Raw genomic sequence first — 221,328 nt, forward strand, 5'->3', positions numbered from 1 at the left:
GGTTGAAGACTGATGCTGGATAATTCACTTTTTCAGTAGAAATGACTTCCATGATTAGATGGGCCCATAGGGAGGAATTAGCCTTGTGGGCACTGGTACAGAAGTTCTCGTAGAAACAGTGTAGATGAAGGCCAGGCAATTTAAACCTGGACAGAGCTCTGGTTCTGCTGCTATTTTGTTGATGGATGATGACAAACTGCCTCTTTCAGCTTCACAAGGCTAATTACAGATCCTAGCAGCTTGTGGAGGGGTGGGGTATCATGTGACATAACTCTCATTTCTCCATCTTGGTTTGGACAAAGGATGTATATTCCTGGTCTGGATCTTGAGATGTTTCATCCGTTAATAAGTTTAACAGAGGTTTCAGGGCCCTTTGTCCTCACAGACGGATCATCTCCATTGGCCAGAGCCTGGACCCTGAAATGTAAATGGTCTTTGTACAACTCATTAAGATTTGATCACGTCATTATCACCTCTTTAGAGATATTGAGGTTGCTGCTATTTCTGAAGGCCAGAAATTCCTTTTGCGCGAGTCACAGCCGGACCTGGCTTCAGTCGTTTTAAAGCCTTTGTCCAATTTTTAAAAATTCTTTAAAAATCATTTTATAGAATAGTCAGGACATTTTTATAAAAATATCAAGTGAGGGCTTGGCCCTCTGACATTTACAATTGATCAATTACCATTTGCAGAAGTGAGTTTAAACTTCAACCATCCATTTAGAATTGTTTCCTTATCTTACTCCTGAAAGTTGTAGCTCTCTGCCGAGTTAGAACCCCCCCCATCTCCGCCGGGTTAGGACCCCCCCATCTCCGCCGGGTTAGGACCCCCCCCTCTATGCTGGGTTAGGACCCCCCCATCTCCGCCGGGTTAGGACCCCCCCCCCCTCTACGCTGGGTTAGGACTCCCCCATCTCCGCCGGGTTAGGATCCCCCCTCTCCACCGGGTGGGGCCACCCCCTCTCCGCCAGGTTAGGACCACCACTCTCTGCCGGGTGGGGCCACCCCCTCTCCGCCAGGTTAGGACCCTCCCTCTCCACCGGGTGGGGCCACCCCCTCTCCGCCAGGTTAGGATCCCCCCCTCTCCGCCAGGTTAGGACCCTCCCTCTCCACCGGGTGGGGCCACCCCCTCTCCGCCAGGTTAGGACCACCACTCTCTGCCGGGTGGGGCCACCCCCTCTCCGCCAGGTTAGGATCCCCCCATCTCCACCAGGTTAGGACACCCCTCTCCGCCGTGTGGGACCCCCCCCCTCTCCACCAGGTGGGGCCACCCCCTTTCCGCCGGGTGAGGCCACCCTCTCCTCCCGCCGCCTTGGACCCACCCTCTCCTCGGCCACCTTGCCCCCACCCACCCCCCAGGGTCACTGAGGTGGTGCTGATATGTGGGCAGACACAATGGGAAGGTAGAAAAACAAAAAATGCTGGAAAAACTCAGCAGGCCTGACAACATCTGCGGAGAGAAAGACAGAGTTAACGTTTCGAGTCCGTGTGACTCTTCATCAGAACTAAAGAGATGTAGAAATGTGGTGAAAAATATACTGTTTAAGCAGGGGGGCAGGGGGGAGGGTGAGGACAGGTGAAGCTGGATAGAAGGCCAGTGATAGGTGGAGGCAAAGGAGAGATTGCAAAAGATGTCATAAACAAAAGGTCAAAGGGGTATTGATGGTGGTGATACTGGCTAAAGGAGGTGCTAATGGGGACATTAAGATTAGAAGAGTAGAAAGCAGGATGAACATTCTCTCAGTTCCTTCGCCTCCATCGCATCTGTTCCATTGATGCCACCTACAAAACAATGCTTCTGACATGTCTTCCTTTCTGCCTTAACCGAGGTTTCCCACCCACGGTGGTTGACAGGGCCCTCAACCGTGTTCGGCCCATCTCCCACGCATCCACCCTCACACCTTCCTCTCCCTCCCAGAACCATGATAGGGTCCCCCTTGTCCTCACTTATCACCCCACCAGCCTCCGCATTCAAAGGATTATCCTCCGCCATTTCCGCCAACTCCAGCATGATGCCACCACCAAACACATCTTCCTTTCACCCCCCCTGGCGGCATTCCGTAGGGATCGTTCCCTCTGGGACACCCTGGTCCACTCCTCCATCACCCCCTACTCCTCAACCCCCTCCCACGGCACCTTCCTATGCAATTGCAGAGGGTGCAACACCTGCCCCTTTACTTCCCCCCTCCTCATCGTCCAAGGGCCCAAACACTCCTTTCAAGTGAAGCAGCATTTCACTTGCACTTCCCTCAATTTAGTCTACTGCATTCATTGCTCCCAATGCAGTTTCCTCTACATTGGAGAGACCAGACGCAGACTGGGTGACCACTTTGCAGAACACCTTCGGTCTGTCCGCAGGCATTACCCAGATCTCCCTGTCGCTTGCCATTTCAACACTCCACCCTGCTCTCATGCCCACATGTCTGTCCTTGGCCTGCGCATTGTTCCAGTGAAGCTCAACGCAAACTGGAGGAACAGCATCTCATCTTCCGATTAGGCACTTTACAGCCTTCCGGACTGAATATTGAATTCAACAACTTCAGATCATGAACTCTCTCCTCCATCCCCACCCCCTTTCCGATCCCCTTTTTTCAATATTTATTTTTTTAATTTTTATGTATATATTTTTTTCCTATCTGTTTCTATTATTATTTTTTAAATATATTTCCTTGTTTTATCCCCACCTTTTAGCCTATTTTGATCTTTTTCCCCACACCATCCCCTCCCCCACCCCCCACTAGGACCATCAGTCACTGGCTCATCCTGCTTTCTACTTTTAATGTCCCCATTAGCACCTCCTTTAGCCAGTATCACCACCATCAATACCCCTTTGACCTTTTGTTTATGACATCTTTTGCAATCTCTCCTTTGTCCCCACCTATCACTGGCCCTGTACCCAGCTTCATCTGTCCCACCCCCCCTTAAACAGTATATATTTCACCACATTTCTACTTCTCTTCAGTTCTGAAGAAGAGTCATACGGACTCGAAACGTTAACTCTGTCTTTCTCTGCACAGATGCTGTCAGACCTGCTGAGTTTTTCCAGCAATTTTTGTTTTTGTTTCAGATTTCCAGCATCCGCAGTATTTTGCTTTTATCACAATGGGAAAGTACTTGAATGTGCTGGGCTAGGGATTTGGAGATCGCTTGCATGTGTATCCTGCTCGGTTTCTTGGTATCAGAGCAGATGCAGGATTCACTCTGTGCCTGAATAAGTGATACAGGTTCACATATCTTCCCTCTCTCCCTCTTTATCTCTCTGCCTGCTCAGCCTCCCATGTCCAATGCAAGAAAAGAGGTCATACAACAGGCCTTTCGTAAACTGGACAAGACAGGAGATGGTGTGATAACCATTGAGGATTTGCAAGGAGTTTACAATGCCCGACATCACCCCAAGTATCAGAATGGGGAGTGGACAGAGGAGCAGGTCTTCAGGATTTTCCTGGATAGCTTTGACTCACCCTACGATAAGGATGGAATTGTGAGTGAGAGAGGGGCGAGCCCCTCAATAGCTGGAGCCCTCTGTTTGGGGGATTACAGACTGTGACATCTTACTGTGATTTGTTTGTAGTTACTGTGCATGGTCTAAGAACATGGTTCTGTTTCCCTGCTTGTGACAGCTGCATTCTGACCCTTGACTGCAAGGCAGCACTAGAAGCCTAATAATGGTGGTGGACTCGCCCCTGACACCACCCCCACCTCCTTATTAAGCGCAGGGTGGGGGGGTCAGACACGTAGCCCTGTCTAATTGAGCCAGTGGTGGCGGTGGTCATTCCAACAGCCTGCCATTAATATTTACATTGAGGGTCGCTCGGCAGTACAGAACCTGAGTATGGCTGAAAAAAGAGACATACTGGCAAAGCTTTTCATCTTACGCGCATCAGGACAGATATGCAAGAATAGCAAATCTCAAAGGGAAACAACAATTTATACTGCAAACAGTCTTCTCATGCAATATAAATTGTTGTTCCCCTTTGAGCTTTGACATTCTTGTGTATCTCAGGAACAAAGGGACCTTGGCGTGTGTGTCCATAGATCTCTGAAGGCAGAGGGGCATGTTAGTGCGGTGGTGAAAAAACCATATGGGACACTTGCCTTTATCAATTGAGGCATAGATTACAAAAGTAGGGAGGTCATGTTGGAGTTGTATAGAACCTTGGTGAGGCCACAGCTGGAGTACTGTGTGCAGTTCTGGTCACCACATTATAGGAAGGATGTGATTGCACTGGAGGGGGTGCAGAGGAGATTCACCAGGATGTTGCCTGGGATGAAACATTTAAGTTATGTAGAGAGGTTGGATAGACTTGGGTTGTTTTCGTTGGAGCAGAGAAGACTGAGGGGTGACCTGATCGAGGTGTACAAGATTATGAGGGGCATGGACAGGGTGGATAGGGAGCAGCTGTTCCCCTTAGTTGAAGGGTCTGTCACAAGGGGACATAAGTTCAAGGTGAGGGGCAGGAGGTTTAGCGGGGTATGTGAGGAAAAAACGTTTTTACCCAGAGGGTGGTGACAGTCTGGAATGCACTGCCTGGGAGGGTGGTGGAGGCGGGTTGCCTCACATCCTTTAAAAAGTACCTGGATGAGCACTTGGCACGTCATAACATTCAAGGCTATGGGTCAAGTGCTGGTAAATGGGATTAGGTAGGTAGGTCAGGTGTTTCTCATGTGTCAGTGCAGGCTCGATGGGCCGAAGGGCCTCTTCTGCACAGTGATTCTGTGTGATCTGTCCTGATGAGTGCAAGATGAAAAGCTTAGACAACAAGGGTTTTTTTAACAATACTTTAAAATGGGTGTGACCTAACAAATCCTGCTTTAACAGTGACATTAACCTGTTTAACTGTTAAATTTTATTTAGAAATTCGGCTGTACGATATTAGCAAAGCCTCAGCTAACATTGCAAAATTACAAACCAGCTGCCTCCAATGGAGGAGAGTGTGTATGTGTAGATTTGTCACAGCATTGCTCAGAGTGAACTGTGAAACCCCAGGAGTGACAAAGCACAGGCTATACACAAGACTGCAAGTGTCTTACTGGAAAGTGACTGTTAGCATTGGGCACGGGAGTCAGACAAGCGAGTGTCATCATTATCAGCTGAAGTGGGGGATAATTGGCAATCACGATATGCAGTGCCCCTACTGGTGGGAAAGTGCAATTACAATGTGATACGTTTACATAGGAAGTTTCCATTATAAACCAACACAGGGATTTCTAATGGAAGCATTAAAAATGATTATAACACAGGGGTCTGAATGGGAAGTAACAGTGGCTCTGGATACCATGCTGGATTGGTCATTTCTGGGCTCTATCCACAGTGGATTGTTCTGAGAGGGATTGTTTCCAACAGATCGAGGATTATTAGATGCAATCTGACTGGCTATTTTAAACCCATTGTATTAGCAGTGTGCCCCAGAATGCCTGGTAGGTAGGTATTCATTCCAATGACAGTCATCATGTTAGGGGTTTAGGGTTATATACCATCCACTCTAGTTTGAGTCTTGACCTACGGGGATTATAATCCCGGGGCTGCTATTGTACAAGGGCATGGATGGTACCTCAAGCCCTGCAGCAGTTACATTGTGTGGAGGAGACACATTTCCATAATTGTGGGAGCTGTGTTCAATTTCTACTGCTACTGGGTGGGTTGGGATTGAGGGTTATGGGGAGAAGGTGGGTAGATGGGGATTGAGGGTTATGGGGAGAAGATGGGTAGGTGGGGATTGAGGGTTATGGGGAGAAGATGGGTAGGTGGGGATTGAGGGATATGGGGAGAAGGTGGGTAGGTTGGGATTGAGGGATATGGGGAGAAGGTGGGTAGGTGGGATTGAGGGATATGGGGAGAAGGTGGGTAGGTGGGATTGAGGGATATGGGGAGAAGGTGTGTAGGTGGGATTGAGGGATATTGTGAGAAGGTGGGTTGGTGGGATTGAGGGATATGGGGAGAAGGTGGGTAGGTGGGATTGAGGGATATGGGGAGAAGGTGTGTAGGTGGGATTGAGGGATACTGTGAGAAGATGGGTAGATGGGATTGAGGGATATGGGGAGAAGGTAGGTAGGTGGAATTGAGGGATATGGGGAGAAGGTGGGTAGGTGGGATTGAGGGATATGGGGAGAAGCTTGGTAGGTGGGATTGAGGGATATGGGGAGAAGGTGGGTAGGTAGAATTGAGGGATATGGGGAGAAGGTGGGTAGGTGGAATTGAGGGATATGGGGAGAAGGTGGGTAGGTAGAATTGAGGGATATGGGGAGAAGGTGGGTGGGTGGGATTGAGGGACATGGGGAGAAGGTGTGTAGGTGGGATTGAGGGATATTGTGAGAAGATGGGTAGATGGGATTGAGGGATATGGGGAGAAGGTGGGTAGGTGGGATTGAGGGATATGGGGAGAAGCTTGGTAGGTGGGATTGAGGGATATGGGGAGAAGGTGGGTAGGTTGGGATTGAGGGATATGGGGAGAAGATGGGTAGGTGGAATTGAGGGATATGGGGAGAAGGTGGGTAGGTGGAATTGAGGGATATGGGGAGAAGGTGGGTAGGTGGGATTGAGGGATATTGGGAGGTGGGTAGATGGGATTGAGGGATATTGTGAGAAGGATAGGTTGGGATTGAGGGATATGGGGAGAAGGTGGGTGGGTGGGATTGAGGGATAGGGGGTGAAGGTGGTTAGGTTGGGAGTAACGGATATGGAGTGCAGGTGAGATTAAATAGCTTGTTAAGGGTTTGATTGAAGTTTTAGTGTGAGGCACCCCCAGCTCAGTATCTGGGAGTGTGTGTGATATCGATCAGTCTTATTCAGTATGAGGTTCCCCACTGCTCACCTGTTTAAACCAGCACTAAGCCGTAACAGAGCTGAAGGTTTGGTTCATTCTGTGATCAGATACCTGCTATGGGCTGGGTGATGGCGGGGACTACTTCAGTGGTGTTGCTCCTGCTGGCTGCAGAGTGTGTAGCTTCTCACTGTTTGGTCAGTACATGACGAATGGTCCCTTGGCTGAGATACTGGAGGAACCTGGTATCCATGTAAGACTTTCCCAGCAAAAGTGAACCCCTTCAGGAAAGGGAGCAATCTAGGCTGAAAGCATGTTAGAGTGGTCTCTGACCCAGCTCTCTCACTGCAGCAACAGTGCAACCCCTGCTGCTCAGCAACTGAGTCAATGTGTGTTTCTCCAGAGGAGAGAGGGAGCTTCAGGGCTGATTGAGACTCCAGCCCCTGGGTTTGGAAGTGCACTGTGCTGGTTATTGTGATGTAGGCAGATGTGATAAACCATGTTTGGTGTGACTATAGGTGACGATGGAGGAGTTTATAAATTACTATGCGGGTGTCAGTGCCTCCATAGACACAGATGTCTACTTCATTATCATGATGAAAAACGCCTGGAAACTGTGATGAACGTTCGTGTGCCTGGTGGTAAACTGCGGCTCTCTCTCTCACACACACGCAAGACATGCTCACTCTGATCATAATACATTCTGAGAAGAATAACCGGCTCCAAATATAACATCACCCTTCAGACAGACAGTGAAACAGAGAATCAGAATTGTAGACAGACAGCGAGACGGAGGATCAGAATCACAGACAGACAGCGAGACAGAAAATCAGAATTGCAGACAGAGACAGAGAATCAGAAAGACAGCAGACAGACTGAGACGGTGAATCAGAGCCACAGACAGACAGTGAGACGGAGAATCAGAGTCGCAGACAGACAGTGAGACGGAGAATCAGAGTCGCAGACAGACAGTGAGACGGAGAATCAGAGTCGCAGACAGACAGTGAGACGGAGAATCAGAGTCGCAGACAGACAGTGAGACGGAGAATCAGAGTCGCAGACAGACAGTGAGACGGAGAATCAGAGTCGCAGACAGACAGTGAGATGGAGAATCAGAGTCGCAGACAGACAGTGAGACGGAGAATCATAGTCGCAGACAGACAGTGAGACGGAGAATCAGAGTCGCAGACAGACAGTGAGACGGAGAATCAGAGTCGCAGACAGACAGTGAGACGGAGAATCAGAGTCACAGACAGACAGTGAGACGGGGAATCAGAGTCACAGACAGACAGTGATACAGAGAATCAGAGTCACAGACAGACAGTGAGACGGAGAATCAGAGTCGCAGACAGACAGTGAGACGGAGAATCAGAGTCGCAGACAGACAGTGAGACGGTGAATCAGAGTCACAGACACAGTGATACGGAGAATCAGAGTCGCAGACAGACAGTGAGACGGAGAATCAGAGTCGCAGACAGACAGTGAGACGGAGAATCAGAGTCGCAGACAGACAGTGAGACGGAGAATCAGAGTCGCAGACAGACAGTGAGACGGAGAATCATAGTCGCAGACAGACAGTGAGACGGAGAATCAGAGTCGCAGACAGACAGTGAGACGGAGAATCAGAGTCGCAGACAGACAGTGAGACGGAGAATCAGAGTCACAGACAGACAGTGAGACGGAGAATCAGAGTCACAGACAGACAGTGAGACGGGGAATCAGAGTCGCAGACAGACAGTGAGACGGTGAATCAGAGTCACAGACACAGTGATACGGAGAATCAGAGTCGCAGACAGACAGTGAGACGGAGAATCAGAGTCGCAGACAGACAGTGAGACGGAGAATCATAGTGGCAGACAGACAGTGAGACGGAGAATCAGAGTCACAGACAGACAGTGAGACGGAGAATCAGAGTCACAGACAGACAGTGAGACGGAGAATCAGAGTCACAGACAGACAGTGAGACGGAGAATCAGAGTCACAGACAGACAGTGAGACGGAGAATCAGAGTCACAGACAGACAGTGAGACGGAGAATCAGAGTCACAGACAGACAGTGAGACGGAGAACCAGAGTCGCAGACAGACAGTGAGACGGAGAATCAGAGTCACAGACAGACAGTGAGACGGAGAATCAGAGTCACAGACAGACAGTGAGACGGGGAATCAGAGTCGCAGACAGACAGTGAGACGGTGAATCAGAGTCACAGACACAGTGATACGGAGAATCAGAGTCGCAGACAGACAGTGAGACGGAGAATCAGAGTCGCAGACAGACAGTGAGACGGAGAATCATAGTGGCAGACAGACAGTGAGACGGAGAATCAGAGTCACAGACAGACAGTGAGACGGAGAATCAGAGTCACAGACAGACAGTGAGACGGAGAATCAGAGTCACAGACAGACAGTGAGACGGAGAATCAGAGTCACAGACAGACAGTGAGACGGAGAATCAGAGTCGCAGACAGACAGTGAGACGGAGAATCAGAGTCGCAGACAGACAGTGAGATGGAGAATCAGAGTCGCAGACAGACAGCGAGACGGAGAATCAGAGTCGCAGACAGACAGTGAGACGGAGAATCAGAGTCGCAGACACACAGTGAGACGGAGAATCATAGTCGCAGACAGACAGTGAGACGGAGAATCAGAGTCGCAGACAGACAGTGAGACGGAGAATCAGAGTCACAGACAGACAGTGAGACGGAGAATCAGAGTCACAGACAGACGGTGAGACGGGGAATCAGAGTCGCAGACAGACAGTGAGACGGTGAATCAGAGTCACAGACACAGTGATACGGAGAATCAGAGTCGCAGACAGACAGTGAGACGGAGAATCAGAGTCGCAGACAGACAGTGAGACGGAGAATCATAGTGGCAGACAGACAGTGAGACGGAGAATCAGAGTCACAGACAGACAGTGAGACGGAGAATCAGAGTCACAGACAGACAGTGAGACGGAGAATCAGAGTCACAGACAGACAGTGAGACGGAGAACCAGAGTCACAGACAGACAGTGAGACGAAGAATCAGAGTCACAGACAGACAGTGAGACGGAGAATCAGAGTCACAGACAGACAGTGAGACGGAGAACCAGAGTCACAGACAGACAGCGAGACGGAGAATCAGAGTCGCAGACAGACAGCGAGACGGAGAATCAGAGTCGCAGACAGACAGCGAGACGGAGAATCAGAGTCGCAGACACACAGTGAGACGGAGAATCAGAGTCGCAGACAGACAGTGAGACGGAGAATCAGAGTCGCAGACAGACAGTGAGACGGAGAATCAGAGTCACAGACACACAGTGAGACGGAGAATCAGAGTCGCAGACAGACAGCGAGACGGAGAATCAGAGTTACAGACGGACAGCGAGACGGAGAATCAGAGTCGCAGACAGACAGTGAGACGGAGAATCATAGTCGCAGACAGACAGTGAGACGGTGAATCAGAGTCGCAGACAGACAGTGAGACGGAGAATCAGAGTCACAGACAGACAGTGAGACGGAGAATCATAGTCGCAGACAGACAGTGAGACGGAGAATCAGAGTCGCAGACAGACAGTGAGACGGAGGAGGGTGAATCATCCCAGACAGACAGTGAGACGGAGGAGGGTGAATCATCCCAGACAGATGATGTATTAACTCTTTCTTCGTCTGTTGATGTCCCTCAGGTCCCCACAATCAGCTCCTCTCAATCGACTCACTGTCAGGTTATTTTTTCCAGAATGCAGCTTCCATTACATCTCCTGTAACTGCTCCTCAATCTGCTGTTCTGTGCTCTGTATATTTACCTGTATTTAGGTTGTCTGTGTATTTGTGTGAAACAGGTAAGTCTCTGAGAAATGGTGTGATTGGTTGAATCCTATTCCCCCGTCAATGTCCCTGTCATAAATTGTTCACTACATGAAGCAGCCAGAGCCAACACCAGAGGGTGAGGGACAATTACTGAGTCTTAATGTGCCACAGGCAACCCTGAGAACATTGCTTCACAGCTCCCCACCCCCTTAACCCTCAGCCCCCCTCACAGCACAACAGCCCCCTCATGCATCAACACCCCCCTGACACCCCTCCACCCCCTCAGCAATCGACCCACCCCTCACCCTCAACTTGCCCTATACCTTCCACACCCCCCTTTGCCTCTCCACACCCCTTCACCCCTCAACACCCTCCCTCACACCTTAGCACCCTCCCTCGGACCTCAGCACCCTCCCTCGCACCTCAGCACCCTCCCTCGCACCACCTCTCCTCCCTCGCCTCCGAGCACCCCCTCAACCCTTCCTCACCCTCAACTATCCCTCACCGCTCAACCCTCCCTCACCCCCGTCACCTCTCAACAACCCTCACTCCACAGCCCCACCCCTCAAGCTCCTGCCCTCAGCCCCTCATTCCACCTCCCCCTTGCCCTTCACCCCTCACAGCCTCCTCCTTACTCCCTCGGCCCCCATAACCCCTTCCTCTCATCCTCACAGCCCCTCCAGTGGGTCCTGTCCCTCCGTCTCCCCTCCCCTTTCTTCCACCCCACCCCCCATTTGTCCCTACTCTGGTGTTCTGCAGTTGTCGCTGTGTTGCTGAATGAGATCTCCCTGTCTTTCTCTGCCTCTCCCCTTCTGCTCTGTCATTTCCACTAACTGATGGTTTAACAGAATCCCACAGCAAATAATTCCTTGCCGTGTGTGATATGTTAAAGGGGATTTGCCAGCACTCTGACTCCACTGAGGTTTTGATCTAAAGCTGATCTCTCTGAGCCTGTCACAGGAATTAGCTGTGTATTTAAGTCAAATGGTTATTAATGGCAGGCTGCCATCCTACACCTGGATTAGGCACTCGAACCCTACATCTGGATTAGGCACTCGAATCCTACATCTGGATTAGGCACTCGAATCCTACATCTGGATTAGGCACTCGAAGAGCCACACCCTGTGGATTTCTGATTGCTTCATATCCGTTTTCCTGATTTTCTATCTGTTATCCACACAGTGACCTCACCGTGGGCCACCGCCTGTGGTTTAAGGGGCATTAAACGCCCATGATTCTGACCTAACCTCAGGAGTGTTCACCAAGTGATGGTACATCACCTTTAATAGTGTAATAGAATAGCGAATGTTGCCAATGATGGATTTGATGGGGCCTCACACTGACTTCACGAGGCACTGTGACAAACCTGACTGAATCCATCATTGTGATTCAATGATACCTCAGGATCTCTCCTTTTAACCCTCAGCCAATCAGGGTCCATCTCCTCATGCAGGTATCATTGAATGTCCAGTTTCAACACCAATGTTTGGAGTTTGAAATTATTACTAACCAGAATTAACTGTCATAGTTCAATCTAAATGACCTATCCTAACTGCATTGTTATACAGCACCTAACAATACCATACAGACACACACTCAGTGCCAGGATCAAGAGAGAGAAAGACACAGACTAGCAGCAATACAATTTCACAACTCGAGACTATTGCACATGAACATAAGGCACTCAGCACCAGCACTGAGATAATAATTCACACTCTCTCTCAGAAGCACTCTATCAGTATTGAGACACACACACTCAAACACACACACACACACACTCACTCACACTCAAACACTCACACACACACACTCTCACACACACAAACACACACACACACACTCACACAGACACACACTCACACACACACAAACACACACACACACACACTCACACAGACACACACTCACACACACACAAACACACACACACACACAGACACACACACACACACAAACACACACACACACTCACACAGACACACACACACACACAAACACACACACTCTCACAGACATACACTCACACACACACACACACTCTCATACACACAAACACATACACACCTCACACACACTCTCACACACACACTCACACACACAAACACACACACACACAGACACACACACACACACACTCTCATACACACAAACACATACACACCTCACACACACTCTCACACACACACTCTCACACACACAAACACACACACACACACAAACACACACACTCACACAGACACACACACACACACTCATACACACAAACACATACACACCTCACACACACTCTCACACACACACTCACTCTCACACACAAACACACCCACACACACAAACACACACACCCACACCTCACACACACACACACTCTCACACACACAAACACACACACACTCAATGCACACACACTCTCTCACTCTCTCACACACACACCTCTCTCACACACACTCAATGCACACACACTCTCTCACACTCTCTCACACACACACTCACCTCTCTCACACACGCACACACACACACACACTCAGGCATTCATTCGCAATGGAATACATGCTCACAAACACCCATTAGCTCTCACACCACACACGCTCTCTCTCTGATGCAGCCTCACTCCCCACTGAAGCACTCATTTAACTCATTAGTGAGACTCTCAATAGATGTGTAGCTTATTGAATGGCTGAACTAATGTGTGGAAGAGGCTGCCTGTAACAAGTGAGTTTGTGATCATGTATCTGTGGTGAGTGAGTGTACCTGTTACAGCAGGGTGTGTGCACATGTAAAATGGTGCAGAGTGTGTGTACTCTCTCCAGCATTTGTGTGCGTAATGGGGGTGAGTGAGTTTGTGTGTGTTCCTGTAACAGCACGTTGAATGTGTGTGTGTTTTCTAATAAGAACATAAGAAATAGAAGCAGGAGTAGGCCATTCGGCCCCTCAAACCTGCCCCGTCATTCAATAAGATCATGGCTGATCTGCCCCAGGCCTCAACTCCTCTTTCGTGCCAGCTCCTCATAGCCCTCAACTCCCCGATATTTCAAAAATCTATCTACCTCTTTAAATACTTTCAGTGATCGAACCTCCACAGCTCTGAGGTAGAGAATTCCAGACATTCACTACCCTCTGGGAGAAGAAATTCCTTCACATCTCAGTTTTAAATGAGTGACCCCTTATTCTGTAACTATGTCCCCTAGTTTGAGATTCCCCCACTAGTGGAAACATCTTCGCAGCATCTACCCTGTCAAGCCCCCTCAGAATCTTGTACATTTCAATAAGAACCTGTTTAGCCGTTCTTGATAAGTCAATCCCTTCATCCCAGGAATCAGCCTTGTGAATCTCTTTTGAACTTATGGTTGTGTGTGTTTGTAATGGTGTTGAGTATATGTGTTTGTAACGGTGTTGAGTATGTGTGTTTGTAACGGTGTTGAGTATGAGTGTTTGTAACAGTGTTGAGTATGTGTGTTTGTAACGGTGTTGAGTATGTGTGTTTGTAACGGTGTTGAGTATGTGGTTGTAACGGTGTTGAGTATGTGTGTTTGTAACGGTGTTGAGTATGAGTGTTTGTAACGGTGTTGAGTATGTGTGTTTGTAACGGTGTTGAGTATGTGTTTGTAACGGTGTTGAGTATGTGTGTTTGTAACGGTGTTGAGTATGTGTGTTTGTAACGGTGTTGAGTATGTGTGTTTGTAATGGTGTTGAGTATGTGTGTTTGTAACGGTGTTGAGTATGTGAGTTTGTAACGGTGTTGAGTATGTGTGTTTGTAACGGTGTTGGGTATGTGTGTTTGTAACGGTGTTGAGTATGTGTGTTTGTAACGGTGTTGAGTATGTGTGTTTGTAAAGGTGTTGAGTATGAGTGTTTGTAACGGTGTTGAGAATGTGTGTTTGTAACGGTGTTGAGTATGTGTGTTTGTAACGGTGTTGAGTATGTGTGTTTGTAACGGTGTTGAGTATGTGGTTGTAACGGTGTTGAGTATGTGTGTTTGTAACGGTGTTGAGTATGAGTGTTTGTAACGGTGTTGAGTATGTGTGTTTGTAACAGTGTTGAGTATGTGTTTGTAACGGTGTTGAGTATGTGTGTTTGTAACGGTGTTGAGTATGTGTGTTTGTAACGGTGTTGAGTATGAGTGTTTGTAACAGTGTTGAGTATGTGTGTTTGTAACGGTGTTGAGTATGTGTGTTTGTAACGGTGTTGAGTATGTGATTGTAACGGTGTTGAGTATGTGTGTTTGTAACAGTGTTGAGTATGAGTGTTTGTAACGGTGTTGAGTATGTGTGTTTGTAACGGTGTTGAGTATGTGTGTTTGTAACGGTGTTGAGTATGTGCGTTTGTAACGGTGTTGAGTATGTGTGTTTGTAAAGGTGTTGAGTATGTGTGTTTGTAACGGTGTTGAGTATGTGAGTTTGTAACGGTGTTGAGTATGTGTGTTTGTAACGGTGTTGAGTATGTGTGTTTGTAACGGTGTTGAGTATGTGTGTTTGTAAAGGTGTTGAGTATGAGTGTTTGTAACGGTGTTGAGAATGTGTGTTTGTAACGGTGTTGAGTATGTGTGTTTGTAACGGTGTTGAGTATGTGTGTTTGTAACGGTGTTGAGTATGAGTGTTTGTAACGGTGTTGAGTATGAGTGTTTGTAACGGTGTTGAGTATGAATGTTTGTAACGGTGTTGAGTATGTGTGTTTGTAACGGTGTTGAGTATGAGTGTTTGTAACGGTGTTGAGTATGTGTGTTTGTAACGGTTTTGAGTATGAGTGTTTGTAACAGTGTTGAGAATGTGTGTTTGTAACAGTGTTGAGTATGTGTGTTTGTAACGGTGTTGAGTATGTGTGTTTGTAACGGTGTTGAGTATGAGTGTTTGTAACGGTGTTGAGTATGTGTGTTTGTAACGGTGTTGGGTATGTGTGTTTGTAACGGTGTTGAGTATGTGTGTTTGTAACGGTGTTGGGTATGTGTGTTTGTAACGGTGTTGAGTATGTGTGTTTGTAACGGTGTTGAGTATGTGTGTTTGTAAAGGTGTTGAGTATGAGTGTTTGTAACGGTGTTGAGAATGTGTGTTTGTAACGGTGTTGAGTATGTGTGTTTGTAACGGTGTTGAGTATGTGTGTTTGTAACGGTGTTGAGTATGTGTTTGTAACGGTGTTGAGTATGTGTGTTTGTAACGGTGTTGAGTATGAGTGTTTGTAATGGTGTTGAGTATGTGTGTTTGTAACGGTGTTGAGTATGTGTTTGTAACGGTGTTGAGTATGTGTGTTTGTAACGGTGTTGAGTATGTGTGTTTGTAACGGTGTTGAGTATGAGTGTTTGTAACAGTGTTGAGTATGTGTGTTTGTAACGGTGTTGAGTATGTGTGTTTGTAACGGTGTTGAGTATGTGGTTGTAACGGTGTTGAGTATGTGTGTTTGTAACGGTGTTGAGTATGAGTGTTTGTAACGGTGTTGAGTATGTGTGTTTGTAACGGTGTTGAGTATGTGTGTTTGTAAAGGTGTTGAGTATGTGTGTTTGTAACGGTGTTGAGTATGTGAGTTTGTAACGGTGTTGAGTATGTGTGTTTGTAACGGTGTTGAGTATGTGTGTTTGTAACGGTGTTGAGTATGTGTGTTTGTAACGGTGTTGAGTATGTGTGTTTGTAACGGTGTTGAGTATGTGAGTTTGTAACGGTGTTGAGTATGTGTGTTTGTAACGGTGTTGGGTATGTGTGTTTGTAACGGTGTTGAGTATGTGTGTTTGTAACGGTGTTGAGTATGTGTGTTTGTAAAGGTGTTGAGTATGAGTGTTTGTAACGGTGTTGAGAATGTGTGTTTGTAACGGTGTTGAGTGTGTGTGTTTGTAACGGTGTTGAGTATGTGTGTTTGTAACGGTGTTGAGTATGAGTGTTTGTAACGGTGTTGAGTATGAGTGTTTGTAACGGTGTTGAGTATGTGTGTTTGTAACGGTGTTGAGTATGTGTGTTTGTAACGGTGTTGAGTATGAGTGTTTGTAACGGTGTTGAGTATGTGTGTTTGTAACGGTGTTGAGTATGAGTGTTTGTAACAGTGTTGAGAATGTGTGTTTGTAACAGTGTTGAGTATGTGTGTTTGTAACGGTGTTGAGTATGTGTGTTTGTAACGGTGTTGAGTATGAGTGTTTGTAACGGTGTTGAGTATGTTTGTAACGGTGTTGAGTTTGTGTGTTTGTACAAATGGTGATGTGTGTGTTTGTAACGGTGTTGAGTATGTGTGTTTGTAACGGTGTTGAGTATGTGTGTTTGCAACGGTGTTGAGTATGTGTGTTTGTAACGGTGTTGAGTATGTGTGTTTGTAACGGTGTTGGGTATGTGTGTTTGTAACGGTGTTGAGTATGAGTGTTTGTAACGGTGTTGAGTATGTGTGTTTGTAACGGTGTTGAGTATGTGTGTTTGTAAAGGTGTTGAGTATGTGTGTTTGTAACGGTGTTGAGTATGTGTGTTTGTAACGGTGTTGAGTATGAGTGTTTGTAACGGTGTTGAGTATGTTTGTAACGGTGTTGAGTTTGTGTGTTTGTACAAATGGTGATGTGTGTGTTTGTAACGGTGTTGAGTATGTGTGTTTGTAACGGTGTTGAGTATGTGTGTTTGTAACGGTGTTGAGTATGTGCGTTTGTAACGGTGTTGAGTATGTGTGTTTGTAACGGTGTTGAGTATGTGTGTTTGCAACGGTATTGAGTATGAGTGTTTGTAACGGTGTTGAGTATGTGTGTTTGTAACGGTTTTGAGTATGAGTGTTTGCAACGGTGTTGAGTATGTGTGTTTGTAACGGTTTTGAGTATGAGTGTAACAGTGTTGAGAATGTGTGTTTGTAACAGTGTTGAGTATGTGTGTTTGTAACGGTTTTGAGTATGAGTGTTTGCAACGGTGTTGAGTATGTGTGTTTGTAACGGTTTTGAGTATGAGTGTTTGTAACGGTGTTGAGAATGTGTGTTTGTAACAGTGTTGAGTATGTGTGTTTGTAACGATGTTGAGTATGTGTGTTTGCAACGGTGTTGAGTATGTGTGTTTGTAACGGTGTTGAGTATGTGTGTTTGTAATGGTGTTGAGTATGAGTGTTTGTAACGGTGTTGAGTATGTGTGTTTGTAACGGTGTTGGGTTTGTGTGTTTGTAACGGTGTTGAGTATGTGTGTTTGCAACGATGTTGAGTATGTGTGTTTGTAACGGTGTTGAGTATGAGTGTTTGTAACGGTATTGAGTATGTGTGTTTGTAACAGTGTTGAGTATGTGTGTTTGTAACAGTGTTGAGTATGTGTGTTTGTAACGGTTTTGAGTATGAGTGTTTGTAACAGTGTTGAGTATGTGTGTTTGTAACGGTGTTGAGTATGTGTGTTTGTAACGGTGTTGAGTATGAGTGTTTGTAACGATGTTGAGTATGAGTGTTTGTAACGGTGTTGAGTATGTGTGTTTGTAACGGTGTTGAGTATGTGTGTTTGTAACGGTGTTGGGTATGTGTGTTTGTAACGGTGTTGAGTATGAGTGTTTGTAACGGTGTTGAGTATGTGTGTTTGTAACGGTGTTGAGTATGTGTGTTTGTAAAGGTGTTGAGTATGTGTGTTTGTAACGGTGTTGAGTATGTGTTTTTGTAACGGTGTTGAGTATGAGTGTTTGTAACGGTGTTGAGTATGTTTGTAACGGTGTTGAGTTTGTGTGTTTGTACAAATGGTGATGTGTGTGTTTGTAACGGTGTTGAGTATGTGTGTTTGTAACGGTGTTGAGTATGTGTGTTTGTAACGGTGTTGAGTATGTGCGTTTGTAACGGTGTTGAGTATGTGTGTTTGTAACGGTGTTGAGTATGTGTGTTTGCAACGGTATTGAGTATGAGTGTTTGTAACGGTGTTGAGTATGTGTGTTTGTAACGGTTTTGAGTATGAGTGTTTGCAACGGTGTTGAGTATGTGTGTTTGTAACGGTTTTGAGTATGAGTGTAACAGTGTTGAGAATGTGTGTTTGTAACAGTGTTGAGTATGTGTGTTTGTAACGGTTTTGAGTATGAGTGTTTGCAACGGTGTTGAGTATGTGTGTTTGTAACGGTTTTGAGTATGAGTGTTTGTAACGGTGTTGAGAATGTGTGTTTGTAACAGTGTTGAGTATGTGTGTTTGTAACGATGTTGAGTATGTGTGTTTGCAACGGTGTTGAGTATGTGTGTTTGTAACGGTGTTGAGTATGTGTGTTTGTAATGGTGTTGAGTATGAGTGTTTGTAACGGTGTTGAGTATGTGTGTTTGTAACGGTGTTGGGTTTGTGTGTTTGTAACGGTGTTGAGTATGTGTGTTTGCAACGATGTTGAGTATGTGTGTTTGTAACGGTGTTGAGTATGAGTGTTTGTAACGGTATTGAGTATGTGTGTTTGTAACAGTGTTGAGTATGTGTGTTTGTAACAGTGTTGAGTATGTGTGTTTGTAACGGTTTTGAGTATGAGTGTTTGTAACAGTGTTGAGTATGTGTGTTTGTAACGGTGTTGAGTATGTGTGTTTGTAACGGTGTTGAGTATGAGTGTTTGTAACGATGTTGAGTATGAGTGTTTGTAACGGTGTTGAGTATGTGTGTTTGTAACGGTGTTGAGTATGTGTGTTTGTAACGGTGTTGAGTATGTGTGTTTGTAATGGTGTTGAGTATGAGTGTTTGTAACGGTGTTGAGCATGTGTGTTTGTAACGGTGTTGAGTATGTGTGTTTGTAACGGTGTTGAGTATGTGTGTTTGTAACGGTGTTGGGTTTGTGTGTTTGTAACGGTGTTGAGTTTGTGTGTTTGTACAAATGGTGATGTGTGTGTTTGTAACGGTGTTGAGTGTGTTTGTAACGGTGTTGAGTTTGTGTGTTTGTAACGGTGTTGAGTTTGTGTGTTTGTAACGGTGTTGAGTATGTGTGTTTGTAACGGTGTTGAGTATGTGTGTTTGTACAAATGGTGATTTGTGTGTTCTCTAATGGTTGTGTGTGTAATGGTGGTGAGTGAGTGTGTGTGTAAAACAGCGGGCAGGATTTTGAGTTTGGTGTGCGGGTGTGGTCGGTGGGCCTGGGAGCAGCCGGGAAACGGGCCATCACCCACCACCAGCCCCGACCCCAATTTGACACGGGCTGGCCAATTAACAGCCAGCGAACATGAAAGGCAAAAGCAAAAAACTGCGGATGCTGGAAACCCAAAACAAAAATAAAAATAGCTGGAAAAACTCAGCAGGTCTGACAGCATCTGCGGAGAGGAACACGGTTAACATTTCGAGTCCGTATGACTCTTCAACAGAACGTGATTGTTGGCACTGGCTGGATCTGATGAAATGTCTTCGACCTGAAACATTAACTCTATTTTTCTCCCATTGCTGCTGCCAGATCTGCTGAGTATTTAGAATAGTTTCTGGGCAGAATCTTGCCCTTGGATGGCGGGCGGGCAGCCGACCCCCGCCACTGAAACGGGGCCCGCTGCCATTTTAAGTGGCTGGGCCAATTAAGGCCCGCCCAGCGGCATCCCCGACAGGAAGCGTTATGCGCTTACTGTGTGGGGGGGGAGGGAGGGAATCCCCAGCTGTGAAAGTGCACTCTGAGTGCATGCACGCGAAAGAGCTCACTGCTCCCTGAGGCAAAGTCCTGTCTCAGGGAGAACACTGACAGTGGAAAAGCCTTTAAAAATAAAAACATTAAAAATTATTAACATGTCCCCCTCATGTGACAATGTCACACGAGATGGGACATGTTAATAAAAAACACATCAACTTTATTATTCTTGTACAAAACGGACATGAAACCTCATCCCGCCAGTGGATGAAGTTTCATGAATAATCTGAAGCCCGCTGGGGCTCCTGGCCTGCTCGCCAGCCTTAAGCTTGGCCGGGCAGGTCTTTAATTAGCCTGTCAGTGGCCTCAATTGGCCATTGACAGGTCGGCGGGAGGCCAGCTGATTTCACTGTCTGCCCGCCTTCCTAAAAATTTAAATGGACCAGGATGACGTCGGGGGTTCCTCCTGACATCATCCCACGTCATTTTCCCCTCGGCGAGCGGGCCCCACCCCCAAATCACCGAGGGGAAAATCCTGGCCAATGAGTGAGTGTGTGTGTGTGTGTGTATGAATAACAACGAATGAGTGTGGGTGTGTAAATAACAGTGAATGTGTGTCTTTGTGTGTGAAAAACAGCATGTGTATGTGTCTGTTGTGTGTGTGAGAAAAACAGTGAATGACTGTGTGAGAGTGAGTGAGTGTGTGAGAGAGGGAACATTTGTGTAATAGTGAGCGAGTGTGAGTGTGAGCAAAATAGTGAATGACTGTGTGAGAGTGAGTGTGTGTGAGAGAGAGGGGACGTTCGTGTGATAGTGAGCGAGTGTGTATGTGTGAAAAACAGTGAATGACTGTGTGAGAGTGTGAGTGTGTGAGAGAGAGAGAGTGAGTGAATGTCTGTGTGAGAAAGGGAATGTTTGTGTGTTAGTGAGCAAGCGTGTGTGAGAGAGAGTGGGTGTATGTGTGTGAGAGAGGAAGAGAGTGTGTGTGTGTGTTTTCCAACTGATACCAGCTTCTTTTATCTCTCTTGTCTGCAGGTCACCAAACTTGAATTTTTAAATTACTATTCAGGAGTAAGTGCCTCTATTGACAATGATGCCTATTTCATCCTAATGATGAGGAGCTCTTGGCGATTATGATGAATCCTGATTGTTCGATTTCCCTATTTGGAGAAGCACTGACAGTGAACAGAGCTGAGACAGATTGGATAACCTCATCTGGGTTCTGAGATTCTGACTGGGAATGACTTACAATCACTGTCACTAATCCAGCTGATTTTATTTTCCTGTTTTTGTAATCAATGACACGTGATGTTTGTGAGTTCCTGCCTTCACTGACTGTGTTGCTGGTGTGATAACTAACACTGGAACCATTCTGGTGCTGGTGCTGGTCTGTAGAGCTGATGATGGCCAAATTGTTAATGAATCTGTTGTGTCTCAGTCCTCCTGTCCTCACACTTTCACCACTGCCAGGTAAAGTGAGCAGGTTGCATGATCAATTTCAGTAGCAGATTGTGAGGCAACCTCAGCTCCCTCCCTCTGATAAGTTGCCTCCATAGCTGAGGGTCCCAGATTGGCCAAGGGACTGCGTCCTCTCACCCTGATAGTGCCAATTCCTGACCAGTCTGTACTAGACTGTCTAATCCAGGCTTGTCCAGCTTTTTGTGTTGGGGGCAGGGAGCAACATTTCCTTGTTTTTTCTCACTCAAGGGGTGAATGAGCAGATTTCGGTCGGACAAATTAATTTAAAAAAACAGTCGAGTGTGAAGAAAAGAAACAATTTGCTGAGCAAAAGTAAAGCAATGTCAAAGCAATAAATTGATACTAAAAAGAGTAATGACTAAGAATGACTATTAGAGTGTAAAAGGGTCAGAGTGTGTGTGTCGGGCTCAGGGAGTTCACCCACTCACCCTCCCCCACTGTAAGAGTGGGTGAGAGTATGCGTTGGTGTGCGGGGGTGAGGGTGACTGAGAATCCTGAAGCTGGGAGTGAGCCAGACACACACTCTCACTCTCTCCCTCCCTCTCACTCATGCACACACACACATTCACCCTCCCTCTGTCTCTCACACACTCACTCTCCCTCTCTCACACACTCACTCTCCCTCCCTCACACACTCTCACTCTCTCCCTCCCTCTCACTCGTGCACACACACACACACACATTCACCCTCCCTCTGTCTCACACACACTCACTCTCCCTCTCACACACGCTCTCACTCCCTCCCTCTCTCTCACTCGTGCGCACACACACACACTCACTGTCCCTCTCTCACACACACACATTCTCTCCCTCCCTCTGTCTCACACACACTCACTCTCCCTCCCTCACACACTCTCACTCTCTCCCTCCCTCTCTCTCACTCGTGCGCACACACACACATTCACCCTCCCTCTCTCACACACACACATTCACCCTCCCTCTCTCTCACACACACTCACTCTCCCTCCCTCACACACTCTCATTCTCTCCCTCCCTCTCTCTCACTTGTGCGCGCACACACATTCACCCTCCCTCTCTCTCACACACTCACTCTCCCTCTCTCACACACACACTCACTCTCCCTCCCTCACACTCATTCTCTCCCTCCCTCTCTCTCACACATGCACGCGCACACACACACACTCTCCCTCCCTCTCTCACACACACACACACACTCTCCCTCCCTCTCTCACACACACACTCACTCTCTCCCTCCCTCTCATGCGCACACAAGCACTCACTCTCCCTCTCTCTCACACACACTCACTCTCCCTTTCTCACACACACTCTCACTCTCTCCCTCTCTCTCTCACACACATTGTCTCCCTCTCTCACATACACACACACTCTCTCCCTTTCACACATGCAGACACGCATTCCCTCTCTCTCTTTTGCATACACTCTCTCCCTGCCTCTCTCTCAGTTGCAAGCACACATACACTCTCTCTCTCTCACACACGCAAACACACACTATCCCTGTATCTAACCCTATGCTGTCCCTGTCCTGGGAGTGTTTGATGGGGACAGTGTAGAGGGAGCTTTACACTCTCCCCGTGCTGTACCTGTCCTGGGAGTGTTTGATGGGGACAGTGTAGAGGGAGCTTTACTCTGTATCTAACCCCGTGCTGTACCTGCCCTGGGAGTGTTTGATGGGGACAGTGTAGAGGGAGCTTTACTCTGAATCTAACCCCGTGCTGTACCTGTCCTGGGAGTGTTTGATGGGGACAGTGTAGAGGGAGCTTTACTCTGTATCTAACCCCATGCTGTACCTGCCCTGGGAGTGTTTGATGGGGACAGTGTAGAGGGAGCTTTACTCTGTATCTAACCCTGTGCTGTACCTGTCCTGAGAGTGTTTGATGGGGACAGTGTAGAGGGAGCTTTACTCTGTATCTAACCCCGTGCTGTCCCTGTCCTGGGAGTGTTTGATGGGGACAGTGTAGAGGGAGCTTTACTCTGTATCTAACCCTGTGCTGTACCTGTCCTGGGAGAATTGATGGGGACAGTGTAGAGGGAGCTTTAGGAGCATCTTCCTGATTGTTTTGGTCAAAAATCACTCGGATTGGTCTTGATTTAATATATATTGTTTATATTGACACTTGATCCTGTTTTTACTCTTTTTAGTTCATGTCTGAATTTGTGTCTGTGTCTAGTTTCTCTCTTACCTGCCCTCATGCCCTCTCCAAGTTCAGTTTGTGCAGGAGATGCACCTCTTGTTCCCTGGACCCCATTCCCGCTAAACTGCTGACTACGCACTTCGCCTCCGGGCCTCATGTTAGCCGGTGTTGGTAATGGTTCTCTCTCCTTGGGTACTGTCTTCCCTTCCTCCAATCTGCTGTCATCACCCCTTTCTCTGCTCAAAAGAAGTAACCCTTGACCCCACTGTCCTTGCAAACTACCAGCCCGTCTCCAACCTCCCTTTTCTCTCCAAGCTCCATAAACGAGTTGTTGCCTCCCAAATCAGATCCATACCAACCTTCTCTGGAACTCCGTGTTTAAAACTCTCTAATCAGGTTTCTGGCCCTGCCACAGCTCCCGAAACTGCTCTTATCAGAGTCAGTAATGACCTCCTGTGTGACTGTGACTGAGGTAAACTTTCCCTCCTCATCCTTCTCGACCTGTCTGCAGCCTTTGACCTGGGTGACCACACCATCCTCCCCCAGCGTCTCTCCATTGTTGCCCAGCTGGCTGGGACTGGCGCGGTTTAGTTCTATTCCTACCAGTCCAATAATAACCACACCGTCATCTCTAATGGCTTCTCTTCCTGCTCCTGCACTATTACTTCGGGTGTCCCCCAAGGATCTATCCTTGACCCCCTTTTATTTCTCATCTTCACTCTGCCCCTTTTGGTTAAGCGACATCTCGATTTTAAAACTCTGATCCTTGTTTTCAAATCCCTCCATGGCATCAGCCCTCCCTATCCCTGTAATCTCTGCCAGCCCCTAAAGCGCTCAAAGATCTCTGTGCCCACCTAACTCGGACCTCTTGAGCACCCCCAATTTTAATTGTTCCACCATTGCCAGTTGTACTTTTACTGTCAACGTCCTAACCTTTGGAATTCCCTTACCAAACTTCTCTGAGTCTCCACTCCTTTAAGATACTCCTTAAAACCTACCTTTTGAACCAAACATTTGGTCACCTGCCCTAAAACCTTCTTATATGGCTAGGTGTCAAATTAATTTTATAGAAATATTTCAAAATTCTCAATGTTCACCGTTGCTCATCTACTGTCATCCTTTTAATCTAATTTCCCAGTCAATAGTAGGCAACTCGCCCCTCTCATATTTATCTAATTGGTTTTATTTAGGACATATGTATAACACTCCCAAACATAACGAAATTCTACTATATTGTGATCACTCTTTCCCAGAGGATCCCTTATTATGGCGATGCCTCATTGTGAAAAACAAGATCCAAAATAGCCCCTTACTTGGCTGGTTCACGACATATTGTTCTAAGAAACACTCAAATGCATTCCCATGAACTCCTCCACCAAACTACTTCTGCTGATTTGATTTGTCAGTCTGTAATGAAAAGGAAAGCCCCACAATTATTGCATTGCCTCTGTTACCAGCTCCCTGATGGGGAGACTGAAGCCATTGTTTTCAGTTCCCGTTCCAGACTTGATTCCCCAGCTAGCTTTGTCCCTCTCCTCGGCAACAGCCTGTGGTTCGCAACCTTGGTGTCACATTTGAATCTGAGATGAGCTTCCAACCTCATGTTTATCATTAAGAGCACCCATGTCCACCTCTGTCACATTGCCTGACTTTATCCTATTTCAGCTAATCCGCTGCTGAAACCCTCATTCATGCTTTCGTTCCCTCTGTACTGGACTATTCCAACGCACTCCTGGCCGGCCTCCCATGTTCCATCCTTTGATGTAATCCAAATGCTGCTGTTATGTCTTCACTTCCAGTAAGGCCTGTTGCTGTATCACCCCTGTGCTCCTGACTTACATTGGCTCCTGTTCACACACTTTGTAGACTTTAAAATTCTCATCCTTGTTTTCAAATCTATCCATGGCCTTGCCCCCCTCCCCCCACCTCCCTTTTCTCTCTAATTTCCCACTGCACAACCCTCTTGAGATATCTGCGCTCCTCTAGTCCTGGCCTCTTCAGCCTCCCCAATTTCCATCGCTCCACCATTGGCGGCCGTGCCTTCAGCTGCCTGGGTCCCCAAACTCTGGAAATCCCCCCCTAAACCTCTCCACCTCACGTTCCTTTAAGATATTCCTTAAAAACTACCTCTTTGACCAAGCTTTTGGCCATCTGACCTAATATCTCCTTATGTGCCTCAGTGTCATTTTTTTCTATTTTAATGATGCTCCTGTAAAGCACTTTGGGACGTTTCATTACGTTAAAGATGTTATGTAAATATAGTTGTTGTTAATACATTGTCCAGCATTACAGCCACTGTGAAGAATATCCCAAAGCTCTACTTCAGACTGTTCCATGACAAGATTCTTTCTCTATACTATCCTCATCCTTTATTATCAGGGTTATTGTTTGGTGACACTAGAGTGAAGTGTTTTGGAATGGCTTGACAATATTAAAGGTGCTATATAAATGCAAGTTGTTGTTGTAATCTAGGGTCCTGGTGCAGTGTGACACGTTCCCAGGAGAGAGCGAGTCTGTGGGGTAGGATATGAATGGGAGCTGCTTGTGCACTGACCCGGAGGTGTGGGTATTTATCATGCAGAAATCCCTCCTCACTCTCTGATGTGCTCATAAATAACAACGTTCACTCTCAACAGCTCAAGTGTTTGTGGCTCTTGCCCCTTATCCACCTCAGTGGGCCTGGATTTTCCAGAAATCCTGACATTTTTTGGTGTCTCCTTCCCAATGTGGGGCATGAGGCTGGAGCAGGGGGTCCCTGCCACACACACACACACTGCCCCGAACACTGTGGGGGCTGAAACTCTGAAATAAAAACCAAACCTGTTAGAAATATTCAGCACAGGCCTGTGGAGAGAGGGAGACAGGGTTAACATTTCATATCTGTGATCTCTTGTCGGAACTGGAAAGAGTTTGAGATTAACAAATTGAAGGAAGTACAGAGGCAGGGACATGGTGAGGCGTTGGGAAGTATAGACGGGAGGGCCTGTGATGAGGTGGAAGGCAGGGGATTAAATGGTAAAAGTGATGATGATGCAAGTCAAACACAGATGGCATTGGGACAAATCAGAAAACACAGGATGATGTAAAAAGATGTACATGGCAGCTACAGGATCTTTACCAGCACCTGTGAGATGAACACTGAGTGCCTGCTGCTCCCATCAGTGTCTCCTCTTGTCTTGCACCATCACCACTTTTGTCATTTAACCTCTCTTGCCTTCCACCCAATCACAGACTATCACTTTTGTTTCCTCCACTTCTGCACTTGCATAAACCCTGTTACATCCCTAACTCTCTCCGAGTGTGATGGAAGGCCTTAACTGGAACTGGTGACCCGGTTTCTCTCTCCACATATCCTCCCTAACTTGCTGAGTATTTCCAGATTCTCCATTTGCCCCTGTACTGGTAGCTGTAGCTCAGATTGTTAAATTCAAATCGCTCTCTATCACAGAAAAACCTATTGATATACGCTCTCTATCACAGAAAAACCTATTGATATACGCTCTCTATCACAGAAAAACCTATTGATATACGCTCTCTATCACAGCACCAAACTGCCTAAGGTACAGAGAAACAGCCAGGTTGTCAGATATCCTGGTTAATGTTTCATTTGATGTCAGGATGAATCGGGTATGTTTTACACTGGCTGCTGTGGCTCACTTTACCAGCACCTATTTCACAGGTAGCAACACTACAGCTAGGCTAACCCAGGACTAACTGGATCATTCGACATGTGTCGCAGACTCAGCCACAACAGGTATTCAGAATTGGAGCCATCATTTGTATTGTGCAAACCCTCACTTCCCTCATTTGTAATTGTCTTTCTTTTGGATGTTAATATGTTGTTTGGTAAAAAAATTAACATTAAAGTGCCTTTTAATCACATGCTATGCAGCTGTGTCCTGTCACTGTAACATTTTGCTTAAAAAAACTGTGTGGGGAGATAATGAGATTTGGGTGTTAATGCGAGTGGGAAATCATAAAACGATACAGCATAGGAGGTCATTCAGCCCATTGTGTGTATGCTGGCTCTTTGCAGGAACTAGCTAATTAATCCCACTCCCAGGCTCTTTCTCCATAGCCCTGCAGAAATGTTCCACTTCGAGGAATTCAGGTGCCAGAAAGGTTAGAAGTGGTAGGAGATGAATTGCTCCTTCAGAGGCCTCCTTATATTGACAAGCGTCTTTTAATCTAATACCATCCTTAACCCCCTCAGTAAGCCATGGATGGACCTGTCTTGCAGAGTTTTTATTTAATGGAATGTATTTTTGTTGAACATTTTGAAAGGTTTTGTTAAATATTTCCCACTGTTTATTTCCATCCGTACTTTTTAGTCCATTTACCCAATCAACCATAGCCAGTTCCTCAATCTAAATAAAACGGAGTCTCTTGCTGAGCAAAGATCATTCAGCACCAGAGAGGGTATAGAGAATATGTGGCAAGAGCTGGAATTAGAAGACGCAATGGGGTCAGAGGGACAGGCAAGGGAGGAAGGATCCGGAGGGGCGTCAGTATCAATAGATCATTGGAGCTTGCATTCCTTAAGGGAAGAGAAAGATTTCTTGTTTGGGCGTGGGATGGGATGAAGAATTGGGGAACTGGGGATAAGGATAGCTTTTCTTCATTCATTCAAGGGATGTAGGCATCGCTGGCGAGACAGCATTTATTGTCCATCCCTAATTGCCCTTGTTCAGAGGGCATTTAAGAGTCATCCACATTGCTGTGGGTTTGGAGTCACATGTAGGCCAGGCCAGGTAAGGACGGCAGATTTCCTTCCTTAAAGGACATTAGTGAACCAGATGGGTTTTTAACAACAATCAGCAATGGTTTCATGGTCATCATCAGACTTGTAATTCCAGATTGTTATTGAATTCCACTTTCACCATGCTCTGGTGGGATTAGAACCCGGGTCCCCAATGCATTACGCTAGATCTCTGGAATATCAGCCTAATGAATATACCCCGACTGCACCACCGCCTTCCTCATAGGGTGAGTCGATGCTGCTGGAGAGAGAGAGAGGTCAAGTGTGTTCATGTGGCAGCTCATGGCACTGAATGTGGATCTCAGGAAGGGGTGAGAACAGCAGTCCGAGGACCACAGTATGTCTCCCTTTTCCAGATTGAATTCCATTACCACTTCTCTGCCCACTCACCCAAACCATTGATATCATTCTGGAGTCGACAGCTATCCTCTTCACTATCCTCTTCACTATCCAACTACACGGCCAATTTTTGTGTCATCTGCAAATTTCCCAATCATGCCTCTTACATTGAAGTCTAAATCATTAATATACACAACAAACAGCAAGAGACTCAACACTGAGCCCTGTGGAACACCACTGGAAACCTTCTTCCATTCGCAAAAACATCCATTGACCATTACCCTTTGTTTCCTGTCACTGAGCCAATTTTGGATCCAACCTGTCACCTTCCCCTGTATCCCATGAGACCTCACTTTCCTGACCAGTCTGCCATGTGGGACCTTGTCAAATGCTTTACTGAAATCCATGGAGACAACATCTACTACACTACCCTCGTCAATTCTCCTTGTTACTCCCTCAAAAAATTCTATTAAGTTAGTAAGACACGATCTTCCCCTAACAAAACCAAGCTGACTGTCCCTGATCAATCTGTACCTTTCTAAGTGACAGTTTATTCTGTCTCTCAGAATTGTTTCCAATAATTTGCCCAGTGCTGAGGTCAGACTGACCGGCCTATAATTTTCTGGCCTGTCCCTCGCACCCTTTTTAAATAATAGGACAACATTCACAGGCTCCAATCCTCTGGGACCTCACCTGTATCTAGTGAGGATTGGAAAATGATCCTCAGAGCATCTGCTATTTCCTCCCTGTCTTCCTTTAACAGCCTGGGATGCAATCCATCCGGCCCTGGTGATTTATCCACCTTCAAGGATGTCAGTCCCTCCAGTACTTCCTCTCTCATTATGCTTATTGTATCTATTTCACACTCCTCTTTAACTAGAATGTCTACATCATCCCTTTCCTTAGTGAAGACAGAGACAAAGTGCTCAGTGAGAACCCTCCCTACACCTTCAACATCAACTCACAAGTTACCATGTACATCCCTGATAGGCCCCAACCTTTCCTTAGTTATTCTCTTGCTCTTAATGTACTGGTAAAACATCTTAGGATTTTCTTTGATTTTACCTGCCAATATTTTTAACATCCTCTCTTTGCTTTCCTAATTTCCAGTTTTACTTCACCCCTGTACTTTCCACACTCATCTAGGCTTTCTACAGTATTAAGTCTTTTGTGACTGTCATAAGCTTTCTTTTTCTGCTTTATCTTGTCCTGAATGCTTCTAGATAACCAGGGGGTTCTAGACTTGGCAGTACCACCCGTTTTGCTTGTGGGAACGTATCTACACTGTGCCCCATAGAATCTCGCCTTTGAATACCTCCCACTGATTTGACACAGCCAATCGCTGTATCCAGTCCACTCTCACCTGTTCACCTGTCAGCTTTGTAAAATTTGTCTTCCCCCCAATTTAGAACTTTTACTCCTGTTCAATCTTTGCCCTTTTTTATAATGATGCTAAATCTAACTCTATTATGGTCACTATCTTCAAAATGGTTCCCATTCCTGCTTCATTCACTTGCTGAGCATCATTTCCTAAAACTAAATCTAGAATTGTGCCCACTCTCATTGGGCTTGTTATGTGCTGGCTAAAAAAGATCTCTAGAATGCAGTACAAGAATTTTATGCCCTCTGTGCCTTTCACACTGTTTCTATGGAGTGAATCGAATTGACTGAAAACTGGCATCTGTGATGCTGAGGATCTCGAGATGGATCATCCACTCGGCACTTCTGGCTGAAGATTGTAGCAAATGCTTTAGCCTTATCTTTTTCACCGATGTAATGGGCTCCCCCATCATCGAGGATGGGGATATTTGTGGAGCCTCCCCATCCAATGAGTTGTTTAATTGTCCAACACTATTCACAGCTGGATGTGGCAGGACTGCAGAGCTTAGATCTGATCTGTTGGCTGTGGGATCGCTTAGCTCTGTCTATCACTTGCGGTTTGGCAAGCAAGTAGTCCTGTGTTATTGCTTCACCAGCTTGACACCTCATTTTTAGGTATGCCTGGTGCTGCTCCTGCACTCTTCATGGAACCAGGGTTGATTCCCTGGCTTGATGGTAATGGCAAAGTGGGGGATATGCTGGGCCATGAGGTTACAGATTGTGTTCGAGTACAATTCTGCTGCTGATGATGCCCAGTCTGGAGTTGCTAGATCTGTTTGAAATCTATTGCATTTAGTGCCATAAAACACAATGGAGGTGTCCACAGTGTGAAGGCAGGACTTCATCTCCACAATGACTGTGCGGTGGTCACTCCTGCCAATACTGTCATGGACAGATACATCCTGCAGCAGGCAGGGTGGTCAAATATGTTTTCCCTCACCACCTGCCACAGACCCAGTCTAGCAGCTATGTCCTATAGGACTCGGCCAGCTCAGTCTGTGGTGGTGCTACTGAGCCACTCTTGGTGATGGACATTGAATTCCCTCACCCAGAGTACATTCTGTACCCTCGCCACCCTCAGTGCTTCCTCCAAGTGATGTTCAACATGGAGGAAGCACTGATTCATCAGCTGAGGGAGGGCGGTACGGGGTAATCTGCAGGAGGTTTCCGTGCCCATGTTTGACCTGATGCCATGAGACTTCATGGGGTCCAGAGTTGAGAACTCCCAGGGCAACTCCCTCCCGACTGTATACCACTGTGCTGCCACCTCTGCTGGGTCTGTCCCACCAGTGGGACAGGACATACCCAGGGATGGTGATGGTGGTGTCTGGGACACTATCTGTAAGGTATGATTCTGTGAGTATGACTGTCAGGCTGTTGCTTGACTAGTCTGTGAGACAGCTCTCCCAATGTTGGCACCAGCCCTCAAGGAGCATTTTGCAGGACAACAGGGCTGAGTTTGCAGTTTGCTGGGTGGCATGGTGCAGTTTGATACAACTGAGTATCTCAGGCAACCTGTCTGGAGTCACATGTGGCCAGACCAGGTAAGGACGGCAGATTTCCTTCCCTAATGGGCATTAGTGAACCAGATGGGTTTTTACAACAATCAATGATAGTTTCATGGTCACCATTATTTTTAATACCACAGATTTTTATTGAATTCAAATTCCACTATCTGCCGTGGTGGGATTCAAACCCGGGTCCCCAGAGAATTACCCTGAGTCTCTGGATCATTAGTCCAGCGACAATACCACTACGCCATCGCCTCCCCCACAGAGGCAATAGTCTTATTTGATGCTTCATTTAGTATATCATCCCTCCTCATAGCTGTAAATGATTCGTTAACCAATAATGTTACACCCCCATCTTTTTTACCCCCTCCGTACTCTGCCTGAAAACTCTACCTCCAGGGATGTTGAGCTGCTATTTTTGCCCCTCCTTAAGCTACGTTTCCAGTAAAGCGATGATATTATACTACCATGTGTCTCTCTGTGCCCTCAGCTATTCGGCTTTGTTTACTGTGCTTCATGTATTTACATATACACATTTTAACACTCCTAATTCCTGTGCTGTATTCACCCAGTCCTGATCAGGTGTTAAGACCGTTCAGTTTGTACAGATCCCACATTCCACAGATTTGGTCCCAATGCTTCAGAAATCTGATGCCCTCCCCCCAACACCAGCTTTCCAGCCATGTGTTTATTCGATCAATTCTCCTATTCCTATGCTCACTCACATGTGGAACTGGGAGTAATCCTGACATTACTGATCTTGAGGTCCTGCTTTTTAATTCCCTTCCTAATTCTGTAAAATCTGCTTTCAGGACCTCATCCTTTTTCCTACCTAAGTCATTGGTACCAACGTGGACAATGACCTCCGGCTGTTCACCCTGCCCCAGTGGGATGGTAAATAGTGAGGAGGATAACCTTAGATTACAGGAGGATATAGATGGGCTGGTGAGATGGGTTGATCAGTGGAAAATGGAATTTAATCCGGATAAGTGTGAGGTGATGCACTTGGGCAGGACAAACAAGGCACGGGAATATACGATGAATGGTAGGACCCTGGGAAGCACTGAGGATCAGAGGGACCTTGGTGTGCATGTCCACCGGTCCCTTAAGATAGCGGGACAGGCAGATAAGATGGTTAAGAAGGCATATGGGATACTTGCCTTTATTAGCCGAGGCATAGAATATAAGAGCAGGGAGGTTAAGCTGGAACTGTATAAAACGCTGGTTAGGCCACAGCTAGAGTATTGCGTACAGTTCTGGAATCCGCATTATAGGAAGGATGTGATTGCGCTAGAGAGAGCGCAGAGGAGATTTACCAGGATGTTGCCTGGGCTGGAGAGTTTTAGTTATGAGAAGAGATTGGATAGACTGGGGTTATTTTCCCTGGAGCAGAGGAGATTGAGGGGAGACATGATTGAGTTGTATAAAATTTTGAGGGGCATAGATAGAGTAGACAGGAAGGGATTTTTCCCCTGGTGGAGGGATCAATAACCAGGGGGCATAGATTTAAGGTAAGGGGCAGGAGGTTTAGAGGGGCTGTGAGGAAGAATTTTTTCACCCAGAGGCCGGTGGGAATCTGGAACTCACTGCCTGAAAGGGTGGTAGAGGCAGAAACCCTCATAACATTTAAGAAGTATTTGGATGTGCACTTGCGATGCCATGGTATACAAGGCTATGGGCCTAGTGCTGGAAAATGGGATTAGAATAGTTAGGTATTTGTTTGACTGGCGCAGACTTGATGGGCCGAATGACTATGACTGAGAATAATGTCACCTGTTGTCCTATCTCTTTATGTGGCTCTGTGTCTGGTGTTTAATTAGTCTCCTGTGAAGTTAAAGTGCTATATGAATACAGTGCTTGTTGCTAAGAGACTATCTACTTATGTTTATATCGGTCTATAATGTTTTATTTGTATGATTTTAGTTTAGAATCCTATTATTTCATCATTAGTATCTGTGCACCAGTGTATCTTAAAATGTAATTCAGATGCTTTTAATGTTGACATCCTCTGAGATTCAATTATCCTTTGTTTAATGTTTACCTATGTGGTCCTCGCCCTCACCAAATTCCCACTGTGACTGGTGCCAATGTTTAGCAGATTCACCCACCTCCCACTGAGCATTTACAGGTATCCCTCTAACATTCAGGAGCAAATTAGTCAGCTTCCATCCACAAGAATTAATGCCGAGTCAAAGATAATGAGATTGGGGAGATACTGATTCTCAGTGACAGAGAATCGTATGAGACAGAACCAGCCTTGAAGGCTGCAATTACCTCTACTCATGCTCTGTATCCAGGAGACAGGCCAGTTCAATGGATAAATCCGTCACTGGGTGAGATCTCCATGTCCATGTATCCTCTCTGCTCCCCTCATTCAGTGTCTGGGGCTAAGAGGCCCCACTGAGGTTGATGGTAACAACTTGCAGTCACAACCTGTATTAAATGTGATTTCCACTCGAGTGTAAAACTTTATTTAAAAATGGAACAGAGTCGGTGTTTATTCAGAGCAAGGTTCAGTGTCACAGTCTCCCACAGAACACAGTAAAAACTGTATAAATAAATATTTCTCAGTCGGCAATCAGAGACAGAGATTAATAATGTCCAAGATAGTAATAATATCAAAATAAGGGATTCTAGTGATTGAAATTCCATCCATTTCAATGTAGCCTCTGGAGATATATTCACCTCCCTGAGGAATCAACAAACAGAGCAAAACACCCAGCCTAAGTGAGAAGTTCCCCAGGATAAGGGTCACTCACTGTGTAACTGTACAGAGTCACTGTTAATTCAGGGTAAGGGTCACTCACTGTGTAATTGTACAGAGTCACTGTTTATTCAGGGTAACGGTCACTCACTGTGTAACTGTACAGAGTCACTGTTTATTCAGGGTAAGGGTCATTCACTGTGTAACTGTAGAGAGTCACTGTTTATTCAGGATAAAGGTCACTTACTGTGTAACTGTACAGAGTCACTGTTTATTCAGGGTAAGTGTCACTCACTGTGTAACTGTACAGAGTCACTGTCTATTCAGGGTAAGGATCACTCACTGTGTAACTGTACAGAGTCACTGTTTATTCAGGGTAAGGATCACTCACTGTGTAACTGTACAGAGTCACTGTTTATTCAGGATAAGGATCACTCACTGTGTAACTGTACAGAGTCACTGTTTATTCAGGGTAAGGGTCACTCACTGTGTAACTGTACAGAGTCACTGTTTATTCAGGGTAAGGGTCACTCACTGTGTAACTGTACAGAGTCACTGTTTATTCAGGGTAAGGGTCACTCACTGTGTAACTGTGCAGACTCACTGTTTATTCAGGGTAAGGGTCACTCACTGTGTAACTGTACAGAGTCACTGTTTATTCAGGGTAAGGATCACTCACTGTGTAACTGTACAGAGTCACTGTTTATTTAGGGGAAGGATCATCACTGTATGTGTGGCCTGTTACTCTGTCTGGAGATGGCCTGTACACAATTGCACGAATAACCAGGATGGGGTCTGGACGGTAGTGATGACTTTAAGGCTTTGTGATCCCCTGTTCAGGCTGCTTCAGAGTGGCGACCATCTTGTTGACTGCATTCCAGTCCAGATTACTGAGGATGCTGCTGGTGCTGTCAGACTCAATGTCAGATAGCTCGCAATCTGCCCCTCCATCTGCCTTGGTCAAATCATCACCCTGGGTAAAGAAATCATCAGAGGAATGAGTGAGTACAAGCCACTGTCTCAGTCTCCCAGCCCCAACAGCTCAGTTCCCTCCCACCCCTCACCCACCTCACAGCCCCCACTTCCTGAGTGGACCCACATGGCCCAGCCTTGCTCCTCCCTCAGAGGATGACCGTCCCCACCCCCGGCCAGGCCTTGATTCACCTGCAAGAAGGGGTCATCCTCACGGTCCAGAATCTGACGGATCTCCTCCGGTGGACTCCACAGGGTCAGGGAGCTGCATTCCCAGTCAGACTCATCTGCTGCTGGATGCTGAGTTCGGAGTCGGAAGGAAGGCTTGAGTGAGGCCTGATGACAGGAGGCTGGAGGAGAGGACAGACAGCCAATCAGCACGTGACAGGAAACACTGCAATAGCACCCATCTCCCACTGGGCATTCCCACACCCCCTCTGGCCCAGGGCAGGACCTCTGGCCCAGGGCAGGACCTCTGGCCCAGGGCAGGACCTCTGGCCCAGGGCAGGACCTCTGGCCCAGGGCAGGACCTCTGGCCCAGGGCAGGACCTCTGGCCCAGGGCAGGACCTCTGGCCCAGGGCAGGACCTCTGGCCCAGGGCAGGACCTCTGGCCCAGGGCAGGACCTCTGGCCCAGGGCAGGACCTCTGGCCCAGGGCAGGACCTCTGGCCCAGGGCAGGACCTCTGGCCCAGGGCAGGACCTCTGGCCCAGGGCAGGACCTCTGGCCCAGGGCAGGACCTCTGGCCCAGGGCAGGACCTCTGGCCCAGGGCAGGACCTCTGGCCCAGGGCAGGACCTCTGGCCCAGGGCAGGACCTCTGGCCCAGGGCAGGACCTCTGGCCCAGGGCAGGACCTCTGGCCCAGGGCAGGACCTCTGGCCCAGGGCAGGACCTCTGGCCCAGGGCAGGACCTCTGGCCCAGGGCAGGACCTCTGGCCCAGGGCAGGACCTCTGGCCCAGGGCAGGACCTCTGGCCCAGGGCAGGACCTCTGGCCCAGGGCAGGACCTCTGGCCCAGGGCAGGACCTCTGGCCCAGGGCAGGACCTCTGGCCCAGGGCAGGACCTCTGGCCCAGGGCAGGACCTCTGGCCCAGGGCAGGACCTCTGGCCCAGGGCAGGACCTCTGGCCCAGGGCAGGACCTCTGGCCCAGGGCAGGACCTCTGGCCCAGGGCAGGACCTCTGGCCCAGGGCAGGACCTCTGGCCCAGGGCAGGACCTCTGGCCCAGGGCAGGACCTCTGGCCCAGGGCAGGACCTCTGGCCCAGGGCAGGACCTCTGGCCCAGGGCAGGACCTCTGGCCCAGGGCAGGACCTCTGGCCCAGGGCAGGACCTCTGGCCCAGGGCAGGACCTCTGGCCCAGGGCAGGACCTCTGGCCCAGGGCAGGACCTCTGGCCCAGGGCAGGACCTCTGGCCCAGGGCAGGACCTCTGGCCCAGGGCAGGACCTCTGGCCCAGGGCAGGACCTCTGGCCCAGGGCAGGACCTCTGGCCCAGGGCAGGACCTCTGGCCCAGGGCAGGACCTCTGGCCCAGGGCAGGACCTCTGGCCCAGGGCAGGACCTCTGGCCCAGGGCAGGACCTCTGGCCCAGGGCAGGACCTCTGGCCCAGGGCAGGACCTCTGGCCCAGGGCAGGACCTCTGGCCCAGGGCAGGACCTCTGGCCCAGGGCAGGACCTCTGGCCCAGGGCAGGACCTCTGGCCCAGGGCAGGACCTCTGGCCCAGGGCAGGACCTCTGGCCCAGGGCAGGACCTCTGGCCCAGGGCAGGACCTCTGGCCCAGGGCAGGACCTCTGGCCCAGGGCAGGACCTCTGGCCCAGGGCAGGACCTCTGGCCCAGGGCAGGACCTCTGGCCCAGGGCAGGACCTCTGGCCCAGGGCAGGACCTCTGGCCCAGGGCAGGACCTCTGGCCCAGGGCAGGACCTCTGGCCCGTCCAAACCCATGAAGAGGCCACACAAAAGGGATGTGGGGTTGGGGAGTTAGAGAAAAATTGTTTTTCCAGCAAATAAAAAGGGAGGCAGTAACATAGTGGTATTGTCACTGGGCTAGTGCAGAGGCCCAGGATAATGCTCTGGAGACACGGATTCAAATCCCATCACAGCAGCCGGTGGAGTTTAAATTCTATTCGGAATCACACCTTAAAGATAATGTCCCAGACACCAGCATCACCATCCCTGGGTATGTCCTGTACTCTTGTACTCTATGCCCCTATTAATAAAGCCCAGGATACTATATGTGTTATTAACTCCTCTCTCAACCTGTCCTGCCACTTTCAATGGTTTATGCACATATACATCCAGGTCCCTCTGCTCCTGCACCCCCTTTCGAATTGTACCCTTTATTATATATTGTCTCTCCATGTTCTTCCTACCAAAATGTATCACTTCGTACTCCTCCACATGGAACTTCATCTACACCTCTCCGACCATTCTGTCAACTTGTCTACGTCCTTTTGAAGTTTTACACTGTGCTCCTCACAGTTCACAATGCTTCCAAGTTTTGTACCATCCGCAAATTTTGAAATTGTGTCCTGTACACCAAGGTCTAGATCATTAATATATATCAGGAAAAGCAAGGGTCCCAACACTGACCCTTGGAACTCCATTACAAACCTTCCTTGAATCTAAAAAACATCCATTAACCACTACTCTCTGTTTCCTGTCACTCAGTTTCTTATCCAAGTGCCTACTTTCCCTTTTATTCCAAGAGCTAGACTTTTACTCATAAGTCTGTTGTGTGGCACTATATCAAATGTCTTTTGAAAATCCATATACACATCAACAGCGTATCCCTTATCGACCTTCTCTGTTACCTCCTCAAAATACTCTAACAAGTTAGTTGAAAATGATCTTCCCTTAATGAATCCATGCTGGCTTTCCTTAATTATCCTGCTCTTGTCAAAGCGACTCTTGATTTTGTTCTGAACTGTAGTTTCCAGAAGTTTCTCTACCACTGAGGTCAAACTGACTGGTCTGTAGTTGTCGGCTTTATCCTTGCACCCCTTTTTGAACAAGGGTGTAACATTCACAATTCTCCAGGTCCATGGCACCTCCCCTGTGTCCAAGGAAGACTGGAAGGTTATCACTAGTGCCTCTGCAACTTCCACTCTCACCTCCCTCAGTGTCCTCGGATGCATCTCATCCAGTCCTGGTACCTTAACTATTTTATGTAAGATTAGCCTTTCTAATACTCCCTCCTTCTCAATTGTAAAATCCTCGAGTGTACCAGTTACCTCCTCTCTCACCTCAGTCTGGGGAGCATCCAGAAGGCTTTTGACAAAGTCCCACATAAGAGATTAGCGTGTAAATTAAAGTGCATGGGATTGGGGGTAGTGTACTGAGATGGATAGAAAACTGGTTGGCAGACAGGAAACAAAGGGTAGGAATAAACGGGTCTTTTTCCGAATGGCAGGCAGTGACTAGTGGGGTACCGCAGGGATCGGTACTGGGACCCCAGTTATTCACAATATATATTAATGATTTAGATGAGGGAACTAAATGTAATATCTCCAAATTTGCAGATGATACAAAGCTGGGTGAGAGGGTGAGCTGTGAGGAGGATGCAGAGATGCTTCAGTGTGATTTGGACAAGCTGAATGAGTGGGCAAATGCATGGCAGATGCAGTATAATGTGGATAAATGTGATGTTATCCACTTTGGTAGCAAAAACAGGAAGGCAGATTATTATCTGAATGGCCTTAAACTGAGAGAGGGGAATGTACAACGATCCTGGGTGTCCTTGTACACCAGTTGCTGAAGGTAAGCATGCAGGTGCAGCAGGCGGTAAAGAAGGCAAATGGTATGTTGGCCTTCATAGCCAGAGGATTCGAGTACAGGAACAAGGATGTCTTGCTGCAATTGTACAGGGCCTTGGTGAGACCACACCTGGAACATTGTGTGCAGTTTTGGTCTCCTTATCTGAGGAAGGATGTACTTGCTATAGAGAGAGTGCAGCGAAGGTTTTCCAGACTGATTCCTGGGATGGCTGGACTGACATATGAGGAAAGATTGAGTCGGTTAGGATTATATTCGCTGGGGTTCAGAAGAATGAGGGGGGATCTCATAGAAACCTATAAAATTCTAACAGGACTAGACAGGGTAGATGCAGGAAGGATGTTTCCGATGGTGGGGGAGTCCCGAACCAGGGATCACAGTCTGAGGATACGGGGTAGACCATTTAGGACTGAGATGAGGAGAAATTTCTTCACCCAGAGAGTGGTGAGCCTGTGGAATTCGTTACCACAGAAAGTAGTTGAGGCGAAAACTTTGTATGTTTTCAAGAAGGAGTTAGATATAGCTCTTGGGGCGAAAGGGATCAAAGGATATGGGGAGAAAGTGGGAACAGGATATTGACTTGGATGATCTGCCATGATCATGATGAATGGTGGAGCAGGCCCAAAGGGCCGAATGGCCTACTCCTGCTCCTAGTTTCTATGTTTCTATTATTTACATGCTTATAGAAGACCTTGAGATTTCCTTTTATGTTCACTGCCAGTCTCTTTTAATGCCCCATCCTTGCTTTTCTGATTAGTTTTTCACTTCCCCTCTGGTCCTTCTATATTCAGTCTGATTCTCCATTGTATTTTCTACCTGACATCTGTCATACACTCACTTTTTCCTTTTTATCTTCACCTCTATCTCTCTCGTCATCCAGAGTGTTCTAGATTTATTTGTCCTACGTCTCCCCTTCAAGGGAATATACCTTGACATTGTTTGCAATACTATCTCTTTGGAGGTGGCCCATTGTTCAGCCACTGGAAACATACTGCTGCAGAAAATTACCCTGAACACGTTTCAGGAACTCTCGCCCCTCTTCTCCCTTTTTATTATTCCTATCCCAGTCTATATTTGGATAATTGAAGTCTCCCATTATGATTACTCTATAACTCTCGCATCTCTCTGTAATCTCTTTCCAAATTTGTTTCTCCACATCCCTTCCACTAGTTGGTGGTCTATACACTGCACTATTCAATGTTATTGCACCTTTTTCATTTCTTACCTCTAGCCAGAGAGGTTCTGTCTTTGACCCCTCTGGAACATCCTCTCTCTCTCCATCCAGTACTGTAATTCCATCTTTAATCAGTACTACCACCCCCTCCCCTTTCCTTCCTTTTCTGTCTCTCCTAAACACCTTGTACCCAGGAATATTTAACACCCAGTCCTGCCCTTCTTTGAGCCAGGTCTCTGTTATAGCAATAATATCATAGTTCCATTTGTCAACCTTTGCCTGTAGTTCACCAATCTTATTAACCACACTCCATGCATTCACATACATGCACATTAATCCTGATTTAGGCTTTTTAACTTTCCCCCTTGCTCTGACCCCATTTAAGTGACTTACTATAGCCTACTCTAGTTCTATCAAACTCTCTCAGTATTCTATCTACCTTGATATTACTCTCTGATATATCCTCCTTATCAGTTAATACTTCTCTACTTCCCACTGCCAGTTTTTCTCCTCTCCTCTCTGAATTTCCCCCCAGGTTCCCATCCCCCTGCCAATCTAGTTTAAACCCTCCCCAATAGCACTAGCAAACCTCACGAGAACATTACACCTCAACAGGACTGGGACTAACCTGTCCTTCTTGTACAGGTCCCACCTGCCCCAGAACCGGTCTCAATGTGTCAGAAATCTAAAGCCCTCCCTCCTATGCCATTTCTCCAGCCATACATTGAACTGCTCAATTCTTATGCTCATCAGCAGGTGGCACTGGGAGTAATCCTGAGATCACTGTTCTTGAGGTCCTGCTTTTTAATTTCCTTCCTAACTCCCTAGAATCTGCTTTCAGGGCCATGTCCCTTTTCCTTCCTATGTCATTGGCCCCAATGTGGACCACAACCTCTGGCTGCTTGCCCTCCCCCTGGGGAATGTCCTGCAGCCGCTCTGTGACATCCTTGACCCTGGCACCGGGGAGGCAACATAGCATTCTGGAGTCACGCCTACGGCCACAGGAAAGCCTGCCTGCTCCCCTAACTATGGAATCCCCTACTGCTATAGCTCTTCCACTCTTCCTCCTCCCATCCTGTGCAATTGAGCCACCCGTGGTGCCCAAACTTGGCTCTTGCTACAGGACTGTACACAGTACTCCAGATGTGGTCTTACTAAATGCCCTGTATAACCTTCCTACTTTTGTATTCAATTTCCCTTGTAATAAACAATAACATCTTATTTGCTTTCCTAATTACTTGCTGTACCTTCATACTAGCTTTTTGCGATTCATGCACTAAGACACCCAGATCCCTCTGTATCTCAGAGATCTGCAATCTCTCACCATTTTGATAAAATGCTTTGTTTTCATTTTTCCTGCCAAAATGGGCAATTTACACTTTCCCACATTATACTCCATTTGCCAGGTCTTTGCCCACTTATCTATATCTCTTTGTAGCCTCCTTATGTGCTCTGCACAATTTATTTTCCTGCCTATCTTTATGTCATCAGCAAATTTAGCAACCATACCTTCCCTTCATCCAAGTCATTTATATAAATTCTAAACTGTTGAGGTCTCAGCACTGATTCCTGTGGCTCACCCCTCGTCACATCCTGCCAACCAAAGAATGACCCATTTATGCCTACTCTGTTTCTAGTTAGCCAGCCGATCATCCATCCGTGCTAATATGTTACTCCCTACACCACGAGCTTTCATTTTCCCCAATAACCATTGATGCGGCACCTTATTAAATGCCTTCTAAAAATCCAATACAGGACATCCACTGGTTCCCCTTTATCCACATGTAACTTCTTCAATGAACTCCAATAAATTGGTTAAATGCGATTTCTCTTTCACAAAACCATGTTGACTCTGCCTGATTACCCTGACTTTTCCTAAGTTCCCTGTTATAATGTCTTTAATAACGGCTTCTAACATTTTCCCTATGACAGATGTTAAGCTAACTGGCCTGTAGTTTCCTGCTTTCTGTCTCCTTCCCTGTTTGAATAAAGGAATTACATTTGCTATTTTCCAATAATAATGGAACCTTCACCAAATCCAGGGAATTTTGAAAAATAAAATCCAACGCATCAACTATCTCACTAGTCACTTCTTTTAAGACACTAGGACCTGGGGACTTGTCAGTCCACAACTCCGACAATTTACTCAGTACCACTTCTTGGCGATTGTAATTTTCCCGAGTTCTCCTTCTCTTCCATTTCCTGATATTTAGCTGTTTCTGGGATGTTACTTGTATCCTCTATAGTGAAGACTGATGCAAAATACGCGTTCAATTCATCTGCCATCTCCTGATTTTCCATTATTAATTCCCCAGGCTCACTTTCTATAGGATCAACGATCACTTTGTTAACTCTTTTCCATTTTTAAATATCTAAAGACCTCTTACTATCTGTCATTATATTTCTAGCTAGCTTTCTCTCGTACTCTAACTTTTCCCTTCTTATTAATCTTTCAGTCATTCTTTGCTGTTTTCTATATTCTGACCAATCTTCTGACCTGCCACCCATCTTTGTGCAAATATATGCGTTTTCTTTAAGTTTGATACTATCTTTTTTTTTTAGTTAACCACAGATGGTGGATCTGCCCCTTGGAATTTGTCTTTCTCGTTGGAATATATCTATTCTGTGTATTCTGAAATATCTATTTAAAGGTTTGCCACTGCATCTCTATTGACCTATCCATTAATCTAATTTTACTAGTTTACTTTAGCTAGTTGTGTTTTCATGCCCTCATAATTGTTCTTATTTAAGCTTAAAATACTAGTCCAGGAGCCACTCTTCTCCCCCTCAAACTGAATGTAAGATTCCCCCTCCCACCGCAAGTTCCTCTCCAGTCCTGAGCAGATATCCCCAACCCCGGCACCAGGCAGGCTACGCAGTTGTCTGGGCTCTCGCTCTTTGCTGCAGAGTACAGTGTCAATCCCCCTCACTATACTGTCCCCTACTCCCACTACATCCCTTTTTGCTCCCCTCACTTGAATGACTTCCTGTCCCACGGTGCCATGATCAGTTTGCTCATTCACCCTGCAGCCCCCACTCTTATCCAAACAAGGTGAGAGAACCTCAAACCTATTGGACAATTGCAGTGGTTCACACTCCTGTCCTCTGGGTCCCCTCACCTGCCTCACTCAGTCGCACTCTCCTGTCCTCTGGGTCCCCTCACCTGCCTCAGTCGCACTCTCCTGTCCTCTGGGTCCCCTCACCTGCCTCACTCAGTCGCACTCTCCTGTCCCTGACCACTGACCAAATCAGAAGATCCTGTCCTAAATGATGTGACTGCCTCCTGGTATAAAACATCCAGGTAACTTTCCCCGTCCCTGATGTGTCGCAGTGTCTGCAGCTCAACCTCCATCCCAATGTCTCTGAGCCAAAGATCCCTAAGCTGCAAACCTGTTTGCCCTGGATCACACTGCCATCCAGGAGTTCGCACATGCTGGACTTTTACATGATTATATACAGTAAATTTTCCTGCATTCAATTGATCACCATTTTGAATGTTTCCTATTGTTGTTCTACATTACAGTTTGCCAATATTGTTGCCCATTTTATTTTCCCAAGTTCTATCCTCCGCCCTTCAAAATCAGCTTTTTTCCAATCTATTAAAATTGTTTTCATCATACTTATTTCCTTTTCTATCGCCACCTTAATATGGTCACTATTGCCTAGATGCTCCCCTTATTTTACTTATTTTATCTGCTCTGGTTCATTCCCCATCAAGAGAACATAAGCAGGAGTAGACCACGCAGCCCATCGAGCCTGCTCCACCATTCAATACCATCATGGCTGAGTCTGGGCTTCAACTCCACTTCCCTGCCCACTCCCCACATCCTTTGTTTTCCTGCAAGACCAGAAGTCTGTCTATCACAGCCTTTAATGCATTCAACGATACAGCATCTAAAAATCTCTGGGGTAAAGAATCCCAAAGATTCACAACCCTTCCAGTGAAGTAATTTCTCCTCACAGAATCACACAGTGCAGAAGAGGCCCTTCGGCCCATCCAGTCTGCACTAACACGTGAGAAACACCTGACCTACCTACCTAATCCCATTTACCAGCACTTGATCCATAGCCTTGAATGTTATGATGTGCCAAGTGCCCATCCAGGTACTTTTTAAAGGATGTGAGGCAACCCGCCTCCACCACCCTCCCAGGCAGTGCATTCCAGACCCTCACCACCCTCTAGGTAAAAAAGATTTTTCTCACATCCCCCCTAAACCTCCTGCCCCTCACCTTGAACTTATGTCCCCTCGTGACTGACCCTTCAACTAAGGGGAACAGCTGCTCCCTATCCACCCTGTCCATGCCCCTCATAATCTTGTACACCTCCATCAGGTCACCCCTCAGTCTTCTCTGCTCCAACGAAAACAACTCAAGTCTATCCAACCTCTCTTCATAACTTAAATGTTTCATCCCAGGCCACATCCTGGTGAATCTCCTCTGCACCCCCTCCAGTGCAATCACATCCTTCTTATAATGTGGCGACCAGAACTGCACACAGTACTCCAGCTGTGGCCTCACCAAGGTTCTATACAACTCCAACATGACCTCCCTACTTTTGTAATCTATGCCTCGATTGATAAAGGCTAGTGTCCCATATGCCTTTTTCACCACCCCACTAACATGCTCCTCTGCCTTCAGAGATCTATGGACACACATGCCAAGTTCCCTCTGTTCCTCAGAACTTCCTAGTGTCATGCCGTTCATTGAATGATTCCTTGTCAAATTACTCCTTCCAAAGTGTATCGCCTCACAATTTTCAGGGTTAAATTCCATCTGCTACTTATCTGCCCGTTTGACCATCCCGTCTATATCTTCCTGTAGCCCAAGACACTCAACCTCACTGTTAACCACCCGGCCGCAAACTTACTAATCCTACCCCCCACATAGTCATCTATGTTGTTTATATTAATGACGAATAATAGGGGACCCAGCACAGACCCCTGTGGTACGCCACTGGACACTGGCTTCCAGACACTAAAAGCATCCTTCTGTCATCACCCTCTGTCTCCTACAACTAAGCCAATTTTGAATCCACCTTATCAAAATTACCCTGTATCCCATGTGCATTTGCCTTCTTTATAAGTCTCCCATGTGGGACCTTGTCAAAGGCTTTGCTGAAATCCATATAAACTACATCAACTGCACTACCCTCATCTACACACCTGGTCACCTCCTCAAAAAATTCAATCAAATTTGTTAGGCATGACCTCCCTCTGACAAAGCCATGCTGACTATCCCTGATCAAACCTTGCTCTCCTCGTCTCAATCCTAAATGATTGGCCCCTTTTCCTGAGATTCTTCCTCTGTGTTTTAGCAAAAATAAAAATTGCTGGAAAAACTCAGCAGGTCTGACAGCATCTGTGGAGAGGAAGACAGAGTTAACGTTTCGAGTCCATATGACTCTTCAGAAGAGTTTTTGCTACAGATTTCCAGCATCCACAGTATTTTGCCTTAACCCCCATGTCTTAGGTTCCCCGACCAATGGAAACACTCTCTCAGCATCCACCATGTCAAACCCTCTTCAGAATCTTGTACCTTTCAATGAGATCACCGCATTCTTTTAAACTCCAGAGAATATAAATCCAACTGTGAATCTTGCCTTGTTGAGCTTTTTACATATTGGGTTAGAAAGGAGTCCTGCCACATTGTAGGAGCTCCATTCTCTTATCCCATTTACCCAACTCTTCTGTCCAATTAGTATCAGGGGAGTTGAAATCTCCATGATTATTATTCTACGTTTTATACTCAATTCTCTAATTTGTTGGCACATTTCGTCCTCCACCTCCCCTCCGCTATCGACCCCACCTCCCTTCCGCTATCGACCACACCTCCCTTCCGCTATCGACCCCACCTCCCTTCCGCTATTGACCACACCTCCCTTCTGCTATCGACCCCACCTCCCTTCCGCTATCGACCCCACCTCCCTTCCGCTATCGACCCCACCTCCCTTTCGCTATCGACCACACCTCCCTTCCGCTATCGACCCCACCTCCCTTCCGCTATCGACCCCACCTCCCTTCCGCTATCGACCCCACCTCCCTTCCGCTATCGACCCCACCTCCCTTCCTCCATCGACCACACCTCCCCTCCGCTATCGACCACACCTCCCCTCCGCTATCGACCACACCTCCCCTCCGCTATCGACCACACCTCCCGACTACACCTCCCCTCCACTATCGACTGTACCTCCCTTCCACTATCGACTACACCTCCCCTCCGCTATCAACTACACCTCCCCTCCGCTATCGACTCCACCTCCCCTCCGCTATCGACTCCACCTCCCCTCCGCTATCGACTCCACCTCCCCTCCGCTATCGACTCCACCTCCCCTCCGCTATCGACTCCACCTCCCCTCCGCTATCGACTCCACCTCCCCTCCGCTATCGACTCCACCTCCCCTCCGCTATCGACCACACCTCCCCTCCACTATCGACCCCACCTCCCCTCCGCTATCGACTCCACCTCCCCTCCGCTATCGACTCCACCTCCCCTCCGCTATCGACCACACCTCCCTTCCGCTATCAACCACACCTCCCCTCCACTATTGACTGCACCTCCCTTGCACTATCGACTACACCTATTGGTGTGCTGAGCTTGAGAGACCCGAATTTCAGTTTAAATTGGCAAGGGGACAGGGTGCAGCCACACTGAGTTGGCAAAGTCCAGGCTGAGTTACTGATCTTGCCCAGTGTGGTACTGAGCTCCATGGAGCAGCCAGGGCCCTAGTGTCAAGCTGCCAGGGTTTCGAGCGATGGTGAGATGCTTACCAGCCCTGGCCTCTTGATGTCTGACCAGCCCACGATATGTGCTCCCAGTCACTGGGCAAGGTCTTCTCTGGGCTGCTTGTCTCAATGTTCCTAATTGAAACACAACAGTTGTATCAGATTAATAACTGGGCTTTTTCTTAATCATTCATTCAATTGCTGCAGTCCATGTGGTGTAGGTACACCCACATGCTCATTCAGCAACCAGTGCAAACACAATGGGCCGAATGGCCTCCTTCTGCATTGCAACAATTTTGTGATTAGAATTATAATATTTACTTTATTGCAGCAACACAAGTGTCTAGTCCAGAACACTGGGGCGAGATTGTAATTTCCCGATGGAGATGCGAATCAGATTGTGAAACACTGAACTTTTAAAAAATATAATAATTCGCGAGATGTGGGCTTCACTGGCTGGTCCAGCATTTATTGCCCACCCCTAGTTGCCCTTGAGAAGGTGGTGGTGAGCTGCCTTCTTGAACCGCTGCAGTCCATGTGGTGTAGGTACACCCACAGTGCTGTTAGGGAGGGAGTTCCAGGATTTTGACCCAGCGACAGTGAAGGAACGGTGATAAATTTCCAAGTCAGGGTGGTGAGTGACTTGGAGGGGAACTTCCAGGTGGTGGAGATCCCATCTATCTGCTGCTCTTGTCCTTCTGGAGGTTGCAGTTTGGAAGGTGCTGTCTAAGGAGCCTTGGTAGTTGCTGAAGTGCATCTTGTAGATGGTACAGACTGCTGCTACTGTGTGTTGATAGTGGAAAGAGTGAATGTTTGTGGATGGGATGGCAATAAAGCGGCTGCTTTGTCTGGGATGGTGTCAAATTTCTTGAATGTTGTGGGAGCTGCACTCATCCAGGCAAGTGACTCCTGACTTGTGCCTTGTAGATGGTGGACAGGATTTGGGGAGTCAGGAGGTGAGTTACTCGTCACAGGATCCCTAGCCTCTGACCTGCTCTTGTAACCACAGTATTTATATGGCTAGTCCAGTTCAGTTTCTGGTCAATGGTAACCCCCAGGATGTTGATAGTTGGGGATTCAGTGATGGTAATGCCATTGAACACCAAGGAGCGATGATTGGATTCTCTAATGTTGGAGATGGTCACTGCCTGGCACTTGTGTGGTGCGAATGTTACCGGCTACTTGTCAGCCCAAGCCTGGATATTGTCCAGGTCTTGCTGCATTTGGACATGGACTGCTTCAGTATCTGAGGAGTCGCGAATGATGCTGAACATTGTACAATCATCAGTGAACATCCCCACTTCTGACCTTATGATGGAAGGAAGGTCATTGATGAAGCAGCTGAAGATGGCCTCAATGATTTCAGTATGGGTCAGTGACCCTGTACACGTTTAATACAGGAGGTGAATGTGGGAAACATTCAGAAAGGTACTGAATGAAACCATTAACACTTTGACACAATAACTTCATGCAACAGACAAGGTAAAGGGAAGCGACGGTCACCCACCGGTCTGTGGAGCTCGCCCAGGGGATGAGGAGACCGATCGGGCTGGCTTCACCCGATAGGTGCCTGAGAAGCATCGCTCCACCCGACTGGCAGACAGACTGCGTGATCCTGCATTCCTCCTGGAACACAACACAGAATGAGGGCACACCTCACAGACACAGACTCACACACTGCACCCACCTCACTGACACACACACACACACACACTGCACCCACCTCACTGACACACACACACACACACACTGCACCCACCTCACTGACACACACACACTGCACCCACCTCACTGACACACACACACACACACACACTGCACCCACCTCACTGACACACACACACACACACTGCACCCACCTCACTGACACACACACACACACACTGCACCCACCTCACTGACACACACACACTGCACCCACCTCACTGACACACACACACACACACACTGCACCCACCTCACTGACACACACACACACACACTGCACCCACCTCACTGACTGCCATCCAGGCTGCATGCACCTCACTGACTCCAATACTGACTATATGGACCTCCCTGACTCACCCATGGACTGTATGTGTCTGACTGACTCACACACAAACTGCACACCGCTTATGGACAGTGACTGTTTGCAGTTCATGCACGCACAAACACGGACTGTACATGGCCTGCACACACATCTTATGCAGCTCGCACACACAAGGCTGTACGCAGCTCGTCCATGCACACACATTCACACAGTATGCATACTCACTTAGCACACACCTCACACACAGGGTATACACCATTTGTACATTACTGGTAACTGAACACGGCAGCCGATCATTAGCAGCGACTGAGGAAACATCCTCTGAGTCTCTCCATTTGACAAAAGCAGCAAAGTTACTGTCAGGGAGATGAGGTTTCTTGGTTCAGATTCTGGATGGTGATAGCTGCCATTAATACTGTACAAGAGGATGAAGAGCTGCTGTAATGGAACAGAGGTGACAGTATTCATGGATATCAGATGGAGTCACACGAATGGGTTAAAAGGCCTTTCCCACCTATTGGGGTGAGAATGGTCAGTACTGACCGGGCGTTTGTCAGTCCTCTATTTAACCCCTGTCAATGGGGTCTGGATAGGCTAAGTGTTCATCACGCCTGTACTTACCCTCTTGGTGTGCTGCTATATGGATTCTGAGTGAGTTGAGCTGATTTGATGGGCTTTTCTCCCAGAGCTCGGGGGCGAGTGTTTGGAAGCTGAACAGTGTCGCACAACATCTCGTTCATCAAGCTGAGCGCTGCCTGGGTTCGCTGCTCCTGGTTCTCAGCCAACGTTACCCTGGAGAGAAAAGGGAAAATAACAGGTGAATAAAGGACAAAGAGAGCCTGGGAAACACAATCCAAACTTTACCAGTCCACCACTCTAGCACATCATTTACATACAGGAACAGTGAGGGGGAGGCCGTTTTGTCCAGAGCAAACAGTTCATCCAGAAACATACAAACATATGAATTAGGAGCAGGAGGAGGCCACTCGGCCCCTCGAGTCTGCTCCACCATTCAATAAGATCATGGCTAATCTGATTGTAACCCCAACCCCACATTCTGCCTACCCCCAATAACCTTTCACCTCATTGTTAATCAAGAATCTATCGACCTCTATCTTAAAAATATCCATTGATCCTGTCCGGAACATTCTCTGGGGAAGAAATTTCCACAGACTCATGACCCTCTGAGAGAAAACATTTCTGCTCACCTTCATTTCAAATAGGAGACCCCATATTTTCACATCATTGGAAACACAGGGTTACGATACACAGTGAGTCGGTCAGTCTCAGGGTTACGATACACAGTGAGTTGGTCAGTCTCAGGGTTACGATACACAGTGAGTTGGTCAGTCTCAGGGTTACGATACACAGTGAGTCGGTCAGTCTCAGGGTTACGATACACAGTGAGTCGGTCAGTCTCAGGGTTACGATACACAGTGAGTCGGTCAGTCTCAGGGTTACGATACACAGTGAGTTGGTCAGTCTCAGGGTTATGACACACAGTGAGTTGGTCAGTCTCAGGGTTACAATACACAGTGAGTTGGTCAGTCTCAGGGTTACGATACACAGTGAGTCGGTCAGTCTCAGGGTTACGATACACAGTGAGTCGGTCAGTCTCAGGGTTACGATACACAGTGAGTTGGTCAGTCTCTGGGTTACGATACACAGTGAGTCGGTCAGTCTCAGGGTTACGATACACAGTGAGTCGGTCAGTCTCAGGGTTATGACACACAGTGAGTTGGTCAGTCTCAGGGTTACAATACACACAGTGAGTTGGTCAGTCTCAGGGTTACGATACACAGTGAGTTGGTCTGTCTCAGGGTTACGATACACAGTGAGTTGGTCAGTCTCTGGGTTACGATACACAGTGAGTTGGTCTGTCTCAGGGTTACGATACACAGTGAGTTGGTCTGTCTCAGGGTTACGATACACAGTGAGTTGGTCTGTCTCAGGGTTACGATACACAGTGAGTTGGTCTGTCTCAGGGTTACGATACACAGTGAGTTGGTCTGTCTCAGGGTTACGATACACAGTGAGTTGGTCTGTCTCAGGGTTACGATACACAGTGAGTTGGTCTGTCTCAGGGTTACGATACACAGTGAGTTGGTCTGTCTCAGGGTTACGATACACAGTGAGTTGGTCAGTCTCAGGGTTATGATACACAGTGAGTTGGTCTGTCTCAGGGTTACGATACACAGTGAGTTGGTTAGTCTCAGGGTTACGATACACAGTGAGTTGGTCTGTCTCAGGGTTACGATACACAGTGAGTTGGTCTGTCTCAGGGTTACGATACACACGAACACACATTCGCAGAATTCTTTAAAAATACCTTTTTTTGACTGCATTTTGCTTCTGATTTTCTTTAATTTCTTTGCTTGTGAATTTTCTCTGCGATGAAAGTAAAAATGATTAATAGAAAAACAAAATTCAGGAAATGGAGTACGAAATGAACTCTGGACCTGGATGTCTAGAAGAGCAGCAGAAGGATAGTAAAGATCCCTGCCCACTACCTGCTTCTCCTTGGGGTGGAATGGCGCTCGTTCCTTTCTCATCAGATCTTCACGATGTTGTTGATATATTTCAAGTCTCTGCCGTCTCTTACGTTTCATCCATTCCTGAATTTCCTTCTGTTCTTGCTCACTTCTCTTCGGAGGCTTAGAATGTCTACACATCGGAGAACAAAGGAAAAATGTCCATGTGTCAGGGAATAAGGAGAATTAGGATGTGGAAATACCCACAGTCAAGGTTAGATACAGAGTAAAGCTCCCTCTACACTGTCCCCATCAAACACTCCCAGGACAGGTACAGCACAGGGTTAGATACAGAGTAAAGCTCCCTCTACACTGTCCCCATCAAACACTCCCAGGACAGGTACAGCACGGGGTTAGATACAGAGTAAAGCTCCCTCTACACTGTCCCCATCAAACACTCCCAGGACAGGTACAGCACGGGGTTAGATACAGAGTAAAGCTCCCTCTACACTGTCCCCATCAAACACTCCCAGGACAGGTACAGCACGGGGTTAGATACAGAGTAAAGCTCCCTCTACACTGTCCCCATCAAACATTCCCAGGACAGGTACAGCACGGGGCTAGATACAGAGTAAAGCTCCCTCTACACTGTCCCCATCAAACACTCCCAGGACAGGTACAGCATGGGGTTAGATACAGAGTAAAGCTCCCTCTACACTGTCCCCATCAAACACTCCCAGGACAGGTACAGCACGGGGTTAGATACAGAGTAAAGCTCCCTCTACACTGTCCCCATCAAACACTCCCAGGACAGGTACAGCACGGGGTTAGATACAGAGTAAAGCTCCCTCTACACTGTCCCCATCAAACACTCCCAGGACAGGTACAGCACGGGGTTAGATACAGAGTAAAGCTCCCTCTACACTGTCCCCATCAAACACTCCCAGGACAGGTACAGCACGGGGTTAGATACAGAGTAAAGCTCCCTCTACACTGTCCCCATCAAACACTCCCAGGACAGGTACAGCACGGGGTTAGATACAGAGTAAAGTTCCCTCTACACTGTCCCCATCAAACACTCCCAGGACAGGTACAGCACGGGGTTAGATACAGAGTAAAGCTCCCTCTACACTGTCCCCATCAAACACTCCCAGGTTAGGTGTAGGTGGTGTAAGTACAATATAAGGCCTTACTGAAGAAGTGGAGTGATTTGTTTCACAGCACACATAGCCATACGCCTGAGAATGTCAGTTTGTGGGGAGGAGGATTTACAATGCAGCATCATTGGCAATTTTTACCTGGTGAGTTTCTTAATTTGTTCCTCAGAAAGACCCAAGCCTTCAGTGGACAATTTGCCCTGATTAAACAGCTCGGCGACAATGTCACTGACACCACTCATTCCGCTCAGGTGAAGGCGATCATCTGTGGAGCTGGAAACATAAAATACAGGATCAGTCAGTGTCCAGGCCTCGGACAGTGCTGACCATAGCCCCAATGACATCAAAGGCACCAGTCATTTCACCAAACATCAGCTGAGGAAAATACAAAATACAAAAGACATAAATGTGACTCGTGTTAGTCTGGGATAAACACACTGACCCGTGTTAGTCTGGGATAAACACACTGACCCGTGTTAGTCTGGGATAAACACACTGACCCGTGTTAGTCTGGGGTAAACACACTGACCCGTGTTAGTCTGGGATAAACACACTGACCCGTGTTAGTCTGGGATAAACACACTGACCCGTGTTAGTCTGGGATAAACACACTGACCCGTGTTAGTCTGGGATAAACACACTGACCTGTGTTAGTCTGGGATAAACACACTGACCCGTGTTAGTCTGGGATAAACACACTGTCCCGTGTTAGTCTGGGATAAACACACTGACCCGTGTTAGTCTGGGATAAACACACTGACCCGTGTTAGTCTGGGATAAACACACTGACCCGTGTTAGTCTGGGATAAACACGCTGACCCGTGTTAGTCTGGGATAAACACGCTGACCTGTGTTAGTCTGGGATAAACACACCTACCCGTGTTAGTCTGGGATAAACACACTGACCCGTGTTAGTCTGGGATAAACACACTGACCCGTGTTAGTCTGGGATAAACACACTGACCCGTGTTAGTCTGGGATAAACACACTGACCCGTGTTAGTCTGGGATAAACACACTGACCCGTGTTAGTCTGGGATAAACACACTGACCCGTGTTAGTCTGGGATAAACACACTGACCCGTGTTAGTCTGGGATAAACACACTGACCCGTGTTAGTCTGGGATAAACACGCTGACCCGTGTTAGTCTGGGATAAACACACTGACCCGTGTTAGTCTGGGATAAACACACTGACCCGTGTTAGTCTGGGATAAACACGCTGACCCGTGTTAGTCTGGGATAAACACGCTGACCCGTGTTAGTCTGGGATAAACACACTGACCCGTGTTAGTCTGGGATAAACACACTGACCTGTGTTAGTCTGGGATAAACACACTGACCCGTGTTAGTCTGGGATAAACACACTGACCTGTGTTAGTCTGGGATAAACACACTGACCCGTGTTAGTCTGGGATAAACACACTGACCCGTGTTAGTCTGGGATAAACACGCTGACCTGTGTTAGTCTGGGATAAACACGCTGACCTGTGTTAGTCTGGGATAAACACACTGACCCGTGTTAGTCTGGGATAAACACGCTGACCCGTGTTAGTCTGGGATAAACACGCTGACCCGTGTTAGTCTGGGATAAACACGCTGACCTGTGTTAGTCTGGGATAAACACACTGACCCGTGTTAGTCTGGGATAAACACACTGACCCGTGTTAGTCTGGGATAAACACACTGACCCGTGTTAGTCTGGGATAAACACACTGACCTGTGTTAGTCTGGGATAAACACACTGACCCGTGTTAGTCTGGGATAAACACACTGACCCGTGTTAGTCTGGGATAAACACACTGACCCGTGTTAGTCTGGGATAAACACACTGACCTGTGTTAGTCTGGGATAAACACACTGACCCGTGTTAGTCTGGGATAAACACACTGACCCGTGTTAGTCTGGGATAAACACACTGACCCGTGTTAGTCTGGGATAAACACGCTGACCCGTGTTAGTCTGGGATAAACACACTGACCCGTGTTAGTCTGGGATAAACACACTGACCCGTGTTAGTCTGGGATAAACACGCTGACCCGTGTTAGTCTGGGATAAACACGCTGACCCGTGTTAGTCTGGGATAAACACACTGACCCGTGTTAGTCTGGGATAAACACGCTGACCTGTGTTAGTCTGGGATAAACACACTGACCCGTGTTAGTCTGGGATAAACACACTGACCTGTGTTAGTCTGGGATAAACACACTGACCCGTGTTAGTCTGGGATAAACACACTGACCCGTGTTAGTCTGGGATAAACACGCTGACCTGTGTTAGTCTGGGATAAACACGCTGACCTGTGTTAGTCTGGGATAAACACACTGACCCGTGTTAGTCTGGGATAAACACGCTGACCCGTGTTAGTCTGGGATAAACACGCTGACCCGTGTTAGTCTGGGATAAACACGCTGACCTGTGTTAGTCTGGGATAAACACACTGACCCGTGTTAGTCTGGGATAAACACACTGACCCGTGTTAGTCTGGGATAAACACACTGACCCGTGTTAGTCTGGGATAAACACACTGACCTGTGTTAGTCTGGGATAAACACACTGACCCGTGTTAGTCTGGGATAAACACACTGACCTGTGTTAGTCTGGGATAAACACGCTGACCCGTGTTAGTCTGGGATAAACACACTGACCCGTGTTAGTCTGGGATAAACACGCTGACCCGTGTTAGTCTGGGATAAACACACTGACCTGTGTTAGTCTGGGATAAACATGTTGACTCCAGGAGACTAACAGGACGTCCAAGATAAACAGGGACAATGGATGTTACACTAACCTCACTGTTTCTCTGCTCAGCCGGTTACGATCTGTGAAAGAATTACACAAAAACATGAGAAACTCCCTCCACTGAATTAAAGATTTCGAAATAAAATCCATCAAGGCTTCTGTTTCAACCTGTCACACCGTCTGGTCTAAAACACTTCAACTTTCTCCAAGTCGAGTATTGTTCAATCTCACACTCACTTGAGGTTCTGATCTGAGTGTTTACATACATCAGGGTTAGTGTTCTCTCACACTGCTGTGTTCACTGACCTGTTGAGGGGAGTATGGGTTAGTCACTCTGTCTCTCCCTGTCAGGAACGATTATGGATTGTGTTCTCACAGTGAGGTAATCCACAGGCAAGGTCTGGACGCTCACCTGGTTCTTATTCTAACCCTTTAATAGTTCAGTGCAATCTGTGACTGGTTTGATGCAGGTTCACAGGGTTGAGAGTACATGTAACCTGGATGGCTGTGACAAAGGTAAACTCTCCCCACTCAACCTCTCTCAGCCTTTGACCCAGTTGATCACACCATCCTCCTCCAACTCCTCTCCACTGTCGTCCAGCTGGGTGGCTCTGCTCTCTCCTGGTTCCATTATCTATCTAATCATTGCCAGAGAATCACTTGTAATGGCTTCTCTTCCTGCTCCCACACTGTTATCTCTCCCAAGGATCAACCCAGGCCCCTCCTATTTCTCATCTACACTCTGCCCCCCACGACATCATCTGAAAGCACAGTGTTAATTTTCACGTGTACACTGATGACATCCGGTTCTACCTCACCACCACCTCTCTCGACACCTCCATTGTTGCTAAATTATCAAACTGCTTATCCAGCATCCAGTACTGGATGAGCAGAAATTTCCTCCAATTAAATATTGAGAAAACTGAAGACATTATTTTTGGTCCCTGCTCCAAACTCTGTCCCTCTCGTTTCCGACTCCATCCCTCTCCCTGGCAACTGTCTGAGATTCAGCTGTTTGCTGCCTCGGTGTCATGTCGGACCCCGAGATGAGCTTCCAACCTCATAGTTGTGCCATCACTAAGACCCCCTATTTCCACAGTCATAACATTGCTCAACTTCCCCCAACCACCACCCCCGCCAACCCCCCAGCTCAGCTCATCTGCTGCTGAAATCCTCACGTGTGCGAGTCTAGACACTGTCTGCTCGAGACCTGACCATTCCAACACACTCCTGCTAGGTCACCCACATTGTCCTCTCCGTAAACCTGAAGCCATCCAAAAGCCTGGTGCTTGTTTCTTATTTATCTATCACCCCTGTGCACACTGACCTATACTGGCCCCCAGTCCAGCAACACCTGAATTTGAAAACTCTCACCCTTGTTTTCAAATCCCCCCATGGCGCTGCCCCTCCTTATCTTTAATGCCCTCCAAACCCTTGACCCGTTGAGATATCTGGCATCTTGAGCACCCCCAATTTTAATCATTCCTCCACTGGTGTCCGTGCCTTCAGCTGCCTGGGTCCCAAGGTCCTGGAATTCTCTCCCGCACTTTCCTCCTCTAAGACACTTCTTAAAACCTAGCGCTTTGCTCAAGCTTTTGGTCATCTGACTGAACATCTCCTCGTGTGTCTCAGTGTCATTCTTTGTTTTATAACACTCCTGTAACATTAATGATGCTATACAAATAAAAGCTGTTGTTGTTGGATGTAGAATGTGCTTCCCTCACTTGGTGAAAATATCTCTCATTGAGCAGGAACTGTTCCCTCAGCCTCATCCCATCTCCTCAGGAGGTTTCAAACGTTCTCTCTTTCCCCTATTACCATCTTTATTCCCATTCAGATTCCAGGTGACTGAAGGTCAACGACCACTCGGTGCATTCAGCCAGTCCCAGAATCTCATCTCTCCTCCCTCAATATTTTCTCCAACTCCCAACGACTCCATTCCACACACTCCCCACCTCACTGCCCCTGTCCAGCTCACTGTCCCTGTCCAGCTCACACTCCCCACCTCACTGCCCCTGTCCAGCTCACACTCCCCACCTCACTGCCCCTGTCCAGCTCACACTCCCCACCTCACTGCCCATGTCCAACTCACACTCCCCACCTCACTGCCCATGTCCAACTCACACTCCCCACCTCACTGCCCATGTCCAACTCACACTCCCCACCTCACTGCCCCTGTCCAGCTCACACTCCCCACCTCACTGCCCCTGTCCAGCTCACACTCCCCATCTCACTGCCCCTGTCCAGCTCACACTCCCCACCTCACTGCCCCTGTCCAGCTCACACTCCCCACCTCACTGCCCCTGTCCAGCTCACACTCCCCACCTCACTGCCCCTGTCCAGCTCACACTCCCCACCTCACTGCCCCTGTCCAGCTCACACTCCCCACCTCACTGCCCCTGTCCAGCTCACACTCCCCACCTCACTGCCCCTGTCCAGCTCACACTCCCCACCTCACTGCCCCTGTCCAGCTCACACTCCCCACCTCACTGCCCCTGTCCAGCTCACACTCCCCACCTCACTGCCCCTGTCCAGCTCACACTCCCCACCTCACTGCCCCTGTCCAGCTCACACTCCCCACCTCACTGCCCCTGTCCAGCTCACACTCCCCACCTCACTGCCCCTGTCCAGCTCACACTCCCCACCTCACTGCCCCTGTCCAGCTCACACTCCCCACCTCACTGCCCCTGTCCAGCTCACACTCCCCACCTCACTGCCCCTGTCCAGCTCACACTCCCCACCTCACTGCCCCTGTCCAGCTCACACTCCCCACCTCACTGCCCCTGTCCAGCTCACACTCCCCACCTCACTGCCCCTGTCCAGCTCACACTCCCCACCTCACTGCCCCTGTCCAGCTCACACTCCCCACCTCACTGCCCCTGTCCAGCTCACACTCCCCACCTCACTGCCCCTGTCCAGCTCACACTCCCCACCTCACTGCCCCTGTCCAGCTCACACTCCCCACCTCACTGCCCCTGTCCAGCTCACACTCCCCACCTCACTGCCCCTGTCCAGCTCACACTCCCCACCTCACTGCCCCTGTCCAGCTCACACTCCCCACCTCACTGCCCCTGTATAGCTCACACTCCCCACCTCACTGCCCCTGTCCAGCTCACACTCCCCACCTCACTGCCCCTGTCCAGCTCACACTCCCCACCTCACTGCCCCTGTCCAGCTCACACTCCCCACCTCACTGCCCCTGTCCAGCTCACACTCCCCACCTCACTGCCCCTGTCCAGCTCACACTCCCCACCTCACTGCCCCTGTATAGCTCACACTCCCCACCTCACTGCCCCTGTATAGCTCACACTCCCCACCTCACTGCCCCTGTCCAGCTCACACTCCCCACCTCACTGCCCCTGTATAGCTCACACTCCCCACCTCACTGCCCCTGTCCAGCTCACACTCCCCACCTCACTGCCCCTGTATAGCTCACACTCCCCACCTCACTGCCCCTGTCCAGCTCACACTCCCCACCTCACTGCCCCTGTCCAGCTCACACTCCCCACCTCACTGCCCCTGTCCAACTCACACTCCCCACCTCACTGCCCATGTCCAACTCACACTCCCCACCTCACTGCCCCTGTCCAGCTCACACTCCCCACCTCACTGCCCCTGTCCAGCTCACACTCCCCACCTCACTGCCCCTGTCCAGCTCACACTCCCCACCTCACTGCCCCTGTCCAGCTCACACTCCCCACCTCACTGCCCCTGTCCAGCTCACACTCCCCACCTCACTGCCCCTGTCCAGCTCACACTCCCCACCTCACTGCCCCTGTCCAGCTCACACTCCCCACCTCACTGCCCCTGTCCAGCTCACACTCCCCACCTCACTGCCCCTGTCCAGCTCACACTCCCCACCTCACTGCCCCTGTCCAGCTCACACTCCCCACCTCACTGCCCCTGTCCAGCTCACACTCCCCACCTCACTGCCCCTGTCCAGCTCACACTCCCCACCTCACTGCCCCTGTATAGCTCACACTCCCCACCTCACTGCCCCTGTATAGCTCACACTCCCCACCTCACTGCCCCTGTCCAGCTCACACTCCCCACCTCACTGCCCCTGTATAGCTCACACTCCCCACCTCACTGCCCCTGTCCAGCTCACACTCCCCACCTCACTGCCCCTGTATAGCTCACACTCCCCACCTCACTGCCCCTGTCCAGCTCACACTCCCCACCTCACTGCCCCTGTCCAGCTCACACTCCCCACCTCACTGCCCCTGTCCAACTCACACTCCCCACCTCACTGCCCATGTCCAACTCACACTCCCCACCTCACTGCCCATGTCCAACTCACACTCCCCACCTCACTGCCCGTGTCCAGCTCACACTCCCCACCTCACTGCCCCTGTCCAGCTCACACTCCCCACCTCACTGCCCCTGTATAGCTCACACTCCCCACCTCACTGCCCCTGTATAGCTCACACTCCCCACCTCACTGCCCCTGTCCAGCTCACACTCCCCACCTCACTGCCCCTGTCCAACTCACACTCCCCACCTCAGTGCCCCTGTCCAGCTCACACTCCCCACCTCACTGCCCCTGTATAGCTCACACTCCCCACCTCACTGCCCCTGTCCAGCTCACACTCCCCACCTCACTGCCCCTGTATAGCTCACACTCCCCACCTCACTGCCCCTGTATAGCTCACACTCCCCACCTCACTGCCCCTGTCCAGCTCACACTCCCCACCTCACTGCCCCTGTCCAGCTCACACTCCCCACCTCACTGCCCATGTCCAACTCACACTCCCCACCTCACTGCCCATGTCCAACTCACACTCCCCACCTCACTGCCCATGTCCAACTCACACTCCCCACCTCACTGCCCGTGTCCAGCTCACACTCCCCACCTCACTGCCCCTGTCCAGCTCACACTCCCCACCTCACTGCCCCTGTCCAGCTCACACTCCCCACCTCACTGCCCCTGTCCAGCTCACACTCCCCACCTCACTGCCCCTGTATAGCTCACACTCCCCACCTCACTGCCCCTGTATAGCTCACACTCCCCACCTCACTGCCCCTGTCCAGCTCACACTCCCCACCTCACTGCCCCTGTATAGCTCACACTCCCCACCTCACTGCCCCTGTCCAGCTCACACTCCCCACCTCCCAGCCTCTGTCCAGTTCACACTCCCCACCTCACTGCCCATGTCCAGCTCACACTCCCCACCTCCCAGCCCCTGTCCAGCTCACACTCCCCACCTCACTGCCCCTGTCCAACTCACACTCCCCACCTCACTGCCCCTGTCCAGCTCACACTCCCCACCTCACTGCCCCCGTCCAGCTCACACTCCCCACCTCACTGCCCCTGTCCAGCTCACACTCCCCACCTCACTGCCCCTGTCCAGCTCACACTCCCCACCTCACTGCCCCTGTCCAGCTCACACTCCCCACCTCACTGCCCCTGTATAGCTCACACTCCCCACCTCACTGCCCCTGTATAGCTCACACTCCCCACCTCACTGCCCCTGTCCAGCTCACACTCCCCACCTCACTGCCCCTGTATAGCTCACACTCCCCACCTCACTGCCCCTGTCCAGCTCACACTCCCCACCTCCCAGCCTCTGTCCAGTTCACACTCCCCACCTCACTGCCCATGTCCAGCTCACACTCCCCACCTCCCAGCCCCTGTCCAGCTCACACTCCCCACCTCACTGCCCCTGTCCAACTCACACTCCCCACCTCACTGCCCCTGTCCAGCTCACACTCCCCACCTCACTGCCCCCGTCCAGCTCACACTCCCCACCTCACTGCCCCTGTCCAGCTCACACTCCCCACCTCACTGCCCCTGTCCAGCTCACACTCCCCACCTCACTGCCCCTGTATAGCTCACACTCCCCACCTTACTGCCCCTGTCCAGCTCACACTCCCCACCTCACTGCCCCTGTCCAGCTCAATGCCCCTGTCCAGCTCTCACTCCCCACCTCACTGCCCCTGTCCACCTCACTGCCCATGTCCAACTCACACTCCCCACCTCACTGTCCCTGTCCAACTCACGCTCCCCACCTCACTGCCTCTGTCCAGCTCACACTCCCCACCTCACTGTCCATGTCCAGCTCACACTCCCCACCTCCCAGCCCCTGTCCAGCTCACACTCCCCACCTCACTGTCCCTGTCCAGCTCACACTCCCCACCTCACTGCCCCTGTCCAGCTCACACTCCCCACCTCACTGTCCCTGTCCAGCTCACACTCCCCACCTCACTGCCCCTGTCCAGCTCACACTCCCCACCTCACTGCCCCTATCCAGCTCACACTCCCCACCTCACTGCCCCTGTCCAGCTCACACTCCCCACCTCACTGTCCCTGTATAGCTCACACTCCCCACCTCACTGCCCCTGTCCAGCTCACACACCCCACCTCACTGCCCCTGTCCAGCTCCCTCACCCTGTGCCCTTCCTCAGGTTCTTGAGCCCGTGCTCCTCTTCCCTGTGGGTTTGTGGAAATCTCTAACAGATTAATGTGGTTTAACTGCTTCATTCACTTGAGGGTCTCGAGCTGTTGAACAGAACCTGAGACAACTTCTCTCTACCACCCCCACCCCTCATTCTCACAGACCATCCATGTATTGAGTACAAGCAGCAGTAGTTACCAGCAGACTGATCAAACTCCTTGGCAGCGAGAGGGGTAGTGTGACGATGCCAGTCTACACACACAGGGAGTCCAGCGGCATGCTTGGCTTTCGAGTAACCCTGGTCTTCCACTCTCTTCTGTGCAGTGAGACGGGCTGAGAGACGGCGCGAGTCTGCAAACCTGGGGGATACAGCAGCAGCCTTCACGATCGGGTAACACCGGTCCCCAGCTCTCCCCGTGGCCGTGAGAGGGGGAGTGTGAGAACGCCAGTCTGTACACACAGCGGGTCCTGCAGCTGCCTTCATCTCTGAGTAACACCGGTCCCCAGCTCTCCCCGTGGCCGTGAGAGGCGGAGTGTGAGAACGCCAGTCTGTACACACAGCGGGTCCTGCAGCTGCCTTCACGATCGGGTAACACCGGTCCCCAGCTCTCCCCGTGGCCGTGAGAGGGGGAGTGTGAGAACGCCAGTCTGTACACACAGCGGGTCCTGCAGCTGCCTTCATCTCTGAGTAACACCGGTCCTCACCCCTCTCCTCAGCAGGGTCTGGTGGTGGGTGAAAGGCTGCTCCTACATTAAACAGGAAGACAGTGTGTTGTAATAGAAGCTGAGAACAGGCTGGGGAGAGAGCAGTAACATATGGGTCCAAGGCACTGCTTTGAGGACAGAGCTGTTGTTATGAATGTCCACAGCAATGTGCTGGGAGCCTGGGCAGCACAACATGAGAATGTGCTGAGTCAACTCATCACAACCACTCAGTGTCAGCCACCGAGGGAGAGAGAGGGAAAGTGGCAACAACCACTCACACAACCAGCGCAATTCAACTTAGCAAGACTCTCAGAAACTGGGAGAGTTTTTGACAATCTTCCAATTCTACAGAACAACCTAACAGGATGGCAAGTAGCTAGGTCATGAAGGCTCAGTTTCTTTTCCATTCTTTAGTGGGTGAGGATGTCACTGGCAAGGTCAGCATTTGTTGCCCATCCCTAATTGCCCTGGGACTGAGTGGCTTGTTACACCATTTCAGAGGGCAGGTAACACTCTGTGGGTCTGTAATGATGTGATTGCACTGGAGGGGGTGCAGAGGAGATTCACCAGGATGTGGCCTGGGATGAAACATTTAAGTTATGAAGAGAGGTTGGATAGACTTGGGTTGTTTTTGTTGGAGCAGAGAAGACTGAGGGGCGACCTGATCGAGGTGTACAAGATTATGAGGGGCATGGACAGAGTGGATAGGGAGCAGCTGTTCCCCTTAGTTGAAGGGTGAGTCATGAGGGGGCATAAATTCAAGGTGAGGGGCAGGAGGTTTAGGGGGGATATGAGGAAAAACTTTTTTACCTAGAGGGTGGTGACAGTCTGGAATGCGCTGCCTGGGAGGGTAGTGGGGGCAGGTTGCCTCACATCCTTTAAAATACCTGGATGAGCACTTGGCACGTCATAACATTCAAGGCTATGGGCCAAGTGCTGGTAAATGGGATTAGGTAGGTAGGTCAGGTGTTTCTCACAGGTCGGTGCAGACTCGGTGGGCCGAAGGGCCTCTTCTGCACTGTGAGATTCTGCCTGGAGTCACATGTAGGCCACACCAGGTAAGGAAGGCAGGTTTCCTTCTCTGATAGACATGAGTGAACCAGATGGGTATTTATGACAATCAGTGATAGTTTCATGATCTCCATCACTGAGAATAGCTTTCAATTCCAGATTGCTTAATTGAATTCAAATTCGACCAGTGGCTGTGGTGGGGTTTGAATCCATGGCTCTAAGGAACTGGCCTCGGCTGTTGATTACTGGTGACCACTGACATTACTACCACACCACCATCCTCCCTAGGTTAGACACTAACCTTTCATCTCTCAAGTATGCTTCTTGATTTAGCCCTGATTGTTGAGATCAAAGTTGTCTGTCTTCATGGTATCTCCATCCAGTGAAGTAAGGACCTGTAATCTCCACCCAGTCACTCATTGCCATGGACCCACAGCACAAAATTATCAGAAAAAAGCTAACTAAATTCAGCATAAAGGCTTAAAAACAAGTGCAGCAAAAAAGAAAATGTCACATTGGGATATTAGAGGCTGTGGCACCATGAGACATGTAGAGGGAGCTTTACTCTGTATTTAACCCCGTGCTGTACCTGTCCTGGGAGTGTTTGATGGGGACAGTGTAGAGGGAGCTTTACTCTGTATCTAACCCCGTGCTGTACCTGTCCTGGGAGTGTTTGATGGGGACAGTGTAGAGGGAGCTTTACTCTGTATCTAACCCCGTGCTATACCTGTCCTGGGAGTGTTTGATGGGGACAGTGTAGAGGGAGCTTTACTCTGTATCTAACCCCGTGCTGTCCCTGTCCTGGGAGTGTTTGATGGGGACAGTGTAGAGGGAGCTTTATCCTGTATCTAACCCCGTGCTGTACCTGCCCTGGGATTGTTTGATGGGGACAGCGTAGAGGGAGCTTTACTCTGTATCTAACCCCGTGCTGTACCTGTCCTGGGAGTGTTTGATGGGGACAGTGTAGAGAGAGCTTTACTCTGTATCTAACCCCGTGCTGTACCTGTCCTGGGAGTGTTTGATGGGGACAGTGTAGAGGGAGCTTTATCCTGTATCTAACCCCGTACTGTACCTGTCCTGGGAGTGTTTGATGGGGACAGTGTCAGGGGAACTTTACTCTGTATCTAACCCTGTGCTGTACCTGTCCTGGGAGTGTTTGATGGGGACAGTGTAGAGGGAGCTTTACTCTGTATCTAACCCCGTGCTGTACCTGTCCTGGGAGTGTTTGATGAGGACAGTGTAGAGGGAGCTTTACTCTGTATCTAACCCCGTGCTGTACCTGTCCTGGGAGTGTTTGATGAGGACAGTGTAGAGGGAGCTTTACTCTGTATCTAACCCCGTGCTGTACCTGTCCTGGGAGTGTTTGGTGGGGACGGTGTAGAGGGAGCTTTACTCTGTATCTAACCCCGTGCTGTACCTGTCCTGGGAGTGTTTGATGGGGACAGTGTAGAGGGAGCTTTACTCTGTATCTAACCCCGTGCTGTACCTGCCCTGGAAGCTTCACTCTATATCTAACCTATTTTGCAACAGATTTTAGTTCTGCTGCTGGCAACACACTTGGTAAAGATGGTTAAGAGTTCATGTCCTTTCCCAGAATTTACGCACAGAAATAGAGGTTTAAGCCATGTTCAAGCACTGAGGGAGCACCACATGCCCAGAGGGTCAGTACTGAGGGAGTGCTGCACTGTCAGAGAGTCAGTACTGAGGGAGTGCTGCACTGCCGGAGGGTCAGTACTGAGGGAGTGCTGCACTGCCGGAGGGTCAGTACTGAGGGAGTGCTGCACTGCCGGAGGGTCAGTACTGAGGAAGCACTGCACTGCCGGAGGGTCAGTACTGAGGGAGTGCTGCACTGCCGGAGGGTCATTACTGAGGGAGCACTGCACTGCCGGAGGGTCAGTACTGAGGGAGCACTGCAGTGCCGGAGGGTCAGTACTGAGGAAGCACTGCACTGCCGGAGGGTCAGTACTGAGGGAGTGCTGCACTGCCGGAGGGTCAGTACTGAGGGAGCACCGCACTGTCTGAGGGTCAGTACTGAGGGAGCACCGCACTGCCGGAGGGTCAGTACTGAGGGAGCACCGCACTGTCTGAGGGTCAGTACTGAGGGAGTGCTGCACTGTCAGAGGGTCAGTACTGAGGGAGTGTTGCGCTGTCCGAGGGTCAGTACTGAGGGAGTGCTGCACTGTCAGAGGGTCAGTACTGAGGGAGTGTTGCGCTGTCAGAGGGTCAGTACTGAGGGAGTGTTGCGCTGTCCGAGGGTCAGTACTGAGGGAGTGTTGCGTTGTCTGAGGGTCAGTACTGAGGGAGTGTTGCGCTGTCTGAGGGTCAGTACTGAGGGAGTGCTGTGCTGTCTGAGGGTCAATACTGAGGGAGTGCTTCACTGTTGCAGGGTCAGTACTGAGGGCCACATTTTTTAAAATTTGTTTACGCGATGTGGCCGTCGCTGGCTGGGCCCAGCGGCAGTGAAGGCACGGTGATATATATCCAAGTAAAGATGGTGTGTGGCTCTTAAAGATCTCATGACATGATTATAAGAGGATCAGGTGTCTCCTGAGCAATGTTCATCTCCCCGTGAATTATCATTCATTAAGCAGCTGTTATGGGATGTTGAAGTGCACTGCTCTGCTCATTGAGGTCAATTAAACTTCAAAACTAATGCATAATTCAGAAAATAAATACAAAATGATGGGATAATCCAGGATTAGAACTGCTTCCCTTGTCTGTCCACTCATTTGTCAGATACTATCTCCAGAGAAACTCTCTCTCTCTCCCTAACCTTCCTCATTCCCCCTCACTAACAGCTGATTATAAGAGTTGGTTACTCAGAACAGTGGTCTTGGAACAGTAACAAAACTCCCATCATACCTGCATCCCACGTTCTGGAATATTCCACTGGCTCCTCAGGATCCATGGCACTGTTCAGATGTTCAATGGTGTTTATTAGCTGTTCGAAAGAGCAGGAAGAGGGTTAGTCTAAGCAATCTAAAGAATGACTTATCGATGACTTGATATCTGATGAAGAGTCCTGGAGTCAGATATGGAGGTGAAGGGGTAGTAGAGTTCAGGGTCATCATCATAGAATGGTTAAAGCCAGAATGAGGCCACTCAGCCCTATGTGTCCATGCCGGCTCTCTACAAAAGCAACCCAGTTAGTCCCACTACCCCAGCTTTTCCCTGTAACCCTGCAAACCTTTTTCTTCAGATAACCATCCATTTCTCTTTTGAAAGCCTCGATTGGCCCTGCCTCCACCAGGCCGTATATTCCAGATCCTAACCACTCGCTGCGTGAAAATGTTTTTCCTCATGTCGCCATTGCTTCTTTTGCCAATTACCTTAAATCTGTGCCCTCTGGTTCTCGATCCTTCCACCAATGGGAACAGTTTCTCCCTATCCACTCTGTCCAGACCCCTCAGGATTTTGAAAACCTGTCAAATCTCTCTTCAACCTTCTCTTCTCCAAGGAAAACAGTCCCAGCTTCTCCAATCTATCCTTGTGACCAAAGTCTCTCATAAACCTTATCTGTATCTTCATACTTTCACTTCCTTCCCAAAGTGTATCATTCTTTATACCTGACTAGCAGTGTGAGCGAGAGGATTGTTGGAAACGGTAACACTGCCTATTGTTCACTATTTATTAATACAACTTTCAGGGGTCTAGGCTGCCAATGCTCAGGTTGCTCTGTGTTTACAGTCCATTCTCCCAGTGATGTGTCGGTAGTGCAGGGCTAGTCAGGGCCATCGTGGTGTTCTCGCAGGCCATCAGCCCTTACCATCTTGGTGTTGGCAAAGTCCTGTTCCATGTTCACTGCCATGTCCTGCAGGGCACTGAGCTGATGCTCCATTTCACTGAGCTGTGCCCTGACCCGCTTGGTGCCCACAGAGTGGGCAGCAGCTTGTGGAGGTGTCGACAAAGGTGCGCTATCCTGCTGCAACAATCTTTCTGTTAGGTGGTCTCCAGCGAGCTGCTGCTCCCAACCTTCACTCCAGGCCTGGGCTCGGCTGGGGGACGGGCTGCCTGAAAATAAAATGACATAAACTTCATGTGAACAGAAAGCTCCACTGGTCCAGCCTCAAGACAACTCGTCGCTCAGGTGGAATTGGCTGCTGTTCACCGTGGCTCACTCACTGTAAACAAACACACACAGCTTCCAACATACCAACAACACTAACAGACCATTCAGCCCCACCAGTCCGTGTTGGTGTTCACCCTCCCTCCACACCAGCCAACCATATTCACTCACCTTGTTCCCAAAACCCTTCATCACAATAAATGGGAAGATACTGAGAGATGTAAAGGATATGAGGGGCCTTGGAGTGAATGTCCACAGATCCCTGAATGTAGCAGGACAGGTCAATAAGGTGGAGAAGGCAGCATATGGAATCCTTTCATTTATTAGCTGAGGTATAGAATATAAGCGCAGGGAGGTTATGCTGGAACTGTATAAAACATTAGTTAGGTCACAACTAGAGTACTGTGTGCAGTCCTAGTCACCACATTACAGGAAGGATGTGATTGTATTCGAGAGGATACAGAGGAGATTTACGAGGATGTTGCCAGGACTGGAAAATTGCAGCTATGGGGAAAGATTGGAAAGGCTGGGGTTGTTCTCCTGGGAACAGAGGAGGCTGAGGGGAGATTTGATCGAGATGTACAAAATTGTGAGGGACCTGGATAGAGTGACTGGGAAAGGCCGATTTACTTTCACAGAGAGGTCAGTGACTAGGGGGCAGAGGTTTACAGCGATTGGGAGAAAGGTTAGAGGGGAGCTCAGGATGTTTTTTCACCCAGAGGGTAGCAGGGGCCTGGGACTCACTGACTGAAAGGGTGGTAGAGGCAGAAACCCTTGACACATTTAAAAGGCGTCTGGATATGGACCTCAAGCGCTGTAACCTGCAGGGCTACGGACCAAAGGCTGGAAAGTGGGAATAGGCTGGGTAGTGGCGCCTTCCTCGTTGGACTGGATACATACTGAAGAAAATTCTCCTGAACGCACTCTCGGAACTCTAGCCCTTCTCTGCCCTTTACACTAATACTATCCCAGTCTATATTCGGGTAGTTAAAGTCCCCCATTGTAACTACTCTGTAATTTTTGCATCTCTCTGTAATTCCTTGCAAATTTGTTCCCCTACATCCTTCTCACTAGTTGGCGGTCGATAGACTACACCGAGCAATGTAAATGGCACCTTTTTTGTTTCTGAGCTCGAGCCAAATAGATTCTGTCCTTGAACCCTCTGGGACATCCTCTTTCTCCAGCACGGCAATGTTCTCCTTAACCAATACCACCACCCCTCCTCCTTTCCTTCCTTTCATATCTTTCCTGAACACCTTGTATCCAGTCTTTGCCAATGACACACATGTCCCATATACAATTATTCTAAAAAATTAAAAACTTTAAAAAAAAAATAGTCCCATGGTTAGATACAGAGTAAAGCTCCCTCTACACTGTCCCCATCAAACACTCCCAGGACAGGTACAGCACGGGGTTAGATACAGAGTAAAGCTCCCTCTACACTGTCCCCATCAAACACTCCCAGGACAGGTACAGCACGGGGTTAGATACAGAGTAAAGCTCCCTCTACACTGTCCCCATCAAACACTCCCAGAACAGGTACAGCACGAGGTTAGATACAGAGTAAAGCTCCCTCTACACTGTCCCCATCAAACACTCCCAGGACAGGTACAGCACGGGGTTAGATACAGAGTAAAGCTCCCTCTACACTGTCCCCATCAAACACTCCCAGGACAGGTACAACACAGGGTTAGATACGGAGTACAGTAGTAAACTGCCCAGAACTGGTCGAATTATTCTCTGACTAGAGCCCTGTACAGTTTGATCATCCTCTCTAGCCTGTATTTTACTGTTCTGATGATTTAGCTGAACTCCCTATGGGCAGGATTCACTATTGCTCTGCGTTGATTAGTTATTTGAACATTGAGTTTACTGAGGGTCCTGGTATCTTACAGCCTCATCCTTTTCCATTTCAACACCACTCGTGCTGTATGTATTTGAGATTTGCCCTTTCCATGCCAATATTCTACACTGACTTGCTTTAAGTTCCATTGCCCACTGGTCTGTTCACTTGGAAATTTTGTCCAACTCATGAACATACAAACTAGGAGCAGGGGGAGGCCATTCAATAAGATCATGGCTGATCTGATTGTGACCTCAACCCCACGTTCCTGTCTACCCCTGATAACCTTTCGCCCCCTTGTTAATCAAGAATCTATCTCGCTCTGCCTTAAAAATATTCAAAGACTCTGCTTCTACTGCCTTTTGAGGAAGAGAGTTCCAAAGACTCACGACCCTCTGAGAGCTACTCATCTATTTAGTTTATTGTTGTGTATTCTTGGTCTCTTCAATCTTTGCACCGAGCTGTTACAGCACTCTTCACTGTTCCTTCCCATGTCCAATTTGCCTGCAGAATCTTAGGTATCACTCCTGTGCTGTTTACACTGTGTCTATCACACACGGACCAGGTCTATTCTTCCTCAATAACTGCTGTCATCTTACACAGGTCCAGTACTCACCCTGCTGCTGGCACGTATCTGGAGGTACAGCATTAGTGACAGAGGCGGCCATGAGATGTAGTCCAGCTATGGATATGTCTTCTCTTTCTGATGAGGGCATTAGTTCAGGAGCACTTGTAGTAACAGGAAGGCTGTTCAGCAGTTCTCCAGCATCAATGTCAATAACATTGAGGAATTTGTGACCAGACACCAGCTGTGAAATCCAAGGCACACGGTAGGAGTTAGAGGAGAGATGGGACAGTAACACGCCAACCCACTCTCCAAATCACTGACCTTCCTTTGCACCATATCCCCAACTCCACCCACTCACCTTTTCCCCATATCCCTCAGTCCTAATTCTCTCCATGAACGCTTGAAGCCTCTTGATCACTATTTGCACAGCCTGTTTCAATGTTCCCCAGTAGCTTCCTCCACAACTTAACCTTCAAGTGAACAAACTGCCTATTTCCCAGTGCATTCTTTATGAAGAGTAACAGCAATTGCAGGTAGACATCATGGTCTCCTATACCAACAAGTCTAGGATGAGCTGGCATTTGAGGTTTTGATGTAACATATCAAGCTTTGTAGAGAATATAGGCTGCAATCTTGAGTACATATGACACGAATCCCTTCCCTAACAGCACTGTGGGTGTATCTACATCACTTGGATTGCAGTGGTTCAAGAAGGCAGTTCACCACCACCTTCTCAAGGGGAATTGGGGAGGTGGTGTCATAGTGGCATTGTCACTGGACTAGTAATTCAGAGGCCCAGCATAATGCTCTGGGGACCCAGGTTCGAATCCCGCCATGGCAGATGACAAAATTTGAATTCAATAACAATCTGGAATTAATAGTCTGATGATGACCATGAAACCATTACCGATTGTCATAAAGACTTTAGGGAGGGGAATCTGCTGTCCTTACCTGGTCTGGCCTACATGTGACTCCAGACCCGCAGCAATGCATTTGACTCTTAAAATGCCCTCTAAACAAAGGCAATTAGGAGTGGGCAATAAGTGTTGGTCTAGCCGGCGGCGCCCACATCCCATGAAAGAATAGAGAGGATGACCCCAGATTTAGACCCATTAGTGATTCCTCACTTATTCCAATATACTGAATTTATTCTACATTGCAGCTATCATTAATCACAGGAGGTCCTCAATCAGGGCTTACCCATGTCTTACTGTGGGCTGCACATCTGCATTTTCTGTGGATCTTGCAGTTTGTGATACACAACACTAAACTTCAAGGAGAGAGAGGTGGCAGGTGCTGAATGGCATATTCTCCTCTGTCCCATGTCTGAATATTGTACTGACACTAAGCATTAACTGAAACTTAGAGCTGCTCTTCCACTTACTTGGTCAGGTGTTGCCTGATTAGTCGGAGCGACGAGAGGCTTCTGACATGTTTCACTCGGAAACCGAAGGTTCATGAACACATCTGGAGGTACAACCTGGACCAGAGGGACACTGGCTGATGTGGTTTGTACTGTAAAGCAAGCACAGCAAACAATCAGACACTTAATAGAGTGCAGTCAGTGTGCACCACCTACAAGATGCACTGCAGGAATTCACCAATCCTCCTTCCACAGCACCTTCCAAACCCACGACCACTACCATCTAGAAGGACAAGGGCAGCAGATAGATGGGAACACCACAAACTGGAAATTCCCCTCCAAGTCACTCACCATACTGACTTGGAAATATTTCACCGTTTCTTCACTGTCACTGGGTCAAAAATCCTGGAACTCCCTCCCTAACAGCACTGTGGGTGTACCTACACCACATGGACTGCAGCGGTTCAAGAAGGCAGCTCACCACCACCTTCTCAAGGGCAGCTAGGGATGGGCAATAAATGCTGGCCCAGCCAGCGAAGCCCACATCCTGTGAATGCTGAAAATAAAATCTGTCCACCAATGGAGTCACTGTTAGCCAATCAACATCGACAGCTTCTAATAGCTCAATTCAATCATTAAATGATTCCATGGGAACAGAGTCCCTCTCTTTGGGCTGTATTCGTGTAATGTAGACACTGATGTCAATCTGCTCCCGTCCTATTCGAAGACATGGAATCCCATGTTTGGTGGGATTAGCAAGAGCTGGATAGACTCTCTTCAATAAAAACTTGCATTATATGGCAACTTTCACATCCTCAGCAGACCCCAAACTGCTTCACAGATGAGGAGATACTTTCTGCTGTGCAGTTACTAATTGCAGAAGTTAACCTGCATAAGCAAGATCCCAAAAGTAGCAATGATGGCCCAGTCAGTGCTTCCTATGAGCCTGAAGTTAATCCTGCATTTAGATAGAATCTTTGTCTTAGCCTCTGCCCAGTATTCTTATACAGTCTATCCCTAATCTCACTGTAATGCAGTGCTGTTCTCAAACTGGCCCAGGGCAGGAACTGCTCCCTATCTCAGGCTAGCCCAAGATGGAGCTGCTTCCCAGTCTCAGACCGGACCAGGACAGGCAACTTACGCGGTCTCAGACCAGACCAGGACAGGCAACTTACCTGGTCTCAGACCGGACCAGGACAGGCAACTTACCTGGTCTCAGACCGGACCAGGACAGGCAACTTACCCGGTCTCAGACCAGTCCAGCACAGATGACACTACCGGTCTCAGTTTGACCAAGGGCAGGAGGCTCCACTGCTCTGGGATCAGCCCAGAACTCGAGCTGGTCTCGGTCTGGGAGCAGCCCAGGAAGGAGACTCTGCCTGTCTCGGACCAGCCCAAGCTGCTATTGCCACTAGTAACTGGTATCTAATGCTTTTTAAGAAAGAAATGGAACAGAGGAATATTCAAAAGGAGGAACCACCGCCCCAGCCTCGTCCCGTCTGGTTGGGGTGAGGGGGGGGGGGTGAGCTGCTGTCAGCAGGGTGGCTAACCAAAGCTGTGGGGTTACTCTGTCATGTCGTCGGGAGATCACTTACCTGCTGTCACAATGCAAAATCACCCAAATATTAACTGAATACAAGCTGTTTCTATCGCAGACACTGCAAACGCAAGCCAGAAACAGCGAGTAGAGGCAGAACAAGATGTCACAGTGAAGTCTAACACAGACCCTCCTCAGCAAGACTCCCGATTCAAAATACACACAGAATATCGAACACAACAGGTGTGCCTCTCACCCGTGGGTCTGCTACTAAATAGCTAGGCTGTGAATTATTCATTCTCTGCATTATTTAAGGGAACAGGAGAAAGAGGAGGAAGGGAACAAAGAGGTAGAGAAGCACAGACAGAGAGAGAGAGCTAGACAGAGCAGAGAAAGAAAGAGCAGGAAATAAAAAACCAGAGGATGGGGAGAGAGAAAGGAGGAAAAGTGTGAGGGAGAGGAGATCTCGAGTGATGGGGGGGGGAGGTGGGGGGAGATCTCGAGTGATGGGTGGGGGGGGGAGGAGGGAGGGGGGAGATCTCAAGTGATGGGGGGGGAGATCTCGAGTGATGGGGGAGGGGGGGGGGCGGGGGGGAGAAAGAGGGGGGAGATCTCGAGTGATGGGGGTTGGGGGGACATACACACACACATTCTCCTTTCCAGAATACAAGGACAGAGTGGATGGATAGAGACTGGAAACATCAACAGTAGCCAGTCATGGGACTCTGACTGAAGTGAACAATGTTTTACTGCTTCCATGCACAAATGTATAATTAAATGAATGAGAGTCATAAGGTCATAACTGCACAGATTAAGGCCATTCAGCCCATCAAATGTGGGTGAGTATGTGTGACTCTGATGGATTGTCCCAGTAGAGAGGGCCTGCTCTCAGTCAATGGTGTCAGTCAGATTGGAACGGGGATGTGGTGACATCGGCTTTGCCTGAACATGTCCTGGGACACGGTTTATACTTGTTGAGGTATACAGTCTGTACGAGGCTTCCCTCACCTACTGACAACTGAACCATAAAACAACACAAAGCAGAAGGTGAAAGGTCAAACCTGCTGTAGCAGTGACTGCCTGGCTGTTCTTGATCTCAGAGCAGGTGACGATCCCAGCATCCTTGTAGGATTTAGCAGCTTCAGAAGACCAAAAAAGGAAATACAGCAGTCAGTGAAATGCCATGGGAGGGAGGGAGAACATAGAAACACTGAATATCCAAACACTCGGACACTTTGAGTAAAAGCCAGATAGGAGAGACAGCAGTAAAGTCAGACATGTCCAGGAGAGATTTGCCTAATGCCCATTGTTCAGCTAGTTTTTCCCTCCAATCTTTCGTTCCAGTCTATCTGACCCAGCTCCGTTCCTGCCCCATTGAAGTCGGCTCTTGTCCAGTTAATTATTTTTACTCTGGATTGCCTATCGTCCTTTTCTATCATCATCCTAAAAACATACAATACAATGATCACTGTCTCCTAAATGTTCCCCCACTGACACTTGATCTACTTGGCCCACCTCATTTCCAAGAACCAGGTCCAACAGTGCGTCTTATCTTGTTGGATTGGACACATACTGCTGTAGAAAATTCTCCTGAACACAATCTAGGAACTGTTGCCCCTCTCCACCCTTTACACTATCACTGTCCCAGTCTACATTCGGGTATTTAAAGTCACCCATTATAACTACTCTATAATGCTGCATCTCTCTGTAATTCCCCTGCAGATTTGTTCTCCTACATCCTCCTCACTAGTTGGCGGTCTATAGACGACACCGAGCAATGTAATCGCTCCCTTTTTGTTCCTTAGCTCGAGCCAAATTGATTCTGTCCTTGAACCCTATGGGACATCCTCTTTCTCCAGCACTGCAATGTTCTCCTTAACCAATACCACCACCCCTGCTCCTTTCCTTCCTTTCCCATCTTTCCTGAACACCTTGTACCCGGGAATATTTAATGCCCAGTTCTGCCCTTCCTTGAGCTAGATCACTGTTATCGCCACAACATCATATTTCCACATGGCAATCTGCGCCTGTGACTCCCCAATCTTATTCACTGTACTCCGTGCATTCACACACATGCACAGTAACCCTGATTTAGATTTTGTTACTTTCTCCCCTATCCCGACTTTACCTATTAACTTTCTATTCTCTATACTAGTGCTATCTGTCCCTCTCAGTATTTTATGCACCCTGGTATTCCTCTCTAATATTCTCTCCTGGTTCTCACACCCCTGCTGAGTTAGTTTAAACCCTCCCAGCAACACTAGCAAAACGCCCCACAAGGAACTCAGTCCCAGCTCCGTTCAGGTGCAACCCGTCCGGCTTGTACAGGTGCCATCTCCCCCAGAGCCAGTCCCAGTGCCCCAGGAATCTAAAGCCCTCCCTCCTGCACCATCTTTCCAGACACACATTCATCTGCCTTATCCTCCCATTTCTGTACTCACTGGAACATGGCACTAGGAGTAATCCGGAGATTATTACATCTGAGGTCCTGCTTGCTAATTTTCCACCTATCACAGAATCACAGTGCAGAAGAGGCCCTTCGGCTCATCGAGTCTGCACCAACACATGAGAAACACCTGACCTACCTACCTAATCCCACTTACCAGCACTTGGCCCATAGCCTTGAATGTTATGATGTGCCAAGTGCTCATCCAGGTACTTTTTAAAGGATGTGAGACAACCCGCCTCCACCACCCTCCCAGGCAGCGCATTCCAGACCGTCACCACCCTCTGGGTAAAAAAGTTTTTCCTCACATCCCCCCTAAACCTCCTGCCCCTCACTTTGAACTTGTGTCCCCTTGTGACTGACCCTTCAACTAAGGGGAACAGCTGCTCCCTATCCACCCTGTCCATGCCCCTCATAATCTTGTATACCTCCATCAGGTCGCCCCTCAGTCTTCTCTGCTCCAACAAAAACAACCCAAGTCTATCCAACCTCTATTCATAACTTAAATGTTTCATCCCAGGCAACATCCTGGTGAATCTCCTCTGCACCCCCTCCAGTGCAATCACATCCTTCCTATAATGTGGCGACCAGAACTGCACACAGTACTCCAGCTGTGGCCTCACCAAGGTTCTATACAACACCAACATGACCTCCCTACTTTTGTAATCTATGCCTCGACTGATAAAGGCTAGTGTCCCATATGCCTTTTTCACCACCCCACTAACATGCCCCTCCGCCTTCAGAGATCTATGGACACACACGCCAAGGTCCATCTGTTCCTCAGAACTTCCTAGTGTCATGCCATTCATTGAATAGTTCCTTGTCAAATTACTCCTTCCAAAGTGTATCACCTCACACTTTTCAGGGTTAAATTCCATCTGCCACTTATCTGCCCATTTGACCATCCCGTCTATATCTTCCTGTAGCCCAAGACACTCAACCTCATTGTTAACCACCCGGCCAATCTTTGTGTCATCCGTAAACTTACTAATCCTACCCCCCACATAGTCATCTATGTCGTTTATATAAATTACAACCCAGCTCCCTAAATTCTGATTGCAGGACCACATCCCCCTTCCTACCTAAGTCACTGGTCCCAATGTGGACCACGACCTCTGGCTGATCACCCTCCCCCAGAAGAATGTCCTGTAGCCGCTCTGTGACATCCTTGACCCTGGCACCAGGGGGACAACATACCATCCTGGAGTCACGTCTACAGCCACAGAAACACCTGTCTGTTCCCCTAACCAATGAATCCCCTATCACTATAGCTCTTCCTTTCTGCTTCCTCCCCTCCTGTACAGCTGAGCCGCTCGTGGTGCCACAAACCTGGCTCTGACTGCGCTCCTCTGAGGGACCAGCGCCCTCACCAGCTTCCAAAACAGACCCCAGGGGACTCCTGCACTACCTGCCTACTTCTCTTGGGCTGCCTGGTGGTCACCCATTCTCTCTCTGTCTCCAGACCCTTAAGCTGCGGTGTGACCACCTCTCTGAACGTGCTCTCCATGTAGCTCTCAGCCTCCCGGATGTGCCACAGTGACTCCAGCCGCTGCTCGAGCTCTGAAACCCGGAGCTCAGGTTCCTGCAGGTGGCAGCACTTCCTGCACATGTGGTCGTCTAGGACATCGGGAGCGTCCATGACTTTGCACATATCCTTGTGCCTGTGTTTGTGTTGTGTGCAGTATGAAACCGCATTGGGCTTTAGAAATTGGTCTCAAAGCAAGAGGCATTGCAACCTCTCACCAGCCTCCTCAGTGACATTATTCAATTCCCTCGTTGTGGGATTTGAGGTTGTACTCCCTGGGTGACGAGTGCAGTACCAGAGCCACTAGTTACGGTATCCTTCTCTCTACATTTCAACCCAGGGTCCATCTCATTCTGGTTCCTCCCACCAGAAACAATCTGATCTTTGTATTTGGTCATTTAAACTGCCTCCATCAATCACCTTGAATCTCCTCTGTGAACAGCTGCATCCTTTCCAATTGTGGGGATTTTACCAGCTCTGTGGAGGTTCGGGCTAATATCTGCACAATGCCCTGAAGCATGAGTGAAAGCCCCACTCTACCTTCCTGCTATCTCACCTTCGCTCAGACTGTGAAACTCTTGGGATCACCCGGGCCTAGACTTTCTCCATTTAAACACAGGGGCAATGCTTTTCCAGGCTCCAACAGTAGAGGCAGCTCACAGCGGAGCCACAGGGCCCCATATCTGTGCTAAGCCAGGCTGGCAGTGAATGAACAGCTTCTGATTCCTTGGGTTAAACAGGAAAGTTAACCAGAGAACCTGCTCCTGACAATTGTGAGCGTATCGAGTGAGGACTGAGTCAGGCTGAGCCTGTGATGCCTCCCATGGTCGAATAACTTGCTGACACCAGCTCTCTAGGTTCACACTTTTGCACCTGAATTACACGCTTGGCGAGCCCGGAAGCGGACGTAAAATGAGCTTTGCACCCACGATTGGCCCCTGAACACAACTTCACACTGACTGGCCAATTAGCAAGGGGGCGCAAAGAGGGTGGGCGCTGACAAAAGGGAGGGTGTGGGTGGGAGCTTCCAGTGAGTTCCCTGAGTGCAGGGAGCTGCAGACCTGGACAGATTAAATGTCAAGAAAAAAATGCATCAAACTGTGTCCATGCAGCACATTCAAGCACCTGACAGCAGAACTCAACACATCTCAGTCCCCAGATATCTTTTCTCATGATATTTCACTTCCACCCCTGGATCAGGTTTTGTTGAAAACGGGCTGCCCACCTCCCCGTACGATGAGTGTGAAATCACACAAGCAACGTAAAATCACGGACAATAGGGTTTTTAATGGCCTTAATTGGCCCTTTAATTGTTGGTGGGCACAGCTCTGGCTCCTGTGCACTCCCGCTAACCTCGATATTGCTCACGTGTGCGATGGACTCCAGGACGCTTGCCCAACGCCATTTTGTGCAATTTCATGTGCATTCGGGTCGAGCGTCCGCCCAATCGATGTCAAATTCTGGCCTTGGTTATTTGGATGGGGATCGGATGCAGCTCAGCAAAGGGGCCACAGGCTTCAGCACTGCAGGCTATGGAATTCAGGGGAAGAGAGGGTTGGTGGACTACCTGAGGGGAGCTCAAAGTGGGGCTCAGGACCCTGCTCCGTGTTGGTGCTGGCATCCTTCCTCTCCTCAGCATTCTTCATGGTGGATGCAAAACACTGTAACTCTGCAGATGTTGAAAAGGGGTAAATTTGGTCTTCCAGCTGCTCAGCACGAGGACCTGGACAGAATTCAGAACATTAGTCCATCTCTTCAGGAACGTGTAAAGGACTGGGGGAGGGGGCAGCTGGGAATAGCGAGGAGGGGGGAAACGGTGAAGGGGGAGAAAGGCAGGGAGGTGGGGGGAACAGCGGGAAAGGGGAGAGCATTGTGGAGGGTGTGGGGAAGGGGAGGGTGTGGGGACGGGGAGGGGACAGGGAGGGGGAGGGGGAGGGGACGGGGACGGGGACGGGGACAGGGAGGGGGAGGGATGGGGAGGGTGTGGGGGAGGGGACGGGGGTGGGGACGGGGAGGGGGACAGGGAGGGGGAGGGGGAGGGGACGGGGACGGGGACGGGGACAGGGAGGGGGAGGGATGGGGAGGGTGTGGGGGAGGGGACGGGGGTGGGGAAGGGATGGGGGCCGGGAGGGTAGAGGGGTGGGTGAGGACATATTGACAGGATAGGATGGGAAGGAAGAGGGAGAGGACGAGGGAATGGGGGAGGGAGAGGACGAGGGAATGGGGGAGGGAGAGGACGAGGGAATGGGGGAGGGAGTGGACGAGGGAATGGGGGAGGGAGTGGACGAGGGAATGGGGGAGGGAGAGGACGAGGGAATGGGGGAGGGAGAGGACGAGGGAATGGGGGAGGGAGAGGACGAGGGAATGGGGGAGGGAGAGGACGAGGGAATGGGGGAGGGAGAGGACGAGGGAATGGGGGAGGGAGAGGACGAGGGAATGGGGGAGGGAGAGGACGAGGGAATGGGTGAGGGAGAGGACGAGGGAATGGGGGAAGGAGAGGAAGAGGGAATGGGGGAGGGAGAGGACGAGGGAATGGGGGAAGGAGAGGAAGAGGGAATGGGGGAGGGAGAGGACGAGGGAATGGGGGAGGGAGAGGACGAGCGAATGGGGGAGGGAGAGGACGAGGGAATGGGGGAGGGAGAGGACGAGGGAATGGGGGAGGGAGAGGACGAGGGAATGGGGGAGGGAGAGGACGAGGGAATGGGGGAGGGAGAGGACGAGGGAATGGGTGAGGGAGAGGACGAGGGAATGGGGGAAGGAGAGGAAGAGGGAATGGGGGAGGGAGAGGACGAGGGAATGGGGGAAGGAGAGGAAGAGGGAATGGGGGAGGGAGAGGACGAGGGAATGGGGGAGGGAGAGGACGAGCGAATGGGGGAGGGAGAGGACGAGGGAATGGGGGAGGGAGAGGACGAGGGAATGGGGGAGGGAGAGGACGAGGGAATGGGGGAGGGCGAGGACGAGGGAATGGGGGAGGGAGAGGACGAGGGAATGGGGGAGGGAGAGGATGAGGGAATGGGAGAGGGAGAGGACGAGGGAATGGGGGAGGGAGAGGACGATGGAATGGGTGAGGGAGAGGACGATGGAATGGGGGAGGGAGAGGACGAGGGAATGGGAGAGGGAGAGGACGAGGGAATGGGTGAGGGAGAGGACGATGGAATGGGGGAGGGAGAGGATGGCGGGGAGGAGGAGAGAGGATGGGATGGGGGAGTTTGAGGGGACAGGACAGGCTGTGGATGGGATGGAGTGGGGGAATGGTGAAGATGGAGGAGAGGGGAAAGGGGGAAAGAGAATACAGTAGATGGTGATCGAAGCTGTCAGGCTGAAGGACAGAGAAGCTGCAGTTTATTCACTGTTTTTTTGATTTCTCACAGCACACGAGTTCCACAACAAACTCTGAGGAGCAGGTTCTTGATTCTCACTCACCCAGTGGGAGGGCAGAGCATCCTGAGGTTTTAGGCACTGGTGGAACATCTACCGGCTCCTGGTGTGAAACACAAATGTTAGACAGTCCGATCGGACCAGAAAACCACCATTTCCCCTATTCCCCCTACCCTTCTATCCATCTCCGCAGGTTCCTGAACCCCTCCAGCACCACTGCCTATATCCCCAAAATAGGTACAAGGGCATGGGGACACCACCACCACCTGCAAGTTCTCCTCCAAGTCACACTCCATGTCTAAATGCAGCAAGACCTGGACAATATCCAGGCTTGGGCTGACAAGTGGCAACTCACAGTCGTGCCACACAAGTGTCAGGCAATGACCATCTCCAACAAGAGAGAATCCAACCATCGCCCCTTAATGTTCAATGGCATTACCATCATTGAATCCCCCACTATCAACATCCGGAGGGTTTACCATTGACCAGAAACTGAACTGGGCTATCCATATAAATACTGTGACTACAAGAGCAGGTCAGAGGCTAGGAATCCTGTGGAGAGTAACTCACCTCCTGACTCTCCAAAGCCTGTCCACCATCTACAAGGCACAAGTCAGGATTGTGATGGAATACTCCCCACTTGCCTGGATGAGTGCTGCTCCCACAACACTCAAGAAGCTTGACACCATCCAGGACAAAGCAGCCGCTTGATTGACACCACATCCACAAATATTCACTCCCTCCACCACCGATACACAGTAGCAGCAGTGTGTACCATCTACAAGATGCACTGCAGGAATTCACCGAGGCTCCTTCGACAGTGCCTTCCAAATACACAACCGCTACCATCTAGAAGGACAAGCGCAGCAAATACATAGTACCACCAACATCTAGAGGTTCCCCTCCAAGCCACACACCATCCTGACTTAGAAATATGTCGCTGTTCCTTCACTGTCGCTGGGTCAAAATCCGGGAACGCCCTCCCTAACAGCACTATGGGTGTACCTACACCACATGGACTGCAGCGGTTCAAGAAGACAACTCACCACCACCTTCTCAACAGAGAGGGAGTTATTGTGTTGCTCTTGTGGAGGGCTGAAATAGGCACAATGGGCCGAATGGCCTCCTTCTGTGTAACAATTCTCTGGTTCTAATTGAGATGCACAAGAAATGCTGACCTTGCCAATGAAACTCATAGCCCAAGAAGGAGTTTTTTTTAAAAAACGCCTCTGGGGCTCCTTCACCTCTAACCCACCGATGGGACAAAGCTGAACCCATTCCTCTTGCTGTTGTAAGATGTTGTGACTGGGGACTGTGTTCATTCCAGCTGGTAAAAGGACAAATGGTCTTTCTTTCCATGTGGTCAGTACGTGGGCACCTGGGGCTATGATAGGCGCAGGGCCCTGCCAACCACCGACTCCACTCCACCCATCACTTCACCGGGCAGGTGTAGCAGGCCATCAAGTCAGGGAGTGAGACCATCCCACAGAATATGGGAGGACTGCCCCAGTTACAGCACATCTTCCAAATCCACCCCATTTGTTAGTTATCTCATCTCTAAAGCTCCCAGAACATGTAGGAGGACAGGCCGAGGATTTTACCACACGGACTCTACTTTCAACCTCCTGGGGCTCCGGCAGATCAGGGGAGCTCAGCTGTTGGTCTGGATCAGGGGGGCTCAGCTGTTGGTCTGGATCAGGGGGGCTCAGCTGTTGGTCTGGATCAGGGGGGCTCAGCTGTTGGTCTGACCGGGGTGGTTTGCAGGCCGCTCTCTCTGCTGTTCTTCTCTCGTGACGTCGCTTTAACCTGGGGAACGAAGAACAAAACAGTTCTGAGGAAAAAGCACGTTAATATCATGATCCATGATCCCTCGACCCCACATGTCTCCCACATCCTTCAGTTTGAGGGTGAGGGTGTCTTAAACTGAAGTAAAGATAATTACAAGGATATGAAGGCAGAGCTGTCTAAAGTAGAATGGGAAAGTAAGTTAAAAGATAAGGCAGTACATAAGCAGTGGCAGACATTTGAGGAGATATTTCCTAATTCTCAAGAAAGACATATTTCATTGAGAAAGAAAGACTCTACTAGAAGGATGACCCATCTGTGCCTTACTAAGGAAACAAGGGTAGTATTGAATTCAAAGAAAAAGTGTACAATGCAGCGAGATTAGTGGCAAGCCAGGAGATTAGGAAAGTTTTGGAAACCAGCAAAGGATGATGAAAAGATAATTAAGAGGGATAAGTTGGCGTTTAAGAGTAAAAGACCAAGGAATATAAAAACAGGCAGTAAGAGCTTCCGAAAGTATATAAAAAGGAAGAGTCTAGTTCAAGTGAGTGTTAGTCCCTTAGAGCAGGGGTGGGGAACCTGTTTCTTATCAAAGGCCACTCACACAGACAAAATCACTCACGGGCCACATACACATAAACACCAACAATTTTTTTTTTTATACAGAGAATACAGAAACATTCAACTCACCGACTGCTTTAATGCGATGGTTGAGTTTGCTTTTCCTTAATGAGCCTTGTTATTTCTGCTGGCACTGATGATGGTGCTATTCACAACTGGCTTTTTTTCCCTCTCTGTCTCTCTCTCCTTTCCCACTTTGTCTGTCTGTCTTTCTCCTTTCCTAATCTATCTGTCTGCCTTTCTCTCCTTTCCCACTCTGTCTGTCTCTCTCTCCTTTCCCACTCTGTCTGTCTCTCTCTCTTTCTCTCTCCGTCCCTGTCCTTTCCCGCTGTCTCACCCACAAATCAGCCCAGGGCAGTGACTCAACAACCCAAGGCTTTAGCTAACTCCCAGTCCGAGGCTGCACCTAGGCCTGGGCCCCTTCCTCAGTCTGCAGGGGCTGAGCCCGTCTTGGGAGCGGGGGGTTGGAGGTGACCCACTGATGCAGCTGGGTGACCTGCTCCCTTTCTGCCCTGCCCCGGATTACTCACATTTCACCACCCGATGGGCAGTTGGCAGCTCCCCATCCCTGCCCTGCGCTCCTGTTTGTGGATCTCAGGCCTCGCTCGCTCCCACAGCCTGGGGCCTCTGGTGACTGTGGCTGAGGCTCAGGCAGCAGAACATGGGGGCAGCTGGTCAGAGTGCAGCACAAGGGCGCTGGGCGGCCGCATTGTGAAATCTCACTGAGGGCCGGATGAAAAAGTGCAACGGACCAGAGCTGGCCCCCGGGCTGGGGGTTCCCTACCTCTACCTTAGAGGGTTAGACTGGAGAATTCGTAATGGGGAACATGGATATGGCAGAGACTTTGAACAAGTATTGTGCATCTGTCTTTACAGGAGAAGACACAAAAACATCCCAAGAGTAGTAGAAAATCAAATGGCAAAAGGGAGGGAGGAACTTAAAACCATGATGATGACTCGAGAAAAAGTACAGAGAAACCTAATGGGACTAAAGGCTGACAAGACCTTGGACCTGACGGTCCGAATCCTAGAATCTTAAAGGAAGCGGCTGCAGAGATAATGAATGCATAAGTTGTAACCTTATAAAATTCCCCAGATTCTAGAAAGGTCCCAGCGGAATGGAAAACCACAAATATAACACCTCTCGCAGGAAACGACAGGCCAGTTAATTTAACATCTGTCACTGGGAAACAGTTAGAATCCATTATTCAGGGAGTAGCAACAGGATACTTAGAAAATCAGATCATAATCAGGCAGAGTCAGCATGGGTTTGTGAAAGTAAAATCATGTTTGACAAATTTATTCGAGTTCTTTGAGGATGTAACAAGCAGGGTGGATAAAGGGGAACCAGTAGATAGGAACATCGGAAATAGGGGCAGGAGTAGGCCATTCAGCCCGACAAGGCATTCACCATTCACACAGATCATGGCTGATCATCTACCTCAAAGCCATTTTCCCCACAATCCCCATTTCCCTTGATGTCATTGGCCTCCAGAAATCTATCGATTTCTGTCTTGAACATACTCAACGATTGAGCCTCCACAGCCTCTGGGGTAGAGAATTCCAAAGATTCACCACCCTCTGAGTGAAGAAATTCCCCCTCATCTCAGTCCGAGATAGCCTGCCCCTTATTCTGAGACTGTGTCCCCTGGTACTAGACCCCCCCAAGCCAGGGGGAACATCCTTTCTGCATCAACCCTCTCGTGCCCTGTAAGAATTTTATAAGTTTCAATGAGATCACCGCTCATTCTTCGAAACTCTAGAGAATACAGGCCCAGTCTCCTCAATCTCTCCTCATACGACAATCCTGCCATCCCAGGGGTTAATCTGATGAACCTCCGTTGTACTCTCTCTATGGCAAGTATATCCCTCCTTAAAGAAGGAGACCCAAACTGTACGTAATACTCCAGGTGCAGTCTCACCAAGGCTCGATATAATTGCATCAAGACATCTTTACTCCTGTACTCAAAACACCTTGCAATAAAGCCTTCCTAATTGCTTGCTGCACCTGTGTGTTAGCTTTTAGTGGCTCATGAACAAGGACACCCAGGTCCTTTTGGACACCAACACTTCCCAACCTCTCACCATTTAAGGAATACTCTGCCTTTCTGTTTTTTCTACCAAAGTGGATAACTTCACACTTATTCACGTTGTATTCCATCTGCCATGTTCTTGCCCATTCACTTAGCCTGTCCAAATCGCCTTGAAACCTCTTTGCATCCTCCTCACAAGTCATATTCCCACCTAGTTTTGTGTCATCAGCAAATTTGGAAATATTACATTTTGTCCCCACATCCAAATCATTTATATAGATTGTGAAGAGCTGTGGCCCCAGCACTGGTCCTTGCGGCACCCGACTAGTAACAGCCTCCCATCCTGAGAATGACCCGTTTAATCCTGTCTGTCTGTTAACCAATTTTTGGTTAATAATTTCTGTCTGTTAACCAATTCTCAATCAATATCAATATATTACCCTCAATTCCAATTGTTTACTAATCTCCTGTGTGGAATCTTATCAAAAGCCTTCTGAAAATCCAAGTACACCACATCCACTGGTTCTCCTTTATCTATGCTACAAGTAACATCCTCAAAGAACTCCAACAAGTTTGTCAAACGTGATTTCCCTTTCATAAATCCTTGTTGACTCTGCCCAATCATGTCATTATTTTCCAAGTGCCCACCTTTCACATCCTTTAGAAACATAGAATAGGAGTGGGTCATTCAGCCCTTCGAGACTGCTCCACCATTCAACATGGTCATGGTTGATCCTCTATCTCAACGCCGTACTCCCACTCTCTCCCCATAACCCTTGACACCTTTAGAGTCCAGAAATCTATCTATTTCCTTCTTAAATATATTCAGTGACTTGGCCTCCACAGCCTCTGTGGTAGAGAATTCCACAGGTTCCCCACCCTCTGAGTGAAGTTTCTCCTCATCTCAGTCCTCGTATCCTGAGACTGTGACCCCTTGTTCTAGACCCCCACCCAGAGGAAACATCATCCCTGCATCCAGCCTGTCCAGTCCTGTCAGAATTTTATGTTTTAATGAGATCCCCTCTCATTCTTCTAAACCCCACTGAATACAGGCCCAGTCGGCCCAATCTCTCCTCATACAACAATCCTGCCATCCCAGGAATCAGTCTGGTGAACCTTTATAGTAGATTCTAACATTTCCCCTACTACTGACGTCAAACTAACAGATCTATAGTTCTCAGTTTTCTCTCTCCCTCCCTTCTTAAATGGATATGTGTATTTGGATTTCCAAAAGACATTCTATAAGGCGGCACATAAAAAGTTACTGTGCAAGATTCATGGTGTTGGAGGTGATAATGTGGATACAGGATTGGCTAACTAACAGGAAACAGTGTCGGGATAAACAGATCATTTTCAGGATGGCAAACTGTGACTGGTGGAGAGACATGGAGATCAGTGCTGGGGCCTCAACTCTTTACAATATTAATGACTTAGATGAAGGGATAGACTGTACTGTTGCCAAATTTGCTGATGATACAAAGAGGCGTAGGAAAGCAGGTTTTGAGGATACACAGAGTCTGAAAAGGGATACAGACGGGTAAAGTAAGTGAGAAAAAATGAGCAGATGAAGTATAATGTGGGAAAATGTGAACTTGTCTACTTTGGCAGGAAGAATAGAAAAGCAACAAATGATTTAAAAGGAGAGAGATTGCAGGATGCTGCAGTACAGAGGGATCTGGGTGTCCTGGTACATGAATCACACCAAGTTAGCATACAGGTACAATAAGTAATTAGGAAGGAAAATGGAATGTTGGCTTTTATTGCAAAGGGGTTGGAATATAAAAAGTCGGAAAGTCTTGCTTTAACTGTACAGGGAATTGGTGAGACAGCACCTAGAGTACTGCAGACAGTTTTGGTCTCCTTACTTAAGGAGGGATATAATTGCATTGGGAGCACTTCAGAGAAGGTTCAATCGGCTGATTCCTGAGATGAAGGAGTTTGTCTTATGAAGGTTGAGCAGGTTGGGCCTATACTCATTGGAGTTTAGAAGAATGAGAGATGCTTTGAATGAAATGTAAGATTCTGAGGGGGCTTGACAGGGTAGACACTGAGAGAAAGTTTCATCTCGTAAAGGGAATCTAGAACTAGGGGGCACTGTTTTAGAATAACAAGTCTCCCAATTAAGGTGGAGATGAGGAGGAATTTCTTCTCTCAGAAGGTCATTAGTCTTTGGAATTCTCTTCCACAGAGAGCAGTGGAGGCTGGATCATTAAACGTGTTCAAGGCTGAACTAGACGGATATTTGATTTACAAGGGAGTCCATAGTTATGGGTGGAGGCAGGGATGTGGAGTTGAGGCCAGAATCAGAACAGCCACGATCTTATTGAATGGCAGAGCAGGCTCGAGGGATCAAATAGCCTCCTACTCCTCTGTCTATCCCTGGCCCTGCCCTGTCCGGTCACAGGCCTTATATGTTTTCCGTTGATTTGCTATTATTGAGTGGGATGATGAAAACAGCCCCTAATTCAAAGACTAAATAAAGCCACCTCACACATTCCCACCTCTTCTTACTGGTCCTGGGCTCAAACGGCTCGATGTTCACCTTCAGGAGGCGGAAGGCTTCGGCCTGTTGTCGTCCTGAAGGCTGTCGGGCTCTACACAGTCGGCCTTGTTCAAAAGCAATGAGGTCCTGAGCTGGAATGAGTCTTGGAGGATGAACCACTGACACCTAGAATGAAGGATAACATCAACGCAATCTTTCAGTAAAGAGTAATTCTGGGCGCAAGAGATATTTAACCTTAACTGTGACTAGCTCCCAGCACCGTCAATCTAGATGTGACCTCCCAAACGTGGCCTCTGCCTGGGTAGAGTATTGAGCTGGACAGCGCTATTTTTTTTTTCTTTATTCATTGGATATGGGCATCGCTGGCTAGTCCAGCAAATATTGCCCATCCCTTGTTCAGAGGGCATTTAAGGGTCAACCACATTGCTGTGGGTCTGGGTCATTTAGGCCAGACCAGGTAAGGATGGCAGATTTCCTTCCCGAAAGGATATTAGTGAACCAGATGGGTTTTTACAACAATCGACAATGGTCTCATGGTCACCATTTGACTTTTAATTAAAATTCCACCATCTGCTGTGACAGGATTCAAACCCGGGTCCCCGCAGGGTAAAGCATTACCCTGGGACTCTGGAGTACTAGTTCAGCAACAATACCACTACACCATTGCCCCCCACCCCTGAATACAGGTCCATCACCAGCAATGGGAGCTGTTTGAGATGATAACAAACAGCGTCTTATCGAATTAAAGCCTGTTGGCCAAAATACAATTTATCCTCTAATGTAACAGCACTCAATAATCCCAGCCCAATACTCCCAGCACCTTCAGAAAGGTGTACACTGTTACTATAGATACTGGTAATAGATATTGGTGATACAGAATGAGGAGAGGGAGACAGACACAGCTACCTAAATACATTTGACAATATAAAACTCCCACTAAAAAAAAAATGAATATTTTGCCCTGTCTTGGTGCAAAGACCCCCCCCACCCCTCAACAAGATGGAGGCACCCTCCCTGCCCTCTCCTCATCTCAATGGGACTGAGACATCCTCCCTCCCCCTTTCAGTCCCCTCAGCAAACTGGAGAACCCCCACCTCTTATATCCCTTCCCTTCGATGCTGACCCTGCCTTACCTGGCTCTCTGGACAGAAGCTGCAATATTGCTGCTGGTCTCTAGGATATTGAACTGATGGTGCGGAGGATATCCCTGACTGTCCAGGGTTTGCCGGAGTATTGGGCAGCTGCTTTGCCATGAGAGGAAAGTGGGTCATGTGGGTGGGCTGGGGGAGGTGGAGGAGAGGCATCCTGAACACCTGAGAGCAGCCAGCGTGTGAGGACGGAGGCTGGAACTCCCTCTGCGATCTCTCGGAAGAGTAGGGAGGGCCTTTTGCAGGAGGCTCAGTCCAGGGAGAAGCTGGTGGCTGCTGATACTGATCCAGGTTCAGGTGTTTGGGTGGGCCTCTCCGCAACAGCTCTTCCTTCCTCTCCTTTTCCTCGGCAGCTTTCTGCAGAGCCCCAGGATCATATGCAGACGAGTTCAGATGGGAAGGGAAGCCAAGCTGTGGCCTGGGACTGGGCTCTGGGCCGGGAGCCCAGGCCTCTCGTGGGGTGGGCTGCAGGAGAGGGATGGAGCGAGGCAGCTTGGTACCAGTCACTGGAGGAGCCCTCAGCTCATAGCAAGGCTGGAGTCGCAGCAGCGGGAGGCCAGGTGTTGAATTGACCCTGGGAGCAAACTGGAAGGTCGTTGCAGGAGGCTGAGCCCCAGGAGCCAGGAGGAGGTGAGGCCGGATAGTATCGCAATCTCTGTTCCGTACATTCTGGGAATCGGAGATCCGGGGCAGTGTACGCACATCATCACCTTCAAGTGGTGGATGGAGAGATAACTCCTCTGGCTTCTAGGAAATAAAGGAGAACATCAGTGTACAGTTTCAAAGACCCACTTGTTTATATATACATGAAGATAATTTCCAACATCAGGGTTTCAGCTCAAAGCAAAGATAATTAAGAATGATTTTTATTAATGTTTGGATTCAATGACACTTGAAATTGACCAAATGGGGGAGTGAGTTTGAAGATTTATATGGTGCTTTGGGAGAAGAGTGCAACAGTTGAATTAATTTGGGATGGATAAAGGGCTATTTATGGTGACCGTGAAACTATCATCGATTGTTGTAAAAACCCATCTGGTTCACTAACGTCCTTTAGGGAAGGAAATCTGCTGTCCTTACCCAGTCTGGTGTACATGTGACTCCAGACCCACAGCAATATGGATGACTCTTAGCTGCCCTCTGAAATGGCCCTGCAAGCCACTCAGCTCAAGGGCAATTAGGGATGGGCAACAAATGCTGGCCTTGCCAGCAACATCCACATCCCATGAATAAATAAAATAAGAGGACACGGGATTAGTTTGGGATTGATACAGGGCTATGGGGAGAGAGCAGGGCAGTGGGATTAGTTTCGGGATTGATTCAGGGCTATGGGGAGAGAGCAGGGCAGTGGGATTAGTTTCGGGATTGATTCAGGGCTATGGGGAGAGAGCAGGGCAGTGGGATTAGTTTCGGGATTGATTCAGGGCTATGGGGAGAGAGCAGGGCAGTGGGATTAGTTTCGGGATTGATTCAGGGCTATGGGGAGAGAGCAGGGCAGTGGGATTAGTTTCGGGATTGATTCAGGGCTATGGGGAGAGAGTGGGGCAGTGGGATTAGTTTCGGGATTGATTCAGGGCTATGGGGAGAGAGCAGGGCAGTGGGATTAGTTTCGGGATTGATTCAGGGCTATGGGGAGAGAGCGGGGCAGTGGGATTAGTTTGGGATTGATTCAGGGCTATGGGGAGAGCGTGGGGCAGTGGGATTAGTTTGGGATTGATTCAGGGCTATGGGGAAGAGTGGGGCAGTGGGATTAGTTTGGGGATTTATACAGGGCCATGGGGAGAGAGCAGGGCAGTGGGATTAGTTTGGGATTGATTCAGGGCTATGGGGAGAGAGCGGGGCAGTGGGATTAGTTTGGGATTGATTCAGGGCTATGGGGAGAGAGCAGAGCAGTGGGATTAGTTTGGGATTGATTCAGGGCTATGGGGAGAGATCGGGGCAGTGGGATTAGTTTTGGGATTGATTCAGGGTTGGGGAAGAGTGGGGCAGTGGGATTTCTTTTGGGTTGCTCCAGCAAGGAGGAAGCCCAGACATGATGGTCAAAGGGCCTCTTCCTTGGTTATATGTTCAGTGTGATGCCATAGATTGGGAGACAGTGGGAATAACAGCACCATAGAGTCCAGGAAACTGAACCTTCATCCCACACAACACAGCACCAATTGATCATTCATTTTTCAGCCCCAACCTGCTCCTCATTCACCTCTCCCGTGAAGGCTAAACAGCAACAGAAAGCAAACTGGTGAAGAGATTTGATCATTGCCTTCCCCCAGTGTGACTCTCAAATTCACATTAATGGAAGAAATTGATGAATATCTGAAGCTCGTGCTTCTACCTCACATCTTCCTGCAAACTACCTTTTTGTTCGTTTCATAGGATGTGGGCTTCGCTGGCTGGGCCAGCATTTATTGCCCATCCCTAATTGCCCTTGAGAAGGTGGTGGTGAGCTGCCTTCTTGAACCGCTGCAGTCCATGTGGTGTAGGTACACCCACAGTGCTGTTAGGGAGTTCCAGGATTTTGACCCAGCGACAGTGAAGGGGAATGGTGAGTGACTTGGAGAGGAACTTCCAGGTGGTGGTGTTCCCATCTATCTGCTGCCCTTGTCCTTCTAGATGGTAGTGGTCGTGGGTTTGGAAGGTGCTGTCTAAGGAGCCTTGGTGAATTCCTGCAGTGCATCTTGTAGATGGTACACACTGCTGCTACTGTGCGTCAGTGGTGGAGGGAATGAATGTTTGTGGATGTGGTGCCAATCAAGTGGGCTGCTTTGTCCTGGATGGTGTCCAGCTTCTTGAGTGTTGTGGGAGCTGCACTCATCCAGGCAAGTGGAGAGTATTCCATCACACTCCTGACTTGTGCCTTGTGGACTGGCTTTGGGGAGTCGAGAGGTGAGTTACACATGTCACCTGCTCTTGTGAATCTTTGGAATTTGCTACCTCAGGGATTTGTGGATGCTCCATCGTTAATTATATTTTAAAGCCAAGATAGACAGAATTTTAGTTTCTCAGGGAATTGAGGGGTATGGGATGTGGATAGGAAAGTGGAATTGAAGTCAAAGGTCAGCCACGATCGTATTGAATGATGAAGCAGGTTCCAAGGGCTTTGTGGTCCTACTCCTGCTCCTTTTCCTGATTTTTCTTAAGTTCTTAACATTGGCCTGGGCTTCTGGATTACTCGTCCAGTAACATTACCACGACACCATTGTCTCCTTCATTTTCCCATATATCAGCTTTCCTCAGATTCCCTGTCCATGACATTCACAGTCACCTTCCTCCACTTAAATCCAAATGAACATAGGACCAGGAGGTGACCATTCAGCCCGTCGAGTCTGTTCAATCACTGAATGAAATCATGGCTGATCTGTGACCGAACTCTATATACCCACCTTTGCCTCATATCCCTTAAAACCTACCTTTAGATAACAAAAATCTATCAATCTCAAGATAACAATTCACACTTTCGTGTCATTATTTTCTTCATGACTGTGATTTTGCTTACTTTAATTTTGGTGAATCCTTGGGCAGAATTGTCCCAGATTTGCACTAAGTGCGGTAGCGTGTGGGTAAAACATCGCCCGCTGCAATGGTGAGTTTTCACACCGTATCGTTCCTAACCCGCCGCATTCTTTATGCATCCCCAGGATACACGCCATTTTGATGGTGGGTGGGCTCTCATTCGCTCACTACACCATCACCTCGCTGCTTCATCACACCAGGCACCACATTTAAAGTGTAGCCGCACTCAGTGCTTCCAGCCCAGGGCTGCAGCAAAGAAGACATGGTCCCGAAAGGCAAGAAGACTGCAGCCCTCGAGCACCTTTAGGACGCTATGGAGGCCATTGTAATGTCCTCTGCTCCCGCTCTGCCTGCAGGAGGGGCAGTGACATTACCTCTCTGGCTTGGTAGGCGATGTGAGTGGTGGTCAGTGCCAATGCTGCACAGGAGAGGTTGGCCATCCAGTGCAGATAGAGGATGAATGATCTCATCCGTGCCACCAGGTTAAGGCAACCATCTCATCACTCTAACCTCACACACTCACAAGCCCATCACACATTCACTGGCATCTCACTCACTGCCAGCTCAAGGGACATCACCACTCACTCTCTCACACACACCCTCACATCTCCATCTGGCCTCATCTCCTCTGGAGATGCCTCCTCAGCCCTCACCATCTTGAGGCCACTTGCACAGATCAACATGTGCCCCACACACACCCTGGGATACCCCCCTTCCCCAGTACAGCCCTCACCCTGCAGCCTCTTCCCTTGCCTGAGGCCACTTCTCCCCCTTCCCCAAGCATTAAACATACGGCTGATCTGGTGGGTAGAGACCCACCAGCGAAACCCCTAACAGTGATGTGGTGCTGCCTGTGGAGCCTGGTGCTGGTGACTGTGAGTGCTGCCCGAAGTAAGGTAGGTAAACAAACCTCCAAGTCCTGAGTGAAGTGCAGCTCACCAGGTGCATGTCACTTATGTGCTGTTGTGAAACACGTCGGCGTGTTTTCCCACCAATGTGGGTGGATGATCCAGTGGGGTGGGGAGGGATGTGTGCGGCAGACTGGCCTTATAATGATAAGCTGATGTATCACAATGAGGTTCCTGATGTCCAATGGCAGGAAACAGAGTGGACGATCGCAAACTGGTTTCACACCGTTGGGAAACTGATCGTGCTATATTGTCCGTTCACACCACCGAACACACCCGACACCATCGGACACGGAAAATCCTGGCCCCTGTTTCTGATTCAATACTAATTTCCTTGGATGGTCTGGGGTGCAGACCTCTTCCTCTACCAGAAACACTGATACAAATAACTTATTCAGGAATGATCTACTGTTCAGCTTGATGTAAGTTTTTTCATTTTCTGCACAATAACTTATATGAAGCAAACACCGGACATCAATTTTGAATTCTTACTTTCTCAAACTGACACAGACCACTCCGAGTGTTGAGGGACATACCAGCACCTCCTTTCCCCTCTGCAGCCAATTCCCACCTGCACCAAATTCCCAGCTTTTGCACCTTGTTCTGCTTTCTGTTCTGTGATCACTCTGGTGACCACTGAGCTGCTTCCACCCCAACAGACACATGGTCAGGGCCATGTTACAGTTACTACCATTGAGCCTCACTCTGCTAATGCAAGGGAGGCAACAATCTACTCCATAGCTGCTGTAATCAGTCACGTTAGTCGGATGGACGACTCTCAGTTCTGCTGCTCCTGGTGATTCAATAGTATCAGATGGACAGTATATCAGAGTCCTGGTACTGGGAGCTGGTGGCCTGGGAGATATGGTACTTGCAGTAGGCAAGGGGAGAACATTTAACAAAACAATGCAATTCTCACAGAATAACCGACAGTTTGGTTCCCTAAATATCTCCCATCCTGTGTGATCGACAGCCTTCACCCCTTACCTGGGCTACCTTCTCCTCTGGCAGGCTGCTTGGTCTCTGAACCGGAAGGCTGCTTTCCATAGTTGCTTTCTCACACCCCTTTCCTCCAGGTATGGGCACTTGACCAGTTGGAGTTGGGTTTATATTCACGTTTGGTGTTGGGGGAACCCGGTTTTGGCTGGGAATGGGCGGAAGCTGCTGCTGAATGCTAGGAAGGCTTGTCAGTGATGATCCAACCACCTGCATTAAACTCAGGAAGTTGATTTGCTGGAGCTGTTGGGGTGGGGGGTGAGGAATAGGGGCGAGGAATAGGGGCGGGGGGGGGAAGGAATAGGGGCGGGGGGGGTAAGGAATAGGGGCGGGGGGGGTAAGGAATAGGGGCGGGGGGGGTAAGGAATAGGGGCGGGGGGGGTAAGGAATAGGGGCGGGGGGGGTAAGGAATAGGGGCGGGGGGGGTAAGGAATAGGGGCGGGGGGGTAAGGAATAGGGGCAGGGGGGTAAGGAATAGGGGCAGGGGGGTAAGGAATAGGGGCGGGGGGGGTAAGGAATAGGGGCAGGGGGGTAAGGAATAGGGGCAGGGGGGTAAGGAATAGGGGCAGGGGGGTAAGGAATAGGGGCGGGGGGGTGAGGAATAGGGGCAGGGGGGTGAGGAATAGGGGCAGGGGGGTAAGGAATAGGGGCGGGGGGGTAAGGAATAGGGGCAGGGGGGTAAGGAATAGGGGCAGGGGGGTAAGGAATAGGGGCAGGGGGGTAAGGAATAGGGGCAGGGGGGTAAGGAATAGGGGCAGGGGGGTAAGGAATAGGGGCAGGGGGGTAAGGAATAGGGGCAGGGGGGTAAGGAATAGGGGCAGGGGGGTAAGGAATAGGGGCAGGGGGGTAAGGAATAGGGGCAGGGGGGTAAGGAATAGGGGCAGGGGGGTAAGGAATAGGGGCAGGGGGGTAAGGAATAGGGGCAGGGGGGTAAGGAATAGGGGCAGGGGGGTAAGGAATAGGGGCAGGGGGGTAAGGAATAGGGGCAGGGGGGTAAGGAATAGGGGCGGGGGGGTGAGGAATAGGGGCAGGGGGGTGAGGAATAGGGGCAGGGGGGTAAGGAATAGGGGCAGGGGGGTAAGGAATAGGGGCAGGGGGGTAAGGAATAGGGGCAGGGGGGTAAGGAATAGGGGCAGGGGGGTAAGGAATAGGGGCAGGGGGGTAAGGAATAGGGGCAGGGGGGTAAGGAATAGGGGCGGGGGGGTGAGGAATAGGGGCAGGGGGGTGAGGAATAGGGGCGGGGGGGTAAGGAATAGGGGCAGGGGGGTGAGGAATAGGGGCGGGGGGGTAAGGAATAGGGGCGGGGGGGTAAGGAATAGGGGCGGGGGGGTAAGGAATAGGGGCAGGGGGGTGAGGAATAGGGGCAGGGGGGTAAGGAATAGGGGCAGGGGGGTAAGGAATAGGGGCGGGGGGGTAAGGAATAGGGGCGGGGGGGTGAGGAATAGGGGCGGGGGGGTGAGGAATAGGGGCAGGGGGTAAGGAATAGGGGCGGGGGGGTAAGGAATAGGGGCAGGGGGGTAAGGAATAGGGGCGGGGGGTAAGGAATAGGGGCGGGGGGTAAGGAATAGGGGCGGGGGGGGTAAGGAATAGGGTGAAAAACAGGAGAGAGAGTTAACATAAAAACATAAGAATTAGAAGCAGGACTGGGCCATTCGGCCCCTTGAACCTGCTCTGCTATTCGGTAAGATCAAGGCTGATCTTATTGAGGCTTTAACTCCGCTATCCTGCATGCCCCCCTTAATGCTTGATTCCCTTGTCAATTAAAAACCTGTTAACTCAACCTTGAGTATATCCAATGACCCTGTCTCCACTGCTCTCTGGGGAAGAGAATTTCACAGGCTAAACATTCTCTGGGAGAAGAAATTCCTCCTCATTTTCATCTTAAAGAGGCAACTCCTTATTCTGAATCCTGCCCCTACCCCCATTCTGGATTCCTCGAGGGGAGACATCCTCTCAGCACCCACCATGTCAAGTCCCCTCAGGATCTTATATGTTTCATTAAGATCACCTCTCATTCTTCTAAACTCCAATGAGTATAGACCCAACCCACTCAACCTTTCCACATAAAATAATCCCTTCATCCCAGGAATCAGCCAAGTGAACCTTCTCTAACCTGCAGTTCTAGGGAGGGATAGTGACAGGGCTGAGAGAGTGAGGGAGAGTGACAGCTGCGGGAGTGAGGGAGAGTGAGGGACAGTGACAGCTGAGGGAGTGAGGGAGAGTGACAGCTGCGGGAGTGTGGGAGAGTGACAGCTGTGAGAGTGAGGGAGAGTGACAGCTGCGGGAGTGAGGGAGAGTGACAGCTGCGGGAGTGAGGGAGAGTGACAGCTGCGGGAGTGAGGGAGAGTGACAGCTGCGGGAGTGAGGGAGAGTGACAGCTGCGGGAGTGAGGGAGAGTGACAGCTGTGGGAGTGAGGGGGCGGGCGTGAGGGAGAGTGACAGCTGTGGGAGTGAGGGGGCGGGCGTGAGGGAGAGTGAGGGAGAGTGACAGCTACGGGAATGGAGAGTGACAGCTGTGGGAGTGAGGGGGCGGGCGTGAGGGAGAGTGAGGGAGAGTGACAGCTGAGGGAGTGAGGGAGAGTGACAGCTGTGGGAGTGAGGGAGAGTGACAGCTGTGGGAGTGAGGGAGAGTGACAGCTGTGGGAGTGAGGGAGAGTGACAGCTGTGGGAGTGAGGGAGAGTGACAGAGCAGGAGTGAGGGAGAATGACAGAGCGGGAGTGAGGAGGCGGGAGTGAGGGAGAGTGAGAGAGAGTGACAGCTGCGGGAGTGAGGGAGAGTGACAGCTGCGGGAGTGAGGAGGCGGGAGTGAGGGAGAGTGAGAGAGAGTGACAGCTGCGGGAGTGAGGGAGAGTGACAGCTGCGGGAGTGAGGGAGAGTGACAGCTGAGGGAGTGAGGGAGAGTGACAGCTACGGGAATGAGGGAGAGTGACAGCTGCGGGAGTGAGGGAGAGTGACAGCTGCGGGAGTGAGGAGGCGGGAGTGAGGGAGAGTGAGAGAGAGTGACAGCTGCGGGAGAGGGAGAGTGACAGCTGTGGGAGTGAGGGAGAGTGACAGCTGTGGGAGTGAGGGAGAGTGACAACTGTGGGAGTGAGGGAGAGTGACAGCTGTGGGAGTGAGGGAGAGTGACAGCTGTGGGAGCGAGGGGATGGGAGTGAGGCAGAGTGGCAGCTGTGGGAGCGAGGGGATGGGAGTGAGGCAGAGTGGCAGCTGTGGGAGCGAGGGGACGGGAGTGAGGCAGAGTGGCAGCTGTGGGAGTGAGGGAGTGTGACAGCTGTGGGAGCGAGGGGACGGGAGTGAGGCAGAGTGGCAGCTGTGGGAGTGAGGGAGTGTGACAGCTGTAGGAGTGAGGGAGAGTGACAGCTGTGGGAGTGAGGGGGAGTGACAGCTGTGGGAGTGAGGGGGTGGGAGTGAGGGAGAGTGGCAGCTGCGGGAGCGAGGAGACTGGAGTGAGGGAGAGTGGCAACTGTGGGAGTGAGGGGGTGGGAGTGAGGGAGAGTGACAGCTGTGGGAGTGAGGGGGAGTGACAGCTGTGGGAGTGAGGGGGTGGGAGTGAGGGAGAGTGGCAGCTGTAGGAGTGAGGGAGAGTGACAGCTGTGGGAGTGAGGGGGAGTGACAGCTGTGGGAGTGAGGGGGTGGGAGTGAGGGAGAGTGGCAGCTGTAGGAGTGAGGGAGAGTGACAGCTGTGGGAGTGAGGGGGAGTGACAGCTGTGGGAGTGAGGGGGTGGGAGTGAGGGAGAGTGGCAGCTGCGGGAGCGAGGAGACTGGAGTGAGGGAGAGTGGCAACTGTGGGAGTGAGGGAGAGTGACAGCTGTGGGAGTGAGGGGGAGTGACAGCTGTGGGAGTGAGGGGGTGGGAGTGAGGGAGAGTGGCAGCTGCGGGAGCGAGGGGGAGTGACAGCTGTGGGAGTGAGGGAGAGTGACAGATGCGGGAGTGAGGGAGAGTGACAGCTGAGGGAGTGAGGGAGAGTGACAGCTGAGGGAGTGAGGGAGAGTGACAGATGCGGGAGTGAGGGAGAGTGACAGCTGCGGGAGTGAGGGGGTGGGAGTGAGGGAGAGTGGCAGCTGCGGGAGCGAGGAGACTGGAGTGAGGGAGAGTGGCAACTGTGGGAGTGAGGGAGAGTGACAGCTGTGGGAGTGAGGGGGAGTGACAGCTGTGGGAGTGAGGGAGAGTGACAGCTGCGGGAATGAGGGGGTGGGAGTGAGGGAGAGTGGCAGCTGCGGGAGTGAGGGAGAGTGACAGCTGAGGGAGTGAGGGAGAGTGACAGCTGAGGGAGTGAGGGAGAGTGACAGCTGTGGGAGTGAGGGGGAGTGACAGCTGTGGGAGTGAGGGAGAGTGACAGATGCGGGAGTGAGGGAGAGTGACAGATGCGGGAGTGAGGGAGAGTGACAGCTGAGGGAGTGAGGGAGAGTGACAGCTGTGGGAGTGAGGGAGAGTGACAGCTGTGGGAGTGAGGAGGCGGGAGTGAGGGAGAGTGGCAGCTGTGGGAGTGAGGAGGCGGGAGTGAGGGAGAGTGACAGAGCTGCAGGAGAGAGGGAGAGTGAGGGAGAGTGACAGAGCTGCAGGAGAGAGGGTGAGTGAGGGAGAGTGACAGAGCTGCAGGAGAGAGGGTGAGTGAGGGAGAGTGACAGAGCTGCAGGAGAGAGGGCGAGTGACAGCTGCGGGAGTGAGGGGGCGGGAGTGAGGGAGAGTGACAGCTGAGGGAGTGAGGGAGAGTGACAGCTGCGGTAGTGAGGAGGCGGGAGAGAGGGAGAGTGGCAGCTGCGGGAGCGAGGAGACGGGAGTGAGGGAGTGTGACAGCTGTGGGAGTGAGGGAGAGTGACAGCTGTGGGAGTGAGGGGGTGGGAGTGAGGGAGTGTGACAGCTGTGGGAGTGAGGGAGAGTGACTGCTGCGGGAGTGAGGGAGAGTGACAGCTGCGGGAGTGAGGAGGCGGGAGAGAGGGAGAGTGGCAGAGCTGCGGGAGAGAGGGCGAGTGATGGAGCGTGTCTGTGGAGGAGAGACTGGGCATGTATATACGAACTGATACAGTGCGAACAGGAGAGTGCGGGGGAGCTGAGGTTGAGACAGTGAATGTTGAGAAAGAGAGCGAGCATGAGAAAGGGACAAAAATAGAAAAGCTGAGAAAACCAGAGAGCAAGAAAGACAGACTGGTTGACAGAGAATGAGACAAAACGCAACTCCAGGGGGGGATACCCAGGAGAGCCTGCAGGGGGACATCCAGATTCGGAGACAAGCACAGCTGCATAGGAGGATCTAGAACAGGGAACAAATCACTGGATTACAAAAAGGAAGAGGAAAGCAGTCATATTTCACATTACCTGAACCAGTTTAAACATTTCATCCTGGAGCATGTGTTGAAAAAGGTTGGGTGTGTTGACAGTCTGACCATCAGGATCCACAGTCTGGGTAGCAGCTGTCACTGGCACGGGCACAGCTGGTGTGGGCAGGCCGGGCATCGCTTGACAATCCAACACAGGCTGGAGCAGGGAGGAGGGAGCCAAGCTGGGTAGAGGGCCAGAGCTGAGGAAAAAACAGACAAGAGATGTGACTGGTGAGGGAAACACATCGGTTTCAGGTCCGGGTTTGGTAGAGTCACAAGGCACTTCGAGCAGACCCACAGTGGAATGACTGAGCTCATTCAGGGAGAAACAATGAGAACACTGAGCACAGCTCCAAGCAACACATCCGAGAGAGCACAAAAACTCTCAATTATCCCGCTCTCAAACTCATAAAATACAGAGCATATTACTGACTGTTCACCCTCCCAGATACCAAAAACTAGCCTGCCACTCTGAGATACAACATGTCTTTGCCCCATACCCATAGTTATTGAATATTCTCTCCCCCCAGCCCCCAGTGTACGAATACTCTCTGTCTGCAGTCACTGAGTTCTGCCTCCAGTTCCATCCAGGTTTTTAATACATTTCTCTGTGTCCTGTTCCCTCAGGGTTCTAGGAACAGGAGGAGGACAATTTTAGGAGTTTGTGACTAATCTGTTCCTGAAACTGTCCTTAATCTGTGTCTTGCTCATTGGAGTGATGAAATCCAGGCTCCCTTCAGCTTCAGGTATGTAGTGCAGTGGTTACAGTGCTTGCTCACCTCTCTGCTGCTGTCATTGAAGGTTGGGACGTGGTCTGAGGAGAGCAGCGATCGTCAGTCTCAGCTTCTCTCTGCAGCCTGCAATGAAACAGTAATAATACTCAGCACAGATCCCAGCCCCGAGATATCCACACAGATACCATAGGCTCATTGTCAACATCAGCACGACCTACAGAATCCGATCCAGCAGCTATCATCATCCCTGGCAACTCCTGTTCCTCAAAGAATTACCAAGATTTACTGATTATACAAGGTTCATGTTTTGTTTAGGGAATGGGGCATTGGGGGAAACACAAGAAGCTCGGCAGGAAGTTGAAACAGCCAGGAACGACAGCCAAAATTAAATGAGGCAGAAACAATGCAGTCAAGAAACCTCTGTGACCCCTCGCCCGGTTCACCCCCTCGCCCGGTTCACCCCTGTGCCCCCTCGCCCAGGCCCCCTCACCTGGTTTATCCCCGTACCCCCCTCGCCCGGTTCACCCCCATGACCCTTCACCCTGGTGCCCCCTCAACCCCTCGCTCGGTTCACCCCCCGTGATCCCTCGCCCGGTTCACCCCCCCGTGACCCCTCGCCCGGTTCACCCCCCCGTGACCCCTCGCCCGGTTCACCCCCCCGTGACCCCTCGCCTGGTTCACCCCCGTGACCCCTCGCCCGGTTCACCCCCGTGACCCCTCGCCCGGTTCACCCCCCCGTGACCCCTCGCCCGGTTCACCCCCCGTGACCCCTCGCCCGGTTCACCCCCCGTGACCCCTCGCCCGGTTCACCCCCCGTGACCCCTCGCCCGGTTCACCCGCCGTGACCCCTTGCCCGGTTCACCCCCGTGACCCCTCGCTTGGTTCACCCCGTGACCCCTCGCCCGGTTCACCCCCCCGTGACCCCTTTCCCAGTTCACCCCCCGTGACCCCTCGCTTGGTTCACCCCGTGACCCCTCGCCCGTTCACTCCTGTGACACCTCGCCCGCTCACCCCCGTGACCCCTCGCCCGTTCACCCCCGTGACCCCTTGCCCGGTTCACCCCCGTGACCCCTTGCCCAGTTCACCCCCGTGACCCCTCGCCCGTTCACCCCCGTGACCCCTTGCCCGGTTCACCCCCGTGACCCCTCGTTCGGTTCACCCAGAGCTCCTTCACCAGATTTACCCCCTCTGCCCCCAGCCCAGTTCACTCTGTGCCCTCACAGCTCAGTTCCCCCTCTGTCCCCTTGCCCAGTTTACCTCTATGCCTGCTCACCAGGTTCACCCCATGCCCCCTCACCTTGTCCACCCTGGTGCTGCCTCTCCCTGTTCACAACCCCCAAAACCGGCGTTCTTTCCCTCTGTTCACCTTTGGTGCCTCTCTCTCTGCTGTGCAGTCGCTGTGGGTTATGGTGAATCAATTCCTCACGAATACTGTACAGATAAAGCTTATTCGTAAAATTCTAGAAACTTACAGCAGGTCACATGGCCTATCCTGCCTTGTTGGTTCTTTGGTTAAGTTAATTATTCATCTGGGTCCCCTCCTCCCTTCCCCTATTCTCCAGTTGCTCAGACAGAAACATACAGGAGGCAATGCAAAGATCGACAGCAGCAGTTAAATCAGGTTCCTGCCCACTCACTGGGTTCATGCAGATGTAAACAAGTTGCTATTACACATCTTTCGAACCATTCCAAGGGTCGATTCTCTTCAGTTTCTTCCAGACTCCATATTAAAACTCAGCCTGCTTGATTACAGTGAGACAATACTGCACCATAGCAACCAGCTTTACTCAAATAGCCTGGTTCTCTCCGCCAACTATGTGGTGGTGCAATACATGTCACAGCTTGCCTTTTATTTACCCATCAATGGGCTTGTTTACTAAGCTTGGAAAGTGATCAGAGACAGGCCTGGGACCAAAGGCTGTCTACTGTCTCAGCTTCTACTGATATTCTATCAGGTTCCTCTTCCTTAATAACCCATACAAAACATTCATGAAATATTACAGCTTTATCCTGCACCTCGAAGCATATATCACCCTCTCTGTCCCTAACAGAACTCACCCTGCCTCTTACCAGGCTTACTATTCACCTGCTGCTACAAGATTTTTGGGTTCCCTTTTGTCGTTCGCAATTCTATTCTCATTGTCTCTCTTTGTGAGTTTTTTTCCCCCTCTTCACTTCCCCTCTCAACTACTGCGTTTGACCTGGTTTTCACATGAAGAATTCACCATTCACCCTCTTTTTTTCATTCCATCCATAATTTCCATCTCCCTCATTATCCAAGGAGCCCTGGTTTTGGTTCTCCTGCTTTTCCCCCTTGTTGCTTCTGAATGTAAAGAAGCTAATATCAATAATGATCAGATTGAAACTACGAGATTGTCGTAAATCAGATGGTTTTTAACAATGTCCTTCAGGGGTGGAAATCTGCCGTCCTTACCTGGTCTGGCCTACATGTGATTCCAGACCCACAGCAATGTGGTTGACTCTTAACTGCTCTCTGAAATGGCCCAGCAAGACACTCAATTTATCAAACTAGTACAGAAAAGTCAAATAAGAATAAAATTGCACAGAACACCGGCATTGACCTCGGCACTGGAAACGACAAAGGCACATGCTACAAAATTCTCCAGTGGGGGCTCGTGTAGAAATCGGGAGAGCTGTCCCACAGACTAGTCTAGCTACAGCCTGATATAGTCATCCTCACAGAATCATACCTTACAGATAATGTCTCAGACACCACCATCACCATCCCTGGATATGTCCTGTCCCACCAGCAGGACAGACCCAGCAGAGGTGGCAGCACAGTGGTATACAGTCGGGAGGGAGTTGCCCTGGGAGTCCTCAACATCGACTCTAGACCCCATGAAGTCTCATAGCATCAGGTCAAACATGGGCAAGGAAACCTCCTGCTGATTACCACGTATCGCCCTCCCTTAGCTGATGAATCAGTGCTTCCTCCATGTTGAACACCCCTTGGAGGAAGCACTGAGGGTGGCGAGGGTACAGAATGTACTCTGGGTGGGGGACTTCAATGTCCATCACCAAGAGTGGCTCGGTGGCAACACCACAGACCAAGCTGGCCAAGTCCTAAAGAACCATATTTGCTAGAATAGGCCTATGGCAGGTGCTGAGAGAACTAATAAGAGGTAAAAACCTACCACAGATGCATCTGTCCATGACAGTACAGGTAGGAGTGACCAATGCAAAGACTTTGTGGAGATGGACTCCCATTTTCACACTGAAGATCCCCCACCATCGTGTTGTGTGGCACTACCACCATGCTGAATGGAATGGATTCTAAACAGACCTAGCAACTCAAACCTAGGCATCTATGAAGCACTAAGGGCCATCAACAGGAGAAGAATTGCATTCAGCCATAATCTGTAACCTATTGGTATGGAATAGAGCATGCCAGGAGCAGCAGCAGGCTAACCTAAAAATGAAGTGTCTGTTCAGAAACTCAGATACCTTAATTTGAAATCGGCAGTCGTAGGTGGGGAACGCCAGTTGCCAGTGAGCCTGGGGCCTTCTGTGCATGTGCCAGCCGGGGACTGCTTGCATATGCAGAGTTGGTTTGTTTCCGGATCCTCAGGCTAGGAACTGGCCGTGTGCGCCTGCGCAGAACTGTGCAAAACTGCAGTTCAGGTGACGTGGAAGGTGTCCCAGGGGAGCAGGACACGAAGAGGAGGGCAGGGAGAGGTCCCAGAAGAAAGTCCCAGGCAGGGACAATGACAAGAGTTGGAAAGAGGTCCCAGAAAGTAGTCCCAGGTAAGGGACAGAGACAGGGATCAGAAATAGGTCCTGATAGGTAAAGTTGAAAGAAAGGAGCAAAGAAATAGGCTCCAAATTATAGACAGAGCTGCAGGGAGCAGGCTTGAAGCAAAGTGAGCAAAAGAACATAAGAATGTAATAAATAGGAACAGGAAGAGACCATTCGGCCCCTCTAGCCTGCTCCGCCATTCAATCAGATCATAGCTGATCTTCTTTGCATTTCGATTTCCACATTCCCCGCTTTTCCCCACATACAAATTAGGAGCAGAAGGAGGTCACTCGGCCCCTCGAGCCTGCTTCACCATTCAATAAGATCATGGCTGATCTGATTGTTGCCTTAACCCCACATTCCTGCCTACCCCTGATCACCTTTCAACCACTTACTTATCTATCTAGCTCTGCCTTCAAGATATTCAAGGACTCTGCCTCAACCACCTTTAGAGGAAGAAAGTTCCAAAGTCTCACAACCCTCAGACAAAAAAATTCTCATCTCTGTCCTAAATGGGTGACTCCTTTTTTTAAAAACATCCTCTCCACATCCACCCTGTCAAGGCAGCTCAGTGTCTTATCTGTTTCAATCAAGTCGCCTCTTGCTCTCCTGAACTCCGGAGGATACAAGCCTAACCTGTCCACCCATTCCTCATAAGAGGAGTAGCGGGGCCATTAACAGTGAGATAATGAGAGGATACCCAGAGTGTGACAGGAAGGGACTGAGTGTACAAACATTAAAAAAAAGCAGCAAATAGGGTCAAAGGCCAAAAAATTGGTAAAAAGGCAAAATTAATGGCTGTTCACTTAAATGTACATAGTATTCAGAACAAAATAAATGAATTAACGGCACAAAGAGAGTTTAATGGGTATGATCTTATAGCCATCACGGAGATGTGGTTACAAGGAGATCAAAGCTGGGAACTAAATATTCAGGGGTATCTGAAAGGAAGGGGTGGTGGGGTAGCTTTGTTAGTGCCAGATGGAATAAGTACGAAAGCAAGAAATATCTTTGATTGGAAGATGTAGAATCCACATGGGTGGAGGTAAGAACCCTAACCCTAACCCTAACCCTAATGCGGTTGACAGGGCCCTCAACTGTGTCCAGGCCAATTCCCGCGCATCCACCCTCACTCCTTTCTCTCCCTCCCAGAACTATGATAGGCTCCCCCTTGTTCTCACTTATCACCCCACCAGCCTCCGCATTCAAAGGATCATCCTCCGCCATTTCCGCCAACTCCAGCATGATGCCACCACCAAACACATCTTCCCTTCACCCCCCCTTGTCGGCATTCCACAGGGATTGTTCCCTCTGGGACACCCTGTTCCACTCCTCCATCATCCCCTACACCTCAACCCCCTCCCACGGCACCTTCCCATGCAACCGCAGAAGGTGTTACACCTGTCCCTTTACTTCCCCCCTCCTCACCATCCAAGGGCCCAAACACTCCTTTCAAGTGAAGCAGCACTTCCCTCAATTTAGTCTACTGCATTCGTTGCTCCCAATGCGGTTTCCTCTACATTGGAGAGACCAAACGCAGACTGGGTGACCACTTTGCGGAACACCTTCGGTCTGTCCGCAAGCATGACGCAGACCTCCCTGTCGCTTGCCATTTCAACACACTACCCTGCTCTCTTGCCCACATGTCTGTCCTTGGCTTGCTGCATTGTTCCAGTGAAGCTCAACGCAAACTGGAGGAACAGCACCTCATCTTCCGACTAGGCACTTTACAGCCTTCCGGGCTGAATATTGAGTTCAACAATTTTAGATCATGAACTCTCTCCTCCATCCCCACCCCCTTTCCGATACCCCTTTTTTCTAAATTTATATTTTTTAAATATATTTTTCTTTTCCCACCTATTTTTAAATTTATTTCGATCCATCGTTTTATCCCCACCTTTTAGCCCATTTCCATCCCTTTCCCCCACCCCAACCCCACTAGGGCCATCTGCCACTAGCTTGTCCTGCTTGCTACCCTTAATGTCCCCATTAGCACATCTTTTAGATAATCTCACCACTGTCAACACCCCTTTGTCCTTTTGTCTATGACAGCTTTGGCAATCTCTTCTTTGCCTCCACCTTTCACTGGTCCTCTATCCAGCTCTACCTGACCCACCCCTGCCCCCTCAACCAGCTTATATTTCACCACATTTCTATATTTCTTTAGCTCTGATGAAGAGTCATTTGGACTTGAAATGTTAACTGTATTCCTCTCCGCAGATGCTGTCAGACCTGCTGAGTATTTCCAGCTATTTTTGTTTTTGCTTCAGATATTCCCATTGGTTGTTTGGGAAATTCATTTCTTTTTAAAAAGAGAAGCAGAGGGCGAGAGAGAGAGAGAGAGAGAGAGCAAGGATATGCCAGGCAAGAGAGACAGACAGAGGGCTGGAGTGAGAGAGAGGGCGAGGAGGAGGAGACAGAGGGCGAGGAAGGGAGAGAAAGAGAGAGAGAGGCCACCCTAAAGTGAGAGAGAGAGAGAGAGAGAGCGAGAGAGAGAGAGAGACTGACTACTCGAGAGCAAGAGACCCTGGCTAAAAATAACCGGCTGACAGCATGAGCGTGAAGGACCAAGAGTGAGGGTGACCAAGAGAAAGAGAGAGAGAGAAAACAAATACCGTCTCAGCTGGCTATAAACCATTAATGACCCTCCCACACTAATATTGACAATTATGCTAACAATTCTCCTGGACGCATCTGGAAATGAAAACCATGCAAAATGCCAAGATACTTAGTTGATGTATTCCAAACCACACCTGCTACATTCTTGAGCTGTCGGCCGACAGTCCCAACATCTGAAAGCCATCATATGTGAAATAATATTCCACCTACCCCCCAGCACACCTATTCTTTGATAGAGAGGTCATTGCTCTAACCTCAGCTTCTCCACCACTGAAACATAGTGCCCCCTAAAATCAGGATCAATACCTCACAGTCTCTTTCCCATCCATTTGCATTTCCTGTTTTCCAGGTTCCTTGCTGATGGGCTCACTCATCTCTTCCCCAGGTTCCTTGCAGACGCGCTCACTCATCTCTTCCCCAGGTTCCTTGCAGACGCGCTCACTCATCTCTTCCCCAGGTTCCTTGCTGATGGGCTCACTCATCTCTTCCCCAGGTTCCTTGCAGACGCGCTCACTCATCTCTTCCCCAGGTTCCTTGCTGATGGGCTCACTCATCTCTTCCCCAGGTTCCTTGCTGATGGGCTCACTCATCTCTTCCCCAGGTTCCTTGCAGACGCGCTCACTCATCTCTTCTCCAGGTTCCTTGCAGACGCGCTCACTCATCTCTTCCCCAGGTTCCTTGCAGATGCGCTCACTCATCTCTTCCCCAGGTTCCTTGCAGACGTGCTCACTCATCTCTTCCCCAGGTTCCTTGCTGACGCGCTCACTCATCTCTTCCCCAGGTTCCTTGCTGATGCACTTATCCTGGGGAGTCTCCACATCCAAGCTACATTCCATCTGAAATCACAAAGCAGTTTCACAATTCTACAAGAGAGAAATTAACTGATCAATAAAATCAATCAGGCTTCATGTGTATGTCCCTAAGTCCTCAAACCTGTTCCATCACTATTCAGCTCAGTTCAGGGCTCTGTCCTACCAAAACAATGGGACCCTTCTAGAACTATTCTGCATTCCAGAGCACAGTGTGAAGCCAACAAGCAGTGAGGATGTCAGGTCAGGGATAACAATGCTCCCTCACAAAGGGAAGCCAATGTTCCAATGGCAGAGTGCTCATCATTAAATGGAGGGGGTATCCAGGGTCACCATATTCCACTTGGACACAATTACTTGATGTGTCCTAGCCTATTCCTCACTCCCGTGTATCTGTTATTCTATATATTACCCTAAACCACTCAATTAGATTCCAGTCTGTAACACACTCCTAAGTATTTTGAAAGCACTGTGAACTATGAGGAGGATAGTGTAGGACTTCAAAGGAATGGGCGGACAGGTGGTAGATGAAGTTCAGTGCAGAGAAGCGTGAAGTGATTCATTTTGATACGAAGAACATGGAGGGACAAAATAAAGGGTGCAATTCTAAAGGGGGTGCAGGAGCAGAGGGACCTGGGTGTATATGCTGTCACGAAATCATTGATCTTTGTGTCCCTGAGTGCTAAGTTGGCAGTCTGCGGAGATTGTAACATTTGAGGTACAGGATGTTCCAATGCTTGTTACATTGGTTCCTGCCTAGGAGCAAGGGTGGGGCCCTATGGGAGTGTTTTGATAGGTCACCAGATTAGTTCAAGGGCCAGTGAACAATTCTTCTCGAGGCAGTCAGTTCTGGGGAGTCTGCCAGCCAGAAGTGTCACAGTGACAGGGACAGAAACAAGTCCCAGTAATGTTTAAAGAAAGCTGCTGGGAGCAGACTTTGAGTAAAGAGTGATGTTGGGGATAAGGTGCCCCTTTGGAGCAGTGGTGTTCTGCTTGGCGTGGCCATAGATCTGAAAGTGCGCTGGTAAGCTAGTCTTTGAGTGTACTCGGGAATCCAGGGAGAAGGGATCTCGGAAGGCGAGAGTGAAACCCTGTGAGGTGGGCGATTGTTAAAGCCATCCGAATGGGAGCGACTTTTTTGAGAGAATTCCAAGGCAAGCTCGTCAAACGTGTAGATTGGAATCCCCCGTGACATAGAGTTTCAACTAGATTGCTTGACTTGGTGTTTACTGACGTCTGTCTTGTTCACACCTGTCATTTACTCTGTAGTGTGGTGTGTAAACCACAGTTTGTCAGCTAATTCACATGTACCTCACACTTAACCTGAATGTTAGAGTATAAGATACATATTGTACACTGTTTTAGCTTCCTGACTTGTATAGTAAAGTTTGTTGAATTTGAATAAGTCACTAGTTCGGCCACGGCTACAGTAGTCCATCCAGTTCTGGGCACCACACTTTAGGAATGATGAGAAGCTATTAGCGAGGGTACAGAAAAGGTTCATGAGAATGAAGTTCCTCATCCCTGGAATCAGTTATGAAGATAAATTAGAAGTTAAGGCTGTTTCCTTGAAGAAAAGGCTGAGAGATATTCAAAATCATGAAGGGTCTCGGCAGAGTAGATAGATAGAAGCTGTTCCCACTCATGAAAGGTTCGAGGAGAGGGCAGAGGTGGAAAGTAATTGGTAAAAGAAGCAAAAAAGTGATATGAGGAAAAACTTCAAGTGGATAGGGTTTGGAACGCTCTGCCTGAGTGCAGTGGAGGCAGGTTCAATTGAAGCATTCAAAATGGAATTAGATTGTTATCTGAAAAGGAAGAATGTGCAGGGTTACATGGAGTAGGCGGGGAAATGTTACTTGGTGAGTTGCTCATTTGGTGAGCCAGTGCAGACACAATGGACCAAAATTCTCTGAACTAACTGTTGGGTATCATTGGGCAAATATTAGCGATTACAGAAATTCTTCAATATTTTAATGTCATGGTGAGAGACATAGCATGGACCAGAGGTAGCCGACAGAGGATCAGGAACATGGCTTACCAACCTTTCTCAGGAACAATTAGGGGCAGGCAATAAATTTTGGCTTGGTCAACAATGCCTATAGCCCATGACAGAATAAAAAATGACCAGTGGAACTCACCACTGAGAAAGGGGGTGGTAAGTTGGATACAAACATGAAATATTCTCCCCTTTGCCCGATCATCCACAGCCTTCTAGGCCCAGGGACACAAAGATCAATGATTTAATGACAACATATACACCCAGGTCCCTGTGCTCCTACGCCCTCTTTAGAATTCCACCTTTATTTTATATTGTTTCTTCATGCTCTTCCTATCCTATCTAGACTCAGCCTGTGGCCTCACTGGCCATTACCTCCCAGTTTAAACGTCCATTTCCCAACTCATGTCCTGAACCATGGGTCTCTGCACTCCATAAGTTTGAGTTCATTGTTACCTTGTCTCTGATTCTAGTTCTGGGCTTGGGTTTTAAGCTGATTGATATGCAGGGGCTGAAGAGGTTGCAGGGTCTTGGTTCAGGATATTCCTCCTCGTACACACGAGTATTAATGAGCCCTTCACGTTCATGACCTACACAAGCACAAAGATTCAGTGTTAGTGCATGCTCGAGGCAACATTGAAAATTCTTGCTAGGTACCACTGATGCGGAGTTCGATTTCATTATCTCCAGTTGCAGTCCTGCTGTCTGACAATCCAAGGTGCCAAAGGCTGTGCTGCCTGTCCGTTGCCAGGGTTAGAGACAACAACTCAAGGATTTTTATTTATTCATTCAGGGGATGTGAGTGTCACTGGCTAGGCCAGCATTTATTGCCTATCCCTAGTTGCCCTTGAGAAGGTGGTGGTGAGCTGCCTTCTTGAACTGCTGCAGTCCATGTGGTGTAGGTACACCCACAGTGCTGTTAGGGAGGGAGTTCCAGGATTTTGACCCAGCGACAGTGAAGGAACAGCGATATGTTTCCAAGTCAGGATGGTGAGTGACTTGGAGGGGAAATTCCAGGTGGTGCTGTTCCCATCTATCTGCTGCCCTTGTCCTTCTAGATGGTAGTGGTCGTGGGTTTGGAAGGTGCTGTCTAAGGAGCCTTGGTGAATTCCTGCAGTGCATCTTGTAGATGGCACACACTGCTGCTACTGTGTGTCGGTGGTGGAGGGAGTGAATGTTTGTGGATGTAGTGCCAATCAAGCGGCTGCTTTGTCCTGGATGGTGTTCAGCTTCTTGAGTGCTGTGGGAGCTGCACTCATCCAGGCAAGTGGAGAGTATTCCATCACACTCCTGACTTGTGCCTTGTAGATGGTGGACAGGCCTTGGGGAGTCAGGAGGTGAGTTACTCATCACAGGATTCCTAGCCTCTGACCTGCTCTTGTAGCCACAGTATTTATATGACTCATCCAATTCAGTTTCTGGTCAATGGTAACCCCCAGGATGTTGATAGTGGGGGATTCAGTGATGGTAATGCCATGAAACATCAAGGGCGATGTTTAGGTTCTCTCTTGTTGGAGATGGTCATTGTCTGGCACTTGTGTGGCACTTGCCAGTCCAAGCCTGGATATTGTCCAGGTCTTGTTGCATGTGGACATTAACTGCTTCAAAATCTGAGGAGTCGCGAATGGTGAACATTGTGCAATCATCAGCGAACATCCCCGCTTCTGACCTTATGATGGAAGGAAGGTCATTGATGAAGTAGCTGAAGATAGTTGGACCGAGGACACTACTCTGAGGAACTCCTGCAGTGATGACCTGGAACTGAGATGACTGACCCCCAACAACCACAACCATCTTCCTTTGTGCTAGGTATGACTGCAACCAGAGGAGAGTTTTCCCCCTGATTCCCATTGACGCCAGCTTTGCTAGGGCTCCTTGATGCCACACTCGGTCAAATGCTGCCTTGATGTCAAGGGCAGTCACTCTCACCTCACCTCGGGAGGTCAGCTCTTTTATCCATGTTTGAACCAAGGCTGTAATGAGGTCAGGAGCTGAGCGGCTCTGGTGAAACCCAAACTGGGTGTCAGTGGGCAGGTTATTGCCAAGCAAGTGCTGCTTGATAGCACTGTTGATGACCCCATCCAATACTTTACTGATGATGGAGAGTAGACTGATGGGGCGGTAATTGGCAGGGTTGGATTTGTCCTGCTTTTTGTGTACAGGATATACCTGGGCAATTTTTCACATAGCTGGGTAGATGCCAGTATTGTAGCTGCACTGGAACAGCTTGGCTAGGGGTGCGGCAAGTTCTGGAGCACAAGTCTTCAGTACTATTGCCAGAATATTGTCAGAGCCCAGAGCCTTTGCAGTATCCAGTGCCTTCAGCTGTTTCTTGATATCACGCGGAGTGAATCGAATTGGCTGAATACTGGCATCTGTGATGCTGGGGACCTCCGGAGGAGGCCGAGATGCACCATCCACTCAGCACTTCTGACTGAAGATTGTAGCAAATACTTCAGCCTTATCTTTTGCACTGATGTGCTGGGCTCCTCCAATATTGAGGAACTAGTAGTAACTGAAGGGGAACCAGTAGATGCAGTACACCTGGATTTCCAAAAGGCATCTGATAAAGTGCCACACAAAGGTTAATATGCAAGGGCTCATGGAGTTGGGGGTGATATATTAGCATTAATAATGTGACTGATTAAAGGACAGGAAACAGAGATTAGGGATGGAAGGGTAATTGCAAGTTGGCAGGCTGTAACTAGTGGAGTGCCACAGGATCAGTGCTGAGGCCTCAGCTATTTACAACCTATATTCATGGCTTAAATGAAGAGACAGAGAGTAATGTATCTAAGTTTGCTAATGGTATAAAGCTAGGTGGGAATGCAAACTGTGAGAAGAACACAAAGGCACTGCAAAGATATAGACAGTTTAAGTGAGTGGGCAACAAGTGGGCAGATGGGTGTATAATGTGGGGGAGTGAGAGGTTATCCACTTTGGTCGTGAGGGTAGAAAGGCGGAATATTTTTTAAACGGTGTGTAACTTGTACATTTTGATGTTCAGGGGGACTTGGGCGTACTCATACAAGGAAATCAGAAAGTTCGCTTGCAGGTACAGCAAGCAGTTAGGAAGGAAAATGGCAAGGGGATTGGAGGACAAAAATGAAGAAGTCTTGCTCCAATTGTGCAGGGCTTTGGTGGGACTACACTTGGAATGCTGGGTGCAGTTTTGGTCTCCATGATTCAGGAAAGATAAATGGGTCCATTGTCCAAAATCCAGCACCCTCAGGGCAGACACCGTACCAGATTTCAGATTTTCCTGGATTTTGGATTACTCACTGGATCAGCTGAAAGCAGGCAAGAGATAAGGAGAAACATTTTACTTCCAGATTGATTCATCTTTTCGTTCTGACGTTGGCAATCCCTCCTGGGTACCTGTATTAACCCAGGAGGTATTCTCGGTGAGGCGAATTCCTCAGAATTAATATCCAGGTTTCAGAGTGAGGATGCCAAAAATACTGTTCAATGGTTACAATGATTTCAAGAATGTGTTTTATGTAAGCACCCGTATAACTACATATTGTATTTCAAAGACTATGTGATTATTCATTTTTGTTCTCTAATCACCGTGTTCTGTAGGCTGAGAGAAAAATGTCCAGTTTTTGGACAGCCAGATTTGGGGTACTGCACCTGTACTTACATTGAAGACAGTACAGTGAAGGTCCCCTAGATTGGTGACTGTGATAAGAGGGTTGTCCTATGATGGGAGGCTGCATAAATTAGGTCTATATTCTCTGCAGTTTAGAAGAATGTGAGGTGATTCATTGAAACATACAAGGTTCTGATGGGGCTTGAGAGGGTAGATGCTGAGAGGTTGTTTCCCCTGGCTGGGGAATCTAGAACATGGTGGCACAGTCTCAGGATAAGGGGCCGATCATTTAGGACCGAGATGAGAAGACATTTCGTCACTCAAAAGGTTGCAAATCTTTGGAATTCTCTACCCCAGAGGTTTGTGGATGCTCCACCATTGAATACATTAGATTGGAAAATAGCGAACATAATTCCTTTATTCAAAAAGGGAAAGACAGAAAACAGGAAACTATAGACCAACTGGTTTAACATCGGTCACAGGGAAAATGTTAGAAGCTATTATTAAAGACGTTATAGCAGGGCACTTAGAAAAATTCAAGGTAATCAGGCAGAGTCGTCATGGTTTTGTGAAAGGGAAATCAGGTTTAACTAAGTTATTGGAGTTCTTCGAAGGAGTCGCATGTGCTGTGGATAAAGGGGAACTGGACGATATACCATACTTAGATTTCCAGAAGGCATTTGATAACATCAAAGGTTACTGTGGAAAATAAAAGCTCATGGTGTAGGGGGTAATGGATTGGCATGGATAGAAGATTGGCTGGCTAACAGGAAACAGAGTAGGCATAAATGGGTCTTTTTCTGGTTGGCAGGATGTAATGAGTGGTGAGCCACAGGGATCAGTGCTGGGGCCTCAACTTTTTACAATTTATATAAATGACTTCGATGAAGGAACCAAAGGTACGGTTGCTAAATTTGCTGATGACACAAAGGTAGGTAGGAAAGTAAATTGTGAAGAGGATATATGGAGACTACAAAGGGTAAAATAGGTTAAATGAGCGGGCAAAGATCTTACAAATGGAGAATAATGTGGGAAAATATGAGGTTGTCCATTTTGGCAGGAAGAATAAGAAAGAAGCATGTTATCTAAAATGAGGGATAGCAGAGCTCTGAGATTCAGAGGGATCTGGGTGTCCTAGTGCATGAATCACAAAAGGCTAGTCTGCAGGTACAGCAGGTAAGTAAGAAAGCTCATTGAATGTTACTGTTTATTGCGAGGGTAATTTGGATATAAAGGTAGGGAGGTTATGCTTCAGTTATACAGGGCACTGGTGAGACCACATCTGGAGTACTGTGTATAGTATTGGTCTCCTTATTTAAGGAAGGGTGTAAATGCATGGGAAACAGTTCAGAGAAGGTTTACCAGGCTAATACCAGGAATGGGTGGGTTGTCTTATGAGGAAAAGTTGGACAGACTAGGCTTGCATCAGCTGCAGCTTAGGAGACTAAGAGGAGTCTTGAGTGAAACATATAAGATCCTGAGGGGTGTTGACAGGGTGGATGTGGAGAGGATGTTTCCTCTTGTGGGAGAATCTAGAACTAGGGTCACTGTTTAAAAATAAGGGGTCGCTCATTTGAGACAGAGATGGAGAAATTTTTTTCTCAGGGGGTCGTGAGACTTTGGAACTCTCTTCCTCAAAAGGCGGTGGAAGCAGAGTCTTTGAACATCTTTACATCAAAGCTGGATAGATTCTTGATTAACAAGGGGGTGAAAGGTTATCGGGGGTAGGTGGGAATGTGGAGTCCAGGTTACAATCAGATCAGCCATGATCTTATTGAATGGTGGAATAGGCTCAAAGGGGCCCTATGGTCTACTCCTGTTCCAAATTTGTATTTCGTGTGTACATTTAAGGCTGATATAGACAGATATTTGGTTTCTCAGGGATCAAGGAATAAAAGGAGTGAGCAGGAAAGTGGAGTTAAAGCCCAAAATCAGCCAAGATTGGACTGAGTGGCAGAGCAGGCTCGATGGACCATATAATCCATCTCTTCTTCAAATTACTGATGGAAACAGCTGCTCAGGTAGAGCGTTCTAGATTTACTCTCTCTCCAATTCCCTGTCCCAGTATCTCGCTGGGCTCACACTACCTCACACACCCTTCCAGAGTTTTCTCCTTCTTTCATGGGTGTGGGTGTCGTTGGCAAGGCCAGCAGCATATGTTGCCCGTCCCTAGTTGACCTTGAACTGAGTAGCTTGCTAGGCCATTTCAGAGGCAAGTTAAGAGTCAACCACATTTCTGTGGGTCTGGTAAGGATGGCAGATTTCCTTCCCTAAAGGACATTAGTGACCCAGATGGCTTTTTACAACAATTGATGATAGTTGTCATGGTCACCATCACTGAGGCTAGCTTTATTATTCCAGATCTATTAATTGATTTTAATTTCCACCAGTTGCCGTAGGAGCTCCCTCACATTCCCTCGCTAGGCTCACACCCACACCCACACACACTCACCCTGTTTGTGAGCCGAGTGTCCCCCTGGACCATCTGCTGATTCCTCTTCTTCAGTCCCACTGTCGGAGTCTGATGTCAGCTCCTTTCGAGGATTGAGATTGGTGTGACTCAGATCCTGCTTCTGAAAGCCTTCTGCATCATCCGACCTGTCAGTGACGTAGCACAGGTTAAGGTAACACATTGTCTATTTGGCACACTGGATGAAACCCTTCCCAGTGTGATACTGGGTCACCCACTGAGGAAAGCAGCAGCTTCTATCCCCAGTCTGTGTCACATTAACAAGCCAGAGCTCAAGGAAGAACCAAGATGAGGCAGTTACACATGGGTTAGAGTGCACGAAAGCAGATGCGCCAAATCACAGCGCAAGACCAACAACAAAGGCACCAATCACAGCGCAAGACCAACAACAAAGGCACCAATCACAGTGCAGGTCCAACAACAAAGGCACCAATCACAGTGCGAGACAATTAACAGATGCACCAATCACTGTGCAGCACAAACAGGTGTACACCAATCACAATGCAGGACAAACAACAGATACACCAATCAAAGTGCTGGACAACAGCATGTACACCAATCACAATGCAGGACAAACAGCAGATAAACCAATCACAGTACATGACAACATATACACCAATCAAGTGTAGGACAAACATCAAATACACCAATCACAGCTCAGGACTAACAACAGATACACCAATCACAGTACATGACAACATATACATCAATCACAGTGTAGGACTAATAACAGCTACACGAATCACAGTGCAGGACTAACAACAGATAGACCAATCACAATGCAGGACTAACAACAGATAGACCAATCACAGCACAGGAGTAACAACAGATAAACCAATCACAGTGCAGGACTAACAACAAATACACCAATCGCAGTGCAGGACTAACAACAGATACACCAATCACAGTGCAGGACTAACAACAGATACACCAATCACAATGCAGGTCTAACAACAGATACACCAATCACAATGCAGGTCTAACAACAAATACACCAATCACAGTGCAGGACTACCAACAAATACACCAATCACAGTGCAGGACTAACAACAGATGCACGAATCTGCTTTCCAATTCGGTATCAGATTTCAAGGAGTTTTGTTTTGGCAACAATAATTTACTGGATTCAGGGCACAGAACCCTCCCTCCCCACTGTCCCCAAAACTTATCACAACTCATTTAAGGTGATGTTTTTATTCAGCTGTAAGTGGCTAGGCCAGCATTTATTGCCCACCCCTAATTGCCCTGGAGAAGGTGGTGGTGAAGCTGCCTCCTTGAACCGCTGCAGTCTGTGTGGTGTAGGTACAGGAGTACAGGCCATTCCTTTTAGACCTTTTAGTGATTTAATGCAAAAGATTGCCTCAACCAAATCGCTGTGGGTCTGGAGTCACATGTAGGCCAGGCTAGGTAAGGGCTGCAGATTTCCTTCCCTAAAGGACATTAGTGAACCAGATGGGTTTTTACGACAATTGACAATGGTTTCATGGTCATCATTAGACTCTTAATCCCAGACTTTTTATTGAATTCAAATTCCACCACCTGCCGTGAGGGGATACAACCTTGGTTCCCCAGTGCATTACCCTGGGTCTCTGGATTACTAGTCCAGCCACAATACTACTGCAACACCACCTCCCCAACTGCACTTGAGAAGCTGGTGGTGAGCTGCCTTCTTGAACCGCTGCACTCCATGGGATGTAGGTAGTGGTGTGCTCCCCCAGCTCCCACAGTGCTGTTAGGAAGCGAGTTGGAGGATTTTCACCCAGAGGCGATGAAGCAATGGCAACTTGTGGAAAAGCTTTGCTACACAGTGAGTGGTTAGGAGCTTGAATGCTCTGCCTGAGAGTGTGGTTCAATCGAGGCTTCCAAAAGGGAATTGTGTCATTTCCGAAGAGGAATATTTTGCAGGACTACAGAGAAAAGGTGGGAGAGTGGCAGTGATGAATTGCTCCTTCAGGGAGTTGGCATAGTTGGGTCAAATGGCCTCCTCCTGTGCTGTGACCATCCTCTAAGTCTAACACGCTCACAGACATTGCCCACCATCGCCTTCGAAGGACCTGGTATTAAAACCATCCTGAGAACATGGCTCTGCTTTGGGTTGGACAAAGACGTCATTGCCTTTACTGAACTTGTGAAACTTTCCTTGTGTGTAAGGACCCGGGTGAGTTTGGAAATCCCACTGCCCAAGGATTCTCGAGTTATTTATGGTCCAGAAGGATGCTATTTAGCCCATCGAGTCCATGCTAGCTCTCTGCAGAGCAATCCAGTCAGTCCATTCACCCACTCATTCCCGTAACCCTGCAAGTTTGTTCCCTTTAAGTGCCCATCTGATTTCCTTTTGTAATCATTGATTGTTTCCACTTCCACCACCCTCGTGTGCAGCAAGTTCTAGGTCATTACCATTTGTTTTGTAAAAAAGTTCCTCCTCACATTCTTCCTGCTTCTCTTGCCGAAGATTTTAAATCTGTATCACCTGTGTCCTTATATCAGGACTAGAGGACACATATTCCAGTTGCATTGTTGAGTGCTCCCTGAGTCCTTTGTCAAGCAGCGAATGTTCTCAATCTTTGCTTCATTTACTCAGTTACAGTTCTGGTGGCTGCATTACAAGAAGGGTGTGATCGCACGAGAGGGGGTATAGAGGAGGTGTATGAAGTTGTTGCCAGAAATGGAGAATTTTAACTAGGATTGGATAGGCTGGGATTGTTTTCCTTGGAGCAGGGGAGACTGGGGAGATTTTAATTCAGGTGTTCAAAATTATGAGGGACCTAGATAGAGTCTTTTAATATGAAAGCATCCATCCCTCAAAAGATCATTGATGCAGAAACTAAATAGCAGGTTTAAATGGGACAAGCCTCAAGAAAACCACCTCCACTATCAATGTTCTCAGTACAAATGGCTCCAAGTTCCTCCACGTTACACTTATCCCACTGATAATGTCACATGACTGTCTGTGGGATGACTGCAAGACAGAACCATAGCAGTTCATACACTTAATCACCACTTAATCACAGCACTGAAAGGTTCAAGGCTCTCAGCCTTGCATCTCGGAAGTTCATTGGACTCTCCTTAAGCTCAGTAACTCTGCCATGTGCACGATAAACTTCTAAACTTACGGTATGAAATCTCCTTCAATATCAGCCTCCAAGTCCATGACCGGTGTCCTCAAAGATCCTGGGTAGCCCGTGTCCACACTGCTCTCCCTGTCCAGCTTCAGGGTGGGCTGCTCAGGCTGGTACACAGTGAGCCGCCTCTCTGATTTCTGTAAACAAGACATGACAACAATCCAACAAGGTCATTGCTCAGAATGGGAAAAAGCATTTGCACAGGGCCTTTCTCAACCCCAGGAGGGTCCAAATTGTTCTGCAGCCAATGAAGAATTTTCAAGTGTAGTCACCATTGTGATATAGAGAAACAAGGCATCCAGTTTGTGCACAGCAAGCTCCCAGTAACAGCAATGTGGGGGAAGGATCAGACAATCTGTTTTAGTGATGTTGATTAAGGAAACAGTGGCGAGGGGGAGGGGAGGGGAAAGAAGCAAGAGAGGCGGCAAGGGAATGGGGCAGGGCAATGGGACCAGATGGAGGGGAGGGGAATAGGATGGGGCAATGGGGCCAGGGAGAAAGGGAAGGGAATGGTGCAGGAGGCAATAGGAGGGAGGGAGGGAGAAGGGGTGAGGGCAATAGGAAGAGGGGAAGGGGCGAGGGGGTGGGGAAGGGGCGAGGGGGTGGGGAAGGGGCGAGGGGGTGGGGAAGGGGCGAGGGGGTGGGGAAGGGGCGAGGGGGTGGGGAAGGGGCGAGGGGGTGGGGAAGGGGCGAGGGGGTGGGGAAGGGGCGAGGGGGTGGGGAAGGGGCGAGGGGGTGGGGAAGGGGCGAGGGGGTGGGGAAGGGGCGAGGGGGTGGGGAAGGGGCGAGGGGGTGGGGAAGGGGCGAGGGGGTGGGGAAGGGGCGAGGGGGTGGGGAAGGGGCGAGGGGGTGGGGAAGGGGCGAGGGGGTGGGGAAGGGGCGAGGGGGTGGGGAAGGGGCGAGGGGGTGGGGAAGGGGCGAGGGGGTGGGGAAGGGGCGAGGGGGTGGGGAAGGGGCGAGGGGGTGGGGAAGGGGCGAGGGGGTGGGGAAGGGGCGAGGGGGTGGGGAAGGGGCGAAGGGGTGGGGAAGGGGCGAGGGGGTGGGGAAGGGGCGAGGGTGATGGGGAAGGGAGGGGGAAGATGTGAGGGGCAGAGGAAGATGTGAGGGGGATGGGAAGGGACGAAGGCAATGGGGAGGGGAGGAAAAGGGGACGAGGAGAATGGTGGGGTAGGGGGCAAGGTGAAGGGGAGGAGAACTAGTGAGGATAACGAGGAGGGCAGATGAGGGGAAGGGAGCGAGGGGAAGGAAAGAGGGCGAGGGGAAGGGGAAAGGGGGCGTGGGGAAGGGGAAAGGGAGCAAGGGCAACTACAAGAGGAGGGGAAGGGGTGAAGGGGAGGAGAAAGGTGCAAGGGCGACTGGGAGGGGAGGTGAAGTGAGTGAAGAGGAGGGGAAGGGACTGAGCGCATTGGGTAGGGGAGCACCATGTGATTCTGTGCGCTGTGGAGGATACCAAGTTGTATACCAAGTCTCTGAAGGTCAAAATAGGTGGCCACTGTTCCTGACCGCTATCCATTCACACTGTCTCCTGTCTGGACATCTGGAGAAAGATAATGGTGAAACCTGTGGGCCACGATCCTGCCCAAGCTTAGAGTCCAGGCTCAAAATAGCACAGGGACAGGCAACAGATAAACCAATCACAGTGCAGGACTAACAACAGATGCACCAATCACTTTGCGGGACAAACAACAGATGCACCAATCACAATGCAGGACACACATCAGCTGCACCAATCTGCTTTCTAATTACGTATCAGATTTCAAGGAGTCCTGAACTGAGCTTTCTAATGCGCTAATACCATCATTAATTAACAGAGGCACCTCTCCAACTTTTCCTAACTTCCTGTCCTTCCTAAATGTCACCTACCCTTCAATACTCAGGTCCCAATCTATATCATCCTGTAGCCATGTCTCTGTAATGTCTGTCAGGTCGTATTTATTTATTTCCATTTGCGCCATCAGTTCATCTGTTTTGTTTTGAATGCTACATGTGTTTAGATACAGGACCTTTAGTTTTCTCCTTTTATTATTTTTGTAGCGTCTAGCCTTATCTGCTGATTTACTCTTTGATTTGTACTCTTTGTCCCTCCCTTCCTATCGCAGTCTGTTTATCATTTCCCATATTAATACATTTCTCTCTTGCCTTGTCTCTACTCTTCGGTTTACCACATCTTCCCAAATTTGATCCCTTGCCCCCACTATTCAGTTTAAAACCGTCTCTATTTCCCTAGTTATGTGGCTCACTAGAACACCAGCCCCTGTACGGTGCGGGTGTAGACTGTCCCAACGGTACAGCTCCCACTTTCCCCAGTACTGGTGCCAGTGCCCCATGAACTGGAACCCACTTCTCCCACACCCAGTCTTTGAGCCACGCATTCATCTCTCTAATCTGATTTGTGCTATGCCAGTTTGCATGTGGCCCAGGTAATAATCCAGAAATTATTACCTTTGAGGTTCTGCTTCTTAATTTGGTGCCTAGCTCCTCATACGGACTATGCAGAACCTCCTTCCTCATGCTGCCTATGCAGTTGGTACCTACAGGGACCACGATGACTGGATCCTCCCCCTCCCACTGCAAATTCCTCTCCAGCCCTGAGCAGATGTCCCGAACCCTGGCACCAGGCAGGCAACACAGCCGTCTGGACTCTCGCTCTTTGTTACAGAGTGTCAATCCCCCTCACCGTACTGTCCCCTACTCCCACTACATTCCTTTTTGCTCCTCTGGTTTGGATAGCTTCCTGTACCATGGTGCCCTGGTCAGTTTGCTCATCCACCCTGCAGCCCCCACTCTCACCCAAACAAGCTGAGAGAACCTCAAACCTGTTGGACAGTTGCAGAGGCTCACACTCTGCACTCCTGTCCTCTGGATCCCCTTACCTGTCACACCCTCCTGTCCCTGACCACTGACCAAATCAGAAGACCCTGTCCTAAATGGCGTGACTGCCTCCTGACATAAAGCATCCAGATAGCTTTCCCCCTCCCTGATGTGCCGCAGTGTCTGCAGCTCAGCCTCCAGCTCAATGACTCTGAGCCGAAGCTCCACGAGCTGCAAACACTTACTGAAGACATCCAAGGATACTGAGGGAAGCGAGTGGAAATTGCAGAGTCATTGGCCATAATTTTCCAAACTTCCTTAGACTCAGGGTGTTGCCAGAGGACTGGAGAATTGCAAACGCTACACCCTTGTTCAAAAAAGGGTGTAACGATAAGCCCAGCAACCACAGACCAGTCAGTTTAACCACAGCAGTTTTTAGAAATGATAATTTGGGATAAAATTAATAGACACTCGGATAAACGCGGATTAATTAAGGAAAGCCAGCATGGATTTCTTAAGGGAAATCATGTTTGACTAACTGGTGGAGTTTTTTGATGAGGCAACAGAGAAGGTTGATGAGGGTAACAAAGAACAAAGAACAAAGAAAAGTACAGCACAGGAACAGGCCCTTCGGCCCTCCAAGCCTGCGCCGATCATATTGCCCGTCAACTAAAACATTTTGCACTTCCGGGGTCCGTATCCCTCTATTCCCATCCTATTCATGTATTTGTCAAGCTGCCTCTTAAACACCACTATGGTACCTGCTTCCAACACCTCCTCTGGCAGCGAATTCCAGACACTCATGATGTTGGTGTGGTGTATACATCAACTTCCAAAAGGCACAGAGCTCATGGAATAAAAGGGACAGCAGGATCATAGATAAGAAACTGCCTGAGTGACAGGGAACGGGGAGTAGTGGTTAAATGAGGTTTATTCAAACTGGAGGAAGGTTTGTAGTGGAGTTCCCCAGAGGTCAGTGTTAGGACCCTTGTCCTGCCTGATACATTTTCATGATCTGGACCTTGGTGTATAAGGGAGCAATTTCAAAAATTGCGGATGATATGAAACTTGGAAGCATTGTGAACTTTGAGGAGGATAGTGTAGAAATTCAAAAGGGAATTGGATTATTATCTGAAAAGGAAAAAAATATGCAGGGCTATGGGGAAAGGCAGGGAAATTGCTCCTTTCGAGAGCTAGCACAGACACAATAGGTTGAATGGCTGCCTCCTGTGCTGTAACCATTCTATGAAATCAAGAGGGGTAAAGTGTACCGTGACATACCCTGTGGTTGCAGTTATCCAGTGTCTGAGCCTCCAGGTCTCTGTCTAGCAGCCACAGTGAGCGGAGGATGGCAGGCATCGATGTTTTGACCCGTATGGCAGTGCTCTGTTCCAGTAATGTTTCCACTTTGTGAAGGCCACAGAGCAGCCTCCGCTCAGACCATCGGATCATCCACTCCAGCAGCTTCGCTGTGCCCTGGAACTTGACTTCCAGCTCGGGAGTGAGGTCCTCTTCCAGTAAAGCAAACACGGACAAGCAGGGGGTGTGGTCTGTCCTCACAGGCCTCTTGACGGAACAAGCAGGGTCAGGAGCAGCTGCCCAGTTCTGGACCACATTGAGCTGACTGGGCAAAGAGTGCAACCTTAACCCAAACAGGCCTCTGCCCCTGGCCCTGCCCCGAGTACCAGCAGCAGGAAAATAACTGTGGATATTGTGCTCATTTGACAAGACTTCAGAGTGGGCAGTGGAGTGGAACAAGCCTGGAGTGGGGGAGGAGACTGGGGATTTCGATCCTCCCCCATAGCCCAGGTTCTCACTCCGGTGCCACTCGGACATTAAGCAAGAGCTGCTCTTTGTTCTGGGGACCTCCCCAGCGGCTCTGGTCCTGCTCTGCCGCCGCTTTAGAGTGGTGTGGACCTGGAATACCAACGAGTTCAGCTCCAGTTCCTTCAGGTAGGCTGAGCAGCTGGTCAGCAGTGGGACAGCTGGATCTTCGTTCACTATCCGGTCTCTCTCCAACAGGTAGCACAGGAACAATTCCAGGAACTTCACATACTCCTCCTCGTCACGTTCAAACTCCCACGAACCAACCACAGGCAGACAAGGTGCGTATGCTTGTAAGCCTCCATCCTTTCCGGTATTCCCGCTGGCTGATGTCCTCTGGGGGCTGGATGCTGTGTTCCTACAAATACAGAATAAAGCCCCTGTGACGCTCAGTTACACATTTTTTGAGCATAGAAAAATACAGCACAGAAGGAAGCCATTCAGCCCATTGTTCCCAATCTGCCCCTTTGGTAGATCTATCCAGTTAACCCCATTCAACTGCTCTTTCCCCAGAGCTCTATAAATGACTCTAACCAATTCTCTATTGAAAGTTATTATTTAATCTACTTCCATCAACCTTTTAGGCAGAGTGCATTCCAAATCACAGCAACTTAACAGGGACAAAACGGTTCCTCAGGTCATCTCTGCTTCTTCTGCCAATTACCTTCAATCTACATGCTCTGGTTATCGATCCGTCAGCCACTAGAAATAGTTTCTCTTTACTTCCTTTGTCAAAACCATTCATGAATTTGAACGCCTCCCTTTAACATTGGCTGCTCTAAGGACAACCACCCCAGGTCCCTTAGCTGCTGTCATTCCAGTAAATCTTCTCTGCACCCTCTCCAATGTTTTCACATCCTTCCTAATGTCTGCTCCTGTTAGGAACTAGATTTAGTTTTAAGTAAGTTATATTTGGATTTGTGGGTGTTAGGAACAAGATATAGCTTTAAGTTTAATTTATACTTCTTTTATTTGTGTGCTAAGAAAGGTGAAACCTAGGTTTGGTTTCATTTTGGAGCTTCATTTTTGATGGAGCTGGGAAGTCTCCAGGCCCTGGAGACTTGTATGGCCCAGCCCTTGTTTGGATACATTTTTAATGAGGTTTTACAACTCTAGGTTAAGAGATGGGTTACCAAGGGGTTAGTAGTTTAGGAAAGTTAAAACAGAAACAAAGAGTAGGGAAAAACTGTGCTGTTGCCTCTCAACAGGGGACCAGAGAGAGACCCACAAAGACACAGGGAGAGACAGAAAGGCAGATTTTAGTTCAGTTGGTATGTGTATACCACAGAGTCAAGACAGATTAGGTCCAAGACTCTCTCTAGCTGGGAATGATGCCAGGTTGCTGAGGGAATGAGTTTAAGGAACTCACATGTATTGCTCTAAAGTTAAAGTAATAATGAGTTTAGAGTGAGTTTTCTGGGTAATCACCAATTGTGGAAGGACTTCCAAAACATGTTCAGAATTCTACGGGACAAGAAACCTCTGCAACTAAACCAGCTCTAGCCTTGGTGTGGAAACAGTGGTACCCCTTTCACTGGAGTGTCAGGTCTGTGAGGGCATTGCTGGGATAAAGGGGATGGCGTGAGTTTGAGTCACTTTTTCTTGGTGTCTGTGTTGAAATCTTCCCAACCTTTTTGTTGTCTCATGTAATATAGTTAATGTTTCTCGTTTACTAAATGATTATCTTTTTGTTTAAAAGTTTCAGTAAGTCATATATTTTTTAACTGTGGAGGGTACTTACAGATTCACAGGAGTCTGCTGTTAACTTTTAAACAAAAAGATAAACATTTATTAAACAATAAACATGAGAGCAAACTCCATTCTGGGATCTGATTTGTCCGCTAATAACATCAGCTGGGGTCATAATTGAACACAATAGCCCAGCTGAGAGCACATCAATACTTTCTAAATGTTTAGCAAAATATCCTTGTTGTATTCTGTGCCTCTATTTATAAACCAGAGTTCCAATTTTTGATTTTTTTTATTCATTCACGGGATGTGGGCTTCGCTGGCTGGGCCAGCATTTATTGCCCATCCCTAGTTGCCCTTGAGAAGGTGGTGGTGAGCTGCCTTCTTGAGCCGCTGCAGTCCATGTGGTGTAGGTACACCCACAGTGCTGTTAGGAAGGGAGTTCCAGGATTTTGACCCAGCGACAGTGAAGGAACGATGATATATTTCCAAGTCAGGATGGTGAGTGTCTTGGAGGGGAACTTCCAGGTGGTGGTGTTCCCATGCATTTGCTGTCCTTGTCCTTCTAACACACTTTGCATCAGTGGTAGAGGCAGTGTATGTTGAAGGTGGTGGATGTGGGGCCAATCAATCGGGCTGCTTTTTCCTGGACAGTGTCGAGCTTCTTGAATGTTGTGGGAGCTGCACTCATTCAGTCAAGTGGGGAGTATTCCATCACACTCCTGACTTGTGCCTTGTGGACAGGCTTTGGGGAGTCAGGAGGTGAGTTACTTGTCTCAGAAGTTGAAGCCTCTGTCCTGCTCCTGTGGCCACTGTATTTCTAGGGTTGGTCCAGTTTAATTTCTAGTCAATGGTAACCCCAGGATGTTGATAGTAGGGGATTCAGTGATGGGAATGCCATTGAATGTCATGGGGAGATGCTTGGATTCTCTCTTGTTGGAGATGGTCATTGCCTGACACTTGTGTGGTGCAAATGTTACTTGCCACTTACCAGCCCAAGCTCTCTATCACAGGTTCTGTAATCTCCCTGAGACTCTGCTCTGTGCTCTCTCCCCATGCACACACCTCCCTATCCTCTGCCCATTTCTCTCAATCCCACCTTCCCCCCCTATATTCCTCAATTCCACCTAGCCATATCACTTCCTTCCCTGGTAATTTATTCCATAACTCGGATTAGCCTTCGAGTACACACGTGTCTCTGACATCGCTTCTCACTCTGGAATTCCCATTTGTTAACTGAATCCTAGATGTGCCCCCTTCCCCGCTTTACATGAACCTGGCCCACATGTGTTACCTGTGACCAGTGCCCATCAGTTGCTGGATATTGTCCCGCCATTCACTCAGATCCTGGAATTCCTCCGATATACTGTCTGTCATGTCTCCATCGCCCTGGCTCTGGCCTCTTCTGGTGTCCGTCAAAGAGCTTCTGCTCAGACTTGTCCCCAAGGAAAACTGATCATACGTTTGGTCCTCTTGGTCCCTCAACCTCTCTTCAGCTCGTTCCCATATGTGCTGTTCAGTAGGACCAATGTTCTGCACTGTCCGCTTCATCACTTTCATCCTCTGTCGATAAAGGTCATGCAGCAGGACTGACATCATCTCCTCTCCATCGGGGCCTGAGAAACAAAAGAGGTTTCAGAGTTCGCCAAGACCACCCACTTCCACCTCTGTAACATCACCCAAATCCACCTCTGTAACATCACCCAAATCCACCTCTGTAACACCACCCAAATCCACATCTGTAACATCACCCAAATCCACCTCTGTAACATCACCCAAATCCACCTCTGTAACATCACCCAAATCCACATCTGTAACATCACCCAAATCCACCTCTGTAACACCACCCAAATCCACCTCTGTAACATCACCCAAATCCACCTCTGTAACACCACCCAAATCCACATCTGTAACATCACCCAAATCCACCTCTGTAACATCACCCAAATCCACCTCTGTAACATCACCCGAATCCACCTCTGTAACACCACCCAAATCCACATCTGTAACATCACCCAAATCCACATCTGTAACATCACCCAAATCCACCTCTGTAACATCACCCAAATCCACCTCTGTAACATCACCCAAATCCACATCTGTAACATCACCCAAATCCACATCTGTAACATCACCCAAATCCACCCCTGTAACACCACCCAAATCCACATCTGTAACATCACCCAAATCCACATCTGTAACATCACCCAAATCCACATCTGTAACATCACCCAAATCCACCTTTGCCTCAGCTCAACTGCTGCTGAAACCCACCTTTGTTACCTCCAGACTTGTCTATTCCTAACACACCCAAGTCAGACTTCCGGCTTGTCTAAAAGTCTGCTGCTCCAGTCCTAACTCGCACCAAAACCCGTTCACCTAGCAGCTATACTCATTGACCAACATTGGCTTCCAGTCAAGCAATGTCTCAATTAAGAATAATAGAATTATGACAGCACTCAGTGCTATCAGTCTGTGCCAACCCTCTTAAGAGCTACCCAGTCTTGTCCTCGTATCCCTGAAAATTTTTTCATTTCACATAATGATCCAATTCTCTTTTGAAAGCCATGATTGATCCTGTCTCCACCACACTCTCAGACAGTGCATTCCAGATCCTAACCACTCGATTGACCCTGTCTCCACCACACTCTCAGACAGTGCATTCCAGATCCTAACCACTCGATTGACCCTGTCTCCACCACACTCTCAGGCAGTGCATTCCAGATCCTAACCACTCGATTGACCCTGTCTCCACCACACTCTCAGACAGTGCATTCCAGATCCTAACCACTCGATTGACCCTGTCTCCATCACACTCTCGGGCAGTCCATTCCAGATCCTAACCACTCAATTGACCCTGCCTCCACCACACTCTCAGGCAGTGCATTCCTGATCCTAACCACTTGATTGACCCAGTCTCCACCACACTCTCAAGCAGCCCATTCCAGATCCTAACCACTCGACTGATCCTGTCTCCCCCACACTCTCAGGCAGTGCATTCCAGATCCTAACCACTCGATTGACCGTCTCCCCCACACTCTCAGGCAGTGCATTCCAGATCCTAACCACTCGATTGACCCTGTCTCCCCACACTCTGAGGCAGTGCATTCTAGTTCTGTACCACTCGCTGTGTGAAAAACCTTTTCCTCATCTCGCCATTGCTTCTTTTGCCAATCACCTTATATCAGTGTCCTCTGGTTCTCAATCCTTCCACCGATGGGAATAGTTTCTCCCTATCTACTTTGTCCAGACCCTTCCAAGACTTTGTACACCTCTATTAAACCTCCTTTTAGTCTTCTCTTCTCTAATGAGAACAGCCCCAGTTTCTCCAATCTATCTATGTGACTGAATCTCTCATCCCCAGAACCATTTCTGCATTCACTCTAATGCCACCACATCCTTCCTAAAATGTGGTTCCCAGAACTGGACACAATACTCCAGTTGAAGGTGAACTAGTATTTTATAAAGGTTCCACATAAATTCCTTGCTTTTGTACTCTACCATGCCATTTATAAAGCCCAGGATACACTAGGAATCCTGCGACGAGTAACTCACCTCCTGACTTCCCAAAGCCTGTCCACAAGGCACAAGTCAGGAGTGTGATGGAATACTCCCCACTTGCCTGGATGAGTGCAATTCCCACAACATTGAAAAAGCTTGACACCATCCCGGACAAATCAGTCCACTTGACTGGCACCCCATCCACAAACATTCACTCCCTCCACCACCGACACACAGTAGTAGCAGTGTGTGTACCATCTACAAGATGCACTGCAGGAATTCACCAAGTCTCCTCAGACAGCACCTTCCAAACCCATGACCACTACCATCTAGAAGGACAAGGGCAGCAGATAGATGGGAACACCACCACCTGGAAGTTCCCCTCCAAGTCACTCACCTGATTTCGAAATATATCGCCGTTCCTTCACTGTCGCTGGGTCAAAATCCTGGAACTCCCTCCCTAACAGCACTCTGGGTGTACCTACACCACATGGACTGCAGCGGTTAAAGAAGGCAGCTCACCACCACCTTCTCAAGGGCAAGTAGGGATGGGCAATAAATGCTGGCCTGGCCAGCGAAACCCACACCCCATGAGTGAATTTTAAAAATATGCTTTAATAATCGCTCTCTCAACCTGTTCTGCTACCTTCAATGATTTTGCACATATACACCAAGGTCCTTCTGCTCCTGCACCTCCTTTAGAGTTGTACCCTTCATTTTATAATGTCCCTCCATGTTCTTCCTACCAAAATGTATCACCTTGCATTGACTCATAGACGTCTACAGCACAGGAGGCCATTCGGCCCATCGTGTCCGTGCCGGTCAACAAGGATCTGACTACCCTAATCCCATTTTCCAGCACTTGGCCCCATAGCCCTGGAGGTTATGGAAACGCAAGTGAATATCTAAATGTTTCTTAAATGTTATGAGAGTTTCTGACTCAAACGCCCTTTCAGGCAGTGAGTTCTAGACTCCCACCACCCTCTGGGTGAAAAAACTTCTCCTCAACTCCCCTCTTCGCCTTCTACCTCTCATGCACTTCTCTGGATTAAATTTCAACTGCCACTTGTCTACCCATTCCCACCAGCCTATGTCCTTCTGAAGTCTATCACTGTCCTCTTCATAATTCACAATACTTTCAAGTTTTGTGTGATTTGCAAATTTTGAAATTGTGCCCTGTACACCAAGGTCTCGGTCATTAATATGTATCAGGAAGAGCCTGGGTCCTAACATCGATCCCTGGGGAACTCCACGATAAACCTTCCTCCAATCCGAAAGACATCCATTAACCACTAATCTCTGTTTCCTGTCACTCAGCCAATTCCGTATCCAAGTTGCTACTGTCCCTTTTATTCCATGAGCTGTAACTTCGCTCATAAGTCTGTTGTGTGGCACTGTATCAAATGCCTTTTAGAAGTCCATCGACACCACATCAACAGCATTACCCTCATCAACCCTCTCTATTACCTCTTCAAAAAACACCAGCAAATTAAAAAACAACTTGTATTTATACAACACTTTTAGTTACCACTAGACGTCTTCAAAGTTCTTCACAGCTAATGGAGGATATGTTTTTGAAGTGTAGTCACTATTGTAATGTACGAAACTAATTTATGCTCAACAAACTCCCACAACCAACAATGTCATAATGACCAGAGAATTTTGTTTTTAGATTGAGGGATAAATATTTACCCGGACACCAGGGATAACTCCCCTGCTCTTATACAAAATTGTGTCATGGGATCTTTTCCATCCACCCAAGCAGGCAATGGGGCCTTGGATTAATGTTCCTTCTGAGAGGCAGCCCCTCTGACAGTGCAGTGCTCCCTCAGTACTGCACTGAAATGTCAGCCTCGATGAGTGGATCCTGAAGTGGGCCTTGAACCTGGAACTTTGTGATTCAGAGGTGAGTGTCCAACTGAGCTGACACCAGTTAGTTAAATATGATTTGCCTTAACAAATCCTCTGACTTCCTTAATTAATCCCTATTTGCCCACGTGACTGTTAAATTTGTCCTGAATTGTAGTTCTGTCTTCACGGAGGAAGACACAAATAACTTCCCAGAAATACTAAGGAACCAAGGGTCTAGTGAGAAGGAGGAATTGAAGGAAATTAGTATTACTAAAACAATAGTGCTGGACAAATTAATGGGACTGAAAGCCAATAAATCCCCAGGGCCCAATAATCTACATCACAGGGAACTAAAGGAGGTGGCTATGGAAATAGTGGATGTGTTGGCTGTCATCTTCCAAAATTCTTCAGGTTCTGGAACAGTCCCGAAAGATTGGAGGGTGGCAAATGTAACCCCACGATTTGAAAGAGGAGGAAGAAAACAAGGAACTACAGACCGGTTAGCCTATCCTCAGTAGTTGGGAAAATGCTAGAGTCTTTTATAAAGGATGTGATAAAAGGACACTTGGAATATATCAACGGGAATAGACAAAGTCACATGGATTTATGAAAGGAAAATCATGTTTGACAAACCAGCTGGAGTTCTTTGAGGATGTAATCAGCAGGATAGATAAGGGAGAACCAGTGGATGTGGTGTATTTGGATTTTCAGAAAGCTTTTGATAAAGTCCCCCATAAGAGGTTAGTGTGTAAAATTAAAGCACATGGGATTGGGGGTAATATATTGGCACAGATTGAGAATTGGTTAGCAGACAGGAAACAGAGAGTAGGAATAAATGGGTCTTTTTCGGAGTGGCAGGCGGTGACTAGTGGGGTACCACAGGGATCAGTGCTTGGGCCCCAGCTATTCACAATATATACCAATGATTTGGATGAGGGAACCAAATGTAATATTTCCAAGTTTGCTGATGACACGAAACTTGGTGGGAATGTGAGCGATGAGGAGGACGTTAAGAGGCTTCAAGGTGATTTAGACAGGTTGAGTGAGTGGGCAAATACATGGCAGATGCAGTATAACGTGGATAAGTGTGAAGTTATCCACTTCGGTAGGAAAAACAGAATAGCAGAGTAGTATTTAAATGGTGATAGATTGGGAAATGTTCCTGTACAAAGGAATCTGGGTGTCCTTGTACACCAATCACTGAAAGCAAGCATGCAGGTGCAGCAAGCAGTTAAGAAGACTTCATTGTGAGAGGACTTGAGTACAGGAGCAAGGATGTCTTACTGCAGCTGGAAAGGGCCTTGGTGAGACCACACCTGGAGTATTGTGTGCAGTTTTGCTCTCCTTACCTAAGAAATGATATACTTCCCATAGAGGGAGTGCAGTGAAGGTTCACCAGACTGATTCCTGGGATGGCAGGATTGTCGTATGAGGAGAGATTGGGCTGACTAGGCCCTGTATTCACTGGAGTTTAGAAGAATGAGAGGGGATCTCACTGAAACGTATAAAATTCTGACAGGACTGGACAGACTCAATAAACTCTCGACAACACTCAATTAGACCTTCAGGCACTGGGGCATCTTGCACTACTTGTCATTTGGCTGCATCTATTCCCTTCTCTCCTCAACTTCAAATCCTTCCATGGCTTCTCCTCTCCCTATTTCTGTAATCTCCTCCAGTCCTACATACCCTCCACGTTATCTGCGTTGCTCTGTTTCTGCCCAAGCAATGAAAGCAGACAGGGTTTCCTCACCTCGCACTGTGCTGTGTCGCACGCGCTGCTGCAGTGACTGGTATTTATCCCTGAGAGGCACTCGAACATCTTCCACATTCGGAAAAGCCCTGACCAGGATTTCAGCAACCTACAGCAAACAGGACGAATGGTAGAGCAGGTTAGGCAGGAAAAAGTGTGCTGCAAAACATTCCATCAGCTTACAGGTCGCAATGATATCCCTGCGGTCATCCTCCATTCTTTTTTTCATTCACTCATGGGATGAGGCCATCGCTGGCTGGGCCAGCATTTATTGCCCATTCCTAATTGCCCTTGAGAAGGTGGTGGTGAGTCGCCTGGAGGGGAACTTCCAGGTGGTGGTGTTCGCATCTATCTGCTGCCTTTGTCCTTCTAAGGGTGGAGGTCGTGGGTTTGGAAGGTGCTGTCGAAGGTGTCTTTGCGATGCTTCCGTGCATCTTCCTGCCCCTGTGCGTCGGTGGTGGAGGGAGTGAATGTTTGTGGATGTGGTGCCAATCAAGCGGCTGCTTTGTCCTGGATGGTGTCCAGCTTCTTCAGTGTTGTGGGAGCTGCACTCATCCAGGCAAGTGGAGAGTATTCCATCACACTCCTGACTTGTGCCCTGTAGATGGTGGACAGGCTTTGGGGGGTCAGGAGGTGAGTTACTCATCACAGGATTCCTAGCCCCTGACCTGTTTTTGTAGCCACAGTATTTATATGGCTAGTCTAGTTCAGTTTCTGGTCAATGGTAACCCCCAGGATGTTGATAGTGGGGGATTCAGCGATGGTAATGCCATTGAATGTCAAGTGGAGACGTAGTTTCTCTCTTGTTGGAGATGGTCATTGCCTGGCACTTGTGTGGCACAAATGCTACTTGCCACTTGTCAGCCCAAGCCTGGATATTGTCCAGGTCTTGCTGCATTTGGACATGGACGGCTTCAGTATCTGAGGAGTTGCGAATGGTGCTGAACATTGTGCAATCATCAGCGAACATCCCCACTTCTGACCTTATGAAGGAAGGATGGTCATTGATGAAGCAGCTGAAGATGGTCAGGTGTAGGATATTACCCTGAGGAACTCCTGCAGTGATGTCCTTGCCTCTCTGCCCTCCCCCAGGGGTCTTTCTCTCCCTGCCCTTCCCCAGTTACCAATCGTGCGCTTATCATGTTTTGTTCAGACGCATGTTCCTACCTGTCTGATTGGAGGCAGCTCGCTAACCAAGCTGAGGATGATGTCCTGTACGAGCTCCTCGACATTCATGAACCGAGCAAAAGGCAGCATTCGACAGGCCCAGCCCAGGGAATTCAGGCAATGGTCAACCACAGCAGCATCATACTCAGCTATCACCCCATAATCCTGAAAACACAACAAACTCAACAGTGTGATCGACAGCAATAACTACTCCACTCTCTCGAAAGTTAGTAATATTTAACCAGATATACCGTCTTACATTACTTTGTCACATGTTCCTCATCTTTCTAAAGATATTAGAAACCCCTCTCTTTTTCTTCATTTGTTCACGGTATGAGGGTGTTGCTGGCAAGGGCACCATTTATTGCCCATCCCTAACTAAGAATGAACCACTAATGGACCAGCGGAAATGCACTGTCTGTTCTGAGAATGAAATGTTGCTAACCAGACTGTCTGGACACAGCTGTATTAACATCCACTCAGCCGGCACTCTGGCCTAGACAGATCCCAGCAACTTGGAATCCAGCTGTGATCAGGTGGCATTGCTCAATGGCAACTGGAAAAGTTATCCACACGACTGTGAGCATCAGGTCCGTCAGGAGGCTGTAATCGATCACAGATAAAAAGTGGAAATAGTGATCCACTGGGGCTGTGGCAAAGGGAGGAGAATGATCTACTGGGACTGGAGGGGGTGGTGATCCACTGGAACTGGGGTGGGATCGTGCTCCACTGGAACTGGGACAGGTAGTGATACACTGGAACTGGAGGGGATGGTGATCCACTGAGACTGGGGCAGGTGATGATCCACTGGGACTGGGAGGGGTGGTGATCCACTGGAACTGGGGCTGGTAGTCATCCACTGGAACTGGGGTGGGTGCTGATCCACTGGGTCTGGAGCAGGTAGTGATCCACCGGGACTGGAAGGGATGGTGATCCACTGCGACTGGAGGAATGGTGATCCACTGGGACTGGGGCTGGCGGTCATCCACTGGAACAGGAGCGGGTGGTGATCAACTGGGGTTGGGTGGGGTGGTGACCCACTGGGACTGTGGTCAGTGTTGATCCACTGGGGCTGTGGCCAGTATTGATCTACTGGGGCTGTGGCCAGTGGTGATCCACTGGGGCTGTGGCCAGTGGTGATCCACTGGGGCTGTGGCCAGTGGTGATCCACTGGGGCTGTGGCCAGTGGTGATCCACTGGGACTAGAATGGGTAGTGATCCAGTGGATCTGCAGTGAGTGGTGATCCAGTGGGGCCGAGGCAGGCAACGGTCCAGTAGGGCTGCAGGGGTGTTTGATTTATTGGGGCTGGAAAGGGTGCGACCCAGTTGTAAAGGGGTGGGTGGCAGTTTAGCTGGGGTGGAATGGGTGGTGATGCACTAGGGCTGGAGGTGGTGGTGATCTGCTGGAGCTGTAGGGATAGGAGCAAGATCAACTGGTCCATGTTTATCTACTAGTCACCAAGCCCTCCAGCCTGTCATTCCACCAGGCGGGTGTGACAGGGCAGCTGTGAGCACAGGGAGAGGGAGGGCAGGCAGCTGAGTTGCTTTAAATGTAGTAAAGCGGCTCACAAAGATAATGACAGCTGCCACCTTAAATGTGCTTCAGCACAGATAGGGAGACCTGGGAGCTCCCAAAGTGAGAGGCTGCTACTTGTTTATGATCATAGACTTGGACCCCATGTCTCCTTCCGTTCATCCAATCATGGTGAATCAGAGCCCTCAGTTCAGGGTGGGCATGCTCTGCGCTGCCTCTGTGAAAGGCAATAAACGCCAAGCCGAACTCGTGCTGCAGTTCCAGGGTTTAATATCTCACACTGGGGGATGGCTCTGGCAGTGTCACAGAGCTGTTTCTGCGCTAAATTACACAGGACTCAGCTGGCAGCCAGCAGGACACAACTCAGCATTCGAACAAACTACAATTTAAAAAACAAAGCTCATGACGCTTGCCCAAAATACATGCTTGTATTTTCATAGCTGGGCCGGGACGGGGTAGTGATCTGGCGAAACATGAGGGGGGTGATGATCTAGTGGGGTTGGAGATCCAGTAGGACTGAAAGGGGTTGTGATCCAGGGCGATGGTGACGATCCTCTAGGCCGTGGGTGTGTGGTGATCCAGTGTGAATGGAGCAGGTGGCCATTTACAGCGAGAGAGTGTGAGAGACAGCGGGGTAACTTACAGCGAGAGAGTGTGAGAGAGACAGCGGGGTAATTTACAGCAAGAGAGTGTGAGAGAGACAGCGGGGTAATTTACAGCGAGAGAATGTGAGAGAGACAGCGGGGTAATTTACAGCAAGAGAGTGAGAGCAGCAGTGTGGCCATTTACAGTGAAAGAGTGAGAGAGACAGTGGGGTAATTTACAGCAAGAGAGTGAGAGCAGCAGTGTGGCCATTTACAGTGAGAGAGTGAGAGAGACAGCAGGGTAATTTACTGCGAGAGAGTGAGAAACAGCGGGGCCATTTACAGTGACAGAGAGAGAGAGAGACAGCGGGGTAATTTACTGCGAGAGAGTGTGAGAGAAACAGCGGGGCCATTTACAGTGAGAGAGAGAGGGAGAGACAGCGGGGTAATTTACTGCGAGAGAGTGTGAGAGAAACAGCGGGGCCATTTACAGTGAGAGAGTGAGAGAGAGAGACAGCGGGGCCATTTACAGTGAGAGAGTGAGAGAGACAGCGGGGAAATTTACAGTGAGAGAGTGAGAGAGAGAGACAGCGGGGTAATTTACAGTGAGAGAGTGAGAGAGAGAGACAGCGGGGTAATTTACAGTGAGAGAGTGAGAGAGAGAGACAGCGGGGTAATTTACAGTGAGAGAGTGAGAGAGAGAGACAGCGGGGTAATTTACAGCGAGAGAGTGAGAGAGAGACAGCGGGGCCATTTACAGTGAGAGAGTGAGAGAGACAGCGGGGTAATTTACTGCGAGAGAGTGTGAGAGAAACAGCGGGGCCATTTACAGTGAGAGAGTGAGAGAGAGACAGCGGGGTAATTTACTGCAAGAGAGTGAGAGAGAGAGACAGCGGGGTAATTTACTGCGAGAGAGTGAGAGAGAGACAGCGGGGTAATTTACTGCGAGAGAGAGAAACAGCGGGGTAATTTACAGTGAGAGAGTGAGAGAGAGACAGCGGGGTAATTTACAGTGAGAGTGAGAGAGAGAGCGGGGTAATTTACAGCGAGAGAGTGAGAGAGAGAGACAGCGGGGTAATTTACAGTGAGAGAGTGAGAGAGAGAGACAGCGGGGTAATTTACAGTGAGAGAGTGAGAGAGAGAGACAGCGGGGTAATTTACAGTGAGAGAGTGAGAGAGAGAGACAGCGGGGTAATTTACAGTGAGAGAGTGAGAGAGAGAGACAGCGGGGTAATTTACAGTGAGAGAGTGAGAGAGAGAGACAGCGGGGTAATTTACAGTGAGAGAGTGAGAGAGAGAGACAGCGGGGTAATTTACAGTGAGAGAGTGAGAGAGAGAGACAGCGGGGTAATTTACAGTGAGAGAGTGAGAGAGAGAGACAGCGGGGTAATTTACAGTGAGAGAGTGAGAGAGAGAGACAGCGGGGTAATTTACAGTGAGAGAGTGAGAGAGAGAGACAGCGGGGTAATTTACAGTGAGAGAGTGAGAGAGAGAGACAGCGGGGTAATTTACAGTGAGAGAGTGAGAGAGAGAGACAGCGGGGTAATTTACAGTGAGAGAGTGAGAGAGAGAGACAGCGGGGTAATTTACAGTGAGAGAGTGAGAGAGAGACAGCGGGGTAATTTACTGCGAGAGAGAGAGACAGCGGGGTAATTTACAGCGAGAGAGTGAGAGAGAGACAGCGGGGTAATTTACTGCGAGAGAGAGAAACAGCGGGGTAATTTACTGCGAGAGAGAGAGACAGCGGGGTAATTTACTGCGAGAGAGAGAGAGAGAGAGAAACAGCGGGGCAATTTACTGCGAGAGAGAGAGACAGCGGGGTAATTTACTGCGAGAGAGAGAGAGAGAAACAGCGGGGTAATTTACTGCGAGAGAGAGAAACAGCGGGGTAATTTACTGCGAGAGAGAGAGACAGCGGGGTAATTTACTGCGAGAGAGAGAGAGAGAGAGAAACAGCGGGGTAATTTACTGCGAGAGAGAGAGACAGCGGGGTAATTTACTGCAAGAGAGTGAGAGAGAGAGACAGCGGGGTAATTTACTGCAAGAGAGTGAGAGAGAGAGACAGCGGGGTAATTTACTGCAAGAGAGTGAGAGAGAGAGACAGCGGGGTGATTTACTGCGAGAGAGAGAGACAGCGGGATAATTTACAGCGAGAGAGTGAGAGAGAGAGACAGCGGGGTAATTTACAGCGAGAGAGTGAGAGAGAGAGACAGCGGGGTAATTTACAGCGAGAGAGTGAGAGAGAGAGACAGCGGGGTAATTTACAGTGAGAGAGTGAGAGAGAGACAGCGGGGTAATTTACAGTGGGAGAGTGAGAGAGAGACAGCGGGGTAATTTACAGTGAGAGAGTGAGAGAGAGAGACAGCGGGGTAATTTACTGCAAGAGAGTGAGAGAGAGAGACAGCGGGGTAATTTACAGCGAGACAGTGAGAGAGACACAGCGGGGTAATTTACTGCAAGAGAGTGAGAGAGACACAGCGGGGTAATTTACAGCAAGAGAGTGAGAGAGACACAGCGGGGTAATTTACAGTGAGAGAGTGAGAGAGAGAGACAGCGGGGCCATTTACAGTGAGTGTGAGAGAGAGAAACAGCGGGGTAATTTACTGCGAGAGAGAGAGACAGCGGGGTAATTTACTGCGAGAGAGAGAGACAGCGGGGTAATTTACTGCGAGAGAGAGAGACAGCGGGGTAATTTACTGCAAGAGAGTGAGAGAGAGAGACAACGGGGTAATTTACTGCAAGAGAGTGAGAGAGAGAGACAGCGGGGTAATTTACTGCCAGAGAGTGAGAGAGAGACAGCAGGGTAATTTACTGCAAGAGAGTGAGAGAGAGAGACAGCGGGGTAATTTACTGCAAGAGAGTGAGAGAGAGAGACAGCGGGGTAATTTACAGTGAGAGTGAGAGAGAGACAGCGGGATAATTTACAGTGAGAGAGTGTGAGAGAAACAGCGGGGTAATTTACAGCAAGAGAGTGAGAGAGAGAGACAGCGGGGTAATTTACAGCAAGAGAGTGTGAGAGAAACAGTGGGGTAATTTACAGTGAGAGAGTGAGAGAGAGAGAGACAGCGGGGTAATTTACAGCAAGAGAGTGAGAGAGAGACAGCGGGGTAATTTACAGCAAGAGAGTGTGAGAGAAACAGCGGGGTAATTTACAGCAAGAGAGTGAGAGAGAGGGACAGCGGGGTAATTTACAGTGAGAGAGTGAGAGAGAGAGACAGCGGGGTAATTTACAGTGAGAGAGTGAGAGAGAGAGACAGCGGGGTAATTTACAGTGAGAGAGTGAGAGAGAGAAACAGCGGGGTAATTTACAGCAAGAGAGTGAGAGAGAGACAGCGGGGTAATTTACTGCAAGAGAGTGAGAGAGAGACAGCTGGGTAATTTACTGCGAGAGAGAGAGACAGCGGGGTAATTTACAGTGAGAGAGTGAGAGAGAGAGACAGCGGGGTAATTTACAGCGAGAGAGTGAGAGAGAGACACAGCGGGGTAATTTACAGTGAGAGTGAGAGAGAGAGACAGCGGGGTAATTTACAGTGAGAGAGTGAGAGAGAGACACAGCGGGGTAATTTACAGTGAGAGTGAGAGAGAGACAGCGGGGTAATTTACAGTGAGAGAGTGAGAGAGAGAGACAGCGGGGTAATTTACAGCAAGAGAGAGTGAGAGACAGCGGGGCCATTTACAGTGAGAGAGTGAGAGAGAGAGACAGCGGGGTAATTTACAGCAAGAGAGTGAGAGACAGCGGGGTAATTTACAGCAAGAGAGTGAGAGAGAGACAGCGGGGTAATTTACAGCAAGAGAGTGAGAGAGAGAGACAGCGGGGTAATTTACAGTGAGAGAGTGAGAGAGAGAGACAGCGGGGTAATTTACAGTGAGAGAGTGAGACAGCGGGGTGATTTACAGTGAGAGAGTGAGAGAGAGAGACAGCGGGGTAATTTACAGTGAGAGAGTGAGAGAGAGAGACAGCGGGGTAATTTACAGTGAGAGAGTGAGAGAGAGAGACAGCGGGGTAATTTACTGCAAGAGAGTGAGAGAGAGACAGCTGGGTAATTTACTGCGAGACAGAGAGACAGCGGGGTAATTTACAGTGAGAGAGTGAGAGAGAGAGACAGCGGGGTAATTTACAGCGAGAGAGTGAGAGAGAGACAGCGGGGCCATTTACAGCGAGAGAGTGAGAGAGAGAGACAGCGGGGTAATTTACAGCGAGAGAGTGAGAGAGAGACAGCGGGGTAATTTACAGCAAGAGAGTGAGAGAGAGACAGCGGGGTAATTTACTGCAAGAGAGTGAGAGAGACACAGCGGGGTAATTTACAGCAAGAGAGTGAGAGAGAGACAGCGGGGTAATTTACTGCGAGAGAGTGAGAGAGAGACAGCGGGGTAATTTACTGCAAGAGAGTGAGAGAGAGACAGCGGGGTAATTTACTGCGAGAGAGTGAGAGAGAGACAGCGGGGTAATTTACTGCGAGAGAGTGAGAGAGAGACAGCGGGGTAATTTACTGCGAGAGGATGAGAGAGAGAAACAGCGGGGTAATTTACAGTGAGAGAGTGAGAGAGAGACAGCGGGGTAATTTACTGCGAGAGAGTGAGAGAGAGACAGCGGGGTAATTTACAGTGAGAGAGTGAGAGAGAGACAGCGGGGCCATTTACAATGAGTGTGAGAGAGAGAAACAGCGGGGTAATTTACTGCGAGAGAGAGAGACAGCGGGGTAATTTACTGCGAGAGAGTGTGAGAGAGACAGCGGGGTAATTTACTGCGAGAGAGTGAGAGAGAGACAGCAGGGTAATTTACTGCAAGAGAGTGAGAGAGAGAGACAACGGGGTAATTTACTGCAAGAGAGTGAGAGAGAGAGACAGCGGGGTAATTTACTGCAAGAGAGTGAGAGAGAGAGACAGCGGGGTAATTTACAGTGAGAGTGAGAGAGAGACAGCGGGATAATTTACAGTGAGAGAGTGTGAGAGAAACAGCGGGGTAATTTACAGCAAGAGAGTGAGAGAGAGAGACAGCGGGGTAATTTACAGCAAGAGAGTGTGAGAGAAACAGCGGGGTAATTTACAGTGAGAGAGTGAGAGAGAGAGAGACAGCGGGGTAATTTACAGCAAGAGAGTGAGAGAGAGACAGCGGGGTAATTTACAGCAAGAGAGTGTGAGAGAAACAGCGGGGTAATTTACAGCAAGAGAGTGAGAGAGAGAGACAGCGGGGTAATTTACAGTGAGAGAGTGAGAGAGAGAGACAGCGGGGTAATTTACAGTGAGAGAGTGAGAGAGAGAGACAGCGGGGTAATTTACAGTGAGAGAGTGAGAGAGAGAAACAGCGGGGTAATTTACAACAAGAGAGTGAGAGAGAGACAGCGGGGTAATTTACTGCAAGAGAGTGAGAGAGAGACAGCTGGGTAATTTACTGCGAGAGAGAGAGACAGCGGGGTAATTTACAGCGAGAGAGTGAGAGAGAGAGACAGCGGGGTAATTTACAGTGAGAGAGTGAGAGAGAGACAGCGGGGTAATTTACAGTGAGAGAGTGAGAGAGAGACGCGGGGTAATTTTACAGTGAGAGAGTGAGAGAGAGAGACAGCGGGGTAATTTACTGCAAGAGAGTGAGAGAGAGAGACAGCGGGGTAATTTACAGCGAGACAGTGAGAGAGACACAGCGGGGTAATTTACTGCAAGAGAGTGAGAGAGACACAGCGGGGTAATTTACAGCAAGAGAGTGAGAGAGACACAGCGGGGTAATTTACAGTGAGAGAGTGAGAGAGAGAGACAGCGGGGCCATTTACAGTGAGTGTGAGAGAGAGAAACAGCGGGGTAATTTACTGCGAGAGAGAGAGACAGCGGGGTAATTTACTGCGAGAGAGAGAGACAGCGGGGTAATTTACTGCGAGAGAGAGAGACAGCGGGTAATTTACTGCAAGAGAGTGAGAGAGAGAGACAACGGGGTAATTTACTGCAAGAGAGTGAGAGAGAGAGACAGCGGGGTAATTTACTGCCAGAGAGTGAGAGAGAGACAGCAGGGTAATTTACTGCAAGAGAGTGAGAGAGAGAGACAGCGGGGTAATTTACTGCAAGAGAGTGAGAGAGAGAGACAGCGGGGTAATTTACAGTGAGAGTGAGAGAGAGACAGCGGGATAATTTACAGTGAGAGAGTGTGAGAGAAACAGCGGGGTAATTTACAGCAAGAGAGTGAGAGAGAGAGACAGCGGGGTAATTTACAGCAAGAGAGTGTGAGAGAAACAGCGGGGTAATTTACAGCAAGAGAGTGAGAGAGAGAGACAGCGGGGTAATTTACAGCAAGAGAGTGTGAGAGAAACAGCGGGGTAATTTACAGTGAGAGAGTGAGAGAGAGAGAGACAGCGGGGTAATTTACAGCAAGAGAGTGAGAGAGAGACAGCGGGGTAATTTACAGCAAGAGAGTGTGAGAGAAACAGCGGGGTAATTTACAGCAAGAGAGTGAGAGAGAGGGACAGCGGGGTAATTTACAGTGAGAGAGTGAGAGAGAGAGACAGCGGGGTAATTTACAGTGAGAGAGTGAGAGAGAGAGACAGCGGGGTAATTTACAGTGAGAGAGTGAGAGAGAGAAACAGCGGGGTAATTTACAGCAAGAGAGTGAGAGAGAGACAGCGGGGTAATTTACTGCAAGAGAGTGAGAGAGAGACAGCTGGGTAATTTACTGCGAGAGAGAGAGACAGCGGGGTAATTTACAGTGAGAGAGTGAGAGAGAGAGACAGCGGGGTAATTTACAGCGAGAGAGTGAGAGAGAGACACAGCGGGGTAATTTACAGTGAGAGTGAGAGAGAGAGACAGCGGGGTAATTTACAGTGAGAGAGTGAGAGAGAGACACAGCGGGGTAATTTACAGTGAGAGTGAGAGAGAGACAGCGGGGTAATTTACAGTGAGAGAGTGAGAGAGAGAGACAGCGGGGTAATTTACAGCAAGAGAGAGTGAGAGACAGCGGGGCCATTTACAGTGAGAGAGTGAGAGAGAGAGACAGCGGGGTAATTTACAGCAAGAGAGTGAGAGACAGCGGGGTAATTTACAGCAAGAGAGTGAGAGAGAGACAGCGGGGTAATTTACAGCAAGAGAGTGAGAGAGAGAGACAGCGGGGTAATTTACAGTGAGAGAGTGAGAGAGAGAGACAGCGGGGTAATTTACAGTGAGAGAGTGAGACAGCGGGGTAATTTACAGTGAGAGAGTGAGAGAGAGAGACAGCGGGGTAATTTACAGTGAGAGAGTGAGAGAGAGAGACAGCGGGGTAATTTACAGTGAGAGAGTGAGAGAGAGAGACAGCGGGGTAATTTACTGCAAGAGAGTGAGAGAGAGACAGCTGGGTAATTTACTGCGAGACAGAGAGACAGCGGGGTAATTTACAGTGAGAGAGTGAGAGAGAGAGACAGCGGGGTAATTTACAGCGAGAGAGTGAGAGAGAGACAGCGGGGCCATTTACAGCGAGAGAGTGAGAGAGAGAGACAGCAGGGTAATTTACAGCGAGAGAGTGAGAGAGAGACAGCGGGGTAATTTACAGCAAGAGAGTGAGAGAGAGACAGCGGGGTAATTTACTGCAAGAGAGTGAGAGAGACACAGCGGGGTAATTTACAGCAAGAGAGTGAGAGAGAGACAGCGGGGTAATTTACTGCGAGAGAGTGAGAGAGAGACAGCGGGGTAATTTACTGCAAGAGAGTGAGAGAGAGACAGCGGGGTAATTTACTGCGAGAGAGTGAGAGAGAGACAGCGGGGTAATTTACTGCGAGAGAGTGAGAGAGAGACAGCGGGGTAATTTACTGCGAGAGGATGAGAGAGAGAAACAGCGGGGTAATTTACAGTGAGAGAGTGAGAGAGAGACAGCGGGGTAATTTACTGCGAGAGAGTGAGAGAGAGACAGCGGGGTAATTTACAGTGAGAGAGTGAGAGAGAGACAGCGGGGCCATTTACAATGAGTGTGAGAGAGAGAAACAGCGGGGTAATTTACTGCGAGAGAGAGAGACAGCGGGGTAATTTACTGCGAGAGAGTGTGAGAGAGACAGCGGGGTAATTTACTGCGAGAGAGTGAGAGAGAGACAGCAGGGTAATTTACTGCAAGAGAGTGAGAGAGAGAGACAACGGGGTAATTTACTGCAAGAGAGTGAGAGAGAGAGACAGCGGGGTAATTTACTGCAAGAGAGTGAGAGAGAGAGACAGCGGGGTAATTTACAGTGAGAGTGAGAGAGAGACAGCGGGATAATTTACAGTGAGAGAGTGTGAGAGAAACAGCGGGGTAATTTACAGCAAGAGAGTGAGAGAGAGAGACAGCGGGGTAATTTACAGCAAGAGAGTGTGAGAGAAACAGCGGGGTAATTTACAGTGAGAGAGTGAGAGAGAGAGAGACAGCGGGGTAATTTACAGCAAGAGAGTGAGAGAGAGACAGCGGGGTAATTTACAGCAAGAGAGTGTGAGAGAAACAGCGGGGTAATTTACAGCAAGAGAGTGAGAGAGAGAGACAGCGGGGTAATTTACAGTGAGAGAGTGAGAGAGAGAGACAGCGGGGTAATTTACAGTGAGAGAGTGAGAGAGAGAGACAGCGGGGTAATTTACAGTGAGAGAGTGAGAGAGAGAAACAGCGGGGTAATTTACAACAAGAGAGTGAGAGAGAGACAGCGGGGTAATTTACTGCAAGAGAGTGAGAGAGAGACAGCTGGGTAATTTACTGCGAGAGAGAGAGACAGCGGGGTAATTTACAGCGAGAGAGTGAGAGAGAGAGACAGCGGGGTAATTTACAGTGAGAGAGTGAGAGAGAGACAGCGGGGTAATTTACAGTGAGAGAGTGAGAGAGAGACAGCGGGGTAATTTACAGTGAGAGAGTGAGAGAGAGAGACAGCGGGGTAATTTACTGCAAGAGAGTGAGAGAGAGAGACAGCGGGGTAATTTACAGCGAGACAGTGAGAGAGACACAGCGGGGTAATTTACTGCAAGAGAGTGAGAGAGACACAGCGGGGTAATTTACAGCAAGAGAGTGAGAGAGACACAGCGGGGTAATTTACAGTGAGAGAGTGAGAGAGAGAGACAGCGGGGCCATTTACAGTGAGTGTGAGAGAGAGAAACAGCGGGGTAATTTACTGCGAGAGAGAGAGACAGCGGGGTAATTTACTGCGAGAGAGAGAGACAGCGGGGTAATTTACTGCGAGAGAGAGAGACAGCGGGGTAATTTACTGCAAGAGAGTGAGAGAGAGAGACAACGGGGTAATTTACTGCAAGAGAGTGAGAGAGAGAGACAGCGGGGTAATTTACTGCCAGAGAGTGAGAGAGAGACAGCAGGGTAATTTACTGCAAGAGAGTGAGAGAGAGAGACAGCGGGGTAATTTACTGCAAGAGAGTGAGAGAGAGAGACAGCGGGGTAATTTACAGTGAGAGTGAGAGAGAGACAGCGGGATAATTTACAGTGAGAGAGTGTGAGAGAAACAGCGGGGTAATTTACAGCAAGAGAGTGAGAGAGAGAGACAGCGGGGTAATTTACAGCAAGAGAGTGTGAGAGAAACAGCGGGGTAATTTACAGCAAGAGAGTGAGAGAGAGAGACAGCGGGGTAATTTACAGCAAGAGAGTGTGAGAGAAACAGCGGGGTAATTTACAGTGAGAGAGTGAGAGAGAGAGAGACAGCGGGGTAATTTACAGCAAGAGAGTGAGAGAGAGACAGCGGGGTAATTTACAGCAAGAGAGTGTGAGAGAAACAGCGGGGTAATTTACAGCAAGAGAGTGAGAGAGAGGGACAGCGGGGTAATTTACAGTGAGAGAGTGAGAGAGAGAGACAGCGGGGTAATTTACAGTGAGAGAGTGAGAGAGAGAGACAGCGGGGTAATTTACAGTGAGAGAGTGAGAGAGAGAAACAGCGGGGTAATTTACAGCAAGAGAGTGAGAGAGAGACAGCGGGGTAATTTACTGCAAGAGAGTGAGAGAGAGACAGCTGGGTAATTTACTGCGAGAGAGAGAGACAGCGGGGTAATTTACAGTGAGAGAGTGAGAGAGAGAGACAGCGGGGTAATTTACAGCGAGAGAGTGAGAGAGAGACACAGCGGGGTAATTTACAGTGAGAGTGAGAGAGAGAGACAGCGGGGTAATTTACAGTGAGAGAGTGAGAGAGAGACACAGCGGGGTAATTTACAGTGAGAGTGAGAGAGAGACAGCGGGGTAATTTACAGTGAGAGAGTGAGAGAGAGAGACAGCGGGGTAATTTACAGCAAGAGAGAGTGAGAGACAGCGGGGCCATTTACAGTGAGAGAGTGAGAGAGAGAGACAGCGGGGTAATTTACAGCAAGAGAGTGAGAGACAGCGGGGTAATTTACAGCAAGAGAGTGAGAGAGAGACAGCGGGGTAATTTACAGCAAGAGAGTGAGAGAGAGAGACAGCGGGGTAATTTACAGTGAGAGAGTGAGAGAGAGAGACAGCGGGGTAATTTACAGTGAGAGAGTGAGACAGCGGGGTAATTTACAGTGAGAGAGTGAGAGAGAGAGACAGCGGGGTAATTTACAGTGAGAGAGTGAGAGAGAGAGACAGCGGGGTAATTTACAGTGAGAGAGTGAGAGAGAGAGACAGCGGGGTAATTTACTGCAAGAGAGTGAGAGAGAGACAGCTGGGTAATTTACTGCGAGACAGAGAGACAGCGGGGTAATTTACAGTGAGAGAGTGAGAGAGAGAGACAGCGGGGTAATTTACAGCGAGAGAGTGAGAGAGAGACAGCGGGGCCATTTACAGCGAGAGAGTGAGAGAGAGAGACAGCGGGGTAATTTACAGCGAGAGAGTGAGAGAGAGACAGCGGGGTAATTTACAGCAAGAGAGTGAGAGAGAGACAGCGGGGTAATTTACTGCAAGAGAGTGAGAGAGACACAGCGGGGTAATTTACAGCAAGAGAGTGAGAGAGAGACAGCGGGGTAATTTACTGCGAGAGAGTGAGAGAGAGACAGCGGGGTAATTTACTGCAAGAGAGTGAGAGAGACAGCGGGGTAATTTACTGCGAGAGAGTGAGAGAGAGACAGCGGGGTAATTTACTGCGAGAGAGTGAGAGAGAGACAGCGGGGTAATTTACTGCGAGAGGATGAGAGAGAGAAACAGCGGGGTAATTTACAGTGAGAGAGTGAGAGAGAGACAGCGGGGTAATTTACTGCGAGAGAGTGAGAGAGAGACAGCGGGGTAATTTACAATGAGAGAGTGAGAGAGAGACAGCGGGGCCATTTACAGTGAGTGTGAGAGAGAGAAACAGCGGGGTAATTTACTGCGAGAGAGAGAGACAGCGGGGTAATTTACTGCGAGAGAGTGTGAGAGAGACAGCGGGGTAATTTACTGCGAGAGAGTGAGAGAGAGACAGCAGGGTAATTTACTGCAAGAGAGTGAGAGAGAGAGACAACGGGGTAATTTACTGCAAGAGAGTGAGAGAGAGAGACAGCGGGGTAATTTACTGCAAGAGAGTGAGAGAGAGAGACAGCGGGGTAATTTACAGTGAGAGTGAGAGAGAGACAGCGGGATAATTTACAGTGAGAGAGTGTGAGAGAAACAGCGGGGTAATTTACAGCAAGAGAGTGAGAGAGAGAGACAGCGGGGTAATTTACAGCAAGAGAGTGTGAGAGAAACAGCGGGGTAATTTACAGTGAGAGAGTGAGAGAGAGAGAGACAGCGGGGTAATTTACAGCAAGAGAGTGAGAGAGAGACAGCGGGGTAATTTACAGCAAGAGAGTGTGAGAGAAACAGCGGGGTAATTTACAGCAAGAGAGTGAGAGAGAGAGACAGCGGGGTAATTTACAGTGAGAGAGTGAGAGAGAGAGACAGCGGGGTAATTTACAGTGAGAGAGTGAGAGAGAGAGACAGCGGGGTAATTTACAGTGAGAGAGTGAGAGAGAGAAACAGCGGGGTAATTTACAACAAGAGAGTGAGAGAGAGACAGCGGGGTAATTTACTGCAAGAGAGTGAGAGAGAGACAGCTGGGTAATTTACTGCGAGAGAGAGAGACAGCGGGGTAATTTACAGTGAGAGAGTGAGAGAGAGAGACAGCGGGGTAATTTACAGCGAGAGAGTGAGAGAGAGACACAGCGGGGTAATTTACAGTGAGAGTGAGAGAGAGAGACAGCGGGGTAATTTACAGTGAGAGAGTGAGAGAGAGACACAGCGGGGTAATTTACAGTGAGAGTGAGAGAGAGACAGCGGGGTAATTTACAGTGAGAGAGTGAGAGAGAGAGACAGCGGGGTAATTTACAGCAAGAGAGAGTGAGAGACAGCGGGGCCATTTACAGTGAGAGAGTGAGAGAGAGAGACAGCGGGGTAATTTACAGCAAGAGAGTGAGAGACAGCGGGGTAATTTACAGCAAGAGAGTGAGAGAGAGACAGCGGGGTAATTTACAGCAAGAGAGTGAGAGAGAGAGACAGCGGGGTAATTTACAGTGAGAGAGTGAGAGAGACAGCGGGGTAATTTACAGTGAGAGAGTGAGAGAGAGAGACAGCGGGGTAATTTACAGTGAGAGAGTGAGAGAGAGAGACAGCGGGGTAATTTACAGTGAGAGAGTGAGAGAGAGAAACAGCGGGGTAATTTACAGCAAGAGAGTGAGAGAGAGACAGCGGGGTAATTTACTGCAAGAGAGTGAGAGAGAGACAGCTGGGTAATTTACTGCGAGAGAGAGAGACAGCGGGGTAATTTACAGTGAGAGAGTGAGAGAGAGAGACAGCGGGGTAATTTACAGCGAGAGAGTGAGAGAGAGACACAGCGGGGTAATTTACAGTGAGAGTGAGAGAGAGAGACAGCGGGGTAATTTACAGCAAGAGAGTGTGAGAGAAACAGCGGGGTAATTTACAGCAAGAGAGTGAGAGAGAGGGACAGCGGGGTAATTTACAGTGAGAGAGTGAGAGAGAGAGACAGCGGGGTAATTTACAGTGAGAGAGTGAGAGAGAGAGACAGCGGGGTAATTTACAGTGAGAGAGTGAGAGAGAGAAACAGCGGGGTAATTTACAGCAAGAGAGTGAGAGAGAGACAGCGGGGTAATTTACTGCAAGAGAGTGAGAGAGAGACAGCTGGGTAATTTACTGCGAGAGAGAGAGACAGCGGGGTAATTTACAGTGAGAGAGTGAGAGAGAGAGACAGCGGGGTAATTTACAGCGAGAGAGTGAGAGAGAGACACAGCGGGGTAATTTACAGTGAGAGTGAGAGAGAGAGACAGCGGGGTAATTTACAGTGAGAGAGTGAGAGAGAGACACAGCGGGGTAATTTACAGTGAGAGTGAGAGAGAGACAGCGGGGTAATTTACAGTGAGAGAGTGAGAGAGAGAGACAGCGGGGTAATTTACAGCAAGAGAGAGTGAGAGACAGCGGGGCCATTTACAGTGAGAGAGTGAGAGAGAGAGACAGCGGGGTAATTTACAGCAAGAGAGTGAGAGACAGCGGGGTAATTTACAGCAAGAGAGTGAGAGAGAGACAGCGGGGTAATTTACAGCAAGAGAGTGAGAGAGAGAGACAGCGGGGTAATTTACAGTGAGAGAGTGAGAGAGAGAGACAGCGGGGTAATTTACAGTGAGAGAGTGAGACAGCGGGGTAATTTACAGTGAGAGAGTGAGAGAGAGAGACAGCGGGGTAATTTACAGTGAGAGAGTGAGAGAGACAGCGGGGTAATTTACAGTGAGAGAGTGAGAGAGAGAGACAGTGGGGTAATTTACTGCAAGAGAGTGAGAGAGAGACAGCTGGGTAATTTACTGCGAGACAGAGAGACAGCGGGGTAATTTACAGTGAGAGAGTGAGAGAGAGAGACAGCGGGGTAATTTACAGCGAGAGAGTGAGAGAGAGACAGCGGGGCCATTTACAGCGAGAGAGTGAGAGAGAGAGACAGCGGGGTAATTTACAGCGAGAGAGTGAGAGAGAGACAGCGGGGTAATTTACAGCAAGAGAGTGAGAGACAGCGGGGTAATTTACTGCAAGAGAGTGAGAGAGACACAGCGGGGTAATTTACAGCAAGAGAGTGAGAGAGAGACAGCGGGGTAATTTACTGCGAGAGAGTGAGAGAGAGACAGCGGGGTAATTTACTGCAAGAGAGTGAGAGAGACAGCGGGGTAATTTACTGCGAGAGAGTGAGAGAGAGACAGCGGGGTAATTTACTGCGAGAGAGTGAGAGAGAGACAGCGGGGTAATTTACTGCGAGAGGATGAGAGAGAGAAACAGCGGGGTAATTTACAGTGAGAGAGTGAGAGAGAGACAGCGGGGTAATTTACTGCGAGAGAGTGAGAGAGAGACAGCGGGGTAATTTACAATGAGAGAGTGAGAGAGAGACAGCGGGGCCATTTACAGTGAGTGTGAGAGAGAGAAACAGCGGGGTAATTTACTGCGAGAGAGAGAGACAGCGGGGTAATTTACTGCGAGAGAGTGTGAGAGAGACAGCGGGGTAATTTACTGCGAGAGAGTGAGAGAGAGACAGCAGGGTAATTTACTGCAAGAGAGTGAGAGAGAGAGACAACGGGGTAATTTACTGCAAGAGAGTGAGAGAGAGAGACAGCGGGGTAATTTACTGCAAGAGAGTGAGAGAGAGAGACAGCGGGGTAATTTACAGTGAGAGTGAGAGAGAGACAGCGGGATAATTTACAGTGAGAGAGTGTGAGAGAAACAGCGGGGTAATTTACAGCAAGAGAGTGAGAGAGAGAGACAGCGGGGTAATTTACAGCAAGAGAGTGTGAGAGAAACAGCGGGGTAATTTACAGTGAGAGAGTGAGAGAGAGAGAGACAGCGGGGTAATTTACAGCAAGAGAGTGAGAGAGAGACAGCGGGGTAATTTACAGCAAGAGAGTGTGAGAGAAACAGCGGGGTAATTTACAGCAAGAGAGTGAGAGAGAGAGACAGCGGGGTAATTTACAGTGAGAGAGTGAGAGAGAGAGACAGCGGGGTAATTTACAGTGAGAGAGTGAGAGAGAGAGACAGCGGGGTAATTTACAGTGAGAGAGTGAGAGAGAGAAACAGCGGGGTAATTTACAACAAGAGAGTGAGAGAGAGACAGCGGGGTAATTTACTGCAAGAGAGTGAGAGAGAGACAGCTGGGTAATTTACTGCGAGAGAGAGAGACAGCGGGGTAATTTACAGTGAGAGAGTGAGAGAGAGAGACAGCGGGGTAATTTACAGCGAGAGAGTGAGAGAGAGACACAGCGGGGTAATTTACAGTGAGAGTGAGAGAGAGAGACAGCGGGGTAATTTACAGTGAGAGAGTGAGAGAGAGACACAGCGGGGTAATTTACAGTGAGAGTGAGAGAGAGACAGCGGGGTAATTTACAGTGAGAGAGTGAGAGAGAGAGACAGCGGGGTAATTTACAGCAAGAGAGAGTGAGAGACAGCGGGGCCATTTACAGTGAGAGAGTGAGAGAGAGAGACAGCGGGGTAATTTACAGCAAGAGAGTGAGAGACAGCGGGGTAATTTACAGCAAGAGAGTGAGAGAGAGACAGCGGGGTAATTTACAGCAAGAGAGTGAGAGAGAGAGACAGCGGGGTAATTTACAGTGAGAGAGTGAGAGAGACAGCGGGGTAATTTACAGTGAGAGAGTGAGAGAGAGAGACAGCGGGGTAATTTACAGTGAGAGAGTGAGAGAGAGAGACAGCGGGGTAATTTACAGTGAGAGAGTGAGAGAGAGAAACAGCGGGGTAATTTACAGCAAGAGAGTGAGAGAGAGACAGCGGGGTAATTTACTGCAAGAGAGTGAGAGAGAGACAGCTGGGTAATTTACTGCGAGAGAGAGAGACAGCGGGGTAATTTACAGTGAGAGAGTGAGAGAGAGAGACAGCGGGGTAATTTACAGCGAGAGAGTGAGAGAGAGACACAGCGGGGTAATTTACAGTGAGAGTGAGAGAGAGAGACAGCGGGGTAATTTACAGTGAGAGAGTGAGAGAGAGACACAGCGGGGTAATTTACAGTGAGAGTGAGAGAGAGACAGCGGGGTAATTTACAGTGAGAGAGTGAGAGAGAGAGACAGCGGGGTAATTTACAGCAAGAGAGAGTGAGAGACAGCGGGGCCATTTACAGTGAGAGAGTGAGAGAGAGAGACAGCGGGGTAATTTACAGCAAGAGAGTGAGAGACAGCGGGGTAATTTACAGCAAGAGAGTGAGAGAGAGACAGCGGGGTAATTTACAGCAAGAGAGTGAGAGAGAGAGACAGCGGGGTAATTTACAGTGAGAGAGTGAGAGAGAGAGACAGCGGGGTAATTTACAGTGAGAGAGTGAGACAGCGGGGTAATTTACAGTGAGAGAGTGAGAGAGAGAGACAGCGGGGTAATTTACAGTGAGAGAGTGAGAGAGAGAGACAGCGGGGTAATTTACAGTGAGAGAGTGAGAGAGAGAGACAGCGGGGTAATTTACTGCAAGAGAGTGAGAGAGAGACAGCTGGGTAATTTACTGCGAGACAGAGAGACAGCGGGGTAATTTACAGTGAGAGAGTGAGAGAGAGAGACAGCGGGGTAATTTACAGCGAGAGAGTGAGAGAGAGACAGCGGGGCCATTTACAGCGAGAGAGTGAGAGAGAGAGACAGCGGGGTAATTTACAGCGAGAGAGTGAGAGAGAGACAGCGGGGTAATTTACAGCAAGAGAGTGAGAGAGAGACAGCGGGGTAATTTACTGCAAGAGAGTGAGAGAGACACAGCGGGGTAATTTACAGCAAGAGAGTGAGAGAGAGACAGCGGGGTAATTTACTGCGAGAGAGTGAGAGAGAGACAGCGGGGTAATTTACTGCAAGAGAGTGAGAGAGAGACAGCGGGGTAATTTACTGCGAGAGAGTGAGAGAGAGACAGCGGGGTAATTTACTGCGAGAGAGTGAGAGAGAGACAGCGGGGTAATTTACTGCGAGAGGATGAGAGAGAGAAACAGCGGGGTAATTTACAGTGAGAGAGTGAGAGAGAGACAGCGGGGTAATTTACTGCGAGAGAGTGAGAGAGAGACAGCGGGGTAATTTACAGTGAGAGAGTGAGAGAGAGACAGCGGGGCCATTTACAGTGAGTGTGAGAGAGAGAAACAGCGGGGTAATTTACTGCGAGAGAGAGAGACAGCGGGGTAATTTACTGCGAGAGAGTGTGAGAGAGACAGCGGGGTAATTTACTGCGAGAGAGTGAGAGAGAGACAGCAGGGTAATTTACTGCAAGAGAGTGAGAGAGAGAGACAACGGGGTAATTTACTGCAAGAGAGTGAGAGAGAGAGACAGCGGGGTAATTTACTGCAAGAGAGTGAGAGAGAGAGACAGCGGGGTAATTTACAGTGAGAGTGAGAGAGAGACAGCGGGATAATTTACAGTGAGAGAGTGTGAGAGAAACAGCGGGGTAATTTACAGCAAGAGAGTGAGAGAGAGAGACAGCGGGGTAATTTACAGCAAGAGAGTGTGAGAGAAACAGCGGGGTAATTTACAGTGAGAGAGTGAGAGAGAGAGAGACAGCGGGGTAATTTACAGCAAGAGAGTGAGAGAGAGACAGCGGGGTAATTTACAGCAAGAGAGTGTGAGAGAAACAGCGGGGTAATTTACAGCAAGAGAGTGAGAGAGAGAGACGGCGGGGTAATTTACAGTGAGAGAGTGAGAGAGAGAGACAGCGGGGTAATTTACAGTGAGAGAGTGAGAGAGAGAGACAGCGGGGTAATTTACAGTGAGAGAGTGAGAGAGAGAAACAGCGGGGTAATTTACAACAAGAGAGTGAGAGAGAGACAGCGGGGTAATTTACTGCAAGAGAGTGAGAGAGAGACAGCTGGGTAATTTACTGCGAGAGAGAGAGACAGCGGGGTAATTTACAGTGAGAGAGTGAGAGAGAGAGACAGCGGGGTAATTTACAGCGAGAGAGTGAGAGAGAGACACAGCGGGGTAATTTACAGTGAGAGTGAGAGAGAGAGACAGCGGGGTAATTTACAGTGAGAGAGTGAGAGAGAGACACAGCGGGGTAATTTACAGTGAGAGTGAGAGAGAGACAGCGGGGTAATTTACAGTGAGAGAGTGAGAGAGAGAGACAGCGGGGTAATTTACAGCAAGAGAGAGTGAGAGACAGCGGGGCCATTTACAGTGAGAGAGTGAGAGAGAGAGACAGCGGGGTAATTTACAGCAAGAGAGTGAGAGACAGCGGGGTAATTTACAGCAAGAGAGTGAGAGAGAGACAGCGGGGTAATTTACAGCAAGAGAGTGAGAGAGAGAGACAGCGGGGTAATTTACAGTGAGAGAGTGAGAGAGACAGCGGGGTAATTTACAGTGAGAGAGTGAGAGAGAGAGACAGCGGGGTAATTTACAGTGAGAGAGTGAGAGAGAGAGACAGCGGGGTAATTTACAGTGAGAGAGTGAGAGAGAGAGACAGCGGGGTAATTTACAGTGAGAGAGTGAGAGAGAGAGACAGCGGGGTAATTTACTGCAAGAGAGTGAGAGAGAGACAGCTGGGTAATTTACTGCGAGAGAGAGAGACAGCGGGGTAATTTACAGTGAGAGAGTGAGAGAGAGAGACAGCGGGGTAATTTACAGCGAGAGAGTGAGAGAGAGACAGCGGGGCCATTTACAGCGAGAGAGTGAGAGAGAGAGACAGCGGGGTAATTTACAGCGAGAGAGTGAGAGAGAGACAGTGGGGTAATTTACAGCAAGAGAGTGAGAGAGAGACAGCGGGGTAATTTACTGCAAGAGAGTGAGAGAGACACAGCGGGGTAATTTACAGCAAGAGAGTGAGAGAGAGACAGCAGGGTAATTTACAGCAAGAGAGTGAGAGAGAGAGACAGCGGGGTAATTTACAGCAAGAGAGTGTGAGAGAAACAGCGGGGTAATTTACAGTGAGAGAGTGAGAGAGAGAGAGACAGCGGGGTAATTTACAGCAAGAGAGTGAGAGAGAGACAGCGGGGTAATTTACAGCAAGAGAGTGTGAGAGAAACAGCGGGGTAATTTACAGCAAGAGAGTGAGAGAGAGGGACAGCGGGGTAATTTACAGTGAGAGAGTGAGAGAGAGACAGCGGGGCCATTTACAGTGAGTGTGAGAGAGAGAAACAGCGGGGTAATTTACTGCGAGAGAGAGAGACAGCGGGGTAATTTACTGCGAGAGAGTGTGAGAGAGACAGCGGGGTAATTTACTGCGAGAGAGAGAGAGAGAGACAGCGGGGTAATTTACTGCGAGAGAGTGAGAGAGAGACAGCGGGGCCATTTATAGTGAGTGTGAGAGAGAGAGACAGCAGTGTGGCCATTTACAGGGAGCGACTGCAAGAGGAGCAGGGCCTTTAACTGAGAGAATGAGGGAAGAGTGTGAGACCATTAAAAAGCGCGAGAGGGAAAAGAGCACGGAGAGTAGCTGATTGGTGAGTTGGATTTATGAGTATTTCTAGTCTTTTAAGTAAAAGTAAGGTCTTTAGTTTATGTTTAGATCTCTAGTCTTTTTTCTCTTTTTCTTGAAGATAGCTTGTTAAGTATAAGACTGGTATATATAAAAAAATTATTATAATAAACTGTAAAGAGTGAGGATACTAGAGTAATTAATTAATACATTGAATAAAATAGAATAATAATGACAGGACGGGTAATGTGTTGCTGCTGCAGCATGTGGGGGCTGCTGGACACCAAGGTGATCCAGAGTGAACACATCTGTAGCTCGAGGAACTTCAGATCCGAGTTGAGGAACTGGAGTCTGAGCTACAGACATTGAGCCACATCAGGGAGGGGACCTGGTTATCTGGACACTTTGCTCCAGGAGATGGTCACACCCCTCAGATTAGGTAATTCAAATTTGGTCTGTGATCAGGGACAGGAGGGTGTGACTGCAGGTGAGGCAGGTTTAGGGACCCAGGGGGTAGCATTCGAGCAGCCCCAGCCCCTGCAACTGTCCAACAATTACGAGGTCCTTGCAAGCTGTGTGGATGAGAGCGGGGGCTGCAGGGAGGATGAGTGAACTGACCATGGTACCATGGTACAGGGAGCCATTCAAATGGGGGAAGGCAATAGGAATGTAGTAGTGGTAGGGGACAGTATAACAAGGGGGATAGATACTGTTCTCTGCAGCCATGGGCTTGAGTCCCGAAGGCTGTGTTGCCTGTCCGGTGCCAGGGTTAAGGACATCTCCTCAGGGCTGGAGAGGAACTTGGGAGCGGGAGGGGAGGGATCCAGTTGTCGTCGTCCACGTTGGTACCAACAACACTGAGAGGCCTGGAAAGGAGGTTCTGCTGAAAGAAGTTGAACAGTTAGGAGCTAAATTAAAAAGCACAACCTCCAAGATAATAATCTCGGGATTACTACCTGAACTACTGGCAAACTGGCATAGGGTAAATAAAGTCAAGGAGTAAAATGCATGGCTCGGTGATTGGTGTGGGAGGAATGGGTTTCAGCTCATGGGGCACTGGCACCAGTACTGGGGTAGAAGGGAGCTGTTCCGGTGGGACGGGCTTCACTTGAACTGTGCTGGGACCAGTGTCCTGGTGAATTGAATATCTAGGACTGTAGAGAGGGATTTAAACTAAATAGAGGGGGAAAGGTTCTGGAAAGGGGATACGTAGGCTAACAAAGCAAAAGGACATGGCAGCCTTGCAGGGTGGATGTTTAGGTAATGATACCCTGAGTGTGACAGGAAGGGACAGAGAGTACAAACATAAAAAACAGCAGCAAATAGAGTCAAAGGGGAAAAAATGGCAAGAAGGCAAAATGGCTCTTTACTGAAATGCACATAGTATTCAGAACAAAATAAATGAATTAATGGTGCAAATAGAGGTTAATGGGTATGATCTTATAGCCATTACGGAGGTTACAAGGAGATCAAAGCTGGGAACTAAATATTCAGGGGTATCTGACTTTTTGAAAGGAAGGGGTGGTGGGGTAGCTTTGTTAGCGTGAGATGGAATAAGTGCGAAAGCAAGAAAGGGTCTTGGATCGGAAGATGTAGAATCCACATGGGTGGAGGTAAGAAACAAGGGGAAGACGACACTGATAGGAGTAATCTCCAGGCCCCCTAACAGTCGCTATACTGTAGGACAAAGGATAAATCAGGAGATAATGAGGGCATGTAAAAAAGGTAGTACATTAATTATGGGTGACTTTAATCTTCATGTAGATTGGGAAAACCAAATTGGCAGAGGTAGACATGAGCAAGAATTCATAGAGTATATTCGGGACAGTTTCTTAGAGCAATATATTGTGAATCCAACCAGGGATCAGGCTATTCTGGACCTGGTAATGTGTAATGAGGCAGGTTTATTAAATGATCTCAGAGTAAAAGATCTCCTAGGAAACAGTGACCATAATATGGTAGGATTTAGCTATCAGTTTGAGAGTGAGAAACTTGGGTCAGAAACAACACTGCTAAACATAAATAAGGGTAATTACCAAGGAATGAGGGCAGAGTTGGCTGGAGTGGACTGGGAAAGGAGTTTAGCAGAAAAGACGGTTGGTGAACAATGGCAGACGTTTAAGAAAATCGTTCATGACTCACAACGAAGATATATCCCAGTGAGGAAGGAGGATTATAGGAAGGGGATAAACCAACCATGGTTAACCAAGGAAGTTAAGGACAGTATTAAATTGATAGAAAAACATACAATATGGCAAAGATTAGTGGTAAGTCAGAGGATTGAAAAAGTTTTAAAAACCAACAAAAGATGACCAAAAAAATTACAAAGAGAGAGAAAATAAACTTTGAGGGTAAACTAGTAAGAAATATAAAAACGGTCAGTAAGAGCTTCTTCAAATATATAAAAAGGAAGAGAGAGGCACTTTGGCAGGAAGAATAGAGGAGCTGAATATTATTTTAATGGAGAAAGACTGCAGAAAGCTGCAGCACAGAGGGATTTGGGGGTCCTCATGCATGAATCACAAAAAGCCAACATACAAGTTCAACAGGTAATAGGGAAGGCAAATGGAATGTTGGCCTTTATTTCAAAGGGAATGGAGTATAAAAATATAGAAGTCTTGCTAAAACTATACAAGGCACCCGTTAGACCACACCTAGAATTTTGGTCCCCTTATCTCAGGAAAGTTATACTGACATTGAAGGCAGCCCAGAGAAGGTTCACTCGGTTGATCCCGGGGCTGGACGAGTTTTCTTATGAGGAGGGGTTGAGGAGGTTGGGCCTGTACTCATTGGAGTTTAGAAGAATGAGAGGTGAACTTATTGAAACATATAAGATTCTTAGGGGGCTTGATAGGGTAGATGCTGAGAGGTTGTGTCCCCTTGTGGGAGAGTCTAGGACCAGAGGGCATAATCTCAGAGTAAGGGGATGTCCATTTAAAACAGAGATGAGGAGGAATTTCTTCTCTAAGAGGCTCGTCAATCTGTGGAATTCTTTACCGCAGAGGGCTGTAGAGGCTGGGTCGTTAAGTCTATTCAAGGCCGAGATAGACAGATTTTTAATCAGTAAGGGAATCAAGTGTTATGGGGAAAAGACAGGAAAGTGGAGTTGAGGATTATCAGATCAGCCATGATCCCATTGAATGGTGGATCAGACTCGATGGGCCAAATGGCCTACTTCTGCTCCTACGTCTTATGGTTATCCAGTGAGCAGGTGATGATCTACTGGGACTGGAGCAGGTGGTGATCCACTGGGGCTAGAGCAATGGCAGGGTGAGTACCTGGGGGGATCTGGTATTGTCTCTGGCTGCTTGGTACTTGCGGCAGCTCTCACTCAGCCGTTCACGGACATGGAACATCCAGCACAATCCACAGAGGTCCCGAAAGGAGCCTGTCAGGAAAAGACAGGATGAATTTTACACAGTCAGCCTCCAGCCAGCTCTGCAACAGCTCACTACAGCTCCTAAACAAATCAAATGCGTTTGTTAACATTTCCCAGCTTGGACAGACTGGGGTCAGGGCGGGGGTGTTGGTGTCAGTGGGGGTCGGTGGGTGGGGGGGAAGGTGGTTGGATGTTTATATTCAACGTCCCATGTTCCACCTTCTTCACCACCCCAGCCCTCCATCTCCCCACTCCCTCCTCTCACTGTCCTGCGTTCCTTTTCCCATATTGCCTCACCCTGCTCTTCACCCTCCCGTCTCCTCCTCCACCACCCCTCCCTTCATCTGCCTGTGTTTTCCCTGATTACTTCCTTCTTGCTCTTCACATCAACACATCAGCTATTTTCTGGTGTTCCTCAAGCTTGCCTGTCATTCTAGTGTCTGTAACTGGGAGGCAGCACAACAGGAACACTCTCCCTTTGGAATCGTGGCAAGTTCAGTAGTTTCGGGACTGGCGCAGTAGAGGTGGGCTTGATGGGCCAAATGGCCTCCTCCTGGACTGTCACGATTCTACGATTCTCTTTGTTCCTCTCAGTATAGAGAAGCCCACGCTGAATTTCTCTGGAACAATCCAACCAATTCTACCCCCTCTATAATATAAACAGGAAATATTCAGCAGGTCAGGCAGCACCAGTGGAGAGAGACAGAGTTAGCGCTTCAGGTCATTGACATTTCATTTGAAGAGTCCCACCCCTCCGAGGCTCAGAATTTGACAGTGAGTACCTCACCTCCTGACTCCCCAAAGCCTGTCCACCATCTCCAAAGCTCCAATAACACTCAAGGAGTTTGACACCATCTAGGACAAAGCAACCTGGTTGATTTGTACGTCATCCTTTAAACATTCACTCCCTCCACCACCGACGCACAGTAGAAGCAGTGTGTGTACCATCTACAAGATGCACTGCAGCAACTCACCAAGGATCCTTCGATAGCACCTGCCACACCTGTGACCTCTACCACCCAGAAAGATAAGAGCAGCAGATACATGGGCATACCACCACCTGCAAGTTCAAGAAGTCAGTGCATCACCACTTCCCAAGGGCAGTTAGGGATGGGCAACAAACACTGGTCTTGCCAGCAATGCTCATCTCCCATGAAAGAATAAAAAAAAACCTTCCTGAAGCGTCGTGACCAGAACTGGATGTAATACCCAAGGATGTGGTCTAACCAGAGCTTTATAAAGGCTCAGTGTAACTTCACTTTCACCAGCTCTGAAGAAGAGTCATACGGACTGGAAATGTTAACTCATTTTCTCTCTCCAGAGATGCTGCCGGGCCTGCTGAGTTTTTCCAGCATTTGCTGCTTTTATTTCAGTGTAACTTCCCTGTTTTTGGGCTAAATACCTCCTTTTTCAAATTTATTCGTGGGACGAGGGCGTCGCTGGCTGGGCCGGCATTTATTACCCATCCCTAATTGTCTTTGAGAAGATGGTTCTGAGATGCCTCTTGAACTGTTGCAGTCCACGAGGTGTAGGTACACCCACAGTGCTGTTAGGGAGTTCTGAGATTTTGACTCAGTGACATTGAAGGATTGGCGATATATTTCCAAGTCAGGAAGGTGAGTAGTTTGGAGAGGAACTTCCAGGTGGTGGTATTCCCATGTCCTTCGAGATGGTAGTGGTCATGGGTTTAGAAGGTGCTGTCCAAGGAGCCTTGATGAATTCCTGCAGTGCATCTTGTAGATGGTACACACTGCTGCTACTGGTGGAAGGAGTGAATGTTTACGGATGGGGTGCCAGTCAAGCTCCAACAGCTCTCAAGAAGCTCGACACCATCCAGGACAAAGAGCTGTTGGAGCTGCACTCATCCAGGCAAGTGAAGACTCCTGACTTGAGCCTTGTAGATGGTGGACAGGCTTTGGGGAGTCAGGAGATGAGTTACTCACCGCAGGATTCCTAGCCGCTGACCTGCTCTTGTAGCCACAGTATTTATATGGCTAGTCCAGTTCAGTTTCTGGTCAATGGTAATGCCATTGAACATCAAGGGGCGATGGTTAGATTCTTTCTCATTGGAGATTCTCATTCCCTGATATTTGCCACTTAGCCCATGCCTGGATATTGTCCAGGTCTTGATGCATTTGGCTGCTTCAGTATCTGAGGAGTCACGAATGGTGCTGAACATTGTGCAATCATCAGTGAACATCCCCACTTCTGACCTTATGTTGGAAGGAAGGTCATTGATGAAGCAGCTGAAGATGGTTGGGCCGAGGACACTATCTTGAGGAACTCCTGCAGTGATGTCCTGGAGCTGAGATGACTGACCTCCAATAACCACAACCATCTTCCTTTGTGCTCAGTATGACTCCAACCAGTGGCGAGTTTAACCCCTGATTCCCATTGACTCCAGTTTTGCTAGGGCTCCTTAATATCAATCTCAATAAAATGCTGTATTGCTGTCAAGGGCAGTCACTGTCACCTTACCCTGGACTTCAGCTCTTTTGTCCATGTTTGAACCAAGTCTGTAATGCTGAGTAACCTTGCTGGAACCCAAACTGACCACCAGTGAGCAGGTTATTGCTAAGCAAGTATCGCTTAATAGCACTGTTGATGACCTCTTTACTGATTTATCAAGTCCGAGATCCACATTCTTGCTAACCATTCTCAATAAGCCCTGCCACCTTCAAAGATCGATGCACATGATGGACAGGTCCCCCCTGTCCTCCTCCCCGCAGCAGTTAATGCTGTCTGGCTGAAAGTCAGGCTCCCAGTCTGTGTTTCCACTGTTGTAGGAACATGTTGAACAGGGGACACTGCATCGTCCAGCTTCATCAATCTGAGCCCTGATCCTCTGGCAAAAATGGTGGAAACAAAACAAAGGGCTTGAAAATTCCAATGCCTCAGAACTGAGCCATAGTCTAGGAGGGGCTTTCGTTCCCAGTCTGTGTTAAGCTGTGGTCACTGGGTTAAGAATACAGAGAGCAGGGATATAAAAACCTATCAGAAACAGTTTGAGAATTTGAATTCAGTTTAATAAATCTGAAATTAAAAAGCTGGAATCAGTGAAAGTGAGAGGGAAGCTGTTGAAATGCTGTAAAATCCCGATTGCTAGTCCTTCAGGAGAGAAACCTGTCATCCTCGTCTGGTCTGACCTACCTCTGATTCCAGTATTACACCAATGTGGTCTTTGCCCTCTGAGGTGCCCCAGCTAGACCCTCAGTCGCATCAAAAACAAAATGCTGCAGATCCTAGACATTCGGAAATAAAATCAGCAAATTGGCAGCATATTTGGAGAGGGAAACAGAGTTAACAGGCACAATTTTACTGGCCCCCGATGGGAGGATCGAAGTTGGTTTGGGGGGAGGGGGGGTGACGCTGGTAAAATTGTGGGTGGGGGTTGGGATGGATCCGTGACACAGTCCCACTACCGAGGACATTTCTCAGCAAGGGAATGGGGACAGGGATCTGGGTCAAGCCGCCCACCACACAATTTAAACAATGAAGTCCCGTATTAATGCGATTTTCTGGCCTGGCGGCACTTTGCCAGCAGCAGGGTAACATGCCTGCACCAGCTCGGGGTGGGGAGGGGTCCATCAAAACCGGAAGCTCCATGCTCCACAGAGGAGGCCTGCAGCGGGCCACCTGGACTGATTTACCCTTCGATTGGGGCTGCCTGTTTTCTCCCCCATCCCTCCCTCCACCACCTAAATCTTTCATTTATAAATAGTCACTTGGTGGTACAAAACTTGAGTATTGCTGAAAAAAGAGACATGCTGTCAAAGCTTCTCGTCATGCACTCATCAGGATAGATTCGCAATACCAATTCTAAAAAGAACAACAATTTATACAGCAGGAGTGGAGACTGCTGACTGACTGGCAAGTGGACTCTGATTGGTAGGGGCATTGTCATGGAGAATGCACCAGGGAAGAGTTAACTGCCAAGCTTTTGTTTAAATTTAAACCAGGCAGGTCGACTCTGGTCAAGGCATTCATCCCGCGTCATTTTACACGCCTGCGAGCGGGCCCTGCCCCCTTCCCCCCGCCCGGAAGATCCTGTCCTGTGGGTTATTGTTGCCTGGGTGAAGATTTACCTGGGAGTGACAAATTTGGGGATTTGTTTAAAAGTTATCATGGTAGTACTTTGTAGGCATGTGTAAGTGTTTAATTTCTTGTTAAATTAATGAATGTTTAATTTAGTTTATATAAAAAAACCTCTCGAGGCTTGGTGGTCTTATTCCTGAATTCAGAGCTGCATCTCAAACATACCAACTGAAAATATAGGTTATGACAGTTGTTCAAGTTTCCCTCTGGGATTTAAACAACTCAGCCTTTACCAACTGCTGTGTCAGAACAGACAGCATGCCTGGAGGCTGCCAGTGTGGAAATTGCCAAGCCTATCCTGTTGCTGGTGAGTGAGGGCTTGGGACTCCCATTTGCCCAGGCCATGCTTGCTGACAGCGGGACAGGTCCCACTTGGTCCCGATATCGGGGACCTGAAGTCTGCGGTAAAATTCCACAGAATGTTCCAGGTCAATGACCTGTCATAAATTCTGACGAAAAGTCAACCACCTGAAACATTAACTCACTTTCCTCTCTCCACAGATTCTGCCAGACCTGCTGAATTTACTCAGCTGTTTTAACTCAGCAATGCCCACATCCCGAGAGTAAATAATAAAAGGTGGAACTCAGGAAGGCTAGTGAGAGGTGAGTCTCGGCAGGTTTAGGAAGGGAAGAGAGGTCCAGCTGGGGCTCCTGCTCCTGACTGTGCTCCTTACGTCGCTGCTGGAGCTCTTGGATGAAGAGACATTGGGCTGAGGCACAGCTGCAATTCCTTCACGGTTAAATATCCAGTTGACACTCCCACTCAGGCTCAGGAGGTGAGCACGAGAGGGTTGCTGGTGCCTGCGGATCCCACATCTCACCGAGGTCTGCTGTTTTCAGGAGGAGAAGTGAGGGAAACCAAGGAGACGATGGGAAATGCTCGAGCTCATTTACTCACCAATTACCCTGACGGAGATTGCATCAGAGGTTCCATCACCCGCGGCTCCTGGTCTGAAGAAGCCGCTCCGAGCTTTACCGTAACACAGCAGTGAGTCAGGGAATGGACAAAGCGGAGGGAGGCCAGCCTTCACCCTGATCTAACAACAAACAAATATATCAGCCAAGAGAGCGCTGGAAAGGGAGTCACTAAACCTCTCCTCCATCCCAAAGTAACTGAGTCAGCGGCTCCAGTTCCTCTGCCGGACCCTATCTCCCACCCAACCCCTCACACCCCAGTTAACAAGAGACACCAGCCCCTAGTGAGAAACAGAGCCCTTGCAGGAAAATTGGCTAACCAAGAACTAAGGAACATCATGGCATGGATAGTTATCAAACAAAGGGTAATCGAGTGGTGGAATCAGGGGCCAGGGGAAATATATCAAAGTGTTGATATAAACAGGTGGAATGGAGCAGGAGAGAAGCAAAATGGAGGCAGTGAGAAGGTGGGGGTTAACTGGGTGAGGTTGCGAGATTTATGGAGAGAAGTGGAGGTCGAGGGATATGAAGGTATGGCCGAGTTGAGGGATATGAAGGGAGGGCCGAGTCGAGGGATATGAAGGTAGGGCTGAGTCGAGGGATATGAAGGTAGGGCCGAGTCGAGGGATATGAAGGTAGGGCCGAGTCGAGGGATATGAAGGTAGGGCCGAGTCGAGGGATATGAAGGTAGGGCCGAGTTGAGGGATATGAAGGGAGGGCCGAGTCGAGGGATATGAAGGTAGGGCTGAGTCGAGGGATATGAAGGTAGGGCCGAGTCGAGGGATATGAAGGGAGGGCCGAGTTGAGGGATATGAAGGGAGGGCTGGATTGAGGGATATGAAGGTAGGGCTGAGTCGAGGGATATGAAGGTAGGGCCGAGTCGAGGGATATGAAGGTAGGGCCGAGTCGAGGGATATGAAGGTAGGGCCGAGTCGAGGGATATGAAGGAAGGCTGGAGTCTCTCAAAGGTACAGTTTTGTTGGTGTACTGTCTACTTCCTCCTAAAAAAGTTGTATTTTTGAATCAGAGACTGAGGAAGACACTCGCTGAGATAGGAACTGAAAATCTCTTGTTGTGAGCATCAGCTAACAGCCTGATTTACCTTATTCATGATTTTTTGAGCATGTAGGAGCTTGTCGATATACCAATGTGCTGCCGGGAGAGAGCAGCGAGCAGCCCTGAAGAGCAGAAGCAGCCGCTGCAAGATGACAGACACTTTTTGCCGAGCAGCTTTCTCTGTGGATAACCCAGAGTCCAGTCCAACGCTCTGAAGATGGAAGAGACCAGACCTTAATTCCACAACTGGATAAACATTAATTACAAATAACAAAGTCACAGTAAGTCTCAGCAGGATTGCAGCTCACAGGCTGAAGTTTCTTCTAAATGTCACTCTGGTTCCTCAGTCCTGCCAGTGTTAGACCCAAACTCTCAGTTTAATATTGCAGTTTATTCATTCTTCTATCTCCTGGCTTCTAAAGTCTCCCTCTTTGTTTCTACAATTCTCTGCCAGCTCCTATGGTCTAATGCATGTTTGAAACCTACGTTTTTTTAATTCATTCGTGGGATGTGGGCTTCACTGGCTGGGCCAGCATTTATTGCCTATCCCTATTTGCCCTTGAGAAGGTGGTGGTGAGCTGCCTTCTTGAACCGCTGCAGTCCATGTGGTGTAGGTACACCCACAGTGCTGTTAGGGAGGGAGTTCCAGGATTTTGACCCAGCCACAGTGAAGGAACGGCGATATATTTCCAAGTCAGGATGGTGAGTGACTTGGAGGGGAACTTCCAGGCGGTGGTGTTCCCATTTATCTGCTGCCCTTGTCCTTATAGATAGTAGTGGTTATGGGTTTGGAAGGTGCTGTCTAAGGAGCCTTGGTGAGTTCCTGCAGTGCATCTTGTAGATGGTACACACTGCTGCTACTGCGCATCGGTGGTGGAGGGAGTGAATGTTTGTGGATGTTGTGCCAATCAACCGGCTGCCTTGTCCTGGATGGTGTCAAGCTTCTTGAGTGTTGTGAGAGCTGCACTCATCCAGGCAAGTGGGGAGTATTCCATCACACTCCTGATTTGTGCCTTGTAGATGGTGGACAGGCTTTGGAGAGTCAGGAGGTGAGTTACTCATCACAGGATTCCGAGCCTCTGACCTGCTCTTGTAGTCACAGTATTTATATGGTTAGTCCAGTTCAGTTTCTGGTCAATGGTAACCCCCAGGATGTTGACAGTGGGGGATTCAGCGATGGCAATGCCAATGAATTTCAAGGGGCAATGGTTGAATTCTCTCTTGTTGGAGATGGTCATTGCCTGGCACTTGTGTGGCACGAATGTTACTTGCCATTTGTCAGCCCAAGCCTGGATATTGTCCAGGTCTTGCTGCATTTGGACATGGACTGCTTCAGTATCTGAGGAGTCGCGAATGGTGCTGAACATTGTGGAATCATCAGCGAACATCCCCACTTCTGACCTTATGATGGAAGGAAGGTCATTGGTGAAGCAGCTGAAGATGGTTGGGCCGAGGACACTACCCTGAGGAACTCCTGCAGTGATATCCTGGAACTGAGATGACTGACCTCCAATAACCACAACCATCTTCCTTTGTGCTAGGTATGACTAAACGAAGATGTTTGGTGTCACAGTACTTCAATGTGATTTATAAGGAACATAACAGGAACAGAAGCAGGCCATATGGCCCCTCGAGCCTGCTCACAATGGATAAGCCACATCCCTGAGGGCCTCTTGATAAAGGACTGTGACACCACACTGCAAAGCAGTCATAAAATCATCATTACCACAGTTACACACACTCATCAGTAACTGTGTTCCCTGCAATCTCCAGCTTTGTCCTCCTGGCATGGTAATTCTCCTCAATAATACACAGAAGCAACACCCAGGGTTCCAATGCCAGCACTACTAGTTCAGCACAAGAAATAAGGGTGCAGACAGCATATGAAGATCGGCCCAGCAGCACAGAGTGTGCTGACTGAACAGAAGCTTCATTACCTCACAGCTGGTGGCCCTCAGTGAGGCTGAGGTTATTCACTGTTCCCCATGCTTACCTCACTGTCAATGGCTAGCTGAGGGCAATACAACGGAGGTGCCGGTAGGTATAGACCATCAGGTACCAGGCCCGGCAGGCTGCCACCAAGGTCCTTTGCAGTCTGCATCAAAAGTTCAAAGGTCTCTGTAAGCACATCTGCATCCACCATCACAGCTGCTTTCAGGATCTCCTGCACTGAGCCAAATAACACTTCGCAATCCTCCTCAATGCAATCTGCAAAATGAGAGAGAGAGAAATATACAAACAGCAAAATCTATGGGCCTTCCCACTTGCTGAGCCATCCTGGGACCAGACCATACACCTTACTGACCACATATTGAGGTCATGCACAGGGGCCCAGGCACGGTGCACATTGGCCCCAGGGAAAACAACACTCCACAGACTGCGAAATACTGGGTTCTCCAACACAACACTGGGCAAATGATGTCTTTCCAAAGACCTTGGTTAATGGAGCGTAACAAGACAGTGATCCATGAAGAACCCAAAGGGTGACACAATGCACCAACCGGGGTGCTGAACAACCATGTACACTCTCCCCTATCACTGACTCTACCCCCCATTCACTCCCCTCTCACATCCCCATATACACTCTCCCCTATCACTGACTCTACCCACCCATTTAATCCCCTCCCCCAGCCCCACGTACTCTCTCCCCTATCACTGACTCTACCCCCCATTCACTCCCCTCTCACATCCCCATGTACACTCTCCCCCTATCACTGACTCTACTCACCCATTTAATCCCCTCCCACATCCCCATGTACACTCTCCCCTATCACTGACTCTACCCCCCATTTGATCCCCTCCCACATCCCCATGTACACTCTCCCCTATCACTGACTCTACCCACCCATTTAATCCACTCCCCCAGCCCCATGTACACTCTCCCCTATCACTGACTCTACCCACCCATTCACTCCCCTCTCACATCCCCATGTACACTCTCCCCTATCACTGACTCTACCCACCCATTTAATCCCCTCCCACAGCCCCATGTACACTCTCCCCTATCACTGACTCTACCCACCCATTTAATCCCCTCCCACAGCCCCATGTACACTCTCCCCCTATCACTGACTCTACCCACCCATTTAATCCCCTCCCACAGCCCCATGTACACTCTCCCCTATCACTGACTCTACCCACCCCTTTAATCCCCTCCCACAGCCCCATGTACACTCTCCCCTATCACTGACTCTACCCCCCATTTGGTCCCCTCCCACATCCCCATGTACACTCTCCCCCCATCACTGACTCTACCCACCCATTTAATCCCCTCCCACAGCCCCATGTACACTCTCCCCCTATCACTGACTCTATCCACCCATTTAATCCCCTCCCACAGCCCCATGTACACTCTCCCCTATCACTGACTCTACCCACCCATTCACTCCCCTCTCACATCCCCATGTACACTCTCCCCTATCACTGACTCTACCCACCCATTTAATCCCCTCCCACAGCCCCATGTACACTCTCCCCTATCACTGACTCTACCCACCCATTTAATCCCCTCCCACATCCCCATGTACGCTCTCCCCTATCACTGACTCTACCCACCCATTTAATCCCCTCCCACAGCCCCATGTACACTCTCCCCTATCACTGACTCTACCCACCCATTTAATCCCCTCCCACAGCCCCATGTACACTCTCCCCTATCACTGACTCTACCCACCCATTTAATCCCCTCCCACAGCCCCATGTACACTCTCCCCTATCACTGACTCTACCCACCCATTCACTCCCCTCTCACATCCCCATATACACTCTCCCCTATTACTGACTCAAACCACACATTTAATCTCCTTAGGTAAAATTATCTTAAATATTTCAGGGTCTACATCGATCCTGTCATCTGCATTATTAAAGTTGTTGTTCACATATTCAGGTCTGCAGAGGCTGCACAGAACATAGGCTTGGTACCCAGCTCACCTGTCAGCTGTTTGGTGTCATTGCCTGGAGTCAGAGTGCTGTTTACCCTGAGACCTTCCAAAGATACATCATTCGCTGGGCACTGCAACAGTACCTGTAGTTTATCCTGGAAGATCTGCGAGGGGTGAAGGTGCGCTGGTAAATGCAGTGATCTCCAGTGCCTCCTGAAACAATATTTAATCAAAACTGAAACAAACCAGACCTGTAATCCCCACCCCTCCCCACATTCCAGACCTGTAATCCCCACCCCTCCCCACATTCCAGACCTGTAATCCCCACCCCTCCCCACATTCCAGACCTGTGATCCCCACCCCTCCCCACATTCCAGACCTGTAATCCCCACCCCTCCCCACATTCCAGGCCTGTGATCCCCACCCCTCCCCACATTCCAGACCTGTGATCCCCACCCCTCCCCACATTCCAGACCTGTGATCCCCACCCCTCCCCACATTCCAGACCTGTGATCCCCACCCCTCCCCACATTCCAGACCTGTGATCCCCACCCCTCCCCACATTCCAGACCTGTGATCCCCACCCCTCCCCACATTCCAGACCTGTGATCCCCACCCCTCCCCACATTCCAGACCTGTAATCCCCACCCCTCCCCACATTCCAGACCTGTGATCCCCACCCCTCCCCACATTCCAGACCTGTGATCCCCACCCCTCCCCACATTCCAGACCTGTGATCCCCACCCCTCCCCACATTCCAGACCTGTAATCCCCACCCCTCCCCACATTCCAGACCTGTAATCCCCACCCCTCCCCACATTCCAGACCTGTGATCCCCACCCCTCCCCACATTCCAGACCTGTAATCCCCACCCCTCCCCACATTCCAGACCTGTGATCCCCACCCCTCCCCACATTCCAGACCTGTGATCCCCACCCCTCCCCACATTCCAGACCTGTGATCCCCACCCCTCCCCACATTCCAGACCTGTAATCCCCACCCCTCCCCACATTCCAGACCTGTGATTCCTACCCATTCCCAAATACCAGGCCTGTCATCCCCATCCGCCCCCTCACACTAGGTGGGTAATCTCCATACCCACCAACCGCCCAACACTAAACCTGTAATCCTCTACCCCCCCACACCAGACTTGTAACCCCCATTCCCCCAAAACAGGTCTGCAATTGCCATCCAGTGCCCAAAACCAGGTCTGTAATCCCATTCCCCCCTCCCCCCCCACCCCCACACCCACCCCATGCCTGGAACCCCTATCCCTCCACACCAGGCCTGTAATCCCCATCTTCCACACACAAGGCCTGCAATCCCCATTCCCCCACACCAGGCCTATAATCCCCAACCCCCCCAAGATCAGGCCTGTAATCCTGCCCCCACCCAAACACCAGGCCTGTAATACCCACCACCTCAAACCAGACCTGTAATGCCCATCTCCCCCATACCAGGCCTGTAATCCCCGTTACACCAATACCATGCCTGTATTCCCATGGGCAATTTCCTATTTGAAATCCACTATTGGAATCTAAATTGCTGCTAAGATCAGTTTTAATGAAACCCAGAGAGTGAAGAGAATGTGGAACTTTTTACCCGGGGAGTAGTTGAGGTGCAGAGCAGGGGAGGCTAGATAAATACATGAGGAAGAAAGGGACAGAAGGACAAAAGCAAAACGCTGCAGATGCTGTAAGTCTGTAATATAAACAAAGAATGCTGGAAACACTCTGCAGTACTGAGGGGTGACCCTTCCTGTCCTGTCAGCAGTGGCAATTGTGGAGGGTGGGGGGCAGGGAATTTGGCGGGAGGCAAAAAGTCTGTTTCCGAACGGGGGGATAAACCGTTTGAATTTTGTTCTCTCGATTTTCAAGGTGGATCCAGATCCCCGATGAACATTATCAGGGATCCCGTTTGTGTGTATTAGCATCTCACGCATGCTAATTAAGAGGCTGCCTGGCCAGGGTTAAATCTGTCCTCCAAGTTAAGTTGCCCGCCAGCGAGAATTTCGAATGTTGAGCTTTGCGACGGTACGTTAAGTGGCGTGTGCCCAGCGAACTTCACCGTGTCCACGAGGTCAGCAGATGCTGCTTTCACCTTCTTTCACTCACACGGAAAACCAGCAGCAAAAGCTGTGTCAAGACTGGAAACGGGAGCCAGGCTCCACAGGGGTGGGGGGAGTTCTTAGAGGACATGGTTAGTCCTGGGGGATGAATGCAGGCGATTGGTGATTGGACAGAGCAGTCACAGTCAGAGCGGGGGAGTGGGATGGGGGAGGGTGGCAGGTCCAGGGTGAGGAATCTGGTCGGGGTGGGGGGTGTAAACGGTGGGGACTGGAGAGACCGGGTCAGCGTGGGTATGGAGAGGGTAATGGGAGAGACTGGGTCAGCGTGGGTATGGAGAGGGTAATGGGAGAGACTGGGTCAGCGTGGGTATGGAGAGGGTAATGACAGAGACCGGGTCAGCGTGGGTATGGAGAGGGTAATGGGAGAGACCAGGTCAGCGTGGGTATGGAGAGGGTAATGGGAGAGATCGGGTCAGCGTGGGTATGGAGACGGTAATGGGAGAGACCAGGTCAGCGTGGGTATGGAGAGGGTAATGGGAGAGACCAGGTCAGCGTGGGTATGGAGAGGGTAATGGGAGAGATCGGGTCAGCGTGGGTATGGAGACGGTAATAGGAGAGACCGGGTCAGTGTGGGTATGGAGAGGGTAATGGGAGAGACCGGGTCAGCGTGGGTATGGAGACGGTAATAGGAGAGACCGGGTCAGTGTGGGTATGGAGAGGGTAATGGGAGAGACGAGGTCAGCGTGGGTATGGAGATGGTAATGGGTGTGGTCTCCAAAGGGAGGAAAGGCATGTGGAAGGGGGGAAGTTGGTGAACTGAGTCTGGAATGTGACACACACCAGTTTTCAAACCTGACCTTGACCACACGGTTAGTCAGTCAGTGAGATCCCTCCGAGTGGGAGGAGGGTCTTCGGGTGGTTGGAGTTAAGGTCGGCAGATGTGGCTGACTTAATAAATATGAGACAGCTGAATGTCAACCATGCTCAGTCGTGTTCTCCTCTCTGTGGTGAAGCCCACACAGCAGCAGATTTGTTCCAGACTCAATGCAATCACACCGACTTTCTCATCTACCAACGGACTTAGACTCCAGGACAGGAGATTGCACCCAGAGTTGATTTTCAGATCAAAATTACCTTTCATCAGAACTGGAAGAAAGGTCATTTTGACCTGAAACGTTAACTCTGTTTCTCTCTAAGCAACAGAAGGATATGTTGATGGGGTTAAGTGACCCTCAAAGGGTCAAAGTGGCTCAAAGAGATCAAGGGTCAAAGTGACTCAAAGACTGGGTGTGGGAGAAGTGGGTTCCAGTTCATGGGGCACTGGCACCATTTTTGGGGAAAGTGGGATCTGTACCGTTGGGATGGTCCACACCTGAACCGTGCAGGGGCTGGTGTCCTCGTGAGCCACATAACTAGGGAAGCAGAGAGGGTTTTAAACTAAATAGTGGGGGCAAGGGATCAAATTTGGTAAGATGTGGTAAACCAAAGAGTAGAGACAAGGTAAGAGAGACAGGTATTAATATGGGAAATGATAAACAGACTGTGACAGAAAGGGACAAAGAGTACAAAACTAAGAATAAATCAGCAGATAAGACGACAAAAATAACAAAAGGACAAAACTAAAGGGTCTGTATCTAAACGCATGTAGCATTCAAAACAAAACAGATGAACTGATAGCGCAAATAGAAATAAATAAGTATGATCTGACAGACATTACAGAGACATGGCTACAGGATGATATAGACTGGGATCTGAGTATTGAAGGGTAGGTGACATTTAGGAAAGAGAGCAAGTTAGGAAAAGGTGGAGGGGTGCCTCTGTTAATTAATGATGGTATTAGCACAGAAAAGAGGGATGAACTAAATTCAGGAAACAAGGAAATAGAAGCAGTTTGGGTTGAGATGAGGAATGATAAGGGCAAGAAGTCACTTGTGGGAGTGGTGTACAGGCTCCTAATTGTAACTACACAGTAGGACAGAGTATAAAAGAAGAGATAATGGGAGCTTGCCAGAAAGATATAGCAATAATCATGGGGCATTTAATCTACATATAGATTGGAAAAAATCAGATGGGCAAAGGTAGCATAGATGAGGAGTTCGTAGAATGTTTTTGGGAGTTTCTTAGAACCACACGTTCTGGAGCCAACCAGAGAGCAGGATATACTAGACCTGGTATTGTGCAATGAGATAGGATTAATTGACAATCTTGTAGTGAAGGCACCCCTAGGTAGCAGCGATCATAATATGACAGAATTTTACATTCATTTTGAGGGGGAAATGAAAGCGTCCAGGACTAGTATTTTAAACTTAAATAGGGGCAATTTTGGGGGCATGAAAGCAGAGCTCGCTAAAGTGAACTGGCAAATGAGGTTAAGGAAGGTCAACAGAAGTTTAGTGGCAGACATTTAAAGGGATATTTCAGAATACACAGAATAGATACATTCCAATGAGAAAGAAAAATTCCAAGGGGAGGGTCCACCATCCATGGTTAACTAAAAAAGTTAAAGAGAAAAAGATTAATAAGGAGGAAAAAAATTAAGAGTATGAGAGAAAGCTAGCTAGTAATATAAAGAAGGATAGTAAGAGTTATTTAAGCAAGAAGAGTTAACAAAGTGAGCGTTGGTCCGATAGAGATTGTGTCCAGGGAATTGATAATGGAAAGTAGGGAGATGGTGGTTGAATTAAACAGGTGTTTTGCTTCAGTCTTCACTATAGAGAACACAAGTAACATCCCAGGAATAGCTATAAATCAGGAAATGGGAGGGAGGGAGGAACTCGGGAAAATTACAGTCACCAGGGAAGTGGTATTGAGCAAATTGTTGGGGCTGCGGGCTGACAAATCCCCAGGTCCAGATGGACTTCACCCTAAGATCCTGAAAGAAGCGGCTAGTGAGATAGTTGATGCACTAGTTTTAATTTTCCAAAATTCCCTAGATTCAGGGAAAGTTCCATTCGGTTGCAAAATAGCAAATATAACTCCTTTATTCAAAAAGGAAGGGAGACAGAAAGCAGGAAACTATAGGCCAGTTAGCCTAACATCTGTCATAGGGAACACTTTAGAAGCTATTATTAAAGATGTTATAACAGGGCACTTAGAAAAATTCAAGGCAATCAGGCAGAGTCAACATGGTCCTATAAAAGGGAAATCATGTTTAACCAATTAATTGGAGTTTTTTGAAGGAGTCACACATGCTGTGGATAAAGGGGAACCAGTGGATGTACTGTACTTAGATTTCCAGAAGGCATTTGATAAGGTGCCACATCAAAGGTTATTGAAAAAAATAAAAGCTCATGGTGTCGGGGGTAACATATTGGCGTAGATAGAAAGTTGGCTAACTTACAGGAAGCAGAGAGTCAGTATAAATGGGTCTTTTTCTGGTTGGCAGGATGTAATGAGTGGTGTGCCACAGGGATCAGTGCTGGGCCTCAACTGTTTACAATTTATATAAATGACTTGGATGAAGGGACAGAAGGAATGGTGGCTAAATTCACTGATGACACAAAGACAGGTAGGAAAGTAAATTGTGAAGAGGACATAAGGAGGCTACAAAGTGATAAAGGTAGGTTAAGTGAGTGGGCAAAGATCTGGCAAATGGAGCATAATGTGGGAAAATGTGAAATCATTCATTTTGGAAGGAAGAATAAAAAAGAAGCTTGTTATCTAAATGGTGAGAGATTTTAGAGCTCTGAGATGCAGAGGGATCTGGGTGTCTGAGTGCATGAATCACAAAAGGTTAGTCTGCAGGTACAGCAGGTAATGAGGAAAGCTAATAGAATGTTATCGTTTATTGTGAGAGGAATTGATTACAAAAGTAGGGAGGCTTTGCTTCAGCTGTACAGGGCACCTCTGGAATACTGTGTACAGTATTGGTCTCCTTATTTAAGGAAGGATGTAAATGGGTTAGGTTTACTAAACTAATACCAGGAATGGGTAGGTTGTCTTCTTAGGAAAGGCTGGACAGGCTAGGCTTGTATCCAATTGAATTTAGAAGAGTAAGAGGTGACTAAATTGAAACCTTTAAGATCCTGAGGAATCTTGGCAGGGTGGATGTGGAGAGGATCAAGAACGAGGGGTCACTGTTAAAAAATAAGGGGTGACTCATTTAAGACAGAGACGAGAATTTTTTTCTCTCAGAGGGTTGTGAGTCTTTGTGAGGGTTGTGACTCTTCCTCTAAAGGCAGTGTAAGCAGAGTCTGAATATTTTTAAGGCAGAGCGAGATAGATTCTTGATTAACAAGGGGGTGAAAGGTTATCGGGGGTAGGCAGGAACGTGGAGTCGAGGTTGCAGTCAGATCAGCCATGATCTTACTGAATGGCGGAGCAGGCTCGAGGGGCCGGATGGCCTAATCCTGCTCCTAATTCGTATGAAGTCATGGGAGCAGGCTGCTTTGCAACATAAAAGAGCAGCATAAACCTGCTGGGCTGAATGGCCTGATTCTGTGCTGTTCTTTCTACGGAATGTGTAATAACTACAGCTAAATTATTCGAAGGACTGAATAATGTGATACAGGCATACCCAGTACCCAAGGGAGTGAAGGGGAATTAATCCAGCCAGGTTCAAACAGGGATCTGATAAGATCGTGTTTAATTTAAAAATACTGCACCCAACCAGGCAGAGAGTAACAATTCAGTTCCTGTCCTGGACACAGCTCAAATAATGGGACCGAGCAAAAACCCAGCCATGGATTCAGCTCCGAATGGCTATTCCAAGATTGCAGCTGCCCAGTATAAATACGCCAGGGTGGGCAGATGTGCGCGATGCCCGCATTTTAATGCCAGCCTGAAAAATACTGGGGAGTAATGGACCAGGTTTGTACCTGACAGACTCAGGAAGGTTTCGATTGTACAAGTTGAAAGCTAAACTCAGCACCACAGCCGTTTTCCAGTCCCCGAGACTGGAGGCCAGCCAGGCAGCTTCTGGAATCAGCCTGCCACTCAGCATCAGGTCGACCGTGTACTTCACACTCCACGTGGCAGACAGGTGTTGTTCTCGTACTGCCGCTGATACACGGCAACGCCGCAAGTACACTACTCGAGGCTGGCAACCTGCTAACAAGTTCAAAACATAACGGGAATTAGTTCCAGCAGCAGCTCCTACCCTCGCCCGCTCAGGACTGTTTCACCTCTCACAGCCCCATTGCAATGTTAACCCAATGCACAAAGCCCCATCCACCTCCTCCCTACCCCCCCCACTGTCCACCTCCTCTCCTACACCCCCCCACTGTCCACCTCCTCCCTACCCCCCACACTGTCCACCTCCTCCCTACCCCCCCCACTGTCCACCTCATCTCCTACCCCCCCACTGTCCACCTCCTCCCTACCCCCCCACTGTCCACCTCCTCTCCTACACCCCCCCACTGTCCACCTCCTCTCCTACCCCCCCACTGTCCACCTCCTCCCTACCCCCCCCACTGTCCACCTCCTCTCCTACCCCCCCACTGTCCACCTCCTCTCCTACCCCCCCACTGTCCACCTCATCTCCTACCCGCCCCACTGTCCACCTCCTCCCTACCCCCCCACTGTCCACCTCATCTCCTACCCCCCCCACTGTCCACCTCCTCCCACCTCCTCCCTGTCCCCCCCACTGTCCACCTCCTCTCCTGCCCCTCGCACTGCCCATCGCCTCACCGCCAGTGCACGGCCTTTCTACTCTTGGCCCCCACTGTCCACCTCCTCCGGACCCCTGAGCTGCCCATTTCCTCCCCACTCCTGCATCCCCCGTCTCCCCAACACCCCTCTCGCCATGACTGCCCACCTCCTCACCCTCCCCAAAAATCCCCCTTCCTCTCCCACCTCACCCTGCCCGTCACCTCACCGCCCACACCCACTGCCCCCTCTCCGCCGAGCACCCACTGCCCCCTCTCCGCCGAGCACCCACTGCCCCCTCTCCGCACCCACTGCCCCCTCTCCGCACCCACTGCCCCCTCTCCGCACCCACTGCCCTCTCCGCCGAGCACCCACTGCCCCCTCTCCGCACCCACTGCCCCCTCTCCGCACCCGCTGCCTCCTCTCCGCACCCGCTGCCCCCTCTCCGCACCCGCTGCCCCCTCTCCGCACCCGCTGCTCCCTCTCCGCACCCACTGCCCCCTCTCCACCCGCACCCACTGCCCCCTCTGCGCACCCACTGCCCCCTCTCCGCACCCACTGCCCCCTCTCCACCCGCACCCACTGCCCCCTCTCCACCCGCACCCACTGCCCTCTCCACCCGCACCCACTGCCCCCTCTCCACCCGCACCCACTGCCCCCTCTCCACCCGCACCCACTGCCCCCTCTCCACCCGCACCCACTGCCCCCTCTCCACCCACACCCATTGCCCCCTCTCCACCCGCACCCACTGCCCCCTCTCCACCCACACCCACTGCCCCCTCTCCGCACCCACTTACCCCTCTCCACCCGCACCCACTGCCCCCTCTCCACCCGCACCCACTGCCCCCTCTCCACCCGCACCCACTGCCCCCTCTCCACCCGCACCCACTGCCCCCTCTCCACCCACACCCATTGCCCCCTCTCCACCCGCACCCACTGCCCCCTCTCCACCCACACCCACTGCCCCCTCTCCGCACCCACTGCCCCCTCTCCGCACCCACTTACCCCTCTCCACCCGCACCCACTGCCCCCTCCCCGCACCCACTGCCCCCTCTCCGCACCCACTGCCCCCTCTCCGCCCGCACCCACTGCCCCCTCTCCGCCCACCCCCACTGCCCCCTCTCCGCACCCACTGCTCCCTCTCCGCACCCACTGCCCCTCTCCGCACCCACTGCCCCCTCTCCGCACCCATTGCTCCCTCTCCGCACCCACTGCCCCTCTCCGCACCCACTGCCCCCTCTCCGCCCGCACCCACTGCCCCCTCTCCGCCCACCCCCACTGCCCCCTCTCCGCACCCACTGCTCCCTCTCCGCACCCACTGCCCCTTTCCGCACCCACTGCCCCCTCTCCGCACCCACTGCCCCCTCTCCAGCCACACCCACTGCCCCCTCTCTGCACCCACTGCCCCCTCTCCGCACCCACTGCCCCCTCTCCGCACCCACTGCCCCCTCTCCAGCCACACCCACTGCCCCCTCTCCGCACCCGCTGCCCCCTCTCCGCACCCGCTGCCCCCTCTCCGCACCCGCTGCCCCCTCTCCGCACCCGCTGCCCCCTCTCTGCCCCCGCTGCCCTGTCTCCGCACCCACTGCCCCCTCTCCGCCCACACCCACTGCCCCCTCTCCGCACCCACTGCTCCCTCTCCGCACCCATTGCCCCCTCTCCGCACCCGCTGCCCCCTCTCCGCACCCGCTGCCCCCTCTCCGCACCCGCTGCCCCCTCTCCGCACCCGCTGCCCCCTCTCTGCCCCCACTCCCCTGTCTCCGCACCCGCTGCCCCCTCTCCGCCCACAACCACTGCCCCCTCTCCACACCCACTGACCCCTCTCCACCCACACCCACTGCCCCCCCTCCGCACCCACTGCCCCCTCTCCGCACCCACTGCCCCCTCTCCGCACCCACTGCCCCCTCTCCGCACCCACTGCCCCCTCTCCGCACCCACTGCCCCCCCTCCGCACCCACTGCCCCCTCTCCGCACCCACTGCCCCCTCTCCGCACCCACTGCCCCCTCTCCGCACCCACTGCCCCCTCTTCGCACCCACTGCCCCCTCTCTGCACCCACTGCCCCCTCTCCGCACCCACCCAGCTGCCCATTTCCTCCCCACTCCTGCATCCCCCGTCTCCCCAACACCCCTCTCGCCATGACTGCCCACCTCCTCACCCTCCCCAAAAATCCCCCTTCCTCTCCCACCTCACCCTGCCCGTCACCTCACCGCCCACACCCACTGCCCCCTCTCCGCCGAGCACCCACTGCCCCCTCTCCGCCGAGCACCCACTGCCCCCTCTCCGCACCCACTGCCCCCTCTCCGCACCCACTGCCCCCTCTCCGCACCCACTGCCCTCTCCGCCGAGCACCCACTGCCCCCTCTCCGCACCCACTGCCCCCTCTCCGCACCCGCTGCCTCCTCTCCGCACCTGCTGCCCCCTCTCCGCACCCGCTGCCCCCTCTCCGCACCCGCTGCTCCCTCTCCGCACCCACTGCCCCCTCTCCACCCGCACCCACTGCCCCCTCTGCGCACCCACTGCCCCCTCTCCGCACCCACTGCCCCCTCTCCACCCGCACCCACTGCCCCCTCTCCACCCGCACCCACTGCCCTCTCCACCCGCACCCACTGCCCCCTCTCCACCCGCACCCACTGCCCCCTCTCCACCCGCACCCACTGCCCCCTCTCCACCCGCACCCACTGCCCCCTCTCCACCCACACCCATTGCCCCCTCTCCACCCGCACCCACTGCCCCCTCTCCACCCACACCCACTGCCCCCTCTCCGCACCCACTTACCCCTCTCCACCCGCACCCACTGCCCCCTCTCCACCCGCACCCACTGCCCCCTCTCCACCCGCACCCACTGCCCCCTCTCCACCCGCACCCACTGCCCCCTCTCCACCCACACCCATTGCCCCCTCTCCACCCGCACCCACTGCCCCCTCTCCACCCACACCCACTGCCCCCTCTCCGCACCCACTGCCCCCTCTCCGCACCCACTTACCCCTCTCCACCCGCACCCACTGCCCCCTCCCCGCACCCACTGCCCCCTCTCCGCACCCACTGCCCCCTCTCCGCCCGCACCCACTGCCCCCTCTCCGCCCACCCCCACTGCCCCCTCTCCGCACCCACTGCTCCCTCTCCGCACCCACTGCCCCTCTCCGCACCCACTGCCCCCTCTCCGCACCCATTGCTCCCTCTCCGCACCCACTGCCCCTCTCCGCACCCACTGCCCCCTCTCCGCCCGCACCCACTGCCCCCTCTCCGCCCACCCCCACTGCCCCCTCTCCGCACCCACTGCTCCCTCTCCGCACCCACTGCCCCTTTCCGCACCCACTGCCCCCTCTCCGCACCCACTGCCCCCTCTCCAGCCACACCCACTGCCCCCTCTCTGCACCCACTGCCCCCTCTCCGCACCCACTGCCCCCTCTCCGCACCCACTGCCCCCTCTCCAGCCACACCCACTGCCCCCTCTCCGCACCCGCTGCCCCCTCTCCGCACCCGCTGCCCCCTCTCCGCACCCGCTGCCCCCTCTCCGCACCCGCTGCCCCCTCTCTGCCCCCGCTGCCCTGTCTCCGCACCCACTGCCCCCTCTCCGCCCACACCCACTGCCCCCTCTCCGCACCCACTGCTCCCTCTCCGCACCCATTGCCCCCTCTCCGCACCCGCTGCCCCCTCTCCGCACCCGCTGCCCCCTCTCCGCACCCGCTGCCCCCTCTCCGCACCCGCTGCCCCCTCTCTGCCCCCACTCCCCTGTCTCCGCACCCGCTGCCCCCTCTCCGCCCACAACCACTGCCCCCTCTCCACACCCACTGACCCCTCTCCACCCACACCCACTGCCCCCCCTCCGCACCCACTGCCCCCTCTCCGCACCCACTGCCCCCTCTCCGCACCCACTGCCCCCTCTCCGCACCCACTGCCCCCTCTCCGCACCCACTGCCCCCTCTTCGCACCCACTGCCCCCTCTCCGCACCCACTGCCCCCTCTCCGCACCCACTGCCCCCTCTCCGCACCCACTGCCCCCTCTTCGCACCCACTGCCCCCTCTCTGCACCCACTGCCCCCTCTCCGCACCCACTGCCCCCCTCTCCACCCACACCCACTGCCCCCTTCTCCGCCCACACCCACTGCCCCCCTCTCCACACCCACTGCCCCCTCTCCACACCCACTGCCCCCTCTCCACACCCACTGCCCCCTCTCCACACCCACTGCCCCCTCTCTGCCCACACCCAATGCCCCCTCTCCACACCACATGACCTGACTCTGCAATGGCAAATAGAAATCCTTGTAGTGAGAATAATGTTTGCCCTCTCGAGTCCTCCAAGCTCAGTTCAGCCTGTGGTGCCTATCCAACTCTCACAGGCCTGAACTCAGGTAATCCGGGTTCAGTTTTGGAATACAGTGGGATCAGAGTGATTCTCACCTGGTTGAATGTGCAGAGGTGGCAGGGTGTCGATGTGGTGAGGGGGCAGCACGAACAGTGGCTGGTTAGTGAAATACAGAGCCATGAAACGGGCAAGTGACTGAACCACTGCCAGGGCAGCATCCACCCCAACATCCAGCAGTGAATCCAATTCCAGCTCATCAGTCCCTGTTCACAGAGTCACAACACATTCAGTGTTCATAACAGAACCAATACAGAGCTGGAAAAACCTCACACACCTCACTGTAACACTCTGATATACCCCACACCCCTCACTGTAACACTGATATACACCACACCCCTCTCTGTAACACTCTGATATACCCCACACCCCTCACTGTAACACTGATATACCCCACACCCCTCACTGTAACACTCTGATATACCCCACACCCCTCACTGTAACACTGATATACCCCACACCCCTCACTGTAACACTCTGATATAGCTCACACCCCTCATTGTAACACCCTGATATACCTCACACCCCTCACTGTAACACTCTGATATACCTCACACCCCTCACTGTAACACTCTGATACACCCCACACCCCTCACTGTAACACTCTGATATAACCAACACCCCTCACTGTAACACTCTGATATACCCCACACCCCTCACTGTAACACTGATATACCCCACACCCCTCACTGTAACACTCTGTTGTACCCCACACCCCTCACTGTAACACTCTGATATACCCCACACCCCTCACTGTAACACTCTCATATACCCCACACCCCTCACTGTAACACTCTGATATACCCCACACCCCCCACCCCCCACTGTAACACTCTGTTATACCCCACACCCCTCACTGTAACACTGATATACCCCACACCCCTCACTGTAACACTGATATAACCCACACCCCTCACTGTAACACTCTGATATATCCCACACCCCTCACTGTAACACTGATATACCCCACACCCCTCACTGTAACACTCTGATATAGCTCACACCCCTCATTGTAACACCCTGATATACCTCACACCCCTCACTGTAACACTCTGATATACCTCACACCCCTCACTGTAACACTCTGATATACCTCACACCCCTCACTGTAACACTCTGATATACCTCACACCCCTCACTGTAACACACTGATATACCCCACATCCCTCACTGTAACACTCTGATATACCCCACACCCCTCACTGTAACACTCTGATATATCCCACACCCCTCGCTGTAACACTCTGAAATACCCCACACCCCTCACTGTAACACTCTGATATACCCCACATCCCTCACTGTAACACTCTGATATAGCCCACACTCCTCACTGTAAAACTGATATACCCCACACCCCTCACTGTAACACTCTCATATACCCCACACACCTCACTGTAACACTCTCATATACCCCACACCCCTCACTGTAACACTCTCATATACCCCACACCCCTCACTGTAACACTCTGATATATCCCACACCCCTCACTGTAACACTAATGTTCCCCACACCCCTCACTGTAACACTGCTTTACCCCACACTTCTCACTGTAACACTCTGATACACCCACACCCCTCACTGTAACACTGATATACCCCACACCCCTCACTGTAACACTCTGATATACCCCACACCCCTCACTGTAACACTGGTATACCCCACACCCCTTATTGTAACACTCTGATATACCCAACACCCCTCACTGTAACACTCTGATATACCCCACACCCCTCACTGTAACACTCTGATATACCCCACACCCCTCACTGTAACACTCTGATGTACCCCACACCCCTCACTGTAACACTGATATTCCCCACACCTCTCACTGTAACACTCTGATACACCCACACCCCTCACTGTAACACTGGTATACCCCACACCCCTCGCTGTAACACTCTGATATACCCCACACCCCTCACTGTAACACTGATATATCCCACACCCCTCACTGTAACACTCTGATATACCCCACACCCACCACTGTAACACTGATATACCCCACACCCCTCACTGTAACACTCTGATATACCCCACACCCCTCACTGTAACACTGATATATCCCACAACCCTCACTGTAACTCTGATATACCCCACACCCCTCACTGTAACACTCTGATATACCCCACACCCCTCACTGTAACACTCTGATATACCCCACACCCCTCACTGTAACACTGATATACCCCACACCCCTCACTGTAACACTCTGATATACCTCACACCCCTCACTGTAACACTCTGATATACCTCACACCCCTCACTGTAACACTCTGATATACCTCACACCCCTCACTGTAACACTCTGATATACCTCACACCCCTCACTGTAACACTCTGATATACCTCACACCCCTCACTGTAACACACTGATATACCCCACTCCCCTCACTGCAACACTCTGATATACCCCACACCCCTCACTCTAACACTCTGATATACCTCAAACCCCTCACTGTAACACTCTCATATACCCCACACCCCTCACTGTTAGACTGATATACCCCACACCCCTCACTGTAACACTCTGACTACCCCACAATCATCATTCATAGATCGACACAACAGACTGTAACATTCTGATATACAACACACTGGTCAAGTTTTATTGAGCATCTTGACGTCTCACCTGTAGAGGTCGCAGGTCGGTTTTGGTTTAGCATCTGTCCCACCAGCTGTTCAGTGAAGGTTTGGGCAGCGCTCAGATCGTAGCAGTAGAGGTGAGTGTAAAGAATGGCCAGGCTGTATCGAGTCTGCAGGTAAATCACTCTCCCCTCATCTGTAATCAAAAACATCAAGGACGTTATGTTAGGATTAATTCCCTGGCCAGAACTCACTGCAGCCACACAGCAACCCCAAGACAATGAGGCAGAAAGAAAGATAGAGGAAGATGATAAGGCTAAAGGGCGTAGGGGAGCAGACACACAGGATTTTTCATTTAATTCATTCATGGGATGTGGATGTCGCTGGCTGGGTCAGCATTTATTGCCCATCCCTAGTTGCCCTTGTTCAGGGGCATTTCAGAGTTAACCACATTGCTGTGGGTCTGGAGTCACATGTAGGCCAGGCCTGGTAAGGACGGCAGATTCCCTTCCCTAAAGGACATTAGTGAACCAGATGGGTTTTTACGACAATCGGCAATGGTTTCATGGTCATCATTGGACTTTTAATTCCAGATATTTTACTGAATTCAAATTTCACCATCTGACGTAGCGGGATTCGAACCCAGGCCCCTCGAGCATTATCCTGGGTCTCTGAAACACTAGTCCAGTGACAATACCACTCTGCCATCGCCTCCCCTTAGTCAAAGCTATGGTGGGGGCTGGGGACAAGAGGGAAGATATAAGTCAAGCATTTGATGAAAGTGAGCCCGGGGCAGGGATTGACAAAATGTCCCTGCAACATCAGAACAGGAGGTGATGCTACAGCAGATGTTGGTTCAGGTGTGCGCTCTTACCTCTGCCCATCTCCCCCTGAAGTGCCGCCCTCCAGATTTGCACAGACTCCAGGTACGAGCCCAGAAGAAAGCACTCCTCACCTCCAAACAAGACAAAACAGAGCAATGAAAAAGCAGACTTTGTTTCCTGTGATAATCTTCAGCTGAATGGTGAACCAAATTCCTGAGCTACTGAAGGATGTGCCAGTTTGATATTTGTGCACTTGATGGGTGGTTAAGGTGTGCGACTAGAGTTACACACAGGCCTAACTGAGTAAGGTGACAAACTCTCCTTCCCTCAAGGACAAGTGAACCAACAGGATCAATAGTGTCACATCAGCACAGTCGGAAGCCATTCAGCCCATTGAGTCCATGCCAGCTTTCTTTGGACAATACAGTCGGTCACATTCCCCCGCTTGATCCCATAAGTTTATTTCCCTCAAGTGTCCATCCAATTTCCTTGAGAAATCTTCCTCATACCCCACCTGCATCTGTTCTGCCGAAGGGCCATGAAGGCTCGAAACGTTAACTGATTTCTTCTCCGCCGATGCTGCCAGACTTGCTGAGTTTTTCCAGGTAATTCTGTTTTTGTTTTGGATTTCCAGCATCCGCAGTAGCTTTTAGCTTTTTGTTTTTACCTTAAATCTGTGTTGCTTTGTCCTTATGCCATCCGCTAATGGGAATAGCTTTTCTCAACCTGTCATCAACTTGTACACCTCGATCAAATCTCCCCTCAATCTTCTTTGCCCCAAGGGGAACAACCCCAGCTTCTCCAACCCAACCTTATACATAAAATCCCCCCATCCCTGGAACCATTCTGAGAAATCTCCTGTGCACCTTCTCAAGGACGCTCACATCTTTCCCAAAGTGTGGTTAATTGGATGCTATGCTTGAGTAGTTTCTAACCAGAGTTTTTTTTTAAACAGTTTCAGCATAACTTCCCTGCTTTTGTACCAATAGCTCCATGTAGTAGAGGAGATTTGATAGAGGTATTCAAAATCATGAAGAGTCTGGACAGAGTAGACAGGGAGAAACTGTTCCTATTGGTGGAAGGATCGAGAGCCAGAGGACGCAGATTTAAGATGAATGGCTGGGGGTTGGCCCAGAACCAGGGGACACAGTCTCAGAATAAGGGGCAGGCCATTTAGGACTGAGATGAGGAGGAATTTCTTCACTCAGAGGGTGGTGAATCTTTGGAATTCTCTACCCAGAGGCTGTGGAGGTTCAGTCATTGAGTATGTTCAAGACAGAAATCATAGATTTCTATATATTAAAAACATCAAGGGACACGGGGAAAGTGCAGGAAAATGGTGTTAAAGTGGAAGATCAGCCAAGAGATCATTCAATGGTGGAATGGACTCAAAGGGCCGAATGGCCTCCTCCTGCTCCTGTTTGCTATGTTCTTGTGTAAGCAATGTCAACATGTGGAAAAACTGTTCTGCAGCGACTGGTTAGGAGCTGGTCCGAGAGTGCAGGGGAGGGCGGATCAATCCAGACTTTCAAAAGGGAATTGGTTCATTATCCGAAAAGGAAAAAAGTTGCAGGACGGCAGGGAAATGGCACTTGGTGAACTATTCATACAGAGAGTCATCATGGACACAACGGGACAAATGACCTCCTTCTCTGCAGTAACCATACTACGGTTGTACACTGTCCCCATCAAACACTCCCAGGACAGGTACAGCACGGGGTTAGATACAGAGTAAAGCTCCCTCTACACTGTCCCCATCAAACACTCCCAGGACAGGTACAGCACGGGGTTAGATACAGAGTAAAGCTCCCTCTACACTGTCCCCATCAAACACTCCCAGGACAGGTACAGCACAGGGTTATATACAGAGTAAAGCTCCCTCTACACTGTCCCCATCAAACACTCCCAGGGCCGGTAAAGCATGGGGTTAGATACAGAGTAAAGCTCCCTCTACACTGTCCCATGAAACACTCCCAGGACAGGTACAGCACACGGTGAGATACAGAGTAAAGGTCCCTCTACACTGTCCCCATCAAACACTCCCAGGACAGGTACAGCACAGGGTTAGATACAGAGTAAAGCTCCCTCTACACCGTCCCCATCAAACACTCCCAGGACAGGTACAGCACGGGGTTAGATACAGAGTAAAGCTCCCTCTACACTGTCCCCATCAAACTCTCCCAGGACAGGTACAGCACGGGGCTGGATACAGAGTAAAGCTCCCTCTACACTGTCCCCATCAAACACTCCCAGGACAGGTACAGCACGGTGTTAGATACAGAGTAAATCTCCCTCTATACTGTCCCCATCAAACATTCCTAGGACAGGTACAGCACGGGGTTAGATACAGTGTAAAGCTCCCTCTACACTGTCCCCATCAAACACTCCCAGGACAGGTTCAGCACGGGGTTAGATACAGTGTAAAGCTCCCTCTACACCGTCCCCATGAAACTTTCCCAGGACAGGTACAGCACAGGGTTAGATACAGGGTAAAGCTCATTCTACGCTGTACTTTTCTTTTGTTACTTATGCTTATTTCATCTCCTTACCTGCGAGAGGTTTGAGCTGCCGGTTTGGTCCCAGTCTTTCTCCCATGGCCTGCAAGGTTGTTTGAATCTGGGAGAGGAGTGAAGTTAGGATTGCCTCTTCCCCTAGAAGCCTCTTCCTTGAGCGGCCTCTGTTTGGCTGTTGTTGGATCTTCCGGAGATGGGAATGGTGCTGCAATGAATGCTGGTACAACAGGCGCCACGTGACAGCCAGTCTGCACAATAAGATACAACCCAACATATGGGACTCATCACACCAACGATCACACTGCATGAATATATCTACTCCCCTTCTCAGTAATACTGCCTGCTCTTACCCTGGCCCTTTCCAAATCCAACCCAACCCCCACCTTCCTGCTTTATCAGACCCTTCACACACCATTAACCCTCGTAACCTATCCCTCAGGCCATTTGTCCAATTCACATACATGTCCCTCATCAAGCCATTCGTCCACTTCCCCTCTTAAATTGTCACTCACTAGCGAAGGAGATGTAGGACTGTACCAGAGAAAATCTAATGTATTGATGAGTGAGTATTGTTCCTATGTGATAATGGTCTTTTACTAAAATCTTTTTGGTCTTTCACGGGATGTGGGCTTCGCTGGCTGGGCCAGCATTTATTGCCCATCCCTAATTGACCTTGAGATGGTGGTAGTGAGCTCCCTTATTGAACCACTGCAGTCCATGTGGTGTAGGTACACCCACAGTGCTGTTGGGAAGGGAGTTCCAGGATTTTGACCCAGTGACAGTGAAGGAATGTTGATATATTTCCAAGTCAGGGTGGTGTGTGTCTTGGAGGGGAACCTCCAGGTGGTGGTGTTCCCATCTATCTGCTGCCCTTGTCCTTCTAGATGGTAGTGGTCATGGGTTTGGAAGGCACTGTTGAAGAAGCCTTGGTGAATTCCTGCAGATGGTACACACTGCTGCTACTGTGCATCAGTGGTGGAGGGAGTGAATGTTTGTGGATGTGGTGCCAATCAAGTGGCTGCTTTGTCCTGGATGGTGTCAAGCTTCTTGAGTGTTGTGGGAGCTGCACTCATCCAGGCAAGTGGGGAGTATTCCATCACAGTCCTGACTTGTGCCTTGTAGATGGTGGACAGGCTTTGGGGAGTCAGGAGGTGAGTTAGTCTCCACAGGATTCCCAGCCTCTGACCTACTCTTGTAGCCACAGTATTTATATGGCTAGTCCAGTTCAGTTTCTGGTCAATGGTAACACCCAAGGATGTTGATAGTGGGGGGTTTTAACGATGGCAATGCCATTGAACTTCAAGGGGCAATGGTTGGATTCTCTCTTGTTGTAGATGGTCATTGCCTAGCACTTGTATGATGCCAATGTTAGTTGCCACTTGTCAGCCCAAGCCTGGATATTGTCCAGGTCTTGCTGCATTTGGACATGGACTGTTTCAGTATCTGAGGAGTCTCGAATGGTGTTGAACATTGTGCAATCATCAGTGAACATTCTGACCTTAGGATGTAAGGAAGGTCATTGATGGTGCAGCTGAAGATGGTTGGGCCGAGGGCACTATTCTGAGGAACTTGTCCAGTGATGTCTTGGAGCTGAGATGACTGACCTCCAACAACCACAACCATCTTCCTTTGTGCTAAGTTTGACTCCAAACAGTGGAGGGTTTTCCCCCTGATTCCCATTGACTCCAGTTTTGCTCGGGCTCTTAATGCCACACTCAGTCAAATGCGACCTTGATGTCAAGGGTAGTCACTCTCACCTCACCTCAGGAGTTCAGCTCTTTTGTCCATGTTTGAACCAAGGCTGTAAAGAGGACAGAGCTGAGTGGCCCTGGCTGAACCCAAACTGGGCATCAGTGAGCAGGTTATTGCTAAGCAAGTGCCGCTTGATAGCGCTGTTGATGACCCTTTCCATTATTTTACTGATGATCAAGAGTAGACTGATGGGGTGGTAATTGGCTGGGTTGGATTTGTCCTGCTTTTTGTGTACAGGACATACCTGGGCAATTTTCCACATAGCCAGGGAGATGCCAGTGTTGTAGCTGTACTGGAACAGCTTGGCTAGGGGTGCAGCAAGTTCAAGAGCACAAGTCTTCAGTACTACTGCCGGAATATTGTCAGGGCCCATAGCCTTTGCAGTGTCCAGTGGCTTCAGCCATTTCTTGATATCACACGGAGTAAATCGAATTGGCTGAAGACTGGCATCGGTGATGGTGGGGACCTCTGGATGAGGCCGAGATGGATCATCCACTCGACACTTCTGGCTGAAGATTGTAACAAATGCAACAATTGATGAGTGAGCATCGTACCTGGGTGATAATGGTCAGTAAGAACACAAGAAATAGGAACAGGAGTAGTAGTAGACCATTTGGCCCCTTGAGCCTGCTCTGCCATTCAATAAGATCATGGCTGATCCTCTTGTGTTCCGACTTCCACATTCCCATCTACCCCATTAACTTTTGACTCCCTTGCCTAACAAGAATCTAACTACCTCTGCCTTAAAAATATTCAGTGACTCCGCCTCCACCACCTTCTGAGGCAGAGAGTTCCAAAGTTGCACAACCCTCGGAGAGAAAAAACTTCTCCTTATCTTTGTCCTAAAAGGGTGACCCCTAATTTTAAAACAGTGCCCCCTAGTTCTGGACTCACCCACAAGAGGAAACATCCTTTCCACGTTCACCTTATCAAGGCCGTTCAGGGTCTTGTATACTTCAATCAAATCACCCCTCACTCTTCTAAACTCCAGTGGAAACAAGCCCAGTCTGTCCAACCTTTCCTCATAAGACAACCCACTCATTCCAGGTATCAATCTAGTAAATCTCCTTTGAACCACCTCTAATGCATTTACATCCTTCCTTAAATAAGGAGACCGAAACTGCACACAGTATTCGAGATGCGATCTCACCAATGCCCTGTATAACTGAAGTATAACATTCTTACTTTTATGTTCAATCCCTCTCGTAATAAAGGATAGCATTCCATTAGCCTTCTTAATTACTTGCTGTACCTGCGTACCAACTTTTCACAGAATCACAGTGCAAAAGAGGCCCTTTGGCCCATCAAGTCTGCACCGACACATGAGAAACACCTGACCTACCTGTCTAATCCCATTTACCAGCACTTGGCCCATAGCCTTGAATGTTATGACGTGCCAAGGGCTCATCCAGGTACTTTTTAAAGGATGTGAGGCAACCCGCCTCCATCACCCTCCCAGACAGTGCATTCCAGACCGTCACCACCCTCTGGGTAAAAAAGCTTTTCCTCACATCCCCACTAAACCTCCTGCCCCTCACTTTGAACTTATGCCCCCTTGTGACTGACCCTTCAACTAAGGGGAACAGCTGCTCCCTATCCACCCTGTCCATGCCCCTCATAATCTTGTACACCTCGAACAGGTCACCCCTCAGTCTTCTCTGCTCCAACAAAAACAACCCAAGTCTATCCAACGTCTCTTCATAACTTAAACGTTTCATTCCAATCAACATCCTGGTGAATCTCCTCTGCACCCCCTCCAGTGCAACTTTTTGTGACTCATGTACTAGAACACCTAGATCCCTCTGCATCTCAGAATTATGCAGCCGTTCTCCATTTAAGTAACAAGCTGCTTTTTTGTTCTTCCTGCCAAAGTGGACAACTTCACATTTTCCCACATTAAACTCCATTTGCCAGATCTTTGCCCACTCACTCAACCTATCTATATCCATCTGCAACCTCATGTCCTCTTAACAACATACTTTCCGACCTATCTTTGTGTCATCTGCAAATTTAGCTACCATGTCTTTGCTCCCCTCGTCTAAGCCACTGATATAAATTGAAAACATTTGAGGCCCCAGCACAGACCCCTCCACTCGTCACATCCTGCCAATCCGAAAAAGACCCATTTATGCAAACTCTCTGCTTTCTGCCAGTCAGCCAATCTTCTACCTATGTTAATATGTTACCCCAACACCATGCATTTTTATTTTCCGCAATAATCTTTGATGTGGCACCTTATTAAATGCCTTGTGTAAAATTGATGAGTGAGCACCATTTTTGTGTGATATTGGTCTATATTGATGAGTATTATTCCTGTGTGACAATGATCTATATTGATGAGTATTGTTCCTGTGTGACATTGATCTATATTGATGAGTATTGTTCCTGTGTGATATTGGTCTATATTGATGAGTATTGTTCCTGTGTGACATTGATCTATATTGATGAGTATTGTTCCTGTGTGATATTGGTCTATATTGATGAGTATTGTTCCTGTGTGATATTGGTCTATATTGATGAGTATTGTTCCTGTGTGATATTGGTCTATATTGATGAGTATTGTTCCTGTGTGATATTGGTCTATATTGATGAGTATTATTCCTGTGTGACAATGATCTATATTGATGAGTATTGTTCCTGTGTGATATTGGTCTATATTGATGAGTATTATTCCTGTGTGACAATGATCTATATTGATGAGTATTGTTCCTGTGTGATATTGGTCTATATTGATGAGTATTGTTCCTGTGTGACATTGATCTATATTGATGAGTATTGTTCCTGTGTGATATTGGTCTATATTGATGAGTATTGTTCCTGTGTGACATTGATCTATATTGATGAGTATTGTTCCTGTGTGACATTGATCTATATTGATGAGTATTGTTCCTGTGTGACAATGATCTATATTGATGAGTATTGTTCCTGTGTGACAATGATCTATATTGATGAGTATTGTTCCTGTGTGACAATGATCTATATTGATGAGTATTGTTCCTGTGTGACAATGATCTATATTGATGAGTATTGTTCCTGTGTGACAATGATCTATATTGATGAGTATTGTTCCTGTGTGACAATGATCTATATTGATGAGTATTGTTCCTGTGTGACAATGATCTATATTGATGGGTGAGCATCTTTCCTGTGTGACAATGGTCTATATTGATGAATGAGCATCTTTCTTGTGTGACAATGGTCTATATCGATGAGTGAGTATTCTTCCTGTGTGATAATGGTCTATATTGATGAGTATTCTTCCTGTGTGATAATGGTCTACATTGATGAGTGAGGCCTGTTCCTGTGTGACACTTGTCTATATTGATGAGTGAGTATTCTTCCTGTGTGATAATGGTCTATATTGATGAGTATTGTTCCTGTGTGACAATGGTCTACATTGATGAGTATTGTTCCTGTGTGACAGTGGTCTACATTGATGAGTGAGGCCTGTTCCTGTGTGACACTAGCCTACATTGATGAGTATTCTTTCTGTGTGATAATGGTCTATATTGATGAGTGAGGCCTATTCCTGTGTGACACTAGTCTACATTGATGAGTGAGTATTCTTCCTGTGTGACAATGGTCTATATTGATGAGTATTGTTCCTGTGTGACAATGATCTACATTGATGAGTGAGCCCTTTTCCTGTGTGACAATGGTCTATATTGATGAGTATTGTTCCTGTGTGACAATGGTCTATATTGATGAGTATTGTTCCTGTGTGACAATGGTCTATAGCAATGCGTGAGTCTTACTCCTACCTGTGTGATGGCTGTTGGATGGTTTGCACGGTTTGAGATGGTTGCTCCAGTAACGTGAAGAGAGAACCCTTCTCCCTGGGACTGAATAGCACTTGGACAGAATCAGACACCATCTCCCATGGGAGATCCAAGAAGGCCTGAGGTTGGAGGGAGTACACTGTGTCCAGATGTACAGATGCCAGCTTAAGTGCCAAGAGACTGCTGAGGAGTGAGTGAGAGAATGAGGCTGGTCCTAATTTCTGAGAGAGGATTAACTTCACAATGTCCGCTGAGAGTCTCACTGCATGTATCAGTGAATGTTTGTGCACCCCATCCCAGTTCAGGACAGTTAGGCAGTAGCGCAAGAGCTGTAATGTCCTATAGATCCCAGGGCTCCTCCTCAGGGCTTTCTTCACCATTTTATTCTTCATCTTTATGGCCGAGCTCAGGAGAGTGGCTGGGGCAAACGGTAGAAGGCAGGCAAACTGCAGGAAGGCCCGAACTGTGTATTGAAGCAGCAGGTCCTTACCCTCTATGCCCTTCACAGAAACTACCATGCTCCAGGCTGTCAACAGGCTGTTCTGGATCTGTCTGAGTTTAGCCTCGCAATGGTCTGCTTGTTCTCCCTGCTTGGCATGGAGGGTGTCAAACATGGAGGCGAATTCCAGGTGGCCCTGTTCCATGGTGCTGGGATGAGAGCTCTGAAACCTGTGGTAATCAGTAAGGTATGGAGTAGCATCAGCAGAATCATCATCTTCATCAGCCTGCAAAACAAAAATAGATCAAACCACGGCAAGGAAACAAATACAGCAGCTCTCTCAGGATCTGCGAGGGAAAGGATAGGGACCGGATTTGAGTGGAAACCTCTCATTAGCCCCACTACTGGGCCTCTGCACACAGTCTAGACTGTAATTACGTTTTGTTTTGGCTAAGATAGAAGATCCTAACTGTCTGCTTCTGTGGATATTAATGATTTTTTTTCCATTCATTCACGGGATGTGGGCTTCACTGGCTGGGCCAGCATTTATTGCCCGTCCCTAGTTGCCCATGAGGTGGTGGTGAGCTGCCTTCTTGAACTGCTGCAGTCCATGTGGTGTAGGTACACCCACAGTGCTGTTAGGAAGGGGGTTCCAGGATTTTGACCCAGCGACAGTGAAGGAATGGCGATATATTTCCAAGTCAGGATGGTGAGTGGCTTGGAGGGGAACTTCCAGGTGATGGTGTTCCCATCTATCTGCTGCTCTTGTCCTTCTAGATGGTAGTGGTCATGGGTTTGGAAGGTGCTGTCGATGGAGCCTTGGTGAATATTAAAGATCCCAACGCACTAATATTCCTCCCTCAATCATCCCTATCATAAAACGGTTCATTTATGTCATGGTTGTGCATGAAAATATCTACCTCATTTACCTCCACAGTCAGGGCACTTTAAATCAGGTATTCTAGCTAAAGTTCTTTGAAATGTATGGGAAAGATAGTAAAAACCTGCACATACACAACACCTTCAACTTCCTTGGGATGTCCTGAAGCATTTCCCAGCTGAGGAACCTGATGCAAAAAGCAATCACTGTTGTTTTGTAAGAAAACCCTGCGTCTATTTGCACACAGTAAGTCCCAAAGAACAGAAATCAGCTGTATGACCAGATGAGGGGCTCAACTTTTCCAGCAGCCCCTGTTGACATTGGGTAGATGTTGGGGCAGTGCGGGTCGGGAATCGGTGCGGGTCGGGAATCGGAGTGGGTCGGGAATCGGTGCGGGTCGGGAATCGGAGTGGGTCGGGAATCGGAGTGGGTCGGGAATCAGTGCAGGTCGGGAATCAGTGAAGGTCGGGAATCAGTGAGGGTCGGGAATCGGTGAGGGTCGGGAATCGGTGAAGGTCGGGAATCAGTGAAGGTCGGGAATCGGTGAGGGTCGGGAATCGGTGAAGGTCGGGAATCAGTGAAGGTTGGGAATCAGTGAAGGTTGGGAATCAGTGCTCGATACTGTCTGCCCATATGGGATGGTATTCATGCAAATGGATGAGACTGAGGGAGGCACTGTCTTGGTCCAGGGTGCCCAGCACTGGACCATTTGCAGAGGATCGCTCTTTGGGAAGAGGACCATGCAAACAATCTTATAGGTCCCGTCAGTGAGGTTTTGATGTTATTGGCTAGCAGCTCAGGCCTGGCCTTCTGCTACCTCTGACTCCCTCCCCTCCCCCCGAGGCCTCTGCAATCAGGTCTTCCCCTCACCAAAGGTCAGATTCCTGCACAGCAAATGACCAGGAGCTGGAAATGCAGCTGGGAACAGGGTGATCACCAGGTGAGCAGAAGTTCCGCTGCAACCCAGATATGGACTAAGACAAGTCAGTTTTTCGTGGTTCCACTGGCCTGGATTAATAATCTGGAGAATGAGTTCAAATCCCACTATCAGTTTGAGAATCTGAATTCAGTTTAAACAAATCCGGAAATAAGAAGGGACCATGAAGCTGTCAGATTGTTGTTAAACGCCACTGACTCATGTTCCTTCAGGGAAGGGACCCTGCTGTTCCATACTCGGTCTGGGCCCTGTCCTACTCCAGTCCCACAGCAACAGGTAACAATGCTCATCACTTCTCCATGTTGTAAGAATCCTGGGAAGTGCCCACATCAGGTTTTCTTGCTGATTGTCAAATGACTGATTGATTGCGAACTTGAGGTTTCATGAGTTGTGATACGATAATGCTCATACTGAACTATACTTTTAATCCTGTTTGTGATATATTCTGGGTGAAAGTGGTTGAGAGATGAAAGGATAGGAAAATGTGGTTTGAACCATCACTGATCAAATGTCTTACTGGCCTGAAAGGTGTGAAAGGAGCTAAATTGTCAACAAGTAAAAAATCTGGTAGCGTGTGGAAACAAAGACAGCTTGTTGTGCAGGAACTATTGTCATTTCAAATCATTTTGGAACTTGAGATTATGGGTTCATTGACCCCGATAGCCTAAATGCCCTCAGGACTCACTATCACCTCTTGCTTGAAAGAAGGTGATTGCTCAGGAATGATCCCCTCTCCAGAGACACAACAACCTACACACGCTATGGTTAGTGAAGTGTGGACTACAATTCTGCAGTACCCATGTTGCTCCAGCAGAAACACTGCTGCATGAGCTCATTGGTCCCTCTCGTCAGAGCCGATCACAATAACATCTGCTCAAACCCTGCAAGGTGATTTTAACACTATACAAGAGCTAGCATGCAGATAGCACTTGCCTTTGGACTGCAATGTTTCATTGACATGAGCTGTACCTGACCACTTGCTGGTGTCTCATCCTGTAAGAACGAAGGGGGCATCCATGGTCCAGGCCCCTGTGTATCCCGTCCCTGCAGGACACTTCTTCTTAGGGAAGACATGGGCTGTAACTTCACATCTTTGGCCTGCGGACAGTTTGCACCAGAGAATAAGCATGGATTAAGTGAAAGCAGGCCATTTCTGACTAACTCAGAGACGTTTCTCAGGCATGGGGCAGTGGGGAGTCCCTATTGATGTTTCTATATGGGGAATTAGAGGGAACATTATGGGCCAAATCTTCCGGTCTCTGGATCTTCGGAGACAGGACATGTGACTGAGATGCTTATCGGGACCCAGCGGAATTCCTGCAGGATAAGGGGCAGGTCATTTAAGACTGAGATGAGGAGATTTTTTCACTCGGAGGGTGGTGAGTCTTTGGAATTCTCAGCCCAGGAGGGCTGTGGAAGCTCAGTCATTGAGCATGTCCAAAATATAAATCGACAGATTTCTAGAGACCAACAACATCGAAGGATATGGGGATTGTGGGAAAGTGGCGTTGAGGTAGATATCAGCCATGATCTAACTGAACGGCGCAGCAGGATTGACGAGCTCAATGGCCTCCTCCTGTCCCTCTCTTCCTACAGCTAGGAGTCTTCCCTGACTCTACTCTGCATCAACAGATTTCCCTGAGGGTTGCTGCATTTCTGGAAAAGCCAAGCTTGGAAGGTCCTGGAAGAAATCGTGTCAGGGGAACGTTTGAGCGGAGCAGCAAACTGACAGTGGCTGCCGCTCCTCCTCCAGATCATTGAATGTGTCAATAATTGGTTTGGGAGGTGGGAGACAGAGCGTCAGGAGAAAGGGTTTGTTCTTTGATTGGCAGGTTTGATGAGTGATGTACCGCAGAAAGCTGTTCACTATACATAATAATGACTTGGTTGGGGAAAGAGTTCTACATCCACTGGCAGTTGGCACCGAGTTAAGAGAAGTCTAGAGTTTTTTTTATTTTTGGTGTGGGTGTCGCTGGTTAGACCAGCATTTATTGCCCATCCCTAATTGCCCTTGAGAAGGTAGGGGTGAACTACCTCCTTAGAACCGCTGCAGTTCCTGTGGTGTAGGTACACCCACAGTGCTGTTAGGGAGGAAGTTCCAGGATTTTGACCTAAAACATGAGGAAGGAGTTACAAAGGGACATAAACAGAGTGTGCGTGTGTAATGCCAGCAGGCAGAGCTCATCCGGTGAGGTCTTTGTCACTTTGGATCGGAGAAACAAAAATTGGGATATTTTCTTAATGTGAGAGACTAGGAGCAGAAAATGGATGTAGGTGTCCAGAAATATAAATCACTAAAAGCTAGCACATTTCCAAAGAACAGTCATGTTGAATTTGAAAGGTTAACTCTGTTTCTCTCTCCACAGAGGCTGTTAGACCTGCTGACTTTTTCCAGCATTTTATGTTTTTGCTTCAGATTTCCAGCATCTGCGGTATTTTGCTTTTATCTCAGTATTTATGGTTACCACTAGTTCTGTACCTCAGAGTTCATCAGTAAGTGTTGTACATCATCGAGATCCTGGGTCACCTCGAGCAAAAGGGTCTTGAGAACAGACCACGCAGAATAATTCTCTGCAAAACGTAGCACAGTGAACATGTAACCATCTGATACAATGAGGTAGGGTAAGCGGGGGTGAGCTGCCAGGGAGAAACGCTGTCTCATTGAGTCACTTTCTGAGGTAGAAGAGCCAGCAGACCCGGTATGTTCCACATTCAATAGCAGGGACTGAGCTTGTCTGGAAAACAGAATAGCATTAAATAAAATACATGTGTTGTCCTATTAAAAACACTGTCCCATGGTAGGTAAAGCATGGGTTACATTCAGAGTAAAGCTCCCTCTACACTGTCCCCATCAAACACTCCCAGGACAGGTACAGCACGGGGTCAGATACAGAGTAAAGCTCCCTCTACACTGTCCCCATCAAACACTCCCAGGACAGGTACAGCACGGGGTTAGATACAGAGTAAAGCTCCCTCTACACTGTCCCCATCAAACACTCCCAGGACAGGTACAGCACGGGGTTAGATACAGAGTAAAGCTCCCTCTACTCTGTCCCCATCAAACACTCCCAGGACAGGTACAGCACGAGGTTAGATACAGAGTAAAGCTCCTTCTACACTTTCCCAATCAAACACTCCCAGGGCAGGTACTGCACAGGGTTAGATAGAGAGTAAAGCTCCCTCTACACTGTCTCCATCAAACACTCCCAGGACAGGTACAGCACGGCGTTAGATACAGAGTAAAGCTCCCACTACACTGTCCCCATCAAATACTCCCAGGACAGGAAGAGAGACTTACATTCATCTATATTTCTTTCATTAAAAGAATAGCCAGCATTTAGTTCCCATCCTCAGTGCAACAGCTGAGTGGCTCGGACGGCCATTTCCAAGGCTGTTAAGAGTCAACCACATTATGCATCTGGATTCATATATAGGACAGCTCAGGCTGGCAGGTTTCCTTCCCACACGGACCTCGGATTTTACAACAATCCCAGTTGTTTCAAGGATACCAGCTTTTCATTGGGGATTAATCTGATTCAATGAATTTTTTTTTAATTCCCCAGCTGCCATAGTGGGATTTGAACTCATGTCTTCACATCATTCGTCCAAACCTATGGGTCACCAGTCCAGGAGCCTAACCGTTATCCTACAGCAGGATGTACAAAGTGCTTTATAGACAATAATGTATTTATAAAAGGTCGTCTATTATGGGAAATACATCAATATGATCGGCGCAGGCTTGGAGGGCCGAAGGGCCTGTTCCTGTGCTGTACTTTTCTTTGTTCTTTGAATTTGCACACAAGATCCCACAAACCAAACATAAAGAGGCAGACCAGATAATCTGTTTGTTGCTTTTCTTAAGTAATGTTGGTGGAGCAATATTGTTCAGGAACACTCCCGCATCTTTTCAAATGTGTCATGTGATATTTTACATCCAGCTGAGAGGATCAGAGGTAGACAGGGCATCAGTTTATCATCTCATCTGACCAGCGTTAGGTGTGCTTTAGTGAGTAGCACTCTTGCATTTGAGACAGGAGGTAATGGGTTGATGACAGTGCAGTGCTCCCTCAGTACTGACCCTCCGACAGTGCAGCACTCCCTCAGTACTGACCCTCTGACAGTGCAGCACTCCCTCAGTACTGACCCTCCGACAGTGCAGCACTCCCTCAGTACTGACCTTCTGACAGTGCAGCACTCCCTCAGTACTGACCCTCTGACAGTGCAGTACTCCCTCAGTACTGACCCTCTGACAGTGCAGCACTCCCTCAGTACAGACCCTCTGACAGTGCAGCACTCCCTCAGTACTGACCTTCTGACAGTGCGGCACTCCCTCAGTACTGACCCTCCGACAGTGCTGCACTCCCTCAGTACTGACCTTCTGACAGTGCGGCACTCCCTCAGTACTGACCCTCTGACAGTGCAGCACTCCCTCAGTACTGACCCTCTGACAGTGCAGCACTCCCTCAGTACTGACCTTCTGACAGTGCAGCACTCCCTCAGTACTGACCCTCTGACAGTGCAGCACTCCCTCAGTACTGACCTTCTGACAGTGCAGCACTCCCTCAGTACTGACCTTCTGACAGTGCAGCACTCCCTCAGTACTGACCTTATGACAGTGCGGCGCTCCCTCAGTACTGACCCTCTGACAGTGCAGCACTCCCTCAGTACTGACCCTCCGACAGTGCAGCGCTCCCACCGTACTGACCCTCCGGCAGTGTGGCTCCCCCTCAGTACTGATCCTCTGGCAGTGCGGCGTTCCCTCAGTACTGACCCTCTGAAAGTGCGGTGCTCGCTCAGTACTAACCCTCCGACAGTGTGGCACTCCCTCAGTACTGACCCTCCAGCAGTGCGGCGCTCCCTCAGTACTGACCCTCCGACAGTGTGGCACTCCCACAGTACTGACCCTCCAGCAGTGCGGCGCTCCCTCAGTACTGACCCTCCGACAGTGTGGCACTCCCTCAATACTGACCCTCCAGCAGTGCGGCGCTCCCTCAGTGCCTCATTAGGAGTGTAGCCTAGATTCTGCACTCATTTCTCTATAATGCATCTTCAACCCATGACCTCCTGCCTCGAATGCAAGAGTGCTATTTACTGAAGCACAGCTAACACTGTACAAATACAGTGATTCCCATCTGTATTGCTCTTTCAGCCTGTCAGTAGTTCTTTTAAAGAGAATAGTTGTATTGTGGAGGTGATAGAAATGTTACTGCTGACTGTACCTGTAGGTGATTAATGGGTGGAGTGGGATGTACTCAGCAGGCCCAAACTCTACAGAGCAGCCGAATGTGGTGATGGTAACCAGCTCACCGAGACGGGACATTAACAGCAGGGCCCCACGTTTCAACATACAGGCCAAGAAGAGACCATCATGTGTCCAGCTCACTGCACCTACCCAGTAAGACCTGAGGAAGCAAAATACACAAAACTTATTTTCAACACTGCATCAGACCACAGTCCTGTGTAGAGCACAGGTCAGAGCAGCCTTACCACCCAGCTGGGGAGGGGGTGGAGGCATGACCTCCTGGTTAGGGGCTGGGGGTGGACCTGACCTCCCTGTTACAGGCACCCTATACTCTCACGGTTATTGGTGCAGTGACCTGATTAGAGCCTCACTCTGATCTTGAGCTCAGTGATGTGATTGATCCCATCCACACAATCAGCTCAATGCAACCAGGAATGGCCAACAAAAGCTGCCAGAGCAGCCCACACACACACATCCCTCCCCTCTCACTCAACTTTGATCCAGAGCGACTCAAACCTCCAACTCCCCAGCCCCTGCCCTTGCTTGTTTTCAGCGTAGTACAGTGTATGGTCCCTGTGTCACACAGTTCAAGGTCACAGGTCAACTCAACTTCCCCAGAGTAGTGGTAGGAAAGTACTTTTTATAGCCTCATGACATCCCGAAGCACTGCATAGCTATAATAGTTACTTCTGAAGTGCAGTCAATTGTTGTAAGGTACTCTGCACCAATTTACACACAGAAAACTCAGACAAATGAGCAATGTGAGATGACAGATCACATTTTAGTGGTGTTGGGTCAGGGATAAATATTTGCACCAGAAACACATGCAAGAACTCCACTGCATTTCTATGAATAGTAGCTCACCATCTTTTACATAGAGCCTGAGCAGGGCCTCAGTTTGGGGTTGGGGGTCATGCATGTGGCAAGGGACAGTTGCACTGAGACTACACACAAGCAAATAGCTCACAGGGCTGTGTGTGTCAGACACTGGCAGATTGCCGAGTGGTTCACCAGTGTGATACACCATCTAACCCTATACCTCAAAACCCCATTGCCACATGAGTAACGTGGTCACATACCTGAGAAACCTAACTGGCACAGGCTGACCATTACAACCACAACCTCGCAGGCTGCTCGACACTGCCACACATTTCAACGGGTTCACAAACAGCACCTGAGTGGCCTGCAAACAAAACACAAAACAGCAGTGACAAGAGTGGGGCGGAGATGTGCACGCACAGAGACACACGCATGCACACTGGAGCTCAACGTAAACACATACACATTCTTAAAAACATGCACACAAACACACCTGCACACGCAAACACAGGCACATACACAGAGGCATCTATACACATACACGCACATACAGGCACGTTTACACACACATGTACACACATGCCGGATTTCCCGTGAAATCAGCAAAGTCTGAAAGTGAGTGGGGAAAGCAGCGATGAGCCGACGGCAGCAATGGTGGCTTTTCTCACCCTATCATGCGCCACTTTGCTGAAAAAAATCGAGAGGCGTGGGTTTCACGCTGGATTGCTGGTGGGGAAACCTCTGATTCACCCACCCTGCCATCACCTCAGGCCTTCTGTAATCCAGGCACCATATTTAAAGGTTGCCCCTGCATAGAGCTGGCACTCTCTAAGGAATCGGAAGCTGCTCGAAAGTCATGGCTGCCAAAGGGAGGAAACAAACTGCCCCGAAATTCAGTGTCGCCTCTTGAGCATCTGCTGAACACAGTGGAGGCTGCCACATAGTCCTCTCCCCCTGCTCTGGGTGAGGAACCTCATCCAAGGTGACAAATCCAGCATGGGAGGCAGTGGCAGCGGCGGTGAGCACCAATGCCCTGCAAAAGAGGACAGCTACCCAGTGCAGGAAGAGGATAAGTGATCTCCTCTGTTCCACCAGGGTAAGTCACCCTTCTCATTACCCTCAACTCACACATTCACAAACCCATTAGACGTCCACAGGGATGTCACTCGCTGCCAGTTCAAAGGACATCACCATTCACTCTCTCACACACACCCTCATCTCTTCTGGGGATCGTCTTCTCATCCTGTCCATGGCACCACTCACCACCCGCACATGCCAAACAGAATGCAGCTAACTAACAAATGAAGACTTGGAGTTCCGTGAGAGGGGAGTTTTAAGTGTTAATTTTGTTCTTAAATTTTCCTCTTAAAATCGAATCTAATCTGTAATTAGCAGTAATGGAAAGTACTGTGTAGGCAGGCTAAGTTCTTTCTTTCTTGCAGTTTAGACAGGGTAAACTCACTCTCAGTTGTAGGAGCTGAGTAGTTAATGAGCTAACTGCTTGAATCTGATTCCTGTCGCCCCAGTTCAGTTTACTATAAATACAGGGTTCTTTAGTGTAGCTGGCAAACTGAGAGAAGGCTTGGGAGTTTGGTGAGAGGGGAGTTGGGAGAAGGAGTTGTTTATTTTCTCACCCAACAGAAATTGGTTCTTGCTCTACAACAGGGAAAGGAACTAGCTATTTGGTGAGTATCTGGTATGTGCTAAGTTCTATCCTATCCCTAATGTTTAAAATAGTACATAATTTAGTGGTAAAGTTAATAAAATATATAAGAAAGCAACATAAATAAGTGATTAATATAACTAAGTAATTATTTGAAACGCATTAAGGATGGTAGGACAGGTGATGTGTCGAGGCTGCAGCATGTGGGAGCTCCTGGATTAACATTGTGATCCAGGGCAAACACGTCTGCAGTAAGTGTTTGTGACTTGAGAAGCTTCAGCTCAGAGTCATTGAGCTGGAGGCTGAGCTGCAGACACTGCGGCACATCAGGGAGGGGGAAAGTTACCTGGATGCTTTATAACAGGAGGCAGTCACACCACTAACAATAGGATCTTCTGATTTAGTCAGCGGCCAGGGACAGGAGGGTGTGACTGCGAGTGAGGCAGGTAAGGGGGCCTAGAGGGCAGGAGTGTCAGCCTCTGCAATTGTACAACAGGTTTAAGGTTTTCTCAGCTTGTTTGGATGAGAATGGGGGCTACAGGATGAAGGAACAAACTGACCATGACACTGTGGTACAGGAAGCCATCCAAGTGGGAGGAACAAGAAGGAATGTAGTGGGAGTAGGGGACAGTACGGTGAGGGGAATTGACATTTTTCTCAGAAGCAAAGAGCGAGAGTCCAGGCGGTTGTGTTGCCTGCCCAGTGCCAGGGTTCAGGACATCTGCTCAGGGCTGGAGAGGAACTTGCAGTGGGAGTGGGGAAGATCCAGTGGTTATGGTCCACGTAGGTACCAACAACACAGGAAGGAGGCTCTGCAGAGTCAGTATGACGAGCTAGGCACTAAATTAAGAAGCAGAACCTCAAAGGTAATCATTCCTGGATTATTACCTCAGCAACGTGCAAATTGTCACAGGGCAAATAAGATTAGAGAAGTCAATGTGTGACTCAAAGACTGGGTGTGGGAGAAGTGGGTTCCGGTTTGTGGGGCACTGGCTCCAGTACTGGGGAAAGTGGGATCTGTACCGTTGGGATGGTCCACACCTGAACCGTACAGGGGCTGGTGTCCTCGTGAGCCACATAACTAGGAAAACAGAGAGGGTTTTATACTGATTAGTGGGGGCAAGGGATCAAATTTGCAAAGATATGGTAAACCAAAGAGTAGAGACAAGGCAAGAGGGACAGGTATTAATATGGGAAATGAAACTGACTGTGACAGAAAGGGACAGAGAGTACAAAACTAAGAGTAAATCAGCAGATAAGGGCAGACGCTACAAAAATAATAAAAGCACAAAACTAAAGGCTCTGTATCTAAACGTAGCATTCGAAACAAAACAGATGAACTGATAGCACAAATAGAAATAAATAAATACAATCTGACAGACATTACAGAGACATGGCTACAGGATGATATAGACTGGGATCTGAATATTGAAGGGTAGGTGACATTTAGGAAAGACAGGAAGTTAGGAAAAGGTGGAGGGGTGCCTCTGTTAATTAATGATGGTATTAGCACAGAAAAGAGGGATGACCTAAATTCAGGAAACAAGGAAGTAGAAGCAGTTTGGGTTGAGATGAGGAATGATAAAGGCCAGAAGTCACTTGTGGGAGTGGTGTACAGGCTCCTAATTGTAACTACACAGTAGGACAGAGTATAAAAGAAGAGATAATGGGAGCTTGCCAGAAAGATATAGCAATAATCATGGGGGATTTTAATCTACGTATAGATTGGAAAAAATCAGATGGGTAAAGGTAGCATAGATGAGGAATTCATAGAATGTTTTCAGGATAGTTTCTTAGAACTGCACGTTCTGGAGCCATCCAGAGAGCAGGATATACTAGACCTGGTATTGTGCAATGAGACAGGATTAATTGATAACCTCATAGTGAAGGTGCCTGTAGGTAGCAGCTATCATAATATAATTGAATTTTACATTCATTTTGAGAGAGAAACGAGTGCGTCCAGGACTAGTATTTTAAACTTAAATAGGGGCAGTTATGAGGGTATGAAAGCAGAGCTCGCTAGAGTGAACTGGTAAATGAGGTTAAGGAAGGTCAACAGAAGTTCAGTGGCAGACATTTAAAGGGAAATTTCAGAATACACAGAATATACACATTCCGATGAGAAAGAAAAATTCCAAGGGGAGGGTCCACCATCCATGGTTAACTAAAAAAGTTAAAGGCAGTATGGAACTTGAAGAAGAAGCATATAATTACACAAAGATGGGTGGCAGGTCAGAAGATTGAAAAGAATATAAAGAACAGCAAAGAATGACAAAAAGATTAAGGAGGGAAAAGTTAGAGTAAGAGAAAAAGCTAACTAATAATATAAAGACGGATAGTAAGAACTTCTATAGATATTTAAATAAGAAAAGAGTTAACAAAGTGAGTGTTGGTCTTATAGACAGCATGTCTGGGAAATTGTTAATGGAAAGTAGGGAGATGGTGGATGATTTAAACAGGTGTTTTGCTTCGGTCTTCACTATAGAGGACACAAGTAACATCCCAGGAATAGCTATAAATCAGGAAATGGGAGGGAGGGAGGAACTCAGGAAAATTACAGTCACCAGGGAAGTGGGACTGAGCAGATTGTTGGGCTGCGGGCTGACAAATCCCCAGGACCAGATGGACTTCACCCTAAGGTCTCAAAAGAAGTGGCTAGTGAGATAGTTGATGCACTGGTTTTAATTTTCCAAAATTCCCTAGATTCAGGGAAGATTCCATTAGATTGGAAAATAGCAAATGTAACTCCTCTATTCAAAAAGGAAGGGAGACAGAAAGCAGGAAACTACAGGCCAGTTAGTCTAACATCTGTCATAGGGAAAACGTTAGAATCTATTATTAAAGATGTTATAACAGGGCACTTTGAAAAATTCAAGGCACTCAGGCAGAGTCAACATGGTTTTGTGAAAGGGAAATCATGTTTAGCCAATTTATTGGAGTTGTCTAAAGGAGTCACATGTGCTGTGGATAAAGGGGGACTGGTGGATGTACTGTACTTAGATTTCCAGAAGGCATTTGATAAAGTGCCACAGCAAAGGCTATTGCAGAAAATAAAAGCTCATGGTGTGAGGAGTAACATATTGGCATGGATAGAAGATTGGCTGGCTAACAGGAAGCAGAGAGTTAGCATAAATGGGTCTTTTTCTGGTTGGCAGGATGTGACGAGTGGTGTACCACAGGGATCAGTGCTGGGGCCTCAACTTTTTACAATTTATATAAATGACTTGGATGAAGGGACCGAAGGGATGGTTGCTAAATTTGCTGATGACACAAAGGCAAGTAGGAAAGTAAATTGTGAAGAGGACATAAGGAGGCTACAAAGTGGCATAGATAGATTAAGTGAGTGGGCAAAGATCTGGCAAATAGAGTATAATGTGAGCAAAATGAAATCATTCATTTTGGCAGGAAGAATAAAAAAGCATATTATCTAAATGGTGTGAGATTGCAAATCTGAGATTCAGAGGGATCTGGGTGTCCTAGTGTATGAATCACAAAAGGTCAGTATGCAGGTACAGCAGGTAATTAGGAAAGCTAATAGAATGTTATTGTTTATTGTGAGGGGAATTGATTACAAAAGCAAGGAGGTTATGCTTGAGTTGTACAGGGCATTGGTGAGACCACATCTGGAGTACTGTGTACAGCACTGGTCTCCTTGCTTAAGGAAAGATGTAAATGCGTTAGCAGTTCAGAGAATGTTTACTAGACTAATACCTGAATTGGGGGGTTTTCTTATGAGTAAATATTGGACAGGTAGACTGTATCCACTGGAGTTTAGAAGAGTAAGAGGCAACTTAATTGAAACCTTTAAGATCCTGAGGGGTCTTGACAGGGTGGATGTGGAGAGGATGTTTCCTCTTGTGGGAGAATGTAGAACTAGGGGTCACTGCTTAAAAATAAGGGGTCACTCATTTAGGACAGGGATGAGGAAAAAAATTTTCTCTCAGAGGGTTGAGAGTCTCTTCCTCAAAAGGCAGTGGAAGCAGAATCATTGATTATTCTTAAGAAAGAGCGAGATAGATTCTTGATTAACAAGGGGGTGAAAGGTTATCGGGGGTAGACAGGAATGTGGAGTTGAGGTTACAATCAGATCAGCCATGATCTTATTGAATGGCGGAGAAGGCTGGAGGGGCCAAGTGACCTACTCCTGCTCCTAATTCATATGTTTTCATCTGCCCTGGCAGGCGTCCTGCTTACACTCTCTCCATCTGTTTTCATGCAGGACAAGCTGGCTCATAACAAAAAGAGGTCCTGGACTGGGGGTGGATTGCCCGAACTGAAGGTCCTGACCGACTTTGGGAATAGAGGCATCCAGCTTGCGGGTAAAGATCTGGACCAGTCCTGTGCTGACGGTGAGGTCGGCGGTGCTCAATCAAGTGAGGATCCAGCAGTGCAACATCCATCAGACAATCCTGCTGTGAGTGAGTTCCCCTGTTCTGCAGCCCCTGCCATGCACTAATGATCTCTCCTTTCTTTCGCAGGCACATCTGGGATGCATCCAACGCTGTTCTTGAGCCAGGTCCTTGACTCAAGCCCTGAAGACACTTAAGAAGAATCTGATGCCACCTTAATTGGAGACCCGTCACAGCGCTCACCCACACCCTCCACCAGTGCGCAGAGACACACCTCGGTGGGACCTAGTTCTAGAGTAGCCTCGGGGTCACAATCTGATGAGCACAGCGCACTGTCTGATCCACAGCAGGCGGAGACAGGGACATCCCAAGGTGCCAGAACTGGGAGGACTGCTCTAAGCCAAGAATCTGCTGAGTCCGAGTCTGATGAGGAGCCTCTGGACTCAGTTCTACCTCAGTTACTGGAGCTGCAAAGACAAGCTCGGAAACATCGGGAAGGGATGTCACCTGCACTCCTCAGATTGAAAGGCAAGATAGAGGAATCTGACCATCTTCAGATCAAGGTGATACCGCTGGCATGCCAACACACCAAAGTCAACACTAGTAGGGTGGCGGCCACCATGGAGACCTTGTTCCAGGACATCGGTCCTGCGCTGCTGCAGGAGCTGCACTCCATCGCTGAGGCACTTGCTGGCATCCATCAGTGTCAGCGCAAGGGGTGGCAGGGCATCTCGATCACTCCAGCTGCCCCTTCCTTTTGTGTGCGCACACACGCTGCCAGGTATACATGCACGCACGCACATGCAGGCAGGTATACTCATGCAGGCACGTATATATGTATACACACACACACATACACACAGGCAGGAATAAAGGCACGCACATGCAGCTATACACATGTACACACAAACATGCAGGCAGGTATACTCATGCAGGCACGTATATATGTATATACACACACACACACACACACACACACAGGCAGGAATAAAGGCACGCACATGCAGCTATACACATGTACACACAAACATGCAGGCAGGTATACACATGCACACACAGGCACATATATAAACACACACAGGCGTGCACACCGCTACACCCATGTGCACGCAGGCACACAGACATGCTTGTGTATGGCCTGCACTATTAGACACTTCTCATGAAGTGGTCTTCACCTGTTGCCCTTTATCTCTCTGCTGAGAGGTTTCTCACAGTAGCGAGTTTAACCAACATGGACATGCTTATCCACTTCGGTGTGAAAAACAGAATGGCAGAGTATTATTTAAATGGTGATAGATTGGGAAATGTTGATGTACAAAGGGATCTGGGTGTCCTTGTACACCAATCACTGAAAGCAAGCATGCAGGTGCAGCAAGCAGTCAAGAAGGCAAATGGTATGTTGGCCTTCATTGCGAGAGGACCTGAGTACAGGAGCAAGGATGTCTTACTGCAGCTGTACAGGGTCTTGGTGGGACCGCACCTGGAGTATTGTGTGCAGTTTTGGTCTCCTTATCTAAGAAAGGATATACTTGCCATAGAGAGAGTGCAGCGAAGGTTCACCAGACTGATTCCTGGGATGGCAGGATTGTCGTATGAGGGGAGATTGGGCCGACTAGGCCCTGTATTCACTGGAGTTTAGAAGAATGAGAGGAGATCTCATTAAAACATATAAAATTCTGACAGGGATGGACAGACTGGATGCAGGGATGATGTTTCCTCTGGCTGGGGTCTAGAACAAGGGGTCACAGTTCTAGGAAAGGGGGTAGATCATTTAGGACTGAGACAAGGAGAAACTTCTTCACCCAGAGGGTGGTGAACCTGTGAGATTCTCTACCACAGAGGCTGTGGAGGCCAAATCACTGAATATATTTAAGGAAGAAATAGATAGATTTCTGGACTCTAAAGGTTTCAATGGTTATGGGGAGAGAGCGGGAGTATGGTGTTGAGATAGAGGATCAACCATGATCATATTGAATGGTGGAGCAGTCTCGAAGTGCCAAATGACCTACTCCTAGTTTCTATGTTTTTACGTATGCACATGTGCACACATGCTGTGTATACGCACTTGGGCATGTATGTGCATACGTCTGAGAGAATGGTATGCTGAGGACACTCAGCTTCTGTGCCACCTCCACAGTCCAATGATGACTTGGAGAGGTCAGGAATAGTATGGAGCCTGTGGAACCATTAGCCAGGACAGGTTTGATGTGTAGCTGGATTAGGTGAGTGCATCAGTCTGAGGCACTGCGGAGCTGGGAGGAAAGGCAAAGAAAAGAAACAATAAGTAAGTGGTGGCCCTTTGACAATCCTACCCCACATGACAACCCAGTGAAAGAATACACAAGTAACCTTGGGATCATTCTGATTGATGATGACTGCAAGCACCAGCCCGTCCCTGGAGAAAGCTGCCAGCAGCGCTCCCCTCGATTTCACCGCAACACAACCTGGGATCAGAGCTCCTAACGAATGGGTCTGTGTTACCCACTGGACACAGAATGGGATAGCACTGCAAGGAAAGAGTCAGATGTGAACCTGAGGAGCAAACACTAATGTACAGACTAGCACAGTCTCACACACACACACACACACACACACACGTGTGTACACGACAGCATGCACTACATACGCACACGCCCATTCAGACTAACATCCACACAACTTCCCATTAACATATCCACCAATGCATGCACATATAAACCACATTGACAGTAGTGACACTCGCTGACACGAGCACACGAATACTCCTTATTAGGCAGCTACCACTAGGACCTAAGTGGAAACTCCTACCTGATGCACAGCTCCACCTGCTCCAGCCACTTCAATCTCAGTGTCGTCAGGACCAGAGCCTCTCCACGTGTAAAGACAAAGGAGCAGAAGCAGCAGTCACCCAGCATCTGCATACAAACACATGGACAGCAATGGCTCATTACAGTAACATCGTTCAGCGTCAGTGTGGAGTCTAAACATTTCGCATTTATATAAGCAGCTCGAACAAAGCACACACCCCCGCCCCCCGGCCCCCACCACCACCACCGAGGTTCATGTGATCGACAGTGAGATATGGCACATTACAAGTCATAAGTGAATCTTCAATGTTTCTGTGAATCATGGCTGTTCACTTCCTGATGGGAGAGAATCTCTCACTATAGAGGATACACAGCAATGTGCAGCTTCTCTTTTCAAACACCAATGATCCCCACTACCTGGATAAATGACACCTATAAGACCATAAGACTTAGGAGCAGAAATTAGGCCATTCGGCCCATCGAGTCTGCTCTGCCATTCAATCATGGCTGATAAGTTTCTCAACCCCATTCTCCCACCTTCTCCCCGTAACCTTTGATCCCCTTACCAATCAAGAACCTATCTATCTCGGTCTTAAATACACTCAATGACCTGGCCTCCACAGCCTTCTGTGGCAATGAATTCCATAGATTCACCACTCTCTGGCTAAAGAAGTTTCTCCTCATCTCTGTTCTAAAAGGTCTTCCCTTTACTCTGAGGCTGTGCCCTCGGGTCCTAGTCTCTCCTACTAATGGAAACATCTTCCCCACGTCCACTCTATCCAGGCCTTTCAGTATTTTGTAAGTTTCAATCAGATCCCCCCTCATCCTTCTAAACTCCATCGAGTATAGACCCAGAGTCCTCAAACGTTCCTCATATGTTAAGCCTTTCATTCCTGGGATCATTCTCGTGAACCTCCTCTGGACCCTCTCCAGGGCCAGCACATCCTTCCTGAGATACGAGGCCCAAAACTACTCACAATTTTGTGGAGGGTTATTTACTGAGCTCTTATTGGCTACACACTCAATTTGCATAGTTCATGGCTGCAGAAGTTTGGTCTGAATCAGTGGTCCGTACAGTAAGGCTCTCTCAGCCTGGCTCTGTGCTAGGAACAGTCGGCTTCCTGACATGGGGTAGCACAGCTACCTTTTGAAGTCCACTTTGATTGGGAGATGCCTGCTGTGGGTAGAAGTGTGATAGGTTTCTCTCAGCCCACTGAGTTTGATGGTATATGGTGCAGGCCCAGGTTTGATACATCAGCAGAATTGGACTTTCAAAGAAATGCAAACTGGCCAGGTGTAATTTTGTGGAATTTGCTCCTCTCCTTCTCCACAAACTACAAGTTGAACCTGGGACATGCAGAATCTGTCTTGGTCAGCATCACTCCCAGTAGTGGCTGCAGCTGAATAGTAATACACTGTTGTGAAGTACTGTGGGTCTTGGTAGCGTGCTACATAAACACATCATGCCACGCCAAGGAGAATCAGCACTGAGCTCGCAATGTGTTTACAGGTGGCGATGAACTCACCTCATCAGTGTGGAAGATAGCGTGTATGGTGCTGTCCTTATCCTCAGCCTGGGGAAGCTTGGCTTGATCATCCACCATTACTTGGGCCCACCTGCCACTGAGCTGAGAGCCAGGAACAGTCGACAAGTCTCGCTTCTCACCACTTTCCCAGAGGAACACTGTACCAGTCTGACTGACCACGAGAACTCTCTTTCCATCCCTCGACACAAACAGGAACAGCTTAGTAGCAGACTCTGAGAGAGAGAGATAGGGAAGAACAGAAATACACAAGGGAGAGAACAAAAACAACTCAATGTCACATTATACAGCAATTAGCATTTGACAAGGTAGACAGCAGTTTGAGTATGTCAGTCAAGCACCAATATCCAATGACCAAGGATTGTGTTGAGCACTCGGGCCCCTTTATAGGCAGCTAGTTAGACCATGCTAGTACTATCCCCTCCTGTTTGGTTCAGTCCAGACAGTTGTTCAAGGAGTAAGTCCACCAGCGATTGGTAATGACACTGATATCCTCAGAACAAGCCCCTCAAACACTGGGCGCAAGGTTGATTGTGAGAGAGGCCACATCTTGAAGCCCGGGTGAGTTGCATTCCATATTGAGGGAAATCTCCTTGAGGGGTGTTATAATTGACCTCAGTGAGACCCAGGCTGGAAAGAGGATCAACCAGGCCGAGCTGCTCCTGTTCACTGAATGACAAGCCACGAGAGTGAGAGAACTGCTTCACACTCGGCTGTCATGGTCACCCAGCTGAATACCCACAAGTGTGGCTAGTGCATTATAGTAACACAGGCCAGGGAAAGCTTGTGGGACCTTATCGGAGTAGTAGCCAGCATCTTCGGGGGGGGGCGTGGGGGAAGGTCCTGGCTTTGTTCCTCTTGGCAACCCTTCCAGCAATCCCCAAAATCCTCAACAACAAACAATTCAAGCTTCCTACCCTGGGCAACCGCTGCCACTGCACACACGCCTGCCACAGCGGCAACAGTCTTCAAACAGTCTCCATCCTTCTTCCACAGGAAGAGTTCTCCAGTATTCAGCAGCCCTGCCAGCCAAGAACCTGCACAAACACAAAGAAAGCAGCAGAGAGACAGAGCTGTCACAGCCCCTCGCCCGCAACACGCGCTCGTTCGCCCGCGTGCAGCCCTCGCTCGCCCCCACACGCAGCCCTCGCTCGCCCGCACGCAGCCCTCGCTCGCCCCCGCACGCAGCCCTCGCTCGCCCCCACACGCAGCCCTCGCTCGCCCACACGCAGCCCTCGCTCGCCACCACACGCAGCCCTCGCTCGCCCACACGCAGCCCTCGCTCGCCCACACGCAGCCCTCGCTCGCCCCCACACGCAGCCCTCGCTCGCCCACACGCAGCCCTCGCTTGCCCCCACACGCAGCCCTCGCTCGCCCGCACGCAGCCCTCGCTCGCCCCCACACGCAGCCCTCGCCCGCACGCAGCCCTCGCTCGCCACCACACGCAGCCCTCGCTCGCCCCCACACGCAGCCCTCGCTCGCCCCCACACGCAGCGCTCGCTCGCCCACACGCAGCCCTCGCTCGCCACCACACGCAGCCCTCGCTCGCCCACACGCAGCCCTCGCTCGCCCACACGCACAAAACACACATACACAATTAACAGCGATAACTCCTCTGCGCTTCGGCAAAATGGTGTCATGGATCTATTATGTCCACCTAAGAGGTGACATGGAACTTCGGTTTAACATCTCATCTGAAAGATGGCACCTCCAACAGTGCAGCACTCCCTCAGTACTGACCCTCCAACAGTGCAGCACTCCCTCAGTACTGACCCTCTGACAGTGCAGCACTCCCTCAGTACTGACCCTCCAACAGTGCAGCACTCCCTCAGTACTGACCCTCTGACAGTGCAGCACTCCCTCAGTACTGACACTCCGACAGTGCAGCACTCCCTCAGTACTGACCCTCCAACAGTGCAGCACTCCCTCAGTACTGACACTCCGACAATGCAGCACTCCCTCAGTACTGACCCTCTGACAGTGCAGCACTCCCTCAGTACTGATCCTCTGACAGTGCAACATTCCCTCAGTACTGACCCTCTGACAGTGCAGCACTCCCTCAGTACTGACCCTCCAACAGTGCAGCACTCCCTCAGTACTGATCCTCTGACAGTGCAGCACTCCCTCAGTACTGACCCTCTGACAGTGCAGCACTCCCTCAGTACTGACCTTCCAACAGTGCAGCACTCCCTCAGTACTGACCCTCTGACAGTGCAGCACCCCCTCAGTACTGCACTAAAATGTCATCCATAATTTCTGTGCTCAAGCCATGGAGTGTGACATGAACCTGGAACCTTGTGACTCATATGCAAGTGTGCTACCAACTGAGCCACAGCTGACAGACAAATGGGGTGTTAATGTGGGGGTATTTTGCTCGTAGCAATTGAGGGAGTAACGTCCTCCTAGGAGCACTTGGGCTTTTCCTGAACATACGCAGCCATTATTGAAGCACACAGTGAACTGAGAGAGACTGCACTGAGTTACAGGAGACACTGAATCCCAGTGCATCAATAGTTCAGCGTATTTTACTGGTCGGGAATGTGCAACGTGATGGGACAATTTTTCGCTGGCTGGGCCAACATTCATTACCCATCCCTAGTTGCCCTTGAGAAGGTGGTGGTGAGCTGCCTTCTTGAGCCGCTGCAGTCCATGTGGTGCAGGTACACCCACAGTGCTGTTAGGGAGGGAGTTCCAGGATTTTCACCCAGCGACAGGGAAGGAACAAATACAAAGAGACCCTGAAATTGATCATCTCAGCGGCTCATCACTGTCTCCAATTTACCATTAGCAGAGGTGGTAACGCTCAGCATGTTCTTCAGCAGTGGCTGCAGTTTAGGTATCTTCCTCTGTGTCCTCCCTGTTGACAGAGTGAGGATGCTCAATCGATGGTCATCTGACAGCAGAACGGCCTCTTTCTCCTGAACAGAAAGAACAATTGAGAGCAATGTAACAGTGAGGGAGAGGGGGATGCAGTGCAGGGAGACACAGTCCCTTTACATAGAGAGAGAGAGGCAGAGAGTGTGAGGAAACTACATGTTGCAAAAGAGAATGAGCAGAAAGGCAGAGTGAGAGAAAGAGTGGTTGAAACACAGGATCAAAGACAGGGAAGCAGAGATAAGGATTGCAAGAGAGGCAGCAAGCATAAGAGTAAAGAACCATTATTTGTGTTGCCTCAGGAGAGATTAAACACTGCTTACCTCTCCAATCCAGTGGAGGTGAGGCCAAGGTTTCTTGTGTTTGATGCTGGTGGACAGCAGCACCTCCAGTTTAAGGTTCATTGTGTGAAATGGAGGGCTCGGTTAGTCAGGGCCGAGAATCAGCAGGAACTGACGGAAGGTCACAGGCCTGAAACATGAACTCTGTTTCTCTCTCCACCTGAGTGCTGTGCATTTCCAGAATGTTCTGATTTGATTTTGTGTTTTGATCGGCGGGGCCTAAAATAACAACAGAAATACAGTCACCCAACCTGCTGTTGGAAATCAAAAACCAGCCTGTCCACCGTGCTCTCCCAGGCTCACAGTAAGGGTATGGGCTGCTCTCCGAGCTCTGTGCTCCCAGTGACTCACACCCAGGCTATGTGTACGTCTGTGAGGAAAGGACGTCCATGGCAGTGACACGCTGTCCGCGGCAGATCAGAAAATTCAGCAGCAGCAACAACAACTTTTAACAGGTCCAAGCAACAAGATATTAGACGGGGAAGGGAGAATTGTGATATTGTTAGGGGAACCACCAAAACGTTGATTAAAAATGGAAAAATAACATAGAAAATGTGGGTAAACTTGCCAGGAATATAAAAACTGATTTGTCGGAGCTTTTACCATGTTTATAAAAAAGGAAGAGAGTGGCAAAAGTAAACATTGGTCCCTTGGAAACTGAGACAGGAGAGATGATCATGGGGAAATGAGGAAATGGCAGAGACACTGAACACATTTTTTGTGTCTGTGTTGCATGTCAGAAAGAGGGGATAACTTCAGAGGGTGCGGAAAAGTGAGCAGAGAAAAAGTACTGGAGAAACCCAAGATAAAATCTGACAAATCCCCAGGATCTTTTTTTTATTCATTTATGGAATGTGGGCCGCTGGCTGGGCCAGCATTTATTGCCCATCCTTAATTGCCCTTGTTCAGAGGGCAGACTACCAGCCCTGTGACAATACTACTATGCCACCGCCTCCCCTTACCTATTAGCCTACATCCTAGGGTTCGAAAAGAGATAGCAGGCTGTGCTGGCTATGATTTCCCAAAATTCCCAAGATCCTGGAATGGTCCCAGCAAACTGCAAGTCAACAAATGGAGCACTGCTGTTCAAGAAAGGAGGGAGAGAGAAACTCACCAAGGCTCCTTCAAATACTCCTTCCAAACCCACGACCTCTACCGCCTTGAAGGACAAGGGCAGCAGATAGATGGGAACACCACCACCTGCAAGTTCCCCTCCAAGTCGCTCACCACCCTGACTTGGAAATATATCGCCGTTCCTTCAATGTCGCTGGGTCAAAATCCTGGAACTCCCTCCCTAACAGCACTGTGGGTGTACCTACACCACATGGACTGCAGCGGTTCAAGAAGGCAGCTCACCACCACCTTCTCATGGGCAACTAGGGATGGGCAATAAATGCTGGCCCAGCCAGTATCACCCATATCCCGTGAATGAATAAAGAACAAATAAAGCGGGAACTGTAGGCCACTTAGCCTGACATCAGTCATCGGGAAAGTGCTGCAATCTATTATTAGGATGTCTAAACAATGCACTGAGAAAAGCATAGTATGATTAGAACAAGTCAACATGATTTTACTAAAAGGAAATCCTATTTGACAAATTCATTAGAGCTTTTTGGGGATATAATTAGCAAGGCAAATAAAGGGGATGGTTGTATACCTAGATTTCCAATAGACATGCGATAAGGCGCTACACAAAAGATAGGGCTCTTGAAATTGGGAGTGATATATTAGCACGGACTGAGGATAGGTTAACGGACAGGAAGCAGAGAGTAGGGATAATGGCAGTGGAGTGTCACGAGGATCAGTGCTGGGTCCACAGCTATTTACAATCTATGTTAATGACTTAGATGAAGAGACAGAGAGTAATGAAACTAGGAGACACATATACATGTATAGGGGAGGTGGTAGCGTAGCGGTAATGTTGCTGGACTCGTAATCCAGACGCCAGGCTAACGATCTGGGGACATGTGTTCGAATCCCAACATGGCAGCTGGAATTTAAAGCTAGTCTTGATAATAGTGACCATGAAACCATTGTCAATTGGTACAAACCCATCTGATTCACTAATGTCCTTTAAGGGAAGGAAATCTGCTATCCTTACCTGGTCTGGCCTCCATGTGACTCCAGATCTAAAAGAAGGAATGAAACCGAACAAATCGCCTAGCATTGATCCATACACTGACAACAGTGAACCCAGACCGATCAACCCTGCAAAGTCCCCCTTACTAACATCTGGGGGCTTGTGCCAAAATTGGGAGAGGTGTCTCACAGCTAATCTGCTTGCTAACAATACCTAGCTAGGTGGGGGTGGATTAGACAGGTTAAGTGAGCAGGCAACAAGATAGACTAGAATGTGGGGAAGTAGGAGATTATTCAATTTGGTTGCAAGAATGGAAAAGCAGAATATTTTTTTAAAAGGTGTGAAACTCGTAAATGTTTATAGTTAGAGGGGCTCGGGTGTGATTGCAGAAGGAAAACAGAAAGTTCGCATGCAGGTACAGCAAGCAATTAGGAAGTCAAATGGCATGTTAGTCTTTACTGCAAGGGGACTGGAGGACAGGTCGAATGGAGTCTTGCTATAATCCTGCAGGGCTTTTGTGGGACCACGCCTGAAATGCTGTGTACAGTTTTTGCCTCCAGGTTTAAGAAGGATATAGGGACGGGCAATAAATGTCAGCATCACTCACATCTCACAGAATCAGAATCGCACAGTGCAGAAGAGGCCCTTCGGCCCATCGAGCCTGCACCGACACGTGAGAAACACCTGACCTACCTACCTAACCCCATTTACCAGCACTTGGCCCATAACCTTGAATGTTATGATGTGCCAAGTGCTCATCCAGGCACTTTTTAAAGGATGTGAGGCAACCCGCCTCCACCACCCTCCCAGGCAGCGCATTCCAGACTGTCACCACCCTCTGGGTAAAAAAGTTTTTTCTCACATCCCCCCTAAAACTCCTGGCCCTCACCTTGAACTTATGTCCCCTCATGACTGACTCTTCAACTAAGGGGAACAGCTGCTCCCTATCCACCCTGTCCATGCCCCTCATAATCTTGTACACCTCGATCAGGTCGCCCCTCAGTCTTCTCTGTTTCAACGAAAACAACCCAAGTCTATCCAACCTCTCTTCATAACTTCAATGTTTCATCCCAGGCAACATCCTGGTGAATCTCCTCTGCACCCCGTCCAGTGCAATCACATCCTTCCTATAATGTGGTGACCAGAACTGCACACAGTACTCCAGCTGTGGCCTCACCAAGGTTCTATACAACTCCAACATGACCTCCCTACTTTTGTAATCTATGCCTCGATTGATAAAGGCAAGTGTCCAATATGCCTTTTTCACCACCCCACTAACATGCCCCTCCGCCTTCAGACATCTATGGACACACACGCCAAGGTCCCTTTGTTCCTCAGAACTTCCTAGTGTCATGCCGTTCATTGAATACTTCCTTGTCAAATTACTCCTTCCAAAGTGTATCACCTCACACTTTTCAGGGTTAAATTCCATCTGCCACTTATCTGCCCATTTGACCATCCCATCTATATCTTCCTGTAGCCCAAGACACTCAACCTCACTGTTAACCACCCAGCCAATCTTTGTGTCATCCGCAAACTTACTAATCCTACCCCCCACATAGGCATCTAAGTTGTTTATATAAATGACAAATAATAGGGGACCCAGCACAGATCACTGTGATACGCCACTGGACACTGGCTTCCAGTCACTAAAGCATCCTTCTGTTACCGCCCTCTATCTCCTACAACAAAGCCAATTTTGAATCCACCTTATCAAATTACCCTGTATCCTTCTTTATAAGTCTCCCATGTGGGACCTTGTCAAAGGCTTTGCTGAAATCCATATAAACTACATCAACTATACTACCCTCATCTACACACCTGGTCACCACCTCAAAAAATTCAATCAAATTTGTTAGGCATGACCTCCCTCTGACAAAGCCATGCTGACTATCCCTGATCAAACCTTGCCTCTCCAAGTGGAGATAAATACTCTCCTTCAGAGCTTTCTCCAATAGTTTCCCTACCACTGACGTGAGACTCACTGGTCTGTAGTTCCCTGGCTTATCTCTACAACCCTTCTTAAATAGCGGAACCACATTAGCTATTCTCCAGTCCTCTGGCACCTCCCCCGTGGCCAGAGAGGAATTAAAAATTTGGGTCAGAGCCTCTGCGATCTCCTCCCTTGCCTCCCTCAGCAGTCTGGGACACAAATCATCCAGACCTGGAGATTTGTCCACTTTTAAGCCTAATGAATGAATTTTTAAAAATTTGCATTGGAGGCAGTGCAATGAAGGTTCACTGGATTACATCCTACAAGGTTTGTACTATAATTAGAGGCTGAGTAAATTGGGCCTCCATTCTCTGGAGCTTAGAATCATAGAATGGTTACAGTATTCTCAACGAGGTCATTTGGCCCGTCTTAACTGTGCTAGCTCTCTGAAGGAGCAACTCACCTTGTGCCACTCCCACCAGTGCTTCTTTTGCCAATTACCTTAAATCTGTGTCCTCTCGTTCTCAATCCTTCCACCAATGGGAACAGTTTCTCTCTTTCTAATCTGTCCAGATCTCTCATGATTTTGAACACCTCTATCAAATCTCCTCTCAACCTTCTGTTCTCCAAGGAGAACAGTCCCAACTTCTCCATTCTAACTTCATAACTGAAGTTCCTTATACCTGGAACGATTCTCGTGAATCTTTTCTGCCCTCTCTCCAATGCCTTCATATCCTTCCTAAAGTGCAGTGCTGGACACAATACTCCAGCTGAGGCTGAACCAGTGTTTTATACAAGTTTAAAAAAAACCTCCTTGCTCTTGTACTCTGTGCCCCTAATAATAAAGCCCAGGATACTGTCCCTTTATTAATCGTCCTCAACCTGTCCTGCCACCTTCAATGATTTACATATACACCTAGGTCCCTCTGCTCCTGCACCCCTGTTAGGATTGTACCCTTTATTTTATATTGTCTCCCATGATATTCCTCCCAAAATGAATCATTTCACATTTCTCTGCATAAAATTTAATCTGCCACCTGTCCGACCAACTTGTCTCTGTCCTTTTGAAGTTCTACACTACCCTCCTCACAGTTCACAGCGCCTTCAAGTTTCGTATCATCCGCAAACTGTGAAATTGCTCCCGATATACATTAATAACATAGACCTTGGTGTATCAGGAAAAGCAAATGTCTCAACACAGACCCTTGGAGAACTCCACTATAAACCTTCCTCCAGCTCAAAATACATGTTTTTATTATTCATTCATGGGATGTGGGCTTCGCTGGTGGGGCCAGCATTTATTGCCCATCCCTAATTGCCCTTGAGAAGGTGGTGGTGAGCTGCCTTCTTGAACCGCTGCAGTCCATGTGGTGTAGGTAAACCCACAGTGCTGTTAGCATTGCCACTACTCTCTGTTTCCACTCACTCAGCCAATTCCATATCCAAGTTGCTACTGTCTCTTTCATTCCATGAGCTATAACTTTGCTCACGAATCTGTTGTGTGGCACTATCAAATGCCTTTTGGAAGTCCATGTACACCACATCTACAGCATCTACCCTCATCGATCCACTCTTACCTTTTCAAAAAACTCCAGCAAGTTAATTAAACACAATTTACCCCTAGCCAATCTACACTGATTAAAATCCTGGAACTCCCTTCCTAACAGCACTGTGGGTGTACAAACACCACATGGACTGCAGCGGCTCAAGAAGGCAACTCACCACCACCTCAAGGGCAATTAGGAATGGGCAACAAATGCGGGCCTAGCCACTGATGCCCACATCCCATGAATGAATAAATTATAAAAGCAGTGGAGCAGGCTCAAGGAGCTGTATGGATGAATGGCGGCGCAGACTCAATGGGCCGAATGGCCTAATTTCTGCTCCTATGTCTTATGGTATGGCATGCCCTTGCTCCTGATGTTTCAGTGAGAAGGGTTGAGCTGCGTTCTGGGACCGCTGCAGTCTATCTGGCATAGCTATATAGGCAGTCCTGTTGGGGAGGGAGCTCCTGGATTCTGACCCATAAGACGTAGGAGAAGTAGGCTATTCGGCCCATTGAGTCTGCTTTGCCATTCAATGAGATCATGGCTGATCTGATAATCCTCAACTCCACTTTCCTGCCTTTTCCCCCATAACCCTTGATTCCCTTACTGATTAAAAATCTGTCTATCTCGGCCTTGAATATACTTAATGACCCAGCCTCTACAGCCCTCTGTGGTAAAGAATTCCACAGATTCACTACCCTCGAAGAGAAGAAATTCCTCCTCATCTCTGCCTTAAATGAGTGACCCCTTACTCTGAGGTTATGTCCTCTGGTCCTAGGCTCTCCCACAAGGGGAAACAACCTCTCAGCATCTACCCTGTCAAGTACCCTAAGAACCTTATATGTTTCAATATGGTCGCCTCTCATTCTTCTAAACTCCAATGAGTACAGACCCAACCTACTCAACCTCTCCTCATAAGAAAATCCCTCCATACCTGGGATCAACCTAGTGAACCTTCTCTGGACTGCCTCCAATGCCAGTATATCTTTCCTTAGATGGACCAAAACTGTTCACAGTATTCTAGGTGTGGTCTAACTAGTGCCTTGTATAGTTTTAGCAAGACTTCCCTATTTTACACTCCATTCCCTTTGAAATAAAGGCCAACATTCCATTTGCCTTCCCTATTACCTGTTGAACTTGTATGTTAGCTTTTTGTGATTCATGCACAAGGACCCCCAAATCCCTCTGTGCTGCAGCTTTCTGCAGTCTTTCTCCATTTAAATAATATTCAGCTCTTCTATTCTTCCTGCCAAAGTGCATAATATCAGACTTTCCCAGATTATATTCCATCGGCCAAGTTTTTTGTCCACACACTTAAACTGTCTATATACCTCTGTAGACTCCTTGTGACATCTTCACCACTTGCCTTCCCACCTATTTTTGTGTCATCCGCAAACTTGGCGATAGTACATTCACTCCCCTCATCTAAGTCATTAATATATATTGTAAATAATTGTGGCCCCAGCACTGATCCCTGTGGCACTCCACTAGTTACAGGTTGCCATCCTGAAAAGGCCCCACTTATCCCAACTCTCTGGCTTCTATTAGTTAGCCAATCCTCTATTCATGCTAATATACCACCCTCAACACCATGGGCTCTTATTTTATTAAGTGGCCTGATATGCGGTACCTTATCGAACACCTTTTGGAAATCCAAATACATTACATCTACTGGGCCCAGTGACAATGAAGGAATGGCTATATAGTTCCAAATCACAATGGTGTGTGGTTTGGAAAAAAACTTCCAGGTGGTGGTGTTCCCATGGCTCTGCTGCCCTTGTCCTTCTAGGTGACAGAGGTCACGAGTTTAGAAAGTGCTGTCTGAGGAGACTTGGGTGAGTTCTTGCAGTGCATCTTGTAGATGGTACACGCTGCTGCTACCGTGCGTCGGTGGTGGAGAATGTGAAATAGCTTGGCCCAAAGCAGACTACTGCTGGAACGCAAGTCTACTGCTTTACTGCCAGAATGTTATCAGTATCCATCGCCTTGCAGGATCCAGTGCCTTCCGCCGTTTCTTGATATCACGCGGAGTGAATTGAATTGGCTGAAGACTGGCGTCTGTGATGCTGAGGACCATGAGGCCGAGATGGATCATCCACTCGGCACTTCTGGCTGAAGATTGTAGCGAATGCTTCAGCCTTATCTTTTTACATTGATGTGCTGGGCTCCTCCATCATTGAGGATGGGGATATTTGTGGAGCCTCCTCCTCCAGTGAGTTGTTTAATTGTCCATCACCATTCACGACTGGATGTGGCAGGACTGCAGAGCTTAGATCTGATCCATTGGTTGTGGGATCGCTTAGCTCTGTCTATCACTTGCTGCTTATGCTGTTTGGCACGTGAGTAGTCCTGTGTCATAGATTCACCAGGTTGCCACCTCATTTTGAGAAATGCTGGTTTTGCTCCTGGTATACCCTGCACTCTTCATTGAAGTTGTGCCTTGTAGATGGTGGACAGGCTTTGGGGAGTCAGGAGGTGAGTTACTCATCACAGGATTCCCAGCCTCTGACCTGCTCTTGTAGCCACAGTATTTATATGGCTAGTCCAGTTCAGTTTCTGGTCAATGGTAACCCCCAGGATGTTGATAGTGGGGGATTCAGTGATGGTAATGCCATTGAACATCAAGGGGCGATGGTTGGATTCTCTTGTTGGAGATGGTCATTGCCTGGCACTTGTGTGGCACGAATGTTACTTGCCACTTGTCAGCCCAAGCCTGGATATTGTCCAGGTCTTGCTGCATTTGGACATGGACTGCTTCAGTATCTGAGGAGTCACGAATGGTGCTGAACATTGTGCAATCATCAGCAAACATCAGCACGGTGTGTTGAAGGGTTTGGAGAGGGTTGGATGTTGAGGGAGGAGAGCAGGAATTCATGGCAGACAGATGGTGGAGGAGGAGACTGAGAAGGCGAGGGGGGGGTGGGATGAGAGTTTTTGGTGGGGTTTGAGGCTGATTTGAGGGATTGAGTTTTCCAGGAGGTTAGGGTATTTTGGGGATTAGGGATTTTGAGGGGGAGAGTTTAAAGCGTTAATTGGCAGGGGACAGGGG

The 221,328-nt window shown here is 49.1% G+C and overlaps 2 protein-coding genes across 2 annotated transcripts; one reads left to right on the plus strand and one right to left on the minus strand.

The window, feature by feature from the left end:
• Nucleotides 1-3,268: 3,268 nt before the first annotated feature.
• Nucleotides 3,269-22,007, plus strand: LOC144674356 (calcyphosin-like protein; the record flags this gene model as incomplete). The annotated part of the gene is made up of 3 exons (XM_078535738.1): nt 3,269-3,478; nt 7,277-7,399; nt 21,063-22,007. Coding segments are annotated over 2 exons (312 nt in total), but the record flags the coding sequence as incomplete, so codon positions are not given.
• A 12,050-nt stretch (nt 22,008-34,057) lies between these two features.
• cplane1 (ciliogenesis and planar polarity effector 1) lies at nt 34,058-212,939 on the minus strand. The gene is made up of 52 exons (XM_078535739.1): nt 212,702-212,939; nt 212,287-212,422; nt 210,422-210,541; nt 209,487-209,719; nt 207,962-208,068; nt 207,524-207,680; nt 199,423-199,526; nt 198,321-198,503; nt 195,581-195,836; nt 194,071-194,199; nt 190,828-191,570; nt 185,351-185,562; nt 182,852-182,932; nt 182,024-182,173; nt 179,432-179,599; nt 174,260-174,488; nt 167,424-167,587; nt 165,487-165,701; nt 163,540-163,704; nt 162,421-162,559; nt 157,327-157,436; nt 132,702-132,866; nt 131,535-131,643; nt 125,724-126,045; nt 122,198-123,098; nt 118,097-118,242; nt 114,966-115,111; nt 109,378-109,511; nt 106,423-106,952; nt 99,786-99,863; nt 99,005-99,206; nt 93,679-93,930; nt 88,259-89,020; nt 87,124-87,290; nt 81,785-81,989; nt 80,229-80,286; nt 78,373-78,528; nt 73,896-73,973; nt 71,319-71,449; nt 69,983-70,175; nt 67,224-67,468; nt 66,320-66,398; nt 61,940-62,488; nt 55,396-55,426; nt 52,748-52,879; nt 51,489-51,642; nt 51,308-51,366; nt 49,600-49,770; nt 48,457-48,575; nt 46,995-47,084; nt 35,478-35,635; nt 34,058-35,286 (listed from the first exon to the last, which is right to left on the minus strand). The coding sequence occupies exons 1-52, from the start codon at nt 212,780-212,782 to the stop codon at nt 35,128-35,130; spliced, it is 10,563 nt and encodes a 3,520-aa protein (XP_078391865.1). The 5' UTR covers nt 212,783-212,939; the 3' UTR covers nt 34,058-35,127.
• Between the last annotated feature and the right edge of the window lie 8,389 nt (nt 212,940-221,328).

This window comes from Cetorhinus maximus, unplaced genomic scaffold, assembly GCF_964194155.1.
Source record: "Cetorhinus maximus unplaced genomic scaffold, sCetMax3.hap1.1 HAP1_SCAFFOLD_633, whole genome shotgun sequence".
NCBI lineage: Eukaryota > Metazoa > Chordata > Chondrichthyes > Lamniformes > Cetorhinidae > Cetorhinus > Cetorhinus maximus.

Bases quoted from the DNA above. Each gene is read 5' to 3' on its own strand.
- cplane1 (XM_078535739.1), bottom strand. From the start codon at position 212,782: ATGAACCTTAAACTGGAGGTGCTGCTGTCCACCAGCATCAAACACAAG. The intron at 78,529-80,228 runs GTGAGTGAGAAT...AATTCTGTCCAG, and splicing joins ATGCTCTGCCCTCCCACTGG to GTCCTCGTGCTGAGCAGCTG. The intron at 66,399-67,223 runs GTAAGGGCTGAT...TCTTTCGAACAG, and splicing joins ACTTTGCCAACACCAAGATG to CTAATAAACACCATTGAACA.